This window comes from Sinohyriopsis cumingii, chromosome 18, assembly GCF_028554795.1.
Source record: "Sinohyriopsis cumingii isolate HCF-2022 chromosome 18, ASM2855479v2, whole genome shotgun sequence".
Classification (NCBI taxonomy): domain Eukaryota; kingdom Metazoa; phylum Mollusca; class Bivalvia; order Unionida; family Unionidae; genus Sinohyriopsis; species Sinohyriopsis cumingii.
Genome location: NC_142978.1, coordinates 38,462,369 through 38,735,645, shown reverse-complemented (window position 1 = coordinate 38,735,645; position 273,277 = coordinate 38,462,369). Strand labels below are relative to the sequence as shown.

Genomic DNA, 273,277 nt, shown 5'->3' with positions numbered 1-273,277 from the left:
TCCTTTGCTCTTTCCGTTAGTGGAATCTGCCAAAATCCTTTCAGTAGGTCAAATTTGGTGATGGGAATTAATCTGTTTTTGTCACACTATTCACCTTCCCATAATCAGTACACATACGGAAAGTTTTATCTGGTTTTGGAACAAGTATACATGGTGAACTCCAGTCACTTTTACTGGGCTCTATAAAATCATTCTCCAGCAAATATTGGATTTCTTTTTTCAAGTAGTCCTGTTTGAGAGGGTTCATCCGGTACGGGTGTTCTTTGACAGGTTTAGAATTTACAATTTCAACGTCATGGAAAATTTTGTTTGTCCTTGTGGGAACATCTGGAAATAAGTGCTCATATTCATATAATAACTATTTAAGTTAATTTCTTTCTTGCTCTTTCAAATGTGAAAGTTTCTGGTCCAGATCTTTCATAATTTCTGAATTCCGAAGATTTGTCACTCCAATGTCAGTAGGATCCGATGATATTCCTTCACTTAAATCTTCATTGAGTGGGACAGGTACAACTAAATTAATTGCATGTTTAACCTGGCTATCTCTTTTAATATACTCTTTGAGCATGTTAATGTAACAGTGTTGTTTTTGTTTACGCCTCCCAGGAGTATTTATGATGTAATTTAAATAATTTATTTTCCTGTCAACTGTGTAGGGACCATAATACTTGGCCTGAAGAGGATTTTGTTGTATTGGCAAGAGAGCCAGGACTCTTATCACCAGGGCTGAAAGCTCCTTTCCTTCGAGTTTTTATCATATCTTGACTTCATTTTGATTGATTAGAGTGCAGATTTACTCTTGCGACCTCACAAGCCTTTGACAACTTGTATTTAAAATTGGAAACATAATCAAGAAAATTAATTTCAGAATCTTCATTAGAAAGAAGTTTCTCTTTCAATAACTTCAATGGTCCACGCACAGTGTCCAAAAACCAGTTCAAAAGGACTGAAACTTAAAGATTCTTTAACTGATTCTCTAGCAGCAAACAATAGTAAATGAATGCCTTCATCCCAATCTTTACCCGTATCAAAACGATATGATCGAATCATATTTTTCAGAGTTTGATGGAATCTTTCTAATGCCCCTTGGCTCTCAGTGTGGTAGGCAGATGATTTGAATTGTTGAATGCCTAATTCATACATAACTTGCTGGAAAATTCCAGACATAAAATTTGAGCCTTGATCAGACTGTACGGACTTGGAAAGGCCAAAATGAGTATTAAAAAAAACTTATCAAAGCTTTTACTATTGTTTTAGATTTTATATTCCTCAAGGGAATTGCTTCTGGAAACCTTATTGCCGCACACATAATTGTCAACAGGTATTGGTTAAATGACTTGGTCTTAGGTAAGGGAGCAACACAATCAACTATAATTCTACTGAATGGTTCGTCAAAGGCAGGAATAGGTTGTAGAAGAGCTTTAGGAATTTTCTGATTTGGTTTTCCTACCATTTGATAGGTATATCAAGATCTACAGTATTTACCAACACCACTTTTGGATTTTTTGGCCAATAGAAGTGAGTCAAGATGTTGTGATAAGTTTTATTTATCCCTAAATGACCACCCAATGGAGTTTCATGGGCCAAACTAAGTATTTCCTGTCTGTAAGGTTTTAGAACTACAATTTGATAGTTCACTGACCATTCGTCATCAGCAGATACCTCGGGAGGTCTCCATTTTCTCATAAGAATTCCATTTTTAATGAATTAACAGACAGGAACTTCAGTAACTTCAGTTTCACTAATGGCCTTCTGAAACAAACAGGAGATCTCGGGATCTTTTTCCTGTTCAACGACAAGTGATTGTCGTTTATCACCCTGATTAGAATAAAGAGAATGAGTCATTAAAAGAGGATCACTGTGATCAATACCTTCTGGCTGATCCAAACAAGGAGTAAAAGTGACCTCATCAAAAGCCTGACCAATACATGTGTCAGCTGAAGGAATAATTTCCTTATCATCTTCATTCTCAAGAGCTTCCTTTGCCATAGCTCTGGTAACTGCACAAGCTGGAAACACATCAGGGAATTCTTTTTCAATTGGATCGACTTTCTGATGCAAGCAAGGCCTGTCAGTTACAAGTGGATTAACCACAACCTTGTCTCAAGCTAGGTTGTTGCCTAGTAATAAATGAATGCCTTCAACGGGTAAAACAGAGACCGTTCCTACTATTACGGGTCCTGAGACTAAGTCTGATGACACATTTACACAATGGAGAGGAACATTAACAAAGCCGCACTCTACTCTCTGAATAAGAACACTCTCACCAGAAGAAGACTTCTCAGAAAAAAGTAACGTACCTAACAATAAAAGACTCTGAAAAGCGTCTGTGTTCCTTACAATTTTAATAGGGATAGGATTGGCCGAATGCCCCAAGAGTGATGTAAATGGTTCATAATTCTCTATAATTAAATCAGACTGCTTTTTTTTTAAACCCAACAAATGTATTGCTTTCAATACATGACCGTGACCTTGACCTTTTAGAAATAAGAGCATTTGGAATAGGTCTGTTTTGATTCTGATGCCTATTTTTCAATCTGTAGCAATCAGAAATAACGTGTCCTTTTATCTTGCAATAGGTACACGTAGGAAGAGACAATGATCTTGAATCAAGCTTCTCTGAAGTTGGATTTTTAGAAGTTGTGCCAGTTTGGGTTTTAGAAGGGCTTCTTTAGGCTGAGATACATTTCTGCCAGAAGACAGTTGAGTGGAAATCTTATTTAGAAAAGAAATTTTATGAATTAAAGAATATTCATCAGCAGCACGAGCAGCATTTTCCAAGGTTTCAATCTCGTCAAGATAATTCTTAATTTCACTATGGACACAGATTTTGAAATATTCAAGTAATACAAGTTGTTTGACACTTTCATAATCTCGTTCAACTTTCTTGGCTAAGCACCAGCTATCAAATAATTGCTCTTTTTCTCAAGCAAATTTGATATGAGTTTGTCCAGCTTCTTTTCTATAGTTCTGAATTTTTGCCGATAAGCTTCAGGGACTAACTCATAAACCCTTAGGATGCATTCTTTAGCCACATCATAGTTACCACTTTGGTGAATTGACAGTGAATTGTAAATATCGCTAGCCTTGCCAGTGAGTACACATTGTAATAACTGAGTCCAATGCTGCCATGGCCATTTCAAATTTTCAGCAACTTTTTCAAAACGAATAAAATATTTGTCTACTTCTTTTTCTCAGAAAGGGGGCACTAATCTAATATTCTTTGCAAGATCAAAACTTAAATTTGGATTTGAAGTATGAATGCGCTTTTCACTTGCCAGTTCCATTTCTTTCATTTTACATTGATATCACTGGTCAACAGTGAAATCATTACTGACTTGAAAAGGCCCTAATCTGTAGTATTTTGGTGTGCCGAACACGAATATAACCGTGAAAAATTTGTATTGGCTCTCGTTTTGAAGATATTCATATACCTCATTTTCTATGTTTCACTGTGTAAATTTCTCCAGTAGGACTGCAGCAACATCCGGAATAATGATGTAACATTGCATAATACCATCATGCTCACATCATCCACAGTTGATTGCATCATTTTCTGATGCAATGCAATACTAATGCCATGCGGCTGCTGAAGTAAGTTGACGTCAGCAGTGTACTATACATGTGTAGGCCTATTATACTAATGCCAGGCGGCTGCTGAAGCTGACGTAAGCAGTGTACTATATAAAGCCCAATCAGATAGGTTCAGCATTTAAAATATTTTAGACGTTGTGCGAGACAGTTCAAGCTACTGTTACATAAAACTTATTATTTTATCCATTTACGTACAATAAAGAACAGTAATGCCTCGAAAGTGTGTTAATACCGCGGACAATTTTTGCTATATTTGTGGGGAAGTGACATTTGCCAACCAGAAGAAAAGTATCAATTCTCAAGTGAAGAAGGCATATCATCTTTACTTCGGATGCAAGGTTGGTGACCAAGACAAGCCTTGGGCTCCGCATATATGCTGTGCTACATGTACAACACAGCTTTCACAGTGGTTGAATTGCAAAAGGTCATCAATGCTGTTTGCAGTCCCAATGGTGTGGAGAGAGCCAAGCAACCACCTAAATGACTGTTACTTCTGCTTGGTTCCTCCTCTTTCCGGCGGAATAACGAAGCGAAAGAAGTCGAGAATAGTCTACCCAAACATTCCGTCTGCATTGAGACCAGTTCCACATGGTGAGGGACTTCCTATTCCAGAACCTTCAGCAGAATATTCTCTTGATTCATCTGACGAAGACAAAGGTGAGTCGACCTGTTCTTCTCCTGGTCCATCAGCATGCAGTGATCCAGATTTTCACTGTGGTGCATCATCAACCCCACACAGAATAACACAGGAAGAACTAAATGACCTGATTCGTGATTTGGACTTATCAAAGAACAAGGCAGAATTGCTAGGATCAAGACTCCAACAATGGAATCTTCTAGAAGAAGATGTCACAATTACTGCATATCGAAAGCGCCACCAGCAATTGGAGCCTTTCTTCAGAAAGGAAAGTAATCTGATATTCTGTTCCGATATTGAGGGCCTCATGAATGCTTTAAAAATCACTCATGACCCACAAGAATGGAGACTATTTGTGGACTCTTCGAAACTGAGTCTCAAGGCTGTGCTTTTGCACAATGGAAACATTCTTCCATCTATTCCAGTAGCGTATGCTGTCCACATGAAAGAGACATACGATAACTTAAGGCAGCTACTGAATTCCATTGAGTATAACAAGTACAGCTGGCACCTCTGTGGTGATTTGAAGGTAGTTGCCCTTTTAATGGGACTGCAGCAAGGATATACAAAATACATGTGTTTCTTATGCGAGTGGGATAGCCGAGCAAGGGAAATGCACTACATGAGGAAGGAATGGACTCACAGGCAGAATGTAGCCATTGGAGAGAAGAATATCCAACACCCAGCTCTGGTTGAGGCTCAGAAAATCTTGCTACCACCCCTTCACATCAAACTAGGTTTGATGAAGAACTTCGTGAAAGCCATTGACCGGACTTTGCCAGCATTCCGATACCTGCATGAAAAATTCCCTCGACTCAGCGAAGCAAAGATTAAAGAGGGAGTTTTTGTGGGTCCTCAGATTCGAGAGCTTTTCAAAGATGACCGGTTCAACAACTTGCTGGAAGGTGACGCGAAACAAGCATGGAATGCTTTTCGCCTAGTTTCTACAAACTTCCTCGGAAATGTTAGGGCAGAAAACTATAAGGAACTAGTAGAAGACATGTTGATGAAGTATAAGAAACTTGGCTGCAATATGTCTCTAAAGATTCACTTCCTTCATTCCCATTTGGATTTCTTTCCTAGCAACTGTGGTATTGTTAGTGATGAACACGGCGAACGTTTTCATCAAGATATCGCAACAATGGAACAAAGATACCAGGGAAAATGGTCCACTACAATGCTGGCTGACTACTGCTGGACACTCCTCAGAGATACTCCCGAACAGCTGTACAAGAGACAGGCGAAGAAATCTAAGATGTAGTCAATGACTTGATTTTTTATAGGTAGGCTATTACAGTTGACCTTTTACTATTGGAATGCATTTCGTTATGTAAACATTAATTTCTTGCAGATTACAAAAAAAAACTAGAGCCAATTTTGCAATTTGACTGTCATATTCGTGTTCAGCACATAAAAATTGATAAGAATTGACTAATTTTATTTCAGTAACATGACTTTTGTAAAAATTTGTTGTCCAGTGTATTCTCTCTCTTTCTCCCATATCTATTTGTTTTTCTTGTAACTGCATTTGCATCTGTTTTTCTTTCTCTCTTTCTTCCGCTTGTAAATGCATTTGTTAATTTTGTAACTGCATTTGTCTTTCTTCCTCTTTTTCTTCTGCTTGTAAATGCATCTGGTTTTCTTTCTCTTTTTCCCATCTCTCTCTCTCTCTCTCCTCTTTCTCAAATTGTAACTGCATGTTTTTCTTGTAATTGCATTTGTCTTTCTTTCTCTTCTTCTTCTGCTTGGAAATGCATTTGTTAATCTCTTTCTTCTTTCCGAAGCTCCAGCTTCCTCAACTACAATTCCATCTTGTATTTTAATTCTAATTCCTTCATTTTTGTGTCAGAGTCTGATACAGACTTACTGACTGAAACCAAAGCACTTTTATCCAAAACATTCTTTTCTACCAAATACTGAACCAAAATATTTCTTATTTCCTGTTTCGTTAAGGAAGCCTTTACTTCAGAAAGATCGTATTTTCTGGCGAGTTGAATCAAACCATCTTTCTTGAAAAGATCTAATTGTTCCTGGGTGGGATTTGAAAGAAAGATTTCCACTTTTGATGATATGTTAGAAAAAAGCTTGCCGATTTCACTAAGATTTCAAAAACTTGAGAATTCAAATTTCAAAAAACAAAGTTTTCTGAAATATTATATCCAAAATTCAAAATTATCCGTAGGACGAGCTCCTAATTTCTTATGTCACGTGTTTAAGCTCGAGAAAACAGTAACACAAGAAAGAGTGAAAACAACAAGCTTTGAGAAAAATACAATATTTTATTTCCCTGGAAAATTTCTGTAAAAATGAAAAAATATGAACTTACGGTTTTACAGAATCAAATCAAAAACAATCCAAGAATAATCCACGAATAAAATCTTTGTAGTCCTAGTAAAAAAATCTTCAACTGATTTCACGTTCGAATCCCGACGAAGAATCCAAGATGGAAGACGATGACGTATGGTGAAATATCTTGTGTTTAAGTCTACAGTTCCTTGTAGAAACAAGAATTATCACTCCGGTTTCTGATAGCTGAATAAATTTTGATAAAAAACTGTCCTTGTTCCCCAATATTACATGAGCGCCCGTATTTTTCAGGAAAAAAAGAGAATTATACCTTTTGAATCCAAGTAATTTGAAATAAATCCAAACCAAGTAATTTGAAATAACTCTAAACATCATAACATACAACTAAAAGTTTAACAGCCCAGCTTCTACTGAAATTAATTCTCCAAGACATGGGTTATATCGTCTTATTAACGTAAACAAGGGGTCACGTGATCATCTTCTCGAAGGGTATAGAAGGCAAGTACTTGTTACAGATCACGTTTACCCAGTGTGACCCTGACGAAGACCAATCATTTTACTCTAAGAAATAAAAAATAAGAAAAATTGTTTACATCTTAAGCATGAAGTCCCATCATGACATTGAAAACAACCAATCATTTTAAAATAAAGATAGAACTTGTTTACGTGATTGCCAGAAATTCTGAAACAAGGTCAGGATTTAGATCAACACCTGGTGTTTATAAACTAATAGTCAAGGTCAAACTATTTTCTGAAAGTAAGTATCATCTCTAGTGAATACATTTACATTACAATATCATGTAATGAAAAATAATTTGTTTTTAAAAATGACAAACAATTAAACTGAAATAAATATCTATTAAATCAGATATAATTAAATCAAATATACATAACACATTTTAGGTTCATTTTAGTGTACTCTTGATTATACATGTCATGTGCACGTTATGTGCATAGACCTCATCTTGAATCATGAAACTTTTTGAGATGATGCAGCTTGATGAACACCACAAATGGACAATTATGCCATTGTGACCTACATTCTACACTTCCCAAGCATGGGTTAAATTTTGTATCGTTCATTTCAATCTCTACTCGTGAAACTGATGATTATATGAATCTCTGTTAGTACCACACCCTTGCAACAAAAAGCTCGACATGACCTATCATTTTAGTTTTCTACTGGGTTTGATTAAAAATGTCTGTCACTCAAATGTTATTTATTCAAGGCCTGTAACTTCAACACACTTCAATCTAGGAGTGGACAATGATAATTGTCTTAGAAGCAGATTTCATGAACAATAAAAACAAATGAACAAAATCTAGTTTTTCAACGCCTGACGCAAGGCAGATTGTATGTCTCTCTGTCCGTCTGTTGTTAAAATCGTATCCACATAATAACTATAAATCTTCATCATATATAGCTACTACTTTGTACATGTTTAGCACGTGGGTAATGAAGAAGCCTATCGGTCTCAGGGGAAAATGTTAGGCTCGCTGCAGCTTAAAGAAGAAAATATTATGCAATATACTGCTGTATTTATAGTTTACTGCATTTTCAAGGGAAAATAGAAACGACCTTAGGAGTGAAGTATTACTCCGAAAAGACTAGTTCATATTTTCCCATACAAATGCAGTAATCAATAATTATTATATGCTCATTTTTCTCCAATACGAACGATTTTGACAAAGTAAGGTTAACGGAGACAAAAAATGAGTATATAATAATTATCCGTTCGTACAATAGAACGACCATGCTTCTATTGTTCATCACTATGCAAATATCCTGTTCACGCAGTTTGTATGAGAGTATTCATATAACGTACGAAGTAACAAGAATGAATTTGTGAAATCGTGCTGTTCATATAATGGACATATTAATGTACAGTTCGTATAACAGTCTCGTATTTTTGTTTTATATCAGTTGCCGTGTTCGGCAGAAATTTGACGAGGTTTATACACTGATGTGCTAGGGTTTTACGGTCTTGTTTATCTCGCCTGATTAGCCGGAGAGCTTGATTCGTTGATGGAAACAAAGCCTTTGAAAGCCACATATTTTTCATATCGGTTGCTGAAACATTTATATAATAGTGCAATAAGTAAAACGTTCATACGCTGATATTCTAAGAGTTGCCGTCTTGCTTGTCTTCCCTGATTAGGCAGACGAGCACGTTTCATCAAGTTTTGTATTAAAATTTTTAAGTCACATTCACTCAGCAACGGTTTCTGCATTCAACGTAAACTTTAAGATATTATTAGTGTATGTTTACGGTTGATATTTTCATATACAAGGGGTTCCTGTCTGGTCTGTCTCTCTTACTTTGAATCATTATCGTAAACAACGGTTTGAAGTTTTGTGTGAAAGTGTAATGACGTCAAATATATGGGTTATACGGACGCATATGGAACGCCGTACTAGAAGGAACATTTGTTATTATTGTATCATATCTTGTATGCCGTGTTACGGGGGAAGGGGGGTCAACATTTCGTAGGCTAAGATCGCTACAGTATGGATTCAATTTCCACTTGATAATGAATGTTGACAAGGGCTGCATAAGAGTACTGAAAACTTCATAAACGTAAACTGTGTAGTTGATTACATTGGGGTGGGGGAGCATTTTAAAACATACCAGGTAAGCTGAGGAATCCATGCTGTCTGGGTTGGTTACAATTTTTTTAGACCAATGTACAAATACAAATTGCCCACAATCATAATACTAAGTTTGAATTATTTGTCTTGAAGGAGGACTTGTGCAATATCACCCTCTGACGCAAAAACAAATCGGTTTGTCTACATGTTTCTTTGAAAAGTAAAGTGTAAAAATATTTGATGCAATTGCGCCATTTGGATGAATATTATTATTCGAAACTGATATTAACAAAATATGCACTACAAAATATATAGATATACGTAGCAGTTAACGACCAGCATGGATATACCATCATATGAATAAACACCACTCAACTCTGAATCCATGGCAGTTAACATCCAGCATGGATATAACGTGCCATTGATACACGACATTAAATTTTGAATCTGTTAGCTAGCGACTGACAGGGATGTAACATCATATAAACAGACGATACTCAATTCTGAATTTATGACAGTTACCGATCAGCATAGATGCAACATCACGTGGAAACACACCACTCAATTTTGAATACATGTGAGTTGATGACCAGGGTTGTACTATCACATGGATACATGCCACTCAGTTCTGAAACCACTGCAGTTAACGACCAGCATCGATGTAACATCACGTGGATACACGCCACTCAGTTCTAAATCCACTGCAGTTAACGACCAGCATCGATGTAACATCACGTGCATACACGCCACTCAGTTCTAAATCCATGGCTGTTAACGACCAACTTAGTAACATCACATGCGTATACAGCACTCAATTCTGAATCCATATGATTCGACGACCAGCAGGGATGTACCATCATATGCGTGCACGCCACTCAATTATGAGTTCATGGAGGTTAAGGACCAGCATGGATGTAAAATCACATGCATTCACGCCACTCAATTATGAGTTCATGGAGGTTGAGGACCAGCATGGATGTAAAATCACATGGATACACGTCACTCAATTATGAATTCATGGAGGTTAAGGACCAGCATGGATGTAAAATCACATGGATACACGTCACTCAATTATGAATTCATGGAGGTTAAGGACCAGCATGGATGTAAAATCACATGGATACACGCCACTCAATTATGAATTCATGGAGGTTAAGGACCAGCATGGATCTAAAATCACATGGATACACGCCACTCAATTATGAATTCAGGGAGGTTAAGGACCAGCATGGATCTAAAATCACATGCATACACGCCACTCAATTATGAATTCATGGAGGTTAAGGACCAGCATGGATCTAAAATCACATGCATGCACGCCACTCAATTATGAATTCAGGGAGGTTAAGGACCAGCATGAGTGTAAAATCACATGCATACACGCCACTCAATTATGAATTCAGGGAGGTTAAGGACCAGCATAGATGTAAAATCACATGCATACACGCCACTCAATTATGAATTCAGGGAGGCTAAGGACCAGCATGGGTGTAAAATCACATGCATACACGCCACTCAATTATGAATTCAGGGAGGTTAAGGACCAGCATGAGTGTAAAATCACATGCATACACGCCACTCAATTATGAATTCAGGGAGGTTAAGGACCAGCATGGATCTAAAATCACATGCATACACGCCACTCAATTATGAATTCAGGGAGGTTAAGGACCAGCATGGATGTAAAATCACTTGGATACGCGCCACTCAAATAAGAATCCATGGCAGTTAACAGACAGCAAAATAATTTGGATATACGACACTCAATCCTAGATCCGAAAATTGCAGAATATTGGTACCTTTGATTAAAAATTATTACTCTAAAATTCGTTCTTCAAAATGGGATAAATATGTCAACCAAACAGTGTTGTAGAAAAGATATATTTTGGGTGGATGGTATGAGGAAAATTTTTTATTAAGTTTTGTAATAATTTCTTTAAAAACAATATATATATATATATATATAGAGAGAGAGAGAGAGAGAGAGAGAGAGAGAGAGAGAGACAGACAGACAGACAGAGCTTATCAATCCTTCGGTAAAAACAACTTCAAGCAGTTTATTAAGAGTTAAACCTTAGTTCATACCTTGCGCTTTAAATATGATATGACTGGAATGAATATGTCATCGAGTGTGTCGTTTATTTGCAGACACATCCTGTGAAATTCAAAATTATATTAAAAAATATTAACCCAGTTCAATTAATCATGTATACTGCATGCTAAGAAGTCAAATATGTTCTTTCTTCATACAGTCTACGTATAATAGTAACATTTAAATTTCCATTTATTGAAAATCTATAAAGCAAATATGTCATTTAATACAGGCGCTCACTATTAAGCAGTTTAATTAAGTACATAGCGACTTGTTCGCTAACCTGAATAGCTCCGGTGTTAACATCGATAATACAACGGGAGAATAGACTTCAACAAAATAATCAATGTTCGGACAAATGTATACTTCTGTTATTTTGAAGCTTTCTTATTTAAAGAAATGTTGTCTGCCTCACGGTGCTTGATAGATATTTTTACTTTTTAGAAGGGTAAGAAATCTCTCTCTCTCTCTCTCTCTCTCTCTCTCAAACTATCATATTCATTACGGTAATACGGATTCAGAAACAGAAAAAACATCAATGAATTTCATTGATACACATTTGCTGCCTATAACGTGACGTGATATTATACTGAACAGTTGCTTTTCTTGTGGCATAATTGTATCAAGTAGTTCTGGATTAATTGTATCAAGTAGTTCTGGATTAATTGTATGAACTAATTATGTCATAGTTGTATCAATTAGTTGTTGCATGATTGTATCAAATAAATGGCTGGAACAATGAATGGATGAGCAAGTGGATGAATAGAAAGACAAATAGTGAGATACACTAGTAGTGAATAGAAAGACAAATAGTGAGATACACTAGTATATTTTATAAAGAACGTGTGGAGGATGGGTGGATGGATATTCGTAAATGGGTTGAACAGCTGTTGGCTGTTTGTAGTTAGCACATAGGTACTTAGGTAGGTTGTTAGGTAGGTAGACAGGCAGGTAATTAGGCGGGCGGGTGAGTGTAGGCAAGGAAGCACGTATGCAGGTTGGCGAACATGTGAATTAATTTCTGAGATAAAATTATAACCGATACATTGAAGAGTATAACTTGTAAAAAACATTAAACCTTCCAAGACTGAGGACTGGAATCTGTAACAAAACTGAACCATGTAAGACTGAGAAAGACGAACCAAACATTACAATAATTCGGTCTCTTTCCAGAAAATGATGTACCATTCACGTTTCTCTCTCTCTCTCTCTCTCTCTCTCTCTCTCTCTCTCTCTCTCTATATATATATATATATATATATATATATATATATATATATATATATATATATATATATATAATCTTTGTCAGTCAGTTTTGATCACGACATCATCCTCAGTTATCTGTTGTCAGGCGGTGTGTATGGAGATGGCTAGTGAGGCCAATTCGGGCATGGAAGTCTCTCCCGCATGTGAAGCGCACAAGGGTTGTAGAAGTAGAGGTGTTGACAGCTCTGACCTTATGAGTGAATGTACTCTCTGCGCCTCAGCAATTTTCTGCTGTTCAACTGCGCGGGCCTCAGGTGTGATCTTGCTGCGCCAGGAGAGAAAGGTTTCCCATGAGGCACTGTTGATACTCTGTTGTTTTTTTCAAAGACGCCTCAGTGAGTCCTTAAAGCGTTTATTTTGTCCTCCAAGAACGCGCTTTCCTTCGCAGAGTTCGCCATAGAACAGCTGTTTTGGACTATGTTCATGGGGCACACGGGCATATGTTCAGCCCATCTAACGTGGGCCCTCTGCAGCAATGTGAAGACAGATTGGATGCCGGCGCTCGTAATACATCGGTATGAGGAATTGTGTCTTGCCAAATTATCCGCATAATCTTTTGGAGACATATCATGTGGAATTGGTTGAGTTGTCTGCAATGTCTGCTATAGACAATCCACGTCTAGCTGTCATAGAGGAGGGTGGTGAGCACTGTAGGATGGTACACTTTCAGTTTGGTGAATATAATTATTCTTCTGAGGTCCCACACATTCCCACTTAGTCTCCCGAAGATTGAGATGGCTTTGACAATTCTATGGTTGACCTCAGTGTCGATTTTTACTGCTATTAAGAGGTTGTTGCCCAGATACGTGGAGCTGAGGACAGCTTGGAGTTTCTGACTCTTCACTGTGAGGCTCGGTTCACAATATTGTTTCCCAGGGGCAGGTTGGCAAATGGCTTGGATCGTTTTGGTGTTGATCGTGAGGCCATTGTTGTCACATGCCTCAGCGAACCTGTCCATGCTGGCTTGCATGCATATATAACCTAATTTCAGGCTGGGTACAAAGGATGGAAACTTTGTGTCGCGAAAAATGAACGCCATCTACAAATGTACAATAGAAATTATATTCCGGTAACGTTAAGTTACGCATTTAGGTATTAAAAAATATATAAAAAGACACGATGTAACAGGATAATGACAATAATAATAATAATAAGAAGAAGAAGAAGAAGAAGAAGAAGAAAAAGAAGAAGAAGATTACATGTAAACAGTTTCGGAACATTTACTTGGGGTACATCTGATAAACTGATACCTTGCTCTTGTTTTGTTACGATTGAATTTGGAATGTTAGATTCCTTCATTTAGACTGAACTACCCCATCTTCGCTAGCCAAGGTTCTGGTATGATAACGCTATCTACACCTTGGCGGACCGAACATATATATTGGTAATTTGTCCTTGCGACGTCTATTGGATGTCATAGGTTGCCTCCCTTAGTACAGAATGCCAACTACCAATAACGTGGTGCATTGCTCATCGCTGAAAACTATGGAGGCAATTGACCTGAAAAAGATACTTTGTAAGTTTAACATTGAAAGTATGACTACGTACCGGAGGGAAGCCATTACAGATCTATTTGAGTGAAAGGTATTTGTACAAATACAGACCAACAGTGGAAAAGTGCTTTATCGGACCAACCATGTGGTCATTTATTCGTTTTCTGAAATCAACGGTTTCGCCAACATATTGAGTGACACAGATCTTTCCTGTTAGAAGATAGATTACGTTGTTGGTTCGACTTCATTACTTCTGAATAATAGTAAAGCGTACGCATGTTGTCGAACTGCTGAGCGATTTGGTCTGTGGCATATGTTTTGAAAATTATGCAACGGTTGTCTTTGCAGCAGTATAAACTCGAATCTGTTCTCTTGTTTAAAGTTACCTTGGCACGCACCGGACAGTCCTTCAGAATTTTAGTTCTCCCGTACGCAGCTACATGAACTTCTTTAAAAATATTCTTCAGACGTTCTGAGAAATTCAGTTTGGTGCTAATGCTTCTGAATTACTTGTAGCGAGTTTGGGGAATCGGGGTGGAAGGAAACTACGAACTGGACGCGTTTGTTGGTTTCGTTGGTTTTATATTTCAGGATAGCTCCTATATCAAGGAGACTATTTTTCAATAGCCTTCTCGATGCGGCTATTTACGTATCCTCTCTTCTAAGGTATTCCTTGAGGTCTTAGAGTTTCGTTTCCATTGTAGCACGTGCCGTAAGGAAGATTTCTTATTATGTGCTCGTGGTGGCAGCTCCTGGGAGCAGATACTGATGAGAGCTAATTGGTTTAGAATACAGGCCAGTTTCTTATGTTCCCCTCCAGGACTATCCCAAATGATGTTGAGTCTGTCTGATGACTATGACGTAGATTTAATTGTAGGATAGATATTATTGGCGAGTTCAATAAATATTTTGAAATTGTCTCCCGTTGCGATCCATTTTGATTTTGTGTCGTTAGCAATTGTGCACCAGCTTAGAAGTCTCTATGGTATTTCACTGAGGAGCTTTTGCTCGGGTATTCCCACGTGCATATTGGCATATGAAGGTGCAATTTTGGCGTCCATTGGAGTCCCATTAATTTGTAGAAAGTGTTGGTTGCTGAATTCAAAAGTATTAAATTTAAGAACATTTATTAAAGGTTTGACCAAATAGTGTGAAGGAGGGGAAGATAGAACAAACGTTCCATGCTTCCTTGCAGGTTGTGATACCTTTCTTGTGTGGACTATTGGTGTATAAGAAAGAAACGTCCATAGTGAAAGTGTTGTCTGGAAGATCAGTTTTCGGTGTTTTATTGAGATGGTTCGCTGTATCTTGGATATAGGAAGGCGATGTTTCCACGAAAGGCCGCAGGTGATGATCAACTAACTGAGAATTTTTCAGTGCGAAGATTGTTTTCAAAAATGCCTTGTCTTTGTTCCTTTCTTCGTGTATTTTATGGAGTAAATAAAATCCCCCTGGTTTTGAAGTCAACTGGTGGAAGGTAACTCAGTTTTTATGTCAACACTGTGTCTTGCGGAATGTGTGTTATTTAATGCCTGCCACGCAATTTTAGAGTGTTCAGCTGTTGGTTCATGACTGAGTTTCTTATAAAATCTCTCGTCTGAAAGTTGTCTGCTTTCCTGAGATATAGTTAGACGTATTCATGACAACAATTAAATATTATGTTTGTTTCATGTCGTTGTAAAATAAATATGAATTGACTGAATTCGGATCCAACATTTATTGCTCTTTTTTAAATCTAAGTCCACACCAGATGCAAAATACCAAAGTCTTGAAAGATTCTTAGGGTAAATCTCTGATTTCTTGTGTATCTAACGGTCATTTGGATCCCGTATGGTTATGTAACACTATGCAATAATTCTTTCACATTCAGCTTTAAAAAAAGCTGTGACCTAAAATAGTGGAATATTCAACTGTTGTTAATGTATTGAAATAAATTTATACAGTGTCTAAGCAAATGTAAAACTATGATATTAAATGTGTCCGATATCATTATAAGCGATGGGTCTACTGTTTAACTAGTACTGTATAAAATATATAAAACTTCAGTCGGTAATGCATGCAGCTGTAATTCATGCTCAACATTTGCAAAGTACATCCGATGTCCAGCTGTACACATGAAATATTCTTGAGGGTTGGATTCGGGATACTCTCTCTCTCTCTTTCTCTCAATATAATTTATTTTGAAGGACACTTGCTTGATTTCCGTTTAATCCTTTTGTAGTCACGAATAATATACAGACCTGCATCTTAGCAAATTTAGGGCCTCACCCATCCAGTTTCATATTTATAGCAAAGGATTTTAAAAATATGAATGTTTTGATCTACCATGTGTATAGTTTTCCTACCTCTTGTTCCAGGATCAAGATGTCTAGTTCACGTGGCCCAAATAAAAACAGGAAGATTTCCTTGGACGTTGCAAAAACAAGCAGGAAAAGGGTAATAATAACTCTGAAAAAGTCGTATGTCTTACATCAGTTAATAGTTATTACTTTGTTAGTATCGACGTGAAGTGGTGCAATAATACGTTATATGACTGTCCCATCATTGTGTTAGTATCGACGTGAAGTGGTGCAATAAAATACAATATAAGACTGTCCCATTATTGTGTTAGTATCGACGTGAAGTGGTGCAATAAAATACAATATAAGACTGCCCCATTATTGTGTTAGTATCGACGTGAAGTGGTGCAATAATACGTTATATGACTGTCCCATTATTGTTAGTATCGACGTGAAGTGGTGCAATAAAATACAATATAAGACTGTCCCATTATTGCGTTAGTATCGACGTGAAGTGGTGCAATAAAATACAGTATAAGACTGTCCCATTATTGCGTTAGTATCGACGTGAAGTGGTGCAATAAAATACAATATAAGACTGTCCCATTATTGTGTTTCTAATGCATGACATGATTTTGTACACTATGGCAAAATATTCCTATTTTAAATATTAAACAAAATATAATAATAATAATAATAATAATAATAATCTCTTCCTCAAATGACGTACTGACGTAGACCTATATTTAGTCATCAAAAAAAAAAAAGCCCTACGTGTCTGAATTGACCGAAGGAAAACGACGGAGAGAGAGGTGTCATTTCCTCCACCCGGCAGAACGCCGTGTGTACTTAATGATACAAAGTGTGTGTGTGTGTGTGTAGTGGCGACCTATATTTCCGATTTGACAAAGAATACAACCTGAAATTCAGTTTCATGTAAAAGCAAACATAATTCAGAATGGTACTAATAACTAACTTTTGGCGATTTCGTTTCGTTTCCTCCCCAAACATCTTTTTTATTCAATAGACTGAATGTCCTCACCTTGGAGAAAAGATTACTACTACATAAACATGTTGCCATCTTTTCTATGTTTGCTAGAACTCGGGTAGAATTAATATTACATTCCTGTGAATGCAGAATATTACGGACTGTATACAACGGTTATGGTGAGCGATCTAGGCGCTCACTACGGCCAAGCTGAAGGGACTTTCAAAAATGCCATATCATATACATGAATGATTTACCTTGTACAGTACAGAAGGGTACCCCGATCAACAAGAATAGATTATATAAAGTTGGACAAGTTATCAACATACCTAAAACCTAAAAAAGGATAATTTGTTATCTGAATCCCCATCTTCAAAGTTTAAAATATAAAATCGAGAAAGATATTATATTATTTCGACATGCTGCATCATGCAATAAATACATCAATCAATCCTGCATTTGCAATGCCAGACCAAGGAAGAAATGCACATACAACACCTGGTTCAAAAGACCTGCTTATTGTTTTAGATTCAACTGAATTATTTTATAGAAGGGAAAGCTGCTTACAAGTTGTGAAATGTTAGGGAGCTTATGAAGGAAATGCAGGCAAATTTATTTTGTGTCCGTGTACGCGTACGTGCCTCAACCAGTGCGTATTTAATAGTGTAGCATTCTTTCTTATACACTGTATAAACTCTAAGTTATGATTATACAGGGTTAATGCATGTCCACGATGATTTCAAAAATGGACAGACATGTTGCTTTGTTCCAGTTATCAGTATATTTTATGCATTGAGCGGTATTCACTTTTTTCCAGCCCCCGCCCTATGCATTCCACTATGACCCAGCTATTAAAGGTTGGAGAGCTCCAACAAAGGACGCACCCATCTCAAAATGGGCGAAGGCCAAAGGAGCGCTGAAGGTTCTCTCCTCTGTCTCTCTCGTGTTCTATTCTTCTGTAATGAATCATATTTCTAGATATCAGATCGACAACAAGTTGAATTATTTTCTCATGCATCATCTATAAAAATTGCTATAACATAAAGTTAAGAAACAATAATCGGTTTAAATAGGAATTTGCGTATCAACATTCAGCGTATAGGTACAAATCGTAACTATAAAAAAAATCCAACATTGTTCAGGTTTTTCTTTCCATACAATATTATAACTGACCTTTAAACTTTATTTGTATCACAGCAGTATAAGACAACAGTCGGTCCCATGACATAAAATATTAAAGAAAGCAAATTAAGCGATTCATACATTATTCTTACAATACCAATGTTTCGTTACTAATTATAATTTGCTGTATTAAATTATTCTTTTTTCGTATTACATTATTCTTATAATACAAATGATTCATTACCAATTACAATTTGTTGTATTACATTATTCTTATAATACAAATGGTTCGTTACTAATTATAATTTGTTGTATTACATTATTCTCACAATACATTTCGTTACTAATTATAATTTGTTGTATTTCATTATTCTTACAATACATTTCGTTACCAGTTATAATCTGTTGTATTACATTATTCTTATAATACAAATGGTTCATTACCAATTATAATTTGTTGTATTACATTATTCTTATAATACAAATGGTTCGTTACTAATTATAATTTGCTGTATTACATTATTCTCACAATACATTTCGTTACTAATTATAATTTTGTTGTATTACATTATTCTCACAATACATTTCGTTACTAATTATAATTTTGTTGTATTACATTATTCTTATAATACAAAAGGTTTATTACTAATTATAATTTGTTGTATTTCAGTTAATTACCATTAAGAAAAAATCGACAATCCTGGATATTGATGTGAAATCGTTGGTCAACGCAACTGCTCGCCAGGTAAACAATAATATATGAGTGATTATATCAGCGACATCCATGACGGCAATGACACATACAAACAATTACAAAAACAATAACAACGACTACAAGAACGACGACAACGATCATGATCGTTATACAACTTCCTATATAAGTCTAGCTACACGCAAGGAGGCTTGTCTTGATTCTTAGTTCTTGATCTTCTTCTTAACTTTCATTAACATCACTTTGTTCTTACTTTGTTCTTTTTTTTTGTCATGAAAATAAATATTTAATATCTCCCCTTATAATGATTCATTTTTTAAAATAAGTTTGTATACTTTCTTGTATGTTACTATTTATAAGCGGCAAATTGTTTTTTTTATAAAATAAATTTTGGGGTGGTTTTTAGGGTGCTATCCATGTAGATAGTGATACAATGGCGATGCTGAAATTGCGCCGCGATAAAATGATAATAGTTAAAAATAATAGCAAATTTAACAAAAAATAGTAAAAAATGTATTTTTATTTTTCGATATACTAGAACTTTGTCATATTTTTCAGCGCATTATGGCTAACCAGCAAAGGAAAATAGACTTTCAAAGTACAGAGGGCTCGGAAATAGAGGTATATTTTAGGGTGGGGGTGATTTTTATTGATTTGTGTGTGTGTGTGTGTGTGTGTGTGTGTGTGCGTGTGTGTGTTTTATTTATGTACAATTCATATGATGTTGGGTATAATCTGGTGCAAACGTAAAGGCAGCATATTATATTTTGTGTACAAACGATGGGAGAGATGTCTAATTTCTATACAGTATGATCTGCAATTACATCATCCCCATCCCGCAATAAGAACTGTTCTCAACTTATAAACGTGCGCGCGATATATAGACAGGCAGAGAGAGAGAGAGAGAGAGAGAGAGAGAGAGAGAGTCACAATATGGGACTAAAAGCCTGATGCAATATGCAGTATGCTATTGAATGTAAGCTATACAACAAAAATGAATAAATTTAAAATACAACCATAGCAACATCGATACAACCGCATGATATAAAGAATAAGAAAACACTCTAAAAGAATATGTGGGTATGTAGAGGTTGACTGGATTGTGTTGGCAGTTTTTATACATTACTCTATCATGACGATGAAATGGGGGGGGGGGGGTACGAGCTTTTCCTAATGACACACTGAAGTAACACACATGGGCTTGCATGGGAGGGTATCAAACCCCGGACCCTTGGATTACGAGTCTACCAAGTGAACTACCGCAGCTCCCGAAGGTGTTGCATGGGTTGAGAAACAAAAAAGGTCACAGAGAATTTACGCAAAAACACGAAAAATAAAACCGGAAGATGCAAATATCAGATAAACTGTAAATGCAAATACAGCAAGAAAAACTTCGAAAAGAACTTAAACACATTTTGCCTCAGAACTTTCTGGATAATTGCATCATGACAACTTTGGATGCATTTCAGCTCTTGAAGCACCCATCTGTGATCACTAAACCCTTCGTTAGACAGGATGAGCGAAAACAAGACGCCATCTGGATGACCCCTACTTCCATCAGAAATACCAAGGAAAAGTAAGTATACCGATACCGTTTTTAACTTGCAGCGTTTATGTTTTAAAAAAGGTACACCGATGCTGATTTGATCTGCAATTTTTATATTTTAAACTAGGTACATCGATATTGTTTTAATTTGAAATGTTTATATTCAAAAGTATGGACACCGAGACTGTTTAACCTAACTTGCACAGTTTATATTTAAAGGTAGGTACAACAATGTTGGTTTAACCTGCAATGCTTATATTTAAAGGTAGGTAGAAAGATGCTGTTTTAACTGCAGTGTTTATATTTACTGAGGTTTTCATTATTATGCATCCATTTTACATCAGTTCGTTATAAACTGCAATTGCGTAAAGATAGAGAGTTTGTGTATATCACATATACAAAGTTCTCGTTGGGCATGGAAAATAATAGTGAATGACTGACACGATATATTTATCAAAATGTAAATATGATAGGACTTTGAAAGACATGTTTGAATTCGTAATTTATGTGAAATGAATGTTAAAGAGGATGAAAGTCAGTCACTCCTGATTTATTCCTGTCATAATGAATTTTCATTCATATATAAATAGTATACTCGTAAAATATGGACAAAATATAAAATAGCGGCACATTCATTAAATGTTGAAAAATGTGAATGATTCATTATTTTCATTTTGATTGTACATAATTCCGTAAATGTTGCCGTGGGGTTAACAGCATTTTTCAGCACACGATAGGTTAAACATGGTGGATAGTATAACTGGATGAGGAAGAACTAAGGAAGGCCACGGTAAGAACCATTGACCAACGGGAAGCTACTGGTTGTCAGACTTTCTCACATACCCACATTGGGCGAGTCAGAGACTCAAAACCACGCGGATACAGGTGAGATGATAGTGATCGGTAAAGGCGAGCACTTTAGGCTACTCGGCTTACAGTAATTTAAACTTTCAAAGTAAAAAATCATCTTATCAAACGAAGATACGGAAATACTTCCAAGTCTTAGAAACGTAAATTAAGAATATGAATATAACATGGTACATTTTTGCAACTGTATCCATTGATACTATCCGTTTTGTTCGCAAATAATTAGGGGGACCTGGAGACCGGGTGGTCTAAAGAGCTCTCCTTTTCAGATCACTCACATCTAGTCTGTATCAGCGTAGATTCGAGTATCGGATCGACCAAAGGGAGTATGTGAGAACGTTTGCCAGTGGCTTCCCGACGTCTTCTCGGGTTCTTCTTCCATCAAATATACTCTCCACCATGTATTGCTTACGGTGTGATGAAAAATGACGTTAAATCCCCAACACCAAACCAACGTAAATAATTTCCATTTGTTTACAAAATGCAGTTATTATAAACAATACAGACCATTTGGAATTGAGCTGTTGTTTTTTTTTTCCACATCGCTTTCTTTAAAAGCTGCCACAAGCTGTTCAAGTTTGAGAGACCGAAGACCGCCGACTCTGATAAACTCCGGGCATCAACATCCATTTATCAAATTCAGTTTCTCCGCAAGCGTCTTGAAGAAACGGAGCGAGAGTTGAAACTTGTGACACAACAGCTTGTAAGAGTCAATGCTGTGAATTGTCAGCTTCTGAAAGAATTAGAGGGGTAACTTTATGTCTTGCATTTTTCTTGGTGTCAGTCGATGCAAGTTTTATTCTCTCTATTCAGCCACCCTCTCAGTCTCTGTATGTCTGTCTGTCAGTCCATCGGTCAACCCGTGTCAGTTGTTGTCTCGATTATTTACAGTGTGTTAAGCTGGACGTCATAGCCTCCGACTTCACTGGATGAGTAGGATGAAATGACCACGATGAAACGAGGAACGCGGGAACTAGAGCAATGTTGCCCTCGACGTCAGCGTTTAAAGAAAATCGTACATAAGTGTTAATTAAATATGAAATTAATGAAGTATGGTGAATGTTTTCATCATTTAAGAATTTCATGCCAGATACACGCAATTTTTTATACTCTTCTAAATCTAAGTGCATGATGTTTGCGCTGCTTGGTGACATTTTAGGTGACGTCAGTGTGTGTCATACGCCACAGTGTGCTAAAATATATTTTGGTATGTAACTATGATTCTTATAAAATTTAACCTTGTGTGAGAAGTTACCAATTCGACAGAGGGCAGTGTTCACACGAGCGGAAGAGATAGTGCCATGTTTTGACTTGGATGTTTCTATTATAGTGCCATGTTATGACTTGTCGGTTTCATTTGTAGTGCCATGCTATGACTTGTCGGTTTCATTTGTAGTGCCATGCTATGACTTGTCGGTTTCATTTATAGTGCCATGCTATGACTTGTCGGTTTCATTTTGTAGTGCCATGCTATGACTTGTCGGTTTCATTTGTAGTGCCATGCTATGACTTGTCGGTTTCATTTTGTAGTGCCATGCTATGACTTGTCTGTTTCATTTATAGTGACATGTTATGACTTGCCTGTCCCATTTATAGCGACGTGTTATGACTTAGATGTTTCATTTATAGTGCTATGTTATGATTTGACTTTCATTTACATTGCCATAGTATGCGTTCTTCATTTCATTTCTAGTGCCTTGCTATAATTTATAGTGCCATGTTATGACTTAGATGTTTTATTTATAGTGCTATGTTATGCTTTGGCTGTTTCATTTATATCCATCATTGGATAGGCGACATATACAAAAATTTAGAGTTGGAATGCTGTTATGCGATATCACGATAAATTTCCATTTAACAATTATATTTCAGGTACAGAGGTAAAAACTACGATGAGATTTACAACGAAAATCTGACATTGAAACAACAAGTAGCGAGAATTACCAAAGAAAATATACTGCTACAAGGCTATAAACGACAAGAAGGAAACAAAAGATTACATGAAAAGAAGTCTAACTCGGCGAAATGACGTGTCGATATCTATCGTTTCTACTGGAAATAATGCAAAGCTGGACACTTATCTTTTGTAGGATAATCTCTTGTATGGATTTTCCGTATTTTTCAGGATTTTAAAGACAGTTATTCTTTTTAATCGAGTAAAACAACCTCGAGGATTCAAGAGAATGTAAATATAAAAAGTAATCATTTTAAGAATTCTGGCATTCTTATCAATAAATATTGTTAGAAAGTATATCGTTGCATATGGGAGGCAGTGGAGGTATTGATAAATTTCATTCAACACTTTTAAAACTAGGATATTTTTATTTCCCACCGCCCCGCACAATCCTGTTTGATACATTTAAATAGGTTTTCTGTACTGTGATTTTCTTCTGGTATTGCCTTCAGAAAGTATTATATATATATATATATATATATATATATATATATATATATATATATATATATATATATATATATATATATATATATATATATATATATAATTGCAAGCCATACGAATACACACGTTTTTTTCACACTGTTCAGTTGTAGTTCCCACTAGATCAGAATTTCATAGAATGTATTTTTGTGTCTGGTTACTTCAGCATATCAAAGAGAAATCGTTTTGAATGTGAGACAGAAGTTGATGCATTAGAACTCCACAATAACTACAAAAAGACTGTCGTCGAGTTACAGAGATTACAGTCCTGATTGTGCGAAAAATCTTGATGATATTTTGCTCCTTTTATTTTCACAAACGGTTTCATTCCTTTGTGTTCAGCAGCAAATATCAATTTTTAATAATGAATTCGTGTTTATTTATGTTACAAACGTAACGCTATTAAAAGTGAAATTCCGTATGTGAGATACAGGAGATATTTTTCATTTGTAACTAAAACAGTAATTCTAGGGACGATATGAGCGAGAGAGAGAGAGAGAGAGAGATGTTGTGACACAGCAACACTTTTAAGGTTATGTCTTGCCGAGGCACGTTAAGTAAAGTGTAATACCCAACGATACACCACAGTACCCGATACAGGCAGATATTTTTAATCTGTAACTAAAACAGTACTTCTAGGGACGATATGAGAGAGAGAGAGAGAGAGAGAGAGAGAGAGATATATGTTATGACACAGCAACACTTTTAAGGCTATGTCTTGCCGAGGCAAGTTAAGTAGAGTGTAATACCCAACGATACACCACAGTACCCGATACAGGCATATTTGTCGGTAGAAACTGAACATGTCTACTTCTGGTCACAAGTCCAACGCGTTAATCGCTGAACCACGTCGGGGGGGGGGGGGGGAGAGAGAGAGAGAGAGAGAATCAACAGTTAATATACAAAATGACATCTGCATCTTAGCTACTGTGCACATATATTGCTATATCTTGGTCTTTGATGCCTGGGACTGTAACAATGAATGTCAGGTAACGTATGAACGAGACTGGATGGGGGTGACATGTTGCGAGACACGAGAAAAACGCTCTTTGACACGAAAACAGCGTACTTATTGTTCACTCCATAACGTCAAGAACCTTTTTCTCATTTTGATAATTCACATCACCTCAGGAATGGAAGTTGACAAGAATAAAAATGTCAGAGCATGCCGAGATGATGCAGCAGCTGCATGTTTTGTGTTCCGAGATACACACTTGTTGTTAAAGCGAGCACACCAGGACACCCGAGACGTGTACTTCACGTATGGCTGACAAATCCCAAATAGGTCACACAAAGATGACCAGGGTGTCCAAGGGGAGACAACAAAATAACACTCGTTACACGAGAACGCTGTGTTTGGCGAGTCTTCTATCGCTAACATCAATAATCTTGTTCAAGAGCTGCTAACAACCTTTGTTTTCATGTTCAAAACTATGGCGAAACATGAATGTTGATGTTTCATGCTTTTTGTTCTGACATGAGCTCTGGTTGTCATGGCAAGAACTCTCAGCAATATCAGAGAACGTGTACTTGACGTTTGGGCGAGGATCCAGGTCGCACAAAGACGGACATAGATGTCATGGTGCTCAACGTGTACGTGCGATTGGTACTCCTTTATAAACAGGGCCGGCGCCAGACCCTGCCAGACTATCTGGCGCCCTAGGCAAGGTTAGATTCTGGCGCCCCCCCCCCCCCGGAAAATATCAATTTCAAAATTTATAAACAATACAAAAAATTAAAAAATGCGCCACCTGAAATCAGCGCCCTAGGCGGCTGCCTAGTTTGTCTATATGGTAGCGCCGGCCCTGTTTATAAATACCATAAATCGACCTTGATAGCACTGGATGTTTTGGTTTCCTTATTATTCTTATCAAATGTTGTGTGTGTGTGTGGATATAATGCTTTCCAAATCAAGACAGAATACGTGCATATATGTGAAGCGAGAGAGGAAAAAAATTGGGCTTGATGAAACCATTGAAACTGAACTTATATCAAATAAACTACAAGAACTTAGGTACTGTAAAAACATATATAAGGTTCTAAACACAAATTATTTTTAAATATTAAAAATTCAGAAGGACGCTCTCCCCTTTATATCACTCGCTGTGTTTGACCAACAGAGATACACGGGGATGGATAATTAAATATGACCTCCCCACCTCTCTCTCTCTCTCAGGACCACTGTAATAACATAAGGGCGAAAATCCATGAACAAATGAGCGTAGTGGAATTTTGCTTGTGTCATGCGACAATGTCTCGGAACATATGAACGGTGATAACATTTACGGACAAACCGACCAAAGGAACGGGGAGAGAAAGGTATATATGGAAATAAAAACATTCGTATAGTCGGTAGAAATGCTAAATAAAACAATAATGACTTAGACCAACTGTAAATACGTTTAAGTATTTTAATTATCTTTTGTTGGTTCGTCATTTCGCTTATTTTATATTCTCCAATCGTTTCAGTGTACCCCCTGTAATTAAATGGCGGCGCGTGCACTAAGTTAACATATACAGTTTGTAGTTCTCTACTTTCTTCAATGAAACCATCTGTCGTATTTAAATTATGAGCGTGACTTATTTAATCATTATCAATGAATATGGAAGCTCGAATACGAGAGAAGAGAAGCAACTATTCAATTTGCGAAGAGAATTGTGAATATATTTCAATTACTCGGAACTACATTTTGCAGCGGACGCAATGAGCACAGATGTGAAAAGTGTATTTAGTCCGTCAATAACACAGTTGACTGTAGCCAATCTTAATTCCGCTGGAAATGCTAGTATGTGTATTTTTATGCTATATATATATATATATGATATACACTCGTTGTAAAAATTTGTCCTCGAGAAGAAACTAGGCAAGCTTCGTTACACATCTCCTTTTATATAAATGATAATGCGTACACACACACAGACAGATATATATATATATATATATATATATATATATATATATATATTATTACGTTTTAGGTTCTTTAAAACAGTAACAAGAAAATAGTGAAGACAACAAGCTTTGTAAAATTTAACAAATAATTTATTTCCCTAAAAAAACAAGCTAAAAATGAGAAAAAGAACTGACTGTTTTATAAATCAAATCCAAAAATATTCCAAGAATAATTCAAGAATTACAAAATAGAAGTCATAGTAATAAAATGTCCTAATGAAACTGAGTTCGAATCTCGATGAAATCCAAAATGGAAGGAGATGACGTATGCTATGGTCAGCGTCGTCCTGATGTGTCAACAGTTCTTTTTTGAATCACAGAAAATAATAGTACAGTGTTTGAATTGATTATAAAAGACTCTGAGAAGCTCCTGTATCCCTTAAAATTTTAATAGGGATGGGATTGGCCGAATCACACAAGAATTATATAGAACTCTTCGACACGAATGGCTCATAATTCTCCATAATAAAATCAGACTTGGGTTTATTAGACCCAACAAATGTATTGCCTTCATTACATGACCGTTACTTTGACTTCTTAGAAATAAGAGCATTTGGAATAGGTCTGTCTTGATTCTGATGCTTATTTTTAAATTTGTAGCAATCAGAAATAGCGTGTCCTTTCTTCTTGCAATAGGTATACGTAGGAAGAGACAAGAGACCTTTTGGTCCAAGGTTAACATTGCCGGGGTGGGAGTGGGAGACAAGCGCCCCACTTTTCCAGAAATGCCCCATACGGCTTGCGTCTCTGATCGCATCTGTCAACTAAATCCAGCTCCTGGCCTTCGCGAGTGGCTTAGCTTCGAAGTCCGGCGAACAGTGTTTCCACTAACAGGAGAAAGGGTGAAGGCGGGCTATTGGCGCCTTAAAATCAGTCACTTGGGGTAGATGGGACTCGTAAACATTGGATGGTAGCTCATCTAGGAGAAGGAAAACTCCGATTCCAAACCTCTGCTGCTGCCTTGCAGCAATACCCACTCAGGGAAAGGCTAAGGAGTAAACCCCGACAGAAAATCCGGAGACGGAGTCCCTAAGGCGGTCTGACATTGACTTAACATCATTCCGGCAACTCATGCGACCCCGTTGGTGCCAAGCTGTATGGACATTCGTTGTTCCCTTGGTTTAGCCAGCTGCGTGGAGATGTGGAATCTGCTTCATGGGCAACAGCTGATTCTCCACACCACCCTGCCCAGGCTTCGTAGCTCCACTGGAGAGGACACTCCAGCGTCGTCGTACGGCGTCGGCACAAAACGGGAAGTAGCAATTTACCGGTTCTAAGTCAAAGCTCGATTGGTGTAGAGCTTGGCGCCATGGGTTACTTCTGACGGTGGGAGAGATCACCATACCTCACTGGACAGTTACCGCCCTCCTCATGCTGGGCAGCCCCCAGTCAGTAAGGTGCTGCCCGCCATGGCCTGCTGGCTTCACTGGGTGCGTGGAGCTTAGAGAACCATCTCGACAAGTGGGCTACAAATTCTCCACCAGGAAAGACTCAAAGAAGAAAAAAGAAGAATCCAGCTCTTCTTTTTGCAAGCTGGAATATCAGGACCATGTGTCCTGGATCGACCGCTGGCCTACAGCAGATCGATGACGCACGGAAGACTTCCGTCATTGACAGGGAGCTCTCCCGACTGAACATCGACATTACCTGCCTCCAGGAGACCCGACTCCAGGGAATCCAACTACACCTTCTTTTGGCAAGGGAAGCCCTCGGATGAGCCTAGGCAGCACAGTGTCTGCTTTGTTGTAAAGAACACGCTAGTCTCCTTCATTGAGCATTCGTCATCAGTTACTAAGAGAATCCTTGCCCTCCGACTGTCAACATCCTCAGGCCCAGTCAATATTTTCAGCGTGTACGCCCCAACCCTCTGCTCCACCCACGAGGAGAAATACTAGTTCTGTGAGGCTTAGGATCAGGCAATATCCAGTATCCCCAACACTGAAGGCCTCTACCTACTAGGAGACTTCAATGCTAGAGTGGAAGCTGGCCACGAGGTCTGGTCCACCTGTCTCTGCTCTCACGGAAGGGGTAAGACCAACGAGAATGGTATACAATGCTGCACATAGCCCCAGTACACTACAAGCCCTCAGGACTGTGGGGAACAACGCCCAGCAGACCGCCCACCGCTGTACCAACACCTACTGGCTGAACCTAGCACCAGTATACAGACTGCTGCCGACACCGAGGATGCAAAAGGAATGTATGAGGGTATCAAGAAGGCGACAGGCCCCCACCTCCAAGACCTCCCATCTCAGGTCCAAGACGGGCGAAGCCATCACAGACCAGGGGAAACAACTTCAGCGTTGGGTCGAGCACTATCTCGAGCTGGATGCAACTCAAAACATCGTCACCGACACCGCCCTGGACGCCATCACAGACCTGCCAGTCATGGAGGAACTAGACTCACCGCCTTCTCTAGAAAAGTTAGGAAAAGCCATCGATTGTCTTGCCTGTGGAAAGGTTCCTGGAAGCGACGGCAGTAGTGAAGTGAGGCGATAGGGGGACAATGGGAAAATACATTACAGACACCCCTGGGCCTGTATAGGGACAAGATTTATAGGGACAATGGGGAAATACAGTACAGACCCACCTGGGCCTGTATAGGGACAAGATGTATAGAGACAATGGGACTTACTATTAAAATACCCCTGGGCCTGTATAGGTACAAGGGAAAATGGAGTTTGTATAGCGTCTGGCGTCACGGTAGAGGAGATTGGTAACAATGTTGCAACTAGGGGAGGTGAGGTCACAGTACTGAGCAAAGAGCGGGTGTACAGAGATAACACAGACAAGAAACAAACACTTATACAACATACTAAAAAAAATGTTGAGGCAAGAAAGCAATTATTTTCAAGGCATATGAGTGGTCTGAAATGGGCCTTTGGGTTTATGTTAACAGTATTCCGTTAACATAGAGGGCATCTCATAGGTCTTCTTCTTTTCTTCAAACTTTGTCTTACTTCTGGTCCGTAAATCAGAACCCTCTTCAAACATTCTTCTTTTCCAAACGCTTGTATCCGTGATCCTGACAATGGTCCATGACGATTCCACATACATGTGTAAGTCCGTACGGAACAGCATTGAAGATACGAGAGTAGAGGATTCTACGTTGGTCCACATCTTGTGACGAGAACAGGTAAAGGGAATGCGGTCAACTGCGATTATTTATAGGGGAAGGAAGGATCGAAACGGATTGACTTAATTCATCAATCCAAACAAGCGTTACAAAATTCAGTCACAACACGGAGTCAGTCGTCCAATCCCAAAAGAGCAGTCTGTGACGTCACATTCCCTATACAGAGGCGCTAGCGTCTGTGCGCAGTCAATCCATGCGACACAGTTTTTAATCGTGACGGAAACTAAGAAGACGATGAATTGGGGTGCACCGGCTGTGGAGACGAGAAGCGATGGAATAGCAGCGACTACCCAAGTCAACACAAGCCTACTTCCAGAAGAGGTTGATTTTAACTGGGATTTTATTGTTTTTCTATCTTCTTCGCAAGAATTTGTTCCAGTACCAGTACCTTCGCCACCTACTCCTTCTTTACCACACGTGGAGGATTTTAAACAGAGACAGAAAGAAGAATTGGAGAAATTTTTACACCAGCAAAAGGAAACAGAACAAGCTTTTCTTCTTCAACAACAGCGAGAAGAAGAGGCAGGAAGGAAACGACAGAAAGAAGAAGCAGAAAAGAAACAAGGTCCAAGAGAGAGAAAGAGAACAGTAAAAGTCAAACGGTCACGGTACTCTTTTAAATATTTTAGCAGAGTTAAGAAGTCTGAAACAAATGTATCAGACTTCTTTATTACGACCGAAGAGAAAAAGACCTTCCCGAGCTAAACAACCCAACCCTGTGACTACACCTGCCTTATCACCCCTAGTGATTTCTACCAAATCATCGACAGAAGTCAGTCCAGAAGTAGGCCTTGGTCGTGACAAAGGCTTAAGGCAGTTAAAGCTGATTTCGTAACATTCCTGAGGTTTTTTTTAACAAACAAATACCCAAAGGCCCTTTTCAGGGCCACCAACTTCTCTCGAAAAGAGATACTATTTCAATTGCCAACATCATTTAAAACTAAAAAAGCCCTTTTCTTACCCATATTGTATGTGTGTGTGTGTGTGTGTGTGTGTGTAGGTTCTTATTCTAAAAATCAAAACCCAGAGGCACTTACGTTTTATGCCTGGTTTATTCTGGTCCAAATTTTACAATCCAATTCACCGCACAACATAACACTTTAAAAAGTTCATAATCTTCTTCTTTGTCTGTGTTCACTCTCTCTGTTTTTTTTTTTTAATTTCTTTACTTTCACAGGTTTTTCCTCCACTTCTTCCTCACTTTCTCTTGTCTTCTTTTCTTCTCATGTTTCTCTTTCTGAATGCATCTAGGTTCTTCCTTTGGGGAGGGTGCCTCTTCTTCTTCCTGTCCAGAACCCCGATCATCTTCTTGCTCTTTTTGTTTTTTAGGGCAGTCTGAAGACCAATGTCCTTTTTCTTGACAATGATAACAGGTATCTTGACTTTTGTCTCTTTTAGCACATGCTTTACTTTTTTGACGGTCTGGACACTCTGAAGACCAATGCCCTTTCTTCTTACAGATATAGCGAGTATCTTGACTTGTATCTCGAAAGGAGGGTGAGTAGTCTGTCGGTTTGTCTTAAGAAAATTTTCTTATCACACCTCGCAAAACTCTGATCAAAAGTTCGATCTGTGAAGGCTCTTCCATCGTTCTGCTCGGTTTGAGAGTGAAATGAATATTGGAAGGCAAGACACACACCCTTTATATATACGCTGGTCTGCCATGGATATAAAGTGACCCACGGTGTTTAACATGTAGTCATTTGACTTTTTTCAGTCAAGATGAAACGATCGCATTGTCACAAGATGAAGGCGGGTTGGGACTGGATTAGGGAAGACACCAAAAGCAACTGCGTTTACAAGATGTTTATTTATAAACACAATTTAAGTATTAACAAATCTGGCACCATTATAAACAAAAAGATACGAAAAATTATAAAGTTTCTAACATGGAACTATCAGCAACAAGTAACTCAACGAGAAAAAACTCAAACATGAATTTAACAAATGGAATTTCAAACAAACGTGAATTAAGTCCTATCACCGATCAACAAAATAAAAGTATTTGATCTACACCCCAATATAAACGAACTTGAATGTATCGTTCATACAACGATATTGAAATGCATGTGAATTTGAATGTATCGTTCAAATAACGATTTAGAAAAGAATGTAAATTTGAATATATCGTTCATATAACGATATTGAAAAGCATGTAACTTTGAATGTATCGTTCAAATAACGATTTTGAAATGCAGGTAAATTTGAGTGTATCGTTCATATAACGATCATGAAATTATGAACCTATCGATCGTTCATATAGCGATATTGAAATAGGAATGAATGAAAATATGCTCAGATAGCAATAGTAAAATTAACAACGTGGAACACAATATATATAACTATCGTGGCGCCCATTTGACGTCCAAGATGCAACTCCCGTTCCACTCGCTCTAGTCAATGGTCAGAGAAGCACCCACGCATGGTCCGCTCCTCTCAGTCTGTTGAAGGATCCATCGAGAGCCCTCACATCAGCCACAGACCCGATGGTCGCGAAGCCCTGGTCCCTCGCATCGAGAAAACCAGTACACTCTTCCGATCCAACGTCACCATAACACAGCGTATACGTCACACGAAACCACACAGAGTTCTGTAACTCCACATCTAACCATTATAAGGCATGGCATCATGTATAAGGCATGGCAGCATGTATAAGACAGCATGTATAAGGCAGCTAAAATTATAACAACTAAACCGTGTAGTACATAATGACACGGTTAAGTATTTCTGCATTGATGTATGTTGCGCATGCGCGCACATGAATTCGTTACCAATTACATTAATCGTTCAATGCATGCAGCGTATAATTAAATTTCAATTTGCCTGTTCAGTTACAACAAATAGCTAACTCGAACCAGACTACAGTATTTCTAATATGGCGTTGTATAACCTAGGTATTGACTCTGTAGAATTTAGAATAAATTTAAAACATCTAAAGTATGAAACAATTCTGTCATAAAACGAATACTTAAATTTAATTACCACTACAGCTGGAGATTTGCTCCCGTAAAGGAGTAAGCTTTCTGACAAGACTCGTTGTAATGTAATTTGGATATAGAGAATTTGCTCTATATGTACACTAGCTGTGACAGATATGCGCAGCTAGGTACTTAGGTTTCCCGCTGCAGGCAATTTGCTCGTGCAGCATCGTCTGAGTTTCGCTCAGGATTTCGAAATAACTAGAGCCGAAAAAATATACCACCCTCGGGTGACGCTGTACGCGGCAAGGAAACCCGAGTACATTTTTGACAACATATACATATTGATCTAACTCGTACACAATTTCGTGACAATCATCAATTCGTGAAGAAAGAAGAAGAAAGTAAGAGGCAGAAACGTGATTTATCGCCTCGAACAGTAGCTGAAGTCTTGGTACAAATTCATGCCAGTGATTTTGAAGACGAAATGAGTGAACCAGAATCCAGACCCAGTGATTCTACACTCAGCCAACGTTCTCCACCATTAGTAAACCCTGAAAATTACTATCATATTCGAGAGACGGAAAAGCGCTGTTCTAGAAAAGTCCGACGTACCACTGGAGAAAGCAAAGGGCTTCATCACCGAGGTGTGGAATTCTTTGTTAACCACACTGAAACACCAATGTCAAGCCAAAGAAGAAACGATCGCTTGAGACTTTCCATTCATCACGACGGTTTGAAATCCCCTGTTTGGATCGAGTTTAGTAGCCCAGCAGAACTTACACCTTCCAAAGTCATGGACAAGATACACGTTCAACAATCCAACGACCAGTTTCACATCACCGATGGAAAAGCGACACTGTTCATGACTCACGTCTCCCTATCCAAGGGGACCGGACAACGCAGAAAGGTGTTATTGATGGACGACCTTCTCAGCACCCAAACGAGTCTCGTTCGAATTAACAACCCTCAAGACCAGATGTGTTTAGCCCGTGCCATCGTGTTGGGATGAACGTATGCCAACAAGAACGACAAGGTAGAATGGAAAAGGGCCTGGCAAACAATTCGAAAATCGAATCATGCCAAACAACGAAGTGAAGCAGAACTCCTGTTACAACAAGTTGGTCTGTTCAAAGACACACCCTGTGATATTCCTGAATGCAAAAAATACAAGATGTCATAGCTCCACGCTACACCATGAAAGTACACCCTCAAGAAGTGCGTGGACCTCTATTGTTTCGAGGCAAAGATTTTAAGGATGGAAAATACATTCACGTCTATTATCACGATGAACATTTCGATACCATTACCAGTATCACCGCATTCTTGAGATACAGTTATTACTGTGAGAAATGTGACTATGGCTATAACAATCGAGAGCAACACAAGCATTGTGGATCGAAATGCTTAGGATGTTTGGCCTGTCAACCCTGTCTGAACGAAGGACAAGAACGAGTGCATTGCCCTGCTTGTCAGCGCACTTTTGTCACTCCTGCCTGTTACCAACAACATTTGAAGACACAAGGTTCACAGCAGAAAAGGGCTTGTCAACTCCTGAGATTGTGTCCTACTTGTGGACAAGGCATATGTACTAATAATGCCAAGTCACACGCATGTTCAGGAAAGAAACGATGTCACATTTGTCTCCAAATCGTGGACTTGGAACACCAATGCTACATTCAGAAATGCCAACCCCAACAGCAAGATGATGACCACACGAAGAAAGGCAATTTCATCATTTTTGATTTCGAATGCATGCAAGAGACTTACTTTCACATACCTAATTTCTGCGTGGGTCACTGAGCATGTGAGAAGTGCATCCAACAGCCTGTCTTTATTCATTGCCTTCACTGCAGCAAGATTCCTGGAGGAAGTGAAAAAATCTTTCGAGGACCGAACACGTTAGCCGATTTCGCACAATGGATCTTAGACCTCATCGACGAGACTTGGAGCCAAGAGGACATCGAACGTTACGGAGATTGTCATTGCCATGCCACAGTAATGGCTCACAATTTCTCGGGATATGATGGACAGTTTCTTCCCAGATACTATACAGAACAAGGCACCGCACGTCCTAAAGTGACTTTGAACGGAGCCAAAATCATTTCCATGCAAATGGGACAAGTACAGTTTAAAGATTCAGTGAGCTGCTTGGCCATGCCTTTGATCCGAATGCCTAAAAAGCTTGGAATGACAGAAATGGCTAAAGGCTACTTTCCACACTTTTTCAATACGGAAACCAATCAACCTCCTTTCTACCCCATTTGCCTGAGGCTCACGATTATGACCCCGACAACATGCGTACCGAACAACGAAGAACTATCTACGCTTGGTACCAGGCTCACGCCTCGGACCCCTTCGACTTTCAGGAAGAAATGTTAAAGTATTTTCGTTCCGACGTGGACATTTTACGGCGTTGCTGTAGAAAATTTCAAGAACTGTTCATGGAACACGGAGGGGTCGATCCTTTGAAAGAAGCCCGCACCATTGCCAAAGCATGTTCCTTAGTGTACCGCCAACGATTCATGCCTAAAAACACCGTGGCTGTCATCAGTCCTCAAACGACCAACTTTGTCAAACGTCAATACTCGGTCAAAGCCCTACGCTGGTTACATTACTTGTGCGACAAGGAAGACAACTGGATCCAACATGTCCGCAACGGAGGAGGCGAAAAGACCATCGGAACGTATTCGGTGGATGGCAGGGACTTAGAAAACCCCAAGATCGTGTACAAGTTTAACGGTTGCTTATTTCACGGATGTCCCATCTGTTACCCTGAACGTGGCACTAAAATTCATTTTTTACAACAAACCATGGAAGACTTGTACCAGGCTACTTGTCAGCGAAGCTTGAAGTTAGAGCACCAAGGATCCCGAGTTTAAACGCATCGTAGAAAGTTACAAGCTGGTGGACCCACTGAACCCTAGGGAATGTTTGTACGGAGGACGGACAAATGCCACCTGGTTGCTGTACCACGCTGACGAAGAGAAAGGAGAAAAAAATCAAATACTTGGACGTGTGTTCATTGTATCCCTACGTGTGCAAATATTGTTGCTTTCCTACTGGACACCCACAATTTCTGACGGAACACATTGACCTGGACCACATTCGACAATACGAACGCTTGATCAAATGCAAAGTCTTGCCTCCCACGGACTTGTATCATCCCGTGTTACCTCACCATTGCCAAGGAAAACTGATGTTTACCTTGTGCCGTACTTGTGCCGAAACGTGTAACCAAGACCAGCCTTTTCAACACACCCAGGAAGAACGCGCCTTGACGGGAACGTGGGTCAGCGTGGAATTATTCAAAGCTCTGGACCTGGGATACCAACTGTTAGATGTGTACGAAATTTACCACTTTCCCAAGACACAGAAATACCACAAGGGTGACCAAACTCAGAGATGCATTTTCGCAGACTACGTGGATGCCTTTTTGAAACTGAAACAAGAAGCAAGTGGCTATCCTTCCTGGTGTCACACTCCCGAAGATGAAAAGACATTCAAAGAGAAATAGTGGGAACAAGAAGGCATCACTTTAGACCACATCGAGAAAAACGAAGGCAGGCGATCGTTTGCCAAAGTGATGTTAAATTGCTTTTGGGGCAAAATGGCACAACGACCGTGTTTACCCAAGACGGAATATTTGACAGAACCTTCCCGCTACTTCCAGATGATTCACGACAAAACCAAGTACATGAAACACGTGGACGTCATTCGTGAGTATTTGATCGTAGTCAATTATGAAGAAGATCTGGACTTTGTACAAGCCGAGGAATTTGGAAATGTTATCATTGCGGCTTACGTGAAATTGTACGAAGCTTTAGAACTATTAGGGGATCGCGTCCTGTACTTTGACACGGACAGTTGCATCTACATCGATCACCCTGATCAACGTCACTCTGACATCGAAGGAGACTGTTTAGGAGCCTGGACAGACGAACACCCCGACGAGAAGATTTTAAGTTTTGCTAGTGGCGGTCCTAAAAATTACGGCTACGAATACTGAGACAAACAATGAGAAGTGCAACCTGAGTGTAAAGTAAAAGGATTGACTCCCAAATTATCGTACCAGTCGAGTGGCGAACTATTGAGTATTGAAAGAAGCCGTGCAGTCTGGAGAGGATGGAAAATTTAAAGTAACCACCTACCAACCGAACAAGATTGTACGTTTACCCACTCACCAAATCGTCAGTCGACCCTTGGAAAAACTGTATCAAATCGTGTACCAGAAGCGAGCGCGTCTTCCCAATCGCTTCACTTTGCCGTACTGTCATATCGATATTGGTCAGCATACAAAAAGGGACAATATGCAAGATTGATAGTTCATTGTTACTACCAAGACTAAGCGGGAAAGATGAATATTTTCAGAGAAACACAAAACAAGTTCAGACAGGCACAATTCAAGTTCGGGGACTCTCAAGTGGAGTGCGTTGTTGTGCCTTGCATTGAGAGCGATGCAGTAAAGCATCATGGGAACTTTGTTTTCACTACTGCTACTACTACGACTACACCTATCATGGAAAGTGATGCTGTGCGTGTCAAACCTGACGGATGCGAAAGCGATGCCACTCGTGATCGTGGACTCTTTACTGATTTTCATTGTTGATGTCAACCTTCACGTCTACCGCCCTAAGGATGTCATCCAGCTTTGAGCAAACTCCTGTCGATGTCACCCTACCCTCATTGAAACGACCCTGTGAAAAACGAATATTCGTTCCCTGTGCGTTTGCCTGAATACTGCAACTTTGAAAATCGTCTCCGGTAGCCTCAGGTTCATCAACTTCTCCGTTGCTGACGATACCTGCCCAACCACATTTTACACCCGTTCGTCCTCAGTTGATAACACCATGGAAACCCGTGTCTCCAAGAACTTCTCCAGTGGTGACACCCTCCCCCTCTTTAGTTTCCAAAATCAAAGTCCAAGTGAGATCGGGCATGTTACAGAGTTTACTGGATTTGTCCAAGCAATAACTGTCCCGATTTAGTCCGTTGCGAACCCCTCCACGACGTGTGATGCCTGTCCTCAAGAAAATCAGTGGCGACGCGTTCCAGTATAAAAATGGCCTGAGGCAAAGCATGGCCATCAGTGTTTTGTGCTCCTGAAGACCCAAAGGATAGAAAAGGAAAGGACTGCCTCCTCGTTTAGTCGAACATGTGACATATTGTGTGTCCTGTCCTGTCCAAAGCTTCTCCACCCATGAGAAAAAAACTCATTCAAACTGCCTCCAAAGTTGTCATCAATACCGTGTGCGAATGTTGTTTGAACGTCTTGAAAGCCACGATACCTTTGTCAAAACACAGAAACACTGCTTAGGCAAACATCGTCACGTTCTTCGCCAAATGGTTCAAAAGAAAATACCAATTCGTCAAAAGAAGATGTTGGTCCAACGTGGAGGAATTTTGCCTCTATTGTTAGGACCATTGCTGAAAGGAGTATTGGGAACCATGTTGGTAGGACTCGTGGGAGCAAGATAAAAGGTACCTCTGAAGTCCAAAGATCTCAGACATGACCCTCGAAATCGAATGGAAGGACGAAAACTGGCTTTAGTGCCTTACAAACGATGGATGGAATACCATCGTTGGCAAGAACAACTGACCCCGCATTTGCCTTTCAATCCAAATTTGAGCGAAATGTCCCAGTTACACCACGAATTGCAGTCATTGATGGATCGCCACAATTTGTCCGAAACAGAAAAATCGCAAAAGTACGGTCAACTCTTTCAACGACTGCAACTCTTTCACCAGAAAGCTTTAGACGAAACAGCTCTACCCACTCTGAAGATTTTAAGACCTTGATGAAATGTCCATCAGCCACACCACCACCACCATCCCCAGTGGTCATGAGAGACGCCACCCCACGAAAGCCGGAGGAAGAAGATATACGAGAAGTTTTTCAAACACCGTCAACAGCTCCAATTTCTAGCAAGATTGCAGCGTCCTTGTTGACCCCTTCCCCCACTCCCCAGCGAGAAGAAATGAAAGCTTGGGTTAAAAAGATGATGTCCACTCCTCCCTGACAGAAGTGAAAAAGAAAGAAGGGAAACCAGAAGTGAAAAAAGAAAAGAAGACCAAAGCCATTCCATTACCACCTCCACTACCTTTGACTTCTACTCCCGTGGCCCATGGGACACGTAAATCTGTTTCCAAACTACCGTTTCGCCCCGTCCAAAGTAGCATCGGCGAAGAGTGGGTGACTTATTAACAAAAAAATGGAGAAGGTGTTAGCGAACATTTACTACGATCCATCCCATCCTGCAGGTTACGCAGGAGTTCAGATATTGTATCGTGCTACCAAAACTCGACTGAAAAATCTCCTTTTACCTCAAGTGCGACGATTCTTACAAGAACAAGCTACCTATACTTTACACAAACCCATTCGACGCAAGTTTTCCAGAGTCGCACCCAAGTGGAAGGCATCAATCATCAATGGCAAGCCGATTTAGCCGATGTCTCTCATTTGGCCAGCTACAATCGTGGCTACAAATGTTTGTTTTGTGTCATCGATGTCTTTTCCAAATTTGCCTGGGTAGTGCCATTGACTTCCAAATCGAGCAGTGAGTTACTACAAGCCCTGCAACGGGTGTTGAAACAAAGTGGTCGTCACCCTCTTCGATGGTAAACTGACAAAGGCAACGAATTTCTAAACCAAGCTTTCCAAAATCAATTAAAGAAACGTGACATTCATTTTTTCACCACCAAGAATCCCGAAACCAAAGCCAGCATCGTGGAACGTTTTCAACGCACTTTGAAAGAACGCATGTGGAAATATTTTACGCATCACCACACTCTCAAGTACATCGACATCTTACCGCACCTGGTTCAAGCGTACAACCAATCTTTCCATCGAAGCATTGGACGTGCCCCCCAAGATGTGACTTCCGACAACGAAGTGCTGGTTTCTGATCGCCTGTTTGGTACGTCACCGACGGTGGCTGTCCCCAAGAAAGGTGATGTGTTGGCCGGAGGAGATTGTGTGCGCATTGGCAAAACCAAACGCACTTTCGACAAAGGTTACTTACCCAACTAAACCACCGAATTGTTTCGTGTCACTGGACGAGTGCATGGTTGTCATCCTGCCGTCTATAAATTGAAAGACATGAAGAAAAGTGTTAAAAGGAACGTTTTACTTACCCGAGTTACAACGTGTCACCAAAAAAGAAGACGGCATGTACGACATCGAAAGCATTCTCGAACGAAGAACCCGTAAAGTGGGAAAAAGACGTATCAAAGAAGTCAAAGTGCGCTGGAAAGGATATCTTCCCAGTTTTGATTCTTGGATCGACTATAAAAAGAAGTGATCATGCCCTTTCACACAGCCTCAGTTACTGCTACCACTACAGCGACCACTCCTTCAACCAGTTCTTCTCTGCAAGATCTATAAAAGCAACCCTTGTGGGTGTGGTGTGGATAACGTGTGCCTAAAACGCAAATCGTCTTTTTCTGCCAATTCTTTGTAGTGTATTCTGTCATCGGTGCAGCCATTGCCAATTTGAGTTTGCAACAAGGAGACAAACAATAGTGGACCATTTTATGGAGCATTTGCATCGGTTACCTTCTTCCCAATCCTTGCCTGAATTTCTCCTCGAACCGGAACAACGGGAATCTTGCGTCCAGTGTTAGTCACCACTCCAGCAACTACAACAACAACAACAACAACAACCCCATTTGGGCGGAGACACTCCTCTGACTTCCAGTAACCCCTCAGACAGCCACAGAACTCTGGAATTATTAAAAACAATAACCAATTTTACTTAACCTTACCCAGTGACACTTCCATGGAGGTGTTTCCCAATAACACGTGGTGCTGTTACACGGTCCGCATTGACAAACAGTAAAAAATTTCTCCAAAATGTCATCATTGACAAACAAAACTCTAAAGAAGCTTTCTTGAGAGCAGGCAAAAATGTCTTGCTACAAACGGGCAAAGACATTTTGGGCCGACGAGAAACTCCTATAAATGCCCTGAACGCTACTGAGTCAGGCATTCCTGCTTCCCTGAAGAAACAGCAAGGACAAGGCAAAAAGAGACGACGAAGAAAACACCCCTTCACAAGACTTCACACTTCTAAAGTTTGAAAAACAAAGAAAAGAAGAACTGCTCGAGACTTAGACGTTTTTGATTATTAAACAAATACAGAGACAAAAATGATGTACTGAGAGTTTTGCGCCTGTTCCAAGTCGGAAATGGGTCTGTTTGCCCTGCCACCCACCATGATGACAATGCAAGAACCCCAATGGGTCGAATTTCATCCCGTTTCCTCTTTGACGGATTCAGCTCGCATCGAGTTTGAAATCAAAGGACAACCCGAAGATTACATCGATCTGAACAGTAGTTACTTGTATCTGAAAGTCAAAGTGATCAAAACGGACGACACTGCTCCAGGATCCGATGGTAGAGTAGCTCCCGTCAACAATTTCATGCATTCCTTGTTCAGTGAAGTGGATTTGTACTTGAATAACAAACTGGTCAGCAGTAGCATGGGTACTTACCCTTACCATGCGTACCTGGAAAATCTTTTGACGGACGGAAAAGAGAGCAAGAACACTCATCTGGATGCTTGCGTGGTATGGAAGCTGACACAGCAGGTGCAAACACGTTGAACGACACAGCCCTGACAGCACAATGTAGGTTTTAACGACCGTAGAAAGAAAATCCTGCAAGGACGAAGTTTAGAACTGATGGATCGTTTGCATTTGGACATGTGGTTGCAAGAGAAGTATTTGCTGAATAATGTTGATATCCGCCTGAGACTTAATCGTAGCAGTACCGCATTCCATTTGATGGCCCATGCTAACGAATACAAAACCATCATCCAAGAAGCCAGACTCTACGTGCGTCGTGTGGAAGTGTTACCTAAAGTGAGAAACGACATGAGTCACACGTTGAGCAGAACGACCGCCAATTATCCGATACGACGAGTGGAAGTGAAAACTTTCACCATTGCCTCTGGACTCCGATCCAAGATGGAAGATCATCTGTTCCAAGGACAGTTACCCAAACGTTTAATCGTTGGTATCGTGAGCAATGCAGCACTCAACGGAGCCCACAATCAAAATCCATTCCAGTTTAAGCACTACAGAGTGGCCAAAATTGAAGTCAGTCGCGATGGCTTTTGATTTCACTTCAGACCAAGGCAGTGACAAGGGACATTTACACCCTATAAAATCTGGTCAACTGCGTGTGGAACTTCAGTTTGCAGCTCTACCCCAGACGGTAAACGTCATCCTGTATACAGAATTCCATAATACCATAGAAATCAACAGTTTGAGAGAAGTCATTTTAGACTATGAGAAGCCATGGAAGACTGTTATCCCTCTTTACATAGTGGAGAATCTTTGAAGATGAATGTGAGGAGCCCGTGGAAGGAGACCCCCAAGACATAGACGAAAAGGACATAGTGATAAAGTCCAGATGGCCAGAACAAGAACAGCATTTAGTCTACTGTTTTGCCAAACACTTGGCAGAAAAAATTACGGAATTGATCAAGGAAGATTGCTATCGATGTCAAAATGATCATCCCAGTCAAATTCAGCACTATAAATGTCTGATGATGAGTCAAGAAGAAAAATTTTACGAATATCTGGAAGAAGCTTGGAGTCTCATCTCGAACAAGCCGTGTTGCATCATTGGTATAAAGACTTTCTTGTCCTCATTTAACGACTCTAGAGATCTATCACATCGAAGCTCTCTTGGCTCAGAGTGAAGAGACAAAACGGAAAACGGTTACTTGTCAGACATATCCAAAGGGAAAGTCTGGATTAAACTGATCACTTATGCGAAGAAAAAACATCACACAAAAAATGGATACCTGGGAACTTTATTACCTTTTGAACCACAGTTCGTACACTGCTTCATGGAATCCTGTCGTGTATTCTAAAGATGAACTACCTCATCGCAAACCTCAAGACCATCAAGTTTATGTCATCAACACAGACGACAGTCATCTCCCAGGAACCCACTGTTTAGCCGTCTACTTCCCTCAAGAAGTATGTGTGGAGTATTTTGATTCGTATGGATTTGCCCCCTTTGGAAGACGATATCATTCACTTTATGAGAAGAAATGCCCAGACGACACGATTCAATAATGTGAAGTTACAAGGCACAGATTCATTGGTGTGTGGACAATACTGTGTGTATTTTCTGCATCAATGCAGTCTGTGATATTCTTTAGAACATTTAGTGACTTATTTTGATCGTCATTCTTCTAGAAACGATGAGAAAGTACATAAATGGTTTTGTGACCTTTATGGTTATCTTTTGTCTTTAGCTAGAAAACGTAGTGTACATCAATGACCCAATGACTTACAACTGTGGAAATCTCAATTTAATTTACAACGTTGTCAACCTTGTTCAAAATAGATAGTTGATAAAAAAAATGTTTATACTTGAATTGAATTGTTAATTTTAAAAAGTTGGTTAATTGTTGGTTGTTAGTTGTTAGTTATTTGAATAAAAAAATGTTGTGTTTTGAGAAACAAATGCGTCTGTCGTTTGTTTGCCATTTGCATCATGAACCATGCTCTTTGACTTCTGTCTATCCCTCAGATCAAACTATTTGAGCGTTCCAACTCGAAATCGTTTAGGGATGTTTTCGTTCGCGTCGGCGCTTGAACCATGAAAGCGGGGTAGTTTCCAGTCTGACCATCCATTGTCGACTCATCCTCCTACGAAGATGTACTCAAGATAAGCCAAGCTGAACGAAGCTTACGTCAGTTTGCATCGTGTCAGGCAAAGCCTGATACCGAAGCCCGAAGAGAAGAGAATGTCAGAATGTTAAAAGTCACTGAAGACCTGATAGAAGAGCTCTTCAGAGATGAAATTAACAGGGAGAAAGAAGAATGGACGGAGAACTACAGACTTCAGAAACAACAGAGGGAACAGAGAGAGCAGCAGCAACAACAGCAGCAGCGGGAACCTGACAGTGGTTTCGTCGACTGCCGTGTCGACACCAAAGAGTTCTCCTTCTCTTACCGAAGAAGCAGACCCTATCCTGTGGGAAAGCCTGTCGCCAGACGAGGTCGCAATCTTAGATCATAAAAGATTGCAATAGATCCTCATTCACAAAAAACATGTATACGGAACGCTCGTCAGTCTGGCTGCCCATCATTGTCAACATTGAAGAATGAGCAATAGAATTGCCAAACTTATTGAACTCCAGATGCATCTGGAATACGCCAGGCGACTCCTGGATGAGCTGGCTATAGAGGCTGTAGCCGAAGAAGCCAGAATAGAAGAGGAGGAGGAAACAAAGAAGAAGGAAAAGGAGAATGAAAGGAAAAGAACGATCCTGCCTCACCTGATGATAAGACCAGTGTATGAGGTGAAGCCATTGCCATCTCCAGAGCCTGTACCAGTACCACAACCACGACAACAACGTCAACAACAATCTGAGCAACGAAGATAATAACAGCATCCACGCGTGTGGCGTAGAAGAAGAGAGAGGGAAGTTTTCACTATCCCTCAAAGTGAAGACTGGGATAGTGAAGCCAGTCATCCTCGCTCAGCACTCCCAACCACACGAGTAAATTGGGAGAATGATTGGAGTAGGAGATGTGTCTGTGTTGCCAGGCCGAGGAGATGTCGCCATTAGCTAGGTGCATCTGGAGTTCCAAAAAACAGCCCTTTTCAGGGCTAACCAAAGCTATAGAAAAGAGACACTATTCAATTTGCCAATTAGTGTGAATGTGGAGTAGTGTGAATATAAACACTTATGTGTGTGGGGTGGGGTGGGCATGTGGGTGTGTGTGTCTGTGTGTTTTTTGAGAGAGAGAGAGAGAGAGAGAGAGAGAGAGAGAGAGATCACATACGTTTGTGTGGATAGTAGATTATTAGGGTTCGTAAGTGCTCACGTACGTTTGTGTGGATAGTAGCTTATTGGGGTTTGTAAGTACTCACGTACGTTTGTGTGGATAGTAGAGTGTGTGGTTTTTTAACCTTCCTTCTGTGTGGATGGTATAATTGGGTTTGATTTTGCTTCTTCGCGTATGTGGATAGTATAATTTGGGTTTAATTTTGCTTCTTTCCGTGTGTGGATAGTAGATTAGTGTTTAGGTTTTGCTTCTTCGCGTGTGTGGATAGTATATATTGTGGTACACGTATTTTCATTCATTAGGTATATTAAGATAAGATGGGTTAAAAGATTGCTGGAAAAAGAAAATGGAACGTGGCAGAACTTAGTCAATACAACTATGCTCAAAAATAAAAAGGATATTTGGAATTTAGGGAGAAGGAAATTAGAAGAATTTAGTAAGTTGATTAAAAACCGCAAAGTCCTAACGAGTATCTATCCATGAGTATTTTAAATTTTGTCCCCCCTAAAATGATCGATCAATACAAATCCTGGACAGAAGCTGGTTTTGGAATACTGAACGATCTAGTTGATGATCATGGTAATTTAATACCTTTTGAAATAATAAAACAAAAAACTAGAAGCGGTGATTTCTTGAAATACTTCTCCTTAATATCCAAAATTTCAAAGCATGGAAAGATGCCATAAAAAACCATTTAGTACATAATAATTTTGATAAGCAGGAGTATAAAATAATGAATTTGCGAAAACAAGATTAATTCAAGTTTGTTTACAAACATCTTTTACAGGAAGCTAAAAGGCAACACACTGCGAAACAAGAAACTTGGATGCAAGTATTTAATAAAAATATACGTAGTGAGGAGTGGTCTGAGATTTATAGCCTGGCGAAATGCTGTACCGAGGGTACCAAGTTGATCTCTTTTAACTTTAAATTAATCCATAGAATAATCGCTACTAATGATTTTTTTAAAAAGAATTAACATATTAGATGACAACAAATGTACTTTCTGTAAGAGTGAAAGTGAAAGTATTGAAGATCTCTTTTATGACTGCAGTATTACTTCACATTTTGGTACCGTTTTATTGAAGTTTATACATCTTTTTGCCCAAATATTGTACATCTGTCCAGAAAAGAAACATTCTTAGAAAGGGAACAACTGGACAGTTTGGGTAATTTCCTGCTTATTTTAGCAAAATATTATATTTATACTTGCAGATTCAATATGAAAAATCCTTCTATTTTTGCTTTTAAGCAAATAGTTGCAATGCATAAGAACATTGAAAAATACACTGCTAAGGTAAATAAAAAAGAGCACCAATTTCTTCAAAAATGGACCTCAATAATGAACATGTAACTTGTCTCTGACTTCATGGTAAACAGGAACAAAATACTGTAATATCACAAAGTCTATGTCACCTAGATTGTGTGCCACATGCATGTGTGTATGCGTGTGTGTGTGTTTTTCTTTCTCTGTAGATTATATTTATTATCCCTAGATTATCTGACAACCAGAAATGTTTGATTGTAAGGTGACCTTGGGATGGTTCCCCGACCCATTGGTCAACCTATTACGGGGTTAATAAAAAAAAGTATATATTGTGGTTATGTTTTGCTTCTTCGCGTGTTTGGATAGTAGATTTGTGTTTAGGTTTGCTTCTTCGCGTATGTGGATGGTATGTTTTGGGTTTAATTTTGCTTCTTCGCGTGTGTGGATAGTAGATTTTGGGTTTAATTTTGCTTCTTCCCGTGTGTGGATAGTCGATTTTGGTTATGTTTTTGCTTCTTCCCGCTTGTGGATAGTATAATTGTGGTTTTGCTTTGCTTCTTCGCGTGTATGGATAGTAGAGTTTGGTTTTGTTTTGCTTCTTCGCGTGTGTGGATAGTATATTTGTGGTTAGTTTTTTAGCTAATCACCTCTGTGTGGATAGTAGATAATATGTGAAAAGAGAAGTAGGGGTTGTTTTCCTTCACGTCCGTGCTTTACACATAAAAATTCAAAGCGTTCGTCATTCACGCAATTTTCTTTGCTACGTTTTAGGCTCTTTAAAACAGTAACACGAAAAGAGTGAAGACAACAAGCTTTGTAAAATTTAACAAATAATTTATTTCCCTAGAAAAACAAGGTGAAAATAAGAAAAAGAACTTACTGTTTTACGAATCAAATCCAAAAACAATCCAAGAATAATTCAATAATTAAAAACTAAAAGTCCTAGTAATAAAATGTCCTAATGCAATTGAGTTCGAACCCAGATGAAATCCAAAATGAAAGGCGGTGACGTATGCTGTGGTCAGCGTCATCCTGGTGTGTCAACAGTTCTTTGTTGAATCACAGAAAAAAATATTCCAGTGTTTGAATTGTGTAAATTTCTATAACTGTCTTTGTCCAAGAATTAATTTAAAGCACAAATGTTTCCAGGGAAAAATAATCTGTTGGAATCCAGATAATTTGAAGACAAATTATAAATTCAACTCAAACTGGTCACAACTAAACACCTTCAAGTGTCAATGATTTATAGCCCGACTGACTAAATTCTCTGTAGAAAAGAAGTACTAGTATACACCCCGTATCAGGGTTTCATGGTCATGTTTCTAGAACAACATAGAAGCTTTTCACATGTCTAACATCACGTACTCCCAGTATGGCCTTGACTAAAACCAATGATTTTACTCTGATAAAGATTTTTTTTAAAGTAGTGTGTTTTCAACTCACTGATTTCTGAATTAAGGCCAGGAACTAGGTCAGCATTAAATACAAAGTTTCTAATATTAGTGTTTACAAAAAACAGTCAGGTCAAACTGAAATGAATTTCTGGAAAATGAATTTCTGGAAGATGTCAAATCCAGTACATAAAATTACATTACAATATCATATAATGGAATATTATTTTTAGAACTAACAAATAAACACTTAAATTAAATTAAATATACATAACTATATATATATATATATATATATATATATATATATATATATATATATATATATATATATATATATATATATATATATATATATATATATATATATATATATATATATATATATATATATATATATATATATATATATATATATATATATATATATATATATATATATATATATATAAATAAGCATGTGCCAACTTTGGGTTTCGTGTAATGCATTCGAAACAATTCTAAACAAGATATGATGGTCAGGTACGCGTATGAAGCCATTATGTTTTTATTTACTGTATCTGGATATCGTGTATTTTTATTTCAAATTTGGTTTAGTCATATACAGACGTACCAAAGTAGAATGTTGATGACTAGACTTATATTTCTGATTGATAAAAGCTTAACACGTCTATTGAAAGAATTCTGGAGAAACAGCATTTTCGATGGCGGGAAAAATTCTTCAAAGTGTCAGTGTTTCGAACATACATTAAATGGAAAAATTCATGTTCAATATAAAACTATTTCTTCAGTATCCTAGACAAGAGTTTGAGCTAAGAATTGGAACACACATATTGGTAGAAGGAGATTATAGCAACTGATATATCATTTGTATAAATTGGGCATAGAAAATGAAAAGCATTTAATAGTTACATTTTTTATTCATTTGCTCCTTAAACTTATATAAAAGATCAAATTTGTTGATTTAATACCGTCTTTCGGTAAAAGGAACAAATATGAAACTGTATATTTATACTTATGGTAATTATAAACATTATATTTTTCGATGACTTTCAGCTTGTACGAATTCTGAGGAAAAGTAGCCGCAGGACCTCACTGATATAAGAATAAATTACTATGAAAGTGTATACAGTATTAATACTTAGTGGGAATTATTACGACATGAAGAACTCTTTATAATATTTTTATTATATGGCTCATTTTCCATATTGTGTGTAAACTGTCACGTGATATTAATTAATATCTTTAAAACTTGCTGCTGTTTTATTTGACACTAATTATAATACATTGAATTAAGCCGAATTGCTTACGTAATGAAACATATTTATCCGAATTTATTTTGTTTTCCCGCAGCATTTTCAACTTCCGTAAGACAATGTTCCAACATTTTACTGTTCCATTTATTAAAAATGGCTCCTTCCGGTGGGCTGTCAACGTGTTTTATATTAATATTATTTTGTAGACAATCATTTTCTTGGGACACGGACGAACTTGAATTGTTTGATTTAGTTGAGGAAATTAATCAAAACTTCTATGAATATTTGGGCGTTGATCAGGTATATAGAAAATATTTATTTAGTAAAATTATTTCTGCAAGTTGCAACGTCGTCGGAAAGATAGCAATAGGCCCACAAGTGTTATTCAGCTGCACTTTATTTCATGGGAAAGCAAATGATAGCACCCTCTCCAGCTTGATTCAGGAGGAAACTAACTAATGATAACATCCACCCCCAACTGGGGAGGGTGTTATTAGTTTCCCCGTGAATCAAGTGTATGCGGTGTTATTCTACGAAGTGGCCTAGGCTTACTCAGTATAGCCGGTAGTAACAACAGAAAAATGTCGGATCCCTTTTAAACGTAGACATCAGATCTAGCTTTAGTGTAGATTATTGCAAAACTCAACCGTTGAAAAATTAATTCTCCTGAGAACAACATTGGAATAGAACTGGTAAAAGTATATATGAAAGTGGTCATGTTGGCGAATTTAAACAAATTAAGTTGTCATTGTTGTTATAAATGTAATACTAATATAGTTTCACCAGAATCTATTCAGTCCTGGTTGCTGAATGTTCTGCACCTTAAATGTGATTTTAAAAAACCATTTAGACAAAATTTATTCACCACTGGATTTTTACAGTGGCGGACATGTACTAACCTGGATCAAGAAAAGAGGATGTGGAGGCTATCATATCAAATAACAGGATAGTACAATCTGTTTTCAACAGTTGCAGCTTTTATGTGACATCACAGTGCAAGACATTCAACCTGGTTTGTACTGTATACCACCATTAGAGTGAGCTCATCCTAAAATGTCAAATTCCTGTAACATTAATATTTGCCATACATGTTTCTTGTGGTGTGTATATAATGACCTTCCAAAGAAACATGGCTGTGTGATGATCTAAATAAATTGAATAATCATCTTTAAACATGTGTAATCAAATCAAAACAAAGGCAGCCATTTTTTAAATGGTTGTTGTTGTAGGATTTAGCACCATTTTTCAGCACACGATGGCTATATATGGCGGCCAGTATTAATGGTGAAGGAAGAACCCGGGAAAACCCCGGAAAGAACCACCGACCCATGAGAAGCTACTGGCAGGCTTTCTCACATACCCACATTGGCTGAATCCGAGACTCCAACCCATGCAGACAGGTGAGATGACAGTGATCCATAACAGAGAGCACTTTACTACGTCTTTAGACCACTCGGCCACTCAGGGCCCCCAAAATAGTTGGCATTGAGTGCCTAGTTGACCTGTACGATTTGAAGTACGATAATCATATAGTGTAATTCAGAATGTCAAAACTGTTGTGTAACTATTCTGGTATGTTTATGCCAAAAAGAACCTAATCCTACAGTGTAAGACATTGATCCAGTTGTGAGTGATGGGTAAGGCTATGTTCTACAGTCATAATACAGTGCCCCATAGCTATGTTATGCCCACTTTAAAAGGGGAATGGAGGCCAGTTTTCAATATCATTCATAGATGGTAGCCTCTATTGATACTTTCGCAATGCTTAGACTCTCATTGAAAATAGTTATGCAATACTTACTTGGATGCTTATTTTGTTAGTGTTGCAAATCCTGGTACAATTAAGCAGGTGTCATTTCAGCATGTGGTGGTCTCCATTTAATGTTTTTGAAAATATGTATTCGCAGCCCCCAGACAGCTTTAATGAAAAAAATATATGCAAACACAGCCTTGCAGCACAACACTGTTCATTTTTTTGTATAGTCTAAATAAGTCAGACACAAGCACAGATTGTTGCCCATATTAGATAAAAGTTGGTTAAAACAGCACACTGCTATATTGGGGGATAACTCCTATTCCCCAGATCTTCTGTGTCTCATGATATAATGTGTCCCCCATTAGCATGATTTCAGTTGATTTTTCAGATGCTGGATATCCAGATTAATTGTTCATACAGACTGTCACCTTAAATTCAAACCTATTACAGTGTACATGTATTTAAATGAAACTAATTTGGGGATAAATACGTCAACATAGAACATAGCAACAAAAAGTAAACAACAAAAAGCAAACAAACACAAATATGATCTTGTACCATTATAATTACAATGGTTTTGTGAATAAATGAATATCTACATCATTTAAAGTAAAACAAATATAATTAGACAAGAGGAAAGTAGAGAATGAGATACAGATCAAGAAAGTTTATTTTTACATTTGATTGTCACAAAGTATTTGCCACTATGTTAGGTTATTTGCCATGGAAATCCTGAGCTAACCAGCCTCATAACATATGATTGAAGGCATTCTGTAGTCCAAACCTGTGTAATTGTCACTCAGCAAGTTTAGTTTTGAAATAATGTGTCTAAGGTTTTTATTGTTTCTGCTTTTTCTACTTGTAGACATGTCAGTTGTGTATAAAATGTTATTATTTATTTCATTTCTCAGACATATACAGTGAAACATACAATCATCAGACCCAGCTTTTACATATTAGCACCTCTTATTCATAGGTCTTCCTTATAACCCATGTATATATTGTTTATTTGGTCCAAACTGTGTATTTGCTTATTTGGTTGTTTTTTTTATATTGCTGTTGGACAGCTACCAGGTTACCGGCTATTATGATTTTAAAAAAAAGAAACATCATGAAAAACTTAAGATGTATTATAGAGTTTTCTTTATTACCAGTGGAAAAATGGTTTTAACCCTGTTCGTTCACTTTTTATTTTGATTGGCAAGCATCTTGACCTACTTTTTCTCATCAAAAATGAAGTCAGTGTACCATTTATTGTGATTCAGAACTAGCTTACATTTTGATTTCCATTGATTTGTAAGTGTTTTAATTATTTCAGGAAACATTTTATTTAAATCTGCAGCATGAAAATTAATTAAAATCAACATAAATTACTGGAGTTGGAAAAGAATTATTGTTGAGCTCACCTTGGTGAAAGTTCAACATTGCAGTAAATTTAGCATCTGTGTGTCCATCCATACCCTAAATTAACCATAATGTTTTACTATATTTATTTGAATATAATGTTGCCAACCCAATCATGATTTTGAATATAGTTCAGGCTTGACATGCAGGCCATAGACAACTTCCAGCTTCTTATTATGTATTGGAAAATTTATAAGTAGAAAAAATTATTTTTTGAGTCTTCTCAGACCTCTAATATTTTTCTTTACTTTGAAAATATTTTGTAATAAACTTCAAAATGAAAAGAAAGTAAGAATGAAATGAAGAAGGAACAGCAAAGATGCAACAACTTATTGATTAATATATTAATATATTTTATAGGGTGCATCTACTAGCGAGATTAAGAAAGCTTACAGAAAACAGTCATTATTACTTCATCCAGATAAAAACAAGGAGGATGATGCAGAAGTCAAATTTAGACAGGTGAGTTCGAGTGTAACTTTTCTCAACAAGCGAGTGGCCAAAAGCAGCCACCTATATCAATGTATGTATTTAAATTTATATTGTAGACATTTGATTTGTCAGTTTTAAGGTTTACTTTAATATCAGCCAATTGTACTGGTGGAAGTTAGACTTAAGATTAAAAAATTATTATTAAGTTTTGGTTGTTAAACCGAATGCCTGAGTAAGTATGCAGTCATTGTACAACAGGGTTCTCAATAGACATGTACCCTCATGCTTTGATGCTTGAATTTAGATGGGACACATTCCCATGCATGTAAATTCCAACCTTTGTGTTTTTATGATTCATGTTGATTTGGGCCAGAGCATCCATCATAATAACGCTGTTCACACATTATTGGCGAATAATATCACACATATGTAAAATCAGTTCGAACTGGGCAGAGCTAACAGGTCAGTGATGTCATGATTAGGTGTGCATAATTGGATCAAGGTGAAATTGCTTCGACATTATCTTGTATGTTTATGATAGAAGGAATCAGTTATATCCTGATTGGATGAACATTTGATCAAATATCGATGATTGTTTGATGGCCCATTATGTTATAATCAGTTAGACAGAAGTGTAAAAAATATGGGGGCTCATGAAGCCAGTTGTCAAAGGTAAGTGTAAAAACTTTGTGTTTTACTGGCAATTAATGTGCCTCAGTCTGTGAAACCTTACAAAATTTGTGTGCTTTAATTAATGTATCATTCAGTAAGAATTTAACGGACATTACACTTAGTGATTTATTTTCTGCTTTGGAATGACTCAGATTGAATAATGACAAGGAATAATTTTGTTATATTAAATGTATTTGTGAACTGTTAAATCACATCGGCTCAGGAATATATCTTCTTTGATGTCCCATTCTCAGAAATGACCCTCTGAATATGCCTTGTACATGTTGTTTGATGCATAATCATATTCAATATGTCGAGAAGTTAGAAATATAATAAAGTATCAAATAATCCGTTTTCAGTTTAATGTACAGAGTATGCATACAGTAATATATAATTAGAAATAAAAACATTTAAACAAAAATCATTATTGGCCACGCGTCTCGCTGCCTGTATTGTACAAAACAATTTAGAAGTGTTTTCTTTATTTAACGTGGGAAGATAAATCTTAAACTTTAGTTTGCTCCTGGAATAAAAACAGCTATGAGCCCATGACTGTCAAAACTAATGACTACTGAGATTACAGTTTGGACTATTGATATTTTCATTTTGGATCTTGAGATTTTGGGGTCAAGTGTCAATTGGCACGTCAGTTTTGAAACCAGGAATCCTTTCCAGGCATATTTGCTAGCTCATCTGGCTGCTGGGCCTTTTGAGCTTATGGTATGATCATGTGTCCATTGTCCATCCTTAAGAATTTTCTTGATACATTTTGGAGTCCATATTTTGGGGTCAAACTTGGAATGTGTACTTTTATTATTAAGATTTCAGACAAGTTGGGCAATGAATGAGATACTTATATATTGATGAGGTTGTCTTGTATAGGATTCAGTGAGGCCATATTTTTGATCAGATTGCAATTAAAGTGTGTTTTTATCATCATGTTTTCAGACTGGTTTGATAATGAGTGAGATCCATTTGTACTAATGAGGTTATCTTGCATCTGATTGCCTGAACTTGTTAGCACACGGAAGTCTGCATTTTTAATCTGGTCTTTATCATACTTTGAATAAATGCATATATAATCCAGATAATATTCAGACAAGTTTGATCATGATTGAGATCGTTGTATAATGGTGTAAGATTCTCTTGCATTTTATTGGATGAATGAATTAAATAATGCGTAACATCCATGATCATAAATGAGGTGATCTCTCATCTGATCGGCTGAGTTTGTTATCACTCTGAACTCCATATTTCTGATCCTATGTTGATAAAGCTTGGAGTCTGGGCTTATGTGAGCAAGGTCTCACATGAATTTGATAGTGAATGAGATTCATGCATATTAATGATGTGATCTTGCATCTGACTGACTGAAGTTGTAACTAATCTTGAGACTTCTTTGATCCAATATTGAGTAAACTTAGACTTAGAATTAGATGTAACTCGTTGGGATAGCCAATGAAAGATCTGTGCACATTAATCAAACTGTATATATTTTGAAATAATTCTCAAATTGTATGCAGTTTAAACAGATCTTTCTTTATCTTTATTGAAAATTAAAGCAAGGGAAGTAACCCATGATAATTGACAATGGAGAATCACAAGTTTGGGGGATTACATGGTTCTTTCCCATAGATCAGTCATGAAAGCCAACTTTTTTCTCTCCTTTTCTTTAACTTTGCAAAATAAAATGTTTTAGGGTTTAAAATGACTAATTTCGGATGTGTAACTGAAGAAAAAGTGTAAAATAATGTCTTAATAAAAAAATTGTAGCATTGTTAGCAAGCATAAACTCTGTACAGTGTTATAATTAGGGATCAGAATTTCTTTAACTATTACTGGTATTTCCAAATGATTGATTTTTTTTCTTGTAATGATTTTGCTCAAGAAAAAACCATGACTAAGTTTATAAATCCAAATTGCAAGTAGTTTTTTCTTGAAAAATTGCCAATTTGAAATTATTGAACAGCCAGAAGTAATTTTAGTATATTTGTGGAAAATTAGTTTGATATTTGCTTGTATTGCAATGTTATATTGTGTAAAAAATGTATTATCACATGTGTTGTGCATATTTTTTAATAATAAAAAACAATACCCTGGTGTTGTTTTCTCTTGAAACACTTAAGAATTCAATTACTGTGAATTTAAGAGCCTGTTAGCCTGAAAAGAAAGAAAAACCAAACTTCTGAGTGTTAGTTTTAAATTGTGCAAAAGGCATGTGACAGTATAGACCACAAATTATATTGGCATCTTTAAACATATTTTTTTAAAACTCTTGTATGACTTCGATTATGGGCATATTAATTATGTTTTTGTATTGTGAAATTTAATAACATTAACATTATAAAGTTTGGGAGATAGTTTGCATGGGTTTGTTCTTACTACATGTATACTGCATAAGTCTGCTTATTGAAAATAGTCAACTGTTAAGTTTTGTTAGATGAGCATTATCAGGTCCACTTGGAGCTCTTGTTTGCTTGTTAGACTTTTGTCATAGGGAACAAGTGATTGTCAAAAATCATGTATGAACCTGTTTCTTTCTGCCATAGTCATGATATTTAGTATAATTAGGTGATGCAGTTGTAGTCTTATGTTATATAAACAATTATTTTTCAAATAAAGATGTTCTGGTTTGCCTTTATATGTTATCACAGCTAGAATTTAAAAAATTTCTTACTTGCATATTTGTGGAAGTGGAGAAGAAAAATGAACCAGCAAAATCGTCTTTCTACTGATGTTTTTATATAACAAGATACTGTTATCAAGGACTAATGATCAATTCTAGTCGCAGTTGTCATTACCAGTTCCATAATCCATGATTTATAGAAAATTTTAAATTTTTTCTGTTAGTTTAAATTTTAATTATGATTTTAAATTTATTGTTGCTGTTGTTTTGGGTTAAATGCCATTTCTTAGTGTAAGATAGTTTATACATGGTGGCCATTATAACTGGTGGAGAAAAAACCTAAGAAAACCCTGGTAAGAACCATCAACCTAACAGGAAGCTACTGGCATCTTTCTTACATACCAATATTGGCTAAGCATTTTGAATTTTAAAAAAAATGAAGTCTGATTTATAGACATGTCTAAGTTTGCATTTTTAGACCATAAAAGGACCATGATAAACCAGCTTCACCAGATTGAACAGTACATGTGCTAGGAACAACCATTGAGTTTTTAGGGGGATAGGATAATACGTGAGACAAATATATATATGTATGATCAGTCATCCTACAAAAATGCCAGCTGAGCAAGTCATTAAGGGAGACAACAGACTTTACCTAGTTGAAGATAATGATGGAGAATTACTTATTTATTTGTGAATCAAATGGTTAAGCATGAAAGAGATATTCTTCTTTCCTTTGAAAATATAATGCTTTTACCCAATTCCACTGTAACTATATATGTATGACTACATGATTAGGCTTAATGTAGACCTGCCAAAATGGCCCTAAAATTATGTACTTATGGAATAATAGCAAAAAATATGAAAATACAATTGTTTTAGTCCAATTTAAATATTGGCTTGTTAGGGTTTGATCCAGATTTGGGTTTTATATTAGATTCATTGGGGTTTTATGTTAGATTCATTGGGGTTTTATATTAGATTCATCGGGGTTTTACATTAGATTCATCGGGGTTTTATACTAGATTCACTGAGGTTTTATTTATGATTCATTGGGGTTTTATATTAGATTCATTGGGGTTTTATGTTAGATTCATTGGGGTTTTATATTAGATTCATTGGGATTTTATATTAGATTCATTGGGGTTTATATTAGATTCATTGGGGTTTTATATTAGATTCATTGGGGTTTTATATTAGATTCATTGGGGTTTTATGTTAGATTCATTGGGGTTTTATATTAGATTCATTGGGATTTATATTAGATTCATTGGGGTTTTATATTAGATTCATTGGGGTTTTATATTAGATTCATTGGGATTTATATTAGATTCATTGGGGTTTTATATTAGATTCATTGGGGTTTTATATTAGATTCATTGGGATTTATATTAGATTCATTGGGGTTTTATATTAGATTCATTGGGGTTTTATGTTAGATTCATTGGGGTTTTATATTAGATTCATTGGGATTTTATATTAGATTCATTGGGGTTTTATGTTAGATTCATTGGGGTTTTATATTGGATTCATTGGGGTTTTATATTAGATTCATTGGGGTTTTATCTTAGATTCATTGGAGTTTTATATTAGATTCTTGGGGTTTTATATTAAATTCATTGGTGTTTATGTTAGATTCATTGGGGTTTATATTAAATGTATTGGGGTTTTATATTAGGTTCATTGGGTTTTTTATATTAGAGTCATTGGGGTTTTATATTAGGTTCATTGGGGTTTTTCTATTAGATTCATTGGGTTTTATATTAGATTCATTGGGGTTTTATATTAGATTCTTGGGGTTTTATATTAGATTCTTGGGGTTTTATATTCGATTCTTTGGGGTTTTATAGGGAACCTCAGACGCTTTGAATCTGACCATGTTTTTCATGCAGAACACCGGCATTATCAAGCTGTTGCTTCTTGAATTTTCTTGAAATGTGCAATCAATAAAAATGTATTGAAGGCAAAGTAGATAGTCAGTCTCTTAAAATTTTAAACAATCAGTGCAGAAGTATAAAGCATAATATTCAGATTCTTGGTAAATAAGCAGGAAAAGCAACAGTTTCATTTCACACAATGTGAGTATGTCTCATATTGTTAGAGATTATTGCTCTTTCATGCCACGTGAAATTAAAAAAGAAAATGAGATCTAACAAGAAGCCATTTAATCTATGGGGTTTGGAACTGCAGTTTTTGAAACTGTACTGGAGGTAGTTTGGGTCTTAGACTACTTTACAACCATTTTAGTTAATATTTGCCTTCCTGGCATCAGATCACATGTCCTTACTGAAAATTGGTATTCCTTATAAAAAATGATAGACTACCTTACAGAGAAGATCTTATTGGGGTAGACAGGAATAAAGGATTCAAGGCCTAGACAAGCTTTGTTTTACCCTAATTTTCTGAATTTGTATTTTTTAAGGAGTTTTACTTATTATTAGAAAATGCATATCATTCAGAAAGCAATAGCAGCTTGACATCTTAACTCATGTTTTCTGTCGTTGACTTTTTGCAAGTATGTCAACATTAAATTAAGGCTTTGATTGCATGATAGTAAATTTGATCATAATGCACAAAATCAGCCTAAGTAGAACTTTTTAACTGTTTGCATTATGTATGCATTAACAATACTTTATGTATAGAATGCTTAGTTGTACTGTAATGTTGATTACCATCAGCAGAATGATCTATTTTAGCATTTTGTCAAAAACTAGCATATCTTTGTTAACTTTTAAGCGATAAAGCATAATTAAAAATGAAAACGGAGGAACTAATCCATTTACTGATAACTTAAACACTCTATTTTCAGTTGGTTTCCATCTTTGAAGTTCTCAAGGATGAAAAGAAACGAGAGATGTGAGTAAATGTGTCCCTCAGGTAAAATTTTCTTTTAATTGTGGATAATATCATACATACTTGCTTATAAGTCAAAATCAAGCTGCGGACTAAATCTTGATCTGGCATTGCATAATGTGCATGCAGATCAGGATCTGTGTTCCTTATTATACTGATTTTTCCTAACAAACGGCATAGACCCAGATCTACTGACCCATTATGCTATGACAGTTCTGGGTCTGTGAAGTTTGCAGTCAGACTTGACTTATAAGCGAGTATATATTGTATCGTTAATGACTTTTTGATTTGTACAAAACACAAATGTCAAGACCCAACCGACAATGAAGAGAATCAGACACTCTTTCCTAACAACTATCAGGTCTTTGCAGTGTCTTGGCATTGATATGCAACCATCATTGTTTTGCAGTGTCTTGGCATTGATATGCAACCATCATTGTTTTGTAGTGTCTTGGCATTGATATGCAACCATCATTGTTTTGCAGTGTCTTGTCATTGATATGCAACTATCCTTGTTTTGCAGTGTCTTAGCATTAATATGCAACCATCATGGTTTTGCAGTGTCTTGGAATTAATATGCGACCATCATTGTTTTGTAGTGTCTTGGCATTGATATGTACCCATCATTGTTTTGTAGTGTCTTGGCATTGATATGCAACCATCATTGTTTTGCAGTGTCATGGCATTGATATGCAACCATCATTGTTTTGCAGTGTCTTGGCATTAATATGCAGCCATCATTGTTTTGCAGTGTCTTGGCATTAATATGCAACCATCATTGTTTTGTAGTGTCTTGGCATTAATATGCAACCTTCATAGTTTTGCAATGTCTTGGCATTTATATGCAACTTTCAGTGTTTTGCAGTGTCTTGGCATTGATATGCAACCATCATTGTTTTGCAGTGTCATGACATTAATATGCAACTTTCAGTGTTTTGTAGTGTCTTGGCATTGATATGCAACTTTAAGTGTTTTGCAGTGTCTTGGCATTGATATGCAACCATCATTGTTTTGTAGTGTCTTGGCATTGATATGCAACTTTCAGTGTTTTGTAGTGTATTGGCATTAATATGCAACCATCATAGTTTTATAGTGTCTTGGCATTGATATGCAACTTTCAGTGTTTTGCAGTGTCTTGGCATTAATATGCAACCATCATTGTTTTGCAGTGTCATGGCATTAATATGCAACCATCATAGTTATGCAGTGTTGTGGCATTAATATGCAACTTTCAGTGTTTTGCAGTGTCTTGGCAAAAGCTATTTTTTTGTCTGGGCTATACTATAGTATAAGTCATACATGCCATGTATGTGCATTTACATGTCTTAAATATAAATTGGTGTCTTAAAATTTAATATTAGTTTTTGTTTAACCAAAGTCTATTGAATACTTACAGTTGAATACACTGCACCTTAACTGTCATAAATAAACTTCCAGACTAAAATTATTGATTGCTATGGACTTTTACAGTGGTGGCAAGGTACTATACTTGGTCAAGAAAAGAGCACGTTGAGTCAAATCATCACAGTATAGGGTAGTATGAATTTGTTTATCAGCATATGTAGACTTCATTGCGACATCGCATCTTGTTCAATCCAGATTGTACTGTATCACACCTTTAGTTTGATCTCATTCAAAAGTGCCCATGTATTTTATTAGGATCCAAATAAAGTGAATAATTGCCATTTAAAGGTATGTAGAATCAAATTGTAAACAAATGACAATGATGAACACCAAACTGGCCCATATCAGTTTTACTATAGCCAACAGTAAGCTACCAATGGCATCAACAGTAATAAGATTTGTTATGTAGATTAAACTACCAATGGCATCAACAGTAATAAGATTTGTTATGTAGATTAAAGTATTAATGTAATAAAGTATTAATGTAATAAAGTTTCTTAAACATGGATGTATGTAATGGAGCATGGACAGGCCAAGTGGGTAGAGACAGTAAGCAATGGAGGATGTGCAGGCCAGATGGATACAAAGCAATGAATCATGCACAGGCCAGATTTAATAGGGATAGTAAGCAATGGAGCATGAGCAGGCCAAATGGATGGTAAGCAATGACTCATGCACAGGCCAGATTTAATAGGGACAGTAAGCAATGGAACATGAGCAGGCCAGATGGAGACTAAGCAATGAATCGTGCACAGGCCAGATTTAATAGGGATAGTAAGCAATGGAGCATGAGCAGGCCAGATGGATGGTAAGTAATGGGTCATGTGCAGTCAAGATTTAATAGGGTCGGTAAGCAATTGAGCATGTGCAGGCCAGATGGATGGCAAGCAATGGGTCATGTGCAGGCAAGATTTAATAGGTATGGTAAGCAATTGAGCAAATACAGGCCAGATTTTTATTGCTATTAATCCAGAACAAAATGTGATATTAACAAGGAGTTTTCACTAAGAGACTTTTTATGATGTCTAATTGCTTCTAAATGAAAATGGTGCCACTCACACATCCAATATGGCTGCTACAGCCACAATCACTACTCCATTTCCTTTTTGCATCACCAGGTACAATAATGTCCTTCAGAATGGATTACCAGACTGGAAACAACCAGTCTTCTACTTCAGACGGGTCCGGAAGATGGGACTTTTGGAGTTGATGGGACTTCTGTGCATCATTATTACAGTTGGCCAGTACCTTGTTCTTTGGTCCATCTATATTGAGCGCAGGATCACCTTGGTGTGTGATAACTTGTAAATTGTGTGATCTAAATAATTTGTGGATATACAATCCTCACATAATAATACTAATAATGTTTTTATTTAAAGATAGTCAATTAGTTGAGCGGAACTAATGATCTTTGAGATCCTATCCTTTACAAAGTAAAATAAAATACCAGTAGGAAAATATCTTAATGTGGGTTTTCTGTCTTTCATGAAAAGAATTATTTACAAGCAAACATATCAACACAGACATTACTAAAATACATTTTAAAAAGTACAGGATTTTACTGCATATATTATTATTGTTTCATTCCTTTAATAATTGTATTTTATATTGACTTGAAGCAAAGTCTTCATTGTTGCTTAGCAACGGATAATCACTTTTGTATTGACTTGAAGCAAAGTCTTCAGTGTTGCTTAGCAACAGATAATCACTTTTGCTTCCATTATATAATCAGGTCATTCTGCAAAAATGTGGCACGTAGTCAAGTTTGTATCAGTGTTATACTTTGTCTGTACCAAGCAGAGAAAGGCAGTTAGTCTAGTTTGTATCAATGTTATGCTTTGTCTGTACCAAGCAGAGAAAGGGCAGTTAGCCAAGTTTGTATCAGTGTTATACTTTGTCTGTACCAATCAGAGAAAGGGTCATACACTGAGTTCTACAGTTTATATGTAGGTTTTAATTATTACATGTACATTTTCTTAAAGGATTTAACTGCCTCTGCGATTGAATGTGAGCAGGCAGTAAGCTACATATTTTGCACACACCCCCCCCCATTGTACAATTTCTTCCAATTGTTCAATGCAAGGTTTTGGTCATTCTAATTGTTCTTTTGTTTTTTTAAAAAGAAACTGATTTTAGATTAAAAGGTTGAAGAACCTTTGTATAATAATGTAGTAAGATAAATCACCTTTGATATATTTAAAAACTGGTTATTTAAATATATTTATATAAAGCTGTTCCTAGCTTTAAAAGTGGCCTTTCTTATACGGCAGATTGTCTTATTTTGAGGTATGTTTCAAGACTGATGAGCATATTAATAACACAAGCCCCACCCCAGGTATTTAATGATGTGAAAATGTATTAAAAATTGTTTCTTAGCAGGGAAGAACTAAAATTAAGTGAAATAAATAAGCTGTAATAATTAAACAAATTGAGCAATTTCAATGAAATTCATTACCGTGTTATAAGAGGGAACAGTGATATATTGATATGTTCTCTAGCGGGTAACCACATTATATACAGGATGCTTGTGATAATAAATAACTTTGGAATTCTTCATTTTAGCAAAAGATTCATTAGACAAAGTATATGTATATAATGATGGTCATTTTGAGGGTGTTTATATCTAGATATATTATTACTGTGATGACTACCGTATACTTTTAAGCCTGTAACAAGCTTGAGGAATATGGGTGTGACTGAGTTAATGGGATTCAATTTTCAGTTGTTCTCACTATCTGTGTACTTGGAGTTGTATCATAGACCCTAATTAATTGATTAAAAATATTGAAGGGGATAGTTAAATTTCAGATTTACTGCTTTTTTTTTTATACCAGTCTTATCCATTTATATTGTCAGTAGACTTGTACATAATGGACTTGTGAAGTGAACATTTTATTGTCAAGTCTGTTTCTTTTTCTAAATTTTAAAAAAGTCATATGGATTTTATCATTGGAGCTGATATCAAATACACATTCTTTGATATCGAAAAGCAAATTTTTCTTTTAAAGATGGAAATATTTGAGTCCAAGAAAAAGAAGGAAAGAAAAGGAAAGAAAGGAAGTAAACAAGCCACTCACAATGAAACTATGGATGAAATATTGCAAGAAAAATTAGAGGAAGTTCACAAGCCCCGTATCCTTGACTTATGGCCATTCACCTTTGGCCAGTTCCTGTTTTTAACAGTGATATCAGTACCAGACTATATCAGGTCAGTTCAGGAAGCCAGGAGAGAAAGGGAGGAGCAGAGAAGGAGGGAGGAAGAAGAGAGGAGAGAATTAGAGCTTCAGCAGGCAATGGGTCAGTGTTATTGATCTTTAATGTGACATATTTTATTTCTGGACCAAATCTACAAGATGTTGTTCAGCTGTTTACTTGATTTTACTTCAGTCTTTTACATTTAAACTCTTGCGTAGAAGATATCTATTTGAGGGTTAAAAGGTCAAAGGTCAAGGTCATTTTAGCCATAGATGTCATTGTGGTTCTTGCATAATTAATCAGATTTTAATGTATGATGTTACTTCATTGATTTACAGATTTGGGATCAGTCAGTGTAGAGGCAATTAAGGAAGGCTCAAAATATTAGGGCCACTGCAGTTCCTGTTGTGGTGAATAAACTTTATTCTGTCTGTTTCTCCATTGACTGTATTCCCAGATCACATTAACTTTAGGAAATAAGTTCTGTTTCCCGTAAATCATCCAGCCCATGCAGGAAGACGAAAAGTGTAGTCTCTCCCAGTTATGTATGGTATAGACAAGAGAAAGAAACTCCTGATTACTGCCCTTTATACCAGATGTTATTCAGTTGAAGCTGGAATGAAACATCAACAAGGAGGGTATGGGAGGTCTATTTCTTAATGCCAGATGTTATGCATTTGCTTTAACACTGGATTGTCTATCATTATTCATCAAAACTTATAATTATACCCATTCTCCTGTAAAGTTGGTATAGTATTGACAACTAAGGCATCATTAACTTTATTTTTTATTTGTCACTGATAGTTATGGGAATTTGTTTGAGTTTATGTAGTCACAGCGTTGACTTTTGATTAACTCTTCGTTCATTCATGGGTGTGGTTATTATTACACTTAACATTGTCCTTAGAGACTCTTCAACAGGATTGCACACAAACAATTGAAATCTGCATATTTGTATGCATCTATGTCTAGCTTAGATTTTAAGGCCAAAAAAAGCAATGTTAATTTTTTAAAACACATTTTATAAACTTCTGGGACTTAATTAGTCAAATAATTTGGGGGGGGCATATTTAATGCATGTGGATGATCCATTCAGATGTTCATGCCATGATAACAATTTGATATAAATGTTCCTTAGTTTTTAAATGCAAGCAGTGGTCTTATATATATTTTTCAAGCAAAACTCTAATCTTGCATACACATTGTATTAACATGGTTCTAATTTTGATATTTGTTCCTAAGAACCCCGAAGGCCAAAGAAGAAACCAAAGCCTGAGATCCCCGAGTTAACCGTTTCTGATGACACCCCTGTAATATATGGTATGGTGGACCAGCATGGACAAGAGGATTCTGAAGTAAACATGAAACAAACTGCAAAGGTACATTAGAAGGTTGCAAATGACAAATGATTAAGGTTGTGAAGCTGTAAAGCCTGAACACAACCATTGATGCTTGGATTGTTATCTATTGTATCAGTTTGATTGTGAGCAATTCATAATTTGAAGATGTCTCCTGGGTGTACTGACTAAAACAGTCCTCATTAATTTGTTATTCAGTTTAATTATCTTATTGGGCATCAAGAATGTTTCTGCATATAATCATGTATGTTATGTAGTGGCCAACAGTTTTTGAATTGAAGTTTTTAGGATTCACACCAATTTCTAAAACCAAGTAAAAAAAAGCAAAAATCAACTGAATGCCAAAAATTGCACATCATTTATGCAAGTCCAGCATTGTTTACTTTGTTATATCTCACTTGTAGTTAGAAAATGTCTCCATGTTTTTAAATCATGAAGGAATGTTTACCTACTAAAATTTTCATTGAATTCTAATTCTGAAAAAATTGGTATCCAGAAAATTAATGCAAGTATCAAAGCTCAGCAACCCTTACACATAATTGGATATGATTGGGTAGGTAAATTGCCTATTATAAATAGATGTGTCTTATAATGACTTCATCTTTTTGGGTCCAATTTTGATGGAGCTGACTTGTGTAGCTCATCAACATATTCTGATGTAATTTAATCTGTACATTGTCTAATTGACCTAGATGTTTTGTCTAATTGACCTAGATGTTTCTTTTATGGATTATGTCTCATCAACTCAACTTTGTATAGTTATGGCCCTTGGCAGTTAACATCCCATCTTCACATGGGATGTTGCCTGTAACTGGCACTGCTTAAGAATGATTCAGTGAATTCTGATGCAATATGTTATGAACATAGCTTCATATAATTAGATGTCCTTTGAAGGGTTTAGTCTCATCAGCTTCCTTTTGAACTGAGTTATGGTCCTTGACAATTAACTTCATTTTGAACTGAGTTATGGTCCTTGACAATTAACTTCATTTTGAACTGAGTTATGGTCCTTGACAATTAACTTCATTTTGAACTGAGTTATGGTCCTTGACAATTAACTTCTTGTCTTCATATGGAATGTTGTTTTTGTCATATTGAATATAGGAATTAGCCCTCAAATCAATTTCCCACTGTTTGATTCATTTCAACAATAGATTTATTTAAGGATTATGATGGACAGTACTCTGAATTTTTCACATCAAGTGTGTTGACTTCCACTTTGTGAAACAAAAGTATTTTGATGAGAACTTGATGAACAAACTGTATGATGATGTTCCACCTAAGAAAATCTGGGATTTTTTTTTTAGGGAATGTGGTTTATTTAACAAATGTTGACCATATGTTTTAAGGATTTCACATGTGTTACCTTTATAGTTTTTTTTACTGTTTTTCTTTATTTGTTTTACTTCATGTTCACATTTATTTGGAAGGATTTATCTTCCTGAAGTTTTAGTGCAAATATTAATTTTTACGTTGTTTGAACTTTACTCTTAGTTTTTGTCATAAAGCCACTATTGTGTTGAGGTGCCAATAAACACTATTGCATATAATTGCTTCATTTTGTCATGGGCTGGTGAAAAATGACACTCCATGCCAGCTGGCTTCATGAAATACCATTAAACCTTTCCTCCATCCTGGAGGCCTAGTGGTTAGAGTGTCCGCCTCGGATGTGGGAGTTCATGGCTTCAATCCCAGGCTGAGTCATACCAAAGACTTATAAAAATAGTACTAATAGCTGCCTTGCTTGGAGTTCAGCATTAAGAGGTTAGTGTTAGGACTGGTTGGCCTGGTGTCAGGATAATGTGACTGGGTGGGACATCATGCTACATGTCTGCAGCATGATGCCCTAGTGCTAGACATCACTGTAAACTGCCACATTGCAGACATCATAGTAATATGACTGAAAAATTGTTAAAGCTACGTTAAAAATCCAAATCACATCACATCACCATCTCGGCCCACTCACTTAGCACCATATGTCAATTTCTGTGCCATGAAGAGTGTAGTTGGTATAACTTTTGAGAACCTTTTGTACAGTTAGTGTGAAAAAAATGGAAGTTCAGAATATCACTCTTCAAAAGATGATTCATTACAAAAAAGAGAGAGAGAGAGATTGCTGCCAGACCTCTCTGTAGTGTGAGTCATTACTTACAGGATGTCCTTGTCCTATATTTATCCTTGTAAGTTTTAAAAGCTGACTCCAATTCATACCTGCAGGTCTTCCAGTTAAGGTGTGTATCCTGGGTTCTAATGTAAAAATCCTTCCCACAGCAATATATGTGAATATTATTTTCTGACTGAGAATAGGACGTTGAATGAGGATTGTTTCTTTTTCATCAGGAGGGTGAATGGAGTGAGGAGGAACTAGTATTGCTGGCTAAGGCTATGGCGAAATTCCCTGGAGGAACACTCAATAGATGGGAAAAAATTGCAGAAATGGTGGGCAGGCCAGTCCTTGAGGTATTGAATTGAGGCCAACCTTTGTAAAATACACCTTTCTATAAAAAAAATGTATTAGGTCCCATTCGTCCATCCATCCATTTGACCATCAGTCCGTCTTTGGAATCATATCGGTACGACTGTCCAGCATACACTTGCAATAGATTACTGATAATCAAAAATATTGGTTAGGCATGTTTGTATGCATATGTAGATGACCTGATTAAATTTTATGCAAATATATCAAATTGGCATCTTGAAGTAAAACTTTTCTTACTTTCTGGTGAAAACCTTGTTAGCACAATTGCACAAAAACCGCCTGATATTAGTTGTTATAATACAAATAATACTATCATACAGGTTAGAGAATTTTTAATGCGTACTGTACAGAGATTCGAACCAAGGTCTGCAGGTAAATGGCACTTCTGCATGGGTTGGAACATGTATGTGACCTTATTGGTTCACATTTTAATTCTAAATAGAGTCATCTTTTTCAAACATTCATCTTGTTTTCTATGCATATTTGATATGATACATTTTCAAAAACTCACACATGTATCACGTCTACAAATATCATAAAATTTGGGAATTCTTGTGAGAACAATTATTTAGCGTGATTGTCACCTCTTGTGTACTGGAAGCCATATATATATATATATATACACATACATACATACATGCATACATACATAGAGAGAGAGAGAGAGAGAGACTTAAATTCTGCATGGCATGCAAATGAGTTCTTGTACATGCCATTACAGAATGGGTTCCATTCCGGTGAAGAAACTGTAGTGTCGAAACTTATTTCATTACATTGCTTTTAGCTATATAAATCATGGATCCAAACATATAATGTGGGATCCAGGGATAAGAGTTTTCATTTGTTTGGTGCACAGGTGTCAATTTCAAATAATATTTTGCTGTATATACCTTGTATTTCTAAATATAAATCCAAAGGGGTTGTGTACATGGCTGAATGTTAAATTTGTCTCACCTTGCAAGTGATATTTCTTGCCCACCCATACCTTTGACCTTGGTCCATCCAGTATTGGGGATGAGTGCCTGGCTAGGGTGGTGCTGTTGCTTGAGCAGAGGTTTGTTTCCCATATGTACAATACTATCACTGTTTAAATTGTTTGATCATTATATTGGTGTCATATATAGTATGCAATAATGTCAGGGATACAGAATGGTTCTTATAATAATGTAGATTATCTTTGCATCTTCCGAATTGTATTGTAAATATTTTTACTTTAATGCTTAAAACTGTATATTGAGTGACAGGTAAAGTACATGAAATTGTTATTGTCTCAGGTGAATAATGTGCAAATGCCTTTAGTGCCCATTCCCTGTATATGACATAAACCCACATTTATCTTGTTGGATATTGTTTTTGTGCTATCTCTGTGTTCAGTGTTGAGTAGACTAATATAATACAGAATAAATTGTGAAAAAAGTAACGCTTTATTTGATCTTGAATCATTTGTTTGTAATTTCACAGGTAACAGCCAAATCCAAAGAGGTAAAAGCATCCTACGTCATGAATCTTAGTTCAACTGTACAAGGTACATTTATTGAAATAATATAAATTATGTATTAGCATCAGTTTTCATTTTTGGTAAATTTCAGCACATCATGACAACCAGTAAGCCGATTACACATTGAAAATGTAATAATATTAAAATAAGTGACATCTTCACATATTTACTTTCTTGCTAAATTTGGGAAATTAATTTTGCTCATAATGAAACACTGTTCTAATATTTTTTGCAAGGCCGTGTTATTAGCGTTATGTATCACAGCAAATATTTGCTTTAATATCATATGGTGGGGTTGTTCATGGATGTAAAGTTTGCATTTTTGCTCAAAATGTCATCACTCCAAAGTATGTGCCATACTCTATTAGAAAATGTATGGTTCTGGAAAATATAGCATATTTAATTTCTTTTATTTTGACACTTAATGGCGTGAATTATTTTATTCCCAATTTTCTACAAACTTAAATTGTGTGTTTTACACTCAGATGTAAATGTTTAAACAATGAAACCATACCATAATTTTCTGTTTATGGTAAACATGCTTCCACATTTTCTCTTCCCATTGACAGCACGTTTATAATTCTAATCACTGAAAGTTCACTGCCATATTTTAATTTCTTATACAAAGATGGATTTCACAAAAACTTTAAGATGTTTACTAAGATATGTTTCTATTTTGTATTTATAGTATTAAATAGTTTTTTGAACTCTTGAAAATAAAAGTTTCTTTCTTTGTTGTAGGAGTTAATCCAAAAACCTTTAAGAAGAGTGCCGAGATAAGTGATAAAATTATTTCAAGAAACGAGCAATATGATGATGATGGTACAGTTAGGGATAACACAGAAAATAAAGAAGATAGTTTGCGAAAAAGACATAGACCAAAACCACAGAAAGATACAGAAAGGACTATACTAATTTCAAAGGAACCAGTCAAAATTTATGATAGTGCCAAAGAACCAAGCAAATCATCCTTAGATTCCTCTTCTAGAACTAAAAATAAGACTGGTTCTGAGATCGATTTGGATAAAATTAATGGGGAGATAAGAAAACTGAGCCATGAAGTGGCAGGTCCCCTAGTAAATGGCAGAGAGGATGCTAGTTTATGGACAAAAAACCAGCAAGCCATTTTAGAGTGGGCATTAAAGATGTACCCCAAAGGATGTGACCAAAGATGGGAGAAGATTGCAGAGCATATACCTGGAAAGTCAAAGGTATGTATTCTAAACTTGTAGTTTTTAAAGCAGTCTGACAATGAAAGTAATACAGTACTTCCTCATTACTAGGTGCCTTTGTTGAAGGTGATACCATTTGTAAGGCAGATATTATCATAGATCCAGTTGGATTATTCAGTAGTAATATTGTAAATTACTTCTTACAGTACAAATTTAAGGCAGTCCACTTTCATGGTTTGCATTTTGTCAGTAAAAGAGAAAGTATCAGTTGTGTTTGTTTTTAAGTATAATTTTAATTTTTGTGAAATTTAGTCTAATTTTTGTCATGCCTGCAAAGCATGTGCTGTCACTGATGTAAACAGAGGGGTCAGCATTCAGTTTTTTAAATTAGCTCTGTTTCTCTGACACTGTTGTATGAACAGTTATGAAACTTGATGTGTGTATTAATTGTGAAGGTATTTCTCCTCAGGCCTGTCCAAAAATATGTGTATTTCCAGTGTGCTGACAGTCCTATTTTTCATTGATGATCAAAGCACTTTTTTCACCCCTCTTAAATTTTTTTTTTAATGAAATTGATTTGTGCATCTAATTGAGTAAGTTTTGCCCAGTACTTGAAGCAATTAGTACATTATATCATTCTCAGGTATATAATGTTATTTTATTTTTAAAAAACGTTCCTACTTACCCTAATTTTAAAACCTGTGTAATAGGAAACATATTTTTGGGAGGCCTCACAGGCAAATGGAGTTCACTGTGACCTATTTTCACGCTCAGCTAAGTACATTAAGTTCTTTCTTTGACACTTTTGTGTGTATGGTCATGAAACTTGATGGTTGGTCATGAAACTTGATGGTTGCATTTATCTTTAGGGAGACTTCTCACCACAGGTAAAAAGTCGACCACAGTGACATTTTTTCATGGTCTTGTGGTTGGATTATACCAGTGTGTAACAGGTCCGACACTGCATTTGGTAGAATTCTTGTTTGAACTTCACAAGCAAACTCATCAGATCAATAATTAATCATTAAATTGTTTTATGTTTTCATTATACATGTTATCGCCATCGTCATTACCTTCTGCTTCTCCAACCTCTTATTATTTGCAGGAGGACTGTACTGCCAGATACAAATACCTAGCTGAGTTGGTCAAGAAAAAGAAGCTACAACAACAGTCATCTTGATCACTGTTGCAATGTTATGTCAATCAAACTTATTGTATATTATATATATTGCATTATCAGTCTTAATGTGCAAACAGCGTGATAGTATATGATAAAGCATGCAGTATTTTAATGGTATAAATGTTACTATGAATTTAGCACAAACATATTGTTATTGGTGTATGCTAGTTAGCTATGCAAGAATTTTATGTTGCAAATATTTTCTGTAATGTGGTAAAGACTGGATTTACATTAATTTGAAAATATGTTGATGCTGTGAATGTATTTGTAGGTCACTGTTTGATATTAAAAAATTGCATAAAGGTTGTGTTTTCTTAAAGGGATTTTCATTTGGTAAGGCAGACTCTTTTGATGAGATTTGCATACCAGAAGGTTCTCTATGCACTTGGTTTTAAGGCAAGTCCAGTTGCAAACTGCACAGATCCAGATCTGCCATTGTATAATGTGCCAACAGATCTGAGTCTGTGCAGTTTATTAGGAGTAATCAGTAGAACAAACAACTTAGACCCTGATCTGCCAGTGCATTATGCTATGGCAGATCTGAATCTTTATTTTTTTTGCAGTTTGACTTTACTTACAAGCAAGTAAACTTGGTATGCATACTGGCCTGTGCAATCTGTTCCTTAGGCAAGCCAGTTTGAAATGTCAGTACTAGAGACTTATCTCCCCTGGAAATTAGATCAGAACAGCAAACTCAAAATTGCTTCCATGTGTTCTAGCCCATTGGACCTCCCTATGTTGTAAAGAAATTGAATGTCGCACCAGACTTGATATCCTCAAACTTAAACCTTTGCTGATAGTAAAAGGGTTCTCTTTACAAGCTTCTGTGCACATGGAACATTTCCATGCCGGAAACATAGAGCTATGGTCAATATTTCAACCATCATGAAATTGACTTGTTTCAAACCATTTTGATGTTGATGGTCCCATAGTATCTTCATCACTTTCTCCATTATGTTTACGGTTTTTCAGTTTAGGAGGCATTAAAAAATTAGCGATTTCACCAGACAACACGATACTAATTGGAAATTTCTGTCAATTTTGCTATATCAAATGCATTTAATACCGTGCTTTTAGAGATTGTTAATCAAAGTCAAGTTAAATTCATGCTTAGAAAATGCTTGACTTTAGCACCTGATCTGACAGTGAATTACATAATAAGTACTGAATGGTAATGAACTTTAAAATGTGAAGGATTCATAAAGAATGAATGATGTCTATTTATGATTATTGCATACATGTTGATTTGTGATGGGTGGGTTCATTTATTGTGGGGGAGGGGAAATTAGTGCAATCATGCAGCTTATCACTTAAGGTACTAAACATTTTTCTTAAGTAAATTTTAATGATTGATTGATGGTGTTCATAGTAAGTGGAACAGTTATAAGAATATACTGTAGAAATTTAATTTAGGGAAAAGTGTATAAATGTCATTGAATTTATTTCATGATTTGTGACCTTGTTTGTTGCCAGAGAAAGCATACAAGTAGCTATAAATATTGAATTTTCTTGGCAAATTTGTTACTATAAATTATTAGGTTTTAAGTTGTCAGGGACAAGTTCAGTTTGGTGCTTTTAAATCTCATACATGTAGATCCCACAAAATTTCTAATAAATTGTCTATCATGAGTGAATGTGTAGGGTTTTTAAAAAGTGGGGTAAAACTTTTTTGATCTTTAGATTTACCAGATTGAGTAGTAGCTCACAGTACTGTGTATACTTTGATCTTTAGATTTACCAGATTGAGTAGCATTTCCCATTACTGTGTATACATTGATCTTTAGATTTACCAGACTGAATAGTAGCTCCCATTACTGTGTATACATTGATCTTTATATTTACCAGATTGAATAGTAGCTCCCAGTACTGTATATACATTGATCTTTAGATTTACCAGATTGAGTAGTATTTCCCAGTACTGTGTATACGTTAATCTTTAGATTTACCAGATTGAATAGTAGCTCCCAGTACTGTGTATACTTTGATCTTTAGATTTACCAGATTGAGTAGTAGCTCCCACTATTGTGTATACTTTGATCTTTGATTTACCAGATTGAGTAGTAGCTCCCAGTGCTGTGTATATGTTGATCTTTTGATTTACCAGATTGAATAGTAGCTCCCAGTACTGTGTATACTTTGATCTTTGATTTACCAGATTGAATAGTAGCTCCCAGTACTGTATATACTTTGATCTTTAGATTTACCAGATTGAATAGTAGCTCCCAGTACTGTGTATATGTTGATCTTTTGATTTACCAGATTGAGTAGTAGCTCCCAGTACTGTGTATACGTTGATCTTTTGATTTACCAGATTGAGTAGTAGCTCCCAGTACTGTGTATATGTTGATCTTTTGATTTACCAGATTGAGTAGTACCTCCCAGTACTGTGTATACTATCATGCAAGTCGGATCCAACTGCATAGACCCAGATCTGCCATCCCATAATATGCTGATAGATAAGTGCAGTTTGTTAGAAGCAATCAGCAGACCAAACAACATAGATCCTGATCTGTTGGCAAATTATGCAACTGCAGATCAAGTTCTGTGTTGTTTGCAGTTGGACCAACAATTTCTAAGTATGATGGTATTTCTTTTTTACAAGTGGTTACAATTCTTTAAGGTTTTTTTAAAGACGAGCTAAATCAACATTTTATCTTTTTACCAACACTTGTACATCTTAGGGATATTTTTTCCCCAATTATAATGTACAGTGTACTTTTTATGACTCTGTATCAGCCAGTTCAAAAGGGAGAAGAAAAAAAGAGAGTGGTTGAAACACAGCATTTTGCTGCAAGTAAGATATATTCTAATTATTATTAGATATTAAATTAATATAAAAAAATGTTGGTGTCTCGTGCCAATTCTCAATGTAACATGCAAAAGACAGGGTTCATCTTTCAGATGAAGGTCTCAGCTATAGTTATGCTGCAAGGAACTACAATTTACCAGTGTGATATTACTGAATTAACAGTTCAGTTGTGATAAACGTGCTTTCTTTAATGATGTGATGGCTTTAGGTGTTGTTATTGAATCATTTTGAGTTGGCCATCTTTCTAAATGTAAATTAATTGGATGGGTATATTTTGACTACAGAAAGCTGTCTTCTACATTTAAATTGATGTTTGCATATTTTGTCCATGTTAGTGAGAAAGCAAGACATAGCATGCACTTGTCTGGCATTGTTATTGTCAACTGTTTGTTGTGAAGCTTTTTGGTTAAAATTTGCTTTGATCATGGAGTTGACATGCAGGTCCTGTCTGCCTTATTCTGCTTTTTTTCTGTATTTTAAAAAAAACAAATTTAACACTGGTTCTCATATTTTAAATTACAAAGTTGGAATATTTACTTTTTCTTTTTGGTACATATATACATTTAGTAGTATCGAGAAATACTTTGAAGAATTTTTGTATGTAGCCTTTGGGTACTGAACAGTTTTTTTTAAATGATTGAATATTTATTGCAAACCAAATAGTTTTTAACATACTTCTAGGTTAAAAACATCTACAAAATGATGCAACGGTGCTGGGGCAAAATTGCCTGTTGTTGGTAATGATGTTTAAGAATGGATTTACTGTCCAATCTATCATCTTTGATGAAACTGAGTGCTTTCAGAAATATAAAATAAAGTCACAGTCAAAACTTGTTTTCATTAAAATAACTTTTGTGATAGTTCTGGTAAAAACACAGATGTGTCTGTAGGAAATGGATCCCCTCCTTGAACGTATATTCTTACAGAGGTTTATACATGTAGTACAATTCCTCCAATAACAACCCTAAATAATAATTTCATTAGGTTGAAGTCATCTTTTCCTACTTTCATTACAGTTGAGGAAATGCCAATATTAACTTGTTTAGGAATGACTCATTCAGTTCTTAATTCAAAATTCAAATGGATCACTGAACAATCTTGTGCAGGGATAAGAGTCAGTTATAACATAATCTCGTATGTATTGTTCACTGATGGTGAACACATTTTTTTCTTGTTTTTACTATTGTACAAAGTGCAATTGTGAAAACTCAACTTGTATTCATCCAATTTTTGATGAAATTTTCAATATAATCTCAACATTTTTCTCACTGGGTGCCAAACTTTACAAGAGAAAATATGAATTTATTTATATGCTTTGCTAATAAAATGGTGTTATTATATCTCTGACATGGCAATTCATCCAAAGATGTGACATTTGTGTACACAAGTTTCACTTGACTTAAATGTACATAGGAACTGCAGGATGGGGTAGAGCTAACAACTGTAATGTGCCCTTGCCTTGTTCATGATAGAGTCACAAATTACTTATATGACTTTTATTTTATTCAGCAACATATTGAATGTTCATTTTGTAACATTGTATAGCAATTTTGTAGTTATATCATATTTTCCCTTCTGGTCACACAATAAATATCAAGCCTATTAAATCAAAGTTTACATTTCTTTTACTTTATCAAGTTTATCTAAAGGGTATGTCAACATGTTCATGTAGGCACCTTTACTGACCTTAAATAAAACTGTGCAGAAATTTAAAACTAATGTAGTTCTACCAGCATCTGTCCATTCTTGAATGTTGAGTGATCTGCACAATTGTTGTCATCACAAAACTTCCAGACTAAAATATATGACTCGCTATGATGTTTTATATTGATGGTCAAGCATTAAAATTGGGTCAAGAAAATTATATGCTCGGTCTTATCATTCCCAATGCCTGTGGTTGGTAAAATCATTTCCAATGCCTGTGGTTGGTAAAATCATTTCCAATATATGGTGTTTTCATTGTGAGAGCATGCATCATAGCACACAACATTCAATCAAGCTTTCTCAGTGGAAGAGATTGTCTAAAAATGTAGACATACTGTGACATTTAATTTGTCATATGAAAATCTGTCAAGGCATTCACAGGATGATCTTCTAAGGAATACTGACTGACAAGGAGTAAGATAAACTAAATTATCACCATTTAAAGGTAATTCTCAAAATATGACACCTTTAGCTAAATTGGTCAGATCTGAGTGCCTACATGACTTGTACTTTACATGACTATGAAAGTATTCATAACAAAATAGTTTTTTAACTAAAAGAGGCAAAATGTAAAACTATAACAAATATTCACTGTTGAGATTCAGCATCAGTATCATGTGATGTCATGGTTGCAAGCAAATGTTTACCTGACTTAAATTCTGAGGGTACTTCCAAGATTAAAGGGGGGAGAAAGGCATGTACTCTTATAAAATATGGGAGGTGTGGGTAACAGACTGTTTCAAGCATTTTTTTCTTTATCATTTCAATTAAAATTCAGTTGGTGCTGATCTTTCTAAACGAAAGTGTCATGCAACTCTCCTTCCCTCCATTTAATTCTGGGAAAAAACCCTAGATAAATCATCTGCTTCAGAGTACTACATGATATGTAAATTCAGGATAAAAGGTATAAATATATATCATCTTTTGGAAAGATGATGAAATATATTCAGGCTATCAAAAGTACATAATGTGAAATCATTATTAATTGTGGAGAACCAACACGGGTATATTTTGTGTTGCTACAAACTACAAATTTAAAAAGGCTGCAGCATTGATGTATAAATGTCTTAGTTTAGTTTACTGCCTGTAAACATTTTGTTAAATGAGTAGTTGTGTGACTGTCAGTGATTCAGGAACCACCCATTCCAATTCAATGATACATTTCCTCATCTCTGCTCAAGGGATTGTATAGTAGGATATTTTTGTTAATTCTCTTCTTAAAGTATTATGATTTTCACACCGAATGTGGCATCACTCGGAAAAGCTGGAGCTGAATTGGTTGAATCACACATTAATGTTACACATCGGGTTGATTTACGGGGCCCCGAGTGGTCTAAAGTGCTCTCCGTTAAGGATCACTGCCATCTCACCTCTGTCTGCGTGGGTTCGAGTTTCTGATTCAGCCAATGTGGGTATGTGAGAAAGCTTGCCAGTAGCTTCTCGTGGGTCGGTGGTTCTTTCCGGGGTTTTCCCGGGTTCTTCCTCCACCATTAATACTGGCCGCCATGTATAGCCTATCGTATGCTGAAAAATGGCGTTAAACCCTACAACAACAACAACAACAACATCAGGTTGATTTACTGATAATGCTGATATAAAGTTTAAACTAAATTATACTTCTGAATTTTTTAACCTTTTGTTAGTAACATTTTATTTAAAGAAATACTATTTCAAGTTTGTAAGCCAAAACGATTATTTTGTCATCGCATATCCTACAAAGTCATTCCAAGGCCAGACAGTACGTCAGGTTGAATTTAATAATTCTGTTTTCATCCTGTTGATGTATGTAGCTGTAGGAAACAATATCACGCTCCCAAGAATGTTTTAATAAATTGTACAATCTATTCAGCAGAGATATATCTTACATTCTGAATCCTGTCATAATAAGAGGTAAATACGTAGAGCAAATGAAACAATCACAAGTTGAATGATGCATAGCATGCAGGCCTGGCCCTAGGGTGTGCGGGACCCAAGGCGGTTGCCTCGTTCGCCTTGTCCTAGGGCCGGGCCTGATAGCGTGCTCATTATAATGACAGTCAGCTATTCAGACAACCTAACTCTACCAGTCCATTACCACATATCTACCATATTTGGGGAAATATTGATTTTCTAATTGTTTTGATTACATTATCATTTAGGGTACTGCAAACGGTGTAGACATTTATACATTTTGGTAAATGTTGCTGCCTTATAATTTACTCCAAGAAAATTGATCTTGGAGGACAATACAACCAACCTCCTCATCCATGAATTTAAATCCAATGAAAAATGCAATATTTTACAAAAAACATAAAAAAATTAAATCAGTGGTGATTTGTTAACTGTCATGAGTTGAACACTTCAGAAAGCACATATCAATAGGAGTAAGAAAACATATTTGTGAGTATGTCAAATAAATAATATCATTACTGTTAAAACCAACAAGCATATTAGTACAGACAACACAAATAAAAGTGGAGACACTATCTATAGCATTAGTATAAAATTCCTTAGCCCTAAAACTGTTAATTTATTTCTTATTCTGTTGATCAACGGTAAATTCATGATGAACGGTAAATCCCAAAAGCCTTGTATAATCAGGGTTAAGGGGCCGTCCATTAAGTACATACGCATGGGGGGGTGTTAACCCAAATGCATACACTTGCGTAGGGGACGGGGTGTCTACTGATAATGTAGGTATGCATAGGAAACAGGATGGGTGGGGGTGAAACCTTGATAATAATTTGTCTAATACGTAACCTCTTCGACTGGGATCAGTTGGCGTTTGAATTTTAGTGGACACTAGACGAACTGTTTAAAGTTATGCAGCTTATTTCTTTGATGCAGCCAGACATTCTACGTTGGTGGACTATCTGTTTTGTTAAACACATTAATATTATTAATCCTTTATTGTTTCTGCTGGATTAAATATAGGCTTTTCTATAGAATTGGGTGTGTGTGCATCAAGCGTACGTACACAGGTGGGATGGGGTGTAAAAAAGTATACATGTGTATGGGGGGAGGGGTCAAGTTTTGCCAGATTTTTTGCATATGTACTAAATGGATGACCCCCTAATTAACAGAATGTTTTATTGTAAAATGCTTTAACAAAGGCCTCACATGATTAAATAATCATAAAATAACATGTCTGACAATAAACTGTCCAAAGTAAACCTTGTGCCTACCTCTTCCTGCTGACCATATCATTTATTTTTTCCCAACAATTAAGGCTCTATTATAAACAGTAATTTGGTATTAAGTACCCTGGAACAGGTAGAAATTTCCCGGGAAGTTAATTGTTTGTTACTTGCCCAAATTCTAAAAGAAAAATGAACAAGAAAGTCAGTAGTTGTGCAATTTCATGAAAGTCGAATCACAGATGATGTAGACTGTTTTATGATATTTCCATTCCTAATAACTCCAGAAAAATGCAAGACAATGAAGAAGCAGTAGATGCAGTCATAACTATACTTGTCCCATTCCAAGTTAGCAAATCAAGAGGCCAACCACTCTTATGAGAATGCTTTTTAAATCTTGGTTGGGGGAGGGGTCAGGTGGAGGGCAGTATATGTTATAGAAATATCTCAAGGACATAATAATACTGCTACTACTATTAATATCAAGTTTATAAACACCTTGCCTTCAAAACGCAAGGATGTACCCTTTCTAAAAAATTGAAGACAAAATCTAAATTCTGATGATAACACAAGTAGACACATGAAATCTGTGTCTTATTATCAATTCATGCAGGTGATACAACAGCTGATAATTAAAATAAAATTACTTCTTCCACCTTAAAACATCTTACTACATGATATTGCACATTATAACAATAGCTTTAGTATCTCCAATACTTCAACCGCTCTGGTGGCCTAGTGATTTGAGCGTCCGCCTCGGATGCAGGATGTCATGGGTTCAATCCCTAGCAGAGTCATACCAAAGACTTACAAAAATGTTATTAACAGCTGCCTCGCCTGGTGCTCAGCATTAAGAGGTTAGTGTTAGGACTGGTCGGCCTGGTGTCAGGATAATGTGACTGGGTGGGACATTATGCTACATGTCTGCAGTATGATGCCCCAATGCTAGGCATCACTATAAACTGCCACACTGCAGACATTTTACCAATATGACCGAAAAATTATTAAATCTATGTTAAAAATCCAAATCACACACACACACACACATTTCCAATACTTCAACACTTCTTGTTACACAATACTGCATGTCAGAGCAATATTTTCAGTACCTCTACTGTAGTCACCATAATACAGTTTACAACAATGCATGTTAGGACAATGTCAAGTTATACGATACTGCACTTTTGGACAATGTTTTCATTATCTCCACCACCTTCCACATATTGTTAGACAATAGTTAATGTCAGGACAACCATACTACTACACAATATTGCACATTAGGACAGTATCTTCAAAATCTCAATAATTTACATCTTGTTACACAATACTGCATGTTAGGACAATATTTGCAATACCTCCACCACCATAACACATCTTGTTAAAATAAACTGCATATTGCACAACATGATAATATGGAATGAATTGCAGATCTGAATTCCAGTACCAGCTTGCAAATGCTGCTACTTGTGATATTCTTAACAACGTTTTGTAAATCCAATATCAATTCTCAGATTTTTTTAAAAACAATTTATATTTTTTTACCAGTACTTTTTTGTACACACCCAAAAAATTATGCATATGAAAAATCAAGGACAATACAGTACTTAGAAAAACAAAAATATCCATTCTTCTGAGAAATATATTTTCTTTATGCAAATAAACTCTGTATTTTGTTTCCACAGTGTTCTCTCATTCGTAAATAACTCCTGTACCAAATATTTAAATAAAAGTATGAAACATTTGTAAACGTCATGGTATAAATCTATATCACTTTAAAAAAAAAAAAACAGCATTACTTAATTATGCACATAATCTAAATTAAATTAAAATTAGGAGTGGTGATGAGTGACCTCTGATGCAAACAAACTGAAACTTGCTTGTCAGATGCAAGTATGCAAACTCAGTCAAGGACAGACGACAGATTTATAAAAGGTGGTCAAAATATTATTTATTCTCACACTTAAATCATCCAAAATCTTTCCAAAATGAAGTTTTACAGCAAGCTGAATTGTAACAACAACAAAATCCCTCCAAGTAAATATGTGTTAGTGTTCACAATTCTTGGATGCCAATTATAAATCTCAAGGGCCATAACTCTATTCAATATAATCAGACTGTACTAATCCTCAAACTTGTCCAAAACCTAAGTGCAATGAAACTTACCAGCACAGGGAAACTAATTTTAAAAAAAGTATGAATCCTAAAGTGTTCACAAGACATTTGTTGATTATCCGCATAACTTGGAAAATATGGTCAAAATCTGCTCGTCACTAAACTTGGTCAGACGAATCTATAGCAATTTGCTTGAAATCAAAAGCAGACGACCCCTTTCCCTTGAATAAGTACAATGCATCCATATAAGTATGAACATTGAAAAGAACATTTAAAACAGATTATAAGAAGAAACAAAAACTATAAAAAAATCATTTTGTGGTGTGATTTGGATTTGTAACATAGCTTTAACAACTTTTCGGTCATATCACTATGATGTCTGCATTGTAGCAGTTTTTAGTGATGTCTAGCACTGGGGCATCATGCCAGAGACATATAGCATCGTGTCCCACACAGTCATATTATCCTGACACCAGGCTGACCTGTCTTAACTCTAATCTCTTACTGCTAAGGACCAAGCAAGGCAGCTGCAAGTACCATTTTAAAATTCTTTGTTATGACTCGACTGAGGTTTAAACCCACAATCTCCTGCATCCGAGGCAGAATCTCTAACCACCTAGGCATCTGAAACAGTCATCTGGGCATATTGACAGAACATGTTTACATTGTGTCCATAATTTCTGCCCTGTTCAAGATAGATAATTTATAAAAAATACCCCCAAAAACTTGAGGCTGGAAAAACTTGTGTAATGACGCAGAAAGATCTGCACATGTTAACTTGTCTTTGATATCTGTCAAGTTACAGGAGAATTCATTAAAAGCTATGAGGCTAGTTACATAAAAGTTTTCAAGCAACAAATAATAATAATAATAATAACAGTAACAAGAGGTCCAAGTGGGCCTGACATTGCTCAACTGGCTAATATCAACATCAGAACCACACACAAGGCAGTGTCAATAAACATGTTTTGGTGCTTTAGTAATTTACAGCCATACTGGATCACATCAGCATCGTTTGTGCCAATCTGAAAGGTCTTTTTGCTAGGATATGTTCTGTTGACCAGTTTATGAGGTCAGCTAAAGGTGTTCCTTCCTTCAGCTACAGTAGCCATATGTGAATGCTTTTTGCCAAATTCTGATTAGTATTTTTGTTTTAAATTGTTATCCAAAATTTAGTCCTGTTTTCTGTGATGGTGGCAAATCAACATCATTTGCAGAAAATTGAAAGGCTTTCAAGCCAGATGGTTTCTGTCACATGTGGTTAAATACTATTCAGCAGTTTTTAAGAAAAAGTCATGGAAGGATTGTTTTGCTTTTATTAGAAACAGCCATATATGAGATGAATCAGCATGAGCTGTAAAAAATTAAAGGCAATAATGCCAGGATGTGGTCTGGTCTCATTCTGAACAGCAGTTTCCTGAGTAGTAGTTGTTTAAAGGTTTTATCAGATTTTGGTAAGTTTTGTATTCTTAGTAATGGTGGTCATATCCGATGACAGATCAACATCACATGACAGATTTGAAAGACCATACTAGGATGCTCTCTGACATATTTTGGTTGAAATTGTTCCAGTGACTTTTGAGAATTGAAAAATTATTTATGTAAAATGGACAGATGGCACACAATGGATGCAGGACCATACCATAAGCACACTTGGCCTTGTCATCACTAAACTTGGTCAGATGAATCTATAGCAATTTGCTTGAAATCAAAAGACCTTGTCATCACATGAGTACTAAAATCCTAAAGATGTTTTAGTAAGATATGGATACACTTTTGTGTGGCCATGAAAAACTACATCCTTTATATAGCTTGAGGACTGATGTATTCAATCAGCGAATGAAAGCACTATTAATCTGAAGGGTTGAAGAGATACTGATTCAGGTATAATCGGATGGAAGGACACATTACTATAGATTTATAGCTATTCATGGTCTTTTTCTGTATTATAGATGGCTCTAAATAAATCTTGGATATTATCATTCTAAATTTTCTTTGCTAACATATATTAACATTTAAAACATTAGTTGAGGAATTATTGTGGTGACTAAAACAGAAGCATTTCCTATTACTGTTTTAAGTACTACCAGTAGTCAAATATCCAAGGGAAACAACTATAAAGTCTAATCATTTAGCCAAATTTTAGTTGCCTCCCTTTGATTAAAAATCTGACCTGTTTTTATAGGACTCATGATACTAATTCAGTTCCCATAGTAAACCTAAGCAAACACCATGATATTAAAAAGTCAATAACTTAAAATTTTTGAGTGCTCATGATCAAACCTATATTTATCAGTATAGATGAAACCTGGATGTCAGCTTCTTTGTAGAGGAAAGGATATGAGCAGCGGAATTTTCTGGACCTGCATCTGTTTGAAACGTGCTTTCAATTCCGCACCAAAGAGTCAGGTGCTAATTTTAGTACTGAGTGTTCAAAACTCAAGAATGTTAAAGGAATGAAATTCAATCAACTGAACAATGTCTCTATTTTTTTCACTTACAACTAGAATAAGCTGTCAAAAGAATCTTTTTCCTAAAACATAACTTATATTATTAACCAATCGTGGTCAGCCTAACCCATATATACTCTATTTTATGTTCACCCATTTCCAGGCTGGTTCCCATTTTTCCATACCATTAGTACCGTGTGTCCTATATTTTCTTACTTAGTAAGATTAGATGTTTTACCACTATTATGAATAATACAACCTATATTTGGTAAATGAGAATGTACATTATGCCAAAAGAATGGAGGAATTGAAATCATGTAAGCCAGCAAAAGCACTGATGAAACTGCTCAAGTGCACCTGAATCGGTTCTGGGTGACATTTTCTACATGGCATTTGACTACCATTGCAAGTCCATTTGACTAACATTGCAAGTCCATTTGACTACCATTGCAAGTCCATTTGACTACCACTGCAAGTCCATTTGACTACTAAATCTATGACAGTATGATGGTGTCTTAAAAAAATCATCTGATTCAGTTGATTGTATTTGAAAAAGTTGCCTGAAGTTTTGTCAAGTGTAGTAACCTCATCCATATTTGAATTAAAAAGCCTTAAAACCAGGATGCTTTCTGAAAGAAGAATTTGAACGGCAGGAAGACAAGACCATAAAGAAGATGCAATCAGTGCTTCTACCAACAACATTATTTCTTGGCACCCATTTTTGATTCATACTTAAAATGCTGAATAAATGTTGGCAATACATGTGCATGTTTTGTCCAGTTACAGTATGATAGCTGTTGCCTCCATGCTGTCTGGATACACCTGGTCTTCTATTCCATGAAACAAGGTGGCATGGGACTTATAGGAAAGGAACCCAGGGCACTGAAACACAAAAATTATATGTTATAATGTACTCAAGGGCACTCAAACACAAAAATAAGATACAATGTAACCAAGGCCACTAGAACAAAATAATGATATACTGTGACAAAATATAATGCTAGTTGGCATATTTATTGTTAATTCATTTTTTTAAAGTGAGCGTCAATTTTCTTAGTTTTAAAAAATGGACATTCTTGTTTGTATTTATATTTGTGAATTTGGGGGAAGTGATCCTTTTGATTTGAAAGTGGTGGGAATACGCCCTATTGTTTTGATAAATGATACATTATTTTGGTCTTTATATTCATGGTTTGTAGCAATGATGAAATTCCCCCAAAACTGGAACCCCACAAAAATAATGAACTGTTCGTAAATATGCACAATGTAATTTATGATTTTTGTGTGGTACCAATTTTTTTGAAATTGTGGCTGCTATAAATCAGGAATCTAAGGACCCAATGTACCATGATCCTCCCGTACAATTAATTCCCCTTCATCAATCCTGGAATCTTAAGTACCAATAAAAAATTTAATTTTTTTTTAAAATTACAAAATTTATTTCCGTGGAAACAAAGACACTTGCAGTACAAAGTAGCGATCTATAGATACTTATCAAATAATGTTTACATTTATTTGCATCAAAATAATTATTTTTAAGTCACACTGTAATGTAACAAAATGGCAATGTTACACAGCAATGTGATTGAGTTAAATTATTTCAAATATAATCTATAACTTGCATTTAATAGGTATAACATTTATAAAACTACCAAATAATGGAATATGCCTGAATTGGGAATTTGACAACATGGATGGTTCACTAATTTACTATTATACATGAGGGGGCCCGAGTGGCCGAGTGGTCTGAAGCGCTCTCCGTTACAGATCACTGCCATCTCACCTCTGTCTGCGTAGGTTCAAGTCTTGGATTCGGCCAATGTGGGTATGTGAGAAAGCTTGCCAGTAGCTTCTCGAGGGTCGGTGGTTCTTTCCGGGGATTTCCTGGGTTCTTCCTCCACCATTAATACTGGCCGCCATGTATAGCCTATCTTGTGCTGAAAAATGGCGTTAAACCCTACAACAACAACAACTATTATACATGGTTAACCAATATACTGTTATGCATGGTTCACCAATTTACTATTATGCATGGTTAACCAATATACTATTATGCATGGTTCACCAATTTACTTTTATGCATGGTTAACCAATATACTATTATGCATGGTTAACAAATATACTATTATGCATGGTTCACCAATTTACTTTTATGCATGGTTAACCAATATACTATTATGCATGGTTCACCAATTTACTATTATGCATGGTTAACCAATATACTATTATGCATGGTTCACCAATTTACTTTTATGCATGGTTAACCAATATACTGTTATGCATGGTTCACCAATTTACTATTATGCATGGTTAACCAATATACTATTATGCATGGTTCACCAATTTACTTTTATGCATGGTTAACCAATATACTGTTATGCATGGTTCACCAATTTACTTTTATGCATGGTTAACCAATATACTATTATGCATGGTTCACCAATTTACTTTTATGCATGGTTAACCAATATACTATTATGCATGGTTCACCAATTTACTTTTATGCATGGTTAACCAATATACTATTATGCATGGTTCACCAATTTACTATTATGCATGGTTAACCAATATACTATTATACATGGTTCACCAATTTACTATTATACATGGTTCACCAATATACTATTATGCATGGTTCACCAATTTACTTTTATGCATGGTTAACCAATATACTATTATGCATGGTTAACAAATATACTATTATGCATGGTTCACCAATTTACTTTTATGCATGGTTAACCAATATACTATTATGCATGGTTCACCAATTTACTATTATGCATGGTTAACCAATATACTATTATGCATGGTTCACCAATTTACTTTTATGCATGGTTAACCAATATACTGTTATGCATGGTTCACCAATTTACTATTATGCATGGTTAACCAATATACTATTATGCATGGTTCACCAATTTACTTTTATGCATGGTTAACCAATATACTGTTATGCATGGTTCACCAATTTACTTTTATGCATGGTTAACCAATATACTATTATGCATGGTTCACCAATTTACTTTTATGCATGGTTAACCAATATACTATTATGCATGGTTCACCAATTTACTTTTATGCATGGTTAACCAATATACTATTATGCATGGTTCACCAATTTACTATTATGCATGGTTAACCAATATACTATTATACATGGTTCACCAATTTACTATTATACATGGTTCACCAATATACTATTATGCATGGTTCACCAATTTACTATTATGCATGGTTAACCAATATACTATTATGCATGGTTCACCAATTTACTTTTATGCATGGTTAACCAATATACTATTATGCATGGTTCACCAATTTACTATTATGCATGGTTAACCAATATACTATTATGCATGGTTCACAAATTTACTATTATGCATGGTTCACCAATTTACAATTATGCATGGTTAACCAATTTACTATTATGCATGGTTAACCAATATACTATTATGCATGGTTCACCAATTTACTTTTATGCATGGTTAACCAATATACTATTATGCATGGTTCACCAATTTACTATTATGCATGGTTAACCAATATACTATTATGCATGGTTCACAAATTTACTATTATGCATGGTTCACCAATTTACTATTATGCATGGTTAACCAATATACTATTATGCATGGTTCACCAATTTACTATTATACATGGTTAACCAATATACTATTATGCATGGTTCACCAATTTACTATTATGCATGGTTCACCAATATACTATTATACATGGTTAACCAATTTACTTTTATGCATGGTTAACCAATTTACTATTATGCATGGTTAACCAATTTACTATTCTGCATAGTTCACCAATTTACAATTATGCATGGTTAACCAATTTACAATTATGCATGGTTCACCAATTTACTATTATGCATGGTTAACCAATTTACTATTATACATGGTTCACCAATATACTATTATGTATGGTTCACCAATTTACAATTATGCATGGTTAACCAATTTACAATTATGCATGGTTCACCAATTTACTATTATGCATGGTTCACCAATTTACCATTATGTATGGTTCACCAATTTACTATTATACACGGTTCACCAATTTAATGTTATGTATGGTTCACTAGTTTAATATGTATGATTAAGTAATTTTTGTGAATTTGTGGTTGCTATGAATGTTTAATGAAGTGACCAAATGAAATGAAATCAATTTATAAGGAAAGCAAAAGCACTGGCTATGGTAAATCCACAAACTAATTCTTAATGTATATATATACCTTTTTAGCAGAACCATAAAACTGATACTCAACCAACGTATTAATTCAGTATGGCAATTAGTTTATGTTGCTCATGGAATGTAATATTATTTAACTGACTTGAATATCTTACAATATGTAATATTCTTCTTACCAAGATTCATGTTATCTCACACCTGTATACCTTATGTAATAAATGTTAGCTGACACATCTGTATACCTTATGTAATAAATGTTAGCTGACACACCTGTATACATTATGTAATAAGTGTTAGCTGACACACCCATATACCTTATGTAATAAATGTTAGCTGACACACCTGTATACCTTATGTAATAAATGTTAGCTGACACATCTGTATACCTTATGTAATAAATGTTAGCTGACACATCTGTATACATTATGTAATAAATGTTAGCTGACACACCCATATACCTTATGTAATAAATGTTAGCTGACACCCCTGTATACCTTATGTAATAAATGTTAGCTGACACACTTGTATACCTTATGTAATAAATGCTAGCTGAACCAAGATGGGATATATAAAAAAATCGTCAATGGATTCTATTGGAAAAACACCCAACTGAAATTGGACATAAATTACTTCATAAGAAATCAAGTTTTCCTGTCAAAGAAAATGCCCTTCAGACAATGATCATCAGAGGTCCAACATAATAGTAAAGTCCAACTGAAAAATGTGCACAGACCCAGATCTGCCATTCCATAATGTGCTAGCATATCTAGATCTTTGCATTCTGTTAGGATTATTCAATTTAACAAACTAGTGGGTGTATGCTTGATTCAGCCACACCCATGTTCCACAGTAAAGTTCCACACATTAGGACAGTCAATGGGTGTATGACTACTTACCCATTTGAGTTTATTACATACGAAGAATTATTTCCTGACATTTTTACCAATGTCCAATACTTTTAAGGCTAGTTCAACAAAATGATCCACAACAAAAGTGTATCACATATTTTTTTGTACAGTAAATAAAACAAAATGGTCAAAATACAACACCAAATGTTAAAACTGTTGTAAACATTAGTAGAAACAGTGGATGAAAGCTGATGTACTTCACACACAAAGTCAAATCATCTGCTCGTAAAACTTTGTTTATAGTGCTAAGAAAGAAGATACACAGTCAAAACTACCTTTCATTGTTAAGAGTAAATTTAGAACTTAAGGTTAATGTTCCCATTTTGGTCATTAAGCCACATATTTGTGCCATATGACAGCAAAAAAGCACGGCAGAAACTATATACTAATTAATTCTAACTGACAGGAGTACCTAGATTACATTATGTTAATTGTTAGTACATAAAAATATTTAATAAACTGCAACAAATTTATTTTATGTTAGTTTTAAAACTTGAATAACTGTATAGTTTCTGCTATGGCCGGGGGGGTGGGGGGGCGCAAGTGGGCTAAGGCACACGCCTTTACAGACCACTTACACTTTTCTCCTCTGTCCATGTGATTTTGAGTCTGGGATTGACCAATGTGGGTATGTGAGAGAGTTCACCAGTAGCTTCCCTTGGGTTGGTGGGTCTTCCTGAGTTCTGTCTCCACCAAATACACTGGTTGCCATGTATATCCTATCATTGCTGAAATATGGTATCAAACCCAACTAAACCAAACCAAGCCTAACCAATCATCTTAAGTTATATGGCCAAAATTCATGGTGTACCAAAATGAGTACATATGCTAAAGTCCTCATATAATGCTTTTATTTAGTAAGCACAGGAAGAATGTATCTCCAGTGGTGTTACATATGCAATTATTTGGTTAATAATAACATATTGTTTCTACATAAATCTTAGTCATTTTAAAAACACTAGCATCTGACCAGTGAGATGTGTCAGCATTTTAAAAAGAAAAGAAACAAAAGAATAAAAAAGACTAATTACAATGAATATATATATATTTCTCTATTCTCATTACAAAATGAAGATACCCATTTTCCCCCGATTAATACCTGTCATGAATATAAAATCACCATTTATTTTTTAAAGACACATGTTCTTTAAAAAAATAGCATTGCAACATAAACTGACTTCAATTTCACTTTGAGGGATTTATATTTCTTAATGCTCACTTATTAAATTTGAGAAAAATTCCAACAAGCTGTTTTCTTGTAAACATGAATCTCCTCAATTTAACAGATGCTGATCTAGAGTACCAGTAGACAATGATATTCAGATTGGTATAGAAGACTGATACTGAGGCAATGAGAGTTAAGTCCCCTGCGCAGAGATGACCGCCAAGCTAGGCTAGTCCATATTTGATATAAACCTGTTACCAATTTCTTAAAAGTCTAAGTAAACAAAATAACCACCATATATAGGAAGGAAACACGTACTACTAAAAGAACAGAGAGGAAAAGAATACCACAAGCCAGTAATGCATACACAGCTGCCCTTACATCATGTGAACCAGAAAAGAAATTTCATTTTGAAATTTAATGTAAACTCACTGTTGAACTATTGCCTCAAAAGATTTACAGCTGATAGCAACTCAATAACAAATAAGGGCAGACTGTAAGAATTAATAACAATTAAAATGAAATTAGAAGAATATTTTCATATAATTCTTTACAGCACTATACATTATGATTTGCAACTTAGTGGAAGATATATAATGATCATATTTCATGCAGATATCAATAGTTTAGATGCCTAATATACTATTCTGCCATACACAGCAATTCAATGTTGCTCGACATAAAAACAAGAGTTCTTTGAAGGGACTGACATTAATGGCAAATACAATTTCTAAAATTCAGTGAGAAGCCTGTCTCTTCTATCCCTTAATTCTTTTTAATTGCAGAGCATTGAATCTATCTCTAATATTTTGTGAAACAGCAACATACCAAATTTGGCAGCAAACAAATATTATTTTCTTACGCACTTGAATGAACATGCTAACAAGATGGAGTATAGAATTTTTTGTCATGACCTTTGACCTTCAACCTGATGTCAAGGATATAATTTAAATGCATCAGATAATGCCAAGATATACACACATATTGTTGTGAAAAAGAACAAGAATGAATTGGTATAGTTCCAGGTATTCTTCAGATGAATCCACAAACTGGGTTTGGTTAAAATCCATTCATACTTGTTTGTGTTAGAATGCTCACAAGTTAGTACAGCTAATGCCAGCGTTAAAACCTAGATACAAAATGAAAAGGTTTAAATTCATAGTGTTTATAAGCTCAGTGAAGTAAATAAAAAGCAATAACCTTCAACTTGACCCCAAGGTCAATTAGGTCAGGCTTTCAAACTTCTTCACAAACTCTGTGGATATATTTTGCATCATTTTTATTTTGAACTATTTACATATTGCAAGAAATGTTGACTGAAAATCCATTTCAATGCCACCATTTGTCCAAAAGTAGAATAAATATTTCCAAGATTGGCATTATGGTACATGATGGAGGTCAGATGGGCATTATGGTACATGATGGAGGTCAGATGGGCATTATGGTACATGATGGAGGTCAGATGGGCATTATGGTACATGATGAAGGTCAGATTGGCATTATGGTACATGATGGAGGTCAGATGGGCATTATGGTACATGATGAAGGTCAGATTGGCATTATGGCACATGATGAAGGTCAGATTGGCATTATGGTACATGATGAAGGTCAGATTGGCATTATGGTACATGATGAAGATCAGATTGGCATTATGGTTCATGATGGAGGTCAGATGGTCATTATGGTACATGATGGAGGTCAGATTGGTATTATGGTACATGATGGAGGTCAGATTGGCATTATGGTACATGATGAAGGTCAGATTGGCATTATGGTACATGATGGAGGTCAGATTGGCATTATGGTACATGATGGAAGTCATATTGGCATTATGGTACATGATGGAGGTCAGATTGGCATTATGGTACATGATGGAGGTCATTATGGGCATTATGGTACATGATGGAGGTCAGATTGGCATTATGGTACATGATGGAGGTCATTATGGGCATTATGGTACATGATGAAGGTCAGATTGGCATTATGGTACATGACGGAGGTCAGATTGGCATTTTGGCACATGATGAAGGTCAGATTGGCATTATGGTACATGATGGAGGTCAGATTGGCATTATGGTACATGATGAAGATCAGATTGGCATTATGGTTCATGATGGAGGTCAGATGGTCATTATGGTACATGATGGAGGTCAGATTGGTATTATGGTACATGATGGAGGTCAGATTGGCATTATGGTACATGATGGTCAGATTGGCATTATGGTACATGATGGAGGTCAGATTGGCATTATGGTACATGATGGAAGTCATATTGGCATTATGGTACATGATGGAGGTCAGATTGGCATTATGGTACATGATGGAGGTCATTATGGGCATTATGGTACATGATGGAGGTCAGATTGGCATTATGGTACATGATGGAGGTCATTATGGGCATTATGGTACATGATGAAGGTCAGATTGGCATTATGGTACATGATGGAGGTCAGATTAGCATCATTTTCATTAGGAACCAGTTACATACTGCAAGAGTGTTTTGTTGAAACCCCATGTTGATATGAATATCCATACAGTTAGAAGTAGCCGCATGCAAATATTTCCAGGACCGCAGTTAAAAAAACCACTTTGGAGGTTGGATCAGCACGATTTTATTATAGGAATGTCTATACATAGTGTTTAAGTGGTAACTTCATGCTGATAAAACCATACTTTTAAGAGGAGTAAGAACAAGATTTGTGTAAGAAATCTTGAAGTTAAATGGCTAGAATGTCAGACTAGAAACCAAAATGGTGCGGGTTCAAATCCTACCTGGTGCGGGTTCAAATTCTACCTGGTGCGGTTTCAAAACCTCCACTGGATCAGCCCTGACTTTGTTTGTGAAGATGGTATTTTACTTCTATTGCCTTGACATCAAACACTCATGTAAACCAAATGTTTAGTGAAAAGCCAACTTTTATATGACCATCTGTTCCAGAGAAAAAGCACTCACAAATGTTTCAAGGTCTGATCAGCACCATTTTCATTTAGGACCAATATCATATCATAAAAAGTCTTTTACTGAAAGTAGCAATAACAAAATTTCAAGATGGCCACTGTTGTGTCCATATTGAATGTCTAATCAGTACCATTTTCATTTAGAATCAACTACATATCACAGAAAGTCGAATGGACAAGTGTAGATATGACTGTCCAGCTTACTCTGAACTTTCAAGATGGCCATAATTTCAGCCAAGGTGGATTTCAGGCTGGTACCATTTTCATTCATACTGGATGTAAGATTGACACCATTTTCATTTAGGATCAACTAGACATCATAAAAAGTCTTTAGTGGAAATCCCAGGTCAATAGGACCATCTGTTTAGGAGTAGTTAGCGAATAAGATTTTCAAGATGACCACAATTTCAGCAAAGGTGGATTTCAGGTTGGTACCATTTTCATTCATGTTGCATGTCAGATTGACACCATTTTCATTTAGGATCAACTCGACATCATAAGAAGTCGTCTTTAGTGGAAACCCCAGGTCAATAGGACCATCTGTTTAGGAGTAGTTAGTGAATAAGATTTTCAAGATGACCACAATTTCAGCCAAGGTGGATTTCAGGCTGGTGCCTTTTCCTTCAGGGTCAACTAGACATAAGAAGTCTTGATGTGAAGACCTCATCTTGTTAGGACTGTCCATTCAGGAGAAATAGCAAAATAACACAATGTTCTAGATGGCCATTGTGGAGGCCATATTGGAAGATTAACACCGTTTTCATTTAGGAACAACTGGACATCATAAGAAGTCTTTAGTGGTTAATAGGACCATCTGATTAGTTAGTGAATAAGATTTTCAAGATGGCCACCATGGCAGTGATACTTGTCTGTGGACCACCATTTTCATTCAGGACCAACAAAACTTTAGGATGAATGAGTTTGTAAATTTTCTTAGTAATCTTCTTAGTAGTTTAGTAGTAGTGGTAAAAAAAAACTTGTAATAACAGATGGATTGCTGGTCAATGATCTGTAGATCTTAAATGATGCATGCAAAATAACAAACAGAACTAAAAAGAAAGAAATTTATGGATTAGGAGATAAGTAAAGAACCATGCACCTCACTCAACGGGCCCTGTTTCATTTAAAAATCTCTAAAAGTTTACTCCACTTTAGATTTCCCATTCACTCAGTTACCCTTGATCATAACAAGATTTTTATTTGACAAGTAAATACAAGTCCAGTCAACTTTCAAATGGTAGGGTATGTCTTTTATTTATTCTTAAAGAAAGAAATTGAGAAATATTCCACACTAAAATAAAATTTAGAAAAATTTTTTTGATCACATTATATGCCAAATGAGTGCACTTTATAAGCAAAAAAATGTTGCAATATTATTACAACTTTTTAAAAGCAAATTTGAGATGTGTTAAGTGAAACAGGGGTCTATAACTACTGTGAATTCCACTTATATTCATAGATTTTCAATAAATCAGAATTCTGTGATTATTACAGACTATAAATTTAAAATGACCAAATTACCAATGATCCAGGGTCTGCTTTTGAATTAAAAATTTAAGGAAGAAATTCATCTGTCTATTTTCAAAAAATGGGGGGAATGTTACAATGTAAAGAGATTAAACAAAGAAATTAAGGTAGAACTTGTAAAAATTATGCATGATTTTTGTGCATTCAGCTGATGTTTTGGTATGATTGTATAGAAATTAATTTTAATGAAGCCTCTCCTAGAATAACCCTGTTGGTCCTTCTCTGAAGACAACTGGACCAAGCAGCACTTGGTCCTTCTCTGAAGACAACTGGACCAAGCAGCACTTGGTCCTTCTTTGAAGACAACTGGACCAAGCAGCACTTGGTCCTTCTTTGAAGACAACTGGACCAAGCAGCACTTGGTCCTTCTTTGTAGACAACTGGATCAAGCAGCACATCAACAGGATATCTAAAAATTTAACCACAGAAAAAAATTCTTTGTTTTTGCAAAGGTTAAAAAAAAGATGAAAATAAATGAATTCACAGTTTGAGGAGAGAAGAAAAAGAGAAATCTTGGACCTATGCAATGCTATGCTATGATCAATCAGATGTGGATTCAATAAGGTGATATCCTTCGGACATTTCTTCCACACGGGGAGGCTGGAATGGACACAGCTGAAACATACAGGTTTTTAATGATTACAGGTGAAATGATTCACTTATGTATTGATACATCAATAATTTTGCAATTTTGATACACACATTGAGACTAAAGGGGGAGAACTGATTCAAAAGTATATTTACCTTGTGCTAGTTAATTTCAGTCTCCAATGGCCATAACTAATTATTAGTTGTTTGTCTTTTGTTTCTTTATGTGTACTGATGTATCATACTGTATGATCTGCACCATGATATGCATCAATATGTGGCATATTGTTTTATCCATAATAATGATACTGCAACCACATACAAGTTTTGCTAATTTTTAATTTCTGCATATTAGCAATGTAAACTTTTGGTAAAATACTGATATTAATTCTTGACATTTAAGATTAACAGTTTCTCTGTCCTTAGAAGAAAACAGCACCAAATATCAACAGCTCTTGTATATATGGGTGTGGGTTGAAAATCATTCAGTGGTTCTCAGTAATTCCTCATAATATTACCAATATGATTTCACTGCAAAATGAGCATAACATTTTTGTGAAATTAGATTCATTGCTAAATTTGCTACAATTGTAAACTTACATCAATCATATATAGTCAGAATATGGATACATTAATAAAAATTTCAGAGATAATGGAAAACAAAACATCAAGGAAACATCAATGGCAATTTGCATGCTGTTGATTCAGTAATTTTCGTAGGAAACAAATATTTTTTGATGTGGTTTACTTAAAATCAAAAATTAAAAACCCAATGAATAATACTCCTTATGCACAAAAAAAGCGTTCCTTCCTCAATCCATGAAGATAAAGACTGACAAAAATGTGATATTTTACCATACCCTGACAAAATGTGATATTTTACCATACCCTGACAAAAATGTGATATTTTACCATACCCTGACAAAAATGTGATATTTTACCATACCCTGACAAAAATGTGATATTTTACCCAGAAAACTGATACCCATGAAAATAAATGAATTCACAGTAACGTATATCCTCGCTTATAAAGTCCACTTCAAATGCAAATTGCACAGTCCCTGATTTACAATTGCATTAATGCACTGCCCGATCTTGGTCTATGCAGTTTGTTAGGAGTAAACATTAGAACAAATAACACAGACCCAGATCTGCTGGCATATTATATGACAACAGATCAGGGTCTATGTTGTTTGCAGTTGGCTTTGACTTACAAATGAGTATATGTATATATGGTAGTTAATAGTAAATGGCACCAAACACCTGCTGTACATCAATGATGGTACCAGTATTATACATGTTTCCCATGTCAGTCATTGCAATAGTTCAGGTCTGTCAAGTATATATATATATGAAACATGGTAATAATGAAGATATTCTACATTATCTTTAAAACTATTCGTCATCACTATCAAATTCCGAGTGCAACATTTTCTCTATGAACAATACATTGTCTTTAATCATTTATATTCATCTGGAATGCTTTAACAAAAAAAATTATGAATTAAGTTTTCTATGTTATATAGTTTTGTATGATAAGCATTGCTTTTGTATATTGTTTTATTAAAAGTGTATTTAAATAAAATAACAACTGGATAAATTCAAAAGATAGCATTGAATTTATGATAAATAAAATATAACTGAAACTGCAAATGAAAAAATGTTGTAGAGTAATTGTCAACATATTTCTTTTTTTGCTTCATAATTAAAATTGTACAAATACAATTTTCTAATGATCTCATCACATTAATGGTGGCAGTGAGAATATATGTACAGCTTGTGAGTAGTGAAAATGTGTCAGTGGAAAGAATCTGATCTACAATGCAAAAGGGCTTGCAACCATCAAAATTCAGTCACTTCATAACTTCATAAAGATTTCACTGCATGTCATATTTTTTTTCTTTACTGTAGAAAGTGAAGATTTTGTATGAATTACAGCAAAAACTTGAATGATTTAAATGAATTTCTAGCAGAAATTGTGAACCATCCTCTATGAAAGGAGCATCCATGATAATGCCAATGATGCATGCACCTAATATATATATATATATATATATATATATATATATATATATATATATATATATATATATATATATATATATTCTTTACTTCGCAATGAAAGAAAAGCCTTGCTCAACTGGAAGAGCATCAGACCCATAATCTAAGGATCATATATTCAATACTTGTCTGGGTCAGCAACCTCAGGTGTTCTTGGGAAAGGCATTTAAATGATATTTCTTATTTAATGAAAGTGCCATTAGAACCAACAAAAACAACTCAAAATATCTTAATTGGCTCTGTTATTTGGTTTATGATCTTCTTTGCATGAAATCACAGGAATAAACAAAATATTTGAGGAATTGAAGTCCCCTGCTTTTCCTTTGCATTTTGCTTTTAAGCTAGAAACTAATCATTTACTGTTTGTAATCTTGTTGTTTTATCATTAAGTGTTTCTTTAGTGCTTTAGCTAGAATCTCATTGCTTATTGTCTGATCCCATTTATTATTCATACATTTAAATTTTACCTATAATCCTGTCCTGTATTGTTTACAATCTTATTTTCTGCACATCCTTTTTAAAATAAATGTTTTTGTTTTTATTTAAATTTTAAATTTAATATCTGCACTTATCTATGTATGCATCTGAATGCATTTAAAAACGTCTTGAATATAGGAGAAATAACTCTGACAAGGAATATTTTGATGTCTTGGGTTGGTTAACATCAGAAGCAATACCTTACATGTACGTAACATTTAACCTCTTTCACTGTAACCATTTCATAAAGGACATTTGCTCTTTCTCATTTTAGACTAGAATTTTTCACATTCTTTTGAAATACCTAAGTTACAAGAGAATATATAAAGGAGATATTATTTGGTCAATTAATCTGATTGGCAGTTGCTTAAATCTGCATTATCAGCCCTTGATTAAAATAATTTAAACTATACAAACATAATGTGTGTGTGATTTGGATTTTTAACTTAGCTTTAACAATTTTTCAGTCATATCACTACAATGTCTGCAATGTGTCAGTTTATAGCGATGTCAAGCACTGAGGCATAATGCCGCAGACATGTAGCATGATGTCCCACCCAGTCACATTATCCTGACACCAAGCCGACCAGTCCTAACACTAACCTCTTAATGCTAAGCATCTACTAAGGCAGCTGTTAGTACCATTTTTATAAGTCTTTGGTAAGACTTGGATGGGGATTTGAACCTGCAACCTCCTGCATCCGAGGTGGACACTAACCACTAAGCCACCAGAGAGGGCCAAACAGAATGTAATCAATGTTTATACAGCTTGACTCAATCAAGCTTTTTGAAGTTTCCAGCAGCCATTGTAAACACCATGAAAAAAATTAATTCTGACTAAAGACTAAGAAGTTTTGGCTTCCTGTGATAGGGCATAAAAAAACAAGAAACAATATTTAAAAAATGGTACTAAAATGAATTGATAAAAAAGCCATGGATTAAATCTTTTCTTCTATTTTAAAAAATTTCTCTTAAAATCTGTTTCAGAAGCTATTAACATTGTCTGCCCCAAGAAGCTAGTTGTTTTACTGGGCAAAAAGTTATGCAGGCTTTCATTAACCATGCATAATTCATGCATCAGTAATTACACTAATTAGTAACTACACCTGAGGGTTCACATAAATGCATGCAGCCCTTTGTCAAATTACGATACTTATTTGCTTACACAATACAAAGTTAACTAGTTGCAGGTAACTTATCACATTCTACACTGTTCTGTCATTTATATGGAATGTTTACCAGTGAATAAACATTTATTCCTGCCAACTGGTGTAATGTGTTTTACTTTTGTGACAGCCAGTTCCTTTAAATGTAAAATGGATTTAAATGACAACCATTGAATACATTTTACAAATGAAACACCTAATGATATAACAACAATCACTTCATGTATATCTCTCAACAGAGTGATAATTTTAAAATTATCATTACTTTATTGCACCATTTTTATTCAGTTAGACTCAGAGGTATAAATTTTGACTTCGACAACATTCTTACCATCGTCATAGCAAGCAATGATGCAGTTAATGCTGGCTTTATTACCACTTTATTTTCATTCCAAATGTACCACTTTATTTTTGTTCCAAATGTACCACTTTATTTTCATTCCAAATGTACCACTTTATTTTCGTTCCAAATGTACCACTTTATTTTTGTTCCAAATGTACCAATTTATTTTTGTTCCAAATGTACCACTTTATTTTCGTTCCAAATGTACCACTTTATTTTTGTTCCAAATGTACCACTTTATTTTTGTTCCAAATGTACCACTTTATTTTCATTCCAAATGTACCACTTTATTTTCGTTCCAAATGTACCACTTTATTTTTGTTCCAAATGTACCAATTTATTTTTGTTCCAAATGTACCACTTTATTTTCGTTCAAAATGTACCAATTTATTTTCATTCCAAATGTTCAGTTTATTCTGTTCCAGTTGTGAACTAGATGAAAAGATGGAGGCCTCTTTAGATAATTTCAGTTGGACAGTATCACTCCGATATGTTATTCTGGGTGATTTTCTACAAAAAAAGGTCATCAATATGCTTGGGAATCACCTCTTGTGAAAACATTTGCAAATGGTTTGACTGGCTATCAGTTATTACTGTGTTTATATATGAATCTTCAGCAGTTTAACTTGTCTAACTAAACCATCAGATTCTGTATGTCAAGTACTCAACAACATAATGCATATCACAAGTAAAAAGCTAGATTCCAAAACAGAAAGTAATTTTGTAAAAGTATTACGTTTCTCCAAAAATACTTAATCATATTAACATAAGGACTACTCTCTGCTAACCTCCAGCTCTCCCTGAAAGGTGAACTAAAAAACGTCTTTCTCTCAATAACTTACAAAGGGAAGTAACTATTAATCTGACACCAGTAACTGAAAACCCACTACTTCCTCTTGTATGCCTTTAAAGTGGAAAGCTGTTGCGATCATTTACAAGACTGAAATTCCCAACTCCCTATCATACACAGCATCCATGTCAAGAGCCAGGCATGAAGGAGGAGTTCTTCCAGACATGGATGAAATAATCACCTTGACTGCTAGAGCATCATGGGGGTCACACTTTTTCTAGGCATGTCTGTTGCTAAATCAAGCTGATTGTTGATCAAGAATTTGAAGAGGGGCAATCAGAATTATTTCAGATGTGACTCTACATCGACTACCTACCCTAAATTGGGAATGAAGTAGAGAAGGTTCTTCATGTCCTGAACCAAAACCAAACTTACAGAATATTTTTGCAGCATATCATCTAGGTGTACCACTGGTACTATGGAGAAGGACATTGTGATGAGGGATTTGATTGCAGTTCAATGTCCTGGTGAAGAGCCGATGGTTGAGGCTGAGGCCAAATGGAAAGGTACCTTGTGGTAGTTGAAATAATGGTAATTGCACAATAGGTATATGGATATATGCATCAGACAGGATGAGACTAATCACATATTCATCACGTCACACAGAAAGACAAATGGACGTTGCAGTCTCCATCTTCAATTTTGGGGCTGCTCAGGTCTCAATTTTCCATTGGTTTTCATAACCAGAAAAGTATAGAGTTCAACGGAACAACCTCCACTGCCTGCTACATGAGCAAAACTTCTCCTTCTGTAAAATATGTAATTGTGTGATTGCTTGCAATTTCAATCATGAAATAAGATGGTGAAAGTGGAAGGCCTGAATAAACAAGATTCGGAGCCCCTCTAAAATGACTTGGATTAACTCATTTCTAGAAATGATCATCCCTTCTCTGGTACACTACATGACAAGGTCATGCAATTATAGGGGCCTGCATGGAGAGCTTGAAGGGTAACTCCTATGTTGCTTGCTTTCTTACCTCCCCTGCTGCATGATGTGGTTTGAGGAAGACCATAGGACAGAATCTCTTCTTATCAAATCCAGGTCTCTTGAGACCGTTAGGGCATTTGCTGTTATGTGGTGGGCAGTCCAAATGACTACTTTGACAATACTTTTTACCGAATCTCAGGCAATATCATTTCTGTCCTTTTCAGTTAGATTAAAGATTGCTAGATATGCCAGGTGTAGTAGAGATGAGGTCAACACAATGTTCATGACTAAATCAGTCATATCATTAAACATTTCTTTGTCCATATAATAACAGTGGAGCAGACATGTTGAAGGCAGTAATGTCCTTGCCTAAGTCAGGTAAGTTCAAATAATAAACATCAGAATGTGAGTTGTATCTGTTAGGTGAGCAAATTGTGAGCAAATGACTCACCAGAAAGAAGGCTCATGAGTTATTGGGGTTATAAATTTATTTGAGTGATGCTCAGTAACTTCTGCAATCTCTGATGATTGTGGCAAAGTTCTAAGGACAGATGTTCATCAACACCATTGAAACCTTGACCTTGGAAGTAAGATTTACTGACGATGGAGAAGAGCATTCAATCAAATGCAAAATTCTGAATATTTCTTTGACTGCCACCTTAAAACTGAATCCCATCCTTTCTATGGTTGGATCAGATTGTTCAGGCATGTCTTCATTGACTGGGGGATTGTTCATTTCCTGTATGATCATCATTCAGTGGTAACGCATTCCATATGGAAATGATGATGCAGAATCAACAACATGCATAAACAAAGTTCTATCTATAAGATATGATGTTAATTTCAGCCGAGTCGTGTCCAGCATGGAACATGGTCCAGCTGGTGAACGCTTGTCTGGTGGCCAGGTTGGACGCCTCGAAGTGTTCTGATGGTTTCCCATGTACTTGTATCATGGATTATATATATATAAATATATATGAAAAAAAGAATGGTAAAATGTTATCTGTGTTTTTATTCATTTTGTTCAAAGCTAATGCTTTTTAGTTCATCATTTATGGTGTATCATTTATCTTTGGTGTTTATTATTTATAATTTATGGCTGACTGTTTTGCTTTCATTGGTTATCATTTAATATTTCATTTTTTTGTTCTGCAACTTTTTACACATAGTGCTTATCATTTCATTTTGAAAGGTTACATAAATGTTTCAGGTTCTGTTGAATGTAGATGTCTTTGTCTGTAATACTGACACCACTATCATTTCAGAAAAAGTGGCCACCATTAGAAAGTGGAAATGATTTTTGGAGCATTAGTAACAAGATTTTCAATATGTTCATTGTGGTAGCTTTTTATGGTCTGATCAGCAACATTTTCATTCAGGACCAACTAGATATCCTATTTAGTCTTCTGGTGAAAACAACAACCTAAAAAGACGTTGTTGTTGTTGTCGTAGGGCTTAACGCCATTTTTCAGCACACGATAGGCTATACATGGCGGCCAGTATTAATGGTGGAGGAAGAACCCGGGAAAACCCCGGAAAGAACCACCGACCCTCGAGAGGCTACTGGCAAGCTTTCTCACATATCCATATTGGCCGAATCCAAGTCTCGAACCTACGCAGACAGAGGTGAGATGGCAGTGATCCGTAACGGAGAGCGCTTTAGACCACTCGGCCATTCAGGGCCCCCTAAAAAGACGTAACATTTAGGAGGAGATCTTCAAGATGGATGATGCTGTGGTGAACATACTGGAAATCAGATTGGCACCATTTTGATTGAGGATTGAGGACCAAAACTGGCATCAAGAAGTCTTCTGGCGAATCAGACTGGCACCATTTTCATTGAAGACCAAATTGATGTCAAACGAACAGAGGTGTAGCTATGATATTTTGCACCTGGGGACGAACTATAAAATTGGCGCCCCAGCCCCCTCCCCGTTTAATCACATTTTTTGAATATTACCCTTGTTTACTTATTATAATGTAATGTTGTAAGCCTCATTTTGGCGCCCCTGTACCTTGACACCCGGGGACATATGTACCCCCCTGCCCCCCCCCAGCTACGCCTCTGCAAACAAGTCTTCTGATGAAAACCATTCTGATATGGCTTTTCATTCAGAAGGAGAAGCAATACAAAAAAATTCAAAACGATTACTGCAGTTGCCATATTGAATGCCTAAGCAGCACTATTTTCATTTAGAACAAACAAGATCTTGGGATGAATGTGTGTAAAGTTTCTTGGCAATCATCCAAATAGTTTAGAAGGAGTAGCAACTTGTGCTAATGGACAACAGACAAAAAGCCATCCCATAAGCTCTCCTGGTCAATGACCAACCACTGACTTGTAAATATTGTGCCCTAAACTTGACCTTGAATATATGATTCCCAGCCCATCAAATTTTGATGTTTGATTAGGGCTGTTCCAATAAAACATACCTGAGACACAGGGAAGACACTTTTAATGTGGGGTATTCACCCACAGAAGTAATTAAAAATTTTCTTTTCTTTTTAATATGAACTCTGTGCTGTCAAAGTACCCTGAAATACATTTTTTAAAACTGCCTTCTCTGGAAACCATATATGTTTAAGTGGAACAGCCCTTTTGATACCAAGTACGAGCATGCTGTATATGGATCCTTACAATTAAGGCCTACTTACAGGTATCCTTGCTAATGCATCCAGTCCCACCATTATAAGACAATACCATGCCTGAAGAAGAAAATCTCCTTAATACATATCATAAGCAGATGATATACATGATAGAACTTGTCAAAAATAGTACATTTTCAATCTCAATTAAATGCTTTCATTTAACATGCACCAAAACCATTAGTTACACAGACACTACTTTAACACAGACCCTACATTTGCCACAACATACTGCCCTGGAAGATCAATGTTTCAAGCAGACAGACATACACACTGACCACACCACATCAAACAGACAAACACAATGACCACACCAAACCGTTAGTTACACAGACACTACATTTGCCACAACATACTGCCCTGGAAGATCAAGGTTTCAAGCAGACAGACATACACAATGACCACACCACATCAAACAGACAAACACACTGACCACACCAATCCATTAGTTACACAGACACTACATTTGCCACAACATACTGCCCTGGAAGATCAAGGTTTCAAGCAGACAGACATACACACTGACCACACCAAACCGTTAGTTACACAGACACTACATTTGCCACAACATATTACCCTGGAAGATCAAGGTTTCAAGCAAACAGACATACACACTGACCACACCAAGGCATTATGTAACAAGTCCATTCTACTTATAGTTTCAAACAAACAGGCATACACACTGACCACTCCAATGCATTATGTAACAAGTCCATTCTACTTACAGTTTCATGCAAACAGACACTGACACTGAAATGCTGATACACTATGTAACAATAGATCTGACTCTATACAATTCACAGTTCAGGTGGAGACAGCCCCCCCCCCCACCAGTATGGCATGGGACACACCTATAGTGATGACACATGTAGACAAAACTAAATGTTTTGTTCTGAGTAGGCAGAAAGAATGAGTTTTATATGGCATAGGAATGTCAAGGCTATCAAATGAATTCTTTCCTCCAACTCTGAACAAAGCACTTATGTGTTTTGGTATTTATTACATATCTCCATTTTATTCACACATTCTTTTAAATTATTTAATGTATACTTCTTCTAGAAAAATAAATTAGGCATTTGGCATTTTATGAAAGATATTTTACAACCCTATGAAAAATTCACATGTATGTAACTGGGAAGAGGCCTAGATATATACTGTGCAGTTGTGTATTGGTCTATCTGCATTGTACATATGGTTTAAAAATGTTGTATGGAATATATGAATAAATTTAAAGTGCAGTTATAGGCAAGTTGATTTTTTCTTACTTATCATATAGAACATAGGTTTTGGACAATTAAGTGACCCTTTTACTTACACCCAACTAACTGAATTCACACATTCTATTCCAAGCAAATTTCTGGGCAAATTACACAGACTAATAGTATGTAAATAAACTCTAATTTATACAGAAGCTGATTCATTGATGGTACTTTCAAACTATCTATTGCTATGTTTTCATTTAATACAAAAAAATATTGATGCATTCCACTTTAAAGGTAATAATTTAAGCATATATTTTTCAGAAAATGAAGATTGTCTTTTTCTAACATGCAGACTAGATTTTTAATATTTGTTTGGATATTTCTTGACATGAAGATTCTAACAAGATTTATTCTGTTTTCTTTTTATTTTCTACTTGAACAGTAACAAGAATTTAAAATATAAGCAAACATACACTTCTCTGAGCAATGAAAAAGTCTCAGCAACATTGTAACAAGATGTAATTCTTCTAAATTTGCATCACAGTCAAAACAGCTGCTGCTCTCTGTGATACATCTATCTCTATGTTGCAAATGTCAGTTTTATCATCAGATTTAAACAAATTTGATTCCTTAGTATATTAATAGACAAACTGAAAGATTCCCCACTTGAACTTGCTCATTAAGAAAGATTTTTAAAAAATAATATTCTGCAGACCATATTTTTGAAACTCTGACGCTGAAATGGATTTGGATTAGGTTTAGAATTGTAGATGATTTACATTGTGAAATGTCTCCTCTTGGTGTCGTCATTTAGAATTGTAGATGATTTACATTGTGAAATATCTCCTCTTGGTGTCGTCATTTAGAATTGTAGATGATTTACATTGTGAAATGTCTCCTCTTGGTGTCGTCATTTAGAATTGTAGATGATTTACATTGTGAAATGTCTCCTCTTGGTGTCGTCATTTAGAATTGTAGATGATTTACATTGTGAAATGTCTCCTCTTGGTGTCGTCATTTAGAATTGTAGATGATTTACATTGTGAAATGTCTCCTCTTGGTGTCGTCATTTAGAATTGTAGATGATTTACATTGTGAAATGTCTCCTCTTGGTGTCGTCATTTAGAATTGTAGATGATTTACATTGTGAAATGTCTCCTCTTGGTGTCGTCATTTAGAATTGTAGATGATTTACATTGTGAAATGTCTCCTCTTGGTGTCGTCATTTAGAATTGTAGATGATTTACATTGTGAAATGTCTCCTCTTGGTGTCGTCATTGCTGTAGCTGGGAATGAGATCAACAGGCTCAGAAGTATTTGTTTTTTGGTTTCTTAGCCCTTTGTGTTTAAGGTCATTGAGCCCAGAATTCAGCACTTTGTGGCAATTAGCAAACTCATTTGAAGTTCAAATGCTGTAGCCATAGTTACAGTCCCTTAATTATCTGTTTATTTTGATGCGACTCCATGAATCTTTCTTATTTTGTATCGGAGTTTTGAAACTTTCAATACAATATTTAGGGCAAAGTACTTGTTCTCTCTCTCTCTCTCATACATATGTTGGTGTCACTTTGCACACCAGCTTCAACTTAGAACTCAATGTCAAACATCCTTTCCAATAAACTAGTAGTATTGTAAACCTGAACTTACTAGATTCCATGAAAAGCCCATAAATTGCTTATTGCTACTTACAGTACTCTCCCATTTTCACCATCAGCAAAAGTGGCCATTTTCATCCAACATCACTAGATTTATTAAAATTACCAATTTATCCTGGCATTTTTGAATAATTTAAAATGTAAAGCTATAAATCATTGCTGGTATTTTATAAGCAGACTATTATTGAATATTTCAACTTGCAAAAATAGTTCCTGGCTGAGTGTGTGGTAAGGAAATTGTAGGTGTGCGATATAAAATCAAAGACTGAACATATCTATTGAACACTAGATCAGCCAAGCAAGATTACCGTATATACTCGTGTATAAGCTGAATAATTTAGAAAAAAATAAACCTGGAAGAGGGGGGGAGGCTTATCTGTGGGCCAATGTCTAAACTTGAGAGTTTTTAGGTCTTTTTGTTGACTACTGTAATGGCTGTAAATCTTGGGACATAAAACAATATTTTTTTTCCGTGTCCTAAGACATAGGCATGTAAAAATAGAGTAACTTTCGGTGACCCAACAATTATTAAACTGCTACTTAGTACTGTGATTGATTTTGTTATTTTTTTGCATGGACATATTTTCTGGTATCTTCAACATGAAGTTAATTAAAGGTAAAAACAGACTTCATAATTCGCAGGCCAGTTGAGTTTACCAGGGAGATCATACTGAACTATAATGTACAGTACTTACACAGTGCAATGCGTCATTTAAATCCTTCTTATTTCTAAACATATTAGATGAAGATTTTGTTTTATTCATTGTTTCAACCAAATAGCATTCTTCCAGATAACAATTCAGCTAGTCCTTTATAGCATTTTATTTACGTGGAATCACACGCTCACGAGTTACTCATTTTCAATGATATAAGTGATCCTACAAATTGAGGTAATATTTTTTAAAAGGCATGCACATTTAATTGTACAAGGTGCGTAACCATTATAATTTACATGTTCATGAAGAGTGGTAATAATAAAGGCTAAAATTCTCATATAGTTCAACTAAGATCATCATCAATCAATTTTAGTGTTTTAGCTGAACAAACATCATAACTTTCCACACAATGGAAAGCATGATGTTTCGGCATCTCCTATGTTGATAGTCAGTGAATTTCTTTCGTTTTGCGACATAAGTATAGGCCAGTTAATCATTAAAATCTGGAAACTGGCTTGTGTTAAGAGGGAATTTTGACTGGTAACTATACAAGTACATTAATGTGTAATTACCTTTCATTCCTAAATTCCATAATATTAGCACAATTACTGTAGTTTTGGAAAACAGGGTGTAATGCATACCTATGAACTTTTCAAAAGCCAAGTAGGGAGACTGAACAAAAAAAAATAGAGACTGGGACCTAAAATTGTTAGGTTTATCGTGGCATTTCTAAAGCCTTGTTTTCACTAAATATTGATCGATCTTCCAGGTCCAATATGTGTGAAATTCGCAAAAAGACTCGCTGTTTCTCCCTGTGACGTGCCCTGTTTTCCCCCATGACATTCCCTATTTTCATATTCGGGTCAGCTGTGGTCAAACTGCACAATAGCTAAAGAAGATTAGTCTTAAATAAACAAGCAAGAAAGCCAACATGACTAATTAAAAGTTAATCCTTATCCATGCAACTATTTTGTGAAAATGATTGGCCCTCTGCCATAATTCAAAGAAACCATATTCTACACTATTGTGTGTTATGCGAGCACCATCAATTGATTGGCAAATAAAGAATTCCCAATTTTGTTGAACTAAAGGTACCAAAATAGCCAGCCTCATGGTACCGTACATGTGGCATCTATTTTCCCCTCTTTGTATATCCAACCTTATTCCCTTATTGTCAACTCATAAAGCATTTAGTTTTGTTTATTATAAAACATGTATTCTGAATTTATTTTTTAAGGACACATTTGCTGCATGGTATTTATTTTCATTCCTTCTTTTAACTTAATGATGGTAGTTATCATTGGTATATAAGGTATAAAAATGCCAGGTGTTCACTCATGTAACTTTCGTGGGAATGGCGCTATAGCAGCTGGAGTTACAGCATTCATAGTGATCATTCTTAGGATTGAAATTAATTGTGGACGATTTTATTGTTGTGGTTTACTTTTTTATTCTGGTTTATTTTTTTTATTTTTTTATTATTGTAGAGGTAAAAAAAATAATCTTTAATTTACATGAATAATGTTTAAACTTAACATTCTATTTAGTGAAGAAGTGAATTCTTTATAGTAAAGTAATTATTTCGTCACAACAATAATTCACAAGTGATACAACTGAACATGTAGGACTTTTCTTGTTTAGAAGAAATGAAAATCGAAGACATAATATAATAATCGGTAGTTCTCTGCAAAACTCAAAAGATATTATGAAATCGGGAGGTAGGCGTGGTGCAACCCCAAAATTTGGGAGTTTTTTTCCTCCTGGCGAGAAAGTTGAAAGGTATGGTGTAAGGTTGCTAACATAAAGCAAACTACAACTCAGCTTTAACCGTATTGTTTTTGTTTGTTGTGTTGTCATACTGGGATTACATCTTAATGAGTTAGGTATTTACAATTTCAAAGCAATGTTAAAACATAATTACCAGTGCACTGATGTAAAATGTCCAATGCAATAATGCATAAACAAACAATAATCAAGTCAAAAGGGAGAGGTAGTCTTACAGCAACTCATGAATGCTAAATTCTTGTCATTGTTTGATCAAACTATACACAAATCTATTTTAGGCAGAAACAATAAGAAAACGGAAAATTAAATAAATTACATTTCAAACAATTTCATACCATTTATTTTTAATAACCATGCACGCGCCAACCTCGAGATAAGTAAACATATTAGTTATATTTTTAAAAAATATAACTTTGCCTAAATAAATGCATTTAGAACTTACCTTGTGCATCCTGAGATGTCTTGGAGTTGTAGGTCGGCTTATATGTGGGTCATGCACATTTTAGTGTTTATACCTGTTCAGTTTGGGGGTTGGTTTATATGCGAATGGTCTTATATGCGAATGGGCTTATATGCAAATGGGCTTATATGCGAATGGTCTTATACATGAGTATATACAGTAAATGGTCATGTAATAAAGTTATGCCACATTTTATCCCTTCATCTCATGCAGGTCTAAATTAAACAAATGGATAGGAAAGTGTTACAGAACAAATAAATACATACTACCATGATATGGACTTTCAAGATAGGGTCCCACAAGGACCCCAAATGTGGTGTACAACACACCTGCTAATGATGACATATTAGTATTTCATGTTGCATTCCTTAATCTCAAACAGCTCTGAAGTAACAGAGTGGGAAAGAAGTATGATGGAAACGATGGAAACAAATTTTTTCTAGTCAAATATGTATTTTCGTGAATACTTTACCCGATCATAAGACATTGGGAAAACTACAACTACCTCATAAATCCAGCCCTCCCAGACAAAACATTTAGCTAGAAAGAGCTAAAATGCCTGCAGTGGTAGAAAGTGTTCTTCTGTGTACTGTATAAAACAATTCCATTTGCCATCGTATGCTTACAGAGTGGAGGACCTTCTTGCTTGAGATATTCTCTCCATGACTGGTTGATAGCCAGTTTAATATGATCCAGATGTTTTCGTTCAGTAGGTCTGGGTTTTTGGTGTGAAACAACTGCTATCTCGGTTGTCTGAGTAGATGATGGAAATTCTCTTTTTCCATGGAATTTCATCTGTAAGATAGAGGAGATCACTGATCCATGACTTCTCCTATCCGAGTGGTGCCATGAGGATTAGGCAACACTTCCATTCTCTTGTGCTGTATTGCCTTTGTGGTGAGTGGTGTTGGAGGATAGGCGTATGCATCCAGGCCAATCCAATATATGGATAGCACACTGACTGCTCCCACCTTTGGATCTGAAACTGGTGAGGAAAAAAAGGTTGAAAGCTTGGTACTCCACCTTGTCACAAACAGGTCCAACAAAGGTTGGTCTCATCTGGTGTATATCTGAATGAAACCGATGGATGGAGAGACCATTCTGTCTGTAGAAGCTGACTGTTCCTGGACAATGAATCTGCTATTGCACATATGACAGACTTGGACGTGGATTTGTTGTTGACAACACCACTTTAGAAAGTCCTACACCAGTAGGCAAAGGTCTGAGGACTTGGTTCCTCCTTGCCGTTTGATATATGTCACCATCATAGAGCTGTCAGATAGACTGAGTACTCCCATTGGAGTTAAGAATTCCTGCCACCAGCAAAAGGCTTCCAAAATGGAGGATACTGATATGTAGAAGCCAATCCTTGGGAGAGCACACTCCACTGGCTTTCCAAAAAGGTGGTAGTAGGTGTGGCCCCCAGCTTTGTGTACTTGCAGCCATAAAGACTGATCTCTGGCAGTTATACTTGCCGAGGTATACCCACAGTGAGTCAAGTTAGGTGTACCCACCGTGAGTCAAGTTAGGTGTAACCACAGTGAGTCAAGTTAGGTATACCCACAGTGAGTCAAGTTAGGTGTACCCACAGTGAGTCAAGTATACCCACAAAGAGTCAAGTTAGGTATACCCACAGTGAGTCAAGTTAGGTCACTCCAAGTCTGCAGATAATACCTCATATTTGCTCAAATGGGGAGCAATTGGTCCGGTGGGCAAACTTTTGGCCTCCATTGGGATAAAAGAATGATTTGTAATGGGCACATACAAAGGTGACCTTAGGATAATGAGGACTGCTGCGGCATTAAGCAGGTCTAGAAGGAAAAGAAATTCTAATGTGGAGAGAGATTCCTTTGAGAGTAATGAAGCCACCATGGTCCTGATTTCAATGCCAGTTCCTGAGGAAGACATATTCTGTTTACATGTATGCTGAGTTGCATACCTAGATGAAAAAAAAGTTGAGATTGGATTTGTCATTGGTGAAGAGGAAACCCAGACTGAGCAGTGTGACAAGGATTTTTATATCGTGTTCTAATATATAACTAACCTGATGTTTTTGCAGGACATTGTCCAGGTATTTAATGCCACTGCCTTAGAGATGGTCTGGACACGAGCCATAATGCAATTCATCAGACTAATTAAGTCCCAGAGAATGATGTTGAGTCCAAATGAGAGCACCCAGAGTTGATAAACAACGTAGTATAGGTGAAATGCAGAAACATCCTGGAAGCCTTGTGAATAGGGATGTGAAAATACGCATTTTAAGTCTGCACTGATTTTGAAGTCTCCCTCTTTAATGGCATTCAAAATGTGCTGAGGTGTTTTCATTGAGAACCAGTGTGAATGAACTGAGTGACAACACTTAGGTCAATGACAGGGTGCAGAGTTCCAGGACCAAGAAAAGTCTGGAATAAAATCCCAGGGAATTTATATTTCAAATTATTCCTACAGCCTTTTCTGCGGAAGGTCATTTATTTCCTGCTGCCAAGTGGTGGCTTTGAATGGGTCTGATGGAATGTTGTAGCTGAAAGTGAGGCAGAGTCCCTTGGAAACCACTTGTTGGGTCGAATGATTGTTGTGGCAAATCTTGTCTCATTCGACAGCAAAATATTGGAGCCTTCCTCCTACCGGGATCTGTGTGAAGGGCAGTATGGAGATTATATAATTTTTTGAGAGATGGAGGTGGTCATGAAAAGAAACTTCAGCGGAAGCAATTTCTACTTTTCTGTCTTTTGTCCACTTTGGTTCGCAAGAACTGTGGTTTACAATGTGAAGAACAAAGATAGGACAACATGTAAGATGTTTGTGTCCCTTGGTTCCTTTTCTTGGAATCCAGAGTAAGAGATGAGCTCTGTTCCACCTGCTGGAAGATAGCCATCAATACCAAGTCCAACATAAAGCCCACAGCAACCATATTGTGGACCAATTATTCAGAGTCATGTTCAATCCCCCAAAAATTGAGTTTGCTTTTATCATCCTCAAAGCTGTGTTGTCCCAGTCAACTGTTGTCCAAATGACAAGCTGGTATATGGCAATAGCAGAACTGCTGATGAAAAGCTAATGGAGTGTGTGACTGTGTGTGTGTGATATGGATTTTTAACATAGCTTAAACAATTTTTAGTCATATCGCTACAATGTCTGCAGTGTGGCAGTTTATAGTGATGTCTAGCACTGGGGCATCATGCCACAGACATACAGTATGATGTCCCACCCAGTCACATTATCCTGACACCAAGCAGACCAGTCCTAACACTAACCTCTTAATGCTGAGTGCATAGCACTCGTAGCTTTTAGTATCATTTTTTAAAAGTCTTTGGTATGACTCAGCTGAAGTTCAAACCTGTGACCTCCCACATTCAAGGCAGATGCTCTAGCCACTAGGCCACTGAAGCGGGGGAAAAAAATGTTGATGGAAGGTGTTTTGTAAGAAAATGAAATGGTTGAAACTAAAGTAAATCATTCAAAACATCCGTGATTCTGCCAGACTGTGGAAGTAATTTTAAGTTGAATTCTTCCTTTTTCTTGATAAGATCAACAAACGCTAGAGCTCTGGCCCAGGTGGTTGATAAGGCAGGAGGGGGAGGGCAAGACTCCAGAGGTAAAAAGCAGAAACTTCTTCAATGGAGACTCTGAAAGCCTTGCTTACATGATGTGAGGCTGACATCTCTTGAGTTGCCTGAGATGATGGTGGCAAAGGGTGTCGAGGACTGCAGATAACAAAACTCTGAAGCAGAAACAGTGATTTCCAATCAGTCACTGATTAAAGAATCCCTCCTAGTGACCAAGGACTGAGAGAAATGAGAGGTGGCATCGGTTGGAGGCTGGGCTTGGCATCTTATGTGGTGAGGCCATATGTGGGTTAGACCTGTCTCCATAACTGCTTGTAATTGCTTGTTGCAACATACTGGATGACAGATTGATTTGTTTGTAGGAAGGGCATTGTCTGATTCTTAGTAATGTGCTTCTGCTCTTTGCTCATCGGCTAATCTGTTAGACATATAGAGCAGAATGTATATACCTTTTGTACCTGTCTCTTATTGAACAGAAAGTCTGTGCAGAGCTATGCCTTACAGGTTTACCTGGACAATAGCAGATGAATTTTACCAAAATACTTTACCATACTATCTGTGAGAGGTTCAAGGACAACCTGCACTGGTAAATACAATGAAACCTGGCATCCAAACACTACATGTATTAGCACAGAAAACTCACCTGTATGTAGACAGTCATTGTGGAATTATACGCCCATATATTAAGAGCTTTCTGTAGGTCTCATGGACTTGCATGTCAACATAATAAAAGTACAGCCCAAACTTATTGTGAAGTGGTACAGGCTAATGTGCAAGTACCCAAGCACAATTAAATGCGTAAAGATAACAAAGTATGTCTCAAATTGTAAAAACAGAACTATGTCAAGATAGAAAGAGAGATAAGCTGAATATAGAGATGGAATATGATTCCTTGTGAAGTGAGAACTTTTACAACTTGTATCTGTGTAGATTCTGGCTTTTACAAGGTCTTACATGGTGAGAGTGTGCTTCTCAGTATGAGAGGAAGTAAAAACTAAGATATTCATGGGTTTTGCCACCAATCGCTATATCAAGAGGAGATCACTCTGCCTGACCACCATCTACATTGGCAGAAAACTTGTAGTTCTTTTTTCAAGCTAAAAGTTTTAAATGGAAGGACTGAATTTGTGAGGTAGTGTTAGTTCTCCTAGGTATTATGATTGGGTAATGTATTTGAAGAAACCATAAAATATTGTGCTATGATATGATCATGAAAAACACTCCAGTGTAGTATGTGACACACCTTCTAATGATAATGTGCAAAGTATACCAAATAGTTTAATAGAAGAAGGGATGCTGGAAAACAAAATTCTGAGCCATGACTTTGACCTTGAAGATAGCACCACAAATGTGCTATGCAACACACCTGGTGATGATGTACAGGTATGCCAGTTTTCAACACACCTACTAGTGATGACACACATTAATGCCAATTTTCAGCACACCTACTAGTGATGACATACAAGTATGCCAATTTTCAACACACCTACTAGTGATGACACACAAGTATGCCAATTTTCAACACACCTACTAGTGATGACACACAAGTATGCCAATTTTCAACACACCTACTAGTGATGACACACAAGTATGCCAATTTTCAACACACCTACTAGTGATGACACACAAGTATGCCAATTTTCATTTCTTAATCTGAAACAGCTTGAATGCAATTGGGAAAAATGGAAAGAGTGAGTGTAATGGAAAAACAAAATACTGAAATATAACCTTGACCCTGAAGAAATGGGACCCATGTATAAATAAAACAAAATTACTTCTAGATGTATATAAAAACTGTCCTGTCATCAAGACCAGTTCCCAATGGTTCCCTGAGTGGCTAGTATGCTAGTGTGACTATAATTTAAACTACTGACATGTAACTTACCAAGTATGTAACAAAAGTTATGTAAAGTACGACAACCATGGCGATGACTAGGTATATGGCCCAATGCTTTGGAAGTTCTCTAATGTAGACTACAACAAAGAAAAGGTTTATCCCAATAACAACCACTGTTAGAACACCTGCTATAGCCTTCATAACTCTGAAAAGAAATGAAGGAATGAAATAATTAACGGACGATCACTGGTAATGTGTCAGCAAGTTCAACTCTTTGCACAATAAGATATTTGTGTGTTTATCAAAGGTCTAACAATCTCAAAAACATGAATAAACACAAACATTGCTCTCTAATATGTTGCAGCAGGATCTCAGAAAAGAATGATCAAAGAAAAGGCAAATTATATACAATAAAATTATAATTATACAGGTAAAGGAAAATAAACCTGTTAACATACAGCCTTAAAAAAATAGCATTCAAATGTTTCAAAATCCACAAGTCAGAACTTCACTGGGTGAAGATCATATATTCCCCTCACTGTATGCATACAAATGTATCAGCTGTTTAGTGAAATTTCTCTTGTATCACTCTTCATTAAGATCATAACTGAGTTGTGGAGTCTAAAAAACAGTGGAAATAATTTATGGAAGGTTGTTAGTATATGATGAGTCTCATCAAGTTTTCCATGCTTTTACTTCTGTCATGTGTTTTCTTTGACAGTGATTTTAAAAACGTCTCTATTTAGATATTTCAGTTTCATGATTTATGGGAAAATGAAATGCTTGTGAGACACCAATTAAATGTAAAACGTGTAAATACAAATTTTATTTAGTTTTGCTTTGTATTGCATTTTAAGGGATAATATGTGTATTTTTGTAACTATTCCTGATTTTTCTGACACAGGATGTTGTCATATTTGTAAGTTTATCACCTGTCAAAGCAATAATGGTACTTTGTTTTTTAAAAATCCTCTGACAGTAGTTTGTATTATGAGTCATGCATAATGCATACTACGTTGTTTCATTCACAAGTTTCAAGTTTGAGCAGAATTAATTCAAGAGAACATCACATACCAGTAATCTGAAAAGGACATGTGTTGTAATGAATGCTGGTACTTTTTCTGGCAGGCTACCATGTTTCTGCTAGGGATACTTTTCGTTACCTACAATTAACATACCTTCCATTAACAAAGTCTCCCATCACACATTTGTTACTAGTGAAGGAAAGAACAGGAAGAAGAGCAAATGGCAGCTGTAAACTCATTAGGACATTTAGAAGGTCATTCATGTAGGTCAAGTCATCTATTCCTGAGAATATGGATATAAGAATTGTGGGTAAAATTGCAACTGTTCTTGTCAGTAACACCCTCTGCCATCGCTTCCATTTCAGCTGTAGAAATCCCTGCAAAATTGGAATCATCACAAATCTTAATATATTGCCAGTCATTGTACGATATTTACGCTCATAAAATACAGAATCTTGATGTGATAGTTCATTGTATTGGAACTGTATGACACAACTTGAAATCATCCAATGAGTTTCACTACATCAGAGCTGTATGACACAACTTGAAATCACCCAGTGAGTTTGATAAAACGAATGAAAACTAGAAATGTGTTTATCAACTACAAATGCCGAAAAACAATTTATGAAAAACTGACCTACCTCCCCTAAATACCAAACTTAACCAGATCAATGGACAGATGGACAGATGCATAAGCATAACCATGTATAGCCTACCACAATTATGGTCGGATATACAAAGCATAAGTGATAGGAATACATAAAACACTTGACAAGATGCCACATATAATTCCTTATAAATTATGTCCAACTGCAAACTGAATAGACCCAGATCTACTGTCACATAATGCACCAGCAGATCAGGGTTTATTTGTTTGCAGCTGGACTTGACTTATAAGTGAGTAAATATGATAGTGACTTATCAGTGAGTAAACGTGATAGTGAATTATAAGTGAGTAAATGTGAAAGTGACTTATAAGGGAGTAAATGTGATAGTGACTTATAAGTGAGTAAATATGATGGTGACTTATAAGTGAGTAAATATGATAGTGATTTGTAAGTGAGTAAATGTGATAGTGATTTATAAGTAAGTAAAGGTGATAGTTCCTCATTATAGTGAAAAATGTTGGGTCAATTCAAAAGAGAAGTGTTTGATATAACAGTGTTCTAAAGTAGCATGCTTATTAGAGCCCTTTAAAAAAAACCAGGTTAAGCACTCCATTTTATCATTGCTTATAAAAGCCATAAAAAGTGATGCCACCTTAATTTGGAGTATGCCCCAATATGGCTGTGACATAACAGCATTTCACATGGTTCATACTAGGCCATGGGCCCCGAGTGGCCGAGTGATATAAAGCGCTTACCATTATGGATCACTGCCATCTCACCTCTGTCTGCGTGGGTTCGAGTCTTGGGCTCAGCCAATGTGGATATGTGAGAAAATATGCCAGTAGCTTCTTGTGGGTTGGTGGTTCTTTTCGGGGTTTTCCCCTGTTCTTCCTTCTCCGTTTATACTGGCTGCCATATATAGCCTATCTTGTGCTGAAAAATGACATTAGACCCTATAACAACAACAACAACAACATACAAGGCCAAGGACTTGTCTTAAAGCTGTCTGATATTTAGCAGGGTTTAAGTTAAATGCTCACATACTTGCAAAATGCAAACTAACTGAAAATGCAAGCAAGATTTCAAACTCTTGCAGCTTTTTGTGAGTGTTAAATTTTCCAGTGATAGATTGACTATATAGCAAAAATGAACACTCCTTAAAATATACATATTCAGCAAAATTGACATCCACGATACCGGACAGCAAAGCAAAGCTTGCTTTGTCCAAGTCTGATAAATAATCCCTCAAGCTGTATTGGTATGGGGGTTGATTTAATGGACTAACTTTACTATTGCCCTCCCCCTCTACTGAAAGATAAGTAGTTCAGGTGATGCCTCAGTCTGTGGCCATACATGTACCATCTGCTAAAAGGTACATGTACATAGGCACAACCATTATGTTTGCACATAAATATGTCATCAACAATATGACTTGTTCTCTTGTCTGTATGTTGGTTAATTACATATATCTGTCACATATTACCCTGCCCCCAATGTCACATATCTGTCACATATTACCCTGCCCCCAATGTCACATATACACCATGAAATTAGAAAACATTAAAAAACATGCTGAGAATATTTAAGATAGGAAACATTATTAGGTCTTTAAGTTTGTTCTTGCAGTCGAAATAAGTGAGTTTTGAGAGCACTCTTGAATGTGATCACTGTGTCTTTGTGTCTAAGTTCAGTGGGCAATTCATTCCACGTTGCTGGGCCCTGGTATGCAAAAGAACAATGTCCATATGACTTTGTTTTCATAGTGGGAATAATGAGTATACGATTGTCAGAAGAGGAGCACAAGTATCTTGCTGGTGTGTACACATGGGTGAGGTCAGATAGGTATGTTGGACAAGAGCCTGACAGTGAAAAGTAGCACAGAGAACAAATTTTGTGTTTGATTCTGGATCGAATGGATAGCCAGTGTAGGGTACAGAGCAGCGGGGAGGTGTGCTCTGATCATGGTTCTCTAAGTATTTTAAGTATGGTCCAAGCAGCTGTGTTCTGAACTTTTTGAAGTTTCTGGAGCAGATATTGAGATGAACCAGACTGAATTGAGTTACAATAGTCCAGTCTTGAAAGTACTAATGAATACACAAGTGTTTTAGTGGCATCAACTGAAAGATATTTGTGAACTGAGCTGATGTGTCTCAACTCAAGATATGCAGCCTTGCATATGTTCATGACATGTTGGTGCAATGTGAGAGTACTGTCCATAGTAACACCTAGGTTTCATACTGATTGTGTAAATTTAATGTTGGTGTTGCTGATATTTATTGTTTGAGGTAAAGGATGTGAATGAGAAAGTCTTTGTGTTGTGATCAGAATGGCCACAGTTTTATCATCATTCATCTGCAGCTTGTTACATGTCATCCATGATTTCACATCAGAAATGCACCTCTCTACACCTTGGATGGTAGCATCAATTTCAGTTGGGTGGCTAGATTTGTATATTAGGGTGTCATCAGCAAACAATTGGTGAGACACTGGATGATGATCTATGAAACTTGAGAGCAACTGAGTGTACAGAATGAAGAGAACGGGTCCAAGAACAGCCCCCTATTAGATATCTGTCACATATTACCCTACCCCCAATGTCACATATATGTCACATATTATCCTGCCCCCAATGTCACATATATCTGCCACATATTACCCTGCCCCCAATGTCACATATATGTCACATATTACCCTGCCCCCAATGTCACATATATCTGTCACATATTACCCTGCCCCCAATTGTTCCTATATTCTTCTTCAATTTGGTGAACTAATTGTTTATGAATCTTTCAGGATCCAAAATAATAATAATAATGATGAGGACTTTGTATAGCGCCTAATCTTTAGAAGCTCTAAGCGCTTTACAAGATTAGACAATACCTATAAGATAAAAAACATATATAATATGATTACAAAAACAAACACCATGAAATTAAAAAACATTATATATATAAAAAATTTATTTTAAAAAACCAACAAAAAAATACAAACTTGGACATGTGAGATCTTGATTAGGTCACTGCTGCTTCATAATGTAGCATAAAAATAAAATGACCAAACTAATTTTGTAAATGTATCAATTAAGTTTCACAATGATGCAATTCGTTGACAGCCTTGTCCAAGAAAAGATCAAATTTTGGATGGTTTTTAGGAAAAGAATATTTGTAGTTAACTGTTTTGAGCATAAGGAATCAGGTAGATACATTCTTGCTGAACTCAACCTGTTCTGTTTGATTTGATTAAATTATATCAGGAGATATATGCTGTATGTTTAAACCGCTGAAAATATATATTAATATTTTTTAGGCTGGAATCACATATCTCAATTTCATGCCCACTAAAATTCAGATGAGTTATAAACAAAACGTAAGAAACAATACAGATGTACATGTACCTTATTAACTGAGAATGACAATACAAATTGTATCTGTCAAAACTCCTGGTTTACAGTATATATATATATATATATATATATATATATATATATATATATATATATATATATATATATATATATATATATATACCCATCCAGGAAACAATTCAATTGGAATACCACCATTGTTTCTGCAAACAGATCTCCATCATAAAGGTGTTTTGTATTCAAACAATATTCTCCATAAATATAGAATTAACTGAGATCATGGAGAAAAGGCAAGAGGATGATCTGATCAACCTGATTAAAAAATGCTAAATTAATGAGATGCAAGAAATGGCATGAACCACATGCTGTTGTTGTTGTTGTATGGTTTAATGCTATTTTTCAGCACACGATAGGTTATACATGGTGGCCAGTATTAGTAGTGGAGGAAGAACCCCCCAGATAGAACCACTGACCCACAAGAAGCTACTGGCAAGCTTTCTCACATACCCACATTAGCTGAATCCAAGACACGAACCCACACAGAAAGAAGTGAGATGGCAGTGATCCGTAATGGAGAGCGCTTTAGACCACTCGGCCACTCTGGGTGAATCACAGGTAACTTGCATTATCTTTTTCCCCCACTGGGTTTTAAAAGTCTCATGACTCTGGATTCTTTTTACAAGAAACCCATGACCCCATGGCCTGGCAGCATCTCAGCATATATACTTGCTTATAAATTGAGTCCCACTGCAAAAGGTCGAGGCCCTAACCTTCTGGCACATAATGGGCTGGTAGACCTTGGTCTATGTTATTTGTTCTATTGATTACTCCTAACAAATTGCATAGACACAGATCTGCTGGTGCAATGTCTGATGGCATATCTGGGTCTGTGCAGATTGCAGTTGGACATGACATTTTAGTGAGTATAACTGGTAATAGGTAAACAATTATTCAGGATTTAGAACTAAAGTAGAGAATCCTGTATTAAAATAGGAGGGTATAATTATTTAAAAAATTATAAGGTACCTCCATAACAAACTGTCCAGTGTAGGTTCCTGTCATGGTAGAACTCTGACCAGCAGCCAGTATTCCTACAGCCCATATGTACATGGCTGCAACCCCAAACTGACATCCAAGAAATACACCCTGAAATAGATGTACAATCTGTAACCCCAAACTGTCATCCAAGAAATACACCCTGAAACAGATATACATGTCTGCAAGTCCAAACAGACATCCAAGAAATATAACCTGAAATAGATGTACAAGCTGTAAGCCCAAACTAACATCCAAGAAATACACCCTGAAATAGATCTACATGGCTGCAAGCCCAAACTGACATCCAAGAAATACACCCTGAAATAAATCTACATGCCTGCAAGCCCAAACTGACATCCAAGAAATACACATGAAATAGATGTGCAGGCTGCAAGTCTAAACTTACATCAAAGAAATATACCCTGAAATAGATGTACATGCTGCAGGCCTAAACTGACAACAAAGAAATACACCCTGAAAAAGACATACAGGCTGCAGGCCTAAACTGACATCAAAGAAATACACCCTGAAATAGATGTACATGGTTTCAAGCCCAAACTGACATCAAATGAAATACACTCTGAAATCGATGTACAGGCTGCAGGCCTAAACTGACATCAAAGAAATACAACCTGAAATAGATATACAAGCTGCAAGCCCAAACTGACATCAAAGAAATACACCCTGAAATAGATGTACATGCTGCAAGCCTAAACTGACAACAAAGAAATACACAGGCTGCAAGCCCAAACTGACATCAAAGGAATACCCCCTAAAATAGAAAGCAGGTAATATACCTTATTTTCACAATAATCTTTTCTCCCTCTCCAATTAAGTTATATGTTACAAAAATTATACTGCCCCTTTGCACCCTGAGCATTAAATGTGCTGACATAGCGTCATGCAATTGACCAGTTTTTGTTTTCAAATGAAGCTCCGATCAAATGAAGTCCTTCTTTGGAAATATTCTACAGATTAAGTGTTTCAAACTGTTTTCTAGTGCATAAACTTTATTAATCAGGATCTTCAGTCTTTAAGGTAAAATTGGTCCTATTTAAAGTTGGTATTGGCAAGAGCTTTGATTGATCACTATTGTTTTATTATTATGCCAGCTTTACAAAAGTGCAACATCAGAAACATCAAGAACTGCACATATGTGACATTAAAAACCAATCTCCGCAGTTGTCGAAGGAGTTTCCAAAAATAGCCATTATGAGCATGATATCACTATTGCATGAACAAGCATTACTGATTTTCGATCGGGTGATTGAGATTGTGCTAGTTACTAAACTGTGTCCTGCTGGGCACCTTGTAAATTTTCTCAATGTAAAAAAAGAATGTGCTGAACAAAATATTAATTAAATTGTATGTAAATATATATAGGAAGACAATATGGTGGTCCCAAAACACTGTCAACTTGTTGGCATTCTGAAACAACTGGCAGTTTCTTTAGTAACATGATCACCATATTTGCATTGACAAGTCTATGTTGTCAGGTAACAGATGTGATGTACATGTAGTTCACTATCTTTAATAATCTCAATAATTCTGAAAAATTTTGGAGTTACATTTCCTTGAGCACATGTATACAATCATTCCTTCTATTTATTTGTTCATTTTGTTCCAAAAATATTAAAACTAAACATCACAAATATCAGTTGCAGATGACACAGTTGTTACCGAAATGGACTGTTTAATACACAAGAAAAGTAGAGCTTCTGTATGATTTTAAGTGCCAATAAATCAAGAGTGTTAGAGGCCCCATAGCAACAGTCAGGTTATAAATTATAAATCAATGAATAAATGACTAACTTTTGTGCATTTGTTGTATTGTTGATTCTTTTAATTTTTAAAATCAGTAGGGGATATGAACAAAAAGGAGGGTGTACAAATAATATAGTCATCTTGGTGAAACATCGTACCAAATGTGACCACTCTCACTCAGTCTGTGTAATTTGGGTTTAAGTTACATGGTGAAATGCATGATAGATGAATGCATGGATGAATGGATGCATTGACATATTGACTGATGGAACAATCACAATATATCCAAATAGGTGTAGATAAAATTATTTCATTTCACATCAGTGTACTGACCTTTTGTCAGGAATTGATTTATGCAGTTAGACATCTGATTTCAGTGGAATCAACCTCTGCTTAAACTAAAGAAATAATGAGCAATTTGCTCTTGCAGATGCACCCACCCCCACATCCCACCTTTACAATATGATGACAATGAGTCTGCCATGAAAATAAAACCACTCAGCTCTGCATCAAAAAGTGCAAGTATAATGACTGGTCAAGATTCGTATCTTCTGAAGCTGACCATAATATGAACTTAAGTTTCAAAACAATTCTCACAAAACTGTGACAGTATCTTCATTCACAAAATTCTAAGATATATTGCACACAGCTGTACTTTAAAAAGGGCAATAACTCTTACAAAACTACAGCAGCATAAAGATTTGTCAATATGTCTTTAGATGATGACTGTGATATGTACCAAGTATTATGGCAATTTATAAAGAAGCACTGCAAGACAGGGTGGGTTCACAAGATTCTATTGTCTTACACTGCATTCAGCTGCAAGTCATAAAGGGCAATAACTCTGAAAAAATTGCAAGAGTACACTGATTGATTGATAAAGACACTTGTAGGTGATGACCATAATACGCACAAAGATTCATGGTCATCCTATGAAAACTAAAAGTGTTACAATATTATGTTATACACAACAAAATGCTCCAAGTCAACATGGACAATGAAATAATATTGCAGGAGCTCAGTGTTTTGTCAATGTGTATGACAACAGGTACCCATAATATATACCAAGTCTCACAATGATCCATAACAAATTGCGGGACTAGCTCCTTTCACAAAACTATATAATTTGCACGCAAGACAACAAGGGCAATAACTCCAACAAAAACTGCACATCTTCAGATGATACTCATAACATGTTCCAAGATTCACAGCAATTAATACCAACAAAATAAAATCTGTTTTGGAGAAGTCACAATAACAAGATTTTCAAGATGGCTGTCATGGTGGCCATATTGGATATCAGATTGGCACCATTTCCATTTTGGACCATCATAAGTGAGTTTTGGCGAAAGCTCAATATTGATAAGACCAGCGATTCATTTAGGAGTTAGTAATAATAAGCTTGTCAAGATGGCTGCTGTGGTGGCCATATTGGATAACTGAGCAGCAACATTTTCATTATGAGCTAACTTAATATTATAAGAAGTCATTTAACAAAAACCTGATGTTCATACAAACATCCATTCAGGAGGAGTAGCAATAATAAAATTTTCAAGCTGGCTGCTGTGGCAGCTACAATGGATGTGTAAGCAGCATCCATTTCCAAATGGACATCATAAGAAAACTTCTGGTGAAAACCCAATGGCAATATTACTCTTTGATTAGAAGGAGTAGTGATAACAAGATTTTCAAGATGGCCATTATGGTGGCCATTCTGAACATCAGATTGGCACCATATTCCTTAAGTACCAACTGAACAACATAAGAAGTCTTTTAGTGAAAAAAGCCATGTTCATAAGAACATCCATTATGGCCATCTTAGCAGCACCATTTACATTTAGGATCAAATAGATATCATAAAAAAATTATTGCAAAAAAAACATGTTAATATGAGTTTCCATTTAGGAGGAGCATCAATAGCAAGATTTTTAAGATGGTTGCCATGGTGGCCATATTTGGATGTCAGACTGGCACCATTTTTCATTTAGGACCAACTAGAGATCATAAAATGTCTGTTAATGGAAACTAAATGTTGATATGACTCCATTTAGGAGGAGAGTGATAAAATTTTCAGCATGGCTGCTATGGTGGCTTTCTTGGATGTACAAGCAGTACTATTTTCATTTAGGAACAACCAGACCACAAGATGAATGTGTGTACAGTTTCATGGCTGCCCTCCCAATAGTTTAGGAGAAGTGGCAATAACACACTTGTACTAATGGATGATAACAGACTATTCCAATAACAAACTTGTACTAATGGATGATAACAGACTATTCCAATAACAAACTTGTACTAATGGATGATAACAGACTATTCCAATAACAAACTTGTACTAATGGATGATAACAGACTATTCCAATAACAAACTTGTACTAATGGATGATAACAGACTATTCCAATAACAAACTTGTACTAATGGATGATAACAGACTATTCCAATAACAAACTTGTACTAATGGATGATAACAGACTATTCCAATAACAAACTTGTACTAATGGATGATAACAGACTATTCCAATAACAAACTTGTACTAATGGATGATAACAGACTATTCCAATAACAAACTTGTACTAATGGATGATAACAGACTATTCCAATAACAAACTTGTACTAATGGATGATAACAGACTATTCTAATAACAAACTTGTACTAATGGATGATAACAGACTATTCCAAAAGATCTTTTGGTCTATGACTAGTAGAAGCACAAAGTAAACTTACCCCTCTAAATATGTCCACATCCACCTGTGATGCTGTAGTCTGCAAATAAAAGATATCTAATAAAGTACAAGGAAGAACAGTAGACCTCACAGATATTGTGTCTTTCTAAATTTTTGATTGAAATGACTCAATAGGGTAGATGGAAAAGCAATTCTAAAGTGGGAGATCTTTGGAATCAAAAGTCTAACCATAAATGCAACCTTCTAGCTAGTGATGAGTTCTTTTTTTACATTCAAAAAAGTGTTTTGTGGTGCCGGGGTGGGCGGGCAATGGTTAAGGGAACGTGACCTAAATAAGCCATGTTGCACAATTCAGAATCAGTTATTTACTCATAAAGCCTATAAACCATGTCACTATTCAGAATTAGTTATTTACTCATAAAGCCTGTAAACCATGTCACAATTCAGAATCAGTTATTTACTCATAAAGCCTGTAAACCATGTCACAATTCAGAATCAGTTATTTACTCATAAAACCTGTAAACCATAACTGGAGACTCAAATATGAATAAAAGAAAATAAATTACGAGTTTTCTCTTAAGTATTTAAAACACTTTCATGTAAAAATATCTGGTAGACTTATCATTGTCATATACCATTACCACACACACACACATACATGCTCACACACATATAATCACAACCACACATGCATTAAATAAAAAAATACACGATGTCTCAGTTTTTAAAACCCTCTGGACATTTTAACATAGTATTAACTTGAAATTTTTTACTCCTTGTTCACAAAAGTTCAATGGAGGGTCAGAATGGGGAATGTAGATGTCATCTGCGTTCACAAAAGTTCATTGGAGGGTCAGAATGGGGAATGTAGATGTCATCTGTGTTCACAAAAGTTGAATGGAGGGTCAGAATGGGGAACTAAGTCATTCTGGACTACAACATCTATCAGCACAGTAACATTAGTCATTATAGACTACTACATCTATCAGCACAGTAACATTAATCATTCTGGACTACTACATCTATCAGCACAGTAACATTAGTCATTATAGACTACAACATCTATCAGCACAGTAACATTAATCATTCTGGGCTACAACATCTATCAGCACAGTAACATTAATCACTCTGGACTACAACATCTATCAGCACATTAAGATTAGTCATTCTGGACTACAACATCTATCAGCACAGTAACATTAATCATTCTGGACTACTACATCTATCAGCACAGTAACATTAGTCATTATAGACTACTACATCTATCAGCACAGTAACATTAATCATTCTGGACTACAACATCTATCAGCACAGTAAGATTAGTCATTCTGGACTACAACATCTATCAGCACAGTAAGATTAGTCATTCTGGACTACAACATCTATCAGCACAGTAAAATTAGTCATTATAGACTACAACATCTATCAGCACAGTAACATTAATCACTCTGGACTACTACATCTATCAGCACAGTAACATTAATCATTCTGGGCTACAACATCTATCAGCACAGTAACATTAATCATTCTGGACTACAACATCTATCAGCACAGTAAGATTAGTCATTCTGGACTACAACATCTATCAGCACAGTAAGATTAGTCATTCTGGACTACAACATCTATCAGCACAGTAACATTAATCATTCTGGACTACTACATCTATCAGCACAGTAACATTAATCATTCTGGACTACAACATCTATCAGCACAGTAACATTAAAAAGTCATTCTGGGCTACAACATCTATCAGCACAGTAACATTAAAAAGTCATTCTGGGCTACAACATCTATCAGCACAGCAACATTAGTAATTCTGGACTACAACATCTATCAGCACAGTAACATTAGTCATTCTGGACTACAACATCTATCAGCATCGTAACAATAGTCATTCTGGACTACAACATCTATCAGCACAGTAACATTAGTCATTATAGATTACAACATCTATCAGCACAGTAACATTAGTCATTCTGGACTACAACATCTATCAGCACAGTTACATTAAAAAGTCATTCTGGACTACAACACCTATCAGCACAGTAAAATTAGTCATTATAGATTATAACATCTATCAGCACAGTAACATTAGTCATTCTGGACTACTACATCTATCAGCACAGTAACATTAGTCATTCAGGACTACAACATCTATCAGCACAGTAATATTAGTCATTATAGATTATAACATCTATCAGCACAGTAACATTAGTCATTCTGGACTACAACATCTATCAGCACAGTAACATTAGTCATTATAGATTACAACATCTATCAGCACAGTAACATTAATCATTCAGGACTACAACATCTATCAGCACAGTAATATTAGTCATTATAGATTATAACATCTATCAGCACAGTAACATTAGTCATTCTGGACTACAACATCTATCAGCACAGTAACATTAGTCATTATAGACTACAACATCTATCAGCACAGTAACATTAGTCATTCTGGACTACAACATCTATCAGCACAGTAACATTAGTCACTATAGATTACAACATCTATCAGCACAGTAACATTAAAAAGTCATTCTGGACTACAACATCTATCAGCACAGTAACATTAGTCATTATAGATTATAACATCTATCAGCACAGTAACATTAGTCATTCTGGACCACAACATCTATCAGCACAGTAACATTAGTCATTATAGATTACAACATCTATCAGCACAGTAACATTAAAAAGTCATTCTGGACTACAACATCTATCAGCACAGTAACATTAGTCATTATAGATTATAACATCTATCAGCACAGTAACATTAGTCATTCTGGACTACAACATCTATCAGCACAGTAACATTAGTCATTACAGATTATAACATCTATCAGCACAGTAAAATTAGTCATTCTGGACTACACCATCTATCAGCACAGTAACATTAGTCATTCTGGACTACAACATCTATCAGCACAGTAACATTAATCATTCTGGACTACTACATCTATCAGCACAGTAACATTAGTCATTATAGACTACTACATCTATCAGCACAGTAACATTAGTCATTCTGGACACACCATCTATCAGCACAGTAACATTAATCATTCTGGACTACAACATCTATCAGCACAGTAACATTAGTCATTATAGATTACAACATCTATCAGCACAGTAACATTAAAAAGTCATTCTGGACTACAACATCTATCAGCACAGTAACATTAGTCATTCTGGACTACTACATCTACCAGCACAGCAACATTAATCATTCTGGACTACAACATCTATCAGCACAGTAACATTAGTCATTCTGGACTACACCATCTATCATCACAGTAAGATTAGTCATTCTGGACTACACTATCTATCAGCACAGTAACATTAGTCATTCTGGACTACTACATCTATCAGCACAGTAACATTAATCATTCTGGACTAGAACATCTATCAGCACAGTAACATTTGTCATTATAGATTACAACATCTATCAGCACAGCAAGATTAGTCATTCTGGACTACAACATATATCATCACAGTAAGATTAGTCATTCTGGACTACACTATCTATCAGCACAGTAACATTAGTCATTCTGGACTACTACATCTATCAGCACAGTAACATTAATCATTCTGGACTAGAACATCTATCAGCACAGTAACATTTGTCATTATAGATTACAACATCTATCAGCACAGCAAGATTAGTCATTCTGGACTACAACATATATCATCACAGTAACATACTGTGAAGAATTATCAATAGAGGCAACACATCACCTGAAGTGGAAACTGCAAGGACTAAAGTCAGATTTTTAACAAATCTGCACCAGTCACGCTAAATCTCATACTTTTGACCCCCATCTTACTGTCAGTCCATCGAGGAATGAGATCAAAGTTCACTAGAATTAAATCTATGTTAATGATCATATTGTCAGTGAAAGCATCTACTTCTATTCTGGCCTTCACGAATTCATCAGATGGTTTTATTTTCTCCAAATCTTCTGGGTGACGCTGGGTCAACAATGTCCATGTACTATATTGTATCACTTTAAACAAATTTCCATTGTTTCAATTTATCTTCAAAATTCCTGTAAATACTGATGAAAAGGAACCAAAGTTAGCTTCCATATCTCTGCCATCTTTGTACATTAACAAAAATAATTTTAAAAAAATGGCACACTTGAAATAATTGAAAGTCAGCTTCCAAGGCTGACTGACTTTGCAATAAAATAACCTTTGTACTGCTATCCTTTAAAAACAAAAATGGCTTCAAAGTATCCAAAGTTGGCTTCCAAGATTGGTTTGCTTTGTAATAAAAATAACCTTTGTTTCTGATGTCCTGTCGGTAAGTTCAAAGAATGAGTTTATTGCTCACTGACAGTTGTGTTGATTCACCACCCAGGCTTCTATGTGCTTGGCATCTATAGTTATAATTAATACAAACAGGCATTGATGTTTGCAGGTAAATAGTATACACAGCAATAACTTGCTTTAGTGATACTTTCTGTAACCCATGCTAGCAAAAAGATTGTTATTTGCAAGATACTGCCATACAGTTGACATGAAGATAATTCAATCTTGCTTTTTTTGCACCTAAAACTGTATCATGCATGAATGGCAGCTGTCTTGAAGATATTAGTTGATTATTTCCCTCTCATTTGCAATTTTGTTGGATCCCGTCTTCAGTCAGATAATATATTCAAACTGTTGAGCACAACCAAACATGATTTGTTTCTCAATGTTCATGTCAATGAACAATGTGTCATGTGTTATTGGACGTAAGTGATACATGCTACAGTATGGAAGCCTATACTACATATGAAGAGTTCATGGATATATTTTATTCTTTAATGCTCATGATGAAACAAAGAGGAATTAATGATAACAATACAAGGTTATTTTCTTTCTTTTTATTACCAAATAAGCATCTTGTTTATCTATTTTATTGCAAGATGCAGAGGACACAAATTCAATACAAATTTATTTCGTTTCTAAAGTCTTGGGACACATGACCTAGGTGAAAAATGTTTTGCCATAAGTTCTGGGACAGGAAACAAATTATTATGTTATCATGTCCCAATATATATGGTAAATATAGTAAATCCAACTCATTTATCAACTTACATTAAAGTCTCTCAGCTACTCAACAATAAAATACATCATAAATATAAATATTCAGGTGATTATCACTGAAATATTTTCTGTTAAATATAAGAATACCAAAGACTCTTTCATACATGTAAATATTGTGCATGCATTGTATAAAATTTTAAAAAGATACTTACATTGAACAATTCAGCATGTGAATTATTGTGCCTCAAACAATTTTTATACTGAAATAAAAGACAGAATTTGTACATATTTCTTCTTAGAAGAAATTTTCAAACATGTTTAGGATTACAGTCTTGGGCTCTCATTTTGGGGGAAAAAATCACTGACTACTGATCAAGTATAAAATCTGTTGCAGTAAAGAGCTAAATATAAGAACCATGCATGATTGTGAAATATTTCTCTTTCTGGAAAGGGGCCCTTAAATTTTGGTCCTTGAGAATCCCATCCTGTCCAGGGAAAAAATCAGGTTACATATCAAACTAAAGATCAAAGACTAAGCAGCATTTTCTTTTTAATTATTGATCTTCCCCTCTCCTAGTTACACACAAACCAACATATTCCCTTTTGCTAATCCAATCTTTTTATAATCTGAAGTGTTTTTATTTCTCCTCTGAATATTGCTTTTGTTTCTCTTCCAACCAGAATAAATGTCCAAAAGAACAGTCACATGACAATATGATGTAAACATTTTTTACTGATATGTATAATTAATTTGTATTGTTTGTTTGCTTTTCTCAATCATTATGCAAGTATGTTATGAATGTCTATAATTTTTGTATTTGACCCTTCTCAAAAATCAAGTTAATGGTGTACCTGACCAGAGACATTTATTTTGTAAACAACATAATACAAAACTAATATTTCTCAATGAGTAAATATTGAATATTCAGATCATTATTAATTTTAAATATGTTTACTTTAGTTTGAGTAAACAAGCAGTCTTGATGGAAATTTCCCATTAAGGTGACAGTGTATTTCCAGAAAATGGTAACTGCGACATAGGTCAAGTAAGGGGGTACATAAACTTGTTTACATTAAGATTATCTGTTCTTGCCTTAACATCCAAAGCAGAATCAGTCTTATTGTTGTGTCCAGTTTTTAATTTGAGTGAAAATATTTATTCAAATTATTATTCACTGGATTACAAAGTGCTCAATAATATTCTTGAACTAAAACATTAATTTGAAATTATAGTGAATTCAGACAAAGACATATTGATTATACTATTGTCATACATCAAAAAACTGTTAACACATCAGCACATTTCAGGCCACTGGCACAGTAGCACATTTGAGAGTACAAGCACATCAACACATTCAATATCGGAATTTAATTGGAATATTACTGGAATTTCAAACATTTGGACTTGTGATCGAACTTTTAGGACTATTTGGGATTTAATTCACAGTACTGTAAGTTTTTTTAAAATTTTCACTTTGTATTCTAGGGAAATGAATTATTTATTGAATCGTACAAAACTTTAAGTTTAAGACCAAAGAGTGGTAACACCAGGACATACTGTTGTAGCACTACAGTAAAGACCAGTGCATGACCTCTCATTTACAGGCATGAGGTATTTAAATTCAAACATTTTCATAAACTTCTTTTAAATATTTCGGATAATTTCAAAAATGTGTACTCTTGTTAACTATAAAATAGCAAGATGCATAGTTCAAACAAATGCAATATATTTATTACATATCTGCTGAACTCATTAATTTGTGTAACTTATGTGGCACTAAAATATTTAAATTCAACGATTTGGGGATCAATTAAACAAAAACAATATTTTATATACTTACAACCTCCTGAGAAGATTTTCCATAAAGACCTTCGGCAAAAACAGAAACAACAAATACATTTATAAGGAAGGACACAAACAGCGCAATTGAAGCCTCGATGAAGTAATACATATTGGCCTCTCGTATCGCCTGCTTGTTGGACCTGTCTATGTCTCGAGACTGAAAGAAACAAACAAGTGTTCAGTGTAATGTGGTGCCTTGTGCTCTGTGCAATGTGGTGTATAGCATTTAGTGTAATGTGGTGTATTGCATTCAGTGTGCTGTGGTGTCTTATGTTCAGAGTAATCTTGTGTCTTCTGTTCAGTGCAGCATGGTGTCTTGTGTTCAGTGTAATGTGGTGTCTTGTGTTCAGTGTAATGAGGTGTTATGCATTCAGTGTAATGTCGTGTCTTGTGTTTAGTATATGGTGGTGTCTTGTAATTAGTGCAATATGGTGTCTTGTTTTCCATGTAATATGGTGTACTTTATGTGCCAGGTATTGTTGTGCAGTATAGCTGAAAAAATTTCATATTTCCCCATACAAATGCCTATAAGTATCCACTAATGTATAAGACAGTATATCCTATAAGTATCCACTAATGTATAAGACAGTATATCCTATAAGTATCCACTAATGTATAAGACAGTATATGCTATAAGTATCCACTAATGTATAAGACAGTATAACCTGTAAATATCCACTAATGTATAAGACAGTATAACATATAGGTATCCACTAATGTATAAGACAGTATAACATATAGGTATCCACTAATGTATAAGACAGTATAACATATAGGTATCCACTAATGTATAAGACAGTATAACATATAGGTATCCACTAATGTATAAGACAGTATAACATATAGGTATCCACTAATGTATAAGACAGTATATCCTACAAGTATCCACTAATGTATAAGACAGTATATCCTACAAGTATCCTCTAATGTATAAGACAGTATATCCTACAAGTATCCACTAATGTATAAGACAGTATATCCTACAAGTATCAATTAATGTATAAGACAGTATATCCTACAAGTATCAATTAATGTATAAGACAGTATAACATATAGGTATCCACTAATGTATAAGACAGTATAACCTGTAAGTATCCACTAATGTATAAGACAGTATATCCTGTAAGTATCCACTAATGTAAAAGAAAGTATAACATATAAGTATCCACTAATGTATAAGACAGTATATCCTGTAAGTATCCACTAATGTATAAGAAAGTATAACATATAAGTATCCACTAATGTATAAGACAGTATAACCTATAAGTATCCACTAATGTATAAGACAGTATATCCTGTAAGTATCCACTAATGTATAAGACAGTATATCCTATAAGTATCCACTAATGTAGAAGACAGTATAACCTGTAAGTATCCACTAATGTATAAGACAGTATATCCTGTAAGTATCCACTAATGTATAAGAAAGTATAACATATAAGTATCAACTAATGTATAAGACAGTATAACATATAAGTATCAACTAATGTATAAGAAAGAATAACATATAAGTATCAACTAATGTATAAGACAGTATAACATATTAAGTATCAACTAATGTATAAGACAGTATAACATATAAGTATCAACTAATGTATAAGAAAGAATAACATATAAGTATCCACTAATGTATAAGACAGTATAACATATTAAGTATCAACTAATGTATAAGACAGTATAACATATTAAGTATCAACTAATGTATAAGACAGTATAACATATAAGTATCAACTAATGTATAAGAAAGTATAACATATAAGTATCAACTAATGTATAAGACAGTATAACATATAAGTATCAACTAATGTATAAGAAAGAATAACATATAAGTATCAACTAATGTATAAGAAAGTATAACATATAAGTATCAACTAATGTATAAGACAGTATAACATATAAGTATCAACTAATGTATAAGAAAGAATAACATATAAGTATCAACTAATGTATAAGACAGTATAACATATAAGTATCAACTAATGTATAAGACAGTATATCCTGTAAGTATTAACTAATGTATAAGAAAGTATAACATATAAGTATCAAGTAAGGTATAATGCAATATAACCTATAAGTATCAACTAATGTAGCCCTTTATATATTTCTATATAATTCTTTCCCATAATTTGCAAGCATTCTTTTGTAATCAATCGATGACTGTGTTATTTTTTTCATTGAGCTGGTATTTTGATCAAATGAGTATCCTATTATACATGAAATTGTTTCATCTGATTCTTTCGTAACATCAAAATTATACCATGCACAGTGCATATTTCTATTTGCAATGCTGAACTTCTCTGCAGGAGTTCTCACGCATAACTGCTTTTCAAATGTGCAAATTCATAAAATCTTGCACGATTTGCACACTTGCATGCCATGACAGCATATCTGATTTTGTGATTTTGTTTTCACAGGCAAGACAAGAACTTCAAGGAGTACAACATTCAGACAAAATAATATTCTACCAAAGCTGAATAGAGATATATTGAATTTGTGACTTTAAAAATGTTAACACAGCACCATAACATCACCATCAATTACATCATGAGTAAGAACAGAAAACTGTAATTCCCAAAAATTGATTTCATAAAATTTAAGTGATCATAGACACTTACATCTGTACAAATTTTATTAACATCAACAATGCCCTCATTGTGTGAATTGAGGTCATCTCATTTTATTAACCTTAACAATGCAGTCAGTGAGAGAGGGCTGTTCCATTAAAACATACATGGGGTACAGGGAAGGAACTTTTAATCTAGGGTACTCACCCATAGATGCAATTCAGAATTTTCTTATCATTTTAATACGAACTCTGTGAAATCAAAGTACCTTGGGTTATATTTTTTAAAATGCCTTCCCTGGGTATTATTTTATTAAGATTAACAAGCAGTTAATGAGTGAATTGGGGACATCATATTTTATTAAGATTAATAATGCAGTTAATGAGTGAATTGGGGACATCATATTTTATTAAGATTAATAATGCAGTTAATGAGTGAATTGGGGACATCATATTTTATTAAGATTAATAATGCAGTTAATGAGTGAATTGGGGACATCATATTTTATTAAGATTAATAATGCAGTTAATGAGCGAATTGGGATCATCTCATTTTGTTAACATAAATACTGCAGTTAATGAATGAATTGAGGACATATCATTTTATAAAAATTAATAATGCAGTTACTGAGTGAATTCAGGACATCTTATTATATTAAGATTGATAATGCAGTAAATGTGTGAATTTCAGACATTCTATTTTATCGGGATTATTTATTAAAAAATTTTAAAAATTAACTGAATAAGGGAGGTTTTGTACTTTCTTAGTTATTTCTGCTAACTAGATCTGGAATGGTGAGTGCTTTAAACTACTTGGCCATTTGGGGCCCCCAGGTAATGAGTGAATTGAGGACATTTTTTGTGTGAACATGTTGAACTAAATGAATCTGCAAGCAAGTGATGAAGTTTATAAAATCATGATTTACAGCAGAAAACATTTTGATTTTATAGAAACTCTGTGTTAAAAAACTTGACTGCAGCAAAAGAAATCGTGGATTTTTCTCAGAGTATGTCTTGCAAACAAGTGCAGATGCTACTTTAAAACCTAATCATTCCTAAGTGAAATGATCAAGGTGGGAAAGTCTGCCGGACATACAATGTACTTTTCTATACATTTTGTCAAGAAGTATGAGATTATCAAATCACTGGCAGATGCAGATAGTGTCTTTTTATATTTGATTTAGTAAAATACCAAATTTCTTTATAGAAGAATTCTTACGTAAAGTAAAACATTTGTAGCTTTCATAACACACACACACACACACACACACACATGTATGCAGAGTCAAACCTATCATAAGCAGCCAATGAGAGGAAAAAAAACATCTGGCCTTTCATGACAAGTGGTCTTTGATTGGCATATCAAACTTGATTTCTGAACCAGTTGCATTCATAAAATATTATTATTTATTTATTATCATTGTTAATATTATTTTCATTGTTGTTACTATTACTTCAATCAATTTTATTATAAGATAAATCATCAATATATATTCTTATAACTGTAGCAGCTTTTTAAAACATTTTGTCGTTGAAATTTTTGAGGCACTCAGCATAATTTCGTTCTTAAAGAATTCTCTCTCTCTCCACACACACACACACACATACACATATACATATGTGTATCTGATTGAGAAAATATGGTAGAAAAGAGTTAAATTCATGTATTTGTTCAAGTTTTCCATGTGTCTGTTTTCTCATTTAGTATGATTTATAAATACAGTATGGTGGTAGCTAACACTGCTGCCTGTACACTGCAGCTGTGCCTGGCCGACTCAGATGTAACAGCCCTAGGCCAAATAAGAATAAATTTGGATAGGTCACCTTTTTTCAGAGACATGTGATGCCTTTTAAGTTAAAACACTGTTTCCATACTTTTACTATCAAATAGATTCACCTACACAATTCTATGTTCTTGCAAAATCCGAGATAAAATTCTTTGACAATTGTGAATCAACAGAATATAATAGATGAAACAGTGACTGTAATATTGGTCTATTGTCTATTTTTGGGATTTAAAAGAGCAACTCAATGTAAATGTCTTTTAATGTTTTCACCTCATACATGGATAGATATTTAATTATGATTTGGTATTTATACAATTCAACCTATCTTGAAAGACCATTTGCTATGAGAGACCATATGTACAGATTTATTGATAATATAATGTTATGACCTGTTATGAGAGACTACCTATCTTTTGAGACCATATTTTCTGGCAGATGGGGTGATCTTTTTCAACAGCGCTTCTACTGTATTATGATTCTCTTTTATTTTTTCTCAAACCATTAAATATATATAGATTTATGCAGACCTTTCCAAACCATATTCTTGCATTTCACAATTTGTAATTGACCATAATTACAATGCATTTCACAATTTGTAATTAACAATAATTACAATGCATTTCACAATTTGTAATTGACAATAATTACAATGCATTTCACAATTTGTAATTGACGATAATTACAATGCATTTCACAATTTGTAATTGACGATAATTACAATGCATTTCACAATTTGTAATTGACAATAATTACAATGCATTTCACAATTTGTAAATGACGATAATTACAATGCATTTTACAATTTGTAATTGACAATAATTACAATGCATTTCACAATTTGTAATTGACGATAATTACAATGCATTTCACAATTTGTAATTGATGATAATTACAATGCATTTCACAATTTGTAATTGACAATAATTACAATGCATTTCACAATGTGTAATTGACGATAATTACAATTCATCTATCTGACAGGTATCATCAGTGTCTGAAAAGTGAATTTGATTATAAACAATATATAGGAATAGCTTACTATGATCTTCACTCCCTGACCATTATTATGCAGTAAACATTGACAACAATTTTGAATAGATAAAATTTAATAAATTAAATCAATATCAGTGTGAAATTAGTTTTCTATTACAATCTTTTTTGATGAAGTCATATAGTTCTAATCAATATCAGTGTAAAATTAGTTTTCTATTACAATCTTTTTTGATGAAGTCATATAGTACTAATCAATATCAGTGTAAAATTAGTTTTCTATTACAATCTTTTTTGATGAAGTCATATAGTACTATCGTCAGTACATCTCCCACCAAAATTGCGTGTGTACATGTGAATGTCTGGGACTCAAGAATTATAATTTATTTCAGTAATTTACCCAACAAAAAATTTTCCAAGATATATCGAGGCTTTATTCAAATCGAAACAAGAATAACAATTGAGATATTAGCAAATTTAAAATTACATTGACAGACTGTTTCAAGTATGGTGAACAATAGATAAGAGATGCTAAATATAACACAATAATTTACACATCATGTCCATACCAAAACAATGCATTTCTTGGGAAAACAAATGCTTCATCTGCAAGGTCAATATACTTGATTAACTGCTTAAAGCAGTAAGAAATCATTATTTGGTTACAAAACACCTGGCCACTGAATTAAGAAGTAAGAAACCACTCTTTGGTTACAAAACACCTGGCTACTGACTTAAAGGAGACCAGAAACCAATGTAAATACAGAATAATAATAAAAGTACTATAGCAGAAAACCTTATTCTGAAGTACCATCTTCGACCGTAATGCCAATATTTAAATATTGGCCTATCTTCTAGGAGCTGAATTTCCGTGACCTCGTATGCAAAATGTCCGCGCCTATTTGGTTACTTTCGGGATGTGACATCATAGTAGCGACTCCAGCAGCCCAAGTGGGAGTTGCCAGAGTAAAAGACAATACCGTTTTGCGTTGCTTACGGGTGTAATAGAACATTAAGAAAAGCCCATGGACATAATTTTTTTTTCTTTTCTGAAAGATAAAGGTATAAAGAAAGTATGGATACATTATTACAAGCGAGTCTATTTCAAAGCAACACCATACAGCACTATGTGCACGTTACATTTCTCAAACGAATGTTACAAGAGGGATCCTGAAAAAATGGCAGCTCAAAGATACGCAAATGCTAGGCCTAGACTAAAAGTTGGCGCTGTTCCAGACATACCTTTGGACATTTTAAAACCTGGGAAAAGTGTTAAACATGTGAGTTACGAAAATAGGCCTGTGCCTAACAAATTTCTTTTAGCACTGACCAGTAGAGTGCATAAACTATTATATCACACTGCAGATTCAACTTTTGAATGTGCAACCCAAACATGGTCTCCTCCTGTCTGCCTCACTCGTCAATGTTTATGCTCGTATTCGAGGACTGGCTAGTATAGCGTCACGGTACCACGTGATCTGTCATCTCATTAAAACTTGGAAAAACTCGGCAATTTACAGAATCGTGGTATCTTTCGTGCAACATAATCACTACCCGCTTACGATATTTAATTTATAAACATTGCAGTCGAATTAAAATCTGTTGAGAATTACATACGTAAAAGGAAAAGTTTGATTTCTAGTCTCCTTAAAGAAGTAAGAAACCACTGTTTGGTTACGAAACACCTGGCCACTGACTTAAGAAGTAAGAAACCACTGTTTGGCTACAAAACACCTGGCCACTGACTTAAGAAGTAAGAAACCACTGTTTGGTTACAAAACACCTGGCTACTGACTTAAGAAGTAAGAAACCACTGTTTGGCTACAAAACACCTGGCCACTGACTTAAGAAGTAAGAAACCACTGTTTGGTTACGAAACACCTGGCCACTGAATTAAGAAGGCTACTGACCATTTAACGCTAGGTTTTTACTGAGGAAATTCCATTCTGGATAAATGAGTATGGTCACTGAAACCATGTGACTGTTTGGACAAAGTTTACTCATTGTGACTCTTTGAGCAAGGTTTACTCATTGTGACTGTTTGGGAATGTTTACTCATTATGTGCATATATGTGTGTAACTGTTAAGAAATAATTGCAAATGTAGGCATATCAAATGTGTTTACTTAATACCTTGGGCATACAATTTGTTTGGCACTGGCATACAACAAAGTCAATCCTGAAGGCTTCCTACAGAGTTCTCTTGTCTTTCTCTCCTTAAAAAAGACCATGTCATGCAAATATTTCAGTCTAATGAGAATGAGGTACAAGTGATTGGACTTGTATAATTAACATATGATACAAAAAGTTTAATAGCTGTATGATGCATATAGTAAAACCTCCATCTCTAGTAACTTACCTTGACCAAAGCAGAATGTAGATACATGTTGTGGGGCATGATAATAGCTCCAATAACCCCTACTGCCTGCATTAACTGTTTGGGGCCACAGCCATCACAGTAGGGGACAAACAAGCCTTTCAAAACCTGGCCCTGGTTTGGGGCCACCATCACATACTGAAAAGGAAGTTATAGTATGTTGTCTGTACCCTGACTGTCCAAGCAACTGAAATTGAGTGAAACCTACAAGACAAATCTAAGAATTTCAAAGTGTACACGAGTTGATAATGAGTACATACTTGGACATGTACATGGTAGTGGGTTACAAAATTGTTTTCACAGTCATTTTAATATATATTTTATATAACTGGCTCACCATACAAAGCAAACAAGGATTAATCAACTTAATAATAGAAATAATGTGCTTGTGTAGATGCACTGGTGCAATAGCTAAGGCCAACACCACAATCTCATGCAGGTCATGACACAATAACCTCTGGTGGCAACCAATCACATCTTGTCCTTGTGCTGTTGCATTCCTCCTTAGTCTTTGTTTGTGAATTATTAAAGTATAGGACCAAAATGTTAACAACTCCTTACAAATTCTGGAATCATTGTATCATGTATGTCCATTTATAACTTAAATTTAAGGCTTGTCAGAATTGTCAGGACATATAAAAGATGGACAAAACGGAATTTTATTGGGCCAGTTCAAACATAATTTGTAACAAGATTACCGCAAATAGTACATTTTACACCCACCATATGGCAATTGTTGTAACAAGATTACCGCAAATAGTACAGTTTACACCCACCATATGGCAACTGTTGCAACAGGATTACCGCAAATAGTACATTTTACACCCACCATATGGCAACTGTTGTAACAAGATTACTGCGAATAGTATATTTGATCCACCATGTGGTAAATGTTGTAACAAGATTACTGTAAATAGTATATTTTACACCCACCATATGGCAATTGTTGTAACAAGATTACCGCAAATAGTACATTTTACACCCACCATATGGCAATTGTTGTAACAAGATTACCGCAAATAGTACATTTTACACCCACCATATGGCAATTGTTGTAACAAGATTACCGCAAATAGTACATTTTACACCCACCATATGGCAATTGTTGTAACAAGATTACTGCAAATAGTACATTTTATACCCACCATATGGCAACTGTTGCAACAGGATTACCGCAAACAGTACATTTTACACCCACCATATGGCAACTGTTGCAACAGGATTACCACAAATAGTACATTTTACATCCACCATATGGCAACTGTTGTAACAAGATTACTGTGAATAGTATATTTGATCCACCATGTGGTAAATGTTGTAAGAAGATTACTGTAAATAGTATATTTTATCCCACCATGTGGTAAATGTTGTAACAAGATTACTGTAAATAGTATATTTTATCCTACCATGTGGTAAATGTTGTAACAAGATTACCACAAATAGTACATTTTACACCCAACATATGGCAACTGTTGTAACAAGATTACCGCAAATAGTACATTTTACACCCACCATATGGCAACTGTTGCAACAGGATTACCATAAACAGTATATTTTATCCACCATGTGGTAAATGTTGTAACAAGATTACCGCAAATAGTACATTTTACACCCACCATATGGCAACTGTTGCAACAGGATTACCATAAACAGTATATTTTATCCACCATGTGGTAAATGTTGTAACAAGATTACTGTAAATAGTATATTTTATCCCAGCATTGGTAAATGTTGTAACAAGATTACTGTAAATAGTATATTTTATCCCACCATGTGGTAAATGTTGTAACAAGATTACTGTAAATAGTAAATTTTATCCCACCATGTGGTAAATGTTGTAACAAGATTACTGTGAATAGTATATTTTATCCCACCATGTGGTAAATGTTGTAAGAAGATTACTGTAAATAGTATATTTTATCCCACCATGTGGTAAATGTTGTAAGAAGATTACTGTGAATAGTATATTTTATCCCACCATGTGGTAAATGTTGTAAGAAGATTACTGTGAATAGTATATTTTATCCCACCATGTGGTAAATGTTGTAAGAAGATTACTGTAAATAGTATATTTTATCCCACCATGTGGTAAATGTTGTAAGAAGATTACTGTGAATAGTATATTTTATCCCACCATGTGGTAAATGTTGTAAGAAGATTACTGTGAATAGTATATTTTATCCCACCATGTGGTAAATGTTGTAACAAGATTACTGTAAATAGTATATTTTATCCCACCATGTGGTAAATGTTGTAACAAGATTACTGTGAATAGTATATTTTATCCCACCATGTGGTAAATGTTGTAACAAGATTACTGTAAATAGTATATTTTATCCCACCATGTGGTAAATGTTGTAAGAAGATTACTGTGAATAGTATATTTTATCCCACCATGTGGTAAATGTTGTAACAAGATTACTGTAAATAGTATATTTTATCCCACCATGTGGTAAATGTTGTAACAAGATTACTGTAAATAGTATATTTTATCCCACCATGTGGTAAATATTGTAACAAGATTATGGTATTATTCTACTTCTACTATATAAAAACCTTTTTCGCTGGTCTGATACTTAACCTTTTGAATCTAAAACCAACAGGTCTTTCTTGTATTAAAGGTAAGCCATCCACAAAATTCAGTCCAGGTAAAAGACATAATTTATTTTGTGGAAACCATGTTTATTCTTACAGTTTCAATCACCTTTGACCAACTGACCATAAAATCAAAAGGGTGCCTTTCTTATCTCAAATACAACCCATCCATAAAGTAAGGCTGCAACATTTACCAAGATGTCTAAACATGTACATCATTTACCAAGATGTCTAAACATGTACATCATTTACCAAGATGTCTAAACATGAACATCATTTACCAAGATGTCTACACATGTACATCATTTACAAGAAACAAAGCAATGCTGTTTAATCTAGACATTTAGAAATTCAACTTTCCTATTTTCTATCCATTATGGTTACTGAGCACCTGACAGATGTTATAATGTTCATATTGTACCTTGCTCAACTTGTAGTTGCTTCATTTACTGCATATCTTGTACCCATTATTATGGCAGCATTCAAATTGTAAGAAACATTTTTGTCACAGGATGCTTTTCTTCGATATATAACTAAGAACCTATAATGTGACTTACAAGCTTATGTTAGTAAACAAAGGTTCTGTTAATAAACATGTGTTTCCAAGGTAACAAAGGTAGTATAAAAATATTTTTATCAGCATTATCATCCTGATATGTTGTGTAACATGAGCTACAACCAATTAAGCAATGTCACATTTTATTTTAATAACCATCCATACTTTAAGAACACAACAGAAAAATTCTACTAAATAGTCTTCTTAAAGCAGAGATGTGGAAATGTATTATTCAGTTGGAATAGGAAGTTACTGTTTAATTGTCAGTCCCATGTATGTATCTTTACACAATGAGCAATGTTGTAAGTGTTTGCTGGCAGCAAAAATAAACCTGGCAGAGGTCTAGACATGTAACCCAAGTGTTATGAGTTCAATACCCACCCAGGCCAGCTAGAGTTGGCTACCTCAGTGTATCCTTTGGAAAGGCACTTAGCTTTCATTTTCTCAGTATGATATAGCCAATAATGTGTAAAAGTACCATTAACAAAAAAAACAGTATCCTTAAATAAGCTGTTTACATGTATGTTAGACTTGACCTTGTCCAAAACTGAGTTCATTTCTGCTTGACCCAAACTGACAATTTTTTATTTTTTTTAATGTAAACAACTAATACGTAGAAAAATTATTCTCTATGGGTTTAAAATCACTATTATTATTAATAGAAGTAAATAGTTTTGGAATATCCTAAGTGAATTATACATAATCTAGATTATTTTTTGGTAAAAATCAGGATCATTCTAGAAGGTTATTTTCCATTAGGTAATGTTTCTTCTTAGAAAATGCTAAATGTGACCTGAGGTCAGGTAGAGAACTATACAATCTTGCAACTTTAAGGACTTGGTCATTTGAGCTTTAAGTTTTAGCAGAATCAAGTCGTATGTTGGGTCCAGTATTTTTTGTATTTCAGGCTGGAATCTTTTTCTTCAAATTAATGAATTCAATTGATTCTTTTCTCTGGAAATACAAAAGTGCTCTGATAAAATTCTTAGATAAAGACATTCAGGACTTGAAATTACTAGGGCTTGTGTCTGTAATTCTTGGATTATTTTGGGATTTAATTCGCAATTCTGTACGTTCTTTTTTCTCATTTTCACTTTGTATTCTATGGAAATAAATTATTTGTTCAATTTTACAAAGCTTGTTAACTTTAACTCATTTCTGTTACTTATTTTAAGAGCATAGACTCGTAACAGCAGGGTAGTTTGTGTAATAACACATTAATGAACTAAAATTCATTGCAGATGCATAGATATGGCCACATTCATACACCCCATCCAACAGTGCCCCATGTACATTTTTATGTAGGACATTTCTATTAAAAATATAATTTTGTTAAGAAAAGTGATAGTATAATTAATGATCAATTTGTGTGGCTGGGCCCAGTTACTTTGCAAAGTACAAAGTCATTATAAATAGCTTCCAGTCCACTGTATTTCTTCTGTATGGATCTGTGCAATAGTAAGATAAATGTGACTGTAATATTAAAGTCAAATTCCCAACTTGATTAGCCATCATTAGAAATAACCTCCATGATTAGAACATACCTGGTAATTTGAAATTTTTAACTTTCTGTTAAGGATTTTGTCAGATATTGTTGTCTTACACTTGAGATGCATCAAACAGTGATAATGCTTGGTGAACTACCTTGGCCATTTGGTCATTAGTTCTTTTGGACCTGTTGCTAAGTTAGTTAACAGTAATAAAACCCAAATCTAATTATTTAGGGAGGCTGCCATCTTAGCTAGCTGAGGTTTCAATGTGTACACATATATACATTATGGCAGTTAGATAATCTATGTCTGGGCCTCTGACTGCATAGAGTATAAGTTTACACATCTATACATTATGGCAGTTAGATAATCTATATATGGGCCTCTGACTGCATAGAGTGTAAGTTTACACATCTATACATTATGGCAGTTAGATTATCTATGTCTCGGCCTCTGACTACATATAGTATAAGTCAATGTAAGTAGTAACATTTCCCTCTAACATTTACTTTATATCAGAGTTAATACCATCGATTTATAATGTGCCACTATTAAAAACTTTTTATTTGTCTTTGCATGTCATGCAGTTCTAGGGCCCTGAGTGGCTGGTAGGGAGTCGAAGGCCCTTGCCTTTAAAGATCAATGAAACATCTCACTCCTGTCCACGTGAATTGAAATCTTGGTTCTGCCAATGTGGGTGTGTGAGAAAACTTGCAATTGGCTTCCTGTTGGCAGTCATTTTCTTCCCAAGTCGTCCCAGGTTCTTCCTTTACCAAATATACTGTTTGCACTGTATGGTTTATCACGTAATGAAAAATGGTGTCAAATCACATATAATGAAACCAGTCATGCAAATAAAGAGGAGGCAACTCATGGAATCCAGTAGATACAACTTGCATAAGGCACATAAATAGCTAGTACATCCAACAAGGTGTATAGATAGATACAGACTAAAACCATTGCTAGCCAAGATGGAAGGTTGCTTGCCTGGGAAATAAAATTCTTGTATGTAAGAAAGATCTTTTAGAGTGTTGCTGATAGGTCTAAATCATGAGACTCCTGTAAAATCTGAAAATTGAATAGGTATCCATTGCTGAATGGGTTTTACCTCATATCCAAATGTGATAGACATCACAATGATCAGGAATCCAAAGAAGGCCTCCAGCTTCCTCAGCCCAAACTTATCAAGCAACAAAAAAGTGAAGGTATCAGCGATAGTAATCAGAACACCTCCATATAATGGAATCCTGGAAAACAATTTCTGAAATTATGTAAAGCTACCTCTTTGTTTTTTTCTAAAGTGTCTATGGGAAGATCACATCCATTTAAATTTGGGGAGTGAGGGTGGAGGGGGAAATTAGATTAAAAACAGAACAAGAACAGTGTTTAGTAAAATTAAGAAAATATGTCAGTTTTCAGTTTTTAAGGCAGCTTTTCTGTTCAATTCTTCATATGTAGTGTCTTGTCATCAGACCTCTAAATACCTTTAATTGTCTTTTACTTCCAAATACCATTAATGGTCATCACACTTTTAATTCCATTATTGGTCATCTTACTTCCAAATAACATTAATGGTCATCACACTTTTAATTCCATTATTGGTCATCTTACTTCCAAATACCATTAATGGTCATCACAATTTTAATTCCATTAATTGTCATCTTACTTCCAAACACCATTAATGGTCATCACACTTTTAATTCCATTAATTGTCATCTTACTTCCAAATACCATTAATGGTCATCACACTTTTAATTCTATTATTGGTCATCTTACTTCCAAATACCATTAATGGTCATCACACTTTTAATTCTATTACTGGTCATCTTACTTCCAAATACCATTAATGGTCATCACAGTTCTAATACCATTAACAGTCATCTTACTTCCAATTACCAGTAATGGTCATCACACTTCTAATACCATTAACAGTCATCTTACTCCTAAATACTATCAAAGGTCATCATACTTCCAAAATGCACCTTGATTCTTCAGTATGGTCTCTTCAAAATGCACGCTAATTGTTTGGCATAGTCCATTCCCTTTTGTGAATGGAAACCGGACAGTATTATGGCTAATTTAATATTGTGACATCATTTTTTTTGTCATTTTATACAAAACTGGATTTTTTGTTCTTACTTAAACTGGTGAATAAGCCTCTAAGAATGTGGAATTAATTTACAAGATAAACATGTTACATTGGGTATCTTAATTTGTGGTCAGTAAGAACTATAACTATAAATCCACAAAAATGGGTAACTTGTAACAAAGTTACACTTAACTGCAGTATCTGAAAATAGAAAAAGATAGTCTTATTGTAGGTTTCCACAAATCAGGTACACTCTTTTAGTTATATTTGTTATGACTACCTGCATATACCACCCTCAAGATTTGCTTGATTGCCAACATCATGATCTGTGCAAGAGAACAACTTATGAAAAGAATATGCAAGTGTAATATAATCATATTTATAAATAATTGTGGTGGGTTTTTCCCCTGAAGTCACCTGACGCACTACAAATAATTCCTAAAGTAACTTGATTCAGATTATGATGAACCAAAGTGTCATGACGCAAAGAAAATTCACTTCAATACTGAATGTCATGCAAGAAGTAGAAAAAATACATTTTCTGCAAAATTTGGATGTTAACCGGATTTGATCAACTGGACTAAGACTGGCAGCATCAGCTGAGAGACAGTATAAATAACTTAATGTGCAACAAAAGAAGAAGAAAAGCACAAAATCCAAAAGATGTTGAAATTCTTCCTACAATTTCAAAACTGCTTGAAAAACATATTCATGATTCCCATATCATTTATCTTAAAAATCACAAATATAAATATCATAATCAGTCTAAATTTTGACAAAGTCATTCATTTGAAACGGTACAGCTGAAAAATGGTTCAAAACATCTGATCTTCTTGATCATTATATATGGTCAAAAAAATCTAAGATCCACATAACTGTGCATTACTGTAATCCTGTGTAAGATCCACATGTGCATTACTGTAATCCTGTGTAAGATCCACATGTGCATTACTGTAATCCTGTGTAAGATCCACATGTGCATTACTGTAATCCTGTGTAAGATCCACATGTGCATTACTGTAATCCTGTATAAGATCCACATGTGCATTACTGTAATCCTGTGATGGTTTCAATCATACTAAAGACATAGGTTGCAAGGAATCCTGGTTCATGGAAAAATACAAGAGAAAAGACTGATGCAATATGAAGTTCCTTGGGGATCAATCTTGAATCCTTTGTGTATTTTTCCTGCTACTTATACATTACTTTCTGCTTAAAATAAGTGAGACAGTATCATCTGCATTCTTATATGTTGATGATAATACATAGGGTTGTCATAAGGCTTGGGTGATATGGAATAACGATCTGGGGACGGGGCAGGCCATTTCGTGGATTATTTTCTTTTATTCTGTATTTTATCTAAATGAACGTACAGATTTTTCATTAAAATACCTATGTTTAGTTATTATTCTTTGGCCAGGTGAGCTAATAAAAACATCACCTTACAGATGGCCATACATGCCAAAATGTGTGTAGATACATGTAGCTAAGATAATATTAATCTGTTATTCACAAAACAAAAAAACAAAAACAAAATCATACTTAAGGTTCTTGAGCAATATAGTTTGAAGAAACCTTTAAATTTAATTTAATCTAATTTAATTAAATTGCATGAAGATCTGTAGATCTTACAGCTGTATATATATATATATATATGAAAGTGTCCGTCTTAAATGCTCAAATGTAAGTGGTTATCTATTTAGATCAAATGCACTATTTGACTGGGTCTAGTGTCAGGAGCTCTCTGTTTGGGTCTAATGTAAGGATCTATTTGACTGTGTCAAATGTAAGGAACTCTCCAAATTGGTGAAAGATCAAACTTTTCTGCAATAAACTCAATAATGGAACATCTAAAAATGTTGACACAATTGTCATGTCTTCAACTTTTACTTACTTGCCATCCGAAAGAATGAAAAAGGCTATGGCTGTGCCAATCACTTCCTGCATATCAGAACCTGGAAATAAACAGTGGATCTTACACAAGAAATAAACAGCGGATCTTACACGAGCAATCTTTAGATTGGAAATTTGGGTTTGGGTTAAAGCTAGTTAATGTTTGGACAAATCACTGAATGGGTCAATCAAGTCCATCTTTCTCAAAGCCACACCACTCCAGTGGCCTAGTGGTAAGAGCAGCATTCGCCGCAGATGCGGGAGGTCATGGGTTCTATCCCCAGCTGAGTCATATGAAAGACTTACAAAAATGGTACTAACAGCTGCCTTGCTTGGTGCTCAGCATTAAGAGTGTTAGGACTGGTTGGCCTGGTGTCAGGATAATATGAATGGGTGGAACATCATGCTACATGTATGCGGCATGATGCCCCAGTGCTAGACATCACTATAAACTGCCACACTGCAGACATCATAGCGATAAGACTGAAAAATTGTTAAAGCTACAATAAAAATCCAAATCACACACACAGACCAAAGCCAATATCTCGTGAACCTTGACTATCATCTTAGCATGAATGGGTCTGAGTGCTATGTTCAAACACCTACCTTTTCGATTATGGTCTCTGTTACCTTTTTACATACCAGTCATGGAAGTGCTATTTCATTTCTACAGTGCAGTTATTGTTGATTGCCAAGTCTATTTAGTGGTTCAAGTTTGTACACAGTGCAGTCATTGTTGATTGCCAAGTCTATCTAGTGTTTCAAGTTTGTACACAAGGCAGTCATTGTTGATTGCCAAGTCTGTCTAGTGGTTCAAGTTTTGTACACAAGGCAGTCATTGTTGATTGCCAAGTCTATCTAGTGATTCAAGTTTTGTACACAAGGCAGTCATTGTTGATTGCCAAGTCTATCTAGTGGTTCAAGTTTTGTACACAAGGCAGTCATTGTTGATTGCCAAGTCTATCTAGTGTTTCAAGTTTGTACACAAGGCAGTCATTGTTGATTGCCAAGTCTATCTAGTGGTTCAAGTTTTGTGCACAAGGCAGGCACAAACAACAAGTGATTCTTCGACTGGATTACAAGTCAGATGCTCTACCAATTAAACTACCATATCTCCCTTACAAGCTTATGCCAATGTATATGAGAAAATGGATGGGCTGATAGCTGGATAAAAGCATGGATGAATAGTTAGATGGGTATAGATAGTAAGAAGGATAAATAGATAGATACATAGATATGCAAACAAAGTCATCTCTTGAACCACATCAACAATAATGAAAGCTTGTCTTGGAAATAAGTAGGGTTGTAATGATTTATTTATCTATGCTCCTGAAGAAAACTTTTTTAATCACATAAATTAGTTGCTAAATAGCAATTACACACCAGTAGACAGTAGAAAATAGCACTTTCTAAGGATGTCTTGTGCCAAATCATTAGAGAAGAGTTCCTTTTATTTCCAAACACCAAACACCACTGTAACAGATATCTTTCAAATTATGTTATTAACAATTTTCACCAATTCACCATGAAATTAAAGATATGCATCAAAAATCAATTTGCTGACACTGCAAAAGTTGGCTCAGCTTGTTCTAGACTAAGACTCAGCCAGTCAGTTTCTTTGGCCAGCACAGTGGTCAGGAAGAAGCCTACTCTCCCACTGGCTATGTTAAGACTTGAAAGTTGGTGATTCCTTGAATACTTTACAAATATTACTATTAAAATGTAACTGAAAAGTTAACATAAAAGTAATTATTAACTATTTGTCAAAACTTACTTCAAATAATAAACATTCACAATATCATACTGGCATAAAGATAATGCATGCATGACCTTTACAGTGTATACAAAAAGATAATGCATACATGACACTGACACTGTATACACAAAGATAATGAATGACCTTGACACTCTACATGACTAAAGTGAGAGACTGACAGAATACTGTCTGAAATAAAGGATCAACAGCTGAATAAAACTGCAGGCATTTACATAAAAGAAGCATGTAGTACATACGAATATAGTACATATCAATGCTAAATATAGGGGCTGATCAAAGTAATGTGGCAAGCTCACCAAGTATGAAACTTGCAGAATATAAATCATCATGAACTGAACTGTCTCCCTCTCTTTTAATGTTGTCAACTTGCCACTGGACAAGTACCCTGCAAATTTTAAGCTTGCCTGAGTTGAAGGCAAACTTGTCCCAGGCATTGGGCAAGTGGATTTGTCCAGCTTCGTCAGCATATTCACGTTCTGTTGGGCTTTGTACACATCAAAGATTGCAACATTCTGTAGAGCTTTGTACACATCAAAGATTGCCACATTCTGTAGGGCTTTGTACACATCAAAGATTGCCACATTCTGTAGGGCTTTGTACACATCAAAGATTGCCACATTCTGAAGGGCTTTGTACACATCAAAGATTGCCACATTCAGTAGGGCTTTGTACACATCAAAGATTGCCACATTCTGTAGGGCTTTGTACACATCAAAGATAGCCACATTCTGAAGGGCTTTGTACACATCAACGATTGCCACGTTCTGTAGGGCTTTGTACACATCAAAGATTGCCACGTTCTGTAGGGCTTTGTACACATCAAAGATTGCCACATTCTGTAGGGCTTTGTACACATCAATGATTGCCACATTCTGAAGGGCTTTGTACACATGAAAGATTGCCACATTCTGTAGGGCTTTATACACATGAAAGATTGCCACATTCAGTAGGGCTTTGTACACATCAAAGATTGCCACATTCAGTAGGGCTTTGTACACATCAAAGATTGCCACATTCTGAAGGGCTTTGTACACATGAAAGATTGCCACATTCTGTAGGGCTTTGTACACATCAAAGATTGCCACATTCTGTAGGGCTTTGTACACATCAAAGATTGCCACATTCAGTAGGGCTTTGTACACATCAAAGATAGCCACATTCTGAAGGGCTTTGTACACATCAACAATTGCCACGTTCTGTAGGGCTTTGTATACATCAAAGATTGCCACGTTCTGTAGGGCTTTGTACACATCAAAGATTGTCACATTCTGTAGGGCTTTGTACACATCAATGATTGCCACATTCTGAAGGGCTTTGTACACATGAAAGATTGCCACATTCTGTAGGGCTTTGTACACATGAAAGATTGCCACATTCTGTAGGGCTTTGTACACATGAAAGATTGCCACATTCTGTAGGGCTTTGTACACATGAAAGATTGCCACATTCTGTAGGGCTTTGTACACATCAAAGATTGCCACATTCTGTAGGGCTTTGTACACATCAAAGATTGCCACATTCTGAAGGGCTTTGTACACATCAAAGATTGCCACATTCTGTAGGGATTTGTACACATCAAAGATTGCCACATTCTGTAGGGCTTTGTACACATCAAAGATTGCCACATTCAGTAGGGCTTTGTACACATCAAAGATAGCCACATTCTGAAGGGCTTTGTACACATCAACAATTGCCACGTTCTGTAGGGCTTTGTATACATCAAAGATTGCCACGTTCTGTAGGGCTTTGTACACATCAAAGATTGTCACATTCTGTAGGGCTTTGTACACATCAATGATTGCCACATTCTGAAGGGCTTTGTACACATGAAAGATTGCCACATTCTGTAGGGCTTTGTACACATGAAAGATTGCCACATTCTGTAGGGCTTTGTACACATGAAAGATTGCCACATTCTGTAGGGCTTTGTACACATGAAAGATTGCCACATTCTGTAGGGCTTTGTACACATCAAAGATTGCCACATTCTGTAGGGCTTTGTACACATCAAAGATTGCCACATTCTGAAGGGCTTTGTACACATCAAAGATTGCCACATTCTGTAGGGATTTGTACACATCAAAGATTGCCACATTCTGTAGGGCTTTGTACACATCAAAGATTGCCACATTCTGAAGGGCTTTGTACACATGAAAGATTGCCACATTCTGTAGGGCTTTATACACATGAAAGATTGCCACATTCTGTAGGGCTTTGTACACATCAAAGATTGCCACATTCAGTAGGGCTTTGTACACATCAAAGATTGCCACATTCTGAAGGGCTTTGTACACATGAAAGATTGCCACATTCTGTAGGGCTTTGTACACATGAAAGATTGCCACATTCAGTAGGGCTTTGTACACATCAAAGATTGCCACATTCTGTAGGGCTTTGTACACATCAAAGATAGCCACATTCTGAAGGGCTTTGTACACATCAACGATTGCCACGTTCTGTAGGGCTTTGTATACATCAAAGATTGCCACGTTCTGTAGGGCTTTGTACACATCAAAGATTGCCACATTCTGTAGGGCTTTGTACACATCAATGATTGCCACATTCTGAAGGGCTTTGTACACATCAAAGATTGCCACATTCTGTAGGGCTTTGTACACATCAAAGATTGCCACATTCTGAAGGGCTTTGTACACATGAAAGATTGCCACATTCTGTAGGGCTTTGTACACATGAAAGATTGCCACATTCTGTAGGGCTTTGTACACATGAAAGATTGCCACATTCTGTAGGGCTTTGTACACATCAAAGATTGCCACATTCTGAAGGGCTTTGTACACATCAAAGATTGCCACATTCTGTAGGGATTTGTACACATCAAAGATTGCCACATTCTGTAGGGCTCTGTACACATCAAAGATTGCCACATTCTGAAGGGCTTTGTACACATCAATGATTGCCACGTTCTGTAGGGCTTTGTACACATCAAAGATTGCCATGTTCTGTAGGGCTTTGTACACATCAAAGATTGCCACATTCTGTAGGGCTTTGTACAGATCAAAGACTGCCACATTCTGAAGGGCTTTGTACACATCAAAGATTGCCACATTCTGTAGGGCTTTGTACACATCAAAGATTGCAACATTCTGTAGGGCTTTGTACACATCAAAGATTGCCACATTCTGTAGGGCTTTGTACACATCAAAGATTGCTACATTCTGTAGGGCTTTGTACACAGCCTGCTGATTGCATTGCATAAGGGGCAAACAGCCATGTTTTGGGCTCACATTTTGAATGAGGATATTATCTACATAATGTGATCATCAAAACATAATGATGGTGCAACTTTGTGGACAGCGGTTTAAATGAAAATTCAGAAACTAGATGTGTCTGATGATCTGATTTGATGTCAAGCAAGAAATGTAATATAATGTATTGACTGATGTTTAAGTCATGCACACACTGGTGGGAGTATTGTTTTAATAATTTAAGGCAACTACCATTTGTTGTTTGCACATTTTAACACTTGTGTATTCTTCAGCCTGGGTTCATGTGAAGTTTAATCCATGAAATAAAATATCTATAAATATTAAAAATTTGACAAAGGCAGATCCATGAATTTAAGTACACATTAAAATGTCATTTCAACATAATCACAAAAATTTTTATGCATGCAAATAATTAAGATAGAGACCAAGACATAACCTTTGACCATTTGACCCCAAACCTAATGTGTAAGTCATCCACAAACTTTCTGTCAAGGTACATGGTCACAAAATAATTATTTTTGCAGAAATCATTTTTTTTTTTCTGTGACAATGACCTTTGAGTGTTTGACCCCCAAATCAACAGGCTTCTTCCTTATTTCAAGCACAAACCATCCACACAGTTTGGTAACTACAGATGGTAGAAAACTTGTTTTTATGCAAAAACACTTTCCTTTATTCAGTCATTGCAACTATGAACTCCAATTTCTGACACCAAAACTGAAAGGGTTCTTTCTTACTCAAAGAGTGACCCATACACAAAGTTTGGAAACTCAAGTTATTGTGTACAAACTATTTTTCCTGGAATGAGGAACCTAAAAATAATTCTTATCACATGGACTGTCACCAAATGGGCAATCTATGAACAAGCCCGGTTTATTTACATCCTGCAGTTTATGAGATGAGTGGATAGTTAAAAACAGATGGACTGACAGATGGACGTTATCACAGTAAAACAGTGATCATAGTAGGTACCTAAACTAACCTTCAAATAATTCCTGTTGTTTGATTTCACATGAAAGACAAATTAATTCAGTTAAAATGTTGTAGACATAGGTGAAAGTCTCATTTAAACAGATAAATGTCTGCTGCCTTATTTGCAAGAAATGTCATTACCAATAACTGCTATCTCCACCATTATCCAGAGAATAAAGCGGGGCACCTTAGGGTAAAGCTTGGCAGACACTTCTGCCAAATGCATTCCCGTTACAACCCCCAATCTGGCAGACAGTCGCTGCATAAGCAACCCTAGAAATGTTGCTGACATGAGCACCCATAACAACTGAAAAGTGGAAAAAGAATTATTGTAAGTCTTAGCATAAAATCTGCAATTTTGGGATGTATGTTATGTGATTTGGATTTTAAATGTAGCTTTAGCAATTTCTCAGTCATATCACTACAATGTCTGCAGTGTGACAGTTTATAGTAAAGTCTTGCACTGAGGTTTCATGCTGCAGACATGTAGCATCATGTTCCACCTGGTCATATTATCCTGACACCAGGCTGACCAGTCCTAACACTAACCTCTTAGCAGTAGATGCTAGTGATTTAGGAAGTAAACATCATGAATATATATTACTTATGGTAATGACTTTAATGTGACATTAGTCCATCACTGAGTCAGAAACAAAATTCAAATTGCAAACAGGTTGACTGTGATGTGACATTAGTCTATCACCTACACTTATGGTAATGACTTTAATTGACATTAGTCCATCATTGAGTCAGAAACAAAATTCAAACTGCAAACAGGTTGACTGTGATGTGACATTACTCCATCACCGACACTTAATGGTAATTACTTTAATGTGGCATTAGTCCATCACTGAGTCAGAAACAAAATTCAAACTGCAAACAGGTTGACTGTGATGTGACATTAGTCCATCACCGACACTTAATGTAATTACTTTAATGTGACATTAGTCCATCACTGACACTTATGGTAATGACTTTAATGTGACATTAGTCCATCACCAAGTCAGAAACAAATTTAAATTGCAAACAGATCGACTGTCATGGATTTGTGAACATTTAAGTATTCTAAATTATTATGACTGGCCAGTACATAGAATTAATTAGATGTACATAAATGACCTAATTGATTTAACTGAGTAATGACCATAGTACACCCTAAACATGCTTGTAATTGTTTACATTCTATGCATCTCTTAATTTCAAAAGATGCAGACCCTGAAACCATAAAAACAAATTGATGTCATTTGCTAGTTTCCATATTATGATTCATACAGTTGCCAAACGGCTAATAGCTGAAAATGTTCACACAAATGCCAGGCCTAAGTCACACATTCAACCTCTATGTTCAACTAAGAGGTCAAAATATGCCAGGCCTAAGTCACACATTCAACCTCTATGTTCAACTAAGAGGTCAAAATATGCCAGGCCTGAGTCACACATTCAACCTCTATGTTCAACTAAGAGGTCAAAATATGCCAGGCCTGAGTCACACATTCAACCTCTATGTTCAACTAAGAGGTCAAAATATGCCAGGCCTAAGTCACACATTCAACCTCTATGTTCAACTAAGAGGTCAAAATATGCCAGGCCTGAGTCACACATTCAACCTCTATGTTCAACTAAGAGGTCAAAATATGCCAGGCCTGAGTCACACATTCAACCTCTATGTTCAACTAAGAGGTCAAAATATGCCAGGCCTGAGTCACACATTCAACCTCTATGTTCAACTAAGAGGTCAAAATATGCCAGGCCTAAGTCACACATTCAACCTCTATGTTCAACTAAGAGGTCAAAATGATATGTCAGTTATGTGTATTAAATGGGGTACAATGGGCATTCCCCATCTTTCAAGCTTAAATGATGACAGAAACCTATTATGCCATATGTCACCACCAACTTTATTTCTGATACAACGACAATTCCAAGATGGGTTCTGAACATCTTGGTCTTCCAAAGATGACTTAAGAAATTCCTTTATGAGAAATCAAAATATTTTAATATTTTCATACACTGATGACCTTACAGAATTACTTACTCTAAGAACCTTTTATAAGACTGTTGTCAGGAATCAAGAAGTCAACCCATGAAGTTATCTGAGATTTTGAAACTACATTATTTGATAATGAATAGTGCTAACTCCATATTTAGCCATGTTTTCTTTCATCCCCAAAGATTGTAACTGATCTAAGGACTGATTATAATGATGTGCCGATATTCTGAATATAAATTAGAAACGTTCCATCCAGTTTGACAAAAATTCCTAACATTTATCAAAATGTATGGAAAGCGAATTCTACATGATGTGTTAAGTATAACAATGCACTTCCATGTATACAGTTCTGATTTTGTTTACTTGATAATTCAGTTTATTTCCCTTCATCTGATATGGTCAGTTTTTGATTGCAAGAGCAATTAAATTGTACTAATATTTTACAGCTATTACTAAGTAGTACCAAATGTGATTTAAATTTAATCAATGGTACACATAACCAAACCCATGTCAAATCAAATGGCAATCACTGAGCCATCATTAATTGTGGCCATGCAACCGCAGTCAAGGTTCCTTGACCATATTGTTTTGACTGCATTTGCAGGCTTATATTAATGCATACTGGTATTTTATGTTTGATATAATTCATTACTGTGTCATTCTGTGTGAAACTGTATAGCAGAACTGTTAATCAGCCAGGAGACTAAAGAGGTGAGTTGTTGTTGTTGTAGGGTTTAATGCCATTTTTCAGCACACTGGCTATACATGGCAGCCAGTGTTAATGGTGGAGGAAGAACCTGGGAAAACCCCAGAAAGAACCACCGACCCATGAGAAGCTACTGGCAAGCTTTCTCACATACCCACATTGGTTGAATCCAAGAATCAAACCCACGCAGACAGAGGTGAGATGGCACTGATCTGTAACAGAGTGCGCTTTAGACCACTCGGCCACTCGGGGCTCCTAACGAGGTGAGACCAAACATGCCATGTGTAACAATTTTCATGGACACTGATACATTAATTGAATTAAAGGTCTTATAACAAGCTTTTAAAATACAGTACATATGTAGTGCACATGTAAATGCTAAGGTGTCGTGAAAGATCAAGAAATATTTGTTTTCTTAGCTTGCAATTTACTTGAAATACTTTTCTTACAAAGTCTGTTCCAAATTAGGAAGTGATGTATGTACAGTGTTTCTGCTGATTAAAGGGTCCCAATATTGTTTACAGCATGTGACTAGTTGCTATGGAAATCAGTGAGGTCTAACTGACCTTGAACTGTGCCAAAGACCCTGATCGAAGGTCAGATTCAATGTTTCCAGGGTCAAGGTATGCAATGCTCATCAGAAATCCAGGTCCAGTGAAGGCCCATAGCTTTCTTAAGCTGAACTTGTACTGAAAAAGAAATGCAATAAATTAAATTGTAAATACAGTACTCCCTTATTATAAGCTCCCTCAGTATCGGATAGTTCCTTTAATAAGACGGGTATGTTTAAGGATCCCATAATTTAATAGTGATTATATAGAAAATACTTCATTATAGTCCATAATTTAGTAGTGATTATATAGAATATACTTCATTATAAGGTAATTACATAATAATAATAATAGTGATACTACCAGTATATAGGAAATACTTAATTCTAAGGTAATTACAAAATAATAATAATAATAATAATACATGCAATATTAGTGATAGTATATAGAAAATACTTATAAGATTATTACATAATATAGTTATATTATGTAGGAAATACTTCATTATAAGACAAGTATATAATAATAATAATAATAATAATAAGGAAATACATCAGTACAAGGTAGTTGCATAATAATAGTGATATTATACAGGAAACACATCAAAATAAGGTAATTACACAGACAAGGTCAATTACTTTAATGAATCCCATGAGCAGCAATTGACAGGGTACTGTATGAGGCTTTGGTCATGCTGCTTACCACATGACATGAATTTGATTTTGAAAAATATACCTGTTGTTTGTTTGAAAAAAAAACATTTACCCGATAGAGGTAATTATTCCATTGCTGATGCAATCTTTAATGGAACTGCAATAATATTAGATGCTATTATATGTTTATTTTTTAAAGAGTTAAGGGACCAAGTAAAAATGATAACACAATGAATATGAATGGTATTGACTGTGTACAGAAGGACAGATTCACGTAAAACTTTATACAATTTAGCAGCATGAAATAGTATCTATTTCTGTCATGCACACTTCTTCTGTGAAACATAAAACTATCATTCCATGCACTACAGCTCAGTATGAGATGTGCCTCAACTAGGATATAACTCCAATGATGTGCCACTTTAAATCCCTGTGACTTTCACTGCATGTTCCAGAAACCACCTACCTCCCAAGAACTCATCTCCACTCACTGACAGTGACCCAGAGACCATAATACAGTATATATCACAAATATGATGCATTTTCTTGGTTTGACTGCATACTGTATACAGAGTTTGGAAAGGAAATATCTGGCAAGGGTATCGTAAATTGAACATTATATGCAGCCCAATTTTACTAGAAGTCGAAGTAAAGAACTTAGATCTGTGTACAAAAATTACTATTTATTTTCTTCAGTCATAGTGATATTTACTTTTAACCTTTTGACCCCAAAATCAATCGGCTTCTTACTTACCTCATGTATAAACAAACCCAAACATTTGGTCCAGGTCTGAATGCAAGATTCCATATACTAATTTAAATATTTTATATAAATAGTATGTCCTATATACTGTATAAAATATGTGGAACAAAAACTCTACAAACAAGCTTAAGAACATCAACCCCAAAATTGGAGAGGTACATTCCTCAAATAAAACATATGAGAGATTGAGTGGTACTGTGCCAATCCCATAATGCATACCTGACTCATGCATGCCTCCTGATTGGTCAATATCAACCTGAGTGCATATCCTGCCAGTCTCCACTTACGGAGAAACACCTTCTTGCAGAGTAAAATGTATCATTTACTGTCATTAAGGTAATTTCATAAGAATGCATTTTTTTCAACTCTAATGAGTACATGTATATTGTTTCCTTCAGTTTTATGTTTGGTCATAAAGGAGAGAAAAAAATCTAATACCATATATGTATCTGCAAATATACTTCACAACCCATCCACAAAAAAAGAAGACGTCATGTATGTAAGTACAAATATACTTCACAACCCATCCAAAATAAAAAGACGTCATGTATGTATGTACAAATATACCTCATAACCCATCCAAAATAAAAAGATGATGCCATGCATGTATGTACAAATATACTTAACAACCCATCCAAAATAAAAAGATGATGCCATGTATGTACAAATATACTTAACAACCCATCCAAAATAAAAAGATGATGCCATGCATGTATGTACAAATATACTTAACAACCCATCCAAAATAAAAAGATGATGCCATGCATGTATGTACAAATATACTTCACAACCCATCCAAAATAAAAAAGATGATGCCATGCATGTATGTACAAATATACTTAACAACCCATCCAAAATAAAAAGATGATGCCATGCATGTATGTACAAATATACTTAACAACCCATCCAAAATAAAAAGATGATGCCATGCATGTATGTACAAATATACTTAACAACCCATCCAAAATAAAAAGATGATGCCATGCATGTATGTACAAAATACTTTACAACCCATCCAAAATAAAAAGATGCCATGCATGTATGTACAAATATACTTCACAACCCATCCAAAATAAAAAGATGATGCCATGCATGTATGTACAAATATACTTCACAACCCATCCAAAATAAAAAGATGATGCCATGCATGTATGTACAAATATACTTAACAACCCATCCAAAATAAAAAGATGATGCCATGCATGTATGTACAAAATACTTAACAACCCATCCAAAATAAAAAGATGATGCCATGCATGTATGTACAAATATACTTCACAACCCATCCAAAATAAAAAGATGATGCCATGCATGTATGTACAAATATACTTAACAACCCATCCAAAATAAAAAGATGATGCCATGCATGTATGTACAAATATACTTAACAACCCATCCAAAGTAAAAAAGATGATGCCATGCATGTATGTACAAAATACTTTACAACCCATCCAAAATAAAAAGATGATGCCATGCATGTATGTACAAAATACTTTACAACCCATCCAAAATAAAAAGATGATGCCATGCATGTATGTACAAATATACTTAACAACCCATCCAAAATAAAAAGATGATGCCATGCATGTATGTACAAAATACTTAACAACCCATCCAAAATAAAAAGATGATGCCATGCATGTATGTACAAATATACTTCACAACCCATCCAAAATAAAAAAGATGATGCCATGCATGTATGTACAAATATACTTAACAACCCATCCAAAATAAAAAGATGATGCCATGCATGTATGTACAAAATACTTAACAACCCATCCAAAATAAAAAGATGATGCCATGCATGTATGTACAAATATACTTAACAACCCATCCAAAATAAAAAGATGATGCCATGCATGTATGTACAAAATACTTAACAACCCATCCAAAATAAAAAGATGATGCCATGCATGTATGTACAAATATACTTCACAACCCATCCAAAATAAAAAAGATGATGCCATGCATGTATGTACAAATATACTTAACAACCCATCCAAAATAAAAAGATGATGCCATGCATGTATGTACAAAATACTTAACAACCCATCCAAAATAAAAAGATGATGCCATGCATGTATGTACAAATATACTTCACAACCCATCCAAAATAAAAAAGATGATGCCATGCATGTATGTACAAATATACTTAACAACCCATCCAAAATAAAAAGATGATGCCATGCATGTATGTACAAATATACTTAACAACCCATCCAAAATAAAAAAGATGATGCCATGCATGTATGTACAAATATACTTCACAACCCATCCAAAATAAAAAGATGATGCCATGCATGTATGTACAAAATACTTTACAACCCATCCAAAATAAAAAGATGATGCCATGCATGTATGTACAAAATACTTTACAACCCATCCAAAATAAAAAGATGATGCCATGCATGTATGTACAAATATACTTAACAACCCATCCAAAATAAAAAGATGATGCCATGCATGTATGTACAAATATACTTAACAACCCATCCAAAATAAAAAAGATGATGCCATGCATGTATGTACAAATATACTTAACAACCCATCCAAAATAAAAAGATGATGCCATGCATGTATGTACAAAATACTTCACAACCCATCCAAAATAAAAAAGATGATGCCATGCATGTATGTACAAAATACTTCACAACCCATCCAAAATAAAAAAGATGATGCCATGTATGTATGTACAAATATAGTTCACAACCCATCCAAAATAAAAAGATGATGCCATGCATGTATGTACAAATATACTTAACAACCCATCCAAAATAAAAAGATGATGCCATGCATGTATGTACAAATATACTTAACAACCCATCCAAAATAAAAAGATGATGCCATGCATGTATGTACAATGTACTTCAACAACCCATCCAAAATAAAAAGATGATGCCATGTATGTATGTACAAATGTACTTCAACAACCCAACCAAAAGAAAAAAGATGATGCCAAGCTATGTCTACACAATTTTCAACACTGTAAATATTGTATTCACTATAACAATACAAGCAAACCAGACTTATATATTAAGATACAAAAAATTCAGAAATTTCACAAAATAAATTAGAACAATTAAGATCAAATAATTATAAGTCTTTGTTTCCCAAAAATCTGCAAAAACATCATTTTCATCCTTTCAAAGCAAAAAAAAAATGAAGTGATTTGCTGATAAAAGCACAATCCAATGAACATGCTCCACACTGGAAACTAAATTCACAGTTTCCATTATTGGACATTTTCGCATATTTTATGCCTGACTTCTCTAAGACATGCAAAATTGTACCGCCAAATGGTCTAGGGACTTTTCTTTCTTGTACCTATACACCCAAATATTAAACCCCTGTCATTCCTTCTGTTCTGAAATTCAATGCATTTCTGCCATCAAAGTCATAAATTGTGCTTAGAAATTGATTTGAAATACCCAATAGAAACAATGCTGTGTCATGTCCTGCTTAGTCACTACTGCCTTAAGTTGTTAACCTTTGTGAATGCTAGTAGGAGAATAACTGAATCTTATGTGTTAGTCATTGATTTAGGTACATCTTGCAAACTCAGCAAAATTATGTTTATTCCCAGCCTACCCATCTAATGTGACTACCATTCAGAAGGCTCACTGCAAGTTCTTGCTTTCTTGCTTTAAGAACAATGTGTACTTCACATCAGAACTCAAAGCAACAATACGACTAATACTGAATGCTGACATTGTATGGATTTTTAACATAGGTTTAAAAAAAATTCAGTCAAATCACTATGATGTCTGCAGTGTTATATAGTTATGTCTAGCACTGGGGCAGACATGTAGCATCATGTCCCACCCAGTCACATTATCCTGACACCTGACTGACCAGTCCTAACTCTAACCTCTTAATGCTGAGCACCTTGTGAGGCAGCTATTAGTACCATTTCTATATGTCTTTGGTATGACTCGGCTGGGGTTTGAAATCACAACCTGCCATATAATACACCAGCAGCTCTAGATCTATGCAGATTATTAAGAGTAATCACACAGAAAAAACAAAACAACAGACTCTGATATGCCAGTACATAATGTAATGGAAGATCTATGTTGTTTGTAGCTGGACTTACGAGAAAGTATATATTGTAAACCCATGGGTATAATAAAGGCACTGGTGTGAAGTTATAATGGTGACAATTCTCAGGATGCAAGGTCTACAAATCTTCAACATCAAAAGAGAAATTACTAACCCAATTTTCCATTCACTTTAATTACTACAGATAGTGCAAAATTGATAAAGGGAAGAGCATGACAATTGCTATTAGTAAGTATGCCATGTTTAACAGTCTAGATGACGTGGGTAACCTGACAGTACACAGTTTGCATGCATAATGATGTTACGGGCTTTTGTAATTACTCCTGTCAAAATTACTGTCAACCATCTCCTTGAAAATAAATGTATTTTTGTAGAGTCTGATTCCAAGAAACATTCTCATGCATAATGTTCCAAAAAGGTATTATACCATTTAAATTTTCCAAAAAATAAAATGAAATAAATAATAAGATGTTTTAGTAAAAATCTATTTTTGAGAAGGAAAGTAGAATTTTAATCATTACAGCAATTGACAAGAAAGAAATGGCATACAACCAATATTTGTTGGAAGGTACTACTTTAGAAACCCTCAATGAAATAAAATATTTAGGGGTCAAAATAACTAATGATCTGAAATTTCACCTTCAAATAGATTTAAACTGTCATCTTGCCCACAAAATATGAACAAACTAGCTTTCAAAGGTTTAGTTAGACCTAGTTATATGCCTGTACAGTTTTGGACCCCCATTCCCAGGTTTCAGAAGATGATGAAAATATCAAAAAGCAAGCAGCCAGGTTTGCTACAATTATGACTAAATGAGTTTATTTGGAAACCATTTTAAAAACATAGACTTAAAAAAAACAAAGCAAAAAATCCCTGCCATGATTTAATTTAAAAAAAGGAATCAGTAGAAATCAACATGAAGATACTAATGATACATGCACATGAAATGATAGCTAGAAATTTAGCTCTTCCCCAAAACAACAAAGACTGGAATCAGTTACCACAAATATTAAGGATAACCCAAAACAACCAAAGATTGGAATTAGTTACCACAAATACTAAACATAACCCAAAACAACAAAGTTTGAAATTAGTCACCACAAATATTAAACATAACCCAAAACAACCAAAGACTGGAATTAGTTACCACGTTATTAAACATAACTGCTGAATCCTCAGAAAATCATGTTGAAAACTTTTCAACACTTAACACATTTTCTTTAAACAAACTTTTGGTCATAAAAGTTGATGCTGCTCAGTTCAAAAATGTCATTATGATGTACCCTCTAACCAATGAAGATCAAGTCAATTATTCCAGTGCCAGGCTTTTACAGGTTTAGTTTTGGGGTGTCAAAGAGCATGGGAATGAAGGAACACCTACAATTTTCATTTCATTCCTGCCCCTCTGAAAGGAACAAATATTTTTGCTCCCTATGTCTATCCATAAATTCCAAGTTACTTAAAGGGAATAATGTTCATTCATAAGGAACAGAGAACAATTCTTTTAGCCCTTGCCTCCACCCCCAACAAGACCCAAGATAAAATGTTTGGTGCCTTATCCATGAAACAGAACCAGAGCTGAGTTTGCAATATTTGGTTTAAATGACAGACTTACATCATCTATCCTTGGTATTGGAATCTGTTGATCGAAGTAAGTGGAAGCCACTGTACTGTTACATGAACTTGTATCAGAACCTGTTTTCTTCTTCTCATCTTCCTCCTCCTGTTCTGACTCAATCACTTCCATATCATTTCCTAGCATCATCTATCCCTTGTCCTACAAATATCAACCGGTGAAATCTTTTTAATCTGAGTCCTTGTTCTTCATTATTCATGTTAAATCCAATTACTGTAAAATACTAATGTCAAATCTTAAAATTGAAGAATACTAATGTCAAATCCTAAAATTGTAGAATACTAATGTCAAATCCTAAAATTGTAGAATACTAAAGTCAAATCCTAAAATTGTAGAATACTAATGTCAAATCCTAATACTATAGAATATTAATGTCAAATCCTACCACTGTATAATACTAATGTCAAATCCAAATACTGTAGAATACTAATGTCAAATCCTAATATTGTAGAATACTAATGACAAATCCTAATACTGTATAATACTAATGACAAATCCTAATACTGTGTAATACTAATGTCAAATCCTAATACTATAAAATACTAATGTCAAATCCTAATACTGTACAATACTATTGTCAAATACTAATACTGTACAATACTAATGTCAAATCCTAATATTGTAGAATACTAATAACAAATCCTAATACTGTATAATACTAATGTCAAATCCTAATACTGTACAATACTAATGTCAAATCCTAGTACTGTACAATACTAACATCAAATCCTAATACTGTAGAATACTAATGTCAAATACAAATACTGTAGAATATCACTGAAACAGAGAAGGATGAAGAAAAAAAAGAAAATTATAACTCATTTACGCCAGGTACAGCATTGCCTGTTATTTCTGCAAGAGCTCAATCTCCACATTCTCTGAGGCAATGCTAGAATAACATCTCCTACTAATAGGCCTGACATCATGATGGAAAACAATCTACATTTCAAATCAATTTCAGTTAATACCTGATCAAAAAAGCAAAATTCTATAAATGCTTCACACAATTTATATTTACTGTAAAGGAGACCAAATTCTTGCACATTATTTGCAGATTTCCAATTTTTTCCAAACGAATTTAATGAAAACCCCATTGAGAGTAATAGATTGTTTACTGTAATGACACTAACCCATTGCAAAGGGATGTAACTTTCACATCACCTTGTAGACTGTGTTGAGGTTCCACTGTACAATATATCTTCTACAGGGTTAAATACAAAAAGAAAATATGAGTATTGAAATTCAACCTATTGGATCAAATATCATTTAATGAAGAATCTAGGAATGCTTATGTTGTCATAAAATTGGTTTTATTTATGCAATCAAATGTTTCTGGTATCTATCGGCAGTATCACTACCTCAGGGTAACAAATGCAAAATGATGTGTTCTGAATGAAATTCCAGTCACAGAATGCAAAAAAGATTCACAAACTTTTGTTATGAAATTGAAAAGTTTAGTTTTTTGGATTTTCTTCAGAGTTCATCTAGATAATAGCAAATTATGTATATGAAGGTATTTAAATTTCCTTAAGAATATGGTGTAGGAAACTTTGTCAGAAGATGAAGAGGACAGAAATACTGATTTTGGCAATTTCGGAAGCATTGCTGCCATTTTACAAGTTGAAACAGTGATGGAGAATTTCTCTAAGTTCATAAGAGATGAAAAAGTTCCAGGTTTTGGCAGCTGTCACTGCAAATTCTGAACCTTAAGCATATGATACAAGTGAAAGAAAGTGAAACTTGATTGGGGTATATATTGGCACACTCCCCACCAAAAAAATTAAGTATACAAGCAATGTGTAGCAGTCGGCATGCTCCAAGTGAACTATCTACTAGGAAAAACATTCACATTCAGATCAGATTGCATTCAAACTCCAAAACAGTCAACAAACTGCTCACAAAGATATCAAATTCTGACTAAGTTAATAAATAGCCAATCTTGTTGATTCCAGTAGGTGGCACTTAGGTAACATGTAAATGATAGTGAGTTATCACTCAGCCAAAAGTTAGCCGAGGTTTGACAAGCTGTTAACTGTAATTGTTTCAAGAATCCTTAATCCACACCCGGAATTTAGTCTTATACTTTAAATCAAACTGTCAGCAAATAAATGAAAAAATTGTTGCATCTGTAACCTCTTTCTCAAAAACATGCACCCCCCAAAATTCCACATGTAAGATTTCAGTAATGTTTTTTCCATTAGTTAAATTAACCATATTTTGCCAAACTTTAAACAATACAAAGTGTCAGTGCACAACACTTATAATACATTAACAAACATGGTAAAGAATATAACTTATTGAGAGGTAGAGAGAGAGAGATACAGAGAGAGACAGAGAGGTAGAGAGAGAGAGATACAGAGAGAGACAGAGAGGTAGAGAGAGAGAGATACAGAGAGAGACAGAGAGGTAGAGAGAGAGAGATACAGAGAGAGACAGAGAGGTAGAGAGAGAGAGATACAGAGAGAGACAGAGAGGTAGAGAGAGAGAGATACAGAGAGAGACAGACAGCACAGTAAAGAGTACCCGATTTTGCTGGAAAAAAGGACCATTGAGGGGGATTAATTTTAATTATTGCAGTGATATATCTTTTCCTGTCACTTGTCTTCAAAGCAATTAGTAACTGGATGTCTAGAATAAAAGAATAAAATATTCTGATTCCTGTCTGACCCCTTATTCCACAGAATACATGTACCTTATTTCTTTGACCTGGACCAAGACTGAAGGACATCAGTAAGGAGATGGAGGAGTGAGTTGTGCATTAACAGTATGCACATATTATGTATTTCAAATTAATTTAACTCCTCCCATCTCAAACTAAATTTTAATGCCAGTAATACATTATCTGCTATTACTGCATTGCTGATTTCACCAGCTTGGTGGGAGGTTGATGGCCTTAGATAAGCGATTTCTTATCATTGTTGTCAGCAGGATTTCCTTATGCTGACTGTAGGATGGTTTTACCATTAGCTACAGCTGGATGCAAAGTGTAAATACCCTCACCCTGGTGCATATTTTAACACAGATAAAGGGAAATTAATAGTGAAGGATTCAAAAATGCCCAAGATGCAGCAATATCCCCGATGTCATGAGCTTTGATTTTCATGAAAGAAAGTTCTCTCTCTGTCTTTTTCTCCTTCCTTTCTGCAAGAGATTGATCAGCTCTTTTAACAGTCTGAACAATTCACCTCAGGATGGCTGCTGCTGAAGTATCTCCTTTTCAAGGGGAAAAAGATGGTCAGGTCCCTTCAATTTTCATCCTGATTCTGCTTGATAGAAATGTAAAGCTCTAACTGGGTAAAGGAACAATTTTGATCATATCCAGCATGGACATAATTGAGACTGGAAATTTCAACAAGAACATGAGTAAAACAAAGTAACTGATTCTTGGCTAAAAATCCCAGGTGGCAAACAAAAGTGACTGAATCACAGTTAACATTCAAATGTAAAAAATCCTTTTCCACTGACAAAGCATGGACTTCACTCCTCCATGTAAATCCTAGGGAGAGGAGGAAGACTCTTTTAAGGGTAAAATTCTTGAAGGAAGCCTCACTCAAAGGTTCATAAGAATGTTTAGATAGTGTCGACCAAAAGAACATGAGAGGTTCCAACTCAGTATTACTGAGCAAGACTGGTCTTGGGAGCTGATAGTACCTAATCAGTTCTGAAAGAGTCATGGATACTGATCAGTCTTTTCTTCAGCAGTGAAAGGGGGAGCAGAGAGGATGAATGCAATTACTGCTTCACCATCTGACATCTTAAAACTTAAAGCTTGGTTGCCTTTTAGCCTGAGTGATGCATCTGGCATCCTCTGTTTGAAAACTGGACACAGTAGAATGTCCATTTTGAGCCAGGCATGAAGTTGTGGGATTTGAGAAGTTTTAAGCACAAAGGACCCTCTCTGATGCAACCGTTGATTCCTACTCAGCAGTATATCCCTGGGATTATTGAACCATGATCTCTGATGCCACCCAGGGGACCTATCAGCACAAGCTGTGGCTTGACAGTCAATCACACCTCAGACTAAAAGCATCCATTGCTCATGTCCTCTGGTCAGGCACTGGAGAGACAGAAAAGTGAAGGTTGTTGTTCAGTTCTGCCACACACAAGCCTACCACTTGCACTCTCCACAGATGAAAAATTATCTCCAAACTGAAGACTATCCTAGCCTCCAAACACCCCAAAGGCTTTGGACATAGATCTTGACACAGTAGGCAGTAAACCTAAAGTATTGCTTTATCAAAAGTGAAGATCCTACAAGGCCAGACCTGGTGTCAAACTGACCTGTTGAGAAGGATTAGATATGATAGGGTCTTCCAGTCACTCAGCTACACAAGTGCTGGTGAATTCCCTACAATGGGAAGCGTAAAAGATCTCTCCCTCAAAGATCTGCCCTTAGTGAAAGTGGGCAACTTCCTAACTCCAGACACCTCTCTCACTGAAGCAGGTGACGTTCATACACAAGCAAGTACCATAGACCCCTGCTGGGAACAGAAGGGGTCCACCTGAAAAGAAAAGGAAGAGGTGGGACCCTTTTCTAGGCCTTGCAACTTTCCATCAAGTAAAACACCTCCTTGGGCGACAAACAACAATTAGGGCAACTGTGCATACATATGCCACACATGCAAGACACATGGAGTGTGTTTCATGCTGCCTTTTCATGCCCACCCATGACAATATCCTCATGCTTTATGAAAACTGAAAGGAAAGTATATATACACACCAATAAACTGGAACAAAAAAAGGTTACCCTGACACCAGTTACTATTAGAGAGATGAAACACAAGAAGCACTGCTTCATTAGCAGTGTACTCAAAACCCTCATAATCAATAACAATGGATCAACAGATGCATGAAAATAAAGCAAGGAATAAGGAGAAATTAAATGAATACACCTGACATCAGAAATGCCAAACGATTACTAGTATAAATGCATGTATCTCAAGGAAAGGAAGGAAGATATTATGATTGTATAAACTGGGCTAAGTTTTTTTCAGACTGAGATCATATTTATTTAGGAGAGAGTACAGTCCCTTCAGACTAGTGTCAGGAAAAGATACAGCAATCCAAAAATAACAGGTCAAACTGCTATGAAATCATATTCTAGCTTCTAATCACTCTTACATTACATTTATATGCGTTATGATGCTTCCAAGCCACATTCCAATAATATTTACTGATGTCACATGCAGGGATTATTCTAGGTTGCACTAAATACCCTTAATTTTCATCTCTGATTCATAAAAATTCACTCCATAGTGCCCAAGGGATACATGAAAAAATACTCAAGAAAATAATCATTTGTTGATGTGTGTTTGGGATTTTTAACGTAGCTTTAACAATTTTTCAGTTGTATCGCTACAATGTCTGCAGTGTGACAGTTATAGTGATTTCTAGCATTGGAGAACCATGCTGCAGACATACAGCATGATGTCCCACCCAGTCACATTATCGTAACACTAAGCTGACAAGTCTTAACACTAACCTCTTAATGCTGAGCACCAAGCGAGGCAGCTGCTAGTGCCTTTTTAATAAGTCTTTCATATGACTTGGCTGCGGTTTGAAGCCATGACCTCCTGCATCTAAGGCAGACACTGTAACCACTAGGCACAGTCGTCTGTTGTAATTGTAGTCTGGAATGATGCTATCGAAAATGACTTTGAATGAATTTACAAAAATCCCAAAATACTGTGTTAATCCGGTCAGTATCAGCACTCCAGCAATTCCAATGAATGATTTAAATAACTCCTCTCAGATTATATCAGACTTAAATGAGTGCATCAAAAGCTTACTGAATAGAGTGCAATCAATGCCAAAAAAATGCCAAAAAATCATATAATAATCAATTTCACTGGCTGACAGAAATGTTTTAGTGGCCTAACTAATATAATAATAATAACAACAATAATGAGGACTTTGAGTAGTGAAAGGGGTGAGATTAGCGACAATGGGAATTAGCATTAAAAACACCCCCTGGGTAAGATTAGCGACAATGGAAATTTAATATTAACCACCCTAGGTAAGATTAGCGACAATGGAAATTTAACATGGGCAAAAAACCCTGGGTAAGATTAGCGACAATGGAATTTAACATTGGAGAAAGGAAAAAAAAGGAAATATTGAGATTAGCGACAAAGGCATTCGAACAATGGAAAAAAAATATCGATTCTAGGGACAAAGGCAATTGAACATGGGGAATAGAGTTTGGGTCTGTCTAGGGACAGGGGGAATTGAACATGGGAATAGAGTTTGTCTAGGGACAAAGGGGAATTGAACATGTTAGAAAAAAAAAAACTACTTTAGGGACAAGGGGAATTGAACATGGGATTTTTTTTTTTTTTTTTTTAAATTTTTATAAAGGGGTAGGCAATCGAAAGGCTATCTCTTTTCGAGAAATGTGGGTGGCCCTGAAAAGGGCCTTTGGGTTTATGTTAATATTAATATTAACATAGACGGCATCTGTCACATCTTCTTCTTCTTAAACTCCTTCTAACTGCAGGTCCATACACAAGTACCCTCTTGAGGCATCCTTGTCTTTCTATGTAAACTCTTCTCATCCATAGACTAGTATCTGTCCTATCAACAACAGTCCACTTGGACCGGACATACATGAGCATGTCCGTCCTAAACATTATGGAAGACACAAGGGTGGATGATTCAACTGTGGTCCACATCGTGAGGCGACGAGAACAGGTGAATCAATGCAGTGAACTGCGCTTATTTATAGGTAGAGGAAGGATTGAAACGGATTGAGTTCATTCACCAATCCGAACACGCGTTACAAAATTCAGTCAGTCCGCATCCAATCCGAAGAGAGCAGTCTGTGACGTCATGTGGTCTATATAGATTCGCTAGCGCCTGTGTGCTGTCAATCTATGCAACAGTGATTCAACATGATGGAAACTCAGAAAATGATCCATTGGGGTGCACCAGCAGTGGAGACCGCCCAAGGGAACCCGGACTTACTTTCAGAAGAGGTACATTGGGATTTTGTGGATTTTCTTACCTCGCAAGAATTTGTTCCGGAACCTTCGTCTCATTCTTCATTACCGCAAGTGGAGAATTTTAGACTGAGACAGAAAGAAGAATTGGAGAAATTTATGCAACGACAAAAGGAAGCGGAACAAACTTTTCTCCTACAGCAACAACAACAGCAACAAGAAGAGGTAAGAAAAAAACAACAACAAGAAGAAGTAGCAGCAAAGAAACAAGAGGGTGAAAATCAAACGGCTACGGTACTGTTGGACATTTTAGCGGAGTTAAGAAGTCTGAAACAAATGTATCAGACTTCTTTATCACGACCGAAGAGAATACGACCTTCCCGAGCTAAACACGCCAACCCTGTGACTAAGCCTATCGTACCACCCTTAGTGATTTCAACCCAATCATCATCATCAAAAGTAGGCCTCGGCCGTGGCAAAGGCTTAAGGCAGTTAAAGTTGATTGCTTAAACTCACCCCTACACCAAAAAAGGCCCTTTTCAGGGCCACCCACTTCTCTCGAAAAGAGATAGCCTTTCAATTTGCCAATAACTCAAAAATCAACAAAAAAACCATTTTACCCTTATAGTACATGTCTGTGTATGAGTGCGTGAGTGTAGCTTCTTATTTTAAAATCAAAACTCAAAGACACTTACCTTATATAATTAATGTATTCTTTTCTCCATAGTTACAATCCAATTCACAATTCACAACAGAACACTTTATAAATTACATTCACTTCTTCTGTTTCTTTTTTTACTCTCTCTTTTTTTTCAATTTCTTCACCGTCACAGTCTTTTCCTCCTCTTCCTCCTCACTTTCTTCCCTTCTTCTTTTCTTCTCCTGTTTCTTTTTCTTCACCCGACTGCTTTCTTCCTCTGAAGAATCTCTCTCTTCTTCTGAAGAATCCCTCTTTTCTTCCGACTCCTCTTGTTTCTTTTTTGGACAATCTGGAGACCAATGTCCTTTTTCTTGACAATAATAACAGGTATCTTGACTTTTGTCTTTTCTAGCCCCTGTTTTTGTTCTTTTTTGATGGTCTGGACACTCTGAAGACCAATGCCCTTTCTTCTGACAGATAAAGCAAGTATCTTCACTTTTATCTCGAAAGGAAGGAGAGTAGTCCGTCGGCTGGTCTGAAGAGAATTTTCTAATGACCCCTCGCAAAGCTCTGATGAAACGTTCCATCTGGGTAGTCTCTTCCATCGTTGTGCTCGGTTTGAGAGTGAAATGAATAGTGAAAGGACAAGACACGCACCCTTTTTATATACGCTGGTTTGCCATGACTATAAATTAGTCTATGGTGTTTAAACTTGAGTCATTTGACGTTTTTCACTCAAGATGAAACGATCCTATTCATTCAAGAAGAAAGAAGAAGAAAGTAAGAGGCAGAAACGTGATCTATCGCCTCGTACCAGAGCTGAAGTCTTGGCACAAATTCATGCCAGTGATTTTGAAGAGGACATGAGTGAACCAGAATCCGAACCCTCTAAACAAAGTTCACCACCCTTAGTCAACCCTGAAAAGTACTATTCCATTCGAGAGACGGAAAAGCGCTCCTCTAGGAAATTTAGAACCATGGCTTACACCTACACAGTGAAGTTTAAAGATTTCAAGTCCGACGTACCATTGGAGAAAGCAGAAGGGTTTATCACCGAGATGTGGGATTCTTTGCTCACCGCACTCAAGCGACAACCCAAAGAAGACGATCGCTTGACACTATCCATAGATCACGACAGCTTGAAATCCCCTGTTTGGATCGAGTTTAGCAGACCCGCAGAACTAACCCCTTCCAAAGTCATGGACAAGATTCAACACGTACAACAATCTAATGACCAGTTTGACATCACCGATGGTAAAGCCACACTGAAAATGGCCCACGTCTCTCCTCCTCAAGGGACCGGACAACGCAATAAGGTGTTATTGGTGAACGACCTTCGCAACACCAAAAAGAGTCTCGTCCAAATTCACAATTCTCAAGACCAGATGTGTTTAGCCCGAGCCATCGTGGTGGGACGAACCTATGCCAACAAGAACGACACGGTAGAATGGAAAAGAGCCTGGAAAACTATTCAACGATCCGACCACGCCAAACAATGAAACGAAGCAGAACTCCTGTTACAACAAGCCGGACTGTCCAAAGACACACCCTGTGGCATTCCTGAGATGCAGAAATTGCAAGATGTCCTAGCTCCACTCTACACCTTGAAAGTGCACCCTCAAGAAATGCGCGGACCTCTGTTGTTTCGAGGGAAAGACTTTAAGGACGGAAAATACATTCATGTCTATTATCACGATGACCATTTCGATACCATTACCACTATCACTGGATTCCTGGGATACAGTTATTACTGTGAGAAATGTGACTATGGCTATAACAATCGAGAGCAACACAAACATTGCGGATGGAAATGCCAAGGATGTTTGGCCTCTCCACCCTGTCTGAGCGAAGGACAAGAAAGAGTACATTGTCCTGCTTGTCTGCGCACGTTTGTCAGCCCTGCCTGTTACCAACAACATCTGAAGACGCAAGGTTCACAGCAGAAATGTGCTTGTCAACTGCTGAGATTGTGCCCTACGTGTCGACAAGGCCTACATACCAATAATGCCAAGGCACACATATGTTCAGGAAAGAAAAAATGTCACATTTGTCACCACATCGTGGACTTGAAACATGAATGCTACGTGCAAAAATACCAACCCCCACCAGAGAAAGAGGACGGTCACAAGAAGAAAGGCAATTTCATCTTTTTTGATTTCGAATGCATGCAAGAGACTGGCATTCACATTCCTAATTTCTGCGTGGCTCATCGAGCGTGCGAGAAGTGCATTCAAGAACCTATCTTCAGTCATTGCCCTCACTGCAGCAAGATTCCCGGAGGGCGTGAAAAAATCTTTCGATGACCGAACACATTAGCCGATTTTGCCCAATGGGTCTTAGACCCCGTCGACAAGACGTGGAGCCAAGAGGACATCGAACGTTACGGAGATTGTCATCGTCATGCCACAGTGATGGCTCACAATTTCTCCGGATACGATGGACAGTTTCTTCTCAGATACTATACGGAACAAGGCACCAAACGTCCTAAAGTCACTTTGAACGGAGCCAAAATCATTTTCATGCAAGTGGGACAAGTGCAGTTTAAAGATTCAATGAGCTATTTGGCCATGCCTTTGAGTCGAATGCCTAAAACGTTTGGAATGACAGAAATGGCTAAAGGGTACTTTCCACACTTTTTCAATACGGAAGCCAATCAACACGCCGTTCTACCCCATTTGCCTGAGGCTCACTATTACGACCCCGACAACATGCGTACCGAACAACGAGAAGCTTTCTACGCTTGGTACCAGACTCACGCCTCCGACCCTTTCGACTTTCAGGAAGAAATGCTAAAGTATTGTCATTCTGACGTGGACATTTTACGGCGTTGCTGTGGAAAATTTCGAGAACTGTTCATGGAACACGGAGGGGTCGATCCTTTGAAAGAAGCTTGCACCATTGCCAAAGCGTGTTCCTTAGTGTATCAACAACGATTCATGCCTGAAAACACCGTGGCTGTCATCAGTCCTCAAACGACCCACTATGTCAAACGTCAATACTCGGTCAAAGCCCTACATTGGTTACATTACTTGTGCGACAAGGAAGACAAATGGATTCAGCATGCCCGCAACGGAGGAGGCGAAAAGACCATCGGAACGTATTCCGTAGATGGCTGAGACTTAGAAAACCCCAAGATCGTGTACGAGTTTAATGGTTGCTTATTTCACGGATGTCCCGTCTGTTACCCTGATCGTAGCACTAAAAATCAGTTTTTACAATGAACCATGGAAGACTTGTACCAGGACACTTGTCAGCGACGCCTAAAGTTAGAACAGCAAGGATACCAAGTGGTGGAAATGTGGGAACACGAGTACGATCACCGTATGAAAACCGATCCCGAGTTTAAACGTGCCGTGGAAAGTTACAAGCTGATGGACCCCCTAAACCCAAGGGATAGTTTGTACGGAGGAAGGACCAATGCCACCTGTTTGCTGTACCAAGCCGACGAAGAGAAAGAAGAAGAAATCAAATATTTGGACGTGTGTTCGCTGTATCCTTACGTGTGCAAATATTGTCGCTTTCCTGCAGGGCACCCACAATTGTTCACGGAACACATCGACCTGAAAAACATTCGACAATACGAAGGCTTGATCAAGTGTAAAGTTTTGCCTCCCACGAACCTATACCATCCCGTCTTACCTCACCATTGCCAAGGCAAACTGATGTTTCCTTTGTGCCGTACTTGTGCCGAAACGTGCAACCAAGACCAACCTTGTCAGCACACCCAGGAAGAACGTGCCTTGACGGGAACCTGGGTCAGCGTAGAATTGTTCAAAGCTCTGGACATGGGATACCAACTGTTAGAAGTGTACGAAATTTGCCACTTTCCCAAGACACAACAATATCACAAGGGTGACCCCAGTCAGAAAGGCATTTTCGCCGACTACGTGGATGCCTTTTTGAAACTGAAGCAAGAAGCCAGCGGCTATCCTTCCTGGTGTCACACTTCCGAAGACGAAAAGACATTCAAAGAGAAATACTATGAACAAGAAGGCATCTCTTTAGACCACATCGAGAAAAACGAAGGCAGGCAGTCGTTTGCCAAAGTGATGTTAAATTGCTTGTGGGGTAAAATGGCACAACGACCGTGTTTACCCAAGACGGAATATTTGACAGAACCTTCCCGCTACTTCCAGATGATTCACGACAAAACCAAATACATGAAACACGTGGACGTCGTTCGCGAGGATTTGATCTTGGTCAATTATGAAGAAGATCTGGACTTTGTACAAGACGAACCCTTTGGAAATGTCATCATTGCGGCTTACGTGACAGCTCATGCTCGCTTAAAATTGTACGAAGCTTTAGACCTGTTAGGGGAACGTGTCCTGTACTTTGACACGGACAGTTGCATTTACATCCATCACCCGAGTCAACAGCACCCTGACATCAAAGGAGACCGTTTAGGAGCCTGGACAGACGAACATCCCGACGACAAGATTCTAAGTTTCGTCAGTGGTGGTCCCAAAAATTACGGCTACAAATACCGGGACCCACACGGAGAATTGCACACGAAGTGCAAAGTGAAAGGACTGACTCTGAATTATCGTACCAGTCGTGTGGTGAACTTTGGAGTATTGAAAGAAGCCTTGCAATCGGGAGAGGATGGAAACTTTAAAGTGACCACCTATCAACCCAACAAGATTGTACGTTTACCCACTCACCACATCGTCAGTCGACCCTTGGAAAAAGTCTATCAGATCGTGTACCAGAAGCGAGTGCGACTTCCCAATCATTTCACCTTACCGTATGGACACGTCGGTATTGGCCTGTATATAAAAAGGAACCCTAGGCAAGATCGATAGTTCATTGTGACTACCAAGACCGAGCGAACAAGATGAATACTTTCAGAGAAACACAAAACAAGTTTAGACAGGTACAATTCAAGTGTGGGGCTTCTGAAGTGGAATGCGATTGTGAGCCTTACGATTTTTCAACCTGTGTTAGTGACAGTGCCAGAAGAACCCGTCACCCAGGACGGGACTGTCGTGGACAGGCCTGAAAGACCCTTTCGGGAGGACACTTGTGTGATCTTACCCCCTACTATAGAACTGGTCAGAACATCACCCAAAACATGTTGTACAGACACTTGTGTTTATTCCACGTTAATGGTTATCATGTGCCTTTTATCCTTATACTTAAGCCTTTGGCTTTTATGTATTTTTTTGTCTTTCGTATTCATGTTTGAAACATTCAATAAACGTGTTCTGAAAAAAAGTATATAAACTCTTGTCTTGTTTGTTTTCGTGTCACAAGTGACATTTCTCACACTATGGCTACCTCTCTGCTCCCTCTTCCTCTACTGTCAAAGTCATCGACGAACACTTAGATCGTGCCAGTTGGGAGGCTTTGTATCTTCGCCATCCCTTTAACATGCTCATTGCTGGACCTAGCGGTTCAGGCAAAACCGAATTCGTCAAACGTTTGATCGAACATAAACATCATTTGATCGATCGACCACCTCAACGAATCGTATGGTGTTACAAGGAGTGGCAATCGGCGTACAGCCTCTTGCGAGAAAGTCAAGGCGATTCCATCGTGTTTGTGGAAGGCATTCCTAAAGAAGACGACGGCATCGTCTCTGACTCCTGTCTAACCCATTTGGTCATTTTTGACGACATGTTAGGAGAAGACGAAGAAGAAATTAAACTGTGGTTCATGCGCAAAGGGCATCACTGTAATGCCAGTGTCGTTTACATCACCCAAAATTTGTTTCAACAAAGTAAAGCCCATCGCACCATCAGTCTCAATGCACATTACGTGGTCTTGTTTAAAAGCCCTCGAGATAAATCGCAAGTGCAGTCTTAGCCAAACAGTTAGAAACGCCTTGGCTGACTCAGGCGTACGACGATGCCACTCAAACACCACACGCCTATTTACTCGTCGATTTGAAACCTACGACCCCCGAGGATTTGCAATTTCGTACCCACTTGTTTCACCACTGGTGCCAAGACGGAGGGCCTGTCCTGTACACGTCTCCGTCCTCGACTTAATTTCACTCCACAAAAAAAATCTATAAAAACTTCAGAACCTTTTCGTCTGTCTCACACAGCGTCAACATGACGTCCCTTCAGTCGCATCTTCCCGTCAAATTGATTCGTGCCTTGTATGGCATCAGTCGAGAAAAAAATCCACAAACACGAGCTCGTGTCTTAGAAGCTAGTCTCAAAGAAGTCTTACGATGGTTCAGGGTGACAGCACGTCAATTACTCCAAGGAATCATTCAGATTCCTCATCAAACCAAACGCTTTTTCGATCGAAACAAAGTCGCTTTGGTCCAACTGGCTGATCCCCGCATCGACACTCAAACCAAAAAACAAATCATTTTGAAACCTGGAGGGAGCGGTACTCTAGGAGGGGTCATCATTCGCTCTCTCTTAAGATGGGATCCTAATGCCCCCAAACTTTTCCCCAAGAAAAAAGTCCAACGAAGCCCCAAGAAGAAGAAAAAGACCAGGTCCCCAAGAAGAACTTCTCCAGTGGCAGGACCCTCCTCTTACCAGACACCACCCCAGAAAAAGAAAAGAAGCCCCCAGAAAAAGAAACAGAGAAAAAGTCCCCAGAAAAAGAAAAGTCCACAGAAGAAAACTAGTCGCAAGAGAGGCACTTCGGCCAGGACGCAACTTTACACTCGCAAACCACGACCTGCCACGGCGGTGACCACATCTCCGGCAGCCTCACGTTCATCCACTTCTCCGTTGATGACACCAAGAACTGAAGAGTACTTGGAGACGTTGATCACACCAAGAACTTCTCCGTTGATGACCCCAAAAATTACTTCCCCAGTGGCAGGACCCTCCAATTTAATGGCAGTGACTGCTGCTCACAAAGTACCTTCTCCCAAAATCAAAGTTCAAGAAAGATCGGGCATGTTACAAAGTTTACTGGATTTGTCCAAGCAAGAACTGGCTCGATTTAGTCCGTTACGTACCCCTGCACGACGTGTCATGCCTGTCCTCAAATTGATACAACGTAAAGACAATCAGTGGCGACGCGTTCCAGTATAAAAAAGGTGTGTGTGACCAAGTAGGGTATCAGTGTTTTTTTGGTGGTCCTGAAGACTCAAAGATGTCACCCTCCAGAAAACCCCAAGGAAAGAAAAGGAAAGGACTACCACCACGTTTAGTCAAACATGGGGACATGTTATCTGTCCTGTCCAAAGCTTCTCCACCTCTACAAAAAAACTCATTCAATCGGCCTCCAAAGAGGTCATCAATACCGTGTGCGAATGTTGTTTGAACGTCTTGAAAAGGCACGATCCCTTTGTCCAAACACCAGAAACAGTGCTTAAGCAAACATCGTCACGTTCTTCGCCAAATGGTTCAAAAGAAAATTCCGATTCGTCAAAAAAAGAAGATGTTGGTCCAATGTAGAGGCATTTTACCTCTCTTGTTAGGCCCCTTACTGAAAGGAGTCTTGGGAACCATGTTGGGAGGACTGGTGGGAGCAAGATAAAAAGGCCCTCAGAAGTCCCAAGATTTCAGAATCGACCCCTGACAACCCCATGGAAGGACGAAAACTAGCTTTAGTGCCTTACAAACGATGGATGGAATACCATCGGTGGCAAGAACAACGCACCCCGCATTTACCTCCCAATCCCCATTTGAGCGAGATGTCTCAGTTACAACATGAACTGCAGTCCTTGATGGATCGCCAAGATTTGTCCGAAACAGAAAAATCGCAAAAGTACGGTCAACTCTTGCAACGACTGCAACTCTTTCACCAGAAAGCTTTAGATGAAACAGCTATACCCACTCTGAAAGATTTTAAGACCTTGATGAAAAGTCCAGCACCATCACCAGTACCAGTACCAGTACCACCACTACCAGTGACCAAGACAGAAAAAGGAGAAGAAGAAGAAGAAGAAGGGTTTCAAACTCCACCAAAAAAAGTACGCAAGTTAACAACACCACCTACCTCCAGAATTGGATGGATTAAAAAGATGATGGCCACCCCTTCTTCATCACAAGAGAAAAAGAAAGTGAAGACAGAAGTGAAGACAGAAGTGAAACAAGAACCGATATCCCCCGCTCAGACATCCTCCTCTTCAACACCTATTGCCGGTCGCACACGCAAAGCATTGCAATCCAAGAAAATACCCCAAGAGAAAAAGAGTAGCATCCTCCAAGAGTGGGTGTCTTATTAACACACCAACCAACACAAAAAATGGAAAAAGTCTTAGCCAGCATTTACTACGATCCCTCGCATCCTGCAGGTTACGCAGGAGTTCAAAAATTGTATCGTGCTGCCAAAACGCGACTGAAAAGTCTCCGTTTACCTCAAGTGCAACGATGGTTACAAGAACAAGCTACCTACACTTTACACAAACCCATTCGACGCAAGTTTGCCAGAAGTCACACCCGAGTGGAAGGCATCGATCATCAATGGCAAGCCTATTTAGCCAATGTCTCTCATTTGGCCAGCTACAATCGTGGCTACAAATATTTGTTTTGTGTCATCGACGTCTTTTCCAAATTTGCCTGGGTCGTGCCCTTGACTTCCAAATCGAGCAGCGAGTTAGTGCGAGCCCTGCAACGAGTGTTGAAACAAAGTGGCCGTCACCCTCTTCGATGGCAAATGGATAAAGGCACCAAATTTCTGAACCAAGCTTTCCAAAAAGAATTAAAGAAACGTGACATTCATTTTTTTACCACCGAGAATCCCGAAATCAAAGCCAGCATCGTGGAACGTTTTCAACGCACTTTGAAAGAACGCATGTGGAAATATTTTACGCATCACCACACTCTGAAGTACATCGACATCTTACCGCACCTGGTGCAAGCGTACAACCAATCTTACCATCGAAGCATCGGACGTGCCCCACAAGAAGTGACTCCCGACAACGAAGTGTTGGTGTTTGAGCGCCTGTTTGGTATGTCCCAGACGAGGGCTGTCCCCAAGAAAAGTGGAGAGTTGGCCGTAGGAGATTGGGTACGCATTGGCAAAACCAAACGCACTTTCGACAAAGGTTACTTACCTAACAGGACAACCGAATTGTTTCGTGTCACTGGACGAGTGCATGGCCATCATCCTGCCGTCTATAAATTGGAAGACATGAATGGAGAAGTGCTCAAAGGAACGTTTTATTTGCGCGAGTTACAACGTGTCACCAAAAAAGAAGACGACGTGTACGACATCGAAAGCATTCTCGAACGCAGAACCCGCAAAGTGGGCAAACGACGTGTCAAAGAAGTCAAAGTACATTGGAAAGGATATCCACCCAGTTTTGATTCTTGGATCGACGCTTCGCAAGTCATCGACTATAAAAAGAAGTGACCATCATGCTCTTTCACACAGACGCAGCTACGTCGACCACTCCTTCACCTAGTTCTTCTGTGCAAGATTTACAAAAACGACCCTTGTGGGTGTGGTGTGGAGAACGTGTGCCTAAAACGCAAATCGTCTTTTTCTGCCAAATCTTCGTGGTGTATTGTGTCATCGGGGCAGCCATTGCCAATTTGAGTTTGCAACAAGGAGACAAACAATTGTGGACCATTTTATTGAGCAGTTGCATCGGTTACCTGCTTCCCAATCCCTCCCTGAAATTCTCTTCCAACTGGAACCACGGGAACCTTGTGTCCAGTACCAGTGCCAGTCACCACTCCAACCACAACCAGAACCCCATTTTGAGCAGAGACACGCCTCTGACGTCCAGTAACCCCTTGGACAGCCACAGAACTCTGGAATTATGAGTCACCAAAACCAATTTTACTTAACCTTACCCAGTGACAGTTCCATGGAGGTGTTTCCCCACAACACGTTGTGCTGTTACATGGCCAAATTACCTCTGGCCATCCCCTTAGATCACGAAGCCCATTGGGAAGTGGCTTTGGTAGAAATGATTCACCCAACACAAATCAAAAACATCACTGAAACTCAAAACACTTTTGACATCGAAATTCTGGATACCCAACAGTGCAGCAAACCATGACGGCCACTTCTCAACATAAATCACTTCCCAAGGCCCCAATACTCAGCAGTGACACTTCTCCTCCTCTTTACGTGTATCACTTTAAAATTAACTCAGGTCGTTATTTTAGTGGTCAACATCTGGTGGAGGCCATCGCTGACAAATTCTATGCAGTCTTTGACAAAGTTCTGTCCAAACTAAATAAACGTGTCACCATTGAGTACCACAAACAGTCTCACCGTCTACTCATCAGATTTGAAAGTGAGGATAGAAGTATACGTATTAAATTTTGCCCTGGATTGTATGACATTTTAGGTGGAGACCTCAATTTGGTCACGGATAAGCAGACCGAAAAAATTCACATCACAGAGATTGACAACAACGGGCATTTTGCGAGGTATTTTCGTTTCCCGGTAGAACTGAACCAGGGACTGAATTTGATCTTCGTATACTCCGATGTGGTGGAGTACAACGTGGTGGGACACACCTCCGTGCCGTTACTGTGAGTCATTCCTTTCAAAGTAAATTCTGCCACGGTCACTGACAAGGAAGGTGGAAACACTTATCACGTCCACCGCGAATTTGTCCATCCTCACTATTTGCCTGTCAGCAAGTCGTATTTGGACACGGTCAACATTGCTATAAAAGGAGATTTGGGACAAAATATTCCATTCACCAAAGGAAAAGTCACGGTGAAACTCCATTTTCGAAAACGGTTCTCTCACGACTCGTAAGTCATGTATCCAGTGTACCAAGGGGTTGCTCGACAGCGAGGACACGGTTTAGGAGATATGTTAAAATCGGCCTTTCGTTCGGTGGCTCCGGTGTTGAAACCGATGGTGACACGCGGATTGCACGCCTTGAAAGATGCGGCACTGACGCAAGGCAAAGAATTTCTCCAAAATGTCATCATCGACAAACAAAACCCTAAAGAAGCTTTCATGAGGGCAGGCAAAAATGTCTTGCTGCAAACGGGTAAAGACTTTTTGGGCCAACGAGACACACCTATAAATGCCCTGCATGCTACCGAGTCAGGCATTCAGCAAGGACAAGGCAGAAAGAGACGACGAAGAAAACACCCTTTCACCAGACTTCACACTTCTAAAACTAGAAAGGCCAAGAAAAGAAGAACCGTTCGAGACTTAGACGTTTTCGATTATTGAGACACAGCAACAAAAAAAATGATGCACCGAGAGTCATGCGCCTGTTCCAAGTCGGAACTGGATCTGTTTGCCATGCCGCCCACCATGATGACCATGCAAGAATCCCAATGGGTGGAATTTCATCCTGTTTCCTCATTGGCAGATTCCGCTCCCATCGAGTTTGAAATCAAGGGACAACCCGAAGATTACATCGATCTGAATAGCAGTTACTTGTACTTGAAAATCAAAGTTCTAGATAAGGATAATGGTGCAGTAGAAGACACTGTGAATATAGCTCCCGTCAACAATTTCATGCATTCCTTGTTCAGCTCAGTGGACTTGTACTTGAACAACAAACTGGTTAGCAGCAGCATGGATACTTACCCTTACCGTGCCTACCTGGAAAATCTCTTGACATACGGCATAGATGCCAAGAATACTCATCTCAATGCCTGTGTGCTATGGGAACCTGATGAAGCGAAGGCGTTTGAGGAAACAGATAAAGACAATGACGGCTTTGTGGAAAGACGAAGCAAAATCCTAGGTGGAAAGAGTTTAGAACTGATGGATCGTTTGCATTTGGACATGTGGTTGCAAGAGAAATATTTGCTAAACGGGGTCAATGTCCGCTTGAGACTGAATCGTAGCAGTGCCGCTTTCCATTTGTTGGCTGATACTGATGCTGGCAATCCTAAAAGCAAAATCGAGGAGGCCAAACTCTACGTACGACGCGTGGAAGTGTTACCCAAAGTGGGAAACGACATCAGTCAAACGTTGAGCAGAACGACCGGCAAGTATCCCATACGAAGGGTGGAAGTGAAAACGTTCACCATTCCCGCTAGCCATCATTCCTTGATCGAAGATCATCTGTTTCAAGGACAGTTACCCAAACGTTTAATCCTTGGTATGGTCGAGAATGAAGCCTTCAACGGAGCCTTCAAAAAAAATCCTTTCAACTTTCAACACTTTAAGGTGAAGAAAATCGAAGTCAGTCGCGATGGCAAGACCTTGTGTACCCGACCTTTCGAACCTGACTTTAGTGACACGAAGATGAATTACTTGAGATCGTACTTGTCCTTGTACGAAGCCTCCGGCCAGTTAGGAACCAACACCAGTCACAGCGTTACGTACGAAGATTACACAGGAGGCTATGCTTTGTGGGCTTTCGATTTCACTCCAGACCAAGGCAGCGACAAGGGACATTTCCACCCTATAAAATCAGGCCAGATTCGTGTGGAACTTCAGTTTGCAGAACCACTGGACAAGACAGTGAACGTCATCCTGTATGCAGAATTCGATAATACGATAGAAATCAACAGTTTGAGAGAAGTCATTCTAGATTATTAGAAGCCATGGAAGACTGTTCTCCCTCTTTACCTAGTGGAGAAGCTTTGAAGATGGAATGTGAGGAGACCGTGGAAGGAGAATCCCAACACAAAGACGAAAAGGACATCGTGATCAAGTCGAGATGTCCAGAACAAGAACAGCAATTGGTCTCCTACTGTGCTACATACCTGGCAGACACAATTACGACATGGATGAAGCATGATTACTATGAATGTCAAAACATCAGTCAAGAAGAAAAATTCAACGAATATCTGGACGAAGCTTGGAGTCTGTTTAAAAAAGACGTGTTACGTTGGTGGTATAAAGACTTGCGTGAACATTTCTGTCCTCCATTAACGACTCGAGGCATCCATTACATCAAAGCCCTCTCTGACAAATTCAAAGAGAAAGTCGAGATCGAAATTGATCACTTATTATCAGCAAAAGAACATTTAGTGACTTATTTTGATCGTGATTTTTCTAGAAACGATGAGAAAGTAAATCGTTGATTTTGTGACTAGCATGCTTATTTTGTTGTCTTAAGCTAGGAAACGTAGTGTCCATCCATGACTCAATGACTTGCAACAGTGGAAATCACAATTTCATTCACAACTTTGCCAACCCTGTTTAAAGTAGAGTGTAAACTGAAAAAAATGTTTGTCATTTGAAAAAATGTTTGATGTTATATTGTTGGATTATTGTTAAAAAATGTTAGAGTTGTTGGTTAATGTTAAGTGATTTTGAATAAAAAATGTTGTGTTTTGAAAAAAATGCCTTTGTGGTTTGTTTGGCTAAAAGAATGTTGATTTATGCTCTTTGACTTCTTACTATCCCTCTCATGACACTCATTGATTGTTGCGGCTCGAAAACCGTAGAGGGATGTTTTCCTTCAGGTCCGCGCTTTGACTTTAAGAACCGGGTTGTTTCCAGTCTAACCATCCATTGTCGACTCATCCTCCTACAAAGATATGCTCCAAACTAGCTAAGCTAAACGAAGCCTACGTGAATTTGCATAGGGTCAGACACAGTCTGATACTGAAGCCAGAAGAGATAGAGAATGTGAGAATGTTAAAAGTTACTGAAGACCTGATAGAAGAGCTCTTCAGAGAAGAAGTGAACAGGGAGAAAGAAGAATGGACAGAGAAGTACAGACTTCAGAGACAGCAGCAGCAGCAACAGCAACAACAACAGCAACAGCAGCAGCAGCAACCTGAACCTGACAGAGGCTTTGTCGATTGTCGTATCGACACCAAAGAGTTCTTCTTCTCTTTCCAAAGAAGCAGACCTATCGCCAGAAAGTCTATCCTCAGAGGACATCGCATTCTTAGAAACTAAAAAAAAAGATTGCCATAATAAAAAAACAGCCCTTTTCAGGGCTACCCCAACACTCTAGAAAAGAAATAACTATCCATTTGCCAATGTGAGTAGGTAGAGTAGTGTGAATATAAACACTAACTCTTTTTTTTCATAGTGCGAGTGTATGTGTTTGTGTATAAGATTGTGTGTTGGTAAGTTCTCACGTACGTTGGTGTGGATAGTAGATTAAAATGATTTTTTTTGGTGTTTGAGGTGTGGGAGAGTAGATTTGGGGGTTGGATTGCTTTGCGTATGTAGATAGTATACTGAAGTGATTAATAAAAAATTTTTTTAGAATAGTGATGAGCAGTATAAAAAAGTGACTAAGTGTTTCTTTTAAGTCCGCGCGTTTTAAGTGATGATCTAGGTTATATCAATTTTGTGTCTTAGGGGGATGTTTCCTTCACGTCCACGCTTTTAGTATAAATTAAAAGTCACTCGACAGTCCAGCTACCCTTGTTGATTGATCAACACTAGAAAAATGAGCAGCAGACTGACTAAATTAATGGAACTTCAGATGCATCTGGAGTATGCCAGATGCCTCCTGAACGAGCTGGCTGCAGAGGCCCTTGTGGAAGAAGCCAGGATAGAACAAGAGGAAGAAGAAAGAAAACTGAAAGAAGAGGAAGAAAAAAAGAGAGGGATAGGGTCTCACGTGTTCATGATACAGAAATGTGAGGTGAAGCCCTGGGTGATGGAACCTCCACAGGCAATGACTGCACCACAGTTACAACCACAACAAGAACAAGTACAGGACCCACAAGAGGTAAGGAGACCAATTGTTCATCCTCAAATGAGGAATAGAAGACAAAGAAGACAAAGGGAACAAGAAGTGTTCACTATTCGGCAAACGGAGGAGTGGGATAGTGAAGCCACTCAACCCTCGTCAGCTCTTCCAACCACTTCAGTCAATTGGACCAATGATTGGAGTAGGCGCTGTGTCTGTGGTGCCAGACCCGGAAGGTGCCACCATTAGCCAGGTGCCTCTGAAGTTTCAAAAACAGTCCTTTTCAGGGCTACCCAATACTCAAGAAAAGAAATAACCATCAATTTGCCAATGTGTGTAGGTAGAGTAGTGTGATAATAAACACTAACTCTTTTTTAATAGTGCGAGGGTATGTGTATGTGTTTGTGTGTTTGTGTTTGTAACTGCTCACGTACGTTGGTGTGAATAGTAGATTATGGGTTTCTTGATTGTTTCTTAGCGTATGTGGAGAGTATAGTTTCGGTTTTGTAATGGCTCACGTACGATTGTGTGGATAGTAGATTATGGATTTTGTTTTAATGATTTGCATGTGTAAATAGTAGATTTGGGGTTTGTTTATTGTTTCCTAGCGTATGTGGAGAGTATAGTTAGGGTTTTGTAACCGCTCACGTACAATTGTGTGGATAGTAGAATATGGATTTTGTTTTAATGATTTGCGTGTGTAAATAGTAGATTTGGGGTTTGTTTATTGTTGCTTCACTTATGTGGATAGTATATTATATGAAATGAGAAAAGTAGGGGATGTTTTCCTTCACGTCCGCGCGTTGTTTGGTCATGATCTAGGTAAGATCAATTTTATGTTTTAGGGGGGATGTTTTCCTTCACGTCCGTGCTTTTCGTATAAGAACCCACAGTATTCGTCGTTCAAACCATTCTACAAAGAAGATGGCTTCGAACCACCTTGACAAAATGCAAAAATTACAAGACGTTTTAGACAATTTAGGAATAATGGAGCAGATGTTAGTGAGACTCAATGAAGACCACTATTCCTATAGTCCCCATCGACTAAAGATGGAAATTAATAACTTAAGAAAAGCAAAGGACATAATAAGTGGTGTCATGAAAGAGATAAAGGAGGAGAAGGAGGATGAAGAGAAAAGGATAAGAATACGAAAATGGAATGAAAAAATTGAAAAAGAAGAAGAAAATGAGAAGAGGAAGAAAGAAGAGGAGGAAGAGAAGAAGAAAGAAGAGGAGGAGAAAAAAAAGAAGAAAAAGAGTGTAGGAGAGAAAATAAGAAGTTGGTGGAGAAAAAGAAGAAATTAGAAGTAGAAGAAGAAGAAGAAAAACCAAAGGCCCTTTTCAGGGCCACCCACATTTCTCGAAAAGAGATAGCCTTTCGACTGCCTACCCCTTTATAAAAAATTTTTTTTTTAAAAAAAAAATCCCATGTTCAATTCCCCTTGTCCCTAAAGTAGTTTTTTTTTTCTAACATGTTCAATTCCCCTTTGTCCCTAGACAAACTCTATTCCCATGTTCAATTCCCCTTGTCCCTAGACAGACCCAAACTCTATTCCCCATGTTCAACTGCCTTTGTCCCTAGAATCGATATTTTTTTTCCATTGTTCGAATGCCTTTGTCGCTAATCTCAATATTTCCTTTTTTTTCCTTTCTCCAATGTTAAATTCCATTGTCGCTAATCTTGCCCAGGGTTCTTTGCCCATGTTAAATTTCCATTGTCGCTAATCTTACCCAGGGTGGTTAATGTTAAATTTCCATTGTCGCTAATCTTACCCAGGGGGTGTTTTTAATGCTAATTCCCATTGTCGCTAATCTCACCCCTTTCACTACTACTTTGTATAGTGCCTAATCTTTAGAAGCTCTAAGCACTTTACAACATTAGACAACACCTATAAGATAAAAAACATATATAATGCTATGATTACAAAAAGAAACACCAAGAAATTAGAAAACATAAAAAACATGCTGAAAATATTTAAGGTAGGAAACATTATTAAATCTTTAAGTTTGTTCTTGCAGTTGAAATAAGTGAGTTTTGAGAGCCCTCTTGAATGTGGTTAATGTGTCTTTGTGTCTAAGTGCAGTGGGCAATTCGTTCCATGTTGCTGGGCCCCGGTATGCAAAAGAACGCTGTCCATATGACTTTGTTTTCATAGTGGGAATAATGAGTATAAGATTGTCAGAAGAGGAGCGTAAGTATCTTGCTGGTGTGTACACATGGCTGAGGTCGGATAGGTATGTTGGACTAGAGTCCGTCAGTGATATGTAGCACAGAGAACAAATTTTGTGTTTGATTCTGGATCGAATGGATAGCCAGTGTAGGGTACAGAAGGGAATGGTTACAAGTTTCTGTATAGGCTAAAGTACACTGCTGTCATGCAAACAGTCTTTGTAAAAGTTAAAGTACAATGCTTTCAAGCAAACAGTCTTTGTAAAGGTTAAAGTACACTGCTGTCATGCAAACAGTCTTTGTAAAGGTTAAAGTACACTGCTGTCATGCAAACAGTCTTTGTATAGGTTAAAGTACAATGCTGTCATGCAAACAGTCTTTGTTGAGGTTAAAGTACACTGCTGTCATGCAAATAGTCTTTGTAGAGGTTAAAGTACACTGCTGTCATGCAAACAGTCTTTGTAAAGGTTAAAGTACACTGCTGTCATGCAAACAGTCTTTGTTGAGGTTAAAGTACACTGCTGTCAAGCAAACAGTCTTTGTTGAGGTTAAAGTACACTGCTGTCAAGCAAATAGTCTTTGCAGAAGTTAAAGTACACTGCTGTCAACCATATAGTCTTTGTATAGGTTAAAGTACACTGCTGTCAAGCAAATAGTCTTTGTCGAGGTTAAAGTACACTGCTGTCAAGCAAATAGTCTTTGTCAAGGTTCAAGTACACTGCTGTCATGCAAATAGTCTTTGTAAAGGTTAAAGTACACTGCTGTCATGGAAATAGTCTTTGTAGAGGTTAAAGTACACTGCTGTCAAGCAAACAGTCTTTGCAGAAGTTAAAGTACACTGCTGTCAACCATATAGTCTTTGTAGAGGTTCAAGTACACTGCTGTCATGCAAATAGTCAATGTAGAGGTTAAAATACACTGCTGTCATGCAAACAATCTCTCTAGAAGTTTTTAAGTCATACAGGACATGTAGGAGTGCAGTACAGTATTCCAGCTATAGGTGTCACTTTTCAACTGATTATGCACACCTATACATGGTGATATTCAGTCTTGTTTAGCTCTTCATTGATCAATATTCCTGGGAAGATCATTTTTTGATGAGGCCCACCAAGAGGTATGATCCAGTGCAAACCTCACTGAATGTCACAATGAAATGAAAGCACTGCATATTGGAAAAATCCGAATGACCCCCTGCACTGGTAATGATTAGACCTGATGTATATTTACTTAGCCCAAATTAGTACCAGGTCACAACTGCACATATCCACAGTGATCAATGACGTTTCTTCTACATGTTTTGGATAATAACTGAGGTGTAGATGCAGTGAACAATTACATATATAGGAAATGAACTGACCATGGAAAAACTCCTTCAGTAATAAATTTTAGAACAATTACTGTTTTATGCAAGATCAATAAAGGCACATACATGATCATGGGGACTTGTACTTTACTAGCAGTGAATAGAACCACAAAAATGAAGACAATCACTGGAACAGGTGGTAACTGTTGGTTTATTAATCTTTTAAGTTATTTAATTCATTTTTTAATAGACTATACACCCTTTACTGTTTCAGAAAATGCCCTGAACTGAGAGTCACCAGAATATGCAGTAAAGTTGGGTTTAATTCATGTTTGCTTAATTCATTTTTTCATTTTTGATTCTACATACCCTTTATTGTCATTGCTTTATCATAATTCTTATTCAAATTGAAAAAAAACAATGTTCTACATATTAAAGAACTGGCATCATTTTTTTGGGCCATCACTGTCTTTATTCATAATTGCTAATTTTAAAAAAAATCATGTTTGCCTTTGATTACAAACACATTTACCTATCTATATATCTACCTATATATCAATCCTGTCCAACTGATATATTGTTAATCTTGTATTCTTGTGAACCGACTCACTCAGCCAAATGACTCACTCTATGAATTGACTCAATGATATTTAAATGATCCACATCTATATATGAATGTATAATTATTTACCAGTAAACACAAATGAATATTCTAACTGTACCTGACTGATCTCAGTAATTTTACTTTTTTTATTTCTGCTGCATTTTATTATATGCAATTACTGTACAAGTTTGCAAACACTAGAGAATCTCTCTATCTCATACTCCTTACAGTGGATTAACTCCCTTTGGAAGGAAAATACAACTGCCACAATGATGTAAATTTGGTGCTAAAATGTCACCTGGAGAAACATTACACTTTGAGAACTCCATCATACTCAGTTCATACTGCATTTTTCTGCCATCCTTTATCTACAATATGACTTTAGTGTGGAATAAAAAGATACATATGCAAAAAATGTTGGGATGCTTTTACTCGTAGAGATTGAGCACAGGGCTGACAATGTTACAAGGCAGCAAGCAACAAACATCACAATAAACCTATGACCTCTGAACCGATATGTATATTATGGTTGTTTATACTTAATTTATTATTGGATTTCAATCTATATAAAGCAGCATCCAGTCAATGTGTTTATGTATTAATATTCCATGGCAATGTCTAAGGTTTAATTGACCTGGTGGTTAAAATAAAAACTTTTTGGCAGTGATTCTGAAAGAGTTGTATCTGTGTCGAGCATATATCTAAGGACTTTCTTGGACAAAAAAAAGACTCCTTTTTATAATGATCTAATTAGACCAACAAGGTCTTCTCTGCCTGTTTTTCTGACATGAATGGTGGCAGAGAACAACCATATAGCAAGAACTCGTGTTAATTAGTCAGTTGCCATGATATAGGCTTGCTCTAGTACATGCTTAAAGTGCATTTCTCTGGCTAATCCTGCTTTCTATGCAAGCGTCAGAAGCTCAAATCTGAGGTAAGCATCCAATGAATAGACACATGCACAGTTCTGACAAGGATTAATACTAAACTGTGAGTGTATTTCATGCCATAGATCAAAAGAAGATGGATTATACTTACCATCTGGATACAAAGTTGAGTCAAAATAAATTTATTTATTACTAGCAAACAGTCCAATAATCAATATGTATAACTTCAGACCCTCCAGAATAGAGTATGTCTAAACCATACAGTTGTTCCCAGTACCACCAGTCATGACAGGGAAATGGAAGGTGGTTAAAAAAAATGGAGTATGTCTAAACCATACAGTTGTTCCCAGTGCCACCAGTAATGACAGGGAAATGGAAGGTGGTTTATAAAAAAAAAGGAGTATGTCTAAACCATACAGTTGTTCCCAGTGCCACCAGTCATGACAGGGAAATGGAAGGTGGTAAAATAATACAGTATGCCACCAGTCATGACAGGGAAATGGAAAGTGGTAAATAAATACAGTATGTCTAAATGCCACCAGTCACGACAGGGAAATGGAAGGTGGTAAATAAACAGAGTATGGCTAAATGCCACCAGTCATGACAGGGAAATGGAAGGTGGCAAATAAATACAGTATGCCTAAATGCCACCAGTTATGACAGGGAAATGGAAGGTGGTAAATAAATACAGTATGGCTAAATGCCACCAGTCACGACAGGGAAATGGAAAGTGGTAAAGAAATACAGTATGGCTAAATGCCACCAGTTATGACAGGGAAATGGAAGGTGGTAAATAAATACAGTATGGCTAAATGCCACCAGTCACGACAGGGAAATGGAAGGTGGTAAATAAATGATTGGTCTTGTGATTCAATATTAATAAGATGGAAATAATTAATAAAAGATTTATCCCTTGATGATAATAATAAATTTAAATTTTTGTTTAAAGTACCAAAATTTTTTAAAATTATAAATAATTAGACGGTTATACAGTCTGACACAAGAATTAATACTGAGTACAAATTTATTGCACGCATTCATGATTTCAAGTACGTTCCGGTGAGTCTACCCACAGGAGTCTGACGTTTTATCAATAAAGTACGGCGAAATCGCGGACAACATCAAATCGCCTTATCGGTAATATAAATGAACAACAGGAGAATGACGTTTTATTATTCATTTATATTACCGATAAGGTGATTTCATGTTTTCAGAGATTTCGCCGTACTTTATTGATACAACGTCAGAACCCTGTGGTCTATTCACCTTTTAGTAGGTACACGGCCTCGCACATAAATAGCCACATGTTTATATGGATGCAATGGATTAGCCGTTTAAAAAGTATATAAATAATAGTCAATAATCAATACCCCAATAAAAAACAAGGTGATGACCCCTGAGGTGATAAATGGGATATACCCTGACTATAGACAAACTTCTGCAGCTCTATATGTATGATGCTATTCGATGATGAATAACGGTGGTAAAGCCTATTTTTGGTAGTAAGCCACGTTGCTAACGTCAGGCATATAAATAACCTTGCTAACGTGAAGTCAACAAGGCCATTTAACACGAACTTTTAAGAAAATCCAAGGTCAAAATCACCTTCGATTTCTCGCAAGATGTTTTCCATGCATATGAAAATGCCGACTTATTCTCACCTGTATCCGGCTAAAGAAGAAAGCACTAACACGAAACGTAAACATGACTTGTTCTCTGCACACTTTTCATCCTTAGACCCAATATTTACATTGCAACCTTTTGTCTCCAGTCTATACTGGATGAAACACAAGTTAATAATTATTACAATTCTTTACAGTGGTGATCTTTCCCCTGAACAGACACGTGCTCATTTAGAAGTATCTGTTCGCCACCATTTTACTGACTCGTAGATGCAATTCATAATAATACAGAATTGACCTTCCGAGTATGTGTGTATGTTTGTACGTATCACAGGAGACTGAGTTTTATCAATAAAGTACGGCGAAATCTCTGGCAAGATGAAATCACCTTATCGGTAATATAAATGAACAACAAAACATTAGACTTATGTTGTTCATTTATATTACCGATAAGTTGATTTTATACTGTCAGAGATTTCGCCGTCCTTTATTGATAAAACGTCATACTCCTGTGGTTCGGTACCTTATCAGAGTACCCTCAATGTGTGAAGTCGAATGATCAACACGACACTCCCCAACCTTGATCATGAATTCAATGTGTGTGCATGTTACTTAAATAGCAGTTTTTTTTTTTCATAAATAAAGATATTATTGAATCGTCAAAAAACACCAAGCTCAATAATAATGTTTTGTTGTTCATTTATATTACCGATAAGGTGATTTCATCTTGCCAGAGATTTCGCCGTACTTTATTGATAAAACTCAGTCTCCTGTGATACATACAAACATACACACATACTCGGTAACCACTAAATCTGATAAGTTTTAAAAAAAAACAAGAACGTTTCCCTATTCATTTGTTTGTTCGATTTTAAGCTTAATTTACATCCAATCATGCTTTTAAGTTCGACACTATCTTCCTTTTTAAGTTTGATATACAATGAATATTATGTTAATTGAGTATAAATTTGATTTTCATCTCTTATTGCTTTCATTTATTACCTGTACTTTTTCAAGAGTCATAGACTGTCACTAAAGTATCCACACACAAAAAAAAAGAATTTGGGTAAAACAGCAGTGGTATAGGTTGTATCTGTTGTAACAAACATCACCAAGCTCAATTGTTCACTTTTGTTTTGTTTTTTTTAAAAAGCACAAAAAAATATTTAAAAAATTAAACAAATAAAATCACAAACCCACCCTCAGCCCGCACAATCAAAATAATTTAATAACCACCATTACTATACTATCCCTTCAATTTTAAAATCATAGGCCACCATGATAAAACCTTCGTCTCTGGGGCCATAAGTCTGAATTTCTGGGTAGTTAATTTGAACTTTGTAAGCCTGTCAGCTAAAATTATTCAGAATACATTTTATGTTAAACTTCAAAAAAATTGCAGAAAACATTAAACATTAAAGCATTATCTATAATGTCAATTAATGAATTCATTTACAAATCTGAGTGTATTAGTTGATTACAACTTTTAATCCAGTGAGCAAATAAGCAGTGAACTGTATACAAATAAATAAATCTTAAACTTCAGACATAATTAAAAATCATATGCTATATAGGCTATGAGTTTAAAGCAAGGGAATTTGCATTATGCATGTAATAAGCAAAGCAATGGAATTGGCATAAATGAGCAAAGCAAGGGAATGAGCAAAGCAAGGGAATCCGCATTATGCATGTAATGAGCAAAGCCAGGCAATCAACATTATGCATGTAATGAGCAAAGCAAGGGAATCAGCATTATGCATGTAGTGAGCAAAGCAAGGGAATTAGCATTATGCCTATAATGAGCAAAGCAAGGGAATCGGCATTATGCATGTACTGATTAAAGCAAGGTAATCAGCATTATTCCTGTATTGAGCAAAGCAAGGGAATCCGCATTATGCATGTAATGAGCAAAGCACGACAATCAACATTATGCCTTTGATGAGCAAAGCAAGGGAATCCGCATTATGCCTGTAATGAACAAAGCAAGGGAATCAGCATTATGCATGGAATGAGCAAAGCAATGCAATGAGCAAAGCAAAGGAATCCGCATTATGCATGGGATGAGCAAATCAAAGGAATCTGCATTATGCATGGAATGAGCAAAGCAAAGGAATCCGCGTTGTGCATGGGATGATCAAAGCAAGGGAATCCGCATTATGCATGTAATGAGCAAAGCAAGGGAATCCGCATTATGCATGGAATGAGCAAATCAAGGGAATCCGCATTGTGCATGGTATGAGCAAATAAAGGGAATCCGCATTATGCATGGAATGAGCAAAGCAAGAGAATCCGCATTATGCATGGAATGAGCAAAGCAAGGGAATCAGCATTATTCATGGAATGAGCAAAGCAAGGGAATCCGCATTATGCCTGTAATGAGCAAAGCAAGGGAATCCGCATTATCCATGTAATGAGCAAAGCAAGGAAATCCGCATTATGCTTATAACCTAGTGTTTTATATTTGTAACAAAGCTAAACACTATGACATAAAAAATAAGTGAAAACATTAGGCTAAAGCATAAGGGTCACAAATAGACGATATATCAGGTTTTTTTTAAAAATAAACAAGGGGTACATACATTATGTGGACAGAGTTCAATACGGATAAAGAGAACAAGGAATCATACTTAGGTGCAAATTATGCCAATATTGTTTACATGTATTTATAAGTATATTAAATATAAACTTTTTGTATTTAAAGTACAGTTAGTTATATATGAATATAATTTTATAACTGAAGAACTTAACAATATATTAAATATATAACGCAATATGTGTCAAAACATCAGCCATGCGTATTTACGGTTCACATACAACATTGGTTGGTCAGTCATAGAAAATAAAGTAACATTAATTTATTGACCAGACATCATTAACCTAACTTCTGTTTTGGACAATAGATGGCCTTGTTTTTCATTTTTAAAACCAAATGGTGACAGTCAAAAGTTCAGAATCAGGTCCAAAGTTTACATTATTAAATATAAATCATATTATGCAAATATCATTATTATACCATATAAAATGTTATCATAACGCTTATACATATGCTGTGGAATGGTATAACTCTCGTATAAAATTTGTACAATCTGTACAATGATACCAACGGGCTGATACATCTATATTGTATCAATATGCACAGATTTATATATTTATGTCTATATATGTATATGTATGTATATATTTATGTCTATATATGTATATGTATGTATATATTTATGTCTATATATGTATATGTACGTTACATATATATTTATGTGTTTGTGCATGTATGTGCTCCCACAAAGTATCAACTTAAGCAAGACTTGTCATTTCTCTCTTTTTTTTAGATGACCTTTTTACACGAAGAGAAGTAACACCATACATTAAGTAACTTAACGTACATTAAGTTCATTACATTGTATATATATTTGCCAAAGAGAACGGGATCCTACACCTGGATTCTACAGGAGAATGCTTGCTAATACTAGGCAGAATTTATATTTAATGCAAATAATAATATCATACAGATTAGATAATTTTTAATTCATAGATTAAACAGATTAAACGTGGTCACAACAAACATGGCATGAGTAGTAATAGGGGGCAATATAGGGCAAAGAGCAAGCTCCCTATTACTAATGGTATGGGAAAAAAGTAAAGAAAAAATACGCGTGTATTGTTTCATATGAAGAAACATCTTGCAATTACGAATTACCATATTTATTTTAAACTATTTCACCCACATATCAAAATTGTCTTTTGTATTCACTCACTGCCTATAAGTTCTTATCGAAACCTTATACACTTGCAAAACAATCCATTTATTCTTGTGTAAATAATGAATAATACTTATGTTGTCCTTGCTTGAATTCATCGGAGGGGGATATCTGTATCAACCCTGGTTTAGTCTTTGAAACATAGTACATGTAGTTTCAATATTTCATATAAATGTCAGAAGTATTAGAAATAAAGTTGACGAACATCTATACGAAGGGCTTTTGAACATTTCGGAAGGAGATAAGCCAGTCTGCAGGTGATGTGTCAATCTTACTAAGTGAAAAGATACACTCCAAAACTAGATATAACGAAATGTGAATATGCAGGCTGGGAGATGAGTTGGTTACAGTTGTGTGATATAACCAAATCAGCTTTAGTTGGTCTGGTATGTAGGTTGCCAAATTCAGCTATAGATGTTTGGGACGCCTTTGTTTCCACTCTTGATGCTGCGAGCAATTTATCCCCGCATCATAAAACAAGATTTTAAAAGCAAGATATCGACTAAATAACTTTACGAAAGAAGCAAGAAAAATCTTTTTCGAGACCTTGGACGTTTGTTCCAAATGAAACTCATCCAAAATAGTATTGGCATATAGGCAAGTTTGTTCCAAATGAAACTCATCCAAAATAGTATTGGCACATAGGCAAGTTTGTTCCAAATGAAACTCATCCAAAATAGTATTGGCATATAGGCAAGTTTGTTCCAAATGAAACTCATCCAAAATAGTATTGGCATATAGGCAAGTTTGTTCCAAATGAAACTCATCCAAAATAGTATTGGCATATAGGCAAGTTTGTTCCAAATGAAACTCATCCAAAATAGTATTGGCATATAGGCAAGTTTGTTCCAAATGAAACTCATCCAAAATAGTATTGGCATATAGGCAAGTTTGTTCCAAATGAAACTCATCCAAAATAGTATTGGCATATAGGCAAGTTTGTTCCAAATGAAACTCATCCAAAATAGTATTGGCATATAGGCAAGTTTGTTACGACTGAATATTATTGGTATTGGTTGGTCAACAATTCCTTCTCCAGATAGTAAAGATGCAGAACTATTATTTCAAATTTTGAAAAAGTAAACTTAAGTGATAATTATTTGTGCATGATCTCATTTATTGACAATTATGAACGAGTTTCTTTTAGGGGGATAAAAGCTTGACTCACAGAATAAAATCCAGCTAACTGTAACAGAGATTACAAAACAATAAAGATTTTGGTCCAGATGATATTAAGCTTTTTACTTAAAAAACAAAATGTTAAATTTGCCAACTACTATGAATATTTTTTTAATAAATCATGAAATTTGCACACAAAAATTCAAAATAAATGGCAAGTATGTTGCCAATATTCAAGAAGGACGACAAAACTATTTCGTCAAATTACATGAGACTATTGAGGAACATTAATATAATTTTTTTTATTTTTTTTTTGTTTAATATATGTAAATCTACATCTATGAAAATGATTTTCTTTGCAATCATCGATCTTGTTTTATACCTGGTCAGTCAGCAACACAGAGCCCAAGGATATATATAATGACGTTTGCAATGTAACTGACCGAAGTGATATTTAGTGTAATCTCTAAAGCCTTTGATGGAGTGTGGCAGAGGTGATTAATACATCCATTGAAAAACTATGGAATTAATGGAAATCATTTGTCATGGATAGATGATTGCTTAGCCAATAGAATATAAAGAGTCATAGCTGGAAATTAATTTCCAAACATTGGACAACTCATTGCAGGAATAACTATGCGATCAGCATAAATCCCTTTCTTTTGCTTGTATATATTAATGATATAGTTGAAAATCACAGAGTAGTTTATTTGCAGACAATTCCTCTTTACAATGCATATAGTCTGGTCCACTTACCTTCAGAGGGTACTAAAGGATAAGCTGCAAAAATGGCCTGATTGAGGATATCACTGACTTATTAATTTTAATCCATACAAAATGTATTGCGACCTTTTCACTAACATGTAGCTAGAATACTAACCCGACTATGAATTTTCCAGTGAAAGATTTGTTTCGTTACATTACATTCACAATGGGAATTCTTTGAGCATTCAGTGGCAACAATATTGAATCTATGCCATTTTCTGTGTTTTTTCGTAATGGAAGTCTGAGGAAGTTGAAATATTTATCAAAAACATAACCTGAGTAAATGTATGTAACCTACATTCACACAATTATGGAGTGTACACCTGACGTTTGGTCTTCGTGTACTAACTCCGATTCCGAAAAACTTATTTTCATTATATACATGCACGTCATCTGTCGTAACGATCTAAACAGTTGTTGCTCACATGCTTGTTAAGTAATTACTTATATTTTTCATGGAGAGGAACTTGTACGTTGAAAAACTTGCTTCCAGTCCTTTTGTTCTGCATACAAAATTGCGATCCTCTTGGCAAAAAATATGTTTAAACTAAACTTAAGCCTACTAATGTGTTAAGCATCATTAACTTGGCTTCAATAGTCAGGTAGAACCGTCTCCAATTTCAAAACTCAAAAAGATAAAACTGTACTTTAGACAGTCAAGCTTGCAGTTTTGTTTGGTCAAATATTAAGTCATGCAATGCTTAATCAAAGACAAGAGAAGGCCGAAAGGTGAAACAAAAAGATTCAAGTATGAAATTATGAATGAAAAGTCAAGTATTGTATAACAGCTAGCATTGTAAGATTACGGACTGACCATTTAAATTTTGGGTACGGTGGGGGTGGGTGGTGAAGGAGCTGGGATTATCTCTTAATTTGGGATGGGATATAATAATAACAAAATATGCATCCTTAAGATAGGGTATGTTTTAATTAATATAATATTTTCTTTTGTTGCTATAAATCAAAGCAAACATATTTTTTCAACCTATTTGAGATCTGTAAAGTTTTCATTCCCATCCCTCTGAAACAGTTGGTCCCTTATGACATATTCTGAGACAATATAAACATGTGCAAAGACTGAAGGAATATAATGTAACGTTAATATCATTTAACAGTGAGTTGAGGAGGCGGGGTGGGGGGGGAGTTAATGTGCCAAAGGTCATAAATACAGTTGGAAACATTAAACAGATTTAATTAAATGGGATATCTATCTGAAATGAGTATTGGATACCTGACAATTCATCTTGAGGTGATAATAACAGATCAACAAAGAAATGATGTTATTGATGCAACATTTAACATCGTTTCTAATCCTCATAGAAAAATGCATTACTCATGGATATTACAAATTTGGCTTTTCTAACATTAATTTAAATAAAGTACTTAAAATTTTAAAGTTTTATTTAAAATGTCTAACTACAGCTTTTAAACATTCATTCTTGTTTTATTCGAGTCTTTATAAATAGATGTGGCAAAGCGTAGAATCTCATAGAAAATTTAATATAAAGATAGCTGGTAAAGAATATACTGGTTTAATTAAATGGAATATATAATGAATATACATTTCATATTTAAAATTTTGCATATTTTGCTTTGATAAAGAGAGCTGGTAATTTCAGTGTGATGTACATTAAAATGTATATACAGTTATAATTAAAACAACAACATTGATTATATTTATCTTACCGTAAGAGATGGAAAGATTTATGTTTTTATTGTTCAGTATGTTGATTTTTTTGAGACGACTGGTGAGGGTCGTACTTTTCCATCATCCAGACCTGAAGATAATCAAACATGCTTTCAGGTATGAACATCGTTACTTGCTACAAATATTATTTTTTTTTAAAAGACATAGATGCTAGTTCCTCACAAAAATGATTATGCTATAGCTAATTTAAAATGCAACAATACACGAATACTAAAATAGTATTTAAGAGATACATACTACAATTATTTTCAACTAAAAATATCGATCAATTATATGGGAACAAATTCGTCAATGTAAGAATTGAACATACCTTGAACTGAATGAATGATTGACCAATTAATCAACATAAAACATTGTACAAGCAACCTAGAACAAGAGTTACACACAAACAGGATGAGGCACATGCATGAGCAATCGTAAACAGATGATGTTAACATACATACTTAAGAAAAATGCGAGAACGGACACACAAACATCTTCTCAAAATACGTGTGTGCCACGAAAGAAACAAAAAGACGTACTACACTTTCAGCAAATGTTAAGAAGATACAGTGAAATGCGAGAACGAATTTGGTAAAAGAAAGGTTAAGGTAATATTGGAAACAGAATATAGAGAATAATTTTCAACTTACTAAGACAAAAGGACAAACTCCGTTACAGAACAATTTCACAGAACTCTTCAGTCGAGAAAATGTGCAACTATTTAACTCAAAATAAACCTGAACAAGACAGACGAATTGCAAACCTTGATTAGTGGACATGTCACAGATCAATAGTTATGATACCAGTTATGGCCAAAGATCCTAAAACACGTCCAAAGTGTAGATTAATTTATGTGATTATATGACAAATTATGCCGACGAACACCTAAATACCAAATAATTGACAAATTATATTCCCAAAATATTATTCGTTTTTGTTCAATAGAGTTTATTGTTAATTTCACAGTATTGATATTTAAAGTTTTAGGCGACCCTACTGTATATAAATTGGATGATTTCACGTTAGATGATTTCACATTAGAGAATATTGGTGGATACATTTTATGATAAGGAGTTATCTCTAGACAATAAACAAGATGTGTTTGAAGTTGAACATGTTTTAAAGAAGAAGAAAACAACAAAAGAACGGTACAAATATGTGTTAGTGAAGCAGAAAGAATATCACAGATTGGTTAATGGTTAGGAGCCGAACGAAGATATGTCATTACAATAGATGGAACATCTGCAATTATCGTCTCCAAAACCCAAGAACAATTACAAAATAAATTCAAACAAATTATCATGAATTACAAATACTTTTATATCTTACACGATGAAATTATTCCATTAAAATGCAAGATGTTTGTGGTATTGTATTTTAAAAAAAATTCCAATATTGCCGCCAGAATTTGTTGATTATATTTGCTCAGCAACTTGCAAGCAGATAACGATAAATTTGGGAGAGAACATTGCTAATATTGTCGAGAAAGAAAGACTCAACAGTTTACCAGTTAATGAGTCTATTCAGGGCACAAAAAATTAACAAAAACAAATTTAAATTTGTGCGTGGAACAACGATTTTAGATAGCAGTGACAATGTCAGGTTCAGATGTAAAAATTCAGGTAGTATACATGGAAGAAAATATTTTTAGATGTGTTAACAAAGGACTATCGATCGGTTGGAATATCGAAATACACACTACAAATGATGTATAAATTGTGCAGCTATTTACTAATTCGAACTGGTATTATTGTGGAAGAAAGGACATAAAGAATACAAACAGAAATGAATTGCTTGCGCATGTGGAAAAACTATAATAAGGGCTTAAGTATTTACTCATATAAAAAGGAATTTCATCCTGAATTTTTGATTGAAAAATAAAATAGCATTGCCAATGGTGAAACATTTACTTGATACAACAATGCTTAAACAACTCCCTCCAACGAAACCTCCAACAAGAAGAGAAGTAACACAGTTATTACTAAAATAAAATTACAAGACCATCCGGAAATCTCCAGGACACATTGAATAAATGTATAAAGAAATTTAGATCTGAAGTGGGAGACCGTGACTTTATCCAGGAACTGTTTTTATTTTGAGAAAGATGTCCCAATCTGTATTAAGTAAAAAATTAAACATTTTGTCTCAGTAAAATCCCAGCTATATTTATCTATTAAACTCGTATTTTAAAATGATACTATATTACGTTATATTAAGTGTATCATATAACATAATCAACCAAAACGAAATTGAAAGTGGAGTTCAAACTTGTTTTGATTATATACTATAGACAAAACTTAATGTGGAAATCACTTCTGAGCCACATAGCTTTTTCTTTCTCGAAGAAACTTGCTAACGTTTTATTTAGATAGATATGGTCCAGAAAGTGGCCATTATAAATATATTGAACATAAAGGATAAACAATATTAAAGAAAAACAAATAGGAATGTTGAAAACAAGTAGAATTTATGATTTTAATCTACAGAATATATTATAAACCCACCAAAAACGCATCCATATAAAGTTCAAGAATATAAGCTTGACAAATATAAACGGTTATTTTCATAACGGCCCAGTAAATAAACCAGACACAAAAAGACTGAATAAATTAAAAACGAAGTGAATGTGTCTCTTAATGTTTACGAAACTGTAGACACAATTTAGACACTCACGAACATATACTAACGGTATTTAATGGCAAATTTATCATTATTGTAGAATAAAGAATTTGTCAAAATTTGAATAATCTCATATAAGCATAAGTCATAAAATAATGATCCATAACAAACAACAAAACGAAACAAATAAATAGAAAGCAACCCCACCCCCAAATTAACAAACACACAAGCAAACACTAGATCCCTCATACAAAACAAAAACAACTTTTGCACCAAGTATCTCAATTCCTTTTTATTCGGAATTATCAATTGATGAATACAAAAGAGTTTGCAGTAAAATAGACATCACACTGACACTGACCACCAGTTGCAAAATACATACATATTGCCTAAAGTGGTAATTAAAAGTGAATATCGAAGACTATCTCATAAATTCCGAAAAGTTGTACTATGTCCATACAGAGATAACGATTATAAGTATTTAGGATGCATATTTTCTTAAAAATCTCTTGGTATATGTGCCAGATAATTCTATCCTTGCAGGCTATATATATATATATATATATATATATATATATATATATATATATATATATATATATATATATATATATATATATATATATATACTGAAGCAAGGTCTGTTTGACTCGAAGATAGCGATAGTAATTTAAAAAAGGGGGATTCTCCCTCACCCCCTCGGCTCAGTATCAATTTTATGCATCTTTTTTTTATTTTTTTGCGCTTGATTTTGATTTTAAATATTTTTCGCAAAAAATCAAGGTGTGTACACACGACAAATCAAATTAGAGACCATGCTATTTTGTTTTTTACATTTCCATTTACTAAACTAGCATCAAACTAATCACTGTTTTGAACACTGTTCTCGAAAACTAATCTTATTATAAGCTGGACGACAAGGTGAGGTGGAACTCCCAATTTTCATTGCTACTAGGTTATTTTCTTTGTTGACTGATTATGACTCAGTTCCCTCATTATTTTTGTTCATTGGTGCATTAAGTGTTCTTTTTTATATTGATTATACTAACCTTTTTTTAGTGACGTAAGGGAGAAACCCCCTGTCATGCTGAGGTAGGAGACAATTTCTCATGTCCTGAGTAGATGATTAATGTTATTTCCTCAATCAATGAGGTCTTAAATTTCATCATCAGGTTTCTTTAGGGCATATTCATTTTCATTTAAGAAGTCACCTTTTTTGTTCCCTCCAGCATATCCAGCTTAACACTTGCCCCCGAAACGTTATTTTTAACTCAGCTATTTTGTTGTTGTTGTTATATGGTTTGACGCCATTTTTTAGCACAATAAAAATACACAGTTGATGGCGGCCAATAAAATGGTGGAGAAAGAACCCGGGAAAACCCCGGAAAGAACCACCGACCCATGAAAACATACCGGCAAGCTTTCTCACACACCCACATTGACCGAGCCGGAGACTCGAGCCCACGCAGACAGAGGTGAGATGGTAGTGATCCGTAACTGTGAGCGCCACTCGGGGGCCACCTTCATTTTTTTGGTTTGTGCGACGAGCTTACACACAAAATCTGATATTTATCTTATGCACTCGACGAAATTTTGTAATGACCACAAACCAACGTGTTTATTCAATCAAAACAATATCTCTTGTCATCGTACGCAGATAATCCTTTTTTGTTTAGTATTCTAGTCTTTATCTCATGATGATCTGATCTAATAGTGGTTGTGGCAATTGTTATGATTGGGGTCGTGGGCTTCCAATATTTTATTTAAACTGTAAAAGAAGTCCCACCCAGGCTCTATTTTGGTTGTAAGTTAAATTTAGTGAAAGACAGATGTAAATCTCCGAGTCTCCAGTCAGCAATGCCGACGGTTAGATGGTTAAATATACAAAAAGGTTGAAATTCAATGAATAACAATTCAATAATCAAATGACTCAGATTACAAGTACGCTCCTTCCGCTTGACCCTTCAATAAGCATATTGCATCACCTGATTAGCAGTGTGAGATTGATTTCCACCTGTCTTGTATTTCGACTCATCTGTTATTTCTTTTATCTCTCCTATGTCTCCCAATTTCTTCTCCTCTTCCTCTCCGACCTTCCTCCAAATTCCTTCTCATCCTCCTCCTCGACTTTCTCTAGACGCCTTCTCTTTCTCCTCCACTTTCTCCCCAAAAACTGCCGTTCTATCGACTTCGACTGTTTCGGCTAGTCTTACTTCCGCCTCCAACTCTTGAAGACTCGGGACTCAATCGAACCGGAAGTCCTGTTTCCCTTGAAAAGCTTCCTGTGAAAACACAAGGACGGTACGATATTTTTCCTTAGCCCTCTCATCTCACACTACACACAGTCTATCATCTGTTGATAACGGCTATTAAATTTCTTCGGTCAAGCATTTATTCACATCGAGATACCCGTACGTTCTTGTGTGGTAAAACAAACATCACAATGCAGCACGGTATCAATTACTTTCTTTTATACATACATCAATAAATTACGTCACATCAGTACATATTCCTCATCCCGTTATGCTAAACAATATCATAATAATCAGACACATTTTTTTTTTATATACCTTACATCTCATACAAAGTATGCAAATATTCAAATATCCGATATATGCATACGTCCATAGTAACTAATATTACATACTTCAGCCATTTAAAATTCACAGTTCAAGCATGTGTAAATTCTGGCATAACACATTAATAAATGCACTGGTTTACTACGAAGTAACCTAACAGCGAATACAAATTAATTCAGACACAAGCTAACAATCTACATAATTCTCTTCATAAGTTTAAGCCCATTTCTCAAATACCCATTTAAATGAAACACTGCAAAGGCAAATTCTACATTCTAAACGATCCTAGCAATTAAGTATACATACTATAAATAATTACAAGTATGATGCCGTAATATTCTGCAAAAATCGAGCAAATAACTCACTGACCTTTTCGAAGCTTTATCTTTCCTTAGAATCTAAGTTTTGCCGCCATATGACTTTTTTTTTGGAGGGTGCTCTCTCCTGTTTGATCTTTGCAGACCAGTTAGGGAGGTCCTCTGCCCTACTATTTTTGTTACCATGAGGCATGTGTGTTATTTTTTGGTATGTGTTTTTTCTTGTTATTATTTTCTGTATTGTATTTTTTTACTCAATATTATATTCTAGGCATTCATCGTAGTCTAGTAAGTAGGTTTCCATCATTCGATGTTCTTCTTGTCTCGTTTGTCTTCTATTTTCACTTCTTCTGCTTCTGTTTAATTCTAGTTCTTTTCTTTATTCCTCTGTCAGGGTTAATTGTGCTGTTTCACTTGATTTTGTCTTTGTTGATGTAGTTATTTTGGTTTTCGATTTGTTTTTCTTTTTCTGTTTTTTTTTTATTTTTTTATTTTTTTGACCTAGCTCGTCTTGTTGGACCTGTCTTTGTTTTCGCTGGTTTGGTTTTTCCTGTTCTACGTTTTCTGACGTGGCGCTCATTTGTCCATGTTTTGTCTTGGTTTCTTCTGTTGTTGTTTCTCCTTTTTGTTGTAGTTTCTGCATTCCTATCTCTTTTTGTTTCTAGATTTGCTTCTGTCCTAATTCTTGCTGTTGTTTTTCTCTTTGTTGTTGTTTTTGGACATTCTTTGTCTTGTTGTTGTTGTTTTTGTTTCCCAGTCTTGTGTTCTTTTTTTTTTGTGTTGTTGTTGAATTGCTCTTGTCATGGTTGTTGTTGCTGTTCCTCTTTCTGTTGTTGTTTTGAGCTTAGTTTTTGTTTTTGTTGTTGGTTTTATTTTCCTGATGTAATTGTTGTTGCTGTTGTTCTTTCGTCTGTTCTTCTTAGTGCTTTGTTTTTGGGAAGGTTTCTGTCGTCGCACCGTGGGTTTGTTTGTTTTATTCTTTAGCCCCTTACTTCTCGCCGCTTGAATCTCCTCTTGATTATTCAATAAATTTTCCAACATTTTTATCTCAATGAGTGCAGCCGCCATGATTTTGCTTTCTTGTCAATGTCTTGTGAGTATGATTCACTGCTTTTGGTTTCTGTTTCATTTCCAATTTTATCTATTGTTTTAAATGTTATGTTTTTACTGTTTAATGATTCTGTTAAACTTGAAACTTGTCTAAGTAAAGATCCGTTTTCACATTTCTGTGGACTTGCTTGCTGTTTGCTTTGTACGTGCCATTGCCGAGAATAAAACAGACTTTACTTCTCAAGAAGGAGTATCAGAATTCTTTCATTACGAAAATCTAGCCTCACGAGTCGGTGGATGGTTGGTTGATTGGGTTTTGATGGCACTTTCAACACATTACTCAAATTACCTTTTTTTTTGGAGGGTGCTCTCTCCTGTTTGATCTTTCCAGACCAGTTGGGGAGTATTTTGAAATATTAGCTAAGAATACTAAAAATGCCAGAAGACAAATATCTCATCTGGGGAATTCCCATCATGTTTCAAAACTGCAATTGTTTGTAAAGCCTCTGCTGAAGAAACCAACACTAGACCATAACGATTTAAAGAACTACCGCCCGGTTTCTAATCTCCCATTCATATAAAAAATCTTAGAAAAGGTTTTTCTATCCCAGCTTGTATCTCATTTAAATTCCTCGTGATTCTTCTACTTCATTTATTGTTCTGGCATATTCGTTTCTATTTCAGAATCTGGTTTGCTTTGCTGCTGATAAAACAGACTTTACTTCTCAAGAAGGAGTATCAGAAATCCGTTGTTTCGTGTCTTCCACACACAGACGATCAAATTACGAGTGGCTTCTTCTCGGAGTAACCCTATTGATCAGCAATCTTCCTAGGCAAATACTAAACTTTCTCTTACAAATTGGAAGGTAGCACTGTCAGACTCTAGTCCAACATACCTATCCGACCTCACCCATGTGAACACACCAGCAAGATACTTACGCTCCTCTTCTGACAATCGTATACTCATTATTCCCACTATGAAAACAAAGTCATATGGACAGCGTTCTTTTGCATACCAGGGCCCAGCAACGTGGAATGAATTGCCCACTGAACTTAGACACAAAGACACAGTGATCACATTCAAGAGGGCTCTCAAAACTAACTTATTTCGACTGCAAGAACAAACTTAAAGACCTAATAATGTTTTCTACCTTAAATATTCCCAGCATGTTTTTTTTAAAAATGTTTTCTAATTTCATGGTGTTTGTTTTTGTAATCATATCATTATATGTTTTTTTTTTATCTTATAGGTGTTGTTTAATGTCGTAAAGCGTTTAGAGCTTCTAAAGATTAGGCGCTATACAAAGTCCTCATTATTATTATTATTATTATTATAATCAATGCTACAGTTGACAATTAAAATGGTGGATTGTGATTGCTGGGCTAACACAGTTTAAAAAAAAAACAAAAAACAACTTCCATTTACATTTGTATGTGGCATAGTTTGGTGTACTCAGGGCGTAAATGATGAAAATATATTTCATAGATTAGATGTATAACACTTCCAGTAGATACGATGTTCTTTTGTTAGGCACCAAAACATCTTTTTGTACCGCATGATGTATGAATATGTATCATGGACCAGTGTCCTGTTTAACAAAATAAGCACTATTATTATTATTATTATTATTATAAAAAATAAAAATAAAGATGTGTCAAGTGTAAACAGTTTCCGTGCCGGAATAGCAGAGTCTCACGCACGAATTGCACGTATTTTAATCCAATGACCGTAAGATAGAAAGTCACTTTGTACATCCGCATTAAAAAGAACAAACAGGCCCATTATATAGCCTTTATCAATTTTATATTCAAGTGGTGATTCATAATACAAAATACCAATATTCAAAAATATTTAACGACACTTTAAGTTTGAAAAATGTATTTATCATTGTATAGTTATCTTATCATAACAAATGTATGTGTTTTCCACGGACATTTAACACTGAATGTTTTACATTTTTAACCAGGGGGTGTTTGAAGGACCTTACTTGAAACTGAATATAGGCTTGTTCAGGAAAAAAATGTCACCAGAGAAAGTGGCTGTGGTTACCGGTGGGAACTCGTAAGTAGCTTAACTGAATATTTAAATACCATCATAACCTATTTTCGTAACTTCTTTATTCAGTATGAAAAGTTTACTCCAATATTTAAAGTTTTATTCACGAAAAAGCACTTCCAGATCTTGCATTAAATTATGCGATTTTATGAAGTTATATTCCCCGCCATTAGTCGAACTCCGCTTAGTGGTTAAACAGGGATCGCGCGATCGCGTGATATAAGGTGATTGGGGTTATTGGTTCAGTACTCGAGCTGTCAACGATTATCAATCATAATTAGGTCATTGTAATTATGGCGATTACTTATATTTATATTGTAATGAGGTCATCAACAATTTTGTTACTCATAGGGTAATATGGTCATATTCGACCAGTAGGGTAATTACGACCGTGGATGTATGTCCAGCAGTTTACGGGAAAGATATGCAAATTACTTGCTGTATTCTTTGTTTTTGTTTGTGCACATGCGTATGCAGATTAGTACAGATGTTTCCAGGGGACGAGTGCATCGCGTGACAAAATAACTTAATCGCCTCAGTATTCTCTCTTCCGCGCGAGTTCAGAAACGGCATTTATAAAAAAAAAATTGTTCAGGACCCTGGTCAGGCATCAATCATCCAAGATTTGTATAGCTTTCAATAACATAATTATGTTATTGTAGCTTTAAAATAATGCTTTGTCTCGCTAAAAAAAAGTAAAAATTGCACCAGTTTCATGACAAATAACTAGTAGGCAATGTTCTGTATAGTGTTTGGATTTACCATAGGTTCTTTATCATAAGAGGGCAATTCCGACCAAGAACCCAAGCTTAAAGAAAATGTAGAATTATAATTAGTTTGTATTGAACTTTGAAGAAAACACCCCAGGAATAAATATGTAACTAAAAACAGTAGATAAAAATTAAAGGTATAAATCTAAATATAAATCAAATGTTACTTCTCTCCACAATTATCTCTATAACAACATCCACAATTATCTATATAACAATATCACTTTCTATCTGCTATCTCTATCTGAAATTAAATAGAAATAATTTGAAACCTTTAAATCTGTCAAGATAAACAAAATCTTTGTATTTTATAGATGAAACTTGTATATGTATGGTCAATATATGGTAGTCGGAATTACACATATCAGAGGTCGGAATAAGCCACAACACGGTCAGATTTACACCCTGTGTATATAGTCGTAATGAAATCACTTTCAGTAAGAAGAACTTGAATTATATGCTTTTTAAATAGTAAAACTTGTTGCAAGAAGCCCGATTGACTGCTTCCCGTATCTTTTTTAGGTACACAGTAGTCGGCTTCAATAATGAAGTTGTCAATCTCATGTCAACGACCTCAGTGGTCAGAATATGACCAGATTACCACAGTGTACCCTGACGTTTCCCACCTAAATAAAACTGGAGTGGAGGGTTCGTAGAAAACTTGGACTACAAGCTTGTAGATGTGTATGTGTGACCGAACATAAATGTCCAAATATCAAAAATGTGGTGTGAAGGGTCAGAGAAAACTTGGATTAATACTTAGCCTAATATAGCTATAATAAAACTACACTTATAAAGGACAGTTTAAGGACTGCTTTCTTGGTGTATTTGTTGATCTATAAGGGCACCGCTTTCTTAAGAGTCCCTCCCTCGTCATAATCCAGCACTGGCTGTTGTAGATAAAGAAGGTTGTAAAAACAAAGGAACATTGATATTTATGATATGTATGTACAATACAGAGACAACTGCCAATGACTAACAAATTGTTTGGATCATCATGTGTACCATGTGGTGATACATCATCATCATTGTGATCATCAGGTTTGCCTTATTTAATAAAATTCTAGTGTTGAAAATAAACAACACTTTGCAGTGTATTGAGCAAGACAGACATATAAATGGATAAGTATTTTTCTTGCTGGGGGTACTGTATAGGTACCATTTAGATGTTACTGTATTTGGGGATAAATAAAAATATTCAGGGTTTTACACGCTTGGTTTGTTTACAGAAATGAAATTGAAAATTATTATGTATATTTATGTCTCATCTAATTATTTGTAAGTTTTAAAAAATTTGTTTTTTATCATTATATGTCAAAATAATGTAGTTCTGTTTGTTAGGAACTTATATATTTTTTAGAAAATAGTTTGACCTTGACTGTTCATTTTAGTAAACACTAGGTGTTGACCTAGATCCTGACCTTGATTCAAAATTAGTAACAGCCACATAAATAAGTTCTGTTTGTATTTTAAAATGATTGATTGTTGTCGAGGTCATGATGAGACTACTGATTTAAGACGTAAACAATTTTTTAAATTTGATTTCTTAGAGTAAAATGATTGGATCTTATCAAGGACATACAGGGGCTACATGATTTTTTATATATATGTAAACATGACCCTTATCCGGGGCATAAAAGTTTTAAACCATCATATTAAAGAAGTAAACACAGTTTGGGCTTTTTCTTTACAGTGGAAGGTGTCTGTTGTGCTATTTGGAGTTATTTCAAATTACTTGGATTCAAAAGGATTGATTCATTTTTTTATGAAAAATATGTGTGCTCATATGAAATTCTTGAACAAGGACAGCTTTTATAATAATTTTTTAGATTTCCAAAACTGGAGTGATATTTCTTGTTTCTACAAGAAACTGTAGACTTCAACACTACAGGTTACAGCATATGTCATCGTCTTCCATCTTGGATTCTTCATTGGGACTCTAATTTAAAATCATTAGAACATTTTGTTATTAGAACTTCTAAAATTTTGTTCGTAGATAATTTTTATATTTGATTCTTAAAACCATAAGTTAATATTTTTTCATTTTTACAGAATATTTCCAGGGAAATAGGTTATTAAATTTTTCAAATCTTGTTTTCACTTTATTGTGTTACTGTTTATTTGAGCCTAAACATGTAACAAAATTAATGTAATATCTTTAAAAACCTTATAACAGTTATTGGTTATGAACTTAGTTAATTATTTTATGTTATTAAGATCAGAAGAAAAAAGTCAGTTTAATTATATTAAAAATGTCCATTCCTCCTTTAGTTCTACTGGTCACAGACCAGCTTATGGGATGACCTGTTGTCTGTCATCCAAGATCTGTTCAGTGCAAGTTTGTTCTCTCTGCACATTCCAAACTAAATGGATCCTTTCCAAGAAGCCTTGCATACACATTTATACCTAGGTAGAATTGGTACAAATTTATATTGTTGGTCATATTTGCACTAATAGTGTCTTGTTTGTCCTAAATGATAACGGTGACAAATCTTACATCCGAAATGGCTAATTTGAAAATTACTCAAGAACATCAGAGATGGTTTCAGTACTCAGCAGTTAAATATAAAAAATGGTCTTGATTTTTTTGAAATTCTTTCAGACAGCTTTGATTCCTTCCAGGTTATCTTGTTGGTATCACATATTGCTTAATAGTCAAGTGTGACTGCATCAGTGTATTTATAGATTATAGATATGTGTGTGTGATTTTGATTGTCAATGTAGCTTTAACATTTTTTCTGTCTTCTCACTACAATGTCTGCATTGTTTCAGTTTATAGTGATGTCTAGCACTAGGGTATCATGTCGCAGGCATATAGCATCATTTCCTGCCTAGTCACATTATCCCAACACCATGCTGACCAGTAGGGCTGTCAAAAACCACGGAAAACTTCACCTGGCTACCTGTTGTGCTATTTAATGAGTAACCGGGTACCCGTTAGAACATGAAAGACATGTACAACTGTAGTTACCCCATTGTCAAATTTTCACAAACCTGGATTGTTGTAGGGTGATGATTGTTGTTGTTGTAGGGTTTAACGCCATTTTTCAGCACACGATAGGCTATACATGGCGGCCAGTATTAATGGTGGAGGAAGAACCCAGGAAATCCCCGGAAAGAACCACCGACCCTCAAGAAGCTACTGGCAAGCTTTCTTACATACCCACATTGGCTGAATCTGAGACTCGAACCCACGCAGACGGAGGTAAGATGGCAGTGATTCGTAACGGAGAGCGTTTTAGACCACTCAGCAGTTAGGGTGTTAAACGAATGGACTATTTACATCATTTTGCACATTGTTTGCCACTTTATCCACTATTTCGCATTCTCTTTTTCGCACTTTACTAATTCGCACTTTTGCATTTTCACATTCGCACTTTACCCACACCTGATGGTAGATGCCTGATAGTCTGTCGACGGAGATAATTTGTTTTCCTGTCGTACTTCAAATTGTCTATTATAAATTGTGCTATAATATTTAGTTTGATTTGTCACTAATAATGAATTAATATTACAATGTCGTTTTACTTATTAATAAACTTCCAACAACTTCCACAGCATGTTTTGTTATTTATTACTCACGGCGAATGGCGGTGAAGTCAACTTCCGGTTGAGAACTTGAATACTAAAGGAGGTTTACACTTAAGCAAGTAAGCAAAACATTACAATATTATAATTTCAAACTAGAATAAAATAACGTTTTTTGAATGTTTTTATGAACTAAAAACTAAAATATGAATGAACTAAGAAAGAATTTATCAAAGCTAAATAATACCAGTCTGTCCTAGTGTACAAGTACATGGTCATTGTCCCCCTGCAAAATTTCTAGTTTCTGCTTTTAAAAAAAAACCAACATATCGACCGTATCTGGCGACAGCGATGCACGTTTCCTGCCCTCAAAAAAGCACTTTCAGATGCAACTGACGTTGCAGGAATACAGATATATTTTCACGCAAGGGCAGCCAGCCTGGAATAACATGTTGTATTATCTGGCCAATACTGAAGAATGTCACATTAACATGAAGTGGCGTCTCCGACAGATATGATATTTTGATAGTATTGTTGACAAATTAATTTTTTGAATGGGTACTCGTTATTAATTTTCAATGCCCAGGTTTTTCACTACGATCGGTTACCCGGGTACCCGTTGACAACCCTACTGACCATTCCTAACACTTACCTCTTAATGCTGAGCGTCAAGAGAGGCTGCTGTTAGTACCATTGCTATCAGTCTATGGTATGACTTGGCTGCAGTTTGAACCTGCAACCTCCTGCATCCGAGGTGGACACTCATTAACCACTAGGCCACCAGTGCGGTCTAAATTATAGATCATGTGGGGTTTTTTTTCTTTCATAAATTCTAAAATACATGGATACAACTGGATTTGCCACGATGTTGAAATTGATATAAACTGTGTTCTTTTAGTTTTTGATGTATAAAAATTCCAACAGATGAATACAGGTTAGATGAGCTATTTGGTCAGTGAAAAATACCTTTGTTTGATCCATTTTTTAAAGCGATTACATGTATCTGTCATGTTATGTATAATTTAATTTGCTTTGTTTGTTAGTTTTATTTTAATTTTTAAAAATTTCATTATATGCTATTAGAATGTAACAACCGCTCTGGTGGCCTAGTGGTTAGAGCATCCACCTCGGATGCAGGAGGTCGTGGATTTGATCCCCCGCTGAGTCATACCAAAGACTTACAAAAATGGTACTAACAGCTGCATCACTTGGCACTCAGCAATAAGAGGTTAGTGTTAGGACTGGTCAACCCGGTGTCAGGATAATGTGACTGGGTGGCACATCATGCCACATGTCTGTGGCATGATGCCCCAGTGCTAGACATTACTATAAACTGCCACACTGCAGACATCATAGTGATATAACTGCAAAATTGTTAAAAGCTACGTTAAAAATCCAAATCACAAACACACACACAGAATTAACATTGTATGTTGGACTTGACCTTGTCCAAAATTAGTTCATTTCTGCTTGATGTGAATTGATTTTTTAAAAATTTTATTCTGTGCGAACAACTAATACGTAACTAAATTATTTTCTATGTGTATAGGTGTAAAATCAGTATTATTATTAAGAGAAGTAAATATTTTTATTTGGGTGTAGGTCTAGGTTTTGGAATTTCCTTAGGGTATTTTACAAACTCCAGATTATGGTTTTTATTTTGTAAACATCACGATCATTCTAGGAGGTTATTTTCATTAGGTACCTGCAGTTGTTATTTTTAGAAAATGCTAATTGTGACCTGAGGTCGAGTAAAGAACTATATAATCTTGTAACCGAGAGGATTTTTTCATTCATGCTTTAAGATCTAGCACTTTGAAGCTGTATTATATGTTTTGTCCAGTGGGCTGAATATTATTTTTCAAATTATTAAATTCAAGTGATTATTTTCTCTGGAAGTATATGATTGCTCTGATAAAGTTTTTGGAATGACATTCACGGAATTTATTGTGAATTCAAACCTGGAATTATATTACTCTGATTCAGTGAAAGACTGTTGACACATCAACACTCTATAAGCTACCATAGACACCTCATCACCTTCAGTTTTTGGATTTGTTCTGGACTTCTACTGAATTTTATTCAGGACTTTTAATTTTTAGGACTAGTGTCTGTAATTTTTTATTATTCTGGGAATTTAATTTGCATTAACATAAATTCTTTTTTCTCTTTTTTCACTGTGTTCTAGGGAATTAAATTATTTGTTGAATTTTACAAAGCTTGTTGTCTTTCACTATTTTCTGTTTCTTATTTTTATAGCATAGTCTCGTAACAGCCAACTTAAACAAATTTCTTGTTAATGCGATTTTATATGAATTTGTTTAAATTTCTTTTAGTGACAACTAAAAAACAATATAATTATTTGTTTAAAACAACAAATTAGGAGTTGTAATGGCTAAAATGAATGTCATTAAAGTTAATTGAATTGCATAATTTTCATTGAAAATTAAAGGCAGTAAAACAAACAATTTTGGGTTATGCGATATAGAGTTATTCGACCATAGTTTGGAACATGACTGTTGCATAAGTCGGTGGTTAACTGTATTTATCGTGGTGTGACAGCTATCAGAGTTCAAGTAATTGTAAAAGGATTACGTTGTAGGGTTTAATGCCATTTTTCAGCACATGATAGGTTATACATGGCAGCCAGCATTAATGGTGGAGGAAGAACCCGGAAAGAACCACCGATCCTCGAGAAGCAACTAGCAAGCTTTCTCACGTACCCACATTGGCCGAATCTGAGACTCGAACGCACGCAGACAGAGGTGAGATGGCAGTGATCCATAACGGAGAGCGCTTTAGACCACTCGGCCACTCGGGGCCCCAAAGGATTAGGTAAAGCAACATAGACCCGACCTAGGCAGATTAGTAGATTAAGACACTGCCAACTCTTATGTTTTTGCCATAAGTCTTGTGAAAATTACCCTTAAAATACTGACTTACGGCATATTAACATAAGCTACAGAAAAATGATCGTTGGCGAAAAATCAGGATAATTGATTCATCCATGTTACATTTAACCCTTTACCTCATAGAGCATAGTTACAAAGTGCAGCTTGCTATAAATAGAACACCTGTTACCTATTCGACTCCATACACATAGGCCTGCCTGTTAACTGTTAAGCAATGTAGTGTATGTTACATTTAACAGCAATTTTAACCATTTTACATTTTTGGTAGACATCTATAATGCGTGGAAAAATTTAAGAGTAAAGTCCAATTATTATAGCTGTGTAATTACTTTTCATGGAGAATTTTTTATGTGCTTTAAAATCTTGAGAGAACTCATTCACTGTCATGTCAGTGAGGCCGCGTGACCAACCATAGCTGCCATTTCTCATACTTGAAATTTACAAGTTTTTCGTCTGCGTCTACATTACTAAGTCATCTGAATTTGATAATTTATAAAAACTAATTGCTGCCTACATCAATATCAGAGCCTTTACCTAAGTTATTGAATCTTTCATTGTTGTGATTCTAATCGTGAAAACTTCATAAGTACTGAATGAAATCTGCGACTGCCATTTCGGAGAGTGGAGTTTACGATCCAGTTACTTTAAATAGCAGATAGCGACCAGAGCATAAACAGTAACCACGTGATCTGACGTAATTGTCTTTTGCAGAAATGAATGTAGTATCTAATAGAGGGTATTCCCCGGGAAGTTGGCACCTTGAAAACCAGTTAAAATGGCCAATGTTTGCAGCAGGCATCAAAAGGTGCTTCCATGTGAATGGAGTAGAGGCATCAAAAGGCGCTTCCATGCGAATGGAGTAGATGCGTCCAAAGACACTTGCATGAGATAAAGGATTAAATCTGGGTTTCAGCTTAAATTTTTTAAAGAAAGAGATAGGTCTTACTGTACAGTTTATCTGGTGAATTTTCATCCGACAGTGACCTATTGCAGAAAAATGAGAATAATTTTACACTGAAGATACAAATAAAAACAAACTAATGATTTTTGTTTAGTCTAACTGTGACAGCAGTCACTAAACAAGCCAACCTGTTTCCAAGCCTAACTCAAAGTAAATCTAAACCACATTACAGATTTAGCTTCTGTGTGAATTTATAAATGCTAGGCTTATAATAAGGTTCATGCCTTCTACCTTAAATATTAGGGAGGTGCCAATACACGAAACTATCCATTGAGACCATAGGGAAAGATGAAATTAGGGAATCAGACTAACTTTACAGCAGCACCCCAGGGTGCAAGGGAAAATAAGCTTCTAAAAATGTATTAATAATCAACACAGAAGAATAAAAAGGAGTATTCAGATTCTTGTGAATAAAAGCTGGAAAGGACACAATTACTTTTATTAGACATCATATGCCAACTTGAGTATATCTTATGGTGGGAGATATGATCGTTGTCATCATATGAAATGGAAAAGAATTTTCAAGAATTAGGTCAAGTTAAGATAGCAACAAGCCATTGAGCTGCATAGGGTTTGGAACTAGAATTGTGCAACTATTGTAGTGGTAAATAAAGTCTACTTGTACTTGACAAACTTTTTAGTTGTACATAATGTTTATCTTCTATGCGTTGAATTTTTAATTACGTTTTCCAGCTTTACAATAGCAGTTATTAATATTTTGTTACACCTTACTGAAAATTGGTCAATCTTACTGAAAAAAATCAACTGTCTTACAGAGACGGACATGTCAGGGTTGTTGTTGATAGATTGTATGTGCCTAATGATTGTTATGATCAAAACACTAATTGTGCTCTGACTACTTGCATCTCTCTACACTTTTAATCTATTTCTGTACTGTTTGGAATGCTAGGATTTTATTGTAATGAGACAAGTATTGTCAGATTTTTGGGACTTTTGTAGGAATACAAACTCCCATGTTAATTGTCATAAATTGTACTAAAATCAGCTTTTTTTTTTTTTTTTTTTGGTGTTGTATACTTTTGTTTTCTTTGCTGCATAGCACATGGCTGCAGATAAGCCTGTTTTATTTGAGGTGTTGCTGGTTTCACCTATAATGTCACTGGCTTGTGAGTGGTTTCCCGTAACATAATCATAGAAAGACGAAAATATGGACATTTACATCCCGGAAACTAATGAAATTGATGAGACTGATGGACGAAGGCACAGAACTTCCTTAAACCTGCAGTGGAGAAGTTTGTTAAGTGAATGTAGTATGATATGATGATTAAAGCTGAAATGAAATATGCTTATTTGTTTCTTCTTCCAGTGGCAAATGTATTGATTTGAAATGCAGTTAAGCTAATTAAAGAAATTGATATAGAATTGAAACTGTAATCACTTCCTTGATCCCTTATAGCAGGTGAATAAAACCCAGATATTTTGCTAATTTTATCATTGAAAATGGCAGTAAATATCTGAAAATTTAAATCAACATCATGACATTTTCAACTTGTATTAAGAAGTCCTGTTTTAATCTAAGATTTGCAGACAAATTTGTTGTATTGTCAATTAAAAGCCGACCTACTTCATATTGTATGTTTATTATGTCTTTTGTATCAAATCAAAGGGAATGGAATTTTTAAAAAAAATGAAGTTAAAAGGCAAGCAGATTGTACCTATGTAAGAGCTTGTGATCATGGGTGTCAGATGAACTTGTTTCAATTGACTACATGAACGCATTCATAAATATTGTGTAAGCAACAATTAAAACACAAATATGATCAAAGACAACAAAGCAAAAGGAGTACTGGGTGAATTCAAGGTTTTATTTGATGGATATGTTTCATTATGGAGAAGTGAGTTTCAAAGTTTAAAACGAACTAAATATTTCTGAGTTGAATTTTGCTCAGTGATGAGCAGAAGTTTCACTATTACTTGCATTGAAATCATGACATCAGTATTTTACTAATGAAACAAATTTTTAAAAATGTTGAGTTTATTTTGCACATACACAATGTGAAGTTCTATGTGACTCACTGTTATGCGTTGGGGTGGGGTGCTCCCAAATTTATTTGAATTACTGTGGAATTCCCACCCTGGCTCGTTTTTGTAGGAAGTGAAATTAGTGATAGAGAGAGGTAAAGCTCCGAGCCCCCAGTCAGCAATACCAACAATTAAATTATTAAGAACACAAAGGTGAAATCCAAAAGAATAACAATTTAATACAAATTAAACGATATTAATTTCTCAACCAATCTACTTCCTCTCGACCATGTGACAACCTATTTCATCACATGACTTTAGTGTGAGATGGCTTTCCCCTGTACTTGGTTTCTACTCATCTGTGTTTACTACGCCAATTGCTTTCCTCCTTCCGGCGTTCTCCGATTCTTCCTGTCCTCTTCCCCTTTTGTCTTCTTTCTCCTCCTCCTTTTCTTTCTCTCTTTCTCCTTCAACGAGGCTTGTTCCCTGCCTACTTCTATTCTCTATTTCTCCTTCCGGCATTCTCCGCCTACTTCTATCCTGTCTCTCTGAGACTCGGGTCTTGACTACTTTGTCCCCAAAAGCTTCCTTTATGAAGCTTTCTGTCCTCAGAATGTACTAAGAGTTTTCCCGCCAAATCACGAGTGGCTCCCTCAGAGTGAGTATATTCTGCTTTACCAGTACGACGGCTTACAAATCACTAATTCGTTATCAGTCCGAATGATTAAGTTCTGGGTCGAATTGATGGCCCCACCCTTCCTCATTTCTGATTGGATATCAATTCTACCCGCAGTCGGTCCAGCTTAACAGATGAGCCTCAGGCCATCTGTCAAAGCGGGGAGATTTACAATAGCGTTGAGGGTCCTTTGTTCTTAGAACAAAGCTTCTAACATCTATATGCAAGGGTTAACACCTAACGGGGAGGCTTTTGTACAAACAAAATCGTCACAACAATGCAGGGTCGACATACTCATTGCGCTAACCCATTCCTTTGTTCCTAACTTAAGTAATCGCGGGCAGGCAAATGTGACACACAATGAGGCATGCATGTATGTGATGTGTGAAACCTCTTGGAGTTATGTATTTCACAATCATCTGGATATTAGTTATCTTGAAAATAAAGGTAGTTTATACCGAAAAGCAAACGATTACATTAGAAAAATTTTTTTGACAACTATTTGCAACATAATTTGAAAAATGAGTATTTTCAGTAATTAAACATCGTTGCTGATTCTCCCCCTTCCATGGTCGTTTCGATGTCTATCCAGAATGGCACCCTCGTTATCATTTTTCCTCAGTAACTTGTGCCATCGCTTAATTTAGTGCACTCTGTGTTTTTGGACCTCATTATGTACGGGTTATTGAGGGTCCCATTGCATTCTGGACTTTCATCAGTACGGTATATCTCCTTATCGTGGCCTTTTCTAAGGATTGCAGTTTTCGGGTTAAGACACTGTTCTTATCAGTCAGGATTTCCGGATCATTAGAAAATCTTGTTTCAAACTACATGTACTTTACAGTATTTTGAAGTCTTTTCTAGGGCAGCAGAAATTTTGTCTTTCTGTTAAATTACAGGTTACATGTATTCAGCAATACTTTGAAATTTCCTTTGTGTGTTCAGTATAGTTGGCGTAAGTAGGTGGATGAGTATCATGATGTGACTGATAATTTTATCTTTCTGAAATGCCCTGAATACCCATGTACATGAGATCAGCCAAAATGCCCTTCAGTATACAAATTTATGAGAAATTGAAACGTTTTTATTTTCTTTAACGTGCTCTGTGCCTTATTATTGCATTTACTGTTCAGATTGTTGTTTTTTTCCCCTCATGTTCCAAGCTACATGTAAGGAGCAGAACAGAATATGCATTGTGAAAAACATTTACTGCTTCTGAAGAAGACGGCGACCAAATTTTAAGTTTTTTTTATATACCTCTTGATCTTGTGGTCTATTATTCTTTGTGATTCTCATGATTTATTGTTTCTTTGGCTGAATAACGGTAAAAATTATAAATTGCAAGTGGAATTTCGTTGACAGTTTAAAAATATGGTGCTTGCTTTGAAGTTCAAATGAATACTTCTGATGTTACAAACTACTGTACAGTAGCTGTAATTACTGTTCTCCATTTCAAATGATTTTATCCAATCTTTGTGCTGGTTACAAACTACTGTACAGCGGCTGTAATTACTGCTAGTTTTCCATTTCAAATGATTTTATCCAATCTTTGTGCTGGTTACAAACTACTGTACAGCAGCTGTAATTACTGCTAGTTTTCCATTTCAGATGATTTTATCTAATCTTTGTGCTGGTTACGAACTACTGTACAGCAGCTGTAATTACTGCTAGTTTTCCATTTCAAATGATTTTATCCAATTTTTGTGCTGGTTTCAATTTACTTATAGTTACAGATAGTTATACAAATAATGAAACTCAGGTAAGAAAAACGTATATTTTAACCTTTGTTTACAGATGTTGACAAATCACAATAAAAAGGTACATGATACATCTTAAGTACAGTGTAGTTCCTTCTTGGAGTTGTAACCAATTACTTCTAGCTTTCTGCATCACACGATTTTTACAAGTGTAATATGTTTCTTGAAATGGCTTGGTAAATATTTATAAGTATTATTTTTTGACTTTGTCCTTGTTCCCAACTTATTTTGTTTATCAAAGATGGCGAATGCAAACAACCAAATGTAATTTTATGCCAATACTGACCAGGCTGACTGTCATTCCAGTCTTATGTTTGCACATGATATATGACCCATCCAGGTATTTATATTGATCGAACAACAGTACTAGGCCTTTAGTGTGAACTTGATCAAGTGTATCCTGTGTTGAAATTTTGCATACATTTTGTAATTTATACTTCCTCATACGTAATGTTAAAATTCAGTGTGATGCACTGCAGTGTGAACAGTAGGTTTTATACATGAATTATGCACTGCTATGTGAATAATAGGTTTTATAGATTAATTATGCACTGCAGTGTGAATATTTTGTTTTATTCATGAATTATGCATTGCAGTTTGTACAGTAGGTTTTATAGATGAATTATGCATTGCATTGTGATTAGGTTTTATAGATGAATTATGCACTGCATTGTCATTAGTAGGTTTTATAGATGAATTATGCATTGCAGTTTGTACAGTAGGTTTTATAGATGACTTATGCACTGCATTGTGATTAGTTGGTTTTATAGATGAATTATGCATTGCAGTTTGTACAGTAGGTTTTATAGATGAATTATGCATTGCAGCTTGTACAGTAGGTTTTATAGATGAATTATGCATTGCAGTTTGTACAGTAGGTTTTATAGATGAATTATGCACTGCAGTTTGTACGGTAGGTTTTATAGATGAATTATGCATTGCATTGTGAATAGTAGGTTTTAGGTATCACGGTACCAATTGTTTTTCCATATACCTCAATGCTAATGTTTTGTGAAATAAATATACTTTCTGTCCTACTTGGGCATGCATGTCACACACTGTCATATAGAACAATGCTAGATTGTCAATTTGACAATGACATAACCAGGTACTCCATTGCATTTAAGAGAGATAACTCTACTGGAACTAGACAGGGGTAAGAGTTATCTAGTCACAACAAGCACATTTTCAGCCATGTGTACCATATTTTAAAAAAATCATAAAAAATACAAAATATGATCTAGATAGAAATTAACACAAACTCACATGTTGCCAAGAGGCTCAACTTTTTTTTAAGCCAAACAGAAAGTACAACTCTTACATAATGCACCAATGACAGCTAGTGTTGTTCTTTAACTCTGAATACAATGTTCCATACACCTTAAGCTCCGCCCACCTGGACTTGCGCAATTGGTACCGTTATACCTATAGCAAACCTTAATTTTTCCAATAATCTGTGAAATAGTTCAGGACTGTATAAGTAACAAATATACTTAGTCTCACTTGTGAAAAACAATTTGATGAGGTACTAAGCTATGTGTTATATGAATGTGTATAGAAATCTCATTGAGCTGTTTGAACTATTGTTTTCATACTTTTGCTTCACTATCAAAATCATCTTTTGAAATAAAATGAATTCTTTCAACTATGAGTTGTATCTTATTCATATCAGCACTTATTGAACTTCACATAGGTGATATGGGATAAATCAGATTATGTCATATTATGTAATAACTAGGTCAAAGGTCAATGTACCAAATAGTATGTACCTGTCCTACTTCAAAATGTACAATTCACCTAAAAGATAGGAATTTATATTTGTTTGGTAGGTGCAGAACTTAACATCAGAGACAGGTGGACATGACCCAATCTTATTATAAAGTATAAGCTTTGACCATTTTACACTATCTGCAGATACAAGAGGTCACTAACCACCAGTCCTCACACAAAGGTCCACCTACCCATCCTCTTTGTAACACAGATAGTAAGCTTTCCTCCTTTGTAATGTGAATAAAATTGTTTCAATAAGCCAATCAGTCACCGAATATAGTAAATTGCACCTTCTAAGTGGTTATGTTGGATTGGGGGTGAAATTAGGGGAATAAAATACAGAAAAATGCCAAATATAAACACTAAGTATAGCACATCAAATGGAGTTAAAAACAGGAGGAAAGTGTTTATCTAAAAGGGAGAGGTAGCTTATGATAAAGGAATTAAAGGAGGCAAAATCAGCAATGCAAAAAATGAGAAGTGAAAGTTTTATGACCTTACCTTGGACAAATATATGGGGCAGGGCCCAACAGGTCCAAGGACAGCCCAAAGGCAACTGTGCTATAACTTCCCTTACAGGTACCCAAATTTCAAGTGAAGTTGTGTTCATTTCCATCTAATATAAAAGGGTGAATAATTTAGATAATATAGATACATATAAAGTATATTTCTTCTACATAAGAATTTAATAATAATTGGCATAAGATAGAGAGAAACTCATCTCAGATCCAAGCAGAACATACCTTATCAGTTTTTAAGCTTGTAAACTTTACTGTGAGAAATTATTAAATTGCTTCTACTTACATTTGCATCAAGATTGAGGGCTAATATAATACTTCACAAATCTTCTCTTTATTTTCATAACCAGTCACTGAAAATGTGAGAATTTATATCCTTGAAATGTTATGACTGGTGTAAGGGAGAGAACTGAATGATATACATAAGGTGTGGTAACCTCTAATACATTATCCATGTAATTTTGGTAACCTCTAATACATTATCCATGTAATATAGACGAGTTCATCAACAACCTGTATTAACTTCATTGCAATTAAATTATCTCAAAATACATTACTGATAAAGTGAGAACCTAACATTTAGACTCCTATATTTAGTGGAGACCTCAAGAGTCATGTAATTTTAATTTTTAAGATGACGCACCTCTTTCATATCACATAGTTCATATTTTCTACAATGCCGGCATGTAGAGTGCAGCCTTCCATAACCATGCAGATATCATCTGATGCCAATTTGGATTCTTGCGATGGGATGCAAAGTTAGTCTGAGTGTGGATTTCAATGGAATGAATATGCACTGTGTGACTAAAATGTTTATCATTCTGTAATGTTGGACCAAACATGGAAATTCCACAAGAGCAGCTTGATGGAAAGAAATAGGATTAATTGAAAGTCAATAGTAGATTATAATTGGGCTTATACAAATGCTGACTTAAGGAAACTGTTCTTGTTTGTTGGTATTCACTGCTTCTTCAACAAAAGGTAATTCAAGAGAACTGAACTAACTACATGAACAATTTCAAAGCAGGAGAGTGTAAAAAAAAAAAAGGACAATTAGAGCAGGACAATTCAAATCAAAATGGGAAGGAATACCATATCCTTAATAAATTACCTAAAAATTACTCATGCCAGAATATCCCACATGGTACAAGTGATCTATGTACTTAGAGTGTTCTCTATCCTGGTTTATGGCACGCCTTACAAGAACAAGATAGCTGTTTTTGTACGCATGATTTTTCATCTTTTGCAGGTAAAATAGCCAATATTTGACCAAAATCAACTATATTATGTTTACATAACTTATTTTATTGCATGCATTCCAATCTAGGAGGTAACATCACATACATAAAGGCATCAGGTAACACAAGCCTATATCTATCATAGCTATATTTATCAAAAGTCCCCATCCAAAGCCATCTTGTGCTATTTTCTGAAGATTTCATACATTTTATTCTTAAAGAACTTTCAATATTTGACCAAAAAGTGTTCAGCACACATTTGTTTTCCTACATCAAACTAGTATAGTTCATAAATGCCGCCCACATGTATGCGTTTCTATGGATACACTGTGAGGCTATTCTTTCCTTTAGGTATCACGGTACCAATTGTTTTTCCATATACCTCAATGCTAATGTTTTGTGAAATAAATATACTTTCTGTCCTACTTGGGCATGCATGTCACACACTGTCATATAGAACAATGCTAGATTGTCAATTTGACAATGACATAACCAGGTACTCCATTGCATTTAAGAGAGATAACTCTACTGGAACTAGACAGGGGTAAGAGTTATCTAGTCACAACAAGCACATTTTCAGCCATGTGTACCATATTTTAAAAAAATCATAAAAAATACAAAATATGATCTAGATAGAAATTAACACAAACTCACATGTTGCCAAGAGGCTCAACTTTTTTTTAAGCCAAACAGAAAGTACAACTCTTACATAATGCACCAATGACAGCTAGTGTTGTTCTTTAACTCTGAATACAATGTTCCATACACCTTAAGCTCCGCCCACCTGGACTTGCGCAATTGGTACCGTTATACCTTTAGAGATGAATTATGCACTTCAATGAATAGTAGGTTTCATAGATGAATTATGCACTGCATTGTCATTAGTAGGTTTTAGAGATGAATTATGCACTTCAGTGAATATTAGGTTTTAGAGATGAATTATGCACTGCAGTGTGAATATTAGGTTTTAGAGATGAATTATGCACTTCAGTGAATAGTAGGTTTTAGAGATGAATTATGCACTTCAGTGAATATTAGGTTTTAGAGATGAATTATGCACTTCAGTGTGAATATTAGGTTTTAGAGATGAATTATGCACTGCAGTGTGAATAGTAGGTTTTAGAGATGAATTATGCACTGCATTGTCATTAGTAGGTTTTAGAGATGAATTATGCACTGCAGTGTGAATAGTTTGTTTATACATGAATTATGCACTATTGTGTGAATAGTAGGTTTTAGAGATGAATTATGCACTGCAGTGTGAATAGTAGGTTTTAGAGATGAATTATGCATTGCAGTTTGTACAGTAGGTTTTAGAGATGAATTATGCACTGCAGTGTGAATATTTTGTTTATACATGAATTATGCACTATTGTGTGAATAGTAGGTTTTAGAGATGAATTATGCACTGCAGTGTGAATAGTAGGTTTTAGAGATGAATTATGCATTGCAGTTTGTACAGTAGGTTTTAGAGATGAATTATGCATTGCAGTTTGTACAGTAGGTTTTAGAGATGAATTATGCACTGCATTGTGAATAGTAGGTTTTAGAGATGAATTATGCACTGCAGTTTGAATATTTTGTTTATACATGAATTATGCACTATTGTGTGAATATTAGGTTTTAGAGATGAATTATGCATTGCAGTTTGTACAGTAGGTTTTAGAGATGAATTATGCACTGCATTGTCATTAGTAGGTTTTAGAGATGAATTATGCACTGCATTGTCATTAGTAGGTTTTATAGATGAATTATGCATTGCAGTTAGTACAGTAGGTTTTATAGATGAATTATGCACTTCAGTGTGAATAGTAGGTTTTAGAGATGAATTATGCACTGCAGTTTGAATATTTTGTTTATACATGAATTATGCACTATTGTGTGAATATTAGGTTTTACAGGTAAATTATACACTAAGGTGAATATTAAGTTTTATAGATGAATTATGCAATGCAGTGTGAATAGTAGGTTTTAGAGATGATTTATGTACTGCAGTCTGAATAGTAGGTTTTATACATGAATTATGCACTGTAGTGTGAATATTAGGTTTTACAGGTGAATTATGCACTGCAATGTGTTGTTGTTGTAGGGTTTAACACCATTTTTCAGCACTAGATTGGCTATACATGGCAGCCAGTATAAATGGTGGAGGAAGAACCCAGGAAAACCCCGGAAAGAACCACCAACCCCCAAGAACCTACTGGCAAGCTTTCTCACATACCAGCATTGGCTGAACCTGAGGCTCGAACCCATGCAGACAGAGGTGAGATGGCAGTGATCCATAACAGTAAGCGCTTTAGACCACTCGCCCCCCCCCCACTGTAATGTGAATACATGTTTTTGATTTTACAGATGAATTATGCATTGTTAGGTAAATATTAGGTTTTATGGATGAATTATACACTGCAGTGTGAATATTTAGTTTTATACATGAATTATGTACTCACTGGATGAACTAGCATGCTGATATGGTTAAAAAAATATGGTACCAAATGACAAGAAGAGAAAATGCTTGATCTGGCCATGGTTCAGTTTGAAATTTTCTATATTTGAAAGTGCTTTTCTATGGACAAGTGTTTTTTTGTTGACAATACATGCAAAATACATTCTGTAGTTTCTTTCTACATTTAAGCTCAACAATTTGTTTCACTTCTGTTTCAGTGGTATTGGTCTAACTCTCGCAGAAAGACTTCTGACAGCAAACCAGAATCTACGGCTATGTTTGGCATGTCGGAACCAGGGCAGAGCTGAGGCAGCTAAAAAGAGCCTTGAGCTGTCTCACCCAGGGGCACAAATTTCAGTTGTCATTCTTGACACCAGCAATGTCAACTCGGTTTTTCAAGCTGCAGCACAAATAAAAGAAAAGTATGTAAATCTCCGATTAGGATCAACCTGCCCTGTAATAAACAGAGTCGGGTTTGGACTATTACAAATTACATAGTACTACAATGCATTTTTATTTAACTGTCCGATTAAGATGGACTCCCTCAGTAACAAACTTATGTTGATTTTGTACTGTTATAAATCTTGTTTTACAACAAAGTATTTTTATGTAAATATCTGATTTGGATGGAGTTGTGCTATAATAAAAGAATGTAGAATTTTATAATTGTAAAAATCTTGCTGTACATTGGTGTACAACAAGGCATTTTTATTTGATGTGTCATGTACATTCTTTTGTGTTTGTGGTCTGTAATGTTTTTATTTTTTTAAGAAACTTTGAACAGCAATGTCTTTTTTCATTGCCTCTGTATGGCAACCAAACTTGTAAGCATTACTGCTATTTTGTGATAGATTGTCTTATAAAAACCTAAGAAAGCATGTGATAGGTCATCATGAAATTTTCACTAGTTGGGTTTTAAGGACTCATGTTAAGAAAGCATGCGATAGGACGTCATGGAATAAATTTACACTAATTGGGTTTTAAGGACACATGTTAAGAAAGCATGTGATAGGATGTATGGAATAAATTATCACTGGTTGGGTTTTAAGGACACATGATCAGTACTATTTGAAAATATTACATACAGAATATTATTTTTATTTTACCCTGCATACAATTTGCAGCAAGGGGAATCTTTGGTCCCTTCCATCTGTCTGTACCATGATGATGTTAGCACACTTATACTGAAATCACCACTCAGCATCATATGCGAGTGAAATATTGTAGACTTTGCTTCAGGTCATATTAGAATTTAATGATATTTGTGTGCTAATTAGATTTTTTCAAATATTTTAAAATTAAATGTTTGAAATTAAAAGCCGCATTTTCTTGTAAAATAAAACTTTCAGGTTGAGATAATTTCATGTCTTTGTTTTATGGCAGTCCTATTGAAGAATAATTTTTAAAAAAATACGTTGCTTATAGACACACGAGAGAAATTGAAGAGTGCATCAGCTTAGCGATTTGTAATTTTGGGCAGAAAAGATAGAATGCACATAATTTAGGATGATTTTTCTGTGCATTGATCATGCATCTCACTGCACAGAAAAATGGTGAAAAGGTAAGCATTGAACATGCATCTCATTGCAGAAAAAATGGTGAAAAGGTAAGCATTGAACATGCAGCTGTTAACAGCCTATTTGAAGGTTGGCAGTGCAAATGCACCAGGGTCCATATACCTGTTCTAAGTGTATAAACAGGCCCAATCAGTCAAACATAATGCATATTTACAATCTGTGAAAGTCTACCTTGATTTCAAAACCTCCAAGTCAGTCAGTTTAATCAATATTAACTGTAGATCTCAGCACACCATTTGGTTTTGTATATAGGGTGGATTTTGTAAACTGGGTGATGTGGGTGGATTTTGATGTTAAGAAGCTTGTTTTTACATAGTTATTATGTATAAAGAATGCAGATCATCCTATTAGTTACCCCTGCACATCTTAAAAGAGCTGGGATATTGTCGTTCCCATACATCAGTCAGTCCATCAAGTTTGTCATCACTTCTCCTTCCACACTTTAACGGAGCTTTATAGGCTACAGTTTGGTTGCTATGGAACTATGACAGATGATTGGAAACAATCCACAATGTTTTAATTCCAAACGTGCATATTCAGGTTGTAAAACTTGGTGTAAATATAAAGGTTGGTGAGATTGCGAGTGTTGGCAATCCACTCCTATCTTAATTTCCGAGGGGGGGGGGATGAGAGCAGATTATAACTCTTCATACTAAGGAAAAACATATGGATATTTGGATCATTTTATAACCAGACACAATATTACAGTGTAGTTCAACAACACGTATGCATTCTTGTCAGTTATTGGTTCCATCCTGGCTGGGATGTGAAACTTTCATTTTGCAGGCAATTCACAACAGTTCATTGGAAGAGAAGTGGAAATAGGACCAGAACAGTGCAGACAGCACCAAAAAAATCATTTGACATGGAAGAAAGAGCCTAAAGATTTAAGACTTTATGTTAAAATCTGTTACACTTTTAGTGTGTGTATGATTTGGACTTTTAATGTAGCATTAACAATTTTTCAGTCATATCACTATGATGTCTGCAGTGTGGCAGATTATAGTGATGTCTAGCACTGGGGCATCATGCCACAGACATGTAGCATGATGTCCCACCCAGTCACACTATCCTGACACCAGGCCAACCAGTCCTAACACTTACCTCGTAATGCTGAGCGCCAAGCAAGGCAGCTGCATGTGCCATTTTTATAACTCTTTGGTATGACTCGACCGGGATCCAAACCGACGACATCCAACATCTCAGGTGGATGCTCTCACCAAGTAGGCAACTGGCGCTGTCCTGTTACACTTTTAGAACCTTCTAGTCTAACTATTATTGTACTTTGTATTCAGTGTTGTGAGCATGAATCTTTACATGGACAGAAGAGGCTTGTTTAACATGTTTATGCACCATATATGCTTGCTTGTAAGTTGAGTCCAACTGCAAACAGTATAGACCCTGATCTGCCATTACATGATACAATAGCAGATCAGGGTTTATGTTATTTGTTTTGCTGATTAGTCCTAACAAGCTGCATAGACCCAGATCTGGTGCATTTTTGGACTTAATGAAGTTTTTATTTGGTCTCTAGTTGTTGCAATGATCTAGTTTGAAAGCAGTGAGCAAATGCTTTGTCTTCTCCACCACTGTTTAAAAATGCCTTTTATGTTCCTATTTTTATGACCCCATATGAATGTTTTTGTAGGTAGTTTTCTTCTTGTCCATCTATTCAGTTAATCTTTGCTTTTTTTCTTCATTTATATAAATTTTAATGAATTCCTGAACCCGAAACACATTTCACATCCCTAACTCTGCTAAATTTTGTATTCTGTTCTTTTTTAGGTATGACAAAATAGACTACCTGTTCATGAATGCTGGTGTCATGTCTGTGTCTAGAGTTCACTGGAAGAAGGTCTTTGCCAACATACTATCCAGGCAAGTAATTTTGCTTTATAACGTTTTATTGAAGGAAAAAGTATGTCACTGTTATTTATGGTTGGTCCAAAACTTAAATGCGCTATCTTTACTTTAATTTTTAGCTTGCCTGGTGTAAGAACAAGTCAGTTACGGTAGAGTCCGTTTGTCTGTTGTGCATTATCCATGGTAGTGAACTTAACATTACTGAATTGGCACTCAGAGATTTGCTTAAGGATGAGCATAAATTTCACTACTACTTGAAATGAAATCTGCTTTAAATATTTTACTATTAAAACAATTAGTAAAAAATCGAGTTTCACTTTTGACATTTTGTTGCATGACACAGATGTCTTTGCTTTTTGAACAAAAGGAATCTTGTTGTGCATAAAGCACTTCAAAAACCATAGGTACATAATTTAAGCAAAGAAAAACTAAGAATCCTACAAAATAATCCTCTTGAACAGAGATGTGTAGTTGAAATGGATAGTTACTGAATCAGTGCATAAAACTAAACTGAACCATTAATTTATACACAACAAAACAATATTGAATTGTACAAGAAAAGATTCAATACATGCATTGTAAAAAAATATAAGATACATAAGTACCATATATACTCGCGTATAAGTCGAATAATTTAGGATAAAATAAAGGCCTGGAAGGAGGGGGAGGTCAGCTTATCCACGGACCAATGTCTTAACTCGACAATTTTTAGGTCTTTTTGTTGACTACTGTAATGGATGTAAATCTTGTGATACGAAGCAATAATTTCTTCTGTGTCCTAAGACATAGGCATGTAAAGAAAAAAGTAACTATCAGTGACACGGCAATTATTAAACTATTATAAAGTACTATGATTTAACTTGTTATTATTTTGCATGTGCATATTTTCCGATTTCTCCAACACAAAGTTAAATAAAAGTAAATACAGACTTAATAATTTGCTGGCCGTCTGAGTTTACTAGGGAGACAATTCTGAACTGTAATGTAGAGTACTTACACAGTGCAATGCGTTCATAGCGTCACTTAAATCCTTACTTATTCCTAAACATATTAGATGCATATTTTGCTTTATTCATTGTTTCAACCAAATTGCATTCTTTTAGATTAACATTTCAGTCAGTCCTTAATAGCTGTTTCATTTACGTTGAATCACACGCTCACGAGTTACTCATTTTCCATGATATAAGCGATCCTACAACTGGAGGTAATATTTTTAGAAAGGTACACACGTTTAATTCTACAAGGCACATTACCATCATAATTTACATGTTCACGAAGAGTGGTAATAATAAAGGCTAAAATTCTCATATAGATCAACTAAGATCAACATCAATCAATTTTAATTTTGTGTTTTAGCTGAGCAAACATAACTTTCCACACAATGGAAAGCTTGATGTTTCAGCATCTCCTATGTTGATAGTCGGCAAATTTGTCTTTCATTTTACGACAGCAGTACAGGGCAGTTAATCATTAAAACCCTGAAACTGGCATTTCACAATAAGAGGGAATTTGGACCGGTAACTATACCAGTACAAAAGTACCAATATAACCAGCCTCATGGTACCATACATGTGGCAGCTATTTTTCCCTCTTTGTATATCCAACCTTATTCCCTTATTGTCAACTCATAAAGCATTTAGTATTGTTTATTATAAAACATGTATTCTGAATTAGTTTTTTGAGGACACATTTGCTGTGTGGTATGTATTTTCATTCCTTCTTTTAATTTAATGAACATAATTAACATTGGTATATACAGTATAAAAATGCCAGGTGTTCACTCATGTAAGTTTCTTTCGTGGCAATGGCGCAATTGCATATGGAGTTACAGCATTCGCAGTGATCATTATTGGGATTGAAATTAGTTGTGGATGATTTTGTTGTTGTGGTTTTTTCTTTTCTTTCTGGTTTATATTTTTATTTTTGTATTATTGTAGAGGTAATAAAAAAATCATTAATTTACGTGAATTATGTTTAAACCTAACATTCTTTTTAGTGAAGAAGTGAATTCTTTATAGTAAAGTAATTATTTCATCACAACAATAATTCACACGTGCTACAACAGAACATGTAGGACTTTCCTTGTTGAGAAGAAATGAAAATCGAAGACATAAAGTAATAATCGGGAGTTCTCTGCAAAAATCTGAAGATTATGAAATCAGGAGGTTGGCATGGAGCGACCCTGAATATTGGGAGTTTGTATTCCCTCCCGGCATGAAAGTTGACAGGTATTATGTGAGGTCGCTTACGTCAAAGCAAACTACAACTCAGCATTTACAGTATTGTCATAATTTTCGAAGCATTATTTCCAAACCTTTGTTATTGTATTTTGGAGATATCATTAAAGTTTAGCACAATAGTGCCCATGATTCGACTCCAATGGATGTACTTAATTCAGAGATTAATCAAACCTACAGTGTACATGCGGTGACGCCATTACGTAAATAAGTTCAGTAGCCTAATTGCGAGCGTTGAATCAAACCGTATTGTTTGTTGTGTTGTGATACTGGGATTACATTTTAATGAGTTAGGTATTTACAATTTCAAAGCAGAGTAAAAACGTAATTACCGGTGCATTGATACAAAATGTCCAAAGCAATAATGCATAAATGAACAATAATCGAATCAATAGGGAGAGCTAGTGTTACAGCAACTCGTGATTGCTAAATTCTTGTCATTTTCAATCAAATTATGCACAAATCTAACTTAGGCAGAAACAATAAGAAAACTTAAAATTAAATTACTTTATACCATTTCTTTTTAATAATCATGCATGCCAACCTCGAGATAAGTATACGTGCATTGTTTTAAATATAAGTTTGCCTAAATAAATGCTTTTAGAACTTACCTCATGCATCTTCAGATGTTTCAGAGTTGTAGGTCGGCATATACGCAGGTCATGCACTTTTTAGTGTTTATGCCTGTTCAGTTTGTGGGGTCGGCTTATATGTGAACGGGCTTATACACAAGTATATATGGTATATGCATTCACTCTCTCTCAAACATGCCTCTATTCATTATCATCAATATTCTACTAACTAAAATAACAGCAATACTTAATTAAAACATTTCTAACAAGGTCCTTTTGTGCAGCTTCTGAGGAGCTCCTGAGAATTGATGAGATTTTTCTGTAAAGGTGTTTCCAGTAAAGTAATTTGCACAGCTACTTATCTATGTAACTTTACATGGCGGCCAGTATTAATGGTGGAGGAAGAACCCTGGAAAACCTCGGAAAGAACCACCAACCCACGAGAAGCTACTGGCAAGCTTTTTCATGTACCCATGTTGGCTGAATCCAAGACTCGAACAAGCGCAGACAGAGGTGAGATGGCAGTGATCCGTAACAGAAAGTGCTTTACACCACTCTGCCACTCGGGGCCCCTTGAAAATTTTTAATCTTATCCTTATTACTGTATAGCAGGGTATTGGTATTACATTACTATTTATGGTCTAGTGATGTTATTGTCAAAACAGTCTTTAAAAAATTTTTTTTAGAGTCTTCAGATATACTTGCTGTCATGGTTGCAAGTCAAACACTGTTCTACAGTGACTTTGTTTTTGTTTTATCATGTTTTCTTGCTTTTAATTTTTTAAATTTTTGTTTTAAAGGGATTGTGTTCATGCATTGTCGACAGGAGAGGGTCTGCTACAGCATGTTGATGAAACTACCTCAGATGGCCTGAAGAATGTCTTTGCTACAAATCTATTTGGTCATTTTATTCTGGTGAGAAAATTATCCTTTAGTTTTGAGTATTATGCTTCAGTTTTGAGTAATGGATGGTTTACGTTAGTGATATACCATCATAGTCATGGAGTGCTCACATCACCTGGAACATTTTAGTGCCATAATCATCTATTGATAAACCCATGCTGGGTGACAAGTCCATCAACCCATCCATTTTAAATGTTTTTTTTGGGCAAAAACTTACTATGGATATCATCGATAATAAGTTATACTATAACATATGTACTTGCTTACAAGTCAAACTGCAAACAGCAAAAATCCTGAGCTACCTTAATGTAATGCTCCTGCAGATCAGAGTCTGTGTTGTTTATTCTACTGATTACTACTAAAAAAGACCTGCACAGATCCATATCTGCTAGTGCATTATGGGTCTGTGCATTTTGCAGTTGGACTTAATTTATAAAAATGAATATATATGGTACCTTCTGCAAAACAATTCCAATTTGATGTGTTGGTAGTTTGTAGCTAGAAGTCCTGCTGTCTCGACAGCTGGCATGAACACTGAGGTTAGACATTGTGTCTAGGCACTTTTTAATATAGTATTGCTTGTAGAGTCACATGACATGGTTTGTCAATATTTCAGTGGATTATAGCCATCAGTGAAAACTAGGTCAGTGTATTTAGTGGGTTACAATCTGGTCTTAGTGTCGTCCGCAGTTCTCATCTCTATATTTACAGTAATATTTAGTGCACAGAAGCTTGAGGTCATATGCTATCACATGACCGCTCAGACTTTTCATTTTTGATTAAAGCAATTCCATCATTGAGGCAGCAGACCTGCCAGCTCTTATGATTTTGCCGTAAATCTTACGAAAATTACCCTTAAAATACAGACTTACGGCATAGAAGCAAAAACTACAGGAAAATGATAGTTGCTGAAATATCCAGATAATTGGTTCATCCGATATGGATCCGGGTTTCGTATTAGGATTAGTGAAATAAGTCAGGGAGCCTGACTAATTTTACAGCAGCACCCCAGATGCTTTAAACTGCACATATTTGTTCATGCAAAGCATCTGCATGATCAAACTGTTGATTATAAAAGAATTTTAGATGGTGTCCAGAATGTAATGTATGTTTAAGACAAAGGGGGAAAAAAAACTTCTAAAAAAAAGTGTTAAAAATAAACACAGAAGAATAAAAAGGAGTATTCAGATTTTTTTTAATAAAAGCTGGAAATGACACAATTACATTTATTGGACATCATGTACCACTTTGAGTATGTATCATGGCAGGACATCATCAAGTGAAATGGAAAAAGAATTTACAAGAATTATATCAAGTTGAGAGATAGCAACAAGTCATTGAGTTGCATAGGGTTTGGAACTAAAGTTTGCGCAACTGTACTAGTGGTAAATGAAGTCTACGCATACTGGACAAACGTTTCAGTTGAATATATTGAATATCGTCGCTGCACCACACTTTTAATTACGTTTTCCAGGTTTACAATAGTAGTTACTGATATTTTGTTACACCTTACTGAAAACTTGTCAATCTTACGGGAAAAAATCAACTGCCTTACTGAGACAGACTCATCAAGGTTGGTAGGTCTGAGGCAGTGGTGTGTCCGGAAGCCTTGTCCATCCATACATCTGGCATCCACACCGAGGTTAGAGCCTGCTATTGCTATTGGGTCATTTCTCAGACACTATCTCTTGCAGAGTCACATGACTTGATATGTTAATGTTTCATGAGAGGTACGTACTACTGTCATCAGTGAAAACTAGATCACTGTCAGATTTTATGGTTGAATGATTTGCACTTACCTTGGCATTAACATCAGTTTCACCATGTTTGGGTTTGTGTTGTAGTACTATCTCAGATGCTATTGTCTGTGGACTCATATAAGTTTGTACGTAAATATTGCTTGAGGAATACAGCCTTCAGTCAAAGCTAGGTCATCACTGGAACGTATATGTATCTATTGACCTGCATTAATATTTGCATTTACCTCATTGTCTCATGCTCCATTACATTCACAGTCATGTATATGCGTCATGGGGAATTTTATGCCTTTGAGTCAGGACTAGATCATTGTGACCCAGAGTTTGTGGTCCTGTGTCTGGCATTTAGCTTTGTATTTAATTTGACACTCTTGTTTGCAGAGTAATGTGACATGATGACATAGAAGCCCATAAAGAGTACTGCATCATTTAGAAAAAACGTAAGCTGTTCCACCACCGTTGTTTTCAGTGGTGTTGCCTCTGTGACGTTCTTTTTGTATGTGATACAGTGAGACCATTTTATAATATTGGTGTGTTTATATTGTGAATGCTTAGGATTTGAGAATTTTTTTTAAAGAAAGCTGTTTTTATGTCTTCTTTCATATTTTACAATTTTTCACTTTAATTAAATTGATATTATGTTATGAATTAAGCATAAGAACCATAATGCAATTTTGTTTCAAATACTTGGGATATTTATAGGAGCTATGTATTATCAGTGCCAGTTTTTATGCGTCTACCACATTTATGGATGTTGCATATATTCTCATCAATGCCTGTTTGTCTCATCCTTTCACATCGTATAAAGACTGATCCTGTTGTAAATTGTGTTCTGCTCAGTAACATTTAAAGGTCTTTATTAATCTATGCCACTTAACATGAAGCTTTACATTAATAAAGTGCAAGTCAAGTTTGAATTTCACCATTTCCCATCAAAAAAGTTAGAGTTGTACTGCCTCTTTGACTTTGAACTGTGTCTTTCATTTGCAAGAAAAAATGTCATTTCCACTCCATTACTTTTGTTGTACTTGTTAGATTAAAACTTAATTTGGTATGAGGCTTCACCTTTGGAAGACCTATGTCATGTTTGATTTTCAGAATGTTCTAAATAGAGTTATGAACCCATTTTGACGTTGTCCTTCAATTGCAGTTTCATTTTTGTGCAGTAACTTTTAATGGACCTAATGGATTCAAACTAAACTAGGTATGGGGTCTTATATCTATGAAATCTGTGTCAAATAAATATTTCTTGATTTTGACACATTTTTCAGAGTTGTGGCCCCTGTTTCTGACTTAAACACATCAGATTGGCAAGGAGTCTCATTATCATATTGATACATTTCTGTCTGTTTGTCCTACACTTTTTTGTACAAGATGAGAAATATTAATTTGACCTGTTTAACAATCATTTCATCATCCATCCATCTCAATTTCTGCACAATAACACTGTTAATTATAATTTGATTTCAACCAAATTCACTTGTCAGCATTCCACATCATTGCTTGGCAGAGTTAAAGCTCTTGATTGTTGAACCTGTCCAATTTCATTTTTGCAGTCGCTGTCTTTATTTTTTCTAGATTACAACTAAATTTGGTATTCAGCATGATACTGATCAGACTGAATCGGATTATTTGCCACTCTTTGGCTGGTGGTTGAAGATAGATTCATGAAAAAGTGACCAAGAAAGTAGGGATAATAAACCTCTTAAAATGTTTTAATTACACAGAAGAATATAAAGGAATGTTATGGGGAAAAGTTCAGGTAGGGCAACAGTTACATTTAGTGGACATAATGTGTTTATTTGAGTATGCCACATGATGGGAAAAATGATTGCCATCACCTCAGCCCATATGAATTTTTTGTTAAGGATTACGTCAGATTGAGAGATATCAAGAAGCTATTGAGCTTCGTAAGGTTTGGAATCGCAGTTTGTGTAACTGTACTTAAGGTAATTAGGTTTAAGTAAACTTTTGAGTTGAACACGTTCACCTGTTGCTGCATCAGTTTTGAATTACACGTCTGTAAAATGTATGTTTTCCAGCTTGACAGCAACGGTACATGATATTTTGTTACAACTTACTGAAAACTGGTCCAACTTACAGAAACGTTTTACTACCTTACAGAGAATGTCTAGGTAGGATTTGCAGGTCTGTGCTGCAATAAAATCTGTGATGGACTTTCACTACATTGAGTGGATTGCCACTAGTCTGGGGGGAAAATGTACCAAGCTGAGTTGACTTCCAAAACTCATGGTGGGCACTTAATCCCCTTCCCCTCTGCCCACATCCACTGGACTTAAGGGGGCAATCTGTAATACATGAAGTATGTTCTGTGGGCAACTTTCAGTTGGACGATACCCGCTTAGTGTGATTTTTCAGCATTCAGCCTGCATGTTCATTTAGCATAGTTTATGCACCTGATTTTTGGATCCACGCACTTTTGTTTCCATATAATAATTCCCATAATTTTTATTATTGAATTTTATATGTAGCTCTGTATTGATATAACATAAAGCGAATTTGATTATTAGCTTCCCATATCATCATTTAGTGGGGCAATGGTCACAGAGTGTTGGACTTGTATTTTCAAAGCGTAGTTTCCATTGTTGATTTTCATCATGAGATTTGCCATTCTTTACAAATGAACCATCAACTCCTGTACTATACCACCATTGTAGCCCTTCCTCTAGAAAACGACACTCCCCTAGTGAATAATTTGGAACATCACGTTTTAGAATTTCTTTTTTATTATAGGTTCGAGAGTTGGAAGATTGTCTTGGAGGGGACACTACAACACAGATAATATGGACCTCTTCAAAAAGTGCCAGTAACAAGTATTTCCATATAGAAGATATGCAGCATGTGATAGGGTTGGTATTTGTCCTCATTTTTATTTTGCCTATGAACGGATTGGTTGGTATTTGCCCTCATTTTTATTTTGCCTATGAATGGATTGGTTGGTATTTGCCCTCATTTTTATTTTGCCTATGAATGGATTGGTTGGTATTTGCCCTCATTTTTATTTTGCCACTGAATGGATTGGTTGGTATTTGCCCTCATTTTTATTTTGCCTATGAATGGATTGGTTGGTATTTGCCCTCATTTTCATTTTGCCTATGAATGGATTGGTTGGTATTTGCCCTCATTTTTATTTTGCCTATGAATGGATTGGTTAGTATTTGTCCTTGTTTTTATTTTGTCTACCCCCCCCCATGTTTCCATTTGGCTGCCTGCCCCTGTCCTTTGGTGTTGACCCTAGCACTTTTTCCCTCACAAGGTAAAAAAAATATTGTTTTTCATAAAATCCTGAAATGGATTTGTGCATCTGATTGAGCTGGTTTACCTCATTAATTGGATTCCTTATTACATTATATATATACTAATCATTATAATGATGTAGGCAGCAATTAGTTTTTATAAATAATCAAATTCAGATGACTTAGTGATGTAGACGCAGACAAAAAAAACTTGTAAATTTCGAGTATGAGAAATGGCAGCTACGGTTGGTAACGTGGTCTCACTGACTTGATGGTGAACGAGTTCTCTCAAGATTTAAAGCACATAAAAAATTCTTCTGTGAAAAATAATCACACAGCTATAACAATTGAACTTTATTCTTAAATTCTTCCACACATAATAGATGTGTACCAAAAATGTAAAATGGTTAAAATTGCTGTTAAACGTAACATACACTACATTGCTTAACGCAGAGTGGTCTAAAGCGCTCACTGTTACGGATCACTGCCATCTCACTCTGTGTGCGTCGGTTCGAGTCTCGGATTCAGCTAATGTGGTTATGTGAGAAAGCTTGCCAGTAGCTTCTCGTGGGTCGGTGGTTCTTCCCGTTTTTTTTTCCGGGTTCTTCCTCCACCATTAATACTGGCCGCCATGTATAGCCTATCTTGTGATGGAAAATGGCGTTAAACCCTAGAACAACAACAACAACATTGCTTAACAGTTAACAGGCAGGCCTATGCGTATGGAGTCGAATAGGTAACAGGTGTTCTATTTATAGCGTGCTTCACTGGGTAACTTTGCTCTGTGAGGTAAAGGGTTAACAAGCCTTGAAAAATTTAACAAAAATAATTTATTTCCCTGGAAAAATACTGTAAAAAAAATGAAAAAATAAGAACTTACGGTTTTGGAGCCCTGGGTGGTCCAAAGCGCTCACCATTACAGATCACTGCCATCTCACCTCTGTCTATGTGGGTTCGAGTCTTGGGTTCGGCCAATGTGGATATGTGAGAAAGCTTGCCGGTAGCTTCTTGTGGGTCAGTGGTTCTTTCCGGGCTTTTCCCGGTTTCTTCCTCCACCAATAATACTGGCTGCCATGTATAGCCTATCTTGTGCTGAAAAATGGCATTAAACCCTACAACAACAACAACAACTTAAGGTTTTAAGAATCAAATCCAGAAATAATCCATGAATAATCCCTGAATAAAATGTTAGAAGTCCTAATAATGAAATGTTCTAATGAATTCAAATTCGAGTCCCAGTGAAGAATCCAAGATGGAAGGCGATGACATATACTGTATCCTTTATGGTGTAGTAATGTCTACAGTTCTTCGTTAACAATAATCCGGTCTTGGAAATTCGAATACAAATTTTAAGAAATGTCTTTGTTCAAGAATTCTGTATGAGCACTCAGAATATTTCCAGAGAAACAAATTAATCTTGTAGAATCCAAATAAACTGAAGAAAATTTAACATATACCTCGAAAACTGGCTACAACAGAAGGAAACAACTTAACATTAAGAGTTTTAAGCCCAGACTGAGAGATCTCTCTAAGCATCACTATTAAAACTAGGGTCACTTGATCATGTTTACATATAAAAGAATCACTTAGTCCCAGTATGACCATGATAAAAACCAATCATTTTACTCCGAGAATAAAATAAAAATGTGACTTATTTTGAATTAAAATCGAGAACTAGGTCAGCTTTATGCGTTTGCAAAATGAATCAAAGTCAAACTGTTTTCTGAAAAAATTTCCAAATCATGTAAACAAGATTATATTATAATAGCATGTACAATAATTCATTTTTAAAGCTGACAAACAATAAAATTAAAATAAATATGAATTAAATCAGATTTACTTAACACTGACAAGCACATAAGTTCATGAATTTAATCTGACAAGTGCATATATTCATGATTTTTTCCTCACAAATGCATTGTCATGAATTTAGTCCTGCCAAAGGCATGAATTCATGAATTTATTTCTGATAAGTGCATAGGATCATGGATTTAATCCTGATATGTTCCAAAGTTCATGAATTTAATCTTGAGTGTACAAGTTCATGAATTTAATCCTTCCAAAGTCATACATTCACAAGTTATGACTGGGTTCAAGATTGTAGTCATAAATTTTATCTCAAATTATCTAGCTTATGTTACATCAGGTATGTGTTTTAGCATGCAATCCCAGCTATTTAGAGATATGCACCTTTTCTGATTGATTGCTAAAGATAGAAATGGTCCAAAATAAGACAAATTTATTTGTGATGAACTGCAAGCAAAAATGTATTTTCATAATTACTCAGCAAGAAAGTAGTTTGTAAAGCAAAAATATACAACTCCTTTATAATATTTTTCTTTTGAGTCCTACATGTGACCGTCATTACAAGTGTGATAAACATGACCAGCATTATCAGTATAAAACTGTCATGTGTCATAAATGTGTGACATCGATGTTATAAATGTGACTAGGATTTTATATGTAAAAAATGTGTGATATTATCAGCATAAAAAATTTGACTTATTTTCTTTGGCATAAATATGTGACAGTATCATTAAAGTAACTGGTAATTTGTGTCATAAATATGTGACATCAGTATAAAAAATGTGACTGACATTTTATGTGTCATAAATCTGACATCATTATCAGAAATTTGAGTGGCATTTTATGTGAGATAAATGTGACATTTTCTTATCATAAATGCGTGGCATTATCAGTATAAAAAATGTGACTGGCATTGTAAGTCTGAACTCTTGTAAAATAAATTAAGTAGTGATAATAAGACAGAAATTACCCTGGGATCCATGACTAAATCAGTATTATAGAATGAATGACAGTATGCATGCACTTGGATCCATGACTATATCAGTATTATAGAATGAATGACAGTATGCATGCACTTGGATCCATGACTATATCAGTATTATAGAATGACTGACAGTATGCATGCACTGGGATCCATGACTATATCAATATTATAGAATGACTGACAATATGCATGCACTGGGATCCATGACTATATCAGTATTATAGAATGACTGACAGTATGCATGTACTGGGATCCATGACTATATCAGTATTATAGAATGACTGACAGTATGCATGCACTTGGATCCATGACTATATCAATATTATAGAATGACTGACAGTATGCATGTACTGGGATCCATGACTATATCAGTATTATAGAATGACTGACAGTATGCATGTACTGGGATCCATGACTATATCAGTATTATAGAATGACTGACAGTATGCTTGCACTGGGATCCATGACTATATCAGTATTATAGAATGACTGACAGTATGCATGCACTGGGATCCATGACTGTATCAGTAATTATAGAATGAATGACAGTATGCATGCACTGGGATCCATGACTATATCAGTATTGTAGAATGACTGACAGTATGCATGCACTGGGATCCATGACTATGTCAGTATTGTAGAATGAGTGACAGTTTGCATGCACTGGGATCCATGACTATATCAGTATTATAGAATGAATGACAGTATGCATGCACTGGGATCCATGACTATATCAGTATTGTAGAATGACTGACAGTATGCATGCACTGGGATCCATGACTATATCAGTATTGTAGAATGAGTGACAGTATGCATGCACTTGGATCCATGACTATATCAGTATTATAGAATGAGTGACAGTATGCATGCACTGGGATCCATGACTTTATTAGTATCGTAGAATGAATGACAGTATGCATGCACTGGGATCCATGACTATATCAGTATTATAAAATGAGTGACAGTATGCATGCACTGGGATCCATGACTTTATTAGTATTATAGAATGAGTGACAGTATGCATGCACTGGGATCCATGACTTTATTAGTATTGTAGAATGAATGACAGTATGCATGCACAGGGATCCATGACTATATCAGTATTATAGAATGAGTGACAGTATGCATGCACTGGGATCCATGACTTTATTAGTATTGTAGAATGAATGACAGTATGCATGCACTGGGATCCATGACTTGTTTATTGAATGAATGACAGTATGCATGCACTGGGATCCATGACTTTATTATTATTGTAGAATGAATGACAGTATGTGTGCACTGGGATCCATGACTATATCAGTATTATAGAATGAGTGACAGTATGCATGCACTGGGATCCATGACTTTATTAGTATATAGAATGAGTTACAATATGCATGCACTGGGATCCATGACTATATCAGTGTCATAGAATGAATGATGGTATGCATGCACTGGGATCCATGACTTTATCAGTATTGTAGAATGAATGACAGTATGCATGCACTGGGATCCATGACTATATCATTATTATAGAATGAATGACAGTATGCATGCACTGGGATCCATGACTATATCAGTATTATAGAATGACTGACAGTATGCTTGCACTGGGATCCATGACTATATCAGTATTGTAGAATGAATGACAGTATGCATGCACTGGGATCCATGACTTTATCAGTATTGTAGAATCAATGACAGTATGCATGCACTGGGATCCATGACTATATCATTATTATAGAATGAATGACAGTATGCATGCACTGGGATCCATGACTATATCAGTATTATAGAATGAATGATGGTATGCATGCACTGGGATCCATGACTATATCAGTATTGTAGAATGAATGACAGTATGCATGCACTGGGATCCATGACTTTATCAGTATTGTAGAATGAATGACAGTATGCATGCACAGGGATCCATGACTTTATTAGTATTATAGAATGAATGACAGTATGCATGCACTGGGATCCATGACTTTATTAGTATTGTAGAATGAATGACAGTATGCGTGCACTGGGATCCATTAAATATCAGTATTATAGAATGACTGACAGTATGCATGCACTGGGGTCCATGACTATATCAGTATTGTAGAATGAATGACAGTATGCATGCACTGGGATCCATGACTTTATTAGTATTATAGAATGAATGACAGTATGCATGCACAGGGACCCATGACTATATCAGTATATAGAATGAGTGACAATATGCATGCACTGGGATCCATGACTATATCAGTGTCATAGAATGAGTGACAATATGCATGCACTGGGATCCATGACTATATCAGTTTCATAGAATGAGTGACAGTATGCGTGCACTGGGATCCATGACTATATCAGTTTTAAGAATGAGTGACAGTATGCATACACAGGGTTCCCACACTACCAGGAAATGGGGGAAAAAAATCAGAGAAATGATAAAAAATTTTCCAGACTGTGAAAAGTCCTTGAATTTTGCAAATATTGACGAAAGTCTGCAAAAACCCAGGAATTTTCCTCCACAACTACGTAATTTAGTCGTAACTAAATGGATCGTGAGTTAAATTTATTGAGTTCTAACCAGAATATTAGGAGGTTGCACTAGGGATCATTTGGTTTGGATGCTTGCCATAAATATATTTGTTGAGACAATCCAAATGTTCAGTGGATTCGATTCATCTAGTAGACTTGTTCTTTCACAGACAGCTCGATATCCATATTTTTTTATTATCTGGAAGGTATGAAAACCAGTCCAGCATCACAAGAGGCCAACATGGTGGCATTAAAGAGTAGCCACTTAGCATATGGGCTAGCAAACTTAAACATTGTTAAATCGAGTTATGCCTGCATGAAATCGATATGAAAATTATTTATTTTCTCAAAAATTGTGAGTATTAAAATCGTTATGTCTTTAATCTTTTGAAAGACACTAAAACTGTTGATAAAATTTGAGCTGGTACTAGCGATTTTGCATGAACGCACAGAATCTCACAACTGTCATTTTCAGATATTGTAGAAGAAAATTTTTTAAATGAAAGTTGTATACTAGTTGTAATAAAAATACAAAAATTAAAGAGCACAAAATTCTCTATATTTATTCCAAGACCAACTTCTGGAGTTTTGTTGTATCACGTGACTACCACGTGCTTTCTCATGCAGGGAGCATACAAAGCAGGGAACCAGACAACTCTTGTTGATGCAACAAACTGACTAAGTTTCTTGTAGTTGTTCCTGAAATAAATATGTTGAGAATTATGTTCTTTCTGGTTTTTGCAAAAGGTTTCGGACTTTCATATAATATAATTGAAATTTTGTACAATAACATTAAAAAGGAGTTTGTTGTTGATATCACATGACAATTGGACTTCCGATGTTGTTGTTTAAGATTTGTGAAGTCATGTGGCTATTAATGCAAATGACGAGTACCGGGTCAGGTCTGTGCCGAGTTTCACCTAGTCTGTCAGCAGATTAAAGACATAACGATTATAATACTTGCCATTTTTGAGAAAATAAATAATTTTCCTATTGATTTCATGTAGGTATAGGTCGATATAACATAGTTCAAATTTGGTAGGCCCGCTGGTAAGCTATCTTACAGTGGCGGCAGATTCCAAATTTTTTATATGTAATTGCTCTGAACCCACACTCCATCCTAAATGTCTAAATGTGAAAAATGAGGCTGGAATATTCAGAGGAAACCCAGATTAGAAAATGTTTGAATCTTTCAGCTGAACTTTGGTGTGAAGCTATTACACAGTGACATGTAGCTTGAAGCATTGGTTTCAGATCTTAAATAAAATGCAGGAGAAATGGAATGAGTGAAAATATGCATACACTCGGATCTATGACTACACCATTATCATAGAACAAGTGACAGTATGCATACATTGGGATCCATGACTACACCAGTATCATAGAATGAGTGACAGTATGCATACATTGGGATCCATGACTACACCAGTATCATAGAACAAGTGACAGTATGCATACATTGGGATCCATGACTACACCAGTATCATAGAATGAGTGACAGTATGCATACATTGGAATCCATGACTATATCAGTGTCATAGAATGAGTGACAGTATGCATGCACTGGGATCCATGACTAGACCAGTATCATAAAATGAGTGACAGTATGCATACATTGGGATCCATGACTAGACTAGTATTATAGAATGAATAATAGTATGCATACAAGGTTTTTAACAAGGGTGGAATGTACATTTTAAAAAAATAATTTTTCCTTGCAGGACTGAACCCTACAGTTCTTCCAAATATGGCACAGATGTGCTAAGTGTTGCTATCAATGAAAGACTTAACAAAAAGGTTTGAGATTGTCACCCATCTTTCAAAATGAACTTTATTATCTTGTCTTTCTTCTGTGCAATGAACAGTAAAGTTTTTTTTAAAATGCTTGATTGTATGCAGCTACCAAATAAGTTTTGAGAGGGTAACTCCAATCTAAAGCTGTACCGATTAATCAGTCATACTCATAATCGGGCTGATTGTTGGAGCAATCGGTATCGGCAGAAATAATCAGTGCCGATGTAAACAAATTTCCAAAATATAAATTTAATCATAACATTCATCTTGACATGGCTTGAATTTTAAATCAGAATTAAATAGTGGAAATTAAGGAATAAACATTTGATTTGGGGGTTAATTGAAAGACAGTATATTCTTAAAAGTAAATACTTTTTAACACACTTGCTGTAAACTACCGCTGATTGTCTTCTCACAACGAATTATCAATACCATGCATGCACTCATCCTAATCACAGCAGCTAACCAGCCAATGAGGCTTCATGTGACTGTTGAACTTCCAGCATACACATTGCAGGGATGGTCCTGGCTTTTAAAATGTCGCCAAAAAATTTCACCAATCTCAATATTTTGTTGCCAATTTTCAAATAGTGTTGCCAGAGTAAGTAGTGAATATTTTTGAAAGACTATTAATGTAATAGGCAATGAAAATTGAAAAAGATGGGATAGTCATACTTTATTGACAACAAGCAATACAGCCATAATATTACAAAATAAATCATTATATGACTGTTTTGCACTACTTCCATGGTCTTTGCATTGCTCATCACCGTTAGTGCATAGGTCTAGCTGTTGTCACCTGAAATAAATGCATTATCAAATGTAAAATATCTACTTTCCTACAGACTCTTTTTTTAATAGAAACATCAGATATTAAGCAAATCTATATTATGTATATTAGTTTCCAAATAATAGTTTTTGTAAGAAACTTTATTTATATAATGACATTTTAATACTAAAACCCTATGATCATACTTTGCAATGTAAGATAAGTGACGTATAATGCGACTGTCGATTTCACGCATTCAGGAATTAAATGCTCCCCACCCCACCCCCTCTTTTATGGCTAGCTTCACAAAGTACATCTCCGTCAACCAGGAGTTCAGAAATGTATTTTTGCCGTGCTTTACATGCTTTGCTTGTTAGTGAATTGCTTCCTACATCCCAGGAATGATCACTGAATGCTGTAGGTTTTTTCTCAACAAGCAAATTATGATCTCCATTCCCACCAATGAAACTTACACGAGTCAACTTGACCTGGCATTACTGTACCATGTATATAAGCACTGATTACCATCATTAAATTAAAATAAGGAATGAAGAAACATATCACAGAGCATATGTGCCCTCCAAAAACTAATTTGGAATAAATATGTTATTTAGTAAAGAGTTTTATTTGCATATACGAGTTAACAATAAGAAATAAGGTGGGATATAAAATGTGGGAAATAGTTATCACATGTATGGTAGCTTGAGACCACATTTGAACTGTTAACATAAATCCACACCCATTTTAGGCATTGTTAGTTATAACAAAAATAGGGCATGGTTTACTTGTCAATCAAATGGTAGTGCTTTCACTAGCTGTAGAACAGGTGATTTCTTGAAATAATCGGTCTCATAATCAGTATCGGCAATTTTAATTATTGGCTATATGCGGTATCGGCATAACTGGCAAAAAGTGACATTGGTACAGCTTTACTCCAATCAGTAAATAACATATCTCCCTTGAAGCCCCCCTGCTATTCTAAAATCTAGAAAATATACAGCATGCATGCAACATGAATTTCAAAATCTCATTCCAACATGCTATGTTCTTCCTTTATGCTCGCATATGAAAAGGGGGATGTACAATCAGGGCGATTGTTTTGTCCAGGTAATGGGTGGAAATGTGCCATCATTTTGTTGAAAGAAAATTAAAACTTTTCAAATATAATAATTCTTGGAAAGAATGTTTCTATTGGTATGCTTAAAATAACCTTAAAGAGTAGGTCATGATCAGGAAAACGTGTATATTTTGACCCAGTTTAGAAATAAGAACTTTTAATAACAGATGCTTCAATGAAGAACTAAACTGTTGTCTCATTATTGTCATGTCTATTTCTCCAACATACTCATAGACCTTTTGGGTTCTTCACTGAAGTGTTCTCCATAAATAGAAACACTAAAGAAAAACTAAGCAGAATTGAGCCAAATTTGACAGAAAGCATATGCATGAAAGGTTTTTGGATTTATACAAATTATGTCCATCTGACACCCAATATGGCCACTGTTACTAACTGTAAAAATGTTGTCAATGAAAGACTTAACAGAAAGGTAGGACATTGTCACCAATCTTTCAGAATGAACTTTGTTACCTTGCCTTTCTTTGTAATGAACAGAAAGGGTTCTGTTTTTAAAAAAATAATATTTAGGATGGCATGCGGCTAATAATAATAATAATGATAATAATATTTCTTAATTTTAAGATTATAATCTGTAAATATATAATTTCCCTTGAAGCTCTCTGCTGTTCTAAAATCAACATAATATATAGCATGCATGCAAGGGGAGCTGCTTCATAATCTCATTCTATAGCCTGTGATTGTCCTCTCTGCTTGCATATATGCTATGGGGAATGATGTATGGGGAAGGGCCGAGGTAAGAGGTGGTGTTATTTTGGTAGCTCATGTGCAGATTGGTAAGTTTTACATTTTTTGACAAACAGTTTGAACTATTACAGCAGTAATTTCTGGAATGATGGCTTTTATGTAATGAGCACAAAAAACAGCCTTAAAAGTAGGTCAGGGTCAAGAAAATATGCCTATTTGGACCCAATTTAGAAAATTAAGAATTTTTAAAAACATATGGTTCAGTGAAAACCAGGGTGATATTTCAGTAATATCTTGTCATTTTCTCCAGTATAATTATAGGACCTTTTTGTTCTTGATTAAAGTATTGACCAAAGATATAAACAAATGTATTTTAGACCGAAAATTGAAAGTATTTGGGTTTTCTATGATCAGGAGTAACATTTTCATTTTTGCACCATGACTGGTTGGGGTATATGGTGTTGCCCATCTGTCTGTACATACGAATCTCTGTCACATTTTTTAAGGTTAATATTTAGATCATTTCAGGGATTTTGGTGTGGCATCGATGTTTCATGTACACATTTCTCAAGCAAATACATTATTTGGTCACATTACACTAGGATAACTTTTGTTGCTACCTCCAAATTCAGCCCTCCCAGGAAGATGGGAAAACATCTTTACACACACACACACACACACACACACACACACACACACACACAAAGGGAAGTAACTCTTACAGGCTAACTCCCCCTACTAATTACTTGGTGGCTACCTCTATACCCAATTTAAACAAGTTTTTATTATGTTTGCTGCCATGTGCTATGATGACCTCCAGACAATCCAGTTAAATTCTTAACTTTATTCATCCACATTTCTTTTTCACTGGTATGTTGATTTAAAACACTGTTTTATATGGTGCATACTACATTTTTTTAAAGCCAGTGAATTTATTGATGGAATTATTGCACCATTCATTTTCATCACAGTTGACTTAGAATGGCAACATATATTTTCACAAGATTTCCTGGGCTCTCTTTTTAACCATTTACTTTGATTATAACTCATTTTTATAACATGGTTGGCATTTATTTCAAATTATATAGAATGTTTTATGCACGTATTGTTTATTCTCTTTAGAGATGACAACATGGCATAACAGATGCAAGCCATTCAAAATCCTGGAGTATGTCCGCAAAATGTGCCTGTTCTGAACCCAATGCTGTTCATCACACACCTGTAATGTGTGTATTGTGTGAACAGAGAATACATGGTAAAATGTCCTTAAGAAACAGTTCAAGAGCCACCAACAGTGAGCAATATCTTTTTGTTCTCAGCACAAAGTGTTAAGTTTTTGGCCCATGTCAGAATCACTCACAAGTCTTTTGGGAGATGTTGAGATTTCCCTCCCCCCCAAAAAAAAACAAAAACAAAAAAAACAACAGAAGACAGCTCCAGATCGTAATGCCATTGGAATGAGAGACGATTCCAGTCAGGAGTTGGAATCTCATTTTCTTTTTAAAAAGAATCCCATCAGGAGTTGGAATTGCTCATGTTCTCTTTTATCAGTAAGGCTTTGTTGTCATGACAATGGAACAGAACAAATTTTTTCAGTATCCCTTAGGGGATAAGCCTTTAGTTTCACCCACAAGGTGTGACAATCCCAAGTTAAATATTACCACACTATTTTGGGTTTGAGTGTGCAGAGTCATACCTATCTCCCCCGTATGGTGAGAATATACAATCCCCTAGTACTCCATACAATACCCTGTACTCCATCCATGCAAGACAATGTTCTTGCAAGATATGAAGGCATATTATTTGACTGATATGGCCAGCTAGACCATCTTGATATTTATCATCCACCATATACCTCTAACCGGTCCAGCCATACTAGCATGTGATTTGCAACTAGTGATCACAAGTCACTTATCTTGGACTGGCCAGCTGGATGGCCATCCATGTATTCCAACAGCTACAATATCTTGTGCCGAACATAACACAAAATTGACCAGGTGGACCAAACATTACTATGCCTCTTCATAGCAAACCAGCTTTATTTATAGAGCTGTCCAGCCATGCCAAATCTGCATTTTAATATACCGCCACTTTTAACAGCATATGCTAATGGCAAAATGAAGCATGCCAACGATAATGGCATTATCATTGCCTTATGGTTCGTTCTACCCATGGATCCAAAGTGTACAAGAGGAAGATAATCCTAGATTGACAAAGGGGAAGAAATAGAAGTACCTTAATCCTCAAAATCTGACAATGGAATGGACAGAATTCAGCTTTAAGGCAGCACTATAAGAAATCTCATATCCTGCTTTTGTCCAAATTTCCTCCTCCACCTACTATCGTCTATATCTACAAGGTCAAAGTCTTTGTAGATTAGACAATGATGACAAAAGTCTATCATTAAGAACAGTGCCTCAGTCATCAGAAGTTGCAGAAATCACTGGGTGTTTCTCAGAAAAATTTGCTTCCTAGGTAATGCAAAATTCATCTTTTCTGTGAGTCATTTGCCAGCTTGTCTCACTGGTATCAGTCATACCCCAACACATATTTTTCAGAAATACTTAATGTGTTGAGAAGGATGTTTCTATTTTGGCATGACAGACCCAATATGTTATAGGGTTGATCTACAAGTTTTCAGTGCCACCACCAAGTTAGTGAGGAATGTAACAGTAACTTCCTCACATAGTGTCCTTGATGATTTTTCACCCGATAAAAAGGCCTGAAGTGATTTAGCCTGGGATTCATTGAGCTGTATCAGCAACATCATAAATAGGGCATCTAATCACACCATGGCTAATCCAGCAAGATGGACTTAGAAGAGGTGCACTCCTGCACTCTTTAAAATTACACCATGCTTTGGGCCTTGCATTTTGGTTCTCCTTATCTGTGCAGGTGTTCAGTTGAGGAGTCTAGACAATAGGTAGCACAAGAGTTACCTTAACATCTTCAGTACCAGCTGCCATATCTGGATGGCCTACCCAGGGATCTTTCCAGCGAAGGAACAATCATCCGGTGGGATACAATAAAGCCATCACTGAAAGTTTACTGAATAGCCATGGCCAGCTGAATTATAGGTAGTCATACACCCCTCCTTCTCACTGTCATGCTGGTAGGGGAGATAGGAACCAATGTTTCTCCTACAAGCTTCTTGTAACCTGTCAGTGACTTCTCCACTTGGTATATACTTTTCTAACAGTCTTGAATTGACTTCTTTCTACAAAATGATTGTGTGATCCATGTTGTGTCAGAGGGCCTCAGAAAACGATTTATCAGGTCTCCTCCACTTTTGACATCCCCTTTAATGATGGAAACTCCAAAGGATGCCCTAAAAGCAGACATACTACGGAAGAAGATCCATCTTTTACTCCTAAAGAGGGTGGTGAAGATTGTATAAAACCTGTAGACTCTAGACCAGGCTATTTAAGGTCACAAAGTCCAGTGGCAAATTGAGATCTGTGATTGACCTCAACAAGCTCAATCAATTAATTTTGGCACCAAAATTCAAGATGGCAAAGTCTGTACATCTTTCAGTACAATGCACTGACTATGCCAATAGCCTGGACCTGTCTAATGTATATTTTTACATTCCATTCCATACAAGATCACTTAGACATCTTTACTTTGCATATTGGGGCAAAGTATAAACATTCTTATGGGGTAAGTCCAAGGTATGAAGAGTTTCTTTACGCCCTCATTGGCAGTCTCAGTTGGATAACAAACATTGAGAAGTTAGACCTTTTCCCTGCTGAACATTTGCTCCATCTCTGTATGAAGTTTTTCATGCACCTCAGTCTTGTTCCTCTTCCTGCCAAATGCATTGGATACATTTTCATGTATCTGAGAGGATTTCAAACCAAACATTTATCTCAGTGAGGGAGTTTCTTCATCTTCTTGGCCTAGTCAACATAGCACAAATTCGTTACCCCTTGGTCACCTTTATATGTGTGATAGCCGTTGTAGCCCACTGGTGACCTTCACAAGGCATCGATATCAGATTACTATGATCTCAACCCACATCAAAAACTTCCTTCTCCAGTGGCAAGATAGGAAGTGGCTCATGGCAGGAATTTCCCTCGAAAACCCACAACTTGAAATAATGATTTGTACAGATTCCAGTCTTTGTGTCATGGTATGGGGTTACCTTCATTGGTGTGCCCAGTATCAGATAATATTTAGGTACACCACATACCAGGATGGCTCAGCAATTTAGCCGACGCATTAATAGGAGAGGACAGCGGCTTCATTCAGAGTGATCTCTGTCCTTCCGCATTCAGTAGAGCCTGGGTTTTATGAGTCTTATGAGGCCACCCAATGATGAATCTTTTTGTGCTGATTGGAACAACAAGTTGTCCACCTTTCCGTAAGCATAAACATCAGTCAATTGGAGGTGAATATGGGCATAAATTCCCATAAGACTCTTGATAGATCTGGGGTCAACTTAACATACTTCTCCATTGGCCAGCAGGTCAAGCGCACATGGATATCAGCTGGCCATTTTGAAAATCAATTGGCCAGCCCAATAAAATGCAAATAATTTCCTTCACTTGTTGATTTATAGTGTTCTGAAAACATGTTTTGTGTTAAAAAAATAATTGGGTTTGTCTGTTTCTCCTTTCATCAATCCCTCCTTTCATCCACTGGCTGAGTTTGTCAGATTAAATTTCCCCCCATCCCAAATTTATTGTAAAAAATTTTCACTTCTCTTTATGTGCTGAAAAAATAACCAATCAGAACTTTCTACTTGAAAAAATAACCAATCAGAACTTTCTGCTTGTAAACAAATCATCATATGAAAGTCTGTTTATAATGAATCTGTTGAGATATGCTTGGAAGCATCTCAGGTGAGGCTTTTACAACATATAACAAGATTTTGGATTCATTGTCTTTTCAAGTTAGAATATGTTAGTAATAGATACACGCGATTTCCATTAAACATTTGGTCAATGGTTTAATTTAAAAAATGGTAATTTTGAATGAATTTCAGTAATTCTTTCCATGTATGGCATTACAGGATTGATTTGTTGCTCTGTTTATTCCCAGGGTGTCTACTCTCATACAGCCAGCCCAGGTCTGGTAATGTCAGGAATGACTTACAGTATTCTGCCAGATTGGTTCTGGACACTTATAATACCATTCTTACTCTTGGTAAGTCAAACTTTATTATGTTCCCACCTTTCCCCAGTAGCGATATGACTGAAAAATTGTTAAAGCTACATTACAAATCCAAATCACACACATACTCACACCAAGCTATTTATTTTCAGACTGATTTTGTGATATAAGTTAGAGTCAGGGGAAAACCAGACATGAACACATGCATCAGTGTTTTATGTTGTCTTTTTTGTGCCTGATGGATGACTGGCTTCTCAGCTTGAGCAACTGTCTTTCAGGACCATGTATCAGTTCATAAAGTTGGAGTTGGAATTCCTGAACATTTGCTTGGAAACATAGGGCAAAATCTGATAATTTTCATTCTGTAAAATTTCCAGATGGATATTTTGTGGTTGAATGAAAAGTAATTATTTGTGTATTTATATATCATTTCATACATATGATTTGATTCTTACACTAATATTTAGAGAAAGATATTTGTCAGCTTCATTACCTGTGGACCATTCATGCTGTTCAGTTTGTTATGCAGTAGATACATACTTGGTTGACACTTTGTCGTTTAGCCGTTCCATCCAAAGGCTGGCTTATTTTGTCACAGAATGACGTTTCTGACTATTGCCACTATTTTAGGGTTTCAGAATCTAAATATTTCATGGTCAAAATTAGCAATCAATTGTCACAAATATGCTTATTCCGATACATTTTTGTAATGTCAGATGCAAAACAAACATCAGTGACCAAAACTACCGAAAGCATTTCATTATATTAAAAAATATTATGATCTTTTGGCTGAATTGGTAAATTGTTAGAAATGGACGTACTTGTTACAAGTGTTGGTTTCTTAATATTAAAATAATTGTTTACTCTGTAAATTAAATGAGCAGAAAGGGGATTCATGCTTTGCCAGGAGGGCACTGGAGCATACAAACATGTGCCAGATGAAAAAATGATAGTAATGATGTGGGCTCACCAGCAGTCTTAACAGTGACACATACACACACACAGACACACACATGAAGATATCACTCTGCTTAAGAATGCAAGCAAAGTTTACACCTTCCTGCACTTGATTTTTACACCCAGTTTCACAAACAGGCAGTCACTTTAACCTTTCAGAACTTCTAGGATGCAGAAAACATTGATCATTATCAAAATTTTGCATGTGTTATCTTTCCAAGAAACAGTGGCTGCCATATCAGCCATCTGAAAACCCTGTTTACAGGTTTTTTTTTTCTTTCTTAGGAATGACTGTGTTAAAATTAAGTCAAACTTGGTAGAATTTTCTTACGAAGTGATGTATTAAAATTTGTGTCTCACTTTTCTAAAATGGATGAGCCAGGTTTAATCAGAATTGGTTAGACTATTTCTGCCATCATGTTTTGTCGTTTTTTTTTAAATGGCTGCCATAGTAATGGTGTGACTTATGTAGCAGTGATGTAGAGAATGGCTTCTGCCACAAATGGCCTTTAAGTATTTGGAAAAATGATGTGCCATTTACCGCATCAGAAGAAATTTGTACTAATAGCATATGGGCCTCATTTCTAACCAAACTTTCTCTCGTACTCGACTGAAAGGCATATGTTCGGCAGTGGAGTGATCTTATTCCTGCTAGTTGTTGTTCTGTTGTTGAATGAAATAATGGAAAGATTACTCCATTAATGTTATTCATTGTAATTTTAGATGAAGCAGAAAGTAAATTTAATTTTCAATCATTTTTATTCAATTAAAAGTTCCTCAGTTAGAAAATTACTGATTAGAAAGGAAGTAAATTATTTATAGATTGAATTTACAGTATGAGAAAAAAGATAACATTTTGAAATACTTTATTAGCTGAAATTTTTTCCTACCCTTTAAATTTTGTGATAGTCCTTGGGTACAAGATTATCGTGTCCAGGTTTCACTAAAATTACCTTTATTTTTCATAAAATTGAGATGGTTACCTGATACTGTCTTGCTTGTTACGATAATGACACAATACTTTTGTCAGGTTCAGGTAGTGGAAAGGATGTAAAGCTACTTTTTCGTATTTCAATTTAACACGTGGAAACGTCTTGAACAGAGAGTTGTGGAAATCCACATGTCATCTGAGGCTTGATTTCTTCAATGAAAATTCAAGACATGCTGAATGTTATGTGAAAAAAGCCATTCTTACCAACCAAGCAATAAATTAGAAACATATCCAAAATCTCAATTGAGAAAGAAAGGTCTATAGTGAAGAGTGGATTTTATATTAGAAGGAGCAAAAAAAGCCCAACTGATCATGAATATGGGTGGGGTAGCAACTTTGCTTTTGTTTATGTGCTTTTCTGAAAATGTTTAAGTGATTGAGTTCAATGCACATGTATCTGAACTCCATGATGTCATTTATTTCTTCCATTGTAGATGAGGCTCATTGTATCAACGCTAAGCATTAACACTTACAATGGAAGTGAATCGTTGGTAAGTAAATGGAGGCTTTTTAATTTCCATTCCTTAAAGAAGTGTTGGGAACAAGAGATTTCGCTTTTAATGTAATTAGCACATTTTGGAAGGTAGAGTGTAAAATATAATTATAAATTAGAACCTTCTGAAACCAATAATATAGCAGACATCCAGTATATTTTGTGGAACAAAATGATGTATAGTAAAACATACAGAGAGACCACTGCTATGTCAGACCCACCTGTCTTGAGAGACTAGGTTCTTCCACATTTGAGGCGATTCCTTGAAACACTTGATTCTTTGGTAAAAAATACAGTAGTCCATCATTATAACTTCCTTGATTTTTTGGTACAAAATACAGTACTGCATCATTATAACACACTTGATTATTAGGTACAAAATACAGTACTGCATCATTATAACACCCTTGATTATTTGGTACAAAATACAGTACTGCATCATCGTAACACCTTGATTATTTGGTACAAAATACAGTAGTCCAGCATTATAATGCCCTTGATTATTTAGTACAAGCTACAGTACTGCATCATTATAACACCTCTTGATTATTAGGTACAAAATACAGTAGTCCAGCATTATAACACCCTTGATTATTTGGTACAAAATACAGTACTGCATCATTATAACACCTCTTGATTATTAGGTACAAAATACAGTAGTCCATCATTATAACACCTCTTGATTATTAGGTACAAAATACAGTAGTCCATCATTATAACACCTCTTGCTTATTAGGTACAAAATACGGTAGTCCATCATTATAACACCTCTTGATTATTAGGTACGAAATACAGTAGTCCATCATTATAACACCCTTGATTATTTGGTGCAAAATACAGTACTGCATCATTATAACACCTCTTGATTATTAGGTACGAAATACAGTAGTCCATCATTATAACACCCTTGATTATTTGGTGCAAAATACAGTACTGCATCATTATAACACCTTGATTATTAGGTACAAAATACAGTAGTCCATCATTATAACACCCTTGATTATTTGGTACAAAATACAGTACTGCATCATTATAACACCTCTTGATTATTTGGTACAAAATACAGTACTGCATCATTATAACACCCTTGATTATTAGGTACAAAATACAGTAGTCCATCATTATAGCACACTTGATTATTAGATACAAAATACAGTACTGCATCATTATAACACCTCATAATCATTAGGTACAATATACAGTAGTCCATCATTATAATACCCTTGATTATTAGGTACAAAATACAGTGTTGCATCATTGTAACACCTCTTGATTATTAGGTACAAAATACATTACTGCATCATTAGAACACCTCATGATTATTAGGTACAAAATACAGTAGTCCATCATTATAACACCCTTGATTATTAGTTACAAAATACAGTACAGCATCATTATAACACCTCTTAATTATTAGGTACAAAATAAAGTACTGCATCATAATAACACCTCTTGATTATTAGGTACAAAATACAGTGTTGCATCATTATAACACCTCTTGATTATCAGGTACAAACTACAGTACTGCATCATTATAACACCCTTTATTATAGCAAGATTGTGACTGTAACACAGTACTGCTGTGTACCCTATGGCTAAACTTTTGATATTCTTGGGAAATTATGACAGTATGGGTTGGAGGAAAACAACATGAAGCTTAGTATTATATCTTTCATTTGTAAATATTTGATTAATTGCCATACTTTTTAATTTAAAAACACTGAAATTATTATTTTGCATTTTATTTATTCCCTTCTCTTTGACAGAGATGCATGGATTCATTTAGTTTTTTATCATTCTTGCTCTGCCATGACAGGAAGTATGGAGATTAGACATTTTTATATGCTCCTTTAAAAGAAGAGTCCAGTTGCAAACTGCATAGACCAGATCTGCCATCCCATAATGCACCAGCAGATCAGTTTGTTAGGAGCAACCAGTACAACCTACAACATAGACTCAGATCTGCAGTTGCATTACGTAGATCTGGATCTCTCATGTTTGCAGTTTGAATTGCATTATAACAAAGTATATATGGTCACTAGGTCAAAATAGAACATTGTAAAAATATTCAAACTTGATTTTTAACATTTGTAGGTGTGGTTGTCAAAACAGAAGGCTGAAAGCTTGGATCCAAGATCCAAGTACTGCAGTCATGTGACTTTCTGGGGTGTTCCTTATGTTCAACCAGCCAAGGTATTTATTAACAGTTGCTTTTTTATCTACAAAAACATAAATATAAACTCCATGCCCAAGCAAGGAAATAAATGTCTACAGTATTCAGCATTGCACAAATGGCAAGCCCGTGGGATATTTGCCCATCTGAGACTGTCAGGGTTCTTCAAAGATTAACCAGAACTTTAATATTTGAACCATAGTAAGGGGACAAATGCACTGAACATGTCATCCTGGGCAGTATTGAAGTAAATCAGAATATTGATCAAGCTGTCATGGAGAGTTGTTAAAGCTGCAGGTTAAGTCAACCAGAAGTTGCTACACATAATCTCTCATTTTTGCATGTAATAAAGCCATTTTGTTATAGATATAGAACATGCATTTTTATTTTTGTTTTTAAAGAAAGTTTGTTGTTTAGATCTGTTCATAGACATGTCATGGATATGAACCTCCCTGATAGACGTCAATTCTGCATGCTTTATCAAAAGATTTATACAGATTAGAATACAAACTAATTTTCTGTGCTCTGCTTTATTTGCTGCTAGAAACCAGATTTACACAGAAAAAAATGACACCTTAACTTTGTTGTAGTTTTCAGGCTATATTACAGTTTTTAAATTCATTTTTTTGGGGGGGCCCAAGTGGCCAAGTGGTCTGAAGCGCTCTCCGTTACGGATCACTGCCATCTCACCTGTCTGCGCTGTTTCGAGTCTCAGATTCAGCTAATGTGGGTATATGAGAAAGCTTGCCAGTAGCTTCTCGTGGGATGGTAGTTCTTTCTGGGGTTTTCCCGGGTTCTTCCACCACCATTAATACTGCCCGCCATGTATAGCCTATCGTGTGCTGAAAAATGGCATTAAACCCAACAACAACAACAACAAATTCATATTTTACAAACTGTTATTTTATTAGCTTCATAGTGTTTTCTTATGTGACCACAAGAAACATTTTGATTAGCAGTTAATAGCCTGATGCAAACTAATGGGAAAAGTTCTGTCTATGAGTTCTTCCAGGTTTGTGATAATGCTGTGTATTTTGAACTGTGGTTGCTAAAAACAACATCGAAGGTCATCATCATTGGTGCCCACCCGTGTCTGTTAGGGACTCTGAGTATACGTACTTCCTTACTAACCCATTATTAGCTTGAGACAGGATGATAACAAATGCATGACTAACTTCAAAAATTCTGAATGTCACTCCTTGCTTGGTGCCAATTGATTTATGACAAAAGTGATGGAAAAGGTAACCGTTGCAACACGAATGGCGCTGTTTTTTTTTGCATGCAATAAGTATCTTACATTGCTACGTTAGAGTTTTTATTTTTCAGATTTTAATAATATTACAGTTAACAAACTCCAGTATGAAACAAATGGCTAGGAGGTGGAGTTTGACAATTCATTGCCCAACATAACCTTGCACTTATTGCATAGCTTATGCCCACCTTCTTGCGACTTTTTCATCCTTTTGTCATTTGTCATTATCATCTATGAAACAAAATTCAAGTTCAACCTATAGTTTCAACCAATCATCTACCTGGGTTTTGTAAACTAAAGCTTCATTTAATTCAGGAAAATGTGCACTATGAACTTTTAATCATTAAGACATCTTTTACCCATTATGAGTCTTAGGTAGATCTTGACATTTTCTATAGTGACATTTGGCAGCCTTGCTGTTTTCAAATGACTATAAGCATTTAGTTAGCAGCACACATTCTGCACAAATAAGAGAAGTTGTGGCTTAGAGATCTCAGGTTTCAAATATTCTAAGAAACACTATCGTTAAACAATTGTTAAATATACAAGAGAGGGTGAGGGTGGGAAAGAGTGCATCTGTGTATCTTAGGGTCTTATTCAGAATAATAACATACCTTTAAGTCACGTGAAATAATCTGATTAATTGATCCTTGCAGGATAGTTCCAAACTAACCCTTGGAATTCCATTTTCATCATTTCCTTCTTGGGGATTCCTATACAGGGGCCCTATTTTAGGAATGAGAGTGAGATAGTCTTTTTCAAATCCACAACACAAATACGTTTTTCTCTCGGTTCATGATGGTAATGAGTTAATGTAAATTCTTCTACTCCTAAACGCACCTTGGATTCCTTTTTTGCAGATAGGGAATATATATATAATTGAGACTTATAATGTTTCGATTCTAAATTAAAATGATGACATACAATATGTGTCCAATTTGAAAATCTTGTTTTCACAACTGTTCTTTAATGAAAAGACATTCTGATGTGGCTTTTGATCAGAAGAGTCTGAATGGTGTCTAGTTATTCCTTAATGAAAATGAGTATCCATGGCAACCATGGTGGCTATCTTGAAAACATTGTATATGTACTCTTCCCAAATGTCATATAAACATGGAGTTTCCACCTATAAATTTCTTATGATACATTTATCTAGTTGGTCTTAAATGAAATGAAAACAGTTGTACATCCAAGGTCTGGGTCTTTGGTCTTGGCATTTACATCATTGTTTATAGGGTTAGATACAAAGAATTTAGCACATATTTGAAGGACTGAAGAAATAATTAGGCACCATTAACAGTTCTTGCGTAAAACCTGTACACATTAAAACAACCAGTATGGTTTCCAATGTCATATTATGAGAATGTATCAGTGTAATGATACAATTTACAACACATTCTAATAACTATAAACTGCCACTCTGCATACATCATTGCGATATGACTGAAAAATTGTTAAAGCTACATTAAAAAACCAAAGCACACATATAACCACCCTGCCTTGGATGCAGGAGGTCATGGGTTCTAACTCGCCAAGTCATACCAAAGACTTAACAAAATGATACTAGCAGCTGCCCCGCTTGGCTCTCAGCATTAAGAGGTTAGTGTTAGGACTGGTCGGCCTGGTGTTAGGATAATGTAACTGGGTGAAACATGATGCTACATGTCTGCAGAATGATGCCCCAGTGCTACATGTGTCACATGAGTGTTTCCTTGAGAACCTAATTAAGCGCTAACTGTGCGGATAAGCTGGCTTTTATTTTTTAATCTGTTTAGCACCCTTATGACATGATGACACAAGCTTATTAACAGATCATCCCCATCGGATCAAAGTGTATGAAAGGTCCCAACATCACAGTAACCCTAGGGTGTAGGGTGGCATTATTTTTTATTAAAATTACAAACTGTATATGTTTTGACATTTGGCTAATCTATGGAAATTTCCTTTTGGTCAATATTTTAAAAAAATTAACAATCTGAGAGTAGTGTTCTGGGATAGTGCAGCATGATGCATATGTTTATTAGTACAGACATTACAGAATTGTACTCGGACCACATCCATGTGGTATCAACAACCAAGTAGTGACATTTAAAATCACTATCAAGTGCATCACTATTGATGTAGTTTAAACCAAACTTTGTAAGCTGCTTACATTTGAGGTAAGGAAGAAGCACATTGATTTTTCTGTCGAAAGGTCAAGGTCACTATAACTTTAGTAACCAAAATGGTTTCTGCACGATACATCTAGTTCTGCATCAGGTACCTGGAGCAAACTTTGTGGATGTTTTGGTAAAGAAGTCTGAAGGTCCTGGTTACATGCTAGCTGAAAAATTGTAAATGGATTCTGCACAAAAATATCAGTTCATGACCACGTACACTACACATATACTGGATTTCAGATTGCTCAATCTTTCAGATGGAGATGGGTAAGGGATTTAGTGCCTACTGCAAATTAGTGGATGTCCATTGTCTCGTGGATGATCCCTAAGCATTGTGACGCAGTCTAGTGGAAATCCATCATGGATTTTAATGCAGTTGTAGTATGTTTTATGGCACCTCGGTGATTTGATTGCATTGGTTATGGAAGTTAATGCACTAGACAAACAGATGGGAAAAACAAGTATGATAATTAATCCTAATTAATCCCAATCATGGAAGGTCTGGGTCTTTGGTCTTGATATTAGAAAACTACAGATTTGTCTGTAAACAAAGAACATAAACAAAATTTACCAACTATATCCAGAATTTGTATGCCATGAAAAAATTAGTTTGGCAAATTAGTTTTGATGTCCAGAAACAAAAATTGTCCAAATACAAACAATGGATAATTCGGCAAAGTGATTGATTTAGGGAAACATAATTTTAGGTGATATCTGTTCTAAGATACCCAACTAGCAAATTGACTTGAACATAGAATCTAATCTGCCATAGCATGATGCACCTGCCGATTATTATCTATATGGCTTGTTCTACTGATTACTCCTAACAAACTGCACAGACCCAGATCTGCTGGCAAGTTATGTGACGGTGGATCGGGGTCTGGGCAGTTTGCAGTTGGACTCGACTTATAAGCAAGTATATACTGTATATCACGCTGGAATAATTACACACATTCATATATAGAAAAGATCAATATATATCTGTATGTTTGCTATATAATATTCACATTTCTTTTTCAGATGGATATAGCTGATGAAGATGTTAACAAGCTGTATAATCAGTTAGAAGACTTGTATTTGACATTCAAAGAGAAAACCAAGCTACATAAATAATACATTTTGTCTAGCTTTTCTAAAATTAATCATACCTGTATTTTTTGAAGATAATGAGGGGATTGTGTGATAATGTGATTTTATCCATATGTTTGTGTTGATGCTTAATATTTTACAACTCCTATACAGTTCAAAATGGAGACTTGAAAACTTGATATGTGATTGAGGATTGCCGTATTGTGTGCCAAAATATTTCAGAAGTTTGATTCATCCTCTTGGGGTGTTTGGGGTGGGGCCTGGGGATGTCGGTGGTTTGAAATAAATAATTGTTATGCTATAAATCTTACATGTTTAAGAAGTGTTATGTGTGGGCCTTTATTACACGCTTGTCGGCACATATCAGATGAGGTCTTGAATGGGTCATGCAATGCGGGCATAACAGTGTGGCCCCAGTGGGGATATTTTTAATACTATTGATAATAATAATAGCAATTACTTTATTTAAAGAAGGTGAAACACTTAGTTGAAAAATTATTCTACCTTGATACCCTCAAACAAAGTAACATGTTAAATCCCTGCAATTTTGTCATTGATATTGAATGAGTATGCATGTACCCATATTGTATTTCAACTTAGAATCAAATATATATTGTATTTCAATGAACAAATACAAATACGCATTGTATTCCAATGATGAATCAAATATATATTGTATTTCAATGAACGAATACAAATACGCATTGTATTCCAATGATGAATCAAATATATATTGTATTTCAATGAACGAATACAAATACGCATTGTATTCCAATGATGAATCAAATATATATTGTATTTCAATGAACGTATACAAATACGCATTGTATTCCAATGATGAATCAAATATATATTGTATTTCAATGAACGAATACAAATACGCATTGTATTCCAATGATGAATCAAATTTATATTGTATTTCAATGAACAAATACAAATACACATTGTATTCCAACTTAGAATCAAATATATATTGTATTTCAATGAACGAATACAAATACGCATTGTATTCCAACTTAGAATCAAATATATATTGTATTTCAATGAACGAATACAAATATGCATTGTATTCCAATGATGAATCAAATATATATTGTATTTCAATGAACGAATACAAATATGCATTGTATTCCAATGATGAATCAAATATATATTGTATTTCAGTAATGAAAACAAATACACATTGTATTCCAATGATGAATCAAATATATATTGTATTTCAGTAACGAATACAAATACACGTTGTATTCCAATGATGAATCAAATATATATTGTATTTCAGTAACAAATACAAATACACATTGTATTCCAATGATGAATCAAATATATATTGTATTTCAGTAATGAAAACAAATACACATTGTATTCCAATGATGAATCAAATATATATTGTATTTCAATGAACGTATACAAATACGCATTGTATTCCAATGATGAATCAAATATATATTGTATTTTAGTAACGAATACAAATACAAATTGTATTCCAATGATGAATCCAATATATATTACATTTCAGTAACCAATACAAATGCACATTGTGTTCCAATGGTGAATTAAATGTACATAGTATTTCCGTGATGAATACAAGTAGAACTTGCATTTGAATGACAAATACAAATATACATTGTATTTTGATCATAAATGCATATGCACATTTTATTTCAGTGATGAATACAAATACACGGTATATTGAAGTGATCATTACAAATATACATTGTATTTTGATGATGAATGCATATACACATTGTATTTCAATGACGAATACAAATACACATTGTATTTCAATGACGAATACAAATACACATTGCATTTCAATGACAAATACAAATATACATTGTATTTTGATGATAAATGCATATACACATTGTATTTCAGTGACGAATACAAATACACATTGCATTTCAATGACAAATACAAATATACGTTGTATTTTGATGATAAATGCATATACACATTGTATTTCAATGACGAATACAAATACACATTGCATTTCAATGACAAATACAAATATACATTGTATTTTGATGATGAATGCATATACACATTGTATTTCAATGACAAATACAAATACACATTGCATTTCAGTGATTATTACAAATATACATTGTATTTTGATGATAAATGCATATACACATTGTATTTCAGTGATGAATACAAATACACATTGTATTTCAATGACAAATACAAATATAGATTGTATTTTGATGATGAATGCATATTCACTTTGTATTTGAATGACGAATACAAATACACATTGCATTTCAATGACAAATACAAATATACATTGTATTTTGATGATAAATGCATATACACATTATATTTCAGTGATTAAAACAAATACACATTGCATTCAATGACAAATACAAATATACATTCTATTTTGATGATAAATGCATACTTAATTGTATTTCAGTGATGAATACAAATACACATTGCATTTCAATGACAAATACAAATGTACATTGTATTTTGATGATAAATGCATATACACATTTTATTTCAGTGATGAATACAAATCCACGTTGTATTTTGATGATGAATGCATATACACATTGTATTTCAATGATGAATACAAATATATATTGTATTTCAGTGATGAATACAAATTCACTACAGTTTGACGAATGCATAGACACATTGTATTTAGTGACAAAGACAAATATTGTATTTTGATCATGAATCCAATATACATTGCATTTAATGATGAATACAATTATACATTGTATTTCAATGACTTTCTATAACATTTAGATGTACATACACTATTAATCACCATGCCAGCCATGTGGCCATCTTAAAAATCTTGTTATTTCTTCTCCTCTGGAATGAATATGTCTGCCATGCCAGCCATCTTGAAAATGTTTTTATCAGTACTTCTAACAAACCGAAAGTCATTGGGGTTTTCACCAGAAAACTTTATGGTGTATAAGTGGTTTTAAATGAAAATGAAGCCATTCGTTTTCCCAGTGTGTCTGTTTTGAAAATCTTCTAAATGGTCATATCAGCATGACATTTTTATCAAAAGGCTTCTTATGATATATCTTGGTCCTAAATAGAAATGGTGTTAATTGTACATCCAGCATGGCCATCACGATGTCTCTCTTAAACATTTTGTTTTCTCTACTCCAACTAAATGGACGATCATATTGAAATGTGGTTTTCACACAAAGACTTCTTACAATGTATTCACTTTTAAATGAAAGTTGTGCCAATCTGACATCCAGTATGATCATCAGGTGGTTTCTACACTCTGACGTTAAAAAGAAGAAATGGTTTTATCTTTGTTTCCTGGAAATTGTTTTGGGTCAGTAGTGCATTAGGCACTTCAACAGAGTCTGCTTAATGTCATGAAACACGGTTTCATTCTTGTGGATATCTGCTAACAGTTGTAATTCTCCATGCTGCACAGCTTAGAGAGCAAGAGCTTTTTTTTAGAGTAATATTATTTAACAGTATACACAGATGAATCAATTTTAAGATGAAGATGTTTATTTCAGGAATATTTACTTTAAGAAATGAACAAATTTTAGGTATATGTTCACTTTTAATTTATGTTGATTGTTTTTATTGCTGAATAGTATGTAGATAATATCATGAATTTATATTTATTTATTTACTGTGTCAATTATGTCAAATGCATGTGCCCAAAAACTCGGTGAATCTGTATGGTTTTTATTTTGTTGCATTTGTTTTGTTAATTTTACATTTCTTTGCCATGATAGTTATTCCTAACATGAACAAAATACTTTAATATTATCCAATTCTACCTTCAAGGAGATGAATGTTATAATTCAGGGAGACCGCTGATTTATGTTATTGTTTGTTTGTTTGGAAGTAAATAAAAACATGTACATATTTGTTGGGTCTTTTTGGCTTGGTTTGTACTGATGTAGCATGAAACTATTGTAGCTTGAGGGGCCCTGAGTGGCCGAGTGGTCTAAAGCGCTCTCCGTTATGGATCACTGCCAGCTCACCTCTGTCTGGGTGGGTTCGAGTCTCGGATTCAGCCTATGTGGGTATATGAGAAAGCTTGCCAGTAGCTTCTCGTGGGTCGGTGGTTCTTTACGGCATTTTCACGGGTTCTTTTAATACTGGCCGCCATGTATAGCCTATCGTGTGCTGAAAAATGGCGTTAAACCCTAAAAAAACAACAACAATTGTAGCTTGAATATTTTTGTGGTGCTCTCTGTGGCTGAACTGTTGTTCAATATAGCTGTCATTACAAAATATAGAACATCCTGTTATCAACATCATAAAATCATCTGAACAGAATTTGACCAGATCGTATGCAAAACACACTGAAATAAAATGTCTTCCAAATTTTAACAAATAATGGTGATCTGTCATGAAATATGGCTGTGGTTTATTAGAACTGGAAAAGCATTTATTTGTATTGTCAAAAACCACTCGAACCGCCGTTATACAATGTCCGAGAGAGGCAAGAGGGCAAGGAACTCTGCGAGCCAGCCATGGATGTTGTGCACTCCCAAGAACGCCAGTCCGTTCTTAGTCAAATTTAGCCTAGTTGTACTAATGGACAATAAAAAATGCCAATAATGTGTTAGCCACCTGTGCAATTGGGTCAAATCAAAACAGGTTATAAAATTTTCCTATGTCCTAACAATCGTAAAAATTCTAGTACATAGTGTACGTTGTAGATGCCCTACAAATTTTTAATAACTAAGATGTCTGAGCGACATATAAAAAGTTTGGTCTCTGTTAGATCATAAAAGGTTTGAATTTTGAACAGGTGGATTGATGGATCAAGTTAGTGTACATATAGTTTTATCGAACGGGATATCAAGCTAAAATGGTTCCTTGGATAAGAAGCAGTATTGGTAGCCCTTAGAAGGGCTTTTTTAGCAGAAGTTCCCCGTTTTTCTTCTGCTTCTTTACATTTCTCCAGTCCTTTTTCCTCTCATGTAATTTCGGGAAAATGGTAGCTGTGTAGCGTAAAATTGTTGTTAGCTGCTGGACTGGGTAGTTCTTGATAGAATTGTGTAAGGATTCTGACAGTATAGTGCCACTCTCTATTCATTTATTTTTGCTTTTATTTATGTTAGGTGTTTCATGCGTGAGTTGCACGCTTATTTGTGTCCGACTGAGGCAAGGGAGGTAGTGACCAGGAAGGCACGAATTTTGAGTTTTGGTTCTTGTTTCTGAAATTGTTCTAAAGATGAGCTCGGTTGCTTGTTGTTGATGTTGTTGTTGTTGTGGGGTTTAACGCCATTTTTCAGCACACGATAGGCTATACATGGCGGCCAGTATTAATGGTGGAGGAAGAACCCGGGAAAACCCCGGAAAGAACCACCGACCCACGAGAAGCTACTGGAAAGCTTTCTCACATACCCACATTGGCTGAATCTTAGACTCGAACCGCCGCAGACAGAGGTGAGATGGCAGTGATCCGTAACGAAGAACGCTTTAGACCACTCGGCCACTCAGGGCCCCCGAGCTCGGTTGCATTGGATGGAAAACTCTGTGCTGCTTTAGTATGGTCTGTATCACAGAATTAGGCAGCAGTATTACTTTGGTTGACTTTCATGTTAGGGCTAGGAAGAAAGCAGAAAAGAATTTTTTTTAAATATTATTTTTGTTTATTTTTTAAGGATATATTGGGGATTTAAGAACACGGGAGCCTTTGCTGAGTACTGAGGTTCCTAGTGACGTATCAAAAGGGCCCGTCGGTCTATGTATATTAATCTGGTTTTAGAGAGCATTTGGGTGGGTTATGTATGTTTAACAGGTTGTTATTTTTAAGCTAGAGGGACACCCTTGCTGAGTACTCGGGTCCCACAGGACCTGTCAAATGGGCCCATCTGCTAGTGGAAATTTATTTTTAAGTGAGGTTGGGTTGTTTATTTTATGATTTTAGGTTGTTTTATATTTTTTCTTTTTAGCTTGAATGTGTCTAGGAATTTAAGTATGTTTTGGTAGGTCATATTTATGTTGGGGTTGTTATTTTTAAGGAAATCTGGGTAAGTGGTAGGGGATCCAATTTTGTTTTGATCTTTTTGAAATTCCATTCTAGCCAGTGGCGTCGCTAGGTGGGTGCGGACCGCACCGGGTGACACCATCTCAGAGGGGTGACATCAAAATGAAAAATTGCAAATTTTACAGAGCACACACTGCTCGGTCTAGTTGGATTTCATAAGCGGATAACCGATCATAGTTAAATTCATGACTAGCAGGCACAGCAGTGGCGTCGCTAGGGGGGTGCGGACTGCACCGGGTGACACCATCAGAGGGGGTGACACCAAAATGACATTACTAAGGATTCTGTATGGTCTGTTATGGAAGGAGGACCATTGGGGTGACACCATGAGCTGCCGCACTGGGTGACACCAACCCGAGTAACGCCAATGATTCTAGCTTCCTGATATTTTGAGCAGCTATTGAATATATGTGGCAGGTCTTCAATGGTTTTGCAGTGATATCAATTGATATTAGCAGGCTTGGTCCTAGATGTTTGCCAAAACTTTATGCTAATTTTCTTTTTCCGGTTACAATGCGATTGATAATTTTTTGGTCCAGGCTGTTCACTTTGGGCCGTTTGATGGACCTATTGGTTTCTTTTATAATGGAGTAGAGTATCTTGCCTTTGGTAGTGGAGTTCAAGTGCTCCTGCCATTTCTGGTTAATATAGTTTCTTGTTATGCTTTGGGCTTCTGTTATGCTGTATCTGAGTGGGGCAGGGTTAGGGTTCCCTAACATGTTTTTTTTTGCGACTTTGTCGGCTAGCTCATTACCAGGGATTCCTATATGCGAGGGTATCCACATGAATTCAACTATCTGATCCGCAGTGGATAATTCCTGAAGCATATAAAAAGAATTCTTCTCTTGAATTGGTGCTGTGAGATTTGATGGATTCTATTACACTAAGTGAGTCGCTGATAATAACTGCTTTTGGAACTTTTTGGTCTTTAATCCATTTTAATGATTGTATTATTGCCCAGAACTTTGTGGTTAAAGTAGAGCAGTGGTCTGGTAATCTGGATCCCATTTGCATGTTGAATTCGGGAATAACCACTACAGCTGCTGTTCTGGGGGGTTCGGTTGTTTTGGATCCGTCAGTGAAAATCTTTACGAAGCCAGAGTAGGTGTCTTGTATTTCCAATTGCTACGATGGTTTTGAGTTTTGATTCTTGTTCCAGTTTGTTTCCATAATTGGTGACTAGTGTTGATCCCCTGGATAGGGTTTGTCCAAAGGGCGGGGTCAGGGGAGTGAGTGTACTCTTCTTTTAGAGCAAGTGTTGGCAGCTTTTCCCTGAGTTCTAGGATTTGTTTGCCACCGGGTGGGTTAGGAAAGTAGTTAAGGGGGATCTTATAGCGTCAATGGGAATTAGCATTACAGACCCCCTTGGGAACATATAGCGTCAAGGGAAATTTAACATGGAGAAAAATCGTGGGAACATATAGCGTCAAGGGAAATTAACATGGAGAAAAATCGTGGGACTGTTGAGCGTCAAGGGGATTTGAACATGGGAATAGGGGACTGTATAGCGTCAAAGGAATTTAAACAGGGTGGGACTGTATAGCGTCAAGGGAAATGGAACATGGGATTTTTTTTTAAAAAATTTAAAAAAAATAAGAAAGGGGTAGGCAATTCAAAGACTATCTCTTTTCGAGAAATATGGCTGGCCCTGAAAAGGGCCTTTGGTTTATGTTAATATGCCCTTAACATAAAGGGCATTTGCGACATCTTCTTGTCCTCAAACTTCGTCTTACAGCAGGGCCATACATCAGAGTCCTCTTGAGGCAACCTTGTCTCTCTATATAGACTCTTCTTATCCACAGGCTGCTGCTGGTCCTGTGGACAACGGTCCACTTGGATCGGACATACATGAGCATGTCCGTCCTGAACATCATTGTTGACACAAGGGTTGAAGATTCAACGTCTGTCCACATGTTGAGGCTCCGACAATAGGTGAATCAATGCAGTGAACTGCGCTTATTTATAGGGACAGAAAGGATTGAAACGGATTGAGTTCATTCACCAATCCTAACACGCGTTACAGAATTCAGTCAGCCCGCATCCAATCCGAAGAGAGCAGTCTGTGACGTCACGTAGTCTATATAGATTCGCTAGCGCTTGTGTGCAGTCAATCTATGCGACAGTGATTCAACATGACGGAAACTCAGAAAACGATCCAATGGGGTGCACCAGCAGGGGAGACCGCCCAAGGGAACCCGGACTTACTTTCAGAAGAGGTGAATTGGGATTTTGTCGATTTTCTCTCCTCGCAAGAATTTGTTCCGGAACCTTCGTTACCTTCTTCATTACCGCAAGTGGAGAATTTTAGACAGAGACAGAAAGAAGAATTGGAGAAATTTATACAACGACAAAAGGAAGCGGAACAGGCTTTTCTCCTACAGCAACAGCAACAAGAAGAAGAGGTAAGAAAAAAACAACAGCAAGAAGAAGTAGCAGCAAAGAAACAAGAGGGTGAAAATCAAACGGTCACGGTACTGTTGGACATTTTAGCGGAGTTAAGAAGTCTGAAACAAATGTATCAGACTTCTTTATCACGACCGAAGAGAATACGACCTTCCCGAGCTAAACACGTCAACCCTGTGACTAAGCCTACCGTACCACCCTTAGTGATTTCAACCCAATCATTATCATCATCATCAACATTACGCAGTCCAGAAGTAGGCCTTGGCCGTGGCAAAGGCATAAGGCAGTTAAAGTTGATTGCTTAAACTCACCCCTACATCATAAAGATAAAAAGGCCCTTTTCAGGGCCACCCACATATCTCGAAAAGAAATACAATTTCAATTTGCCAATAACTCAAAAAAAAAAAAAAAAAAAAAATAACCCACCCATTTTACCCTATAGTACGTGTCTTTGTATGAGTGCGTGAGTGTAGCTCCTTATTTTAAAATCAAAACTCAAAGACTCTTACCTTATATCATTCATTTATTCTTTTCTCCATTTTTTACAATCCAATTCACAATTCACATCATAACACTTTAATTTAAAGTTCATTGACTTCTTCTTTCTCCTTGTTTAGTCTCTCTGTTTTTTGAATTTCTTCACTGTCACACTCTTTTCCTCTTCTTCCTCCTCACTTTCTTCCCTTCTTCTTTTCTTCTCCTGTTTCTTTTTCTTCACCTGTCTACTTTCTTCCTCTGAAGAATTCCTCTCTTCTTCTGAAGAATCCCTCTCTTCTTCTGAAGAATCCTTCTTTTCTTCTGACTCCTCTTGTTTCTTTTTTGGGCAATCTGGAGACCAATGTCCTTTTTCTTTACAATAATAACAGGTATCTTGACTTTTGTCTTTTTTTGTTCTTTTTTGACGGTCTGGACACTCTGAAGACCAATGCCCTTTCTTCTGACAGATATAGCAAGTATCTTGACTTTTATCTCTAAAGGAAGGAGAGTAGTCCGTAGGCTGGTCTGAAGAGAATTTTCTAATGACCCCTCGCAAAGCTCTGACGAAACGTTCCATCTGGTTAGTCTCTTCCATCGTTGTGCTCGGCTTGAGAGTGAAATGAATAGTGAAAGGATAAGACACACACCCTTTTATATACGCTGGTATGCTATGACTATAAAGTAGCTCATGGTGTTTGAACTTGAGTCATTTGACTTTTTGCTTTCAAGATGAAACGATCTAATTCATTCGAGAAGAAAGAAGAAGAAGAAAGAAGTAAGAGGCAGAAACGTGATCTATCGCCTCGTACCAGGGCTGAAATCTTGGCACAAATTCATGCCAGTGATTTTGAAGAGGACATGAGTGAACCAGAATCAGAACCCTCTAAACCAAGTTCACCACCCTTAGTTAACCCTGAAAAGTACTATTCCATTCGAGAGACGGAAAAGCGCTCCTCTAGAAAATTTAGAACTACGGCTTACAAATACACAGTGAAGTTTAAAGATTTCAAGGCTGAAGTGCCGTTAGAGAAAGCAGAAGTGTTTATCACCGAGGTGTGGGATTCTTTGCTCACTTCACTCAAGCAACAATGTCAACCCAAAGAAGACGATCGCTTGAGACTTTCCATACAACACGACGGTTTGAAATCCCCTGTTTGGATCGAGTTTAGCACCCCTGCAGAATTGACCGCTTCCAAAGTCATGGACAAGATTCAACACGTGCAACAATCTAATGACCAGTTTGACATCACCGATGGAAAAGCCACATTGGACATGACCCA

The 273,277-nt window shown here is 35.9% G+C and overlaps 4 protein-coding genes across 6 annotated transcripts; 3 read left to right on the top strand and 1 right to left on the bottom strand.

Moving 5' to 3' along the window:
- The first annotated feature begins 16,027 nt into the window (after positions 1 to 16,027).
- LOC149776437 (uncharacterized) lies at positions 16,028 to 23,710 on the top strand. Its single transcript, XM_089942391.1, has 7 exons — positions 16,028 to 16,418; positions 18,067 to 18,171; positions 19,042 to 19,116; positions 19,642 to 19,704; positions 20,553 to 20,659; positions 22,055 to 22,246; positions 23,369 to 23,710. The coding sequence occupies exons 1-7, from the start codon at positions 16,290 to 16,292 to the stop codon at positions 23,523 to 23,525; spliced, it is 828 nt and encodes a 275-aa protein (XP_089798517.1). The 5' UTR covers positions 16,028 to 16,289; the 3' UTR covers positions 23,526 to 23,710.
- A 25,114-nt stretch (positions 23,711 to 48,824) lies between these two features.
- LOC149776436 (dnaJ homolog subfamily C member 1-like) lies at positions 48,825 to 75,121 on the top strand. The gene is made up of 10 exons (XM_089940849.1): positions 48,825 to 48,971; positions 52,192 to 52,293; positions 58,371 to 58,417; positions 60,937 to 61,108; positions 62,827 to 63,115; positions 64,256 to 64,392; positions 66,712 to 66,831; positions 68,312 to 68,375; positions 69,090 to 69,559; positions 70,626 to 75,121. Exons 1-10 carry the CDS (start codon positions 48,825 to 48,827, stop codon positions 70,698 to 70,700), a joined length of 1,623 nt encoding a protein of 540 aa, XP_089796975.1. The 3' UTR covers positions 70,701 to 75,121.
- Positions 74,998 to 192,809, bottom strand: LOC149776435 (natural resistance-associated macrophage protein 2-like). 3 transcript variants are annotated; one of them, XM_089940848.1, is made up of 16 exons: positions 192,515 to 192,809; positions 163,886 to 164,047; positions 156,810 to 156,932; positions 153,689 to 153,854; positions 147,573 to 147,633; positions 144,698 to 144,836; positions 138,931 to 139,086; positions 131,231 to 131,389; positions 129,602 to 129,649; positions 124,396 to 124,434; positions 119,893 to 120,012; positions 115,048 to 115,271; positions 113,918 to 114,074; positions 102,718 to 102,768; positions 94,169 to 94,264; positions 74,998 to 83,773 (listed from the first exon to the last, which is right to left on the bottom strand). In XM_089940848.1, exons 2-15 carry the CDS (start codon positions 164,033 to 164,035, stop codon positions 94,190 to 94,192), a joined length of 1,668 nt encoding a protein of 555 aa, XP_089796974.1. In that variant the 5' UTR covers positions 164,036 to 164,047; positions 192,515 to 192,809; the 3' UTR covers positions 74,998 to 83,773; positions 94,169 to 94,189. The 3 variants fall into 3 exon arrangements, with proteins under 3 accessions (XP_089796974.1, XP_089796973.1, XP_089796972.1); XM_089940847.1 differs by lacking the exon at positions 94,169 to 94,264 and having other exon boundaries at positions 192,571 to 192,807; XM_089940846.1 differs by lacking the exon at positions 94,169 to 94,264 and having other exon boundaries at positions 192,515 to 192,806.
- Positions 192,810 to 208,426: 15,617 nt separating this feature from the next.
- LOC149776434 (3-keto-steroid reductase/17-beta-hydroxysteroid dehydrogenase 7-like) lies at positions 208,427 to 266,979 on the top strand. The gene is made up of 10 exons (XM_089940844.1): positions 208,427 to 208,487; positions 227,256 to 227,459; positions 230,400 to 230,492; positions 234,087 to 234,201; positions 238,701 to 238,816; positions 246,227 to 246,302; positions 253,934 to 254,038; positions 256,388 to 256,444; positions 258,541 to 258,639; positions 263,051 to 266,979. Exons 1-10 carry the CDS (start codon positions 208,447 to 208,449, stop codon positions 263,141 to 263,143), a joined length of 999 nt encoding a protein of 332 aa, XP_089796970.1. The 5' UTR covers positions 208,427 to 208,446; the 3' UTR covers positions 263,144 to 266,979.
- Positions 266,980 to 273,277: the final 6,298 nt, after the last annotated feature.

Coding starts and splice junctions, on each gene's coding strand:
- LOC149776436 (XM_089940849.1), top strand. CDS start 48,825: ATGGCTCCTTCCGGTGGGCTGTCAACGTGTTTTATATTAATATTATTT. Junction 58,418..60,936: donor GATGAAAAGAAACGAGAGAT/GTGAGTAAATGT, acceptor TTGCATCACCAG/GTACAATAATGTCCTTCAGA. Junction 69,560..70,625: donor ATATACCTGGAAAGTCAAAG/GTATGTATTCTA, acceptor TATTATTTGCAG/GAGGACTGTACTGCCAGATA.
- LOC149776437 (XM_089942391.1), top strand. CDS start 16,290: ATGAATGTTTTGATCTACCATGTGTATAGTTTTCCTACCTCTTGTTCC. Junction 19,117..19,641: donor TCAACGCAACTGCTCGCCAG/GTAAACAATAAT, acceptor CATATTTTTCAG/CGCATTATGGCTAACCAGCA. Junction 19,705..20,552: donor CAGAGGGCTCGGAAATAGAG/GTATATTTTAGG, acceptor GATGCATTTCAG/CTCTTGAAGCACCCATCTGT.
- LOC149776435 (XM_089940847.1), bottom strand. CDS start 164,035: ATGATGCTAGGAAATGATATGGAAGTGATTGAGTCAGAACAGGAGGAG. Junction 114,075..115,047: donor GGAGACTTTGTTAATGGAAG/GTATGTTAATTG, acceptor ATTTCTTTTCAG/AGTTATGAAGGCTATAGCAG. Junction 102,769..113,917: donor TAACTTTTGTTACATACTTG/GTAAGTTACATG, acceptor TTTCTTCTTCAG/GCATGGTATTGTCTTATAAT.
- LOC149776434 (XM_089940844.1), top strand. CDS start 208,447: ATGTCACCAGAGAAAGTGGCTGTGGTTACCGGTGGGAACTC. Junction 230,493..234,086: donor TTTGCCAACATACTATCCAG/GCAAGTAATTTT, acceptor TTTGTTTTAAAG/GGATTGTGTTCATGCATTGT. Junction 234,202..238,700: donor TATTTGGTCATTTTATTCTG/GTGAGAAAATTA, acceptor TTTTTATTATAG/GTTCGAGAGTTGGAAGATTG.